The sequence below is a fragment of the Pleurodeles waltl genome, chromosome 7 (assembly GCF_031143425.1).
Source record: "Pleurodeles waltl isolate 20211129_DDA chromosome 7, aPleWal1.hap1.20221129, whole genome shotgun sequence".
NCBI classification, from domain to species: domain Eukaryota; kingdom Metazoa; phylum Chordata; class Amphibia; order Caudata; family Salamandridae; genus Pleurodeles; species Pleurodeles waltl.
In genome coordinates this window covers 678,455,499-678,743,856 of record NC_090446.1, presented here as the reverse complement: position 1 = coordinate 678,743,856, position 288,358 = coordinate 678,455,499, and the positions used below count along the sequence as shown (strand labels likewise).

Genomic DNA, 288,358 nt, shown 5'->3' with positions numbered 1-288,358 from the left:
CCCGCCATTGATAACTCTCTATATGTATCATTTGTGTTTGAGAATTTTTTTCATGACTTTAGCATTGTTAATATAGGGAAATAAAATGTACAAACCTTCTTAATAAACTGGTGTGGACATTGCAGTGTGATCAGATTGTCAAACTTCTTGTTTATTGATGTTTATCGTGATGATTATGACATATACTATTGACATCCCCTTTAATCAATGTCATGTTGGTCCATCAGCCTAAGGCGCAAAATCCACTTTTTGGTCTGAGATAATAGCTAGGATTTCTCCGCATTGCAGCAGTTTTTGGTAGCAGAGTTACTGTTATGTCATTATTAGATGGTGTCATGGTGATGTCATAATTTGTGAAAGAATTTTCTTGAAATTTAGTTTTTTACAATTTCTTCTTAAATGATTTACGGATCTGAGAAAATGAGTTGCTAGATGCCTTAAGTGACTTTCCCAGTCCTTGGAGATGCTCTAGTTGGAGGGTATGTTCTTAGCAGTGTTTGATTGAATTGAGTGAGGTTAGATTATTTTGCGCTTGCACAGCTTGTGTTAATTTGCAGATGATTGAGGTGTTCATGAGTTTAGCAGGAGTGGGCGTACTCCAGTAGAGTTTATAGGGTGTGGGCGTAGAGAGTAGGGAAGCAGCGTTCTTCATTTGAGTGTGGCACTTAGTGCAGGAACAATTGTCCATGTGGTTGTTGATAAGATAGACCTAATGAGAAAGGTCTAAGACTCCTGAGTATATGGACAAGTGTAGTGAGACACTTGGTACAAGTGTAGAGAGACACTTGGTATATTTGTAATTTGTCTATTTAGTAGACCGATCAGATGTGGTAGGTAACTCGAGTTTGTGAGATAATTTGTGCGGTTGAAATTATAACTGAGATTTGGTGAGTTCTATGTGCACCAGGACAATAATCTAACTGACCAGTTGAGAAGTGAAATTTGCAGGTCAAATTTTGCTTACGAACGTGGAGAGCTGTGAAAAAGAGTAACTGTAGATGCGAAAGCTGAAGTTGAAATTTGGAAGTTTCCTGAAGCAATTGCATTACCCTACCTGTAGTAAATAGACAAATTTGTTTTCTTTATTTTTGGTGTTAAGGTTTGCTCGCAAACTAATATTGTATTAGTTTGGTGTGTTAGTTATGTGGAAGACAAGCCTAAGACTTTGTCAGTGTCTCAGCGGTCGCGCTGAGACGGGGTGTGTTTATTAGTATGACGTAACTTAGTGCCGCGCTGAGATAGGTTGGTTAGTGAAAAACGTCGTGCATGGATTTGTCCATCAGTCCGACACTTGTGTATGCGATTGGAAGGCAGGAGAGTCGAAGAGGATTGTGGAATTGTAGTCACTCTTTCTGATTGGTTATTTTTGAACAGATTTCATTGTTTTGTTTTGTTTGGAATAGATTTTGTAAGTCACTTATTGGTTAAATTGTTTTTGAACGGATTTTGTTGAAGAAAAAATGAGGTTTTTCAAAGCTTTAAAAAGTGCCTTTTGAGGTGATGAGTTTATTCCGGCAAGGGAGGGAGAAATTTGTCTGCCAGGAAATACTCCAGCATATATCGTGATTGAGGAGAAGAGTACAGGAGCATGCCTCTGGTTTTAACACTGGATTAAGATCACAAAGAAAGAAGGTTGTTTGGCTTTTCCAGAAAATTGTACTTTTAATTTGAAAATTTTGGAGATTCTGAGGCAGAAAATGTACAGTTTAAAACCTCCTCTGAGACCAGCTCTGTTTGAAGCTTTAGCGATTTGGGGGCTAGTAGCTAGACAGCAACAAGCTTTGAAACTCAAGAAAAAAATGAGGAGAGTTGAAAAGTCACTATCAGAAGCTAGATGGGACGAGGAGCAGAAGGAGTGGAGACTAACTACCTTACAAGGAATTAGGTTATTTCCTGCAAGAACAAAAGATTTTGAGAACAAGTCAAAAGCTGAGAAGAAAAAGAAAAAGAGTTCTTTAGTAAATAAGGAACAAAAATTAAAAGAATTGAAAAGAGTAATGTTTAATGATGATGATGAATCAGGCGATGATGAATTAATTTCTGTGTTTATGCGAAAACGTCCACCACCATATGCAGCTCAAGAAGGTCATGGAACCAATGAGAGTAGAACTAGTGAGAGTGGAACCAGTGGAAGTGGGATTGGTAATATGAGTCCTACTGCACCATCAACAGCGGGGGTATCTCAGAATAGCTTGAACAGTGATCGAGTTACTTTGGAAACGCCCTTCCAGATTAGTTCAAATTTGAATGCGAATTTTCCAGGGAAAGATTCACGAAGCTTAGGTCAGACTAATTATGGTTCGAGTGATAGAGATCAGATGCAGAGTCGTTTTAATGATTCATTGAACAATGGACGGCAGTTTGAGATAAATATTCCTGAGACTTATCCAGAGGTTCCGATTATAAGGACGACTACTAATTTGGTGTTGCCTCCAGGTCAACAAGGTCTGAGTTTAATTCAGAAAGAGCATGTTCAAATACAGATTCCTCAAATGCAGAGCATGAGAACAATGTAGACACGGAATGCTAGACCTCTTGTGAGTCAGAATGCGTCTTCAATACCTTTTACAATGGGTCTGCTTATGCCACTATATGTCCAGAGTAATAATAGTGGAGTGAGTTCTTTAGTTCGGTTTCAGAATGGGGTTTTGGATAAATCAACTCCAAGGCAAGAACAAACCCTGAATGAGACTAGGGGGGTCATTACAACCCTGGCGGTCTTTGACCGCCAGGGCTGTTTTGTCAGAAGCGCCGCCAACAGTCCGGGACCGGCGGTTTCCCAACACTTTTGTCCCGGCAGTTTAAATCCCCCAGGGCAGCGCTGCCCAGGGGATTACGAGTCCTCCTCCCGCCAACCTTTTCATGGCGGTTTGAACCACCATGAAAAGGCTGCCGGAAAGGGGAGTCGCAGGCCCCTGGGGGCCCCATGCAGCTTTCCACTGTTTGCATAGCAGACAGTGAAAAGCGCGACTGGTGCAACTGCACAGCATCCATTTGGAGCCAGCTCCCGTGTTGCGGCCGAGATCCTTCCAAATAGGCCTGTGGAAGTGCGGCTGCATTGGCGGCCGCTCGGTGGTTTCAACTTGGCGGGCGGCAGTTGCCGTCCGCCAAGGTTGAAATGAGGGCCTGGGTCTTTAATAGATTTGTCTCCTGTTAGGAATTCTGGAATCAGATCCTGCAGTAATCAGGAGGGAAGATTATTGTCTCCACAACAATGTGGGAGTACAGTACAACAGCAAAACTCGATTGCACAGTCAAATGAGATTTCTTTGAAAGGTCTATCGGCACAAGAAATAACAAAATGGTTAGAAGATCTAAGTAGTTCAAAGACTCTAGAGAAGTAGAACAGGGTTGAATTCTAAATAAACAGAGTGAGATTATCAGTGGAAGGAAATTAGCTTCTTGAAGGGACAATGGGTGTGAACCGACTCGAGTCATATACTGAAGCGCAATTGAGATACTTGTATAAAATCATTACAAAGGGAAAAGGAAAGGTACACAAGCAGTTACAAGAAATAGCAGATGAGTATGAGATCGAACTTACAAAATTGAAAAACTTGAAGAGAAGTTATAGATTAGGTCTTGAAGAAGAAGAAGAAGAAGAAGAAGAAGAAGAAGAATTTGCACACATGAGGTCTGCAGGGATGAAGACACATCTTGGGGAATTGCTTGAAAAAGTACAAGTTTGGAGAAATTTAGATAAATAGGAAGGAAGATGGGTCAAGAAAAGAGAAAGACAGAAGAAAGAATTAGGAACTCCCTTAGGAGTTACCAATGAGAGAAACACCAGCAGGGTATTTTGTACATGTACCCTGGAGGAGGAGTGATATCTTAAGTTTTAAAAATGATTACCCAAGAATAAGAGAAAAGCCAGTAGAATGGTATCAGCAGACAGATGGATTTGTAAAGCTGCGAAATGTCTGTGGAAGGACCTGAATAACCTCTTTGATATTGTTGTTCCAGCAGATTTGTGGATTGAGTGCAAAAGGAGTGTAGATTGGCTGACAAGTGAACCACAGAGAGATTCGAAAAGAGGTGCACCATCTCCAGAAGTAATGAAATATTACTATAAAGTTGTTGAGTTCCTGCAAACGAAAGTTTTGCAAAAAAAATATTGATTGGCAACGCATACATAGAACAGCACAGGCAGCAAAAGAATCAATTCATGCATATCATGAAAGGTTGTTCAAGGCATTCAAACATTTCAGTGGTACAGAGACAATTGAAAAACAGGATATGTATCATTTTGTGTTCATGTTTGTTGAAGGATTGATACCAGAGATTAGCCAGATGATTAAGAGTCATTTGATCTGTTGGCAAGATAAACTGATTAATGAGGTGTTGCAATATGCAAAATACTGTAGTGATGAGATTGAAATGAAGCAGAAAAGGTTGAAGGAGAAAGCAATGGTGATGCAGATCAAGGCTGCACAGACAGGAATGCAGGGACATTTTCAATAGCCTTTGCAAGAGAATGGCATGTTTCAGAATCAGAGGCAGAGGTAGAGGTCGAGGTGGAATGATGTTTCCGGTTGTTAATAGAAATGTGGATTTGAATTCAGTGATGATACAGGAAGAGCAGCAAAGAAAAAGAGTGTTACCTTGTCATAATTACGGGGCAATTGGACATTGGAAAAGACAGTCTCTGTTGTTAAATCAAGGTGGTGTTGTTCAACAGACAAATTGTGTCAATTCCTATCAGAGCATGAAAGGACCTAGAGTGAGAAGTTAAAATCAGAATTCCCAGAATAATGTAAATACTATGCAGGGTTTACAACCTCTGCAGACGATGCAGCAGATGCAAAATTTACAACCTCAGGTACAATGAGTACACATGCCACAGAGACAATAATTGCAGCTGCAGGTGCAGATGCAGATGGTGCTGCACAAAAAAGTCACATGCCGAGACAAAATTCACATGACAGGGTCCTATGGATCAACAACAGGTGATGCTTTCGCAGGTGGTCACAAATCAGAAGTCAAACAAAAGTGAAAAAACTGTTGATCAATTTCCTTTACATAGTGAGAATGAAACAAACAATGAAAGGCCATTGGATAGTTCAGATGATGAAGAGTGTGCGTTGGCAACATCATTAGAAGTGGATCAGAGGAGTCCTTGTGTAAAGGGTAAAGTACATGGTCATGAATTTTCTTTTCTAGTTGATACAGGAGCTACACGCTTAACAGTAAGATCTGTAGAGGTTCCATATTTACCTTTACCAGAAAGGACAGTTCAGATTGTAAGAGTTGCGAACAAACATTTGACTAACACTCTTACAGAACCAGTTATTGTTAAAATTGGTAATTTTTAATGTTTGCACAGATTTGTTGCTTGTGACTCCAGTCCAGTGTCACTTCCGGGAAGAGATCTGTTGTGTACAATAAAATGTTCAATTATCTGTTCAGTTGAAGAAATAGAGATTGAGACAAACTGTGATAATGAAGATTCAGTGTTTACTGCTGATAATGAACAAGTGTCCAGAGATTTGCCTCTGATTAATTCCAATGAACCAGAAGATGACGAGAATAATTCTGCTGATTTGATTAATTTCTTTCCAGTTTTTGAAATAAAAGATCTAACAGTCGATTTGCAGAAAACTGTTAAGTATAAAGTTTGGGATCTTTCAGGGAAAGACATTGGTTTGATTAAGGGAGTTGAAGGAGTCAAAGTGGCAGTGAAGGAGAATGTGGTATTTCCACAGACTGTACAATACCCGAAGACAAATGAAGTAATAGAAGGTATAAGATCTTTGATAGAGCAGTTTTTGGAACAAGGAGTTCTGAAAGAAGTGCTGAGTAGTCCGTGTAATTCATCAATAATGGGTTTGAGAAAACCAAGTGGGAAAATTCATCTTGTCCAGGGTTTGAGAAAAATCAATGATATTGTGGTTAAAGGTTGTGCAATTGTGCCAAATCCAGCTGTGATTATGTTTCAGATTCCGTGTGATGCTAAATGGGTTACCATGGTAGATTTATGACAAGCATTTTTCTCTGTGCCGCTTCATGAGGACAGTAGATATCTTTTCTGTTATGAATTCCTGACCAGAGTCTATTGTTGGTGTAAAATTCTTCAGGGTTTTTCAGAGTCACCATTGATTTGCAATCACATTTTGAAAAAGAACATGGAGTAATTTGTAATCCCTTACCAATCGACATTAGTGCAGTATATAGATGATCTATTGATTGCATCAACGACAAAAGAAGGATGCAAGGAGGATACAATTGCATTGTTGAGTTTTCTGGGAGACAATGGTCACAAGGTGTTCCCTACAAAATTGCAGCATTGTCAAAAAGAGGTGAAATACTTAGGTTATTTGATTGAGAAAGGGTCTAGGAGAATTTCAAGGGAAAGAGTAGCGGCGATTGTGCAAATGAAAATTCCAAGTACTCAGAAAGAAATGAGGATGTTTCTAGCAATGATAGGATATTGTCGTCAATGGATTCAGAATTTTTCAGCTATTTCGAAACCTTTACAAAAGCTGACACATAAGGATGTTTCAGATCCTATAATGAAGGATGAAGACTGTATGAAAGCATTTACTGAGTTGAAAGAGAGTTTGTGCCAAGCTCCAGCTTTAGGTATGCCTGATTACACAAAAAGTTTCCTGTTGTTCTGTCATGAACGAGATGGATGTTCTTTATCTGTTTTGATATGAACACATGGTGGTGTCAATCGACCAGTAGCATATTTTTCAGCTACTTTGGATCCAGTTGCAGCAGCCTTACCGGGATGTTTGCGAGCAGTTGCAGCAGTAGAGCAGAGTATACCCCAAAGTGAGAATATTGTGATGGGTTATCCCCTGGCACTAATGGTACTTCATTCAATAGAAATTCTGTTGACACGATCAAAAGCGCAATACTTGACCAATGCAAGATTGACATGTTATGAAACAGTGATGTTGGGAGCACCAAATGCAACAATTAAGAGATGTACAGTGCTTAACCCAGCAACTTTATTACCAGTTGAAAGGATTGATTCCGATAAAATGGATGATATTGAACATGATTGCTTGGAAGTAACAGAATTGTGCACAAAACCAAGGACAGATATTAGAGACACCTGCCTAGAAGACAATGATCAAATTATCTTTGTTGATGGTTCCTGCTTGAGAGATAACGTGGGTACACTGAGAGCAGGATATGCAGTATGCATAATTACTGGCATACTAAAAGCTTCATGGCTTCAAGGGGTGTTTTCTGCTCAGACAGCAGAATTGGTGGCTCTTGCTACAGCATGCCAAATTTCAGACCAGATGAAAGCAACAATCTATACAGATAGCCAATATGGATTCGGCATTGTGCATGAATTTGGCCAGATTCGGTCATAGAGAGGTTTTCTAACTTTGTCTGGCTCACCTGTAAGAAATGGTGAAAGAATACATGAATTGTTACAAGCTGTTCGGAAACCTGAGAAAATTGCTGTGGTTAAACACAGTGCACATCAAAGAGGACAGGATTATGTGACTTTGGGAAATGCTTATGCAGATCAATTTGAAAAATGTTGTGCCTTAAATGGTATGTCTTTCAAGAGAAAGTGGGAATTGATGTCTGAAAATGATGAAGTGTATACAAATTGTACAATGCAAATTGTTGAGACTTTGGAAGAGTTGAAAGCTTTACAAAATAATGTTCCAGAAGAAGAGCACAGAGACTGGGTGAAGCTTAAATGCATACAAAGGGAAAATGATATTTGGGTTGAAGAGGGAGGAAAGGTAGTTCTGCCAAACAGTTTGCTGACTCAAATGGCCAGATATGATCATGGTCAAGCACACATAGGGAGAGATGCAGTGATTAGGAGTTCTAAACAGTATTGGTTCAATCCAAAATTTAGACAAGCTGCTGAAGTAGTTTGCCATAGATGCACTATCTGCCAGCAGAATAATGTTGGTAAAGGAACAGTGGTCAACATGGGACACACAGGCATGGCAGGAGGTCCATTCAGCAGGATGCAAATGGATTTTATTGAGATGCCTGCATGTGCTGGTTTGAAATATGTGTTAGTGACTGTGTTTTATTTTATTCACTGAATTGAGGCTTATCCTACAGGGTAAAATGAGAGCCTTACAGTAGCTAAATTACTTCTCAGAGAGTTTGATTCCACTTTTCGGTTTCCCGGTCTCTTTAGAATCAGATAGAGGAAGCCACTTCAACAATGGGGTGATAAAGTTACTATTTTCAGCTTTAAACATTCAGCAGAAGCTACACTGTAGTTACCTCCCAGAGGCTTCAGGACTTGTAGAGCAGACGAACGGAAGTCTAACGTCCCGACTGGCAAAGATGTGTGCATCAATGGATTTGAAATGGCCAGGTGCTTTGCCTTTGGTTCTAATGTCAATGAGAAGTACTCCTGACAAAAATACTGGTTTGTCTCCTCACAAGATCCTGATGAGGACAGCAAGGAGATTGCCAGCAATTCCTGCAAATGCTCTTGTAAATATGACATGGTGTTAGACTATTGCAAAGGCCTGGCTGATGTGGTCCAATCCTTTTCTCATCAGGTGGAAGCCACAACCATTCAACAATCACAAGGTCAAGGTCACAACTTGGGAGCTGGTGATTGGGTTATCAAACGAAAGCACTTGAGGAAGTCGTGTTTGGAGCCACAGTGGAAGGGGCACTACCAAGTTATCCTCTTAACGACGACAGCTGTGAAGTGTGCAGGTGTGCCGAACTGGGCTGCATGCAAACCATACGCAGAAGGTGAATAATCCAACAAAACAAGAAGAGGAGCTGTTGAGGTTACCAACAGCTAACAACATTCCAGGTCAAAAACAAGAAAGAGAGGAACTGGAGAGAATTCCTGAGAATGTTCGAAAAGATGTACCTACTCCTATGATCAGGGAAGAAGAGAGAATCTTTGAGGAAAGTGAATACTCTACAAGTGGAGTAGTGGGAAAATTGGTAAAAGAAGAAAGAGAAATACCGGTTGAGAGGAGTTCTGATCAGAGGAGGGTATCTTCAGAAGAGAGTGATCAGAGACGATTGGTTGAGAGAAATTCTGCTCAGTGGAGGGTGTCCTCAGCAGCAGGTGGTTTGACATACCAAACTGGACAAGTGACTGACCCCATTGGAGAAGGAACTGAGCCAGATCCCGCTGGCTCAATTCCTGGATTTGACCCCTCCTAAACCAGTTGCGGGAACGTTGGAAGAAAAGACTTGAAGTTCAATTTCAAGTTCAAGTTCAAATTCAATTTTGAAAAAGGTGCTGACAAGAAACCACTGAAAGTTGATGATTGGCCAGAGCAAAGTTCAAAAGAAGAGAAAATAAATGTAGCTCTGCCAATTCAGGAGGGAAAAGAATTGATTGGAAGGAGAAAATACTAGTGAAAAAGAAGGTGAAAATAGTAAAAGACCAAAAAGGAAGAGAGTTGCAAGCAGAAGATATTCTGGTCCAGAATGGGCATTTGTAACTACCAATGAATGGCAAGAACTTTTGAGTTATTGTTTTTATAGAGACATTCTAAAGTTTCATTTTGGCACATGAAAAACAACAGTGCATGGTTGGAAAAAAAACTGAAATAGAAAGAAGACTTGAAAAGTCATGCCTAAAAGAGACATTGATAATTTGATTTTGACAAGCTGCTATATCGGATTTGACAAGAAAACTGCCTGTGTGAACAAACATTTAAAAAATAATAATAATAATAATTAGGAGGGATTTGCTGAACATTTTTTTAAAATCTTTGCTTTTTTTTTTTTTTTTTTTTTTTTTTTTTCTGATTCTTCAGAGACCATGAGAAACTTCAGTCATATAAATTATATAAATTGATGAGAAGGAAAAGGTTTGAAAAGAATCAGAAGAGTCTTTGGGTGTTATTACAACATTGGCGGTAAAGCCCGCTTACCGCCGTGCAGAAGACCGCCAACACACTGCCGCGGCCGCAGAATAACACCACAGCTATTACGACCCACAGCTCGGAATCCGCCAAAATGTAGACACCCACACAACTCCGCCACACCATAGGTCAGTGATAAACTGACGAGAACAAAACCTCCACCGTCACGCCAACAGGAATACGCCCACACTATCACGACCCACGAATCAACGCGGCGGTCTTTCAACCGTGGTAAACCATTGGCGGTATACACTGCCACGCTCAAAATACACACACACTCTTTCAAAACACTACCACATTGGACAATTCGAAATACACACACCTGATACACATACACACACCCACACCACTATAAAACACCCGCCCACATCACCCACAAACCCTTACTACCTAAAATATTGACGAAGGCCAGAGAGACAGCACAGCAAAGACAACACCACCATACTGAGGCACACAACACCATCACACATACACATCCACACATAAAACAACACACACCCCTAAACATTCACCCCACAAATCACAACACACACCACCTCACACATCACCCACACCACCCCATGGCACTGCAAAGACACCCCAGGTTTTCTGAGGAGGAGCTCAGGTTCATGGTGGAGGAAATCATCCGGGTAGAGCCACAGCAATTCAGATCACAGGTGCAGCACACCATCATAGCTAGGAAGATGGAGCTATGGCGCAGAATCGTGGACAGAGTCAACGCAGTGGGACGGCACCCAAGAACACGGGATGACATCAGGAAGAGGTGAAACGACCTACGGGGGAAGGTGCGTTCCGTGGTCTCAAGACACCACATTGTGGTTCAGAGGACTGGCAGCGGACCCCCAACTCCTCCCCCATAACTAACAACATGGGAGGAGGAGGTCTTGGCTATACTGCATCCCGAGGGCCTCGCAGGAGTAGCAGGAGGAATGGGCTCTTGTAAGTCAAATCTTAACTATTACATCCCCCACCCTATCTGCATGCTAACACATACCCCCACCCTTACCCTCACCCCCATCACTCCAACTCCTCACATATGTCCCACTATCACAAAACACACATCCCAACACCAAGCCCAGCATGCAACACCAATGCATGGACACCCATCACCAATGCATGTCCACTGCACATACCCACACAGAGCCCTAAACAATTAGCACACAAGGTCTTACACAGGAATGCAACCACTGGGGTACGGGGTCACTCACCCATTGCATATCATGGCACACACAGATACTAAAACTATGCCTTTACACCCCTGCAGGACCCCTACCCAATGCACCGGACAGGAGGTTCCAGACATGTCCACTACACCCACAGAAGAGGCCCACAGTGATGACAGCAGCTCTGTCCAACTGGATCTAGATGACCAGCCCGGCCCATCTGGGACCTCGGGACAGTCGGTTCCCCTCACACTGGCACAAGCCACAACAGAGCCTCCCCCCCTCTGGAAACACCAGCACAGCACCCACCCAGTGAGCCCATACCTCTGTCCCCAGAACACATCAAACAGCAGTGTGTCCACCACTACAGGGAACCCAGGGTAACCCACTACCCCAAGAACAGCAGGGACCTGGGGGCAGTGGTAGTGGGCACACGGTCCAGGAGACAGAGGCCCAGGAACACAGGGGAACTGGGAGGGCTGCTGTGCGGCAGGGGGAGGACAGGCCCAGGGAACCCACTCTTCAGGAGGCCCTCTCCAACATCATGGGAGCCTACCACCATTCCCAGGAGACGATGGCAACGGTACTGGCCAAGTTTCAGGAGGCCCAGCGTTTGCAGGAGGAACAGTATTTAGGGTTCAGGGAGGAACTCAAATCCATCAATACCACCCTGGGCACCATTGTAGGGGTGATGAAGGAACTCGTGAACACCAGGAGGGACACTGTGGCACCACAAGGGGCCCCTGACACTAGCCTGACTGATGAACTGCCCACCACCTCTGCCGGTGCTAGTGGACAGGAGGCTCCGCAACAGGACCACGACACCAGCACCCCACCATCTGCAGTTGGAGAAACACCCCGCAAGCGGTTCCTGAGATCCAGGACAAAGACAGAGAACAATGCCAAGACCCCCACCAAGAAATGAGACATCCTGATTGTCATCTTCTGTCCCACTTTGTCACTCTGTCCATCCATCAACTGCCCCAGCTCCACTTCCTATGCCCCTTCGGACAATGCACCTGTGAGACAAATAGACTGGATTCTGCCATGGACATTCCTCCACCATCATCCCTGCCCATTTTACAATTGCCTCAACTATTTAGACTTAAATAAACACCCTTAAATCACAAAACTATCTGGAGTCAGTCTGTGCTTTCACAAATATGTATTTGCAATAACTGAGGGAAATAGCAATATCTATTGTGTTGTCAACACACCTATGTCACACAGCTCTAGTCCATGAGGAAACATATCAGAGGTCACACAGTGGGACCCACAACTGTGAAATCGAAAGGGAAAGTGACAAATCGGGGTCCATACACTGGGTGAAAGTGACAGACAGATGAGAGGTAGAACAAGTGTATCAGATGTAGCAGGCAGTGATGTCTTCTTACCTGTGTCTCAGTGGAAGTACTGACGAATCACGGTGTTTCTGTTCTCGATATCCTCTTCTTCTGCTTCCTCTTCTTCACTGCCCACAGGCTCCACAGCTGCCACAACACCTCCTTCAGGACCATCCTCCTGCAGAAAAGGCACCTGTCATCGCAAAGCCAAGTTGTGCAGCATACAGCAGGCCACGATGATCTGGCACACCTTCTTTGGTGAGTAGAATAGGGAACCACCCGTCATATGGAGGCACCTGAACCTGGCCTTCAGGAGGCCGAAGGTCCTCTCTATAACCCTCCTAGTTCGCCCATGTGCCTCATTGTAGCGTTCCTCTGCCCTTGTCCTGGGATTCCTCACTGGGGTCAGTAGCCATGACAGGTTGGGGTAGCCAGAGTCACCTGCAAATGTTCTTCCAGGGGGGTTGGGAGGTGTAAATATAATGTATCAACATGTACTTGTGTGTGTGTTGTAGTGGGTGAGGGTGTTTTGTGTTGCGTGTGTGTGTCAATCTCTTTTCTTTCCCCCTCCCCTTTGTCGTAGGTGCAATACTCACTGTGGTCTTCGCCGCCGGTGTTCGTGCTCCTGGTAGAGGAGCAGGAAGACAATGGCAGGTAGAATATGGAGTTCTGGCTCCATGGCGTCCTGGTTCCTCGTGGGGTGTGTAGAGGTGAGCGTTTCCCCTTCCAAGTCTTGTTTCCGCCATGTTTTTGTTTGCGGTGAATCCGCCCCGGAAAAGGTGGCGGATTGGCCTCTCATGATACTGTGGGTGGTACATAGTCTTCCGCCTGTCTGTTGGCGGTGACCGCCATGCTGTTTGTTTGTACCGCCGTGGCGGTCGGAGTGTTAAAGTGGCTGTCCATGTTGGCGGTTTTCATTTCATGAAAAGGTGAAAGAAACAAGATTTTAAATTTGGAAAAGAAAAATAAATACATTTATTTGAGAATTTGTGTTATGACATAATTAGTCATCAGAGGAGGGATTACAGGAGCAGAGGTTTTACTGATAAAATGTATAATTAAATATGTACTGATCTTGATGTACTAATGTGTGATTTTGTAATAAATGCTAACAAAACGGGTTACTTTTGTAAATGGCCACTATGATTCATTTTGTTTTCTACCTATGCTAACTTTCGCTTATAATGGAATTGTTTTTCATTACTTAATGCTTACTCAAAAAGAGTGTGTTTAATAGTTCATAGAAGAGTAAACTGCTACCGCTAGTGGAATTTTATGTTATGCCTTACAAGGACAGATTTATTAGGTCATTGCTAGAGTTTGACTATCCTATTATTTAGAAAAAGTCTACTAACGTGTGGTTTTTCCTTGAAGATGGAAGTAGATGCAACATTATTAGAAATGTCTTCCTAAGCAGGAAATGTTGTTGTGATGGAACAATGGAACCACGGACGAGACAGAAGAGAAGAAGACATTTTTATAGATTGTGTTTAGTTAACAATTTCAAAGAGGTGGAGGGTATTCTAACCTCTCAACACCGGCACACACTCCTACAGAAGCAATAGCCCTCATGCATCATCATCGGGCTTTGCTCCATGTCAGACTGGTGCTGCAATGTCTGATGAGATCCTACTTTGGACCATCTTGCCAAAAGGAATTTTCGTATTTGTGTCTTAGTACCAAAAAATCTAAGGTTACTAAGAAACTGCTGGAGCGAAGAAAAAATCAAATTTAAAATTGGCTTGGGTAACTCCTCAATATGATTTTTTTTTTTTATATAAATGCGCATAGAGCCAATTTAAATTTTTATTTTTTCTTCGCTCCAGTAGTTTCTTAGTAACCTTAGATTTTTTAGTACTAAGACACAAATACGAAAATTCCTTTTGGCAAGATGGTCCGAAGTAGGATCCCATCAGACATTGCAGCACCAGTCTGACGTGGAGCAAAGCCCGATGATGATGCATGAGGGCTATTGCTTCTGTAGGAGTGTGTGCCGGTGATGAGAGGTTAGAATACCCTCCACCTTTTTGGAACTGTGCACTTATAATTTTTATAGTATACATTGGGAGAGTGTGCACTGGACCACTTAATCTCCCTGTCCCCCTTTTTTCTTTTCGTATAGTTAACAATTTCATCAATGATACATTAGCAAATCAAAACTCAGTGTACTATGAATGTGTAACTTTTAGTTATCTAACTGTAGTTTTATTGGTTGAATGTATAACACCCCATGTCCTCACCAATCATGGGCTTTGTAAGAATTGATTTAATGCTCTGTCACTTATTCTTTGGGTGAGATTTTTGCAGATGAGTTCAGATTTTCAGGAGTTCGGATTGTCAGATTTGTCAGAGAGTTTTGCAGTTTTGCTGACTTGGGGGATTTACAGATCGTTCCTACTGATGATGTCCCCTTGCTGAAGTGATTCCGGTTGTTATACATTGACTTTATGGGTAATGTATAATGTAAATTGTTATGTGTCGTTTGTTTTACAGGGACCAGCTGCAACTCGTTAACTAATTGATGCATAATAATATTTTTTTTCATATAACCAGAGTTAGTATGTTTTCTAAATTTGTATTTCTAAAACCTTTGCAAAAAGCCCAACATGTTAATGCTAATTAGTCTTTAGAGAGGGAGGCTGTCTTTACATGCTCATGATTTGTGTTGATGTTCTTTTATCGGTTGCTTCAATGTATATTATCTCACTGGCACAAATCTTGGTGCTATTAAGTTGTGTAGTAATTCTTGAGTTAATTTGTTTACTTGCTTGATTAAACTCAGATATATAAGGCGTTCTAATCAGCCATGGCTGACTCTTTATATGTATCATTTGTGTTTGAGAATTATTTTCGTGACTTTAGCATTGTTAATATAGGGCAATAAAATGTAGAAACCTTCTTAATAAACTGGTGTGGACATTGCAGTGTGATCAGATTGTCAAATGTCTTGTTTATTGATGTTTATTGTGAAGATTATGACATATACTATTGACATCCCCTCTAATCAATGTTGTGTCGGTCCATCGGCCTAAGGCGCGAAATCCACTATTTGGTCTGAGATAATAGCTAGGATTTCTCGGCGCTGCAGCATAAGCAACATGGTAGGTAAGGTCTGTTGTCTTTTCAGATATAAGTATTATTCATAGTGAGGTAGAGGCTCAAATTGCTGCTGGTTCTAATACATTTATCAACTCCATAGAGGAGAAAAATACATGTGCTACGCAACAGTGATGTTGTGTCCGGACAGAGTCACAAGCCACATCTTTGTGGATTGTTTAACCTCTTATGTGGGAAAGGAGTGATTGTCTCTTATAAATGATGTGGAATCTCACACTATTTATAAAATAATGCCACAGTATGAGCAAACAGTAGATATATTCCTTTCCTATCTGATCCCACCCCAACAGATGTGCCACCTTCACTTTCCTTGCCCTTTATGGACCATTCCACTTCCACAAATTATGTCCCTTCTTCGCAATGACCAAACCTGTGCTCATGCTCCTCTCAGAATTCTTCCCGCTCCTCAAATTCTAAATTCTGGGGAGCTTGTACAACAACACTGATATTGGCATTTTGGGGGGGCGGGAGTCCCTTATTTCTGAGACCTTAACTTTTAAGAAAATCTGCACCATACCCAAATACAGTGCTTTGGAAGAGTCCACACTCCACCATGTCTATGCATAGATTTCATAGTACAGAAGTGTATGGTTTAAAGGGGCATCTGCTACACCTTGACAAAAGACACAAACCCCTACTATCCAAGAGTCCCTGGGGTGAGTCTGGATAGGCCATTTATCCATTCCTTAGAAGCAAATACGTTTTCTCAATATTTTAGAGCTTTAAATCACTTTATTCAGCTCTACCAATGATCTTCCTACACCGGTATGATCAACAGTAGGAAGAAATACTATTTCTTGTTATATTCGAAGAAATATTCTCACTATGACTTGAGATCTAAGTCCAATGATGGATATCAAAATACCAGTATGATGGCCCTTAGAAAATACCATGACCCAAAGCTCAAAGAAGATAATTTTCAGCAGTGCCTTGAATGCCATGCAATTTTGAACATTTCTTTAAAGCCTTTCTAGATATTAGAAGGTGCCCACAAGGATGGTGAAAGAGAAAGAAGGCTAAATACCCTTCAAAAGACCCCCCATATGTAGTGACCAAGAAAAAGTTGATATCAACCATTGTTTTCAAGGATTTGGGCCATTCAGAATCAAGAGTTTGGATGGTCAAAGGCAGCTAATGAGATAGGGAACAAAATAGGAGAAGATTGTAGGCATAGCGTGGCATGTGAAAGAAAACGTATGCCATTATTGACAAGAGTACAGGAATTAATGATGAGCAAACAACCAACTGGAAAAAAATAAGAGCTTGTAAACAGAGGAAAGATGAAGAAGCCGAGGACTGTGCAACCAAACTGGAAGAAGAATTTGTAAAGAAACCATAACATTTTATCAGAGCACATGAGCCAGTGGCCTGTTCAGCAGGACCAAGGGTGCAGTAAATGTTAACAAAAACCAAGGTCCAGGAACAAAATATCAGTGGAACACACTCAGCAAAATAAATTCCTTGTACAGATCCTAACACTGAAACTAATTAAGAATATGCGTACCTTAGGAATAATGCAACACTTCACTTTTAAAGTACCCCTAGTTACCAATTCATTGATATTTATTAGTCAGTTATGACCAAAGAAAGAACCCTCATAAGACCCTGACTCACCGTTACCCTGTAATGAGAAGTGAGAGTGTAAGGGGAGCCCTTATCAAGGCCCTCCAAAAATCCATGTGGGAGGATGTTCATAACATGCAGTAATCAATGATTCTGCATGAATTCTCACCTGTTTTACACCTCAGGGTCAGCGAGCCTTTGGCAGCTTTCAGCAGCGGAAATCTACTTGTGAAAAACACAAATCCTATAATTCCCATTGACCCAGTACCTTCATTTGTCTGGCCGATCAGAATTTATTTACCACTGTAATGACGGCCTATATCTTTCTTCAGTTATATTGAACAAGTGGGCCAACCAATATAATATTAAGGGAAATAGCCTTCTCCACTCCGCATTGAGGGCATCTCATTTGTTTTGCTTGATTCCATTTTGGGTAATAGGTGCAGCATTTTATATGATCTACCTATGATATTAAAGTGTAGAAGCTGGAATCTGGCATTACTAGAAGACTTCCATGCTTTCTTCCATCTCTTCATCATCAAGGATTTTCTACAATCACTCATCCCCTCCATTTTAATTTGGCTATAATATGCAATTCGATTTTGAGGATGCCATTTCTGATGGCTATATACAATACGGCTATGCTTCCTTGAACATAGGGACATCTAACACCACCACCAGTGTTCCAGGGTTGGCCCAGCTATTAACCTCATATTCTTAGCAGACATAAAACTGATATTCTATTGTAAAAATTGTATTAAGGGCAACTTGGCAATCTCTTGTGCTTCCCTGGATGCAGAATATTTACACACCATGTATATATCTGACATACTCATACAGCTCCCCTTCGCCCACCTTTGACCACCCATGACTTTCAAAATTTGACTGAATTCAGGTAGTAGCCACAATAATATCTGTGGAGCATAAAAAACGTAAACTAATGTGGTATTTAAAATCAATCTGAAGATTCTGTAATCACGTTATGACGTAGGGTTTCACTACTAATGCATCATCACATGGAATTATGAGGTGGAATGTAGGAATGACAGTTGCTGTAGAGGTGATTTAGGCGGCCGTCACACTGTTGTGGATGGGGTCTTTATCTTTCAATACTTAAATAAAAGACTTGCTTCTTGACTTTGCCTTTGGAGATTATCAATCTTTTATCTTTGCTGACTAGGAGCACCCACCTCAGCCCCACTCCGTGTGTATACAGCTGACGTGGTCTTAGCACGCATCTTTAGAGCACCCGCTTCATCTCCTCTCAGCGCGTGTCTTGTCATGGCACACATCTTCAGAGCGCCCTGCTTGCTGTTAACTTACCCAGTGACAGCACGGATTTTCCGACTGCTCTGCCACTGATGGTTTATAGAAATTAGAATCTTCTGTCTGGTCCTCAGCAGTCTTTAAGGTTATTGGTACACAATCATTAAGGGGTGGTAGAAGGACTATGCAGAATGTCACTGCTCCTCCGTTTTTCCTCACAACCTCAGGTGATCCACCTATAACGTGGATCGAATGGAAAAAGGTATTTAACCATTATGTAAGGTGTGTGGCATGTCACTCAGTGAAGAAAGAAAAACCTCTTTGTTATTACATTGCCTTGTTTCAGAGGAACAAGAAGTCTTTGAACATCTTCCTGATTTAGCATGTAATGAAATTGTACTCATTAACATATATGAAATATGTTTAAAGAAATTTGTCTTGCATAATCTTCCCAAGATGAGTGCAGTTCTTGAATCATAACACTTTGGGAGTAGGAATTAACATCAAGGGGATGATGTGGAACAATATGTTACTGAGTTATAAAGATTAGCTGCCATCTGTGGGTTTGGAAATTCTAGTGAAGAACGCCTGAGGGACCAATTCATATTGGGTTGCTCATTGGAGAGAGCCAAAGAAACTATGTGGCAGAAGGATAATCCTTGTTTGCATGAAGTGTTAACAATAGCAAAAGCCCAAGAACATTCAAATGCATGTGTTGACACCATTTGTAAGGTCTAGTGGGGCAAGCAGTGATGATACAACAGTTAACCTTATTGGCGTGGGCCTCCACTGACCGACACCCACACTACCTCCCTGGTGCGGGTCACGACCAGTGGGCAACACCAGGGAGGGGGTTAAAAAATCCTCCAGCTGCGATCCATGGCCAGGAAACGCCTCTAGACAGAAAATGTTGGCCCTATAGGGGCATTTTTATTTATTTTTATACATGTGTGCTTTGCCACGTTCGGCCCCAGGTAACGCACACATGTACATGTATAAAAAATAAATTAAAGGGAATTGATGTAGAGAGTCAGTCTCTCTCTCTCTCTCTCTCTCTCTCTCTCTATATATATATATATATATATATATATATATGTATATATATTTAACGAGAGACAAATCTCTATAGATTTGTATGTGTATATACTGTATATATATATATATATATATATATATATATATATATATATATATATATATGTACATATATATATATATATATATATATATTAGATGTGTTTCCCCCAGGGAAATCACACATATATAAAAGTGATATTTATATGTATGTATGTATGTATGAATGTATGTATATATATATATATATATATATATATATATATAGAGAGAGAGAGATAGAGAGAGAGAAATAGATCTGTGTTTTGTTTAGTGGCAGTTTTGATACCATAAAGTAGCGTAGATGGTTTATTTGCCTGCTGCAAAGGATATACATGTATATGTATTTAGCTGAGTGGATTACCAGTTGGAACCCATCCAGTTGCTAACCTCCTTCATACAAAGGTTAAAGCGGTCCGCCACCTCCTCCCAGTTTTTATTAACTGGGATATTAAGCTGTGTGTCATCTGCATATGAAGTGGGGATAATGCCAACAGATCGAACCAAGTTGGCTAGCGGGGCAACATAGATATTAAACAAGGTAGGGCTCAATGAGGAACCCTGTGGAGTCCCACAAGGAAGTAGGTAAGGTGTGTAATCAAAATTACCACATCTTACAGTGGTCCATCTATTAGTTAAAAAGGATTCTAACAATTTCAAGGCCCTACCTCTGATACCTACTTGATAAAGATGGGTTATCAAAATCTGGGAAGAAATAGTATCAAAGGCTGCAGACAAATCTAATAGAACTAGAATGGCACCTTGTCCCTCATCCACAAGTCTTCGAATAGAATCAGTGAAGGAGATAAGAGCCGTTTCCGTACTATGAGCTTTCCTGAAGCCATGCTGCGAGGGATCTAAAGCTTCCACTTCCCAAGAAAATCTGCTAGTACCTTATTCATAATTTTCTCCAGGATCTTGGGGAAAAAAAGGAAGGAGCGCAATTGGCTGTAAATTATCAAGGTCCTGCAAGTCGCCAAGTGGTTTCTTCTTTATGGGAACTACTATGGTCTTCTTCCATCTAGAAGGATAACATCCAGATCTAAGAATTTCCTGAAAGATCGGAATTAAAGTCCGAGCTATATAATCGGGGACCATATGAATCACTGAAGGAGGACATGGATCTAGAGGGGAGCCAGACTTAATGTTCAAAATCAGTTTGCTAAGATCATCAAGAGACGGACAAAGAAAATCAGACAGAATGAATTCACTTGTTAACGAATTGGGAGAAGTACAAGGGGTTAACTCCCTACTTTCCTCAGGAGGGGCAAAGTTAGTATAAGAGCAGAGAATCTTGTTCTCAAAATGCTTTGCTACCTTGTCACAGTACTCTTGTGTATTTACTAGATCAGGTGGCTTAGAGGGAGTGGATAATTCCTTGATCACCTTAAAAAGCTCCCTCGGAGCATTCAAGGCCTCCTGAACCTTAACCGTATAAAAGGTAGACTTGGTCTTGAAACGGGCCGCTCTATAGATTTTAAAAGTAGACTTAAGTAACTCCCTTTCCTCTGGGCCAGGATTCAATTTCCAACGTCTCTCCATTTGACGGCATTTCCTTTGGAGAGACTTCAATTCACTAGTGAACCATGGTTGGTTCACCTTATTCCTACTAGTGGGCCTAAGGATCTTCGGAGGCGCCAATTGAGACATAACAGTCTCTAGGCCCTGATAAAGGCTATCATGAAGGGGCAAAGAGTATTTGTTATCATTTACCAAGGTCTTTTCTAGAGCCGGTATCAGTTCTACCTGTTTAATTTGTTTCCATGGTCTAAATACTTGATTCTACCTATTACAAGGGGGGGTACAATTCAACGCAGTTTTAAATAGCAGGAGATGATGGTCGTCCAGCTTAACTGAGAATTAATTAACTCCATACATGAATCAATACGCGCAAAGCCCCCATCCAGTATGTGACCGGCTATCTGCGTAGCAATAGAGACTTTAAGAGTCCAATCTAAAGCTATCATCAACTCAAGGAATTCATGGACCATAGGATTAGAGGATTCATCAAAATGAATATTAAAATCTCCTAAAATAATAGCCTTAGGAGACATAACCATAGGTTCCAAGAAGGACACCCAAGATTGAAGAAAATTTACAAAAGAACCAGGAGGTCTGTAGATCAGCAACCCCGCAAGAAACACCTGGCGATTCTGTGAAATCTTGAAAGCCATTGCTTCACAAGTTTCAGAAGAGGAGTTCGTCGAGGTGCAGGAGAGTGTAGATCTGCAAACAATGGCCAGTCCACATCCTCGACCCAGAGGTCTGTCCAATCTATAGTACATATATCCCAGCAGAGTTGCTTCAATAAAATCAGGATCAGATTCTACCTTACCCCAAGTTTCTGTTAAAAAGAGACAATCAATATGCCAGACTTCAAGCATCAAGCATCTCTCTGATTTCTAGATTATGTTTAGGGAGTGACTGAACATTAACTAGTGCCTGACAAATCGGCGTATTTAAATTCCCCAACTTTGCTTTATTATTATTATTATTAATAATAATAATAATAATAATAATAATATTTATAAAATGCGCTACTCACCTGTGAGGGTCTCAAGGCGCTAGGGGGTGGGGGTTACTGCTGCTCGAAGAGCCAGGTCTTGAGCTGCCTCCGGAAGGCCAGGTGGTCCTGGGTGGTCCTGAGGGTGGCGGGGAGGGAGTTCCATGTCTTGGCCGCCAGGTAGGAGAAGGATTTCCCACCTGCCGTGGTGCGGCGGATGCGAGGGACGGCGGCGAGTGCGAGGCTGGTAGAGCGAAGTTGACGGGTGGGCGTGTAAAAACTGAGGCGACAGTTGAGGTATCCGGGTCCCTTGTTGTGGAGGGCTTTGTGTGCGTGGGTGAGGAGCCTGAAGGTGATCCTTTTGTTGACGGGTAGCCAGTGCAGGTGTCTCAGGTGGGCGGAGATGTGGCTGTGTCGAGGATGAGGCGTGCAGAGGCGTTTTGTATTCGCTGAAGACGTTTCTGGAGTTTAGCGGTGGTTCCTGCGTATAGGGTATTTCCGTAGTCCAGGCGGCTTGTGACGAGGGCGTGGGTCACAGTTTTTCTGGTGTCGGCGGGGATCCAGCGGAAGATCTTTCGGAGCATGCGGAGAGTGAGGAAGCAGGAAGACGAGACGGCGTTGACTTGTTTGGTCATGGTGAGAAGCGGGTCCAGGATGAATCCGAGGTTGCGTGCGTGGTCTGAGGGGGTTGGTGCGGTGCCCAGGGCCGTGGGCCACCAAGAATTGTCCCAGGCGGACGGGGTGTTTCCGAGGATGAGGACTTCCGTTTTGTCTGAGTTCAGCTTCAGGCGGCTGAGTTTCATCCATTCTGCGACGTCTTTCATTCCGTCCTGCAGGTTGGTCTTGGCGGTGGTAGGGTCCTTGGTGAGGGCGTAGGAGATGATGTTGATGTTGTGTTTGCGTGCGATGTCGGCGAGGGGGCTCATGTAGACACTGAAGAGAGTCGGGCTGAGCGAGGAGCCCTGTGGGACTCCGCAGATGATCTCGGTGGGATCCGAGCAGAACGGCGGGAGGTAGACTCTTTGGGAGCGGTTAGAGAGAAAAGAGGTGATCCAGTCCAGGGCCTGTCCTTGGATACTGGTGGAGTGGAGGCAGATATTAGGGTGCGGTGGCAGACAGTGTCGAAGGCAGCCGAGAGGTCGAGGAGGATGAGGGCGGCTGTTTCTCCATTGTCCAGCAGAGTTCTGATGTCATCGGTGACTGCGATGAGGGCGGTTTCTGTGCTGTGGTTGGCTCGGAATCCGGACTGGGAGGGGTCAAGCAGGTTGTTGTCTTTGAGGAATTTGGTCAGTTGCTTGTTGACGGTCTTCTCTATGACTTTGGCCCGTGAAGGGGAGGAGCTAGATGGGGCAGAAGTTCTTCAGGTCGCTGGGGTCCGCCGTAGGTTTCTTCAGGAGAGCGTAGACTACCGGGTGTTTCCAGCTCTCGGGGAAGGTGGCAGATGCAAACAAGCTGTTGATGATGGTCTGGAGATGGGGGGCGATGATGTCGTTGGCTTTGTTGAAGATGAAATGGGGGCAAGGGTCCGAGGGGGCACCGGAGTGGATGGTGTTCATGGTAGTTTTGGTCTCTTCCGCGCTGATGAGTGTCCAGGCGTTGAGGGTGGTGGCTGGGGCTGTGGGTTCTGTGGTGGTTGGCTGGGACTGTGGACCAAAGCTGTTGTGTAGGTCGGTGATCTTACGATGGAAGAAGGTAGCGAGGGAGTTGCAGAGTTCTTGTGAGGGCGTGATGGAGTTGGAGCTGGCTTTGGGATTGGGAAGCTCTTTGACGATGTTGAAGAGTTCTTTGCTGTTGTGAGTGTTCTTGTCTAGTCTGTCTTTGAAGGATGTTCTTTTGGTGGCGCGGATCAGCTGATGGTGTTCGCGGGTGGCGATTTTGAGGGCAGACATGTTTTCTATGGTGTGGTCTTTGCGCCAGGTTTTCTCGAGGGTACGGCAGTTTTTTCTGGATTCCTTGAGGGCGTCTGTGAACCATTGAGGTTTCCTGGTGTTGGTCTGTCTTGCGAGGCGTCTGAGGGGTGCGAGATTGTCAGCGCAGTTGGTGATCCATTGTGTGAGGCTGAGGGCTGCGTTGTTGGCGTCGGTGGTGATGGTAGGTTGGTTGTGGCTGAGAGTGGAAAGTAGCTGTTCAGTGGAGATTTTGTTCAATGTCTGTGTGAGATGGGTTGTGTGCGAAGGTGGAGAGTCTTGTGTCTGAAGGTGAAGTGGACACATCTGTGGTCAGTCCAGTATATTACGGAGGAGTGGCTTAAGGATACGTGGTTGCTGGCGGAGAAGATGGGGTCGAGCGTGTGTCCGGCGATGTGGGTGGGGGTGTTCACCAGTTGTTTGAGACCGAGGTTGGCGAGGTTGTCAAGCAGGGTGGTGGTGTTGGTGTCGTTGTTCTGCTCCAGGTGGAAGTTGAGGTCTCCGAGGAGGATGTAGTCCGGCGAGGCTAGGGTGTGCGGGGAGATGAAGTCTGTGATGGATTCACTGAAGAGGGCGTGTGGTCCAGGGGGTCTGTAGATGAGAGTTCCTCTGAGGGTGGTCCTGGGGTCGGTGTGGATCTGGAAGTGCATGTGTTCGGCAGCGAGGGGGGTGTCTTCGGTGGAGGTGGTGACGTTGATGGAGTTCTTGAATATGATGGCGATTCCTCCTCCGACTTAGTTGGTGCGGTCTCTCCTGGCGATCTTGTAGCCGTCGGGGATGGCTATGGCGATGTCGGGGGCCGAGGAGGCGTTCATCCAGGTCTCAGTGATGAAGGCGACGTCTGGTGCGGTAGAGTCCAGGAGGTCCCATAGTTCAATGGCGTGCTTGTGGACGGAGTGTGCGTTGATGAGGGTGCATTTGAGGTGGTTATTGGCGCATGGGCTGGCGGGCGGGGTGCAGTCGCGGTGGAAGGTATGCTTGCAGGTAAGACATGCGAAGGGTCCATAGGTGCGTTTCGGGTTGGCTTGAAGCAGGTTGTAGAACGTCCCGGGTTGAGTGCGTGGAGGGAGGCGGGGTCGTAGCGGCGCTGTGGGGTTTGGGAGTGCTGGGGGACAGGGGTCGTGGCGCTGGGCACAGTCCAGGCGCAGACGGGTGCAGACTGGCTTGCCTTTGGCGCGCCAGCGGCGCGGCCGCACAGCGGCCGCCATAAGAGGTAGGAGGGGGGGAGGAGGGGTCAGCTGGGGGCGGGAGGCGGGAGGGGGGGCGACGAATGGGAGCAGGGGGGGGCAGGGCCGCACGGGCGGTGGTGGCGGGAAAGCAGAGGGCAGGGGCAGGGGGGTCAGATAGAAGGGAAAGAAGAGAATGGAGGGAAAGTGTGAAAAAAGAGGAAAAACCACAGGAGAAGGAGGCGAAAAACGAGGAGCAAGGGCAGGAGGAGAGCAGAGGAAAAGCGAAGTAGAATGGACGAGTGAGAGAGCGGAGAAGGAAGAGGAAAAGTGGACAACAGAGGAGGAGAGCGGAGAAGGAAGAGGAAAAATGGACAACAGAGGAAGAGAGCGGAGAAGGAAGAGGAAAAATGGACAACAGAGGAAGAGCAGAAAACGAAGGAAAAAGGACTGCAGAAGAAGAGCAGAACACAAAGGAAAATGGAGTGCAGAGGGAGAGCAGAACACAAAGGAAATGGACTACAGAAGAAGAGCAGAACACAAAGGAAAAAGGACTGCAGAAGAAGAGCAGAACACAAAGGAAAATGGAGTGCAGAGGGAGAGCAGAACACGAAGGAAATGGACTACAAAAGAAGAGCAGAAAACAAAGGAAAATGGAGTGTAGAGGGAGAGCAGAAAACGAAGGAGAAAGGACTACAGAAGAAGAGCAGAAAACGAAGGAAGTGGACTACAGAGGAAGAGCAGAACACAAAGGAAATGGACTACAGAAGAAGAGCAGAACACGAAGGAAAAAGGACTACAGAAGAAGCGCAGAACACGAAGGAAAAAGGACTACAGAAGAAGAGCAGAACACAGGAAAATGGAGTGCAGAGGGAGAGCAGAACACGAAGGAAATGGACTACAGAAGAAGAGCAGAACACAAAGGAAAAAGGACTGCAGAAGAAGAACAGAACACGAAGGAAAATGGAGTGCAGAGGGAGAGCAAAACACGAAGGAAATGGACTACATTAGAAGAGCAGAAAACGAAGGAAAATGGAGTGCAGAGGGAGAGCAGAAAACGAAGGAGAAAGGACTACAGAAGAAGAGCAGAAAACGAAGGAAGTGGACTACAGAGGAAGAGCAGAACACAAAGGAAATGGACTACAGAGGAAGGGCAGGGCAGGGCAGAAAACGAAGGAAAATAGACAGAGAGAGGACAGCAGAGGTACGAAGAGAATTTGGAAGAGAGAGAGAGAGAGAGTGCGTGTTCCATTCTGGCTTCCCTCAAAGTCAGGGGAGCGCATAGTTGCCAATTGCATACCTCACATCTCCAGTCAAACCTGCAGTCTAAAGGAACTTTATGATTGCAGAACTGAGCCATCCCCCTACCTTTAAATGTGTCAAGATGAGAATAATTTTTAAAAAGACCAGAATTTCTGGCCCCTGGGCTCGTCAGGGCGCGGACGAGTACAGAGGGGCTTGCCTTAGGCGCACCACCCGCACGCCTGCTGCTCGCGTCTGCTGCGCGGCCGCTCTCCTGTTAGCATTTAAAGACGCGAGGTCTAATGACCTGGGTCAACTAGAGCGCTGACTTGGCAGCGTGTGTAGACTAGGACCGGAAGAAGGGCTCTAACAGACCCTCACTTCCACCTCGTAAACACCAGGAAACAACACGTTACACGCCCGTTTTTCAATACACTTGAAAATACACTGAAAATAATCCCAATCCAAAACCACGTAAAAGCCCCAACGAAGAATTTAAAAAGGTATATTTAATCATAAAAGATATTTCTAAAAAGCAGCAGTGTCCTCAGAGAGAGCGCGCTTACCTAATAATGCGCGGCCGCTCTCCTGTTAGCATTTAAAGACGCGAGGTCTAATGACCTGCGTTGACTAGAGCGCTGACTTGGCAGCATGTGTAGATGAGGACCGGAAGAAGGGCTCTAACAGACCCTCACTTCCGCCTCGTAAACACCAGAAACAACACGTTACATGCCCGTTTTTCAATACACTTGAAAATACACTGAAAATAATCCCAATCCAAAACCACTTAAAAGTCCCACAGAAGAATTAAAAAAGGTATATATAATCATAAAAGATATTTCTAAAAAGCAGCAGTGTCCTCAGAGAGAGCGTGCTTACCTATTCGACGACATCTCTTCCAGTGATTCTGAAGGAGACAATGACAACAGTCTATGCAGTGGGACAACATCGGATTAGCCGAACCCATACAGCAGGTGCATGCGGCCACAAGCACAGAGAAAGTGCTCTATTGGCAGCCCCCCTGTTTAGTTCAACCCCACATTCCACCTTTTACTGGTGAGGCTGTATGTAAAGTCGATATGGCCAACTTTTTGCCAGTCGACTACGTCCATCTATTTTTGGATGTTGACTTCCTTTAGGAAATTGTGCAGCAAACAAATTTGCGTGCAGGAGCATGGAGGCACTCTAGGGCCCCGTTCTAGAGCACGCCAGTGGACTCCCACTTTGCTGGCAGACTTGAGGATATTTTGGGGCCTAACTCTCAAAATGGGGTTAGTGCAGAAACTCACCTTGCAGTCCTACTGGATGACTCGGACTGTCTGGGTAACCCCCATCTTTGCACCATACGTGAGCAGAGATCGTTTTTTGCTACTGCAGCGCATGCCGCATTTCAATGACAATTCTGCTGCATTGCCCTAGGACCATCCACACCATGACAGGTTGTTCAAAATTCGGCCTGTCGTGGAACATTTTTCTGCCAGGTTTCCAGAGATCCTGGAAAGAATAAAGCAGTCGATGAGTCCTTGGTCCTGTACAAAGGAAGGCTGCTGTTCAGACAGTACATTGCAAGCAAAAGAGCTTGCTATGGCATAAAGCTGTATATGCTGTGTGAGAGCTCTTCTAGCTATGTGTACAGCTTGAGAATGTTTACAGGGAAGAGTTCTAACATAAACCCTGTAGGTTGCCCTCCAGTGTTAGGGGTCACAGGTAGGATTGTATTGGAACATGTCCAGCCAGTCTTTCACAAAGGTTATTACCTTTATGTGGACAGTTTCTATACTGGAGTAGATCTCTTCAGTGAGCTCTACAAAGCTGGCACTGTGGTCTGCGGTACAGTTCATTGTAACTGCAAAAGATTCCCGCAGGAGCTTGTTTGCAAGAAGCTCCAGAAATCCCAAAGTACTGCATTGCGTTCCAACAAACTGCTCGCAGTCAAGTTCTTGGATAGGCATGATGTATACATGCTCACCACAATTCATGATGAGAGCACTTCCCCCATCACGGTTTGGAGTCAGATGGCCGATGTCCACATGCCCATCTGTATACTTGATTACAATAAGTAAATGGGCGGAGTGGACAAGAACAACCAGGTTCTTCAACCATACAATGCGTGTCGTAAAACTCGCACTTGGTACAAGAAACTGTTTACCCACCTGATCCAGATGGCAACATAAAATGCGTATATTGTTTACCATCAGACAACCACAGGAAGACTCATGACTTTCCTTGACTTCCAGTTGTCTGTATGTCATATGTTCTGGAGGATGTGGAAAGGCTGCAGGAGCGACACTGCTGATCGTATTACTAAAACACCCATAAAGGATTGTCCATGTCGTCGCTGTAAAGTGTGCTCGAAGCATGGAATGCAGCACAAGAGTTGGTATTACTGTCCCCAGTGCCCATCTCAACTGGGCCTCTGTGTCCCTACTTGCTTTACATTGTCCCATACTAAAGCAAAGTTCTGTGCAATCGACTAAGGTGGAGCTGCCGTTGGGTAATCCTTTCAGTGGCTGTTCAGATCCCGAACGTCCATGGGCCACTGCTTTGTTGGGCAAGCAGCCACAGAATTCTACTTCATCTACTTCAGGGAAATCATGAACTTCCTTATGGCCTGCTTGAGACCTATATCCACCGTCAGAACGTGGTAGGTGTTTTGTTCAATTAACGTGCATTATACTGCACATACTAGTGAATAGAACATATGCCACATTGTCACTGAGTACCCTTGTGGCAGAATGTTAAAAGCATGACTGTATGAAGTGCTTGTGAGGGAACGTATGTATGCCATACAAAGGCCACAATGATTGCCAATGAGTACCAGAGTAAGTGTAGTAAGTCAAAATATGTCAGGGTCGGACATATTCACTAACATTTCTACTTGTTTGAAAGTCAATTTGTAGCTTCACTTGCAAAGCAAAAGTAGAAGTGTTGGTGAATGAGTTCCACAGGATATTTGTTTGACTTTTTACTTTCGAGACCTTAGGTTTTCTTCACCAGCATGGCTGCCTTAGTTTCAACGGTAGATATGCTCGCTCAGTTCCAGGAAAAGGCATCCCAAGGCATACTCAGACACCCCCAACTTGCATCCACAAACTAGTATAGGTTCACTTGGCAATTAATCAGGATTAGTCAAGACTCTGATGAGAATAGACACATGAATGGGTAAGGAAAGCTTATGGTAGGTGTGCCTTCACAGGGATATTGCACAGGAAGAAGGCACATAGTAAAGGTAGTACAGATGTACATCATCTACACCTATGGCTTCAAACCCGTTGGTGCCAATCCAGCACTGAAGGACAATGACACGTATGGGTCAGTGTTTGACCAGCTTTTCATGTTCACCCTCCATCAGAATTTAGCAGATGTTCAATTTTCTGTATGATAAGTGCATTACAGTCACAGCACTGCACATGTTGGCTGGGACATATGCTACGTTCTCACAAACTCCCCTGTGTGCCAAACACTACCCTTTTTCATAGCCTATGACCTTCTCTTTATGGAACATCGCAAGAACTCCCCAGCATATCTCCCTTAGTTTCAAAGGTAGATATGCTCGATCAGTTCGAGGAATCGCTTCATACAGCATACTCGGACACCCCTAACTTGCATCCACAAACTGGAAGGAGTTGGGTTTAGCACAGTGAGTGCGCTAAAGGCGCATGAAAAACATGTCTTCCTGAGCCTCGGGTGGCTGTCATGGGACACATTAGTAAAGGTTAGTTATGCATGCCTTTGGTAATGTTCAGGAAGCAGGAGGTGGTTACTTGACAGGTGGTAAAATGTAGTCAAACTTATTCCGTCCTGTGGCATATGAATGTGATAGGTCCTTGTCTGGCAGCGGTAAGTTAACGTGAGTGCAGTGATTGGTTGGATTGGGCCCGTGGCCAGGGGAAAGAAAGGGTTGTTTGTGGTGCGTGAATGGCATGTGAACAGACCATAAAAAGGTTGGTGCCTGGATGTGGCTTTATGGCCCACCTTCAGAAGGCTTGGTTTCAATATTTAGATGCTTTGATAAGTATTCAGGCTTTGAAACTATACTTTTTGGAGGTGCTAAAACCAACCAGTGTGAGTGGTGGATTAACTTTAACATACTAGTACCAGGAGAGTCCAAGGGTGCAGGACTTGCGTGGCTCTCACCTATTTTCGTTCACCCAGAATCCCCTTGAAATCACAAAAATTGCTTAAAAAACACTTTGCCTTGCATTTCAGTGAGCGGAAGTCCTGGACTATGCAGGCATCCACAAATTTGCTACCACCCAGCGTTCCACTAAGTCTCCAGAGAAAAACTGCCTCACTTTAGTGAGTGAGCAAGTGACCACAACAGGGAAGTACGCAAAACGGATTGGGGAGACATCAAAATTACCTACCACAAAACAGCCTCATTTTGTACGACAGTCACCTCAGTATTTTGTCCTGGGCTCGGCAGCCATATAAGGAAACCTACCAAACCCAGACATTTCTGAAAACTAGACACTGAGGCAGTCTACAGAAGTAAGGTGTTTTTTGGATTTCAATTTTTCCTTGCTTTTTCATCACAGAAACTACAGGAATGTTCAGGGATCCACAAAATTCCTACCACCCAGTGTTTCTCCACTTGTCCTGATAAAAACACAACCCCACTTGTTGCCTGTGCCTAGTGCCTGTGTCAGAAATGGATCACTCCAGGGTTAACAGTAGCCCTTCTTCAAGGACTACCATTGAGCATTGTGTGATCCATTCCGGTTGCGGGCATTAGCCTACCCACACAAGTGAGTTACCATTTTTATCGGGAGACTTGGGGGAATGCTGGGTGAAAAGAAGTATGTGGCTCCCCTCAGATTCCAGAACTTTGCAGCACCGAAATTTGAGGAAAAAGTGTTTTTTGTGCAAAGTTTGAGGTTTGCCAAGGATGCTGAGTAACAGATCCTGGAGAGAGCCCCACAAGTCACCCCATCCTGAATTCCCCTAGGTGTCTAGTTTAATTTTTTTTTATAGGTTTGCTAGGTTTCCCCAGGTGTCGGCTGAGCTAGAGGCTAAAACCCACAGCAGGGCACTTTGCAAAAAAACAGGTCAGTTTTTTTTGGGAAAATGTGATGTGTCCAGTTATGTTTTGGGGCATTTCCTGTTGTGACCACTAGCCCTACCCACACAAATAAGGTACCATTTTTATCGGGAGGCTTGGTGGAGTGCCGGGTGGAAGGAAATATGTGGCTCCTCTTAGATTCCAGAACTTTCTATCACCGAAATGTGAGGAAAAGAGGGTTTTTTTTGGCCAAATATTGAGGTTTGCAAAGGATTCTGGGTAACAGAACCTGGTGAGAGACCCACAAGTCACCCCATTCTGGATTCCCCTAGGTGTCTACTATCCATAAATGTATAGGTTTGCTAGGTTTCCCTCGATGCCGGCAAAAATCCACAGCTAGGCAGTTTGCAAAAAACACGTCAGATTTCAATGTCAAAATGTGAAGTATCCATGTTGCTTTTTGGGGCATTTCCTGTCGCAGGCACTAAACCTACCCACACAAGTGAGGTTACCATTTTTATTGGGAGACATAGGGGAACACAGAATAGAAGAACAAGTGTTACTGCCCATTGTCTTTCTCTACATTTTCTCCTTCCAAATGTAAGACTGTGTGTAATAAAGAAGTGTATTTGAGAAATGCACTGTAATTCATATGCTAGTATGGGGACCCCCGAATTCAGGGATGTGCCAATACCCACTGCTTTTCAACACCTTATCTTGTGCCCATTTTGGAAGTTCAAAAATGTCCTTGATACCTATTTTTCACTCTTTATATTTTACCAAATGAATTCCTGTATACCCATTATACAATGAAAACCTATTGCAAGGTGCAGCTCATTTATTGGCTCTGGGTACCTAGGGGTCTTGATGAACCTATAAGCCCTATATATCCCTGCAACCAGAAGATTCCAGCAGACGTAACGGGGTATTGCTTTTAAGAATCTGACATCGCAGGAAAAAGATACAGAGAAAAACCTGGATAGAAATGGCAGTTTTTTCACCGAAATTTCAATATTTTTGTTTCAGCTATCTTCTGTAGGAAAAGCTTGTAGGATGTACACCAATGACCCCTTGCTGAATTCAGAATTTTTTCTACTTTACAGAAATACTTAGCTGTCCTGGATCCAGCATTGGTTTCACACTCAATTCTGTCAGTAACTGGAAGGAGGCTAAAAGCACAAACAATAGTAAAAATTGGGTATGTCCCAGTAAAATGCCAAAACTGATTTGAAAAATGTGGTTTTCTGATTAAGTGTGCCTGTTCCTGAAAGCTGGGAATTTTAGCACAACAAAGCCTTTGTTGATGCAATTTCCAGAAAAAACACCACATGTTTTCTTCTGCAGCCCTTTTTTCCCATTTTGTGGAAAAAAATGAAATTATTGCTGTATTTTGGCTAATTTCTTGGTCTCCTCCAGGGAAACCCACAAACTCTGGGTACCTTTAGAATCCCTAGGATGTTGGAAAAAAGGACGCACATTTGGCGTGGATAGCTTATGTGGACAGAAAGTTATGGCCTAAGTGCAAACTACCCCAAATAGCTAAAAATAAAAAGGGCTCAGCACTGGTGGGGGGAAAGGCCCAAAAGCTAAGGGGCTAAACAGATAAAAAAGAAACCAAATGCAGGAACGGCCACACAAGACAAAGTGAGCGCACAAAACAAGAACACCAAAATATTTTCTGGAAAGTGTTTTAGATGTGGTACTGTAGGTCACATGGCAAATTAAAGAGAATGTCTAGATTGAAAGCTATGTGCAAGAATTCTGGGAGAAACGGTCATTTCACAAAGTGTTGCATATCCACCTCAAAAAAGAAAGAGAAAGAAGTAGATTAAGATGATGAGAAAGTGGAGGCAATGGAAATTTGACAGATTAAAGGGAATATGCCTGAAGGGCCTTTGGAAATTGTATAAGTCAATGGAGAACCGTTTAAAATATTGTTTGATTCAGGAGCTAAAATAACTCTAATTCCAAAGTTGTTTTATTATCAAAACTTGAAAGGGAAAGTAAAGTTTTTAAAACCAAATATCAGACCCAAAGGATATGGTGTTGAACCTATCAAGTTATTGGTATACTTTTCAGGAACTATTGAATTTAAAAATCGCATATTACGAGGAAAAATCTATGTTTCAGGCAAGGGTGATTCCTTAAAAAGCTGGTTCCATCAATGAGATCTGTTAGTTTACCTCGACCCGAATGAGGACCCTGCAGCCAGGGTGAAAGAAATACCAGAAGTCAGGAGTGTTTCAGATGGCTCAAATGAAGTATTGAAAGATTTTTCCTGAAGTTTTCAATGATAATCTTGGATGACTTAAACACTATGGGCCTCATTACGACTCCGCTGCCAAAAGACTGCCATGTTGGTGGTCATCCGACCACCGTATTAAGAGTCACACGGTGAGGACTGCCAAAAAATAGCAAAATTCCAAGACAGCAGAAAAATTGGAAGGCGGGAAACAGGCGGTCCACCACCAGCACCGCTAGCCCAACAACCTTCCACCCACCAGATTATGATCCACAAATCACCACAGCAGTTCTTCCATGGTGGAAAACCATTGTGGTCCGAACTGTTGTGCTCAAAAACTCAACTCAGACAGAACAGAACACCAAAGTTCGACTACCCCACACCTGATACACATACACACACTAGACACACCTACACACAGCACTATATAACACACCCCCACATAACCCACAATTCTTTGCGACAAAAAACACATACAGAGACTGCGAGTAGCCACAAACTCATTACTTAGCACATATACGCCATAGGCACATATACACTTCACAATCTACACACACCACACAACTGCATGATCTACAGTACACACATCACTACTGCACTCAAACACCACAACCAGCCAGCACACACACACTAACACCCCCACCCCACAAGCACCCTACAGTGCACACTTACACACACAATACCCACCCCCACCCACAACACAACCACCATGTCCTGTCAAAAGCACCCACACTTCACAGACGATGAGTTGAGGTTCATGGTCAATGAAATAGTCAGGGTAGAGCCACTGTTGTTTAGAGTACAGGTACAGCAAACATCCATTGCCAGGAAAATTGAGTTATGGCAGAGAATAGTCGACAAGGTCAACTCAGTGGGCAACCATCCACGCATAATGGAGGACATCAGGAAGAGGTGGAATGACCTACGGGGGAAGTTGCATTCCAGGACATCGAGACACCGAATTGCCGTGCTGAAGACTGGCGGTGGGCCCTCACCTCCTCCCCCAGAATTCACATCATGGCAGGAGAAGGTCTAGGACATCCTGCAACCAGAGGGCCTGACTGCAATCCCCAGAGGACTGGACTCTGGTAAGTAACTAACACTCCCCTGGCACAAATTGCCCTGTCCAGCATGTATCCTCATCACCCAATCACGTCCCAATTCACCTTATCTTCCACTACACCTCCCACCTAATCACCTAATGCTCCTCTCCTGCATGCCACACCACCACCCATCCCCAATTCCCATAGTCCCAGCCAAGTTCACGAATAGCACTTCAACCACAATCACTACAACTCCCACAATGCACCTGTCCATCACCATCAAAGCCTGCAATATGCATGTATGACTATTGCACCAGCTACACCAACTGGATGCTTCGACTGAGGACCACTACATGGCAATGACACTAATGCTATGGCACAACACAATGCCAAGCAACGCCTAACACAGATACAGCACTGTCAGCAAACCTAAGGGCCACTTATCCAGATCAACACCCCTGAAATGGACTGATCATGGACTTGAAACTAAGAAGGTATACTCCACACACAACATGTAAAGACAGGACAAGCAATCCTGCATACATATATACCCTCCTCCCACTTGGGCACCATGCGGCAATGTACAGCCATACCCACTCACATCTATCAACCCTGAAGTGTCACCTGCTAACAGGGCACACCTGTCATGTGAACCATCACACAGGAGCACAACCCACCGACAGAGCAAAAGTTGCCAAGCCTGATCGACCACAACCACTACGGAGCATGGTACATAGGTCACAATCCACTATCCACAAACTATGTTAGCAGTGCTGCACCTGTCATTGCCATGGCTGGGAATCAAGTCAAGCCACTTTATGCATCAGACAAAGAGACAATCATTCACGGCTCCACCATTTGACCCTCCCTCATTCCATTCACAGGTACACCTGCCAGTGCCACCATGGAGAGGATGCCAGAGCCTGCCAGTCCTCTTCAGGATGAAGGCCTAAGTGACGACAATTCCGCTGGCTGTCTGGACAGTGACGACCTACTTGACCCATCTGGGACCCCTGGTCAGTCTACCATTCACTGCTTCACCCTGCCCACATCAACCCCCCCACCCATTGGCACCAACATCACAGCCAAACCTTCATCCCCAAATCAGTGTCTCAATGACTGTGCTCCACAGTACAGGGACCTGAGTCTAACCTTTACACCCCAGACAATGAAGGTCCTGGTGACCACTGGGAGTGGGCACACCGTGCCAGGGGCACAGGCATGGGGGCAGGGGGCATGGGAGGGAACCTGTGGGCCAGAGGAGGGGGCACCCAAGGCAATCACCTGAGCAGGAGGCATTCACCCAAATTCTGGGAGCATACCATCAATACCAGGACAGGATGGGCCAGATCATCAGCATGTTGGGGGAAAACCAAAGGCTGCAGAGGGAATAGCACCCGGAGGTCAAGCAGCAGTGGCAGACCCACAAAGCCACCATGGCCATCATTACAGGGGTGCTCAGGGACATTAACACCACCCTGCATCCATCTCACCCAGCAGCAGGCCCCTTCCACTAGCCACATCATATCTGAGCAATCAACATCTGCGGCAACTAATGGAATAGAGGCCCTGCCAGGGGAATCATAGGCCTCTGAAGCAGAAGAACCCCCCGCAAACGTGGATGTCCATCCAGACATCCGGTTGGAGCAGATGCAAAGACTAAACCCACTGCCAGGAAGTGACCTTGATTTCTCTCCCTTGAGTGCCACTGAGACACCCTGTTGACTGTTCTGACACAGAACTCCATTTTCCTATGGCCCTTGGACACTGTACCTGTGCTACCTACAGCTGTGCCACCTACTCTGATGATTTCATTCACCATGACCCCACACATCACCTGTTTGTCACTGTATGCACAATTAACTCTGTATATCACAGCAACTGCATCTGTGTCTTTAATTGTACAAATACATGAGTGTAGGCTGCAAAATTGTATGTGGGTATGGCCCCCTAAACCAACAGGCAGTGTGATGGACAGCTGAGGAAGGCATCCTCTGCAGGAGACACAGTACAACAGACATGCTTCAGGGCAGATGTAAGGAAGTCACCAGTGTAGCCACACACCTGAGTATATCCACTTATCCAACCTGCAAAAAGACCATGACAGAGACTTCCATCAGGATAGTAGGCATGGTGGCACACAAAGCACATATTCAGTTCATAGTTGTTGTGCCCAGTGTAGATTGCCAACTATACAGGCCACAACCAATGTCACTAATATATCACCAGTCTCAGGAAATACATCACAAAAAAATTTAGCTGCCATCTGTCATGGGCAAAAGTCTACTCTGTAAACAGTTACCAAAGGCTAATGAACATGAATGCCCCACAGGTAGGAGAGGCAATGATTCACAGTACACTGTGTAACGGGAGTCCTATTATAGGGTTACCGTCTGCAAAGACATTTGCCGGGGCAACCACAGACGGCTTCACAGAGAAGTGATAAGAGGGCACTTCAACAAGAAAAGATCCTTCGACCTCGGAACACTTCCGGGGTCAGGAGGTGGCGAAACAGCGAGAAGACGCAGAGAGACAGCAGCAAGAGGAGAGAGACAACGCGAAAGAGGAGGTGGACACAGAGGTGAGAGAAGACGCGTAGAGGCAGCAGCAAGAAGAGAGACAACGCGAGAGAAGAGGAGGACATGGAGGTGAAAGAAGACGCAGAGAGGCAGCAGCAAAAGGAAAGAGATGACGCGAGAGAGGAGGAGGACATGGAGATGAAAGAAGACGCAGACTGGGAAGAAAACGGAGCAGCAGAGGAGGACAGAGAGAGGAGCGTCTACAGAAGGAGGCAGAGAGGGAAACCGGGTGCAGGAAAAGACGAGACCACAGAGGCAAAGAAGGATCGAGACCAACACAGAGAGGAGCCTGACACAGGAAGACCCCGCCACGTTCCTGGAGGGACGTGGCTACACAAGGTATGATCTTATTTTGGTAAAGGATCTCCCATTGAGGTTAGGGGAGATGGAGAGAGGGTGAGGGTACGGCGAGTGGGAATAACCTCCTAAAGACGAAGGTTAGTTAGTTGGGGAAAAGGGGAAAATGCCTTAAAGAGATCACCTATGCCTACCACACAAGTTTGACACCTGAAGTAACCCCACCTCATGTCCCCCACTAACTCCCTCCCCTGGTGAACCCTATACTTTCTATAACTATATCACCTACCTGATACCTGCTTTCCATCTCTTCCTCCTGAGGAACACCGGTCTGAAGCTGGATTAGAATCCAGAGGAGCAAAGAAATGACATAGGAAAGAAAAGAAGAACAAAAAAAAGGACTTTAGAGGATTGAAACCATCATGACTATATAAGAACTCAAAAGAAATAAAACAAATATGCAGTAAAAACCCCAATTATAGTCCGTGTTCCATCTATTTTGTGCGATATTGGCCACCTACACACAGTTACAAGCTGGAATGACATGAGAACAGGAGGATGCAGGGCATTTAGCACAATACAGGCCTGTCCTTCGAGATGTGAGTCTTGCAACCTGCATAGAGTACTCATGTTAGAGATGAGATATATTAACTCCGCACTTTACAAGCAATCAGTCACCTCCCACAACACACCCAATGGGATAGGAACACTTCACACCACCACTGATGATCCAAATCAGGAGGACCATTGACACCAATCAATGTGGAAATGCAACACTTGCAAATAAACACAACATACCTGTTTATTACTGGAAGTACTGATTGATGAGCTCAGTCCTAGAGTCATCTGCACCTTCCTCTGCCTCCTCATCACTTTCCATGTCTGCATCAGAAGCCACCTGTCCAGCTGCCTCCCCCTCATCAGCTAGTCATGGTATCTGACGACTGAGGGCTAGATTGTGGAGCAAGCAGCAGGCAAATATGATCTGGCATACCTTTTGGGGAGTGTAGAGGAGGGCACCTCCAGAGATGTCCAGGCATCTGGATCTGGCATTCAGTAGGCCAAATGTCCTTTCAATTATACGCCTAGTCCTGCTGTGGGCCTCATTGTAATGGAGTTCCCCCTCCGTGGCAGGGTACCTCACTGGTGTGAACAGCCAGGGAAGGTTAGGATAGCCAGAGTCACCTGTGCGCACAGAGGTACGACCTGTTACAATACAGGAACAGACACAGGTAAGATAGTGATGACAGGTGCCATAACAGAAACACATACGTCCAAATGCATACATACAAATGAGCCAAGCTGTTAGAAATGGGGTCTTTGGTTGGCAGTCAGGTTACCCCATGTCCAAGCAAGGACCCTCACTCTAGTCAGGGTAAAGGAGAATCACCGTCAGTTAACCCCCTTTTCACCCCATTGGTAGCTTGGCACGAGCAGGCAGGCTTAACTTCAGAAGTAATGTGTAAAGTATTTGTACCAACACACACAGTAATTCAGGGAAAACACTACAAAATGACACAACACAGGTTTAGGAAAATAGAGAATATTTATCTAAACAAAACAAGACCGAAACGACAAAACTCCAACATACAGAAGTCAAGTTATGAATTTAAAATGCAAAAAAGTCGTAAATCCTTTATAAAACAGTGAGAACGTTGTTAGTGTGCAAAAGTACCTGGGTAGCATCAAAATAACACTGCAAGGGCGAGTGTGCGTCGGAAAAGGCCAGCGATGTGTTGATTTCTCACTCGCAAGCGAGACCGTGCGTCATTCCTCCTCCGGTCGGGTCAGCGTGCATCGTTTCTCCTCTCCCGCAAGAGAGCAATGCGTCGATCCGAACAGACACCTCAGGTCCCGGCAGGCTTTGCGTTGTTTTTCCACACCTGTCGATGTTGCATTGAAAATCCAGTCGCACGGTATCCCAAAACCGTGGTGCGTGGGGTTTGCGTAGTTATCAGCCTCTGTTAGCGGGTATTGCTTGTCATTTCTCCAGCTGCATTGTGTCGATTTTCCAGCCGCTATGCAGGTGGAGCATTGATTTCAGGTGCAAAGCTGGTTGGGCATCGTTTATCAGCCGCGTCACCGAAGGTGCATCGAAAAAACAGCCAGTCTGTGTGTGGATTTTCAGTCTTGGTCTCCCAGCTTCACCTTTCAAGGGCCCAGGAACTGGATAGGGCACCACTTGGCAAGGTAGGAGTCCCAGCAGAGAGTCCAGGTGCTTGCAGGGGAAGTCTTTGATGGCCCTGAGACATCAACAACAGGAGGCAAGCTCAGTTCAAGCCCTTGGAAATTCTTCACAAGCAGAAATGCACAACATAGTACAGTCTTTGTCCCCTTTCACAGGCAGAAGCAGCAACTGCAGGATAGCTCCACAAAGCACAGGCAGGGCAGCACTTGTCAGCTCTTCAGCTCTTCTCCAGGCAGAGGTTCCTCTTGATTCCAGAAGTGATCTAATGTTCAGGGGTTTGGGTGCTCTTCTTATACCCCTTTCTGCCTTTGAAGTAGGTCTACTTCAAAGGAAAGTCTCTCTTGTTTGTGAGATCCTGCCTTGCCCAGGCCAGGCCAGACACACACCATGGTGTTGGAGACTGCATTGTGTGAGGGCAGGCATAGGTCTTTCAGGTGTGAGTGACCACTCCTCCCCTCCCTCCTAGCACAGATTGCTCATCAGAATATGCAGGCTACACCCCAGCTTCATTTGTGTCACTGCCTAGAGAGAGGTGCAAACAGCCCAACTGTCAAACTAACCCAGACAGGGAATCCACAAACATGCAGGGTCACAGAATGATTTAAGCAAGAAAATGCCTACTTTCTAAAAGTGACATTTTCAAACACACAATCTCAAAACCAACTTTACTAAAAGATGTATTTTTAAATTGTGAGTTCAGAGACCCCAAACTCAAGATGTCCATCTACTCCCAAAGGTAACCTGCGCTTTAATAATATCAAAAGGCAGCCCCCATTGTTAAACTATGAGAGACGTAGGCCTTGCAACAGTGAAAACCGAATTTGGCAGTATTTCACTGTCAGGACATATAAAACACATCAGTATATGTCCTACCTTAAACATACACTGCACCTTGCCCATGGGGCTACCTCGGGCCTACCTTAGGGGTGGTCTTACATGTAAGAAAAGGGAAGGTTTAGGCCTAGAAAGTGGGAACATTTGCCAAGTCGAATTGGCAGTTTAAAACTGCACACAGACACTGCAGTGGCAGGTCTAAGCCAAGTTTACAGGGCTACTTATGTGGGTGGCACAACCAGGGCCCACTAGTATCATTTGATTTACAGGCCCTGGGCACCTCTAGTGCACTGTACTAGGGACTTACCAGTAAATCAAATATGCCAATCATGGAAAGCCAATTGCACATACATTTTACATTGGCAAACTTGCTCTTTAGCACTGGATAGCAGTTGTAAAGGGCCCAGAGTAAAAAAAAACTGCAAAAACAGAGTCCAGCCCACATCAACAACCTGGGAAACAGAGGCAAGGATGCTAAGTCTAACACAAGCAATCTCCCTGTTTCTCAGGATGTAGGAGTCATGCACAGATCCTGGAAATGTTGCTGTCACTTGGGAGATGTACTGGTCTGCCACACAAACCACCTGAACATGGATGGAGTGGTCGTTTTTCCTGGTCCTATACACCTGTTCATTGGCACTGGGAGGGACCAAAGCAATATGGGTACCATCTATGGCCCCGATAACATGAGGTATGTGTCCCATATAATAGACGTCTGCCTTCACATAGACCCAATACGCTCTTTGGGGGAATCTGATGTATCTGTCCATGTGTTTCAAGAAAGCTCACAGTACATCTTTCAGCACAAGACTGAACATGGGCTGTGACATCCCTGCTGCCAAGCAAACTGTATTCTGAAAGGAGCCTGTGGCAAGAAGTGTAGCACTGACAGGACTTGGGCTGTGGGAGGGATGGCATAGCGATTACGTATGGCAGGCAATAGATTTGTCTCCAACTGAGTACATAGATCCATGATGGTCAGACAACAGGTCATGATGATGTGCCCTTCCTCCAGAGTAGCAAGGTGGACTAGTGGACAGTACAATCTCCTCATGACAGGGCATCTAGGATAGAGAGGAGAGAATGTACAATCTGATAAGCACTCCACACATGTTAGCTGAACATGTCCTTTTCACACACACCTAACACTGCAGACGTGCCTTGCACTGCTGACACATACAATACTGGGCATGATGAATCAGCATGGACACCATCCTTGCTGCACATTGTGGCCCTGATCAATAGTTTGTAACACACATCACATGTGTAATGTTCCATACGTGGTACACAGACCTGTCCTGCACTGACCATGTATGTAGTCATGCAATATACCTCTTTGGTTACACCGCCTATGAAGCTCTGAGTATCTAGACAAGCACTTCATCCGACAACCGGCAAAGTAACGTCACTGTGTAATGCATGTCACATGTTAATGGTAAGAAGTGATTGGTGCAGGGGATGGGGGAGAGAGAGGGCACTGTTGCTGTGTCATGAGTAGGGCCAGAGCAGGAAACTAAGGCCCTCATAATGAACACGGCGGTGTTTACTGCTGTGTTCAGGCTGGCGGTTATTTAACTGACTGCCAGCCCCCCTGGGACCCTTCCGGCTGCATAAAGAACATTCTCCTGGGCCGGCAGCCGGAAACATTGTTTCTGCCCGCCGGGCCAGCAGAATGCCTGGCCGGGACATTGCTAGCAGCTCCACATGGAGCCACCGTCAATGACTCTGTGCGGCGGGTCCAGTGAGGAGGCTACTAACCCCCTGAGGTTCATCTCTGTGGGTCAGTTGACCATTGTGAATGCCCTCCAGGAACGGGCAGCTCAAGTCCAACAGAGCAATGCGTTCATGGAGGGCATTTACTGAGCCATGGTTGGCCTACAGCGATCCTTTCAGGCTCTAGCCTCCACTCTGATGGCAGCCATTGTCCCTTGGTCTCCTGACCCCCCTCCACCTACCTGTTCCCAATCACAAATCCATCTCCCCACACCTACACACAGGCATGCACTCACCTCAACAGACAAGGGTATCTCAGACAAACACAAGCACCACAAGACCCACCACCGGAATGCACATAAGCAACATTCACCTGCAGACACACCAACATCCACTCCCTGCACTGACTCCCCCTCCACTCTCTCCTAAACAGAGACTACACCAGACACACCTGCAACCACCACACCATCATTCACAGATCCAGCCACCAGTCCTATCTTACCCACAGTCAGCACAATAGCAGACTCACAGACATCCACCCCAGTCACCACATCCACACCCACCACAATCGCCGTCACCTCCACATGCAGCACATGTACCTTACCAGCAAACACCACCCCAACAGAGTCACCCATCCACCACGGCATCTCCCAGCACCTCCTCTCCCCCTGCTCCCAAGACACCTAAACGCCTGCACTCACTCACCCAACAGACACCCAGCACCCACAAGCATTCCACGCAGGCACTTGCATCCAGAACATCCACGAAGACCCATCTTACAACTAATCCCTCCACTCCCAAACCCTTTTGCCTTGACCGCCCGTGTGTCTATGAAGCATTTCTTCTTGGAGTTTTCCCTGTTCCCTACCCCTCTCCCACCTTGTGATAGCCCCAAGTGCTCTGTGTCCCTCCCCAAGTCCAGCCCTTCCACCTCCAAGTCCTCCCTTGGCCCTCCCCATGCCAAAAAGTCTATCCTTTCCCAAGCCAAGGCCCACGGTCTCCAATCCCAAGCCCAAGCCCAAGGACCCTCCTCCCAAACCCAAACCCAGGCCCACGGACCCCCCTCCCAAACCCAACCATCCCCCCCCGGAGATGCCTGCCTGCCCCCTTGATGCCCCTACCCTGTGGCGGTCATTTTGCAGTCAAGAGTCAAGTAGGGGTACAGTGAAGTACCATTTGTGCCTTTGGTAGTATGTACATTGGACTAGCCAATGGCCTTGTGAATGTAAATAGTTATTTATATTTTTTTTACTATTTGAGCATCTAAATACATATGGGTCAACCTGGTGTTGGATTTGCAACATACTTGTCCTGCCTTTCTTGCTATATGGCTGTTTTGTGTTTGTGGGCTTTGGTTTGTGTGTTTATGTGACATGTGTGACATTGTGTGTGTTGGTTGTGCTAGCTGTTGTGCCTGGGCTGCATGTGTGTGTGTGTGGCCCTGCCATTATTCTCAGTGTCATTGCTGTGTATTGTATGTAGGATATGTTTGTGTTTGGTACATGCATGTGTGTAGCTAAATTGTGTATTGTGTTGTCATGTGCTATGGTGGTGTTGTATGCCCTTGTCTGTTTGTTGTGTGTGCGTCTGTGTGTGTGGTGATGGCTATTTCATATGCGTTGGGGGGTGTGACATATGGAACATTGTATGGCAGTGTGGTAGTGTTGATTGGTTTTGAGGTATTGGAACATGTTGTTGTCACTATGGTGGTCATTACAACCCTGGCGGACGGTGTTAAAGCGGCAGTAAGACCACCAACAGGCCGGCGGTAAAGAAATTGCAATTACGACCGTGGGGGAAACAGAAACAAACAAACAGCGCGGCAGTCACCGCCAACAGACAGGCGGGAGACAATGTAATGCCCACACTATTATGACAGGCCAATCCGCCACCTTTTCCGGGGCGGATTCACCGTGGATAAAAACACAGCGGAAATAGGAATTTTGAAGGGAAAACGCTCACCTCTACACACCCCACGAGGAACGAGGACACCATGGAACCGGAACTCCAAATACCACCTGCAATAGTCTTCCTGCTCCTCTACCAGGAGCATGAACGCCGGCGGCGAAGACCACGGTGAGTACTGCACCTACGACAGGGGGGAGGGAAAAAACAGGGACACACACACGCAACACCCCCACCCTCACCCACTACAACACACACACTAATACATGTTGATACATTACAGTTACATCCCCCAAACCCTCCGGAAGACTGCAAAGACAAAAGGAAACGATTGTAACGATTGTAATCCATTGAAATCCAGTACTCCAAAATATATATACATTATAAACAAATAAATACACCAATAATACAAGTCCAGGTATTGCACCATTTATAGTCCGTGGACCACTGGGCCCAAAATGCATGGGCAAGGCCCATACTCAATACCCGATCAAAACAGAGAGAACACTGCAGGGGCATCAGATAGAAATACAACAGGCACCTCGGGGGAACGCAAGGGGGGGGCACCTCAGCCGGATGAGTGCACAACGCCAGATCCACGCGGGGGCTCAATGCCCACTGTTCAGTCCTGGGGAGTGCAAAGCCACAGTCTCTCAAGTCTCTACAGTGGGTGGTGTGCCCACTGTTCAATCCTGGGGAGTGTAAAGCCACAGTCTCTCAAGTCTCTACAGTGGGTGGTCTTCCCACTGTTCAATCCTGGGGAGTGCAAAGCCACAGTCTCTCAAGTCTCTACAGTGGGTGGGTTGCCCACTGTTCAATCCTGGGGAGTGCAAAGCCACAGTCTCTCAAGTCTCTACAGTGGGTGGGTTACCCACTGTTCAATCCTGGGGAGTGCAAAGCCACAGTCTCTCAAGTCTCTACAGTGGGTGGGTTGCCCACTGTTCAATCCTGGGGAGTGCAAAGCCACAGTCTCTCAAGTGGATAACAGTCTCCACTGGTTCTGGAGGGGGACTGGTGCCCAGAGTGCTTCATCCTGTGAAGGACAGAGGTAGTGGATGGATCTCTCCACTGGTTCTGGAGGGGGACTGGTGCCCAGAGTGCTTCATCCTGTGAAGGACAGAGGTAGTGGATGGATCTCTCCACTGGTTCTGGAGGGGGACTGGGGCCCAGAGTGCTTCATCCTGTGAAGGACAGAGGAGTGGATGGATGTCTCCACTGGTTCTGGAGGGGGACTGGTGCCCAGAGTGCATCACTCACCCTGTGACGGACCCAGTAGCGTCAGTGCCCCTGCCGCTCATGGGCTAGCGGTGCTTGAGTTGGCGGTGCCCTGTTCAGCGGTGCTTGAGTTGGCGGTGCCCTGTTCAGCGGTGCTTGAGTTGGCGGACCTTCATGGCCCAGTGGGGCTTGTGCTGGCGGTCCTTCATGGCCCAGAGGGGCTTGTGCTGGTGGTCCTTCATGGCCCAGCCGGGCTTGTGCTGGGGGTCCTTCATGGCCCAGCGGAGCTTGTGCTGGCGGTCCTTCATGGCCCAGCCGGGCTTGTGCTGGCGGTCCTTCATGGCCCAGCCGGGCTGGGGCTGGCGGTCCGTCACGGATCAGCTGGGCTGGGGCTGGCGGTGCCCTCCTGGGCAGCTGGGCTGGGGCTGGCGGTGGCCTCCTGGGCAGCTGGGCTGGGGCTGGCGGTGGCCTCCTGGGCAGCTGGGCTGGGGCTGGCGGTGGCCTCCTGGGCAGCTGGGCTGGGGCTGGAGTTGGCCTCCTGGGCAGCGGGGATGATGACGGTCTTCTCCACCGTGCTGCTCTTCCCAGACTTGCCGGGTTTCTTGTGGCACTTCCCCACCTTGAGAGGTGTCACAGCTGACTCCAGACTCCCACCGGGACCCCTGGGAGCGGCTTTGGTGGCTGGAGTCTTCCCCCTCTCCCGCAGGGCACTGGACAACTTCTGATGCTTCACAGGTGGGGGACTGGCTGTGCTGTGGCTCCGTGCCACACTGGCTGTCCTGGTGGCCGGTGCACTCCACATACCGGTGACTACAGGCACCACTGGTCCCGGAGATGTTGTGGCTGAGGTGCTACTTCAGGACCTATGAGATGGACGGGGTGGGGGAGGTGTGGGAAAAAGGTCAAGGCTGGACATTAAATATTTCTTGGACACACTGGGACGGGTAGCTGGAGGGGGTTTGGGAGTGCAGGAAGAGGTGGTGGTAGTAGGAGGTGTACGTTTGGTGACTTTGGGTGCAGGTGCATGCGCTGGAGGCTGTCGTGAGATGGATGGCTGTTGGGTGGGTGTGTGGCTGCGTTTGTGTATTTAGGGAGGGGGCGTCACAGACACACTGGGAGAGGACACAGGGGACGTGTGAATGGTAGTGGGGGTGGTGACTGCACGTGAGCGGGGTGTGCTGGTGGGTGTGCTGGTGAGGGACGTAGTGGCTGTAGAGGTAGTGCATGCAGGTGTGAGTGTAGACGAGACTGGGAGGGAGGAGGGAGACGAGGAGGAGGGGGACACAGTGGAGGCAGTGGATGTTAGTGTGTCTGCATGTGTGTGTTGCTTGCGTGAGTGCCTGTGTGATGTGTGGTGCTTATGTTTGCCTGAGCTTCCCTTGTGTGGTGAGGTGTGTACAGGCTGGTCTGATGGTGTGCTTGGGATACGCAGAGGTACAGGGGATTGGACTGGGTGGAGGAAGTTGGAGGGGGGAGGCTAGAGACAGGGACAATGGCTGCCATCAGTGTTGAGGCCAGAGTTTGAAAAGCTCGGTGAAGGGCCGTCTGACCAGAATGAATGCCCGCCAGGAATGCATTAGTTTGTTGCAACTGCCTTTCTACACCCTGGATGGCATTCAAAATGGTAGACTGCCCAACAGTGAGGGACCTGAGGAGGTCAATGGCCTCCTCACTGAGGGCAGCAGGGGTGACTGGGTCAGGGCCTGAGGTGCCTGGGGCGAAGGTGATGCCCACCCTCCTGGGTGAGAGGTCACGGGGCGAAGGCAGAGGGGCTGCTGGGAGGGCGGTGCTGGTAGGGGGGGTGGGGCTGTACCTGTAGATGCAGGGGGCACAGATGTTGCCACCACCACAAGGGAGCTCCCATCAGAGGACGTGTCCGTGTCGCTGGTGTCAGCTCCTGTCCCCGCCGGGAAGCTCCCCTCACCCTCCGTCCCACTGGTGAATTCAGAGTCCGTAGTCTCGCCCTCCAGGGCCATGTGGGATGCAGCTCCCTCGTGCTCCGGTGCCACTGCTCCTCCGCCTGATGATGCTAATGCACACAAGAACAGGGAGACCACAAAATGGGGGGGGGGGGAACGACAGAAGAAAGACATGTTGAGTGCATGGATTACCGCTACCGTTGGCGGATAAGACAGACACAGAAGCCCCCTGCACTACGCCGCGCTCTTGGGCTCCACTGTTCAATTCCTGGGAAATGGCCTACAAGCCTATGGACGACATCTGCACACATAGATGACACAGGGGCATGAATAGCTGTACTTGGCAGTCTACAGAGATGGGGTGCCACATGGCCTTCCTTACGGAGGGGCCCTGGCCTAGGGAAACCCACAGCCCTCCTCCCCCACCCAGACAACTCCACTGCGCGCAAAGTCAGCAGAATGAGAGTGTACTCACCCCCTTGTGTCTGCTGTGATGCCCTCAAGCGCCCATCCAACTCCGGGTAGGCCACCGCCAGGATCCTGAACATCAGAGGGGTCAAGGTGCGACGGGCACTCCTCTCACGTTGGGAGGCCATCCCCAGCTGAGCCTCCGCCGTCTTCTTGCTCCAGCGGAGAATGTCCTCCCATCTTTTCAGGCAGTGGGTGCTCCGTCTGTGGTAGACCCTCAGGGTCCGGACGTCCTTGGTGATGGCATGCCAAATATCTTTCTTCTGGTGGGCGCTGACCTACATGAAATGTACAGGGGAAGAAGACAAGTCATTACCAACTGCACCGTCAAAGTGATTGGCCCCCATCCCTACCCTTGCCATGTGGCACATGCATTCACCGTCTTTCATGCACGCAGCACTCTGCCCCCTTCCTTCTTACATCCAGCCCTCTCCACACAGGCATAGCCCATACAACATGCTCCCTGTGTACTTACCTGTTTGTCTGGAGGACCGTAGAGTAGCGTGTACTGGGGGAGGACCCCATCCACGAGCATCTCCAACTCCTCCGATGCCATTGTCTCTTCCAGACCGAGGTCACAGCAGCACTTGCAGTGTAGGTCCTCTCCTGTCGAAGATCAGGTATCGAGTGATTGAACAGATAGAAAATGGCGGTCACGTCCGCGGCGGTACGTACATCGTCATTGGCTCCTGGGACCCATAGGGTCCAATGTTAACCAATGCAGCATTGCGCCGCGGTCTCCGACCGCCTACCGCGACAGTGTACAACGCCAGCGCAGTTACCTCACATCCCATTGTCCCACTTTACTGGTCAGGCAGCCACCATTTCAGGGGCCCACATGGCTTCATTTTCAACTGCGCACATATACCTAGGCCTAGTCTCAACACACATACAGGCCACCTTTTGTGTATGATTGGTGTTATGTGTAAACTGTGGGTACATACCTCTGAGTTGTTTGACTCTGTGCTTGCTGTTGTCCTTCATAGGCACCGTCCGCTGGGACATGTGAGGAGATGGCAGCATCCTCCGGTGTACCGACCGTTGGTGGACCTGTCGACAATGGAGGAGCGACATTTGATAATCACCTACAGGCTTGACCGTGCCACAATCCAGGAACTGTGTACCCAGTTGGAGCCAGACCTGATGTTAGAAATCCGCCATCGAAGAGGAATCCCCCCTTAAGTGCAGGTGCTGTCAGTGCTCCATTTCCTTGCAAGTGGTTCATTTCAAACAACTGTGGCCATGGCATCAGGGATGTCCCAGCCTATGTTTTCCAACGTATTGTCCAGAGTGTTGTCTGCCCTTCTGAAACACATGCGGAGTTACATCGTTTTCCCTCAGGTGGAGGATTTGCCTACAGTGAAAGGTGACTTCTATGCCCAGGGACATATCCCCAACATCATAGGTGCCATTGATGGGACCCATGTGGCTTTGGTACCCTCCGCAGGAGTGAACAGGTGTACAGAAACCAGAAGAGTTATCATTCTATGAATGTACAGATGGTATGTTTGGCAGACCAGTACATCTCCCATGTGAATGCCATGTTCCCTGGCTCAGTGCATGACGCCTACATCCTGCGGAATAGCAGCATCCCTTATGTGATGGGTCAACTCCAGAGGCACCGTGTGTGGCTATTAGGTGAGCACCTGGAAGCAAGTCAGTGGGAATGGTTGTCTGGGTCTGGGGTTATCCCTCCAGGTTAGTGTGTGTCTAACAGTTGCCCCTCACCAATTGCAGGTGACTCTGGTTACCCCAACCTGTCATGGCTACTGACCCCAGTAAGGAATCCCAGGATCAGGGTAGAGGAACGCTACAATGAGGCCCATGGGCGAACTAGGAGGGTGATTGAGCGAACCTTCGGCCTCCTGAAGGCCAGGTTCAGGAGCCTCCATATGACAGGTGGATCCCTATTCTACTCACCAAAGAAGGTGTGCCAGATCATTGTGGCCTGCTGTATGCTTCACAACTTGGCTTTGCGACGCCAGGTGCCTTTTCTGCAGGAGGATGGTCCAGATGGCAGTGTTGTGGCAGCTGTGGAGCCTGTGGACAGTGATGAGGAGGAAGCAGAGGAAGAAGACATGCACAACAGGGACTCAGTGATCCAGCAATATTTCCAGTGAAACACAGGTAAGAATACAGTCCTGCCTACTACATGTACTTTTACACTACTACCTCTCTCCTGTCTGTCGTTTTCACCCAGTGTATGGTCACTGAGTTGTCACTTTCCCTTACGGTTTCACAGATGTGGGTCACACTGTGTGACATCTGCTTAAATTCCTCATGGACTAGAGCTGTGTGACATAGGTATGTTGACATTACTATTTCAAAAACATTTTGTCACTGTAATTGCTAAAACACTATTTCGAAATCACAGACAGACTCCAGATCATTTTGTGCTTTAGGTGTGTTTATTTAAACGCAAAATATTGGAGGGGGTAGTGAAATGGTGAGGGGTGATGGCGGAGGAGTGTCCATGGCAGAGTCAAGTCTATTAGTCTCACAGGTGTTTTGCCCATATGGGCATAGGAAGTGGAGCTGGGGCAGTTTAATTATGGACAGGGTGACAAAGTGGGACAGTAGGATGACAATCAGGGTGGTCTAATTTCTTGGTGGGGGTCTTGGCATCGTTCTCTGTCTTGTTCCTGGATCTCAGGGACCGTTTGCGGGGTGGTTCTCCGTCTGCAGTGGGTGGGGTGCTGGTGTGGTGGTCCTGTGGCGGGGCGTCCTGTCTACTAGCGGAGGTGGTGGGCAGTTCATCGTCCATGGAGGTGTCAGGGGCCCCTTGTAATGCCACAGTGTCCCTCCTGGTGTTGAGAACTTCCTTCAGCACCCCTACGGTGGTGCCCAGGATGGAGCTGATGGTTCTGAGTTCCTCCCTGAAGCCCATATACAGTTCCTCCTGCATGCGCTGGGTCTCCTGAAACTTGGCCAGTACCGTTGCCATCGTCTCCTGGGAGTGGTGGTATGCTCCCATGATGGAGGAGAGAGCCTTGTGGAGAGTGGGTTCCCTTGGCCTGTCCGCCCCCTGTCGAATGGCAGCCCTCCCAGTTCCCCTGTGTTCCAGTGCCTCCGTCCCCTGGACCGTGTGCCCACTGCCACTGCCCCCAGGTCCCTGTTGTTGTTGGGGTGGTGGGTTATCCTGGGTTCCCTGTAGTGGTGGACACACTGCTGATTGACGTGTCCTGGGAACGGAGGTATGGGCCCGCAGGGTGGGTGCTGTGCTGGTGTTTCCAGAGGGGGGAAGGTCTGTGGTGGCCTGTGCCTGTGTGAGGGGAACCGACTGTCCAGATGTTCCCAGATGTTCCGGGCTGGTCATCTTGATCCAGTTGGACAGAGGTGCTGTCATCACTGTGGGCCTCTTCTGTTGGTGGTGTGGACATGTGTGGACCCTCCAGTCCGGTGACGTTGGGTAGGGGTCCTGCAGGGGTATAAAAGGATGTTTGTTAAATCTGTGTGTGTAATGGTGTGCAATGGGTGGGTGACCGTGTACCCCAGTGCTAGCATTCCTGTGTGGGAGCTTGTGTGATGGTGGTTTATGGGGGTGTATGGGTATGTGCAGCGGGCATGCTTTGGTGATGGGTGTCCATGCTTTGTAGTTGCATGCAGGGCTTGGTGTTGGGATGTGTTTTGTGATGTTGGGACATTTGTGAGGAGTTGGGGTGCTGGGGGTGAGGGTGAGGGTGGGGATATGTGATAGCATGCAGGTAGGGTGGGGGATGTAATAGTAAAGCTTTGACTTACCAGAGTCCATTCCTCCACCTACTCCTGCGAGGCCCTCAGGATGCAGAATCACCAAAACCTGCTCCTCCCATGTTGTTAATTGTGGGGGAGGAGGTGGGGGTCCACCACCAGTCCGCTGAGCCACCAGGTGGTGTCTTGAGACCACGGAACGCACCTTCCCCCGTAGGTCGTTCCACCTCTTCCTGATGTCCTTCCGATTTCTTGGGTGTTGTCCCACTGCGTTGACCCTGTCCACTACTCTGCGCCATAGCTCCATCTTCCTAGCTATGGAGGTGTGCTGCACCTGTGCTACGAATAGCTGTGGCTCTACCCAAACGATTTCCTCCACCATGACCCTGAGCTCCTCCTCCGAGAACCTGGGGTGTCTTTGCCGTGCCATGGGGTGGTGTAGGTTATGTGTGGGGTGGAGTGTGTGGTGATATATAGTGGTGTGTTGTGTGACGTGCGTGGAAGTTGTGTGGGTGATGGTGTTGTGTGCCTGTGGATGCTGTTGTTCTTGCTGGTGGTGTCTCTCTCTAGCCTTCTTTCGGAAATTTTTGTTGTGGGGGTTTGTGGGTGATGTGGGTGTGTGTTTTATATTGTAATGGGTGTGTGGGAGTGGTGTGTGTATGTGTCTCGGGTGTGTGTATTTTGAATTGACCAATGTGGGGATGTTTTGTAAGAGTGTGTGTATTTTGAGCGCGGCGGTGTGTACCGCCAATGGAATACCGCGGATGAAAGACCGCCGCGTGGATTCGTGTGTTGTGATAGTGTGGGCATATTTCTGTTGCTATGACAGTGGAGGATTTGTTTTCGCCAGTTTATCACTGACCTTTGGTGTGGCGGACTTGTGTGGGTGTCTGAATTTTGGCGGATTCCGAGATGTGGGTCATAATAGCTGTGGCGGAATTCCGCGGCGGTGTGTTGGCGGTCTTCTGCATGGCAGTAAGCAGCTTTTACCGCCAATGTTGTAATGACCGCCTATGTGTTGTCATGTGTCGGTGTGCAGTGAAATCACTTGCTGAAGGGTTTGTGTAGTTGCGGTTGTGATGTTGTGTGACTCAGTGGTATTGTTTATGATTGTGTTATACAGTGGTGGTGATGTGTGTGTGTGTATGGCATGTTTGTGTTGGACGTGGTGTGTGTAGTTTGGGAGTGTGTGTGTGTAGTATATGTGTGTATGTAGGTGTGTGTATGTGGATTCATATGGGTGTGTGGTCACGTTTGTGTTGCCGTCGCAAGCCATCCCAACTGTGTATGTTGTGTGTACTAATGTCTTTCCCTCCAGTGTTTGCTCGCTGGGTGTATTTACAGTTGTTTTCTTTGTCGCCGTCACTGGTTCCGGAGATGTTCTATGAGCAGGAGCAGTGGGAAGACTTTGATTTCAGGTTCCATGGTGGCTCCGGACGAGTATGGCTTTCTGAAAGTGAGTGGTTTTTTTTATATTGTTGGTTTCCGCCAGGGTTTTGGTGGTGGTGTGACCACGGTGGAAACTTTGGTGGTGTGCAGCCTTATAATGTGACTGGCGGAAACACGGTCCCCCCCAGTCTAAAGGTACCAAACGCCGTCTGCAGTGACCTGACAGCACTGGCAGTAGTTTGAAGTTTGGCTGTGGTCTGTCAAGAACACTGTCATGGTCATAATTTGGCGGTCTTCACCACCGGACTGTCGTTGATACGACCGCCTCTGCCAACAAGGCGGTCCTGGGACTGCCAAACTCATAATGAATCCCTATGTGCATGTTGTAAACATCAAAGCCAATGCCCAACCTAAATTTCTAAAAAAATAGAAATGTACCTTTATCAGTTAAAGAAAATATCAAGAAAGACCCTGAGAAACTATTGCACAATGGTGTAATCCAGGAAACAGAAACTTGTTCCAGTAGTAATGGCATGTAAAGGTAATGGTGAGGTAAGATTATGTGTGGACTTGAGAGAATTGAACAAATCGGTGGTGGTAGACCACTATCCTCTACCTAATATCAGGGAGATGTTAAGTTCTCTCAATGGTGCCAAACACTTCTCATAACTAGATCTAAGTTTGGCATATCACCAAATAAAATTGGATGCAGACTAACAAGAGTTAATTACCTTTGCCACACACTATGGCACTTTTACGTTTTTAGGAATGCCTTTTGGTTTCATTTTTGCTGCCTCTGTTTTTCAGAGAGCTATGGAAAGAATGTCAAAAGGTAGGGAAGGGGTTAGAGTATATCAAGATGATGTACTGATAGTGGGGGTCAAACATAGGTTAACATAATGTAGACTACGAGAAGTGTTAGAGAGGCTTCAGAAGGCGGGCCTGACTCTAAAACTGGAGAAATGTAAATTAAATCTTCCAGAAACAGAGTATTTGGGACATTTTATAATGGGGTCGAGAATACAACCAAAAGAAGAATTGGTGAATGTAAAGAAGACTTTGGGCCTGATTACGAACTTGGTGGAGGGGATTACTCTATCACAAATGTGGCAGATATCCCACCGCCGTATTACAAGTTCCATTATATCCTATGGAACTTGTAATACAGCGGACGGGATAGCCGGAGGAGTAATCTCCTCCGCCAAGGTCAGAATCAGGCCCATGGTAACATTTCTAGGAATGGCAAAGGTTTACATTAAATTTGTTCTAAGGTTTGTGGAACAGATGGAAAGTTTGAGACTAACATAAAAAAAAGGCAAATAATCCGAAAGGTCAGAAGGCATATGCAGGACTCTATTGTTTGTTTCTCATGGATTGAAAGAGGCTGGAAATAATTTTTGGTGATAGAGAAAGAGGCTCTTGGTATATTGTGGGCAGTGAAAAAACTACATAAGTTTCTGTGGAAACGGAAATTTGAAGTGAAAATGGATCACAAACCACTTAAAGAGGTTTTTTCTAAGAAAGAAATAGACCAACTTTTCAGTTGCATAAACAAATGGGTGGTTGTGCTTCAGGAGTTCGATTTCGAAATATCATATGTGCCTGGTTCAAGTAATTTGCAGGCAAACTGTTAATCAAGGTTGTGGGCTGGTTCAGAAATTGAGAACCTCAATGCTGCTGAGTGTTTTGGAGGAGAAAAGTTGGTTGAAGAAGTGAGTGTCTGTTTGATTATAGAAGGAGCTATACAGGAAGAAATGTGGAAAAAGAAATATAGGAAGATGAATGTTGGCAAAAAATCATTGAGATGGTGTAGGAAGGATGGGTGAATAAAAACAAATGTGATAAAGAAATGGTAGGATTTTGGCTTGTAATAGATGCATTGACTATCTGATGGTCTGTTTTAGAGAGATAGTAAACTGGTACCACCGGAAAACTTAAGAAAAAAACATAATAAGTCACGCCTATGCTAGTCACATGGTTATATCCAAAACCAAAGAAAGAGTTAGAGAGAGTTGTTGGTGGCCAGCGATGGACTTGGTGGTGGAAAGAGAAGTGAGAAATTGTGTTGAATGCATACGGAGTGATAGGGTATTGAAGTGCAGGACCCAACACATGGTACTAAGAAAGCAAGCATCATGACCATGGGTAGACATCGTACTAGATGTTCTTGGTCCGGGCAGGATGAACACTTGACAAATATGTGTTTGTATGTGTTCACATGTACTCATGGTGGCCAGAGATAAAAGTGGTTGATTCAATAGAATCTAAGAATGTAATATGTTTTTTGAAAGATGTGTTTGAGAGAGAAAGCTTTCCAAACACCATACTATGAGATAATGGGGTTCAATTTATCTCAGGAATAGTTAAAGAGTTTCTAAAGACAAGAGGATCAAACACAAAAAGGCAGCTCTTTATCATGAAGGAACCAATGGTGTGGTGGAACGCTTTATTAAAGTGTTAAAAGAGTGTTTGCAGCAATCTCTGATGTGTGAAACATTATTGGGAAGCAATAAAAAAGAAGAGAATATAGATTTACGCCACATTTCATTACTGGCATTTCACCTTTCCAACTAGTTAGAGGTAGAATTCCCATCAATGAGATTGCACCTGCTTGGGTGAATGAGACAAGAAGCAATGTCAATAATTGAATAAGTGATGTGGAAGGGTGGAGAGAAAGAGAAAAAATGAAGAAAGTGAGAGGGAAGGAATTATATGACAAGAGGTAGGTATTAAAGGAAATGGTGGTGCGAGTGGGGGATTGGATAGAAATCAAATCTAGGAATGTCAATAATCAAAATGTTGAGTTGGAAGGTTAGAGAGAAAGAGAAACAAATGAATAAAGTGAGAGAGAAGGAATTATATGACAAAAGGAAGGCAGTAAAGGAAATGGTGGTGCAAGTGGGTATTAGATAAAAATCAAGTCTCCAATAAATTATGAGAGAATCTCAAATTTAGTCAACCGTATAAGGTTATAAAAGTGTGTAAAAATGTGGTGAGGACTGATGATCATAAGATCTGGAACCTTAACAGGGTAGCGAAATTCAACCCTGAATATAGAGAAGATTCAACTTGTGAGGATAATAAGTTACCATTGGAAGGTGTGTTCAAACCTCAAAGTGAGAAGAGAAGACACATAAGGTTACAGGACTTCATGTGAAAGATCTTCTTGGTTTATTTGTGACCTGTAAAGTTTTTAGTAATGTGATGTATCTTAGAATAGTTAAAAATGTATTGTTGGAAGTTTATTGGTAACATAATTGTTGCATGGTATTGATTTAAATTAATATTGGGCTTATCTTTCTCTTTTAGTTTTGTTATGTGAAGTGGGGAGGTGATTTAGAATCAATCTGAAGATTCTATAACCATTGGATTATACAGGGCTCTACAAATATTGCATCATCACGTGGCATTATGAGGTGGAATGTAGGAATGACAGTTGTTGTGGAGGCGGCTGTCACAAAGTTATGGATCAAGTCTTTATCCTTGAGTACTTAAATAAAAGACTTGCTTACTGACCTAGCCTTTTGAGATCATTTACCTTTTAACACCAGTGTAATGTCAGAACACTCCTCCATTGTTGCACTGCTATCTAAACTAGATATGGTTAATTTCTTAATCAGTGACAGATATTAAACAGCTTGGATAACATTTTTCATAAGTTTAGTGTACAGCCGCCTTCATAGGAAAATCATCTCTCCACAAATCATATTTGTGCTCGGAGTTGATAAAACTGCCAGGCAGGTACCTGTTGATCCCCCTCATCATACCACAATGTGAGTGTGTACAGGGTAATTAAGTTTTTTCCATGTCCACAGTAGTAATAAAGGTATGGAATTCAGTTCCTTAAAACTCTTAGTTACAGCATACATAAAACACTGAAATGTATAGACACCGCTGCAAGAAAATTACCTACGTTGATAGCAGCCTGCCTTAAAAATATAGGGGACAAAGATTTCAAAATCATATTTAGGTTCATAGGTATTCTATATGTATTTATTTTGTGCCAGATGTCCCCAGTATGTGTTATCCAAAGGATACTCTCTCCCATGGAACTGACAATACTGCTAAGTCATGAGTATCTTCAGTTACAAGTGCCCCTGTGGGAATAATAATGAATTATCCTAGATTAACCTACGATCTGAATGCTGATTCAAAGTAATTCCATATATTCGCAAGAAATAAGTCTGCTGCCAAAGCAAATAATAACAGAAACAGGTGGCATCTCTGTCTTGTGCCTTTCCTATTGGCTTTTATCGAAAATCATGGCATTTGTTTTCAATCATGCCAATGGCCATCTACCTAACAGTTGATTCCATCCCATGAACTCCTGACCAAAATTGCATAGTTCTGCCTAAGCCTTGATAGATGTAGTATCAGATTTTATTTATTTGTAACAGGAAGGTAGACTGAGTCAAACGGAGTCACACGATTTGTCCAAATAATAATGAACTTTGTTTGTGGCTAGGTCTGACCTGCAATGGTTGATGAGGAAACAAAGTATTTTGACTATTTGCATGAAGATTCTGTGGTGCTGATTGCACAGGTGTTGAACCGATAGTGAATTAGACAAGGCTTCCAAGTAGGGGTGGAAGGGATTCCTTGGGCTGTGCAGCAGTGCCACCAATGTGGCAAAGACTTTGAAGAACAGCAGTGGTGTGGACTTGGACATGTCCGTGCTATTACTCTACCAAACATCAGAAATCTCTGATAAGACTGTTTGACTAATAAACCTCCCAGAAAGAGTAATGGGAAGATTCTATGGCTAGTCTCCATCTTGAATTACACTGTTTGAACACAGTATCCAGCCTGTAGCCACAGAAAGAGCCTGTATATCTTTAGGGACTGGACAGAGTATAGTTTGGAGCTCCTAACCCTGGTTGACCTGCCAGGTGCCGGCACACATAAGACTTATTAAGGGAAGCGTCCCAGCTCTTGTCTGCCACAGCTACCTCCTCTGACACACCCGCTATATGTGGACCTGTGCAATGTTGCTCACTTTCACCAAGATCAGGAAAGGGGAAGAGGGCACAGGGGGCATACAGCACAAAGTCCTATCTTTGAACCCCACTCTTACTGCTGGAGAGACCCCAGTCCAGCCATAGCCCCAGGATACCTATTCTCTAAAGAGAGTTGGACCGACATCAACATACAGGGATGAGAAAGGAAACAAGTCATGTATATGATACATATTTGTATTTGTAATGTAAAAAAACAACTGTTTGGTGTACTCTCTCAACTGTACATTGTTTTATACCTCCTCCCCATCGCATTCAGGTTTCTAAAATTAATCTCCTACACATAAAATTGCTCCATGAATATCGCCTCCTTTTCACAATCAAATGCTGCTGAAACAGAACCAAAGAGGTATGCACAAACAATGAAAGGAAATCAAGAGGCTTCAAGAGTAGGAAATCGCTTCTGAACCATAATAACGGAGGAGGCACTTTACAGATGCTGAAACTAGGTTGTGAACTTGCATAATTCTCACACAAACGTTGAATAATGTGCACCATACACAAGAAGCTTGCTGCCCCATCTGTCGCAAAAAAGAGCTTTGTGTCATAGTGTACATCCATTATTCTTATTTACTAAAGATTTATCATTATCACACGTGTTACTCAAGTCTTGTTTTTAGGCCTGGAATCTCTGTATCATGAACGTGCTTGCTTACATTGTATTCCATGTTATCTTCATGTTCTATTTCGTTGTGAGAAGAAGTTGGTGTGAGTGCTCAAATAAACTATAAGCTTGGAGTTGTTCATCAGTGTCTGCGTATGTTTATACTTACAACATTTTGGTGACGATTTTAATTGTGTGGAGCATTCACACAGGAGATGACATTGCTTGCTGCTCAGAAGCCATTTATCTTCACTTGGCAACTGCTGTGACCACTGCGTCTGCTCTCTGTGTTTCACAGGGCTAGGACACACAGTTATTGTCTTTGGCATGGTGTCGCAGTGATTTAGTGAGTGTTCGGTGGAGGAATCGGAAATTGGACCAGAAATCAGACCGGTGAGGAGCAAGCAGCAGAGAGGTATCGCACACGTGCGACCAGATATTGCATGGAGCAACAGTTTTAAAATAACTGAGCTATGCATAGGTCAGCTTAGGTGCGAAATACGCTCATGTCTGTACGTTGGCCATTTTAAGAAGATTGTTGCTCAACATTTGACTGAGTCGTTGGTTTATGTGACAAAAGAAATGTTACAAAACATTATTCTCATGTCACATCCCTATAAATGCCTTAAGCAGTGATTGACACACTAATCATTATTTTATGGTGTATATGGAAGATTCTGAATAAAATATTTACTTTTTAGGAAAATATTGTGCCACACTAGTTTACGGTGATTGGCACACCTATAGACATTTGTGCAATTATTATTTCTCATCTTTGTGTATATTGGGAATTTAGGGAACACTACATCTAAAAAGGGAATTACACTGTAAAAAAGAATCTCTAAATACAATTCAAAACATTGTGAAGCTAAAAAACAAAGATCAGATTTGCTGATTTTTAGGTTTGTGCGAGTACTACTCAAGGTTTGTAAATAATTTTTGTGATGTAGCCATGCTATTACGCCTATTACTCAAAAAAAGAGGTGACATTTACATGCCAAATAAACATGTGGAGGCTTTCAACAGATTAAAGAAAAAAATCAATTATAGAATCTCAACCAGTGTCACCATTTTCTAGTGAAGCCTTTAGTGTAGTTACAGTGGGTGCAAGCTCAACAGGGTTAGGTGCAATTTTAAGCCAGACCAAAGGAAATGTGGAACATACTATTGCTTTTGCTTCCAGATCTTTAACTGAGGCTGAGAGTAAATATTCAACAATTGAACATGAGACATTAGCTTGTGCGTGGTCTGTGGAACATTTTAAAATGTACTTATGGGGAAAAAGTTCAACTTGAGAATGGATTATAAACTGCTCATTACCTTGTTGTATAAAAATGGAATGGGTAAAGCATCTTTGAGGCTGATGCATATTTTTGCAAAACTTTATTAGTTCAATTTTAAAGTGACTTTTTTGCCAGGTACAAGCAAAGTAAGAGCGGATTGCTTGTCAAGACTGTCTGGTAATGATGACTTGTCTAAAAAATGTGAGGTTTTTGAAGAATGTGTAGTGGCTAGCGTGAAAGATGTGTGTTATCAGTAGCAGAAGTGATTTCCGAAAAGGATTGGTTAACAGTGCCTAGTAATCATAAAATGTTAAAAACTTTGAAGGAGTACGTCATAAATGGTTGGCCATTGGAGACATTTTTGATGAAAGAGTTACAAGCTTTTTGGAAGGTTAGAAATGAATTGTGTATCTCCTACAGAAATGAGGTGCAAATTAATGTCTATAGCTCAAATTGGACACCTGGGTCAGTCAGGCACTATTAAAACGTTGAGAGATCTGTTTGGAAGCTGTTTATGGATGTTGAGGTTGTAATGTTTATCAAAAATTGCATTTTCTGTCACGACTCTGACAAAGTTCTGAAATTGCAGAAAAGTGGAATTGCTATGCAAAGTCTGGCTGAACAGCCAGGAAAAGAATTGGCTATAGTTTTATATCTGCATGAAGGAATTAGTCAGGAAAAGTTGTATATATTGGTACTCATTGATTATTTTTCAAAATGGGTAGAATATAAGTGTATTGTACGACTTAACACTGATGAAGCGGTTATATTTTTGAAGTACTGTTTCAGGAAGAAACGATGTCCTGATAGCTTCACTTCTGATAATGGAGTATAATTCACTTCTCCAAATTACAGGATTTTTTTAGGGGGTTTAACAGAAATGCAAGCATTATATTCGCTGAACATGAATGGATAAGTGGAAAGGTCAAATAACACTGTGGCAGTCAAAGCTATAATTGATGTAAAGGAACATGTTGCTAAATTAATTTGGACCTACCATTGCACACCTCACTGTACCACTAAATGTTCACCATTTTCTGTTATTAAAATGGAGGAAACCTAGACAAGGTTTAAATCCGAGTTGGTTACAAAGCAAATCATCGATTGTTGGCATGAGTAAAATTTATGTGGAAGTGAAGGAAAATGTATGAACTAAAAACAAAGAGATAAACATTCAAAGTGAACAAAAGACTCTTAGCTTAAAAATTGGAGACTGGGTTAAGATCAAGTTATGTTCTCAAACGGAATTCGAAATTTTCAAAACCTTGGAGTATAGTTAAAATTGGCAGAACTTCAGCTTTGCTTAATAATGGGTCATGGGGGAATTTTTCGAGATTAGCACGTGTGAAGAACAATGTCTTATGATTCATTTGATGTGTGTGATCCTGATTATGCAAGTGAGTCAATGGAAAAACATGTTATCAACAGGACAGGGGACACTAACAATCAATTATCCATTCATAATGAAGATAGCAGTTATCCATCTAACAATTTGAATCGGTTTGGCACCAGATTTACCAGATAAAAAAGTCTGCCAAAGAAGTACAATGATTTAGTAATGTATTAAGTTGTTTCCTGTTAAAACTTGTTACTTACATTCTTTTTTTTTATCTTTCCAAAATATTAAAATGGGAGATGTGTTATAGTGTTTATACTTAATTGCACTCATTCCCTATTTACTAAAGATTTTTCATTATCACGTGTTACTCGAGTCTTGTTCTTAGGCCTGGAATATCTGTATTATAATTCATCCGTTTCTGTGTATATTTATACTTACAACAGTATGGAGGGTCTGCATGAAGTACATGCGTGATACCTAGGCTTACCACTAAATAACATGGGGATAGTGTTTGAGTGCTCCAGGGCCATTTCTGCTCCTGAACAAGTCGCGAGAAAATTATGCATTCAGTACTTACGTACGAAACACAGGAACTCAAGCATGCGATGTGTTGCCCAATATTTAGGATCTATGCAAGAATATGTATATAATAAAAAGTGTGAGTAGCTCTAAATATATTTTACAGTAAATGCAACGGTGATTACTGGAGTCAGTTCTGCCAAAAGATGGGTTCTTGAATTCGCGTAGATGATGCAGAGGCAGGAAAAAAGCAATGCTCCAATTATACCTAATGACTTGCATTGTAAATTTCATTTCAGGACGCATAAAACTGCTTAGATGTACACATACATCCACCTCATTGCTCAGGACCTATCATAAAATTGTCATTTTCTTTTTAAACACTATCATGAATATATACTCTAAATGATTCAACTGGCTCACAAAACAGATCTATTTATGATCAAGGAAGTCAGCAGAACCATACATCTAAGAGCTGCATTATGTATTCTCTGCTATTTTCATATAAGCATCCCAAAGCATGCAGGCTATTGGTTGCTGCTTGCAATGCTTCATAAATATTCATCAAGCCGCAGAATATTTGAGTCATGGCTGTGTTTTAAGTTGGTAATTCAATTTCCTATCCTAGCAATTATTTAGGCACTAATTCCGTGCAGACTCAAATTACTATAGATTTCTTATGACATATCGAAAAGCCGTTAATGAGTGCATGGCAAAAAAAATAATTACGGCCATGTACTTTGCAGGGCATGGAAAAATGTTTTTCCCCATTAGGAAAGGTCACGAATGCCACACTGGCAGGACAAGTGACCTAATAAAATCCACCTCGGTGTAATTACAGTAAAACCGGCTGCTGTTCCATTGTGGATGGGGTGGCCTATAACACAGGCACGATGACAATAAATACTCCTTAAGCAACAATACGTGCTTTATTTGCGCAGGTGGTGGGAATCGGCACTGGAACCTTTTCTATCATCAGACTTTAAGGAAAAGAGAGAAAGGCAGAAAAGTTTGAAAGAAGGAAGAGGTGAAAGATAGAAAAACAGTGGCATTGGGAGTAAGCAGGTACGAAAAGAACCTGAAAGAGTGAGATGAAGAGACAGGAAGACGTGAGACCCTTGGTATGCAGCAAACCTGGTGTTTGGTAGCGATAACAGCAGACAACTACAAAAACCGTGAAAAATATGGAAATGGCTTTTTTTTTTTTTTTTTTTTTTACAATTTAAGAACTAATTTGTGCATAACTAGCTGGTTCAGCATGAGCCAAAAACTTTGGGATGTTCGTGCGTAAAAAGGCTGGGTGCAAAATGTTCTAGGTTTCGTTTTTAAGATTCGGTTTACGTTTGTACAGCTCACAAAAACTTGGAAGTGTCCAGACGCTGCGACTATATGGCAAAAAGGCAGTACCTATTGTTGGGAAAGGTAGGTTTTCAGTAGTTTGAAGAATCTGGTGACGTTCGATTCGGAGCGAATAGAAAGGGGGTGGGGGTGTTTCAAGCCTGAACAGTGACAACAGAGAAAGAGGGGCTTCTCTGCCACATTCTGTGAAGCCCTGAGATGGTGACAAGGTGAGAAGCAACAGAACTAAAGAAGTATGGGAGGAGAGTATCTGGAGAACATCTGGCCCATATAACTGGTGAGAGAGGAGCTACGAAGAGTGTTTTGGCATAAAAAGAAGGCTATCGAAACACAGGGAGCCAGTAAAGACTGTTAAGGTGGGCCGAGATACTGGCATATTTAGGTATATCAAAGACAATCCTGACCATCACATTTTGTGCATACTGTAATCTATTCAGGAGGGAGGACAAAAGATACATCCACAAATGGAGCATTGCAAAAGTCTAGTCTGCCTATAATAAGGAACTGGATTCTTTGTTCTGTGGCTACTGGGCTACTCCTAGCTACTGCGCTCAGGTGACAGTGAAGGTAACAGTGACAGCTGTGTTGATCTACAGGCTTGGAGACCACGAAGGTCCATGGAACGTTCACAGAAATGGCAAGGGTGCATGTGCTGCCATCTCCCTTTGCGTTTTTGCCTCTCTTTCTCGTCCCTCCCTCAGCCTCTCCCTGCCTGTTTCCCCGGTTGTGCGCGGGGCGCCTGGTTTGCTGGTGTTTGGGGTGCTCTTTGGTTCTGGTCCTCACTAGTAGTGCCTTTTCCTCACACTGCAGAGGTAGGGTGAGTTGGGTTGAGGTGCTGCAGGGAGGGGGTCAGGCAGAGTGTGCACTTACTGGCTTAGGCACTGCATTGTAAAGTCAGGGGGGAGGGGACAGTGGAGCAGTTGTGGTGGCATTCGCTTGGGGGGGGGGGGTGGGGTGGGGTTCAGCTTGTGGCCCAGGTGCGGCTTGTGATGATCAACTAGAGCTTGGAGCCCGCTGGAAGATAGCAGATTGAAGTTGGGACGATCCTTGCCGTTATCTATGATTTTACATCCACACCTGTATTTACAATAAATTTTGAATTATATATCTGCTCAGTTCTGGAAGTTGAAATTATAGTTAAAGCCCCCATTACGTGAGCTTGGAGTGACTGCTAGAGTGACAATTAAGAGGTTACGCTCTGGTTGTCTGATTGCTACATCTACAACTTCTAAAAGCCTTACTGGACTGCAATTTTAAGGCAGCTTGTATGATACTCAGTGGCCAGCTTTCAGTACCATTCAGGTGGATTATTTGAACTCCCGTCTTAGGCAAGATGATTCGCCAGCATTAACACTTGCCCCAAATATGGAAGATTCCAATGGTTCCCTGCACAATGAGCTCAGGGGTTCCCTTGGAGTAGTGGAGGACCTTACTTTGCCAGACATTGAGGTCTTTAAAGATAAGTATTTGCAGTGGGAGGTTTATTGGGTATCTACTGCTGACTCTGGTGGGAATCAGGTTTTGACATGTATCACAAGTTGTCTGTTTTTGCCTGGTTTGTATAGTAGCAAGACTTCGCAGAGGGCCTCAACATCTATCTCAGTGACTTCAACGAATGGACTTTCGTTTTTATCCTCTGGGACCCAAGGGTTTGTAAGGCTGTTTAAACCTGAAGGGGTAGGTACGAAAAACGCTCCATCAAAAATCCTGCGTTGTTAAGAAAAAAAATTATCCTCCATTCTAGAATTACTGGATAGATCAGTTTCTAACTCATATCATGTATTGGAGGTGCTGGTTCCTAATATTCGTGATCAGGGTTTAGGGCTTTCCCTCAATAATGGAGTGATTACCTCTGGCTTGCAGGATGGCCAGGTTGAGGTTTTTCATAATGGTGGAAGGGTAGTGGAATAGTGAACTGTGGTCCCCAAGAGGGGAGTACGTGGTCCAGGGGCTCCCAAGCAGAGGGGTGGAGTTCTGAGTCAACTGCACTGGCTTTGTTTTCGGGGGAAAAGGCCGTCTCAGTATGCACCAATGATAACTGGGACTCTTAATGGGGAGGCACAACCATTTTTTCCATCTTTATCAATGGCCCCTCAACATGGGTCTGGGACCAGGCCTGATAATCATCCAGGGGGTCTTGGTTAAGGGTCTTTTCCGATTGTATTGGACTTTGTTTCTTTGTCTGATAATGAATGTGGGCCTTTTAATAGACAATTTATTTTACATCGATTATTGGAAATTGAGGCCTTTAAACTGGTACCAAGAAAAGACATTGAAAATGTCTACATTAATACCTCTGTCCATTGCCCTAGTCTGAGGGATGCATTTAGTTCCAGGATTATTGTATTGCTGATTTTAGAGAATGTCGATTATTTTCGAAAAAGAGGGATGGATGCCTTTCTTGCTATAACAACAAATGCATCTAACTGTGATATCTCAGTAGATGCAATACAGAGAAGGGGGTCCCTTAATTTAAAATGCATTACTATCTCTGTGGACATAGGTATGGGGAGGAGAGTGCGGAAAAGGCGGATGTAGGAGCAAGGGATTTGTGGCAAAAGATGAGTTATCTAGCTGGAATTGGTTAGCTGCCTCCTTGAATGGGCCTAAAATATACCTCAAAGGTCTCAGTGGAGGTAACCGCTTGGGTAAATTGATATCTTGGAATATGGCAGTCTTGGTCAGAAAAATGTGAAATTTAGCTTTGTAGTGCAGTTTAAGCCTCTTATCATTTGTCTTCAAGAGATATCAGTCTGTTTTGACTTTAAGTGTGAAAATTACTTTGGCTCTGCTTGTCCTGCAAAACCTATCATGAAAGGCCATGCTAGCGGATGAATAGCCATTCTACTCTGCAATGACATTAATTGGAATCTGAAGATATTTGATAATTTTTCAAAATTGTGCATCTGTTTAAAGATAGCCTTGTCCAATGTGCAGGGTGGAATATCATCTTTTTTGCTTGGAAATGTATTTATCACCCAGGGAAATATCCATGATACTCTTGTTGACTCTATGTTATCATTCTTAAGTAGCATTATTCTCATGGAGGATTGTCCTCTGGTCATTATTGTAGGGGACTTTAATGCAAAAGTATCAAACTCTGCCTGTAGGACATTTGGTAATGTTTAAATTGATTAAACATGATGTATTCGTGAGCCAGTTTTACATGTAAAAAAGAGGTTAGATAAGCAAGGCCTCCGTTTCTTTGAAAGTTTGAGATCTTATGGATTTATCCTTTTAAATGGTAGACTCCCTGAAGACATTACTGCTTCTTATACCTTCCATTCTTCTTGTGGTCACTCGTTAATTGATTATGCGGTAGTATTCCATCACATGCTTGGGGTTTGCCTCAGTTGGGGATTGTAGGGACTGACCTGAGTGACCACAGTGTACTATCAGTCTTTTCAGACTTAGAGATGCAGGCTCTTGAATCCTGGAATTCCAGGAAAGATAATATAGTTTATAATAAGCCTAATGGGCGTAGTTTTTGGTCAAGGAACAACATAAGTTTGGGCCATAGTATCAAAGTTGCCTGTTTGGGCCCTTCTGACCCTTCTCCAGAGAACTCTATTTCATGGTATGATAAGCATGTGACATTCTTTAGTTCTTTGGGGAGTAAAGGTAGAGGCAAATGCTCTAAATCTTTCATTAATACCTCCCAGGCCGTAAAAATGTGAATCTGAACTAAACTTGCTAGTCAGGAAAGCATTTAAAACCCCCTCGAGTGTGAGGAAGAGGGAAATTAATCACCTGAAGCATCAAAGAACAAGACTGAAGGTAGGAGAATGAAGAACGGAAGAGGGCAGTAAATGGATTAGCTTGAGGAACCTGCTATTTCCTCTAATTTGCGAGAATATTGGGCTCTGATAGCTGAATACTGTAACTCTAGGATGTATGCTGAGGCCGTTCCGATATCCAATGATGAGTGGGCTCAGTATGTTTCACAGTTATATGCATGTAATGCAAGCGCTGACGATCAGTGTGTGCCTAGTGTTGAAGTTGATTTGATGGAATTATATAGCCCACCTTGAGGGGTGATGGGTCCTAACAAACTTCCAATTTCGGTAATCAAGCAGGAGGCTTCTTTACGGGCTGCTTTTTTATGTCCACTGTTATAGTAATGTTACTTGTCTAATGACATTCCTTTAGGTTTGAAGGGAAGAATTATTGTTCCCTTATTCAAAAAGGGACTGAAGAATTCCCTTGCAAGTAATAGACAAATTGCCATTCTGGGTGCTTCTGGTAAATTGTTTGCCAAAAGTATAATGTTACATCTTCAGGAATAGTAGTTTGGCAACAACTTTATTCCTGTTGAGCAATCCGGCTTTCTTAAAAATAGTGGTACTTTTGATAATATCACTGCCCTTTATAACTTACTTGAAAAATACCCTTTGGTTAGGGTTATGCTTGTGCATGCTGCCCCTATTGATTTCTCCAGAGCCTTCAATAGAGTTGACCAAGGGTCGTTGTGGAGGAAATTATCATTTTCAGAGATGCCCACAAATCTTTTGAGATTGATAGCTGCTTTGCACTCTTCTACATGAACCCAAGGCATGACAAGTAGAGTTGAGATGTACAATGGTTTCACTCTCTATTTACAACGCGCCTGGCAGAATTGGCGAGGTACAGGGGGATTCGGCAAAGCTAGGTCAAATGAGTCTTGGCTGCCTCCTCTACGCAGATGATGTGATTTTATTGAATTTAACCCTAATAAGCCTTCAAAGGCAACTTTCTGCATTGGAAAAACATTAAGATCATTTTTTTAAAATATATATATAAAAGTAAGGTTATGACATTTAGAATGCCGGGTTTTAGGATTAGGCAGAAATTTATTTGGTTTCTAGACAAAGTCAAGTTGGACGTGATGCAGTTTTATTCCTACCTAGGTAGAATATTCTCAACTAACTGCCTAAATCGTGAGCACGTGAGTGAAAGTAAGGCTGTCTCAGGTCTCAGCTATATACAGGTTGTATAAGAGCTGCAGGCAAAGGTGTTTTGCTCATGTACTTTTGGTTTATAAGGTACAATTTCCAATTACATTGAGCTATGCCTGCGAGGTGATGGATGAGTGGCATTGGTCCTTCTTTGAGAAAATAGAAAGGTGCATACGGCTCCAAATTTGTCTTCTGAATTCTATGGCTTCTTTACCATCCCTTTGGCTTTAATTTGGGCTCCCTTCTACAACTGTGCTTGCTATTGCAGCTGTTGGGGGAACAGTACATTGGGTAATGAAGCTGGTTCTATCGGAGTGGCACTCAAATTTGCAATCTTTGACTGATTGAAGAGAAGAAGTACACTTTATTTTAATTTCCTAATAGCTTTGGAAAGGTTTAGGATTCCTTACTGTGTGGATTCCTCTCTTCCAAAAACTCTTTTAAAAAGGTGATAAAAGAATCTTGCATGCTTTGAGCAGGAAGAGAGACATTTTGTAAAATTCTAAGCAAGTGAGGAATGAGCAGGTAATAGAAAGCAGTATTTAAAGAAGGAAAAAAAAACAATACCTTTTATGTAATTTGCCACATGGAGTAAGCAGGATCACCTTGCTTCTGAGATTACATTTGCTCATGTTAAGTGGGTATTACAGGAATTTGGGAAGGCATACCTAAGGAAGAAAGGTTATGTGATCTTTGCCTATCCCGTGTACAAGATTGTAATCATGTGCCTATGCCCAGTCCTTTATTCTGCACTGTGGCACTTTCTGATATCGATCTTTTTGAAATACAATCTAAGTTCGGCAGTTGCAGCACGTACATGTCTGCTTGCTCCAACAACTGAAATGGTCTGTGCAAAAACTTTTGAATTCTTTACGTGCTTTTTAAATTTGTTATAATTTTGTATGTATATTGGTATTTATTTAGTGATGCCTTTCTGGAATTTTATATGTATTCTAGTTGGTACTAAATACAGGTATCCAAATGTAACCTTTATGGTCAGTGCATGTATTGTGTTAAGGTAGGCTGCTCAATATATATCATGGCATGCACGCACTTTATTTTGTGTGGTCAGAGCTGCTTACTTCATGCTTGCAGCTATTCCCATGGATACTTTACTTGCTTACTTGCATTATTCAATGCTATGTATGTGAGAGGTTTTGAGGATTGGTTTTGGTATTGTATTTGCATTTTGGGTGACACCTATTACTGGTGTGCAAATGTAATGTTTGTCATTTTTCTTAAGTAATGTGTTAATGACGTTGTTCAACAAATTGTATGGCACTATTGCACTTTTTTGGGGTGGGCAAAACAGCTTATTTTAGGCTGGTTGCTACCTGTATGGTTGCCACTTTACTTGTCCACTGACACTTTTTAATCCTGTGCAGCTCAATAGTGAGTATATTGTTCCTTATATTGTGTTTGAATTTTGTATGTATATGTTTGATTAGTATATTTTGCAAGTTTGCACTACCAAGTTCTTTTGCACTGGTAACAGAGTACTGTATTTGGCACCAATATTGTATTTTTTTATAAGGTTTTGTTGAAGGAATGGAATTCCTTGGTGTTACATTTTATGTAGCTCTCATTCGCCTTCCATAACATAATAAAATAAAATTGAATCGACTGGATTAACAATTGCCTGGACCTACAGATGAAGGGCAGGATTTTCCGCAAAACCTTCATCATGAAGATACAAGCAGAGTGAAGTCGATTAATATGAGAATCGTAGGAAAATCTAGTATCAAAAATTACTTCAAACTTAAAGGCACTGGAGGTGTAGGAAGGAGGGGGGAATGGCATGTGCTGAGACTGAGGCCATCAAAGCAATCGCCAAAAATCACAGCCTCAGTTGTGTCTGAGTTCATTGTTAAATAATTGTCATTTATCCAGGCAGCAATCAAACAAGGCATCCTTCAGAGTGGCCCTGTATATGGAATTCTGACCACCTTCCAGATACAAGATAATTTGTGTATTATCTAGGTGGGAGTAAAACTCAAGGTCATAGGAGGCAACTAGGTGTGCTCGAGGCACCAGGTAAAGATTGAAGAGTGTGGGGTACAGGATAGAACCCTGAGGACCACACAACTCAACGTTTTAAAGGAAGACCGATAAGGAGCAATATGGACAGTCTGGACATGAGAACTGAGAAAGCATTTAAGACAACCCAGGACGTTGTCTTGGATGCTGGATCTGGAAATTCTGTCAAGGAGAATGTCATGGGAAACTGTGTTGAATGCTGCCAACAGATTGAAGAGGATGAGGGCCACAGAGCCACAGAGACCATCCGGATGCCATTTACAGCACCCGTTTGCACAATCCTAGTACAAAGGGATGAATGAAAACCTGATTGAAAGGTGTTAAGTATGAGTTCTTTTTATTGAAACAAGATAGGTTAGAATTTGAAACAGATCACCATTATCTTAGTAATCGAAGGGAGAAGAGATATTGGGTGGTAATTTGCAAGCGTTCCAAGAACCAAGAGGGGTTCTTCAATAAAGTGGCCATTAGAGCTGTTTTGTAGAAATCTGGGACCTGACCAGTTGCCAAGGACTGATTGCAGATATATGTTATCACTGGGTTGCAGATGAAGCAATGAACTTGAAGATCTTGGCCAGGAAGGGATCTAGTGGGGAAACCAGAACTGATGGAATGTATTTTGGCAAAAATGGATTACGTGGCACGGAACTAATATCAGACCATAAAGACAACAAAGTCTTAGTAGTTGGTGTGGGAAAAGAGGTGAATGTGAGAAGGACAAGGAGGGAGAATGAGGAGTAAAGGAAGACAAAGTTTAACAATCTTGTAGTGAAAAAACCCCGCAAGATCGTGGCAGAGTTCTTCAGAAGGAATTGCTGCATTATTAGCCAAAGAGTAGTAGGCAATTTTAAAGCCTACAAGATATGATTCTAATAGTAGTTATTTCGAGCCACATGCACAAGTTCTTTTTAACTCTTGAGCTCTAATTTATAACTAAGCTTGACAGAACGATCATGCCTATATGCCCTTTTGAGGTGTTTTTTTTTATTTTTATTTTTTACTTTTCCTATTGGCTAAGGTGAAGTCCACAGTATACCAGGGGTCCAAAGGACTAGTATGGTGGGTAAGAGCAGTCTTATAAGAAGGATAGCATCAAGGACATTACCCCAATACTGAAATGTGCTGTAGAGAAATTTATATTCTGATGTGGAAAAGGTTGAGTAGACGCCAAGAGATTACGTTTACATACATCCACTTGGACCACACAAGATAAGAAATGCACAATGGCAAACATTTGTTACTCGATTTGTCACCCTTCAAACATACTAAAAAAAAGATTGTGTTGTGGTAAGTCCATGTCAATTCATTGATCATGCAGGTGATAATAAGATTCTGATGGGCCTAAATCTGATCCAAGGTATGATCTGCTTAATGAGTATATCCACAAACTAATTGGACTAGTTTGAAGGTTAACCAGGCACTCAACAACTCAGTAGCAGTACATCGGATTTGTCAGCTAAGTGGACATTGAAGTCCCCATGAAGTTTTTCACTGGCTTTGTAAACTAGTAATAATCTTAATAAGCTTTTAGAATTACATGTGACAGATACTACTATGGAACATCCCATAGGGAGTCCTGTTATACTACGTTGTTGTGGCACTAACCAGAAGGCACTGCGGTTGAGGACATCAGTGGCGCAGTCCTACCTAAGTGTCTGAGCATTGACAAGCGCAGCAGGGAGTGGGGAGAGTTCATTTCTTGGTGCACGTATCTCAAAGCAGCTTTGCCCCAACATTGTCTAGATTGTTTATTGATTAGATATGGCACCACCTCTGCCTGCAATTTACTTGGTTCATTGCCAAAACAAAGCATGGAAAGTGACCAAACCTTTGATCAGCAGGGCCACAGCTTTGTGCACCATTTTAGGTGTTCATACTGAAATCTGGAAATTCAACAAAATGTAGTTTGTGACTGTGGGTTGAATCCTTTACAATGTGGAGTAAGTGGTTCCAGAACTCAAAATGCGATAATCCTTGTCGAGTGAAAAGGGTATGAGAGAGTTGTACCAAGTTCAATGTACTGCACATAGATGGGACCAACCGACTAAAGGGCAGCATTGACACAGTCGTAGTACTTCAGTTGGACTGCAGGTTAGAAATGTCTTTCAGTTCAGTCATCTCCATGGCTTGAGACAAAGAGTGCTTATCGAATACCTTTAGCCAAATATTAGATGTTTGCACTTTTACAATTACTGTAGGCAGAAATCCCCCATAAAAAGGTCTAATGATCACAAACCTCAGGTAGTTATAACAGTTAATAAATCACAAATAGCACTGTCTACCTTGAATAAGTCCCAACATTTTTGTTTTCTTAATGTTGATAGTCACAGAATTAAGCACATTATATTATTCCAATGTAGGTAACAATCCTTTGTTAGCCACATACATAAAACGAGATTAGTGCTGACCCAAACACTGGAAATAAACAGTTTCTCTCAGTAGTGCAGTTTATCAGTCAGCAACATATTCAAAAGGAATTGAGCCAGCCCCTGCCTGTGTTTTAAATATTCTCAGCACTCAAAGTCAATGTGCTTGCTCGCGGTTTTCAATGGCATACTGTGGACCATGTTGGAAAGCTTGGAAATGGGTGAGTCATGAAGATGAAGAGAAATGCTCAGCATCTCCCAGGTGTCTGCAAGCTGGGTCTGGACATGCAGGATGGTCTTTGTAGGGGGATGAGCATCATACTATAGCTACTGGCAGAGTCATGCTTATTAGTTTTAATTCTGTGTTTCTAGGGGTTTGTACTTTGTGTTTTATCTCTTCTGCTCTCTCTGCTTACTTTCCTTTCTCCCATCTCACTAACCTTTGTTTCCACCACAATGTCCTTTCTGTCCACCCCACACTCCTCTCGGTTTACCTGAACCGCCTTTATTACCACTTCATTTAGCTCTCCTGCCCACCTCACAGCCTGCTTCCTGACACCTAACCCTGTCTTCTTTTCACTTCACTCTGTTTCCCTGCCTCATTCCCCTCTTTCTCCACCTCATCCTCCTCTCTTCCTTCCTTGGCCTCCTCGCTCTCTCTGCCTCACCCTCATCTATCTCTCTGCTTACCTTCATCTCTTTCTGCTTCACTCCACCACATCATTCTTTGACTGTCTCTCCGCCACACCCTTCTGTCTCCAACTCACTGTTCACCCTCCTCAATTTCTGCCTCACCAGCCTCCCTCTCTCCACCTTACCACCCGATTCCTCACTATCCTGCCTCTCTGTACCCTCCCCTTCTCATTCTCCCCCTCACTCTTCTACCCACAACCCTTCCCTGTCTTTGCTTCACCCTCCCCTTTCCACCGCCACCTTTACTCTCCACATCATCATCTTCTGTCAGCCTCACCTTCACTACTGCTGTGCATTGTAAAGGAAGCTTGGACTGCTTCCATACATGTAGTTGTGCTTGGGTAGGGGCACGTAATCAGACGTTGCAATCCTGCTACCCTGTACCTGTCCTGCCATTCTAATTTTAGAATAAATGCGAGTAATTCTTGAGTTTTCTGAGGTGCCTTTCGTCAGAACATTGCCAGAGCTAATGTTGAAAGTCTGCCAAAAGGAACTAAAGATATTTGTTCACTGCTGTGTGTTAAGCAAGCAAGGTCACAGCATGTAGTTATTTGCCTGCCAAGCTAAGCTAAAGTATCAAATATAAAAAATAAAAATAAAAATTGCGAGGAATTAAAAGCTTCCTTTGTCTTAATCACAAGTTTACTCTGTGCTCAAACTAATGGAATGTGTTTTTTTCGAGGGAAAGATCTGATTTGAGAAAATGTTTCTACTCCTTTTTGACTATCGACCGGCAGCAAGTGCATTCTGAAACATGTTGAACAAAACACCTTCACAAAACAGTGCGGAAAAGACTGTAGAAATAATAATTAATATCATTCGTGCTTACGCAAAAAGGAAGAGGCAGAGAAATACAGAACATTTAAGCTAATGATGGAACATTTTCTGGTGTGCTGATGTTTTGTGATTGGATGATTTGTGCACATATAAATCATCCAATCACAGAAGTTTAGCAAGTTTAATTCATGTTTGTGAATCAGACATTGGCATGTCATTTTGCATTTTCATTTTTGATTACATCCTGGTTTCCAGAGACTTTACTTCTCATTTCTTATGATCTGTCACTTTGACATTTAATGTTTCAACCAGTCAGTCTATTGACTTCTGGTATTATTTTTTATTATTTTGAATTATTTTCTAGGATCCATGCAAAAATGCTGGTGCTTATTTTAGCACATAGTGCTTAGAGCCTATTGTGCTATGCTGCCTGCCTGAAATAATGAATTTGATGGTTCAGTGACTATAGAGTCCCGATTTCTGAATTGTCAATCCTTTCACTGCCCCGTCCTGATGCTGAGGTCCCCCTGATGAAGCTATAACTTGATTGCTGTTTGCCTTAAGGAGAGGTAAATGTATGAATTCTGTGTACTTGTATTTGTCTTTTTGTTTTGCAGGTTACCAGCTGCTACGGTTTACAATTCTGCTGCTATTTTTGAGAGATGCCATAGCTAGATGTTTTCTAAATTAATGTTTCTAAAACATTTGCATAATGCCCAACATGTTAAACCTAATTTGAGGTTAGTGAGGTGTTTTCTCTATACTTATGATTTGACATTGTTTATTTACTGAATCAAATGTATACTATCCCTCTTCCACATATATTTATGCTATTGATTTGCATTCTAACTATTGAGTGCATTGTTTTATTTTCTCGGTTTAAACTAAGATTTTTCAGGCCAATCCGTTAGCCTGTGATGCTACTTTATTTGTATGATTTGGTGTTGAGAATAATTTTGGTGACCTTAGCATTGTTAATATAGGGAAATCAATATTTTAATTGGTACTAAAAGGTGTGGTTATTCATGGCCAAATGGGTCTTGGTGCGTCATATATTTAATATTTGGTGAATATTATTATTGTTTAGTGTTGTTGTTTTATGTGTCAATAATCAATATGTCAATCAATGTGGTAATCAATATAATCTAGACAAGTCAAAAGGTTCATCGACCTTAAGGCAGCATCCAATCACTCACTATTATAAAATAATAAGAGACCAGGATCTGCGCTGTAACAGCACCTAAGCCTAGATCAAATACAGAGTGTACTAATGAGCATGCAGAGAAATCAACAAAAACGTGGGAGGCATTCATATTTTAAACAGGTAGTGATGACTTGTGCAACTTTTTAAGGTTGTGGATAGTGCCTATTACTATACATTTACTCCAAATAAGCACATGACAACTGAAAAAGAAATAAAATTTGGTAATCTGAGCAAAACCGACCAAACATCAAATGTGAAGGTATATAAACTTTATATGTCCACTGTGCCAACATCTCAGCTTCCAAAGTTGACAACTGGACATTTAATGTGATGGCTAGTATAGCTCAGGTTAATGCCTCAAAACTGAACTCTCTTTTCTAAATTGTGACCTACCATCTTTCTTTCTCCTAATAGTGTCTCCTACTGTCCTCACCTGTACCACTCATCTCTCTCCTCTCCCTTCTATTCTACTGCTCTCCGCTTGACGCTCCTTCTCTTCCTCTACAACTTACCATTTGCTCATCCTAGCTGATGACCTTCCTTTCCCATCAGTCTCATCCTCCATCAGCTTCATCTTCCGCCATCACCATACCCAGCCCTTTTTCTCCACTCCCCTTTTATCGTCCTCTCAGTACAACCCTAGCAATCACCCTGCTCCCATCACCAAATTTGTTCATCATTCTCTTGCTCCATTATCCTACATCCTCAGGCTCCTCTTTTATCCTCCTTCATCCACCACTCACATCTTTATCACATCTCTACTTTATAACATGCATCACCCTCCTGAAATTCTCTAATCAACTACCTCTGTCATGATATTTTTTCTCTTCCTTTCTGCTCACTCTGGTACTTTTATTTCCCTCACCTCTTTCTTTGACATGCTTCTGTCTTATACTTTTTATTTTTCCTTACTCTCATCTTTTCTGTTTTCGCGTTCTCCTCTAATCACCCTACATTTCCCATCTTTGCACTCCATCACCATTTCCTCTTGTCAAAGTTTTAGAATTGTTTACCGTATTCGCTACCTGATAAAGGCACAGTTGTGAAAACTGTTGACCTGGCTTTTCAGGACTTCTGACGAAAGGACACACTATATCCACAGCTGTAAGTTAATCGATAGCTATTAACAGTAGCTGTCTACCTGAGTTATGGGCTCTAACTTTCAAAATGCCTCACAACATCATATCTATTTGATGCTCAAATAAGTGGGTTGTTTAGCCACAGCAGGGACACCAAGCAGCGCAGAATTTTCCATATTGAAGGCAGTTTGTCAACAGCACCTGCTGCCACATTATTGTGTCAGAAATGAAAGGCTGAGTAGCAATATTTTAATTTATAAAGCTACAGATTGTAGGAACATCTTGGCAGCAAGAACATTAGCCAACTAGATTATCTTATCTGTTTAGCATCTAGCGGGAAACAGCGCTATATTTCATCTCTGTCTACTCAAATGACGTAAAAAGAGTATTTCTTGGGACAAAATAAAATCACAGCCACCACCCGCAGAGAGAGGTGTTTGTGTTTTAATTGTCTACTAATTATATTAGCAGACTCAGTCTTCAGCAAGTACCCCTAGAGAGTGGGAGGAGGCAGGACAATGGCTGCCACAGGAGAGCCACCAGTGTTGCTGTTTTCATAATGGCATGGGAGTTTGTAGGGGAGGCTGGGTGGGGTGCAGGAGGGGCAATTGCCCCGCCCCCCTCCCCGTTGGATTTAGGTACAGCCTGGTGTGCAGGCTCACAGTGCAGTCCTAACACTACGGCCACCGTGGTTTTAAGCTGCCTTCACTAGTAAGGCCAGGGCCCCTGTTAAAACTATGCCCCTCCCCGAAACAATTTTTGCAGATGCCCATGCATAATGGGAACTTGCACTGCTCCTACCTATGCTGTGCCTATGTTGTGTTGCTGAAACTAGGCAAAAGTCTTCAGTTCAGAAAAGTTAAAACGTAATACTGGTGGCGTATTCTACATAAAATGCAATAAGTTAAAAAGACATCAAACCAAGAAGAAAATAAAACAAACCACTACAAAGATATAAATCTTGATTGGGTATTTTCAGTTACTCTCCTTGGGGTGGCGAAATCCTATCACATTATTTCTGTTATGTAATCTCTGAAGTACTTTGTGATGGAAGCTTGCCGGTCTCTTGATATGGTAGGAACATCACTGGTACTCCTGCTTTTCATATATTCATGAAAACAGATATCCATACTGACATTAGACCTGTCCGCAGGCACTTCATATAGCTCAAAAGCATTGGTGTTTTTCGTGAAAGTTAAACAAGCAGCCTGAAAAGCTAAGCTGCAAGCCCGCATGAGCCAATACAAAAAAGAACAAAATATGTTTTTCTACTAGTGAATGAGTCTTGGGGAGGAACACCATGCTACCTGGGCAGGACCTGGCCCACCCTCTCAGAAACAGGCCTGGATACTCCCACGATAACAGTTATAGGAATCCGCAACAATAGTTCCCTGGATTTATAGAGCTTTACACAGCCAAACATGAATTCATACTCCTTTTCTTGGTGTTCATCTTTGAACTTTTAAATACGATTCCAATACCCTTTTCTAATAACCATGAAAAAACATAGATTTATCCTCGGGGTAGTACTTTTAGGCTTCAGCTATTATTGCCCAAGTATACTGTGCAAAATTCTAGGAAAATGGGTGAATTTTACTTGTGTTATGCTTAAAGAGCGGTCCAGGTGAAAACTTCAGGCAAGCCAAGCCCTCGCATATATAAGAAATGCTAGATACCAGTTCATTGTACAGCCCATACGGTTTCTAAAGTCATGCAGTGAATGTTACCACAGAACATGGGGTCATGACAAATATGTACTTCACAGTCCAATTAAACATTATTTTAACCAAGTCTCTTGTAAGAGAAAAGTGGGTGAAAACTCACATGCATAATAAAAGCTAAAATTCTGCGAAATATACAGCACCCAAAAATGAGGTTTTTTTTTTTTTGCAAGATTACTCTCACACATTTGTGATTTGTCCCCATCACCATAACTTGGGGGTTGGAAGGGGTCATTATCTTGTCGTCATTATCTTGCAGCTGCTGCTGACCACTAGAAGGCTGCAAAGCATGTGAATTCTCTCTCGTGAAGGATAAAATGCCTCACTGATAGAGGGGACCAGGTGACACTCAACAAGTACTAATTTATTCAACACTGCTGATTATGAAAAGAAGATGTGAAGTACAATGGTAAGATATGGTGACTAGTGACCCATGATGACAGACATATACAGTGAGAAATGTGACAGTGAGGACGGGATGTGAGGAAGCAGAGAGCTGTTGATGCACTGAAATTGAGACCCTGCCTGATCCCCCCCCATAGTAGAAGCAGGAGAGGCAGCACATCCCCTCCTCCCGGCAGAGGGATATGGTGGTTAGGCTCTAAGCTCTATATGCTAAAATAAGCACCAGCATTTTTGCATGGATCCTAGAAAATAATTCAAAATAATAAAAAAATAATACCAGAAGTCAATAGACTGACTGGTTGAAGCATTAGGCTGTATTAGCACGTAGGCTACAAGTTAGTGCAGTAAGGGTAACTGAGAGTTTGTGAGAATTCGGTTTAATCTGGTCTTGATTTAATTTATGTGGGACTTTACCCTCTTTTAAAAAGTTATTGAAGCGGCCTTGAAAGGTCTCTCTAACGCCCAGGAATGTCAGTAGGTCTCTTCAAAGAACTGGAGACCTGGGGTTTAATGGAGGTTCACAAATCCACTGGATGAAACTAGTTTGTGCAGAGTGGCGAGAGCCAAAGGAAAGTAGAAGAGTTTTTTGGGTCTTGATGTGTCTTTAGAAGCGTGTGGACACGCTCATCCTAGGGGTGGATTTTGTTTGTGAAGTGATTGGCATTATGTTGCAGAAACTGTGAGATGAGGCTGCATTGTTGACCAGAGTATTTGGGTTGGTGAACTCTTAACTTAAATGTTCTTTTGAGTGTGTTACAGGTCTAAAAATTAAGAAATTAATAACAGATTGTAACAATATACAAAATTCATAAACTCCACTGAACTGTGTATTTAAAATGTAATACTTGACATTTTTCATAAGTGCCAGGGGGTCACAGATACATGAACATGTATCCTAAGTAGGAGATATGTGACCCTTTGCCCTGAGAAAATACACAACCGTAAAAACAAGGTTTCAAACAACATGTTCTCACCTTTCCTGGAAAGTCTCTTTCTGGTGAAGACTCAATCTAATCGCAGATTCCTCACCTTAGAAATAGTCCCTAGGGTCAGACTGGATCAGTAAAACTTTAAAGCAGTACCTCTGCGTGATGGAAGATGGTGCCTGACTCCACTCTAGATGTGACGTGTGAAGGTCTATATAGGTGCCTTCCATGCATACTGACAGTTCATTTTGGACTCTTCTGCATCCATAGCCATGGAGGAAAAAAATCAAATCAGTTGTGACGAATATACAGTTTCCGAGAATGGAAACTTTATAGGTGAAATATTCCAGTTCACAGAACAGGGAGGACTGGAGGATCAGTGAGGAGCCTGCATTACACAGAGTCTCTACCAGCAAGAGTATTTCTGAAGGTAAATAACTTGTTCTTTTGATAGACTTCTAACCACATACTCCACACCTTGGAACAGATACCCAAGCAGTACCTCCTAGATGGTGGGACTATAAACTGGCTCACACCATAAAGTCTTGCAGAAACAAGATGGCAAAATGCCTATCTCAGCAGAAGTGCCTGTCCAGACAATACTGTTTCATGAATGTGTGGCGATATGCCCACACAGCCACCTGTCACATGTCCAGGACAAACATTACAAGTACCAATGCAGTAGCAGCAGCCTTGGCTCTGGTGAAACTATCCCACAGGCCTTCTGGAGACTGCTTTTTTAGGCAAAGCATAGCAGATCCTAATGCACAGCATGGTCAAACACAATATGGTCCTCTTCTGCACTGCCTTGGCTTTCTTAGATCCACTAAATCTATTGAAGATCTGAACATCTACTTGGTGGTCTTTGGTAAGATCAATGTAGAAGGTGACAACCCTTTACAGATCCAGCCAATGTTGTCCCTCCTCCTCCTCAGAGGTTGAGGTGTAGCAAAAAACTCCAGAAGAGTGGTAGCGCAATGTCAACAGAGCCACCACCTTAGGCAAAAAGAAGGAATGAGTCTGAAGACCCGGCCAGTTTAGGTAGAAAGTAGTATAAAGGCTGTTAACAAAGAGTCTGAAGGTCACTCACCCCATGTGCTGACATTACAGCACCTAGGAAAGCTGTCTTGAGGGGAGCAACTTGAGAGGGTTGCTGTGCATAGGTTCAAAAAGAGAACACATAAGAAAAGTAAAATCTAAATCCAAGTCCTGCTAGGGCTTCCCAAAAGGAAAAGGATGAAAAATGTTGTAACCAAACTCTCTGTGCCCAACCTGTAGCAACTAGGATGACTTGGGCCCGGTCTGCACTGATCTTCCTCAGAAGTTGGCACAAGATAGGTATCTGAGGAATGTCATACGGAGGCCTGAGTTGCACTCTAAGCGGGCTGCGCCTCTGAGCAAGAGCCGCTTTGGAAACTCCAACGGGCAAAAGTGCTAACACTGCAAATTCTTGGCTGCTGAGAAAAGATCAAGCCAATGTTTTCCCCCTTCACAGAAGAGACTGTCCACCTCCAGATGTAACCACCATTCAAGATACGCAATGCATCGATGGCTGAGTTTGTCCACTTAGCTTTCAAGGATCCAGCCAAGTGCTGCACTACCTAGAGAATGCCCTGCATTCCAGTCATGTCAAGAATTGGGTCCACAAACACATTCACCTTGCGTTTTGCAGTACCATGTGGAGGTGGTATGTCTGTGAATATCTGAATCAGCCTCCCTTTGAAGGATGGCAGGAAAGCTTTCAATGCCACATGGCATAAATCTCCAAAAGGTTGATAAAAGCCGGGCCTCCGTTGGAGATCAGATACCTCTGATTTCCACCTCTTCCATAGGGCTGCCCTCTCTTAGAAGTGATGCATCAGTTACCACTGTCAACTCTGGGTGCTGAAGGGAGCAAGGTCTGCCACTGTCCCAGTAACCACCACTGGAGCTCTTGCAGTCTCCTCTGAAATCTGGACTTACTCGATGAGTTCCCCCTGGTGCTGTGCCCACTGGGACCTTAGATCCCACCTGCATATGCCACCTAGTGTGTCTGTGTAGCAGGGTGTAGGAGGCCATTAGTCCCAGAAGCCTCAGCATCATCACTAAAGTCCAGGACTGAGGCTAAAATATTTCGATCATAGGTGAATGTCCTGGACTCTCCGATCTGGGGAAGACATGAAATTAAACTGTTCCCACAATTGCTCTGATGAAAGGGAGAATCTGTGAATAAGTCAGGTATGACCATCAACCCCAGTGATGGCAAGCGATTCACCAAAGTCTGGAGGTGGTTGACGTCTGCCTGTGGAGGGCATGCCTTCACCAGCCAGTTGTCGAGGAAGAGGAAGACTGGGTCTACTGACCTCCAAAAAGAGAGCTGTGACCGCACATCACTTTCATAAACACACGATGGGCACTGGTGAGGGCAAAGGGGAGCACTACGAGCCAGACATGCTCCTGCCCCACTGTGAACTGCAGACATTGTCTTTGGGCCTGCTGGAAGGAACTGTGGAAATAGGAGTCCTGAAGGTCCAGCGCTACCATTCAGTCTCCAGGGTCGAGGGCAGACAGGACCAGGGCCAAGGTGAACATTTTTGAGAAGTCGATGATCCAATACAGAACAGAGGCCTCCGTCCTTTTTTGTCACCAGACAGTAGCCCAAAAGAGAATGCACTTCCTGTCCCAAAGGGGACAGGTGATACTCCGTCTGCCATTCTTGGGACAGTGACAAGGATGGTTGGGTATCAAGGAATGGCAAAGCATAACCCTGCTGAACTATCTGTAACACTCACTTGCCCCAGTTGATGGTTGATCTGTGACTGTGTGTCACAATGAACATGTCAAGGAGTTTTGGGGTCTGCAGCAGCCAGGGGGCAGAAAGCTGAACTGCACACTGCTCCTGTTGACAACATAAACTAGGGGAACCCAGTCATGGACACGAATGGGCTAGGGCAGCAGCTAAGTAGGTAGCATCTCCTGGCAATGTTAATACTCCTTAGCAGTGCTGCAGAGAAGGTGAAAGTGAGAGAACAGCTGGCTTGGAGCAGCAGACAATCCAAGGAGCAGCCTTTGGCCCTGCTATCCTCGAAGTGCTCCAGTGCAAATTCTGCCTTGTCTTCGAAAAGTCATAAACCATCAAAGGGCATATTCATGAGGCTTGATTGGATCTTACGAGAAAAACCAATGGACTGCATCCAGGCATGTCTGCATATGGCAACACTGGTCCCAATAGTTCCGGCAAATAAGTCTGTAGTGTCAAGGGTTAAGCAAATTGTAAATTTAGCTGCATCATGTCAATCCTGCATGGTTTTAAAGAGTATAACCCTGGCTTCTTCAGGTACAAGTGAGAAAAACAAGGCCACCAAAACCCATAAGGCATGGGAGTAGCAGCCCAGAAGACATGTGGGGGTCACAGAATATAGATCAAGTGCGGGGGACAAGAAAACATTTTTTCTGTATCCTGAGGGGCAGAAGGGAACACATCTGTGTTGGCTTTACTGGCCAAAGCCTGCACCCCCAGGGGAGGGATTTTAGAATAGAAAGTCCGTGTCCCCAGGCGCAGGACAATAACAGAGGGCCGTCTGGTGCCATGAGCAGGGCTTGGCCCAGATTCTGAAAAGTGTATCCATTAAAGCCTCGCTAATAGGAAGAAGAGGTTATGAAGAGTTTGGGCCAGACTGTAGGACCTCAGTCAGCTCATTAGTCTTAACTTCCTACACTAGAAGCTGAAGGTCAAGGATTACTTCAGCTCTGCGCACCATCGATGATGCACTCTCTACGATAGCTGGCCCTGGAGGGGAGAACAAAATAGTGTCTGGAGAAGTATCCATGCGACTGGCCTCCTAGTACCAGTTGTTGTTCTGGTATGGCTTAGCAATGTCATCCCCTGCATCATGGGCACCAATGTCAGAGTCAGTACTGAATGTGATGAAAAATCTGCTCCATGGCTCACAGTAGGGGAACAGTGCCTGAGCCAGATGGATTGCCTATGTTGAGAGAAAAATGCGGTGTCCAGTGCGGCCTTAAACAAGGTCAGCACAGTGCCATCTCAGAGCCAGACAGGATCTATGGGTTGGCCACCGTCACCCAGCACTGGTGGATTGTCCTCCGGCATAGGGCGTGGTGCTTGAAACAGGTTTGATGCCAGAGTAAGTATGAAGCTGGGCTGGCTCCAGAGGGGCAAGTGGCGTTGAGAGAGGTTCAGCCAGCGGGACTCTAGTTGGGAGACCGAAGGCATGGCAACCAAAGGCAGTCTAGAGGGAGTTGTTGAGCAAATAAGTCCATCATCACCTCCTTGATTTGTAACGGAGTCGCCCCGGGTCCAGGAAACTTGGATTAAAACACTGTGGGGTTAGGAACAGGCGAAGCAGAATGGATGTAGGAGCAAGTCCTGAGGTGCAATGATGTCTGCATGCCCTCTCTGGAGACCTAGAGGGGCATGACTGGGTTGAGTACGGCTTGGACGATGACTTCTTGCACTTACCCAGAGACCGGGATCTCAACGACGAGTCAAGGGACCATCGCCCCCATCACTTTGAATGACGTGGCCTTTTAGTGTCAGGAAACAAGTAACTTTGCTTCTCTGTCCCAAATGGTGTTTGGGTGCAGTAGCTGCAGGCCACGGAGTCGTGGGACTATAACCAAGGTGGGGATCAGTTGTAGACATCTATCTGAGAGATTCCCCACATGGCTTAAACCCTGTTGATCTGTTGATCTGTTGGAAGACATGCCCTTTGCACATTGGTAAAGCTTTTGTTGAACAAATTGTCTCTAGGGGCCAAGGGTAGCTCTAAACCTGTGTCTGTTGGAGCAGAGGGAATGGAAATAGTGTAAATGCACATAGGTAGCACATGGACATTCATGCGACGCACCTGGCAGAGATGACGTCACCACGGAGTCGCAGGGGTCACCTTACGTCACTCCAAAGTACTGCTTCCAAGCTTTCTGGATCCAGTCTGATGCCTGGGGAACATTTCTAAGGTGAGGAATCTGCAGTTGGAAGTCTCTATAAGATAGATAGGTTAGTAATAGAAGGTTAACATTCTGCTGCTCATTTCAGTTGCACAGCCTTTTCCCACTATTAGCCCTGTTCTGGGCGAGACCACAACTACTTTTCAGTTGGTCCCAATCTACAAATGCAACAATTGTTCAGAATCCCTTTTGCCTAAATATACAATAGTCATATCTAAGACATCATTCCTCCTTATTATTCAAAAGATTTACATTACGGTATGTATGTAAACACGTTCATTATTGCTATTTGTAGATTCTTCCAACACTCTATGAATTTCATATTTATTATATTCAATTTAGTTTCCTGAATACAAAATCTCCACCAACTTCCATGTTTCACTTTGAGTTATTTGTAGCACACATTAAACATTGAAGATGAAGAAATGTTTTCATCATTGTCCTTCCATGGTTCATATTTGTTTGGGTGGTGTTTGCCAAAGATTTACCCTTTGGTGTGGAATCTCTTGGATTGTATGGATTACTGTATTAACTTTGTTGGCTTTCGTCAGGCAGCTGGGAAAGGCACAGCTTACTTTTGTTCAAGTCATTGCTTGCAGTTTTGCGGGCTCTGTGTCTTTTTGTATTGTTCAGATCGGAGCTAGGTTGCTGTCTGCCAAGAGGCGCTGGTTCCCTCATGGGGCCTTCTATAATTTGCCCCCTTGGTTTTCCTTCCAATAAGGTCTCAAATTATTGGGATTTCGGGGGCACACGTCATTGTGGCTTTCCTTTCTCCTCTTGTTCTCTTATATCGCTGCCTAATTTGTACCAATTTTCTCAGTAGGGCCTTTGCCATACAGTATTCTGAAGTGAACAGCTTTGTGGCTTGTGGCTTTTGGAATTTTGGCATAAAGAGTACTGACCTCAAGTATTCCTGACGGTCCTTTCATTAAGGTCAGACTGTAGGGTCACATCCTCTCAGGATCAATACCTCCTGGTACCTATGTGTTATGTTCCGCTAGTTATTACATTGATGCCACGTTAATCCAATATTACATTATATTAAGATTACGTTTTGTGCTTGTTAGGGAAGATGAGATGGTCATGACCCAAAATTACTATGCATCAATCGGAATTATTTGTATAAGGAGCACATGGGTAGTTTTGCCAACTACATAGGGATTGCAGGACACATATCAAAAGAGGAGTCTATATTAAATTGAATGAGTGTGTCTCTTGGCTCAGTGACTTTCAGGTTTTCTTTTTCCCCATTGCCGGCTCTCCTCACCTACAGCAGGTATTTTGGGATTACACGAAAAATGGAGCACCAATCCTCCATGTCGGGATGAGGCAGTGCTCAATGATGTACAAAAAGGGGTTACTACAGTGGTCCTGGGGTAAAAAAGGGGAGGGGAGGGAGGGTGTTCGAATGATGCCCTGTCTGGTTGTGAGCAGTGGTAACAAGCCACACTGCCCAAGGGAGCTGCCTGCATGTTGTGCACCACCTAACAAACTCAGCCTGAAAAGTTGGGCTGGGGTCTTTTCTCACTGGCGAAATGAAATGCTGCAGTTCCACGTGGTGGTTCTTTAAAGAAGCATCACCTCTCCTAGCATCTTTGGGAGGAGTTAGCACACTAGAGAAGTCTTGCAACCGTTTTCCACCACTCTGTAGCACTGTTTGAGTAAATTATAAACCAGCCTTTCTACTGGATTCACGGTATGCATTCATTATCACAACATGACTTTCATCAGTACACACTTGGTCAATCTCCTCATACTTAGTAGTGTTTTTCACATAGTGAATTCATTATGATAAGTTCAGATCAGTACATTATCTTTTTTCCGGTTCTTGCTTGTAGTGTTGATTCCTTTTTAGCAGGGTAAGGCTCAGTAATAAATTATACACAAAATGTATCGGCTCAGGATTAGGACACGGGGGTGAACAAGAATTTGGTTACCTAACAAAACACAAACACATTTGAAAGCAATTATGTGTTCGTGATCTCAGATTAAAATATTTGTTGGGGATTAATGCACTGCCTTGCGTTTGTTTCAAAGCTTTCAGAAACCTAGATACAACCATTATGGTCAAAAGCAGAACATCATGTGGTGAAAGCTATATAATTTCATATGCTTCAACAATGAAATACAGCTGTAATGCTGTCACGAAGCCCATCAAGGAAAAGCACCAGGAAAAAAAGATCCGGATGATAAAATTAATTTAAGGTTCTAAAACAGGTTGCCAGAACCCACAACCAAAGCAGAGAACGAAATAAAGAAATGGAACATATCCAAACAAAACAGTAACAGAGGACCCCAGACTGCTAGACAACAGAAAGCGGGGTTCTCTCATCTGTGTGTTGCCGGCTGGTAGGGGATTTTCCAGGATAATCTGAACATTAAATAGGAATGCATTGTTTTGAGAGATTACAGCAGGAAATCAAAAAGGGTCAAATGAGTGCCAAGCAATTTCAGTGGGCAATTTGCAAAAGGGAAATGGACAGATACATACAAGCAGTCACATTCTGAGGAAGAGAAACACAAACAGGTTACAAAATGGTACAACTGCAAAGGAGACAAAATCAGAACTCAATTTCAGTGGGAGTTTGAGCCAGGCACAGAAAAGTAATCAAAAATCGTACCAAACTGACTACTTCCTAGTCAGCATTCACCCTTGTTGGAGCCACACTTTCCATGACAGACACTGCACGCTGTGGTAGCCAGTGCTTGGTGACCCGACTGTCTCTCTAGTCAGCATCTCCCTAATACCACAATGATGCAGAAGGACAGCTGTCTTTGGTGATAGATAACCGGGCACTATAGTGTCCATGGCCCATAACGTGGTTGTGTAAATGCTAATGAGTGACAAAGGGAAGAGGAGATGCAAAGTATAAATGTGGAAGTGAGAGGTGTGAAATATCAACTGTATAACAAAGGCAAACAGACAGCTTTCCCACCTGCACCTTACATTCAGATTTGTAAAGAGTTATTTTCCATTCAACACATTTATTTTCTCTCCATTTCAGACTTGTTGGCCCGCCACACTAAGCCAACCATGTGCACTTATGTTAATGTGTCAGTTGCTTATGCTGAGTTTCCAAGCTGGAAGGTGGCTTCTTTGTGTTTGAAAGTGCTTAAAAACTCATTTGATCTTTCACCAACTCGACCCAACAATGCTAAAAACCTGCACACTAAGCTCACCAACTCAAAGACTTATCTGTGTTCTGATACAAAGCGGAGGTCTCTCCCTGCGTAGGAGAATTTAGGACAAAATTATAGAAACCAAAATGATAAATAAAAAGGGTTTTGAGAAAAGAGATTTATTATGTCCTTGCTTGGGAGGAAATACTGTGAAAAGTTACAAAAATTACAGAAAGAAGAAAAATCTTAAATTGGCATTTGCATGGCACTTCATATCCCTGATGAGGTCTGCAAACAATACACAAATAATCAACACGTGTTGTAATTCCCATTGTATAATTGGACCCCATTTCATAGCACTTGAATGGAATATACCTGAGAGTTTTTAAAACTGAGACAGACTCTCTCTTAGAGCAGGGACAGGCAAGGGAAGTGTACAAAGAACCATGCAGCATAAAGAGAGGAGGGGAACATTTGAAATGGTTCTGTCAATTCCTGACCTGATAAAAATAAAAAAGCAAACGCTTGCATAGAGTTGAAACTTCAGGGTAGATTCAGCTATGAATTGAAAATGCAGTGGTCGTGTCTTCTCTGGATTGTTCAGGTGACACCACATTGCTTCTGATGTGATGAGTATCGATAAACAAATACTCGAACTCTAGAGGTTGTTCTTAAGAAGGTTGTACAAACCAAAACATTACCAATATTCTGTTGTTCACAAGCATAGGCACGTTAAGGCCAACGTGAATTAAATAGGATAGTAATTTCAACAGTATTAAAAGAGCGTGACTAAAAATGTTCGAGGAAGCAGTAGTCATTCAATGTTCTTTCACCCTTTTGACCAGGTAGGCTATTCGGACCAGAACCAACAATTCTCCCAATCTATAATTGACCAATAATTGTAGGGCAACCACTTCCACCATTTAAAATGCAGCCAGTCCATAACCTCTGACCTTTAGTATATCAGGACTTGCCGATTAGCCCCTGTCTGTTTAGAGGAATATTCTGAATAGACATCACTCACAGTCGATTACTCGATTCCTGAGCAAGGAAACATTATCAAAGTTGGATTCTTTTTTTCTTGAGAAAAGAAAGGGTACTAGTGAAGCCCATGACAGCGTGAGTAATGCAGTTTGTGATACACAAAATAATACTGAAAACGTGAGCACAGATAAATCATTGGGTACTTCTCTAGAACACTAACCAATTCTGGGATATTTTCTGTGAAGAAACAAATAAACAGCCCATAAGGTAAGAAAACTGGTCTACCGAGTAAGCACCCAAGGTTTCTTACTTCTGCATGAGTGGTTTTGTAATTCATTGCAGAGGAGAACCTGCTTTCGGTAGCATCAAGCTATGTGATGGCAACACACTTGATTCAGCGAAGTCAGTTGTTATGAAGGAGGACAAAACCAAGAAAGCACATAATTGGAGGTATGGAAACTGTAGAAAGTCAGGGTGGCTACTAATAGTCACCCTCATTGGCGAACCAATATATTCTAATTGTTCATCTACTTAAAGGACACCCATGGAGTTTCACTTCGAATATAGCATTCCAAAGCTACCTCATCCCTTTCCAACCTCCCGTTTGTGTACATGAACTTAAGACAAAGGACTTAGAGAAGAGACAGCAAATGAGTGGCCATTATGCATTGTGACATGCTGGGCTGTGACTGCTTGGAGGCAGCACAGTGACTAAGGGATTGATTTAGAGCATGGGTACTCGCAAACATTTTCCCAGGGGCCAAAAATTTTGGTCTGTGATGTGCCTGGGGGCTGCATTGATGACAGGGCAGTGGCGGTCGGGTGGGGTGGCTGGGGGATTGGTGGCAAGGTAGGTGTAGGAGAAGCAAATTATATACATCTAGTGGCTGAAATAAACAATGGGAAACCAGAAAACCTGGAACTAATCCCGGCTTACCCACTTTTTCAAATTGTGTGATACTAGACAATTGTTTAGTCTCACTTTCCCGCCTTTTTCTGCATTATCACATTTAATATGGCCTCGAAATACATGATTCATGGTGTGCTGCACAAAACCTGCTTCTATGGTTGATTTATTAAAGTGTAATGTTTTTCATGTGTGATAGGAACCCAGGGCACCCATAAATTGTACATACCAAGTGACTTGCCTCTTTAATTTACTATTGGTGATGTTCTCAGGGCTAGGGAAATAATTAATGTTTCCAAATTTATGTTTGAAAACTATCACTTTTAAATGGATACATCTCAATGCACTGATAAAATAAATTGTACTAAGGCAAAAAGGTTCTGCATGTTAACTAAATACACTTTTTTAATTTTGAAGAGGCTGTCTTAGTTTTACATTTGTGTTGCAAGATGTCTTTAAAAATGAAGGCGTTTCTAAAGTTAAGTGCAGGAGTCCCTACTTCCTTTCTTTAAGACCAATTGAGCTTGAAATAAATGATTATGCGTGTATTTCATATTTTTATTGTTAGTGCAGAGTCGAGCAAACACCTACCCAGTGCTCCTGTTGCTCGAAGGGCCGCATGTAAAGGTCAGAGGGGCCGCATGAGGCCCGCGGCCGTACTAGGAGTATCAGTGATTTAGAGTTTAGCAGATAAACATGACGGATATCCTGTTTTCGTTATTACAGAACAATTAGGATTTAATTCAATTGTAATAAGGCAAACCGGACATCGGTCATGTCTGTGATGGAGTTCCCATCTGCCAAATATTAAAAAAGGCCCAAATTACACATGCAGGCCCTCATTACAATTAGCCAAGTATTTGGATCTGGTGATACTGCAAGGGGAAATATTGACTTTGCAGGTTTTGTTTTTTCTCAGCGTGATGTGACCTCTCGTTCAGAATTCTGCAGTACAGACAGGTGAAGACAATGCTGTCCATCAGATTTTTTCCCTCCATTCCGAGGTATACAAGTCAGAATCTTGTTTTTTTCTCCTAGGCAACTTTTACCAGGTAATTCCTGGCAAAATTTGTGAGAGGAAAAAGGCATGTTAGTGTAAACTTTGTACTAGGAATTCTGATTTGAGTGCAAACACCCGTTTGTACCCAAATTGGAATTACCTGCCTAATTGCAACAATGGCCAGTGCAATGTGAATTCAAGAGACACAGGCTACAAAAGAAAAAGGCCTGCAGTGCTTGACTGACCAATTGCTCGACTAGAAGCATAACAACCAGAGTAAAACTCCAAATATCATTAAAAGAAGGTTCGAATGTCATGCAATTTGTATGCTGATTAGACATTAGTGGATCCCTCATTAGCCAATTTCCTCAATATCAGAAAAGTTGCACAATGAAAGACCCTATGCCAACCACCTTAGTAGTCCTCCGTCCACCTCAAAAGTCCATCCTTGGGTGTGTTGCTTATCCTTTCACTTCAGGTGTCGTCTAATGATTGCATGCAGTTTCTGCACAGTGAAAAGCCCCGGAAGTAGCATTATCGGCCTTGTCCTGCAGTATGTTAAGGTGTCAACAGCTGAAGTGTTCTGGAAACGTAAAATGGTCATTAAATGCCACACTCTTGGACGTCAAAACACTGAATGAAATAAAAGGCACTGCCGCCGTGAAAAATCACGTTTGAAGCTTTTAACATATGGATTTTGCAATCGGCAGAACGTCAGGTCATCACTAGACAAAAGGAAGCTACATGAGAGATCAGTAGTAATAAAAATACTATTTTTAACAGACCGCCATGTCAGTGGTGAACACCACACACTGGTCATGCAATCAGCTATGATGTAATATTACTTGGTCCTTTTTGCAAAAAAATGTTTGTGCACACCACCATTCAAACGTACACTACAAGTGAAAGCAGTGCAGGGAACATTTTCATCACTGGCTTCCAAGTATAGAAAAAACTACGTTTGAAATCAATGCTCCTATGACATTATCGTTCAGCTAATATTTTGAGTAGGGCATACTTTCAATTTTAGTCAGCAAAATAAGTTTCAAGGTGAGGTCCGAGTTCTGTACAGTCAAAAGCTTTACTTCTAAATGCTGAAAGTACAATAACATTTTTAAATTAATTTGTTTTTACCTCATTTTTAAGAAATTCCCCCCTCTGTTTTTAAAGTAAAAATAACATGATTACTAGAAGCCTTAATAATCACAAGCCGGGGAGCATCACACAAAGCTGTACATAGGACAGTGCCCTACATGACACGTCCAAGTGAACATGGAAATGGGCGGGCTCAGGTCCAGTGTGTACTGCACTGTAAAGTAGACCAACAGGACCTGTATGGATGCAATGACTGGGTCAAGAACAATAATGGCATGGCTCGGTGACTTAAAATTCAACTGCGTCTGCAGTCAAAGGCAGCATGGATTGCAAGACTAAACTGTGGCTGGCTTATGTCAAAGGGGATCCAATCACCAGGCAAGATGGACGCTCAGTTCAAAAACCGGGAAATTATTCAATATATCCTCTCAACTTTGGCAGAATCATAGCTCATATCAATATGGTGGATAGACATTTCAGCTTCCATTAGCTATGGAATTTCCTGGCTTTTGCTCCTTCCAAAAAGCAGCTCATGAGCGATTTCAGGCACTGGTCAAAACTACATCTCTGAAGGAAGTTTTCTAGTAGGAAGATCTTCTCTGTGGATCCAACCAGTCCTGAAAAGGTGACACAGTAGAAAAATTCACAGATGGTCTCTCTCATTGCAAGCTTCCTGCTAGAACAATCAAGGCTTTCTCCAAATTCTTGATTATCCAGATTGCTTCTGAGTCTTCCAGCAGAATTGATTATTAGGAGAATGGGCAGCCGCACCGCTCTTGAAGTATCGTTTCCATTATTCGAACACTCTGGAAAAAGAATGTTTTATGGAGAATGAAACAAACAAACAGGTTAAGAGTAAGAAACAGTTTAAGATGGTAAGAATATAATTAAAGGTTTGATTGTGAAGTAAGCACACTGAGACTGGAGCATAGATTGCCATCTGATTTTACACATATCACTTGGAATGTCAATGTGATGCAAAAGTGCAGAGCCTTCAGTGAGATTAAAGATGGCGTTTGAATAGAACATACGATGGAAATTGGGCAAGAATGTGTGGAATTGGCTAGAGCCTTAGTAGGGCAGCACCTGTATTGCTTGAAAAAAAGCAGCAACGACAAACCACCGTTGTACTAAGCTGCAGTAACACTTTGCAGAAATCATCAAAGACAGTGTTGTCAAGGCAGTGACAGGGAAAAGGGTCGACATGAATAGGGTAGCCAAGGAGCTTCGGTACTGGAAGGAATGGGGAAAATGACAGGCAAGGGGGGAAATGACACGCAAGTGGGTAAATCAGTAGGGGGTAGGAGATGTAACACTGCCAAGAGCTTAGGAAATGAGGATTTGCAATGCAATGGGTCTTGCATTTGCTTGAATTAGAGCTATTAGCGCTGTAAATTTCTAACTGGACGTTTCTTGACACATAAACTGAATATGAAAAGTAAAACAGTTGACATAAGCGAACCAGTTCAAAGCGCCATGGCCGCCATGACCATGAGCATGAAAAAGAGACACCAAAAAAAAAAAAAAAGTTTGCTCGCAATCAAACATATCGGCAATCGTGTGATTATCCATGTAACAGGGGCAGTCTGCAAGTCGGTAACAAAACCGCCCAAAGGAGGGACAAATCTAAAGCATTTACCAATGATAGCAAAGGATTTTTGAAAGACAAGCCCATGAACGAGTGAAAGTGATGGGCGTGCAGTGGGCGTGCTTAAAAGCCCACAACACTTACAACAGGTCAAAGCGCTTGCGCACTCAACCTACAAAATGTATGCGATTAGTTATTTAATGCATGGGGGCCCGATGGGGAGGAGGAATTGGAGGGTTCGGTGGAAGGAAGATTCACAGGGCTCGTCTCTCTGCTTCCCATGCGGCTGTAAAATATCAGGATTCACAATTAATCAAACGTAGCATGACACAGGCAGACAGTTGAAGTGCCACATTGAACTGACCCCAAACCTTATTCAAAGGCTACCATTTAGCGGCTACATTGAAAAAAGAACCTTGCAAATGTACACGAAATTCATTTTTCCACATATGCTTGCAGTGTACATTGTTGATTTTGTACCTGCTTTTCTCCCTTGCTGTTCCCCTTCCCTGTTTTTCCAATACCCATACAGCCCCTAAAATGCAGTACATTGAGTAAACTGCAACCAACAAAAGAAAGAGGGCGAAAGGGCAGGTACTCGTCATTACCAAGTACCTTTTCAGAAGGGAACTGAAAAATCAAAGACTGATCAATATAATCTTTTCTGCTAAAGGTTCAAACACTTAAAGAAATCCCCAGGAGATCAGGCTTAAAGGGGCTTAATTTACACTACTTACTGCGCAACGATGCGCTCGAAATAAAGAACAAACATTGCCTTCCCATTAAGCTGTCCACCTATACAGAGGCAGCTTAAAAGCTTTTTCCCGAGATTGATGGTAACAGCAGAACACTATGATTTCTGCATGAGAACTATTATGATTTTCTCTTTTAGGACAATAACGTTTCTTCTTGCAGTTATAGGGGCAGTTTTTTTTTTTTTTAACAATCTATCGGAATCATAAGTCTTTTACGTATAACCCTCTTCACCTCCCTCGTGGATACTGTAGGAAAAAAACACGTCTTGGTGTAGTTGATAACTGACCCTGCTGTAAGTGCTGGATACAAGAATAATCCTGGTCATAACGTTATGGGCTGAGGAGTAACACAGGGCCCTGCATGCCCTGTCGTGCAAGGGCACCTGGTCCTGGAGTGGGCCCCAACCATCTGCCACATTCAAACTGAGAGCCATTATGAGTCATTCTCTTCAAGCGCTGCTAGGACCCCTTTCTAAAAAGCAACAACCACCCCACAACCCCAGACCCTATGTACAAAGTCTTCACGTGTGGAAATGTGGCAACGCAGGAACCCACCAGCTCTATTTTCCACAATTTCTGTTGGGTGAGGTCATTAAAATGGAAGTACTTTAGTTGGACGTTCCTAAAAAGATTTGCGAGGACAAATTCCTGGTGAAGCACATTCTTCCCTTCAATCATCTTCAGACAGCGAACCTAGACATCTCTCCCTCCCCTCACGCAGGAGAAGAAAAGTGTCAGGACAGTTATTCACTAATGTTGTATAGATTTGCAAGACTTTAAGCGCCTGGAGCTCTTCTGTCAGGAGTTTCTAACAGGTGGCTTCTAACAGGCTAAATTCATGGAGTTCTTCACGTCCCCTAATCTGAGGCCATAGGGCATGGTGCAAATGTAAGTATTTGAATAAGTGGAAGCAATATAGTTCAAATTCTTTTAGTAGTGCCACACAGGACTTCATTACCGTCGCGGCAATGACATCACCCAGTTTGGAGATGTCTATGGTGTCACACTGTTGGAACGCTCAAGGTTCCGCCACCTGCTGGAGCCAATCTCCAGCCCATAAAGGTGCTTCTTTGGTATGTTTATGTTTCCACCCCAGGGCCTTGGTTAAATTACGCCATGTCTGAGGACCACTCTAGTAGCAGGTGGAAGAGAAGCAGAAGACATCCCTCCATAAAGGAGATGCAGCAGCTGTGTCTCCTGCATGGTTCATTTCTTTGATGCATAAGCTTGGACCCCCATATCATACCACCACTCATTTATTTTTATCAATTGTTCCACCTTGTACTATGAGGTGGTATCAGTTGATGTAATGCCCTGAGGCAGCACTATTCTAAGTGCAATATTCTAAAAGAATCCTTCTACACAGCATAATGATCCCTCTAGAGAGCAACACACAATTTGTCTGTGGAGGGGGGCTGTGTAGGGTTTTGTAGCATCAGTCAACTCTGGTTGTGATGAGAAAAAACATACTTTGCAGTTTTTTTTCAACCTGACGGTGTATAAGAGCATGGTTTTGAAAATCGACGTGAACATCCCATAGCCAGACTGATGAGGTGTGGGAGCTCATGTCCAGTGATGCCAAGCGGAGAAAAAGAAGGCTCTGAAAATGCCATTAATTAACATTTTTGAGGATGTACATCAATTTTTTAAGTGGGGTAAGACTGTATTACAAAAGTAGCACCCTTTAGGGTTACACACTGAACCAGGAGGAAGGACAGAAATTGGCAATGCCATGACAACTGTCATTGCGGGTGATTCAACCTGGTGGGGTGAAGTGCGGATGAGAATGTCTGAGAATTTCAATGAGTTCAGAGGAAGGTTACTCTCACTAACTTAACCCCTAGCCGTCCTTTCCTTTTTGTTCACCCACAAGTTACCATCATCTTGATGTCAATGTAATGTACTAGAATACTCCTCCCCCACAGTTGAGTGTTTCTTTCATTGGGAAAATATCTGTGTTGCGTCTGATGGTTAGTTTTCCGGTTTATGGTTATTTATTTTGGTTCTATATATCGTTGCAGAGTAAAGACAGGTCTGGGGCTTCAGTCGTCTCCTTACATGCCAACATAATACACAGGACCAATGTCTACACACTGATTGGAAATGCCTAGTGTAGCAAAGGTACTAGTGAGATGAGAACTATTTTTATTCAAACCACCTGTCTGAACTGGACTGACTGACATCAACTGCACTGAGATAACAGGCCTGTTTTGAAATCACTAATTCTGACTCACCAGTGAGTTGGAGATCACCAAACAGATTAAGGAGGAGAAAACGTTTAATTTAAAGGGTGTAAATATTTAACTATTTAATGGTACACCAGTTGCACAGTACTGAACCTGTGATATCAGAGGGGTGCTAGCTTTTCTTATCCACACTCAAACTACACTGTTACGCAGCACTTCTTACACAATCTTACACCTTAATGCTTAAGTACAACACAGCCAGCAATTTAAAAAATGTGTATATGCACCTGGTTGACGTACTACTAACCTTCAGGGTCGCAGATCTCTCCAAAATACCTAAAACGCATCTTAGGGGAGCCATACAAAACAATGAAGATAAAAATGTAAGTACATGGCTCCTTTGGATTTCTATTTTACTACAAAATAGTTCTTACATTTAGCCGCTTAAGTGAAGATGTTCTAAAAGGAGCCTCTTCCCATTAACAGCCATATTGCATTGTGCGGACACATCAGGACAATTGTGGTGAGATCACTTATAGTGTTGTAAGAGATAAAGGGCCAGATGTAGCAAGCTTTTTGCATGGCGCAAACAGCGAATTTCGCTATTTGCGCCATGCATAAAGCACATCGCATTGCTCATTCCCATTTTGCGAGTCGGTAACCTGGTTACCGACTCGCAAAATGGGAATGCGACTCGCAAATAGGAAGGGGTGTTCCCCATCCTATTTGCGAATCGCATCGCAATGTAGAATTGCTTTGTGACTGCGAACGCGGTCGCAAAGCAATTCGCAGTTACCACCAGTGTCACACTGGTGGTAACCCATTCGCAAAAGGGAAGGGGTCCCCATGGGGCTCCTTCCCCTTTGTGAATGGCCCTGAAAACATTTTTTCAGAGCTGGCAGTGGTTCTACGGACCACTGCCTGCTCTGAAAAAATGAAACAAAAATGTTTCATTTTTTCGTTTGTATTGCAACTCGTTTTCCTTTAAGGAAAACGGGCTGCAATACAAAAAAAAAACTGCTTTATTTAAAAGCAGTCACAGGCATGGTGGTCTGCTGTCTCCAGCAGGTCACCATCCATGTGAGTGCTGCGAATCGGAAGGGGTCGCAAATTGCTACCCACCTCATTAATACTAATGAGGTGGGTCTTTGCGACCCCCTTGCGATTCGCAGATGGTGTCAGGGACACCATCCTGCATCCGGGTTTGCGACTCACAATTTGCGAGTCGCAAACTCGGACTTTGCTACATCTGGCCCAAAATTCTTACAAGAGCGGTGGCTCGGAATGCAGAAGTGAGGGTGCCTGATACAGGAGCAGGGATGTGGAATGGACAAGTGAGGGTGCAGGACGCCCCAGGTTTGAACGGTAACAATACTACATGGGATGCAGAAAGTATTTGGACACAGATTGCATACAACTGGAAATCGAGATCAGACATTCAACTTATCCATGCTGCAGTAACCGAAGGGGATCTGTACCAAGATGATGGCTGACATCGAAGTGTCTCTTAACGAAAGCGAAGTACAGTTCAATTGCTGTGATTCCAGGGCAAGTCCCTTAAACCAGCATTCTCCCTGTGCCTCAGATCCCTTAGTTGGAAAAAAAAAATCTGAGTGCTTTGAAAGCACGAGATGGCAGTAACAAACACAATATTTACAATATAAGATTCGCATTTTATAGACAATATCAATAACGCCATACTTGTCAAGAGGAAAACGGTGGGTAGAATCATTGTCTGGTCTGGGGACTAAGGCCTGCCCAAAAGATTTTAAAATCACACATTTGGTATCCATATTGCTGAAGGCATTTTGGCCCAGGTATAGAAAGCTTTTTACAGGTTGAAAACCCACCATTTCCCTAAATTAAGGGTTTTGCGACTGGTAAAATCATTTTTCTGATGGCTAAACCCACTTAGCGATTCAGAAAAGTTTTTAGGAATGTTTACCAATTTTAAATTTTGAAGGGGCGGGTCTGAGCCATCCATTCCAAATTGCAAACAGACTTAGGCCGGTTCACAAAATAAACACCAAACTTATAGTAGCGGGTACTTGAGGAGGGATAGCTGCTAGTGGTGCTGCTACTAGCTTGCAGGGAGAGGGGAATTTCCACACCTCAGAAGCACTTTGTCAGCCTGAACGTCGTCCGCACAGCAGTAGCAGGCTCCACTGACATGCTGCCTAAAGCTTGGCAGCAAACAGGTGATAAAACTGACTGGCTTCAGGTACAAAAATAAGGTCTATGTTTATCCATGCCACATACAGTACTGCTTATCAGCTATTAACCACGGACGCGAGCAGAATGGATTAAATCTGTGCAGTGAAAAGTTATATCTGGGCCTAAAATAGCAAATTGTTACCTTTAAAACTGTGGCTGCCCAATTACGTAAGTGTACACAACTATGTTACCAAAACAACGGATGATGAACGTTCCTTTTACATGTTTGAAAACTGACATGGATCTGTGGTTTCCCAGAAGTAAAAACGGGCTGCAAAACGGATGGGTGCGTGCCTGTACCCCAGTAAAGCAGCTACATCCCTCCTTAAGCCCGTGAAGTCCAGTGCGTTCTCTGCAAGGAGGAACCAGTCCTTCACATCGGCCTTTCTAGGCTGTAATTCAAGCCTAGCGAGGATAGGCTTGCATATGTACATCCAGACATGTATTGGTTCCGAAGCACAAGCGACACCAGATCCATTTTGCTTCTGCGAGTCACAGCATTTGAACGACTGCGCCCAACAAACAAAACAGAGTTTAGATTCCAATTGGCTGCAGCACAGGAAGCGCACGGACAGCTGCTCTGGTCCTCCTGCTGTCTGACACCGTCGGCTTATTCATCATGTAGGCGTCGGGTGGCACACTACATTCAGTGAAGTAAAGCAAACGGATGCAATAAGGAGTGCTTCAACAAATTCACAAGATATTTTGTACTCCTAGTTCCACATTTTTGTTCCATGTTTATACAGCTAGCCTTACTGAGTCATCATTCGTTTGACTTCCCCCGTTTAAAGTGGGGTAATATGTCTATGCCTAGGGTCTTGACAAAGGGCAGGCCATTCTCTATCTTGGTAGTGGTGGGTAAACAAAAAGTCGCTAGGATTTTTATAGTTTTGGTTGTACATGGTCAAATACAGTAAACCGCACCATTTTCACGACTGGAAATTTTATGTATGCATCTATTATGATCAACAGGTATTTTCAAGTTTGGGAGATTCCCCAAACCATTGCTAATTACTTGCCATGGTTCTCTCCACCCCTACTCGGTGATCATGGGGGTGGGTTCAGGGTCCCCATGGCTTGGCACCATCTACATTAACCTACTACCTGGTCCACCAGGGTGTCCATTCATGAGAACCAGACCTGCTCCATAACCATGGTTTTAGTCTTTGCTACACTTTGTAGTCTTTGGTGTGCCAGATTAATCAAACAATGTTGGAGTGACTATGGGACTGCAATGTGATCACCTCAGAAAAAGTTGCCATCTTCTGAGGCACCGAGTTCAATGTGACAGTGTCCAAAGGTGCATCTGGGTTAGTTCATCTTTACCATAGTTTCTAAGAGGAACGACATACCGAAGTTGACACCATTGCCTCTTTGGCTGCTGACAATCGCTCAGGGCTTGCCACCAGATTTATATTTTCATCTGCATCAATGACGTGTAGTTCTTAGCAGTGTGTTGTTGCATGTGTGTTGTGACAGACAGTCCACTGTGTTACTGCATCCAGACATATATAACAGCCAGAATTGGTATTTTTTACGTGTAGTTTCCATTTTGCAATGCAGGAAGGTAGGTAGGGTGCTATGCTAGGAAAATGAATGAGATGGGTTTGTGGTCAGTACCACCTTGAAGTGGTGTCCATACACTTACAAATGGAAATGGCTGCAGCCCAATTTGATGGCCAAAGGCTTTTTTCAATTTGAAAATGCCACTGGTTCCATTCCTTTGAGGGTCCCGCTGGTGAAACAATGGGTTTACAGTCATACCCTCCTTAACATTAAAGCATACAATAAGAACATTCTGACATCGATGAACAGTATACATTGACAGTAACCCCTGTTCCCCGCTTTGCATCACATCCCACCCCCTGTTGTGACAGAGGGCGACCCCTGTCATGACTACAAATAAAGAAAGTGTCTAACAGCTCAGTTGTTGTCCACGCCTTACGCTCCAAATAGATAATGCGTAGCGGCCCGCCCTCAGCTGCATAATGGATTTAGGCAGTCAATGACAGATTACATATTAACAAACACATGCACTCACCGCCCCTTATCGATATCACAGTGGGTAGTGAGGGTGCAGCAGATTCCCCAACCTGAACCAGGAGGCCTTCCAGCGCATGATTAAGTAGTATTCCTCCCGCCATGCAACTCTAGCCTCATCCGCCAAGTAGGTCTGGAAGGGACCCCAGATACCCCGGGGGTGACTGCAACTGGGAAGAAGCTCACCATATGCTAACGACTGCAGATTGCAATACGTCATGTCCCATATTCACTCCCCCAACTTTGGCAAAGGCCCAGTGTCCCAGCGCATAGCACCTGTCTTTTTGCCAATAGGAGCCCTAAGGCCACCAAACGCCTAGTTGCAAGTGGTAGCTGCTTATCATAACCAAGCAATGTCAGCACAGGGCCACGCTCCATCAATTCGTCGACAATTGAACTCAATTCTCTGAAAACCGCTTGTCAAAAATTCTGTACGCCTGGGCACCCTCATGCCAAGTGCAGAAATCCATCTGCATCCTCTGAACATCTAAAACACATAGCATTATCTCGGAGGCCATACTTGTGTAATCTAGACGGAGCGCAATATACCTGGTTGAGATATTTGAAATGTATGAGTCTATGCCTTCTATTGAGGGAAAAAGTTTTAGTTACTGAACAACAATATGCCCACTGCTTATCGTCTATTATGGCACCGAAGTCCCTTTGCCAGGCTAGCCGAGCCCTGGACACATCAGACCTACGCGCTTCCTGCGTCAAGGTATACAGCCTTGATATGACGTGACCAGATGTGGAGTGCTGCAGCAGCAACATAAGGGATGGGAGGAGGCCCAAGCAGATCGTCCCCAATAGTTCCCACACCCTGGCACTTGCTCTGTAATAATAGAACCTAAGCAGATGTGCAATATATTAATCCTGTTATGCCGCACCTCCTCCCAACTCCGGTAGTGGCCTTCCTCAAACATGTCTCCCCATGGTAATAATACCTAAATCCCTTAACACTTAATAGCACCTTGCTCCTGCGTCAGCGGGAACCAGGCACACCAAGCCAGAGGCACGACCGGTGAGTACAGCAAGGAGTCCGCCTGCCTCTCCAATAGTCTCTGCAAGGCAAATTACGTATTGTTCAGCAAATCCAATGTCCCATACCGCCGCTTCGGACGATCAAACAGGAACTGAGGCAATTTGGTTGGGACTGCCATCCCACGCTCCAGCCAGACATGTGGTGGATCCAAGGGACCGTTTACCCAGTAATGCGCGAACTGTGACTGCACAACCTGGTAATACGCCTCCAGATCAGGCGCACCAGGATCCCCCCCCCCCCCAACCCCCCCAATATCATACGGGAGAGTCAAAGTTTGCCACCCTGCTCTAGGCTGTTTACCCGCTCATGCTAACCTACATTGGAGAGCTTATAGTATAGCAAAGATGGCGCAGGTAAGGATAATCAATATAATCAGAAACAGGAACCGCAGCAGCACCACCATTTTCATGATTGCCACTCTCCCGGCGAGCGACAGAGGCAGGTTTGATCCAGTGGTCAACTGCTTCAGACAGGCACTGCACCGCTGTACCATAATTATCCTGCAGCGCTATGGTCGGATCAGAGTGAATTTTGATCCCCAAATAGCGAATGGAATCCTCCGTCCACTGCAGCAGGTACTCCAGCAGCACCGGCCCAGTACTGGTAGTAAGAAGAAACACCACTGACTTATCCCAGTTTACACAGAGTCCAGCGGGGCTTCCAAACAGTACCACTTCCCGCAACACTGGTGTCGAGTTACTTTCTGGATTCCCAGTGTAGAGCAAGGCGTCATCTGCATATGCAGACACTATAAGTGTGTAATACGGAAATCGTAACCCTCTAGGCGAATGATACTCTCTCAGTGTACAAGCCAGCGACTCAGCAGGCAAAGCATACAATAGGGAATACAGGAGGGCATCCCTGCCTCGTTCCTCTCTCTGTGGAGATAGGGGGGAGTCACTATAACGTTCAGTCGAAGCTGAGTCACCGGCCGAGTATATAGAACTCTGACCAATTGCAAACACATATCTCCTACTCCCACACGCCGCAAAACTGCCGGCATGAAGCCCCATTCCACAGAGTCAAATGCCTTTTCGATGTCCAAAATGACTGCAACCGCTCTTACCCCTTGGTTTATATGCTGCATTAGACCGAAGAGAGTTCATAGATTTAATGATAAATTATGTCCTGGTACAAACCCTGTCTGCTCCACACCCACCACTCGGAACTTCCCTACTACAGCCTTGGCATCACTCCACATCCTCCCAGTATCATCCTGGATCTGTAGTATTATATTATTCTCGTGACCTGGGAGCAGCAATGTAGCCAGTGTAGCCCCAGGCCACTCTCCCTCCCCATTTTTTCTAGCTACTGCATACCTCCCATATGCATCACGTCCCTTTGGGCCACCTCCTGAAATTCTACCAATTTGTTGCGTATCGTGCTCAGAATTAGATCATTTTCCCCCTCCACTAGTTTACTTTACAGGTTCTGTTTCCAGCCTGCTAAGGCAATTGTGCTGCTTTTGCTATTGTGACACTGTGTATATAAACTTGAAACGCCTCCCAGACGGTAGCAAACGTTGTCACTTTCCCCACGTTTAGTCCAAAGTATTCCTCTATGTCCCAACCCAATTCCACCCTAAATGCTTCATCCAGCAGCGAGTTCAGAGGGAACCTCCAAAGAGAAAGCAGGCAGAGGCGGCATACATAGATCAAGACCCAGAAATAGTGAATGGTCTGAGTATGTGCGTGGCAAGATCTCGCAAACCCAGATCTGGGAGGCCAACTGCCACGGGCATAGCCAATAATCAATATGAGTGTGTATATCAAGCACCGCTGAGTAATGTGTATAACCTGAAATCATAGGGCATCGGTGGGACCAGACATCCACCAACCCCTCCTGTCCTAAGATCTCAGTAAGAGCCTGGGCCGCCAGTGAGGGTCTCCTCAGAGGAACTGCCGAACGATCTTGATCGGGGTTTAACACATAATTTAGATCCCCTACCCATATCTACGGTATATCGCCCTATTGCCGTAATCTGGCGTTGAGGGTGTAGTAAAAATTAGGGTCATCATAGTTTGGGCCATAAATACCCACTACCAATAGTACGAGATTTCCTATAATACATTTAGCCACCACGTAGTGGCCAGCCGGGTCTGCACACACCTTCTGCAGCCTAATCCCTGCCCCTTTCCTGGTCCAAATGAGCACACCCCTTGCATGCTGCAACAAATCGCCACCGTTAGGGCCAACTGTGTCTCCTGAAGGATTGCGATATCTACATTATGGTGACGCAGATATGCCACCACCTTACGGATCTTTTGTTTATCGTTTAGACCACAGACATTCCAAGTAAGCAACCGTAAGGGCTTAGATCCTACGTGAGTTCCTTAGAGGAGTACTCAACGTTAGATATTCAGTAGCTTAATAAACAACATATCCGTGAGTGTACGATGCGAGCATCAATCAAGTCACCTGCCATTCAGTGTTGCACCCCAACTAATACCAACCCCCTTCCCCCACCCACGCTGCGTTGCCCCCAACTGGCGCAATCTGCACCCCCCCCCCACTCACCCCAATGCCCGTACCCAAAAACATACAACATATAAGTGGAGCACACATGGGGATAAATAAAACTAAGCGCTTCATTCTATCATGTCCACTACTGTGGCCACCAGAAACATAATTTGGGTCTTTATGCGTCAAGGGTCCCACTAAAAGAGTTCAACGTCAAACATCCGGTTCCAGTGTTCCCACTCCACAGGCACCGCCCGGGGGAGCAGACTGGACACTGCATTGCAGCCCAATGCAATATCCCGGCATCATTCATCCGGATGCGCCTATTGGATCTCTGCTACAGCTGCACTGAGGGCTACAGTACCCACTGTGCTAGGGTAGAAACCTGCTGGGCTCTCTTCAGTGCAGCCAACAGTAGAGAAGCAGGACAGATCGCACCTGCCTCATCTGCCAGGCTCTGGCACAACAATTAAATGGACAACTGCTCTGGTTCTTGCATCAGCTGAACCCACGGGCTCAGGTCACCTTTATGACCAGTCTCCATGCCCCATGTTAGGGTGCGTGGATGCATTTTCAGTCAACATGTAGGTGCAGAATGCCACACCACACCAGGTATTCATAATTTTCAGGCACTGGTGTTGAAAATAAATGCAGAACTTGGTTCAATACTGAATTAATGAACCTGGGACTCCAGGGAGATCCTCTTGCTGGAAGAACACGTCGGTGAAGACGTTCTTTGGGTAGGGAATCTTAACATCTGCTCTGGGAATCTGAATTTTAAGCACATGTTAAGAAAAAAGGAATGAGTTCTTAAGTGCTTTTCCATTTAGTTTAGACGTTTGCGACTCAGCTGTGATATCTTCACAAGCACAAAAACATGCAAGGTTGCACGAAAGATGGAGATGTGTTACAATCTGAAGTTTAAAGTGGTTGGATTTTGAAAGTGAACACAAAATGAAAATCTCTACCGAATCATATGCACAAAATATTGTGCAACACAACCTTTGCGAAGGAGAGAGCAGGATGTAATGCTGTGGATTAACGGTAACACCATTAGAAAACTGGAATGTTGAGAGTTCCTCTGACGACAATAAAGTGGCCATGGGATAACAAGCATTGGCATAGCCAATAGGTCTCACTTTTCAATGGCACTACCTTTGTCAGTGCTTTCTACCGATACTGTGCCACATCAGCAAAAGGAGAGAAAAAAGGCAATTTTTAGGTCTCACCTACACGTGGATACCCTGTGCTGCGGGATGTACTGTTTACAATTCAGTAAACGCCCAAAGCATACCATTAGTTGTTTTCGTTGTCACTCTCATTTGTAATCTTCTGATTGCTTATCACCCATTGTCTTTCCTATCTTTCTTGACTTAATTCCTCTTAGGAACGTGAACCAAGTACATGTTCTTGTTTGTATTTGTTCTGTACCATCGTTTTGCAATGCACTATTTTTTCATTTTAAAAGCATTTTGGTATTATTTCTGGACTTGCACTGTGCTTTCCTACTTTTAACACAGGCATTCAGCTCCTTATGTATGTTGCTTTCACTCTATCTGCCGTATCTATTGACACATTAGTTACTTACTCTCACAACTGTACTACTCTACTTTACTCAACACCTCTCTACATCACTCCACTCACCACAATGCCACTCTACTCCACCCCACTTTATGCCACTCTATGCCATTCTACGCCACACTTTGTCCCCCCATGATATGCCACTCTATTCTTTGTCACTCTACTACAGTCGATGCCACTCTAGGCTGCGCCACTTCATTCCGCACAATGCCACTCCATGGCACTCTACGTCACTCCAGTCTACACCACTCCATTCAATCCATGCCACTCCACTCTACTATTCACCACTGTACTCTATGTCACTCTTCCCTATGCCACTCCACGGCATTCTAATCTAGGTCAGGTCACTGACTTTTAGCCATGCCAAACAGCAGCCACACTGCTGCACAACATGGTTAAAAGACACTGGCAAAGGCAACTACTTGGACATTGGTAAGACTTATGGGCTTTGCCAAAGCTTATTTAAATAAGTGAAAGGAGTGGCCCAACGCCTTGACAAATTGCAGCTATATTAAAAAAATACAAAGACTGATGAGAGAGGAGGGAGAGCAATGTAGGATTCGAAATGGAATAAAGTAACACAAGTATCAAGGTGCAACAGAAGGAAAGTGGGAGTAACGGTGGAGCTTTGGGGCAGAGGAGGAAAATAAAACCAAATAAAAATGCAAAAAAGGCAGGCAGGGGCTGTGAGGGAAGCAACAGATGAACTGGGTGCAGGAAGGTGGGAGCAACAGTGATAGCGCTGAATGAGAGAGAGGAAGAAGCACATAAGGGAGAAAGCAGGAAAACACATGCACCCCCATGGAGTACAGCAAGAAAACAGAGTAATTTAATGAATGTGAGGAGTGAAAGGTGCAAGTCATCCTTGCAAGAGGAGGGCAAAGAAGATAGGCTTCATTCAAGGGCAGAGACAAACATAAGAAGAGGATGAAAAACCACTGAATAAAAAGCAAGCAAATGAGACTGACAAGAAAGCCAGCCGCTGGTAAGCAACTCACTGACCCACAGCCCAGTGGAATGTTTTATAAGCTCCAACGCGGGACCCAGGAAACTGCACTAGTCGATCCTGAGCTGCTCTCATGATGTTAAACAGAATGAGAGAAGTGTCACGACTGGAGGGAGCAGCCTCTTCAGCGCTCTTAAAAGCACTGGAGGTCTGGACTTTCTTTAACCCAACTGTCTTAAGACAGCTGGGTTAAAGAAGTTTAAAGTATGCACGTCTGGTTGGCCGTCGCAAGATGGCTGGCCGGCTAAAGGGACATGTACACTTTAAACTAAAGTGCAGAGCCCCCTGCTTCCATTCAGCTGCAATTGACCCTTGGTTCAGGGCGGGGTGCTGAAAAATAAAATGGTAATAAATAAACTTTATTACCATTTTATTTTTCAGCTATGGGGGTATTTTTGTAGTGGGGCAAAGCTCCTCCATCTTATCCACAACTTTTGACATCTCGCCCCAGATAATGGTACAATGATTCCATCAGGGAGGCTTGTGGGATTCGGCTCTGGTCATTCTAGAGACATTTTTTCAGGATAGTACCATGAGAGTAAGTTGCAGGGACTTTAAATCAGCTCCCTTCCGCTCCCTTGTGGAGTTCCACAGGGGTCATCTCTTAGCCTGACCTGCATGTGACCCCCCTGGCCGAACTGGTTTGATCATTTGGTTTCCAGGTGTCCTCTTATGCTGACAGAACCCAGATTATCATATCCTTTCGAGACGATTTGCAAACTGTGGCAGATAGGTTTCAAATCTGCATGAGGGAAGTAAGTAATTGGATGGGACAGAATAGTTTGAAAATGAATGGGGACAAAGCAGAGATTATTATCTTTGGGGCAAACAATTATATTTGGAAACACTGATGGTGGCCTGAGACCCGTGGGATCTTACCCACTCCTATTTCAGCAGCTAAGAAGGTTGGGGTTATATGTGACTACGCCCTGACTTTTGATAAGCAGATAAATAGTCATGAGTGCCTGTTTTTGGTTAGTTAAAAATCTTCCTTCCATACCCCGAGAACTAAGAGTGACAGTGGTTTTGTTACTTATCATATCTAGATTAGATTACTATATCACCCTATATCTAAACATAAATCAATCTTCCCTGAACAAGCTGTAGCTCATTCAGAATGCAGCCACCCGGCTGGTGTTCTGGCTACCCAAGTTTGCATCTGTCAAGGAGGGTTTGAGGGAGCTGCACTGGATACCTGTTAGGATGCGCATTTCTTCTAAACGAGTGTGCCTGACCCACAAAGCCCTTCGTTCGGAGGGTTCAGGTTATCTGCAAGAGGCTATTAAGTGGTACTCCTCTAGTCGCCCATTAAGGTCAGTGGACCTTAGCTTGGCACTGATTCAGAGGAGCAAAAAAGTAAAGTAGGGGGACTGGGCCTTTTCAGTGGCAGTAGTTGAGTTATGGAACTCATTATCAGCCAAGATTAGGGGTATTACGCCCTTTTTATTGTTTTGAAAGCAACTTAAGACTTGGCTCTTTTCACAGTAGTGTCCTTCAGTTTGCATCAGTTATCCTTACCCGCTTAGCGCTTTGATACCACTGGTCTGAATTAGCTCCAAAAGTAACATAACAACAAAAAGGTCTGCCAGCTTACGTGCCCCACAGAATTTCAAGGAAGGCCTTTTCAGTGGAAGTAATATGCAGGATATGGGTGGGAGAAGCAAAGTTGTGTACAGGTCTAAACGACGGTGTAAGGTGGTAATGCTCAGCCCTGTATGACTGAGAATGATATATGTGCTAAGGTTAACAAATGGGCAAGAAGGTGATATAAAGCGTTCAAAACCTACCTTCTTGACTCCTTGGTTTAAAAAAGCTTGAGCAAAAGCTTCAAAAACACGGTTGAGAATCCCCGCCCCGTGTACTGCTACAGTGCCCGTCTGCTTAAATTCTGTCCTGTAATAAAGAAAATAAAGATGGAGAGCTTTTATTTACTTATGGTACAATTATAGAGAAAGTACTCTACTGCTAGCAGGCATCCGGGCACTACAAAATTACTCAACAAAAACGATTATAGCTTTGCTAAAACAGACTTTGCCAAGAATCAATCTAAGCATTACCGCCAGGCACCTGTGGATTTGCCTCACAAAAACTTGAATGAGCAGAAGCCAAAATTGCCTTCTTGTTATCAAATGCAAGTTGGGGGCACCTGGACCGAGCGGAACGTGGTAGGCCTTAACTTTGTACTACATTTGTGCACCGACTTAAAAACCTAAATTCCCACACGGAAATCTTTGGTCCCCAAGAGCCATCAATTTGCGACACACAATAACTTTTTAGACTGAAGCATTTGTAGACATGTGTGGCACTTTTGAAAATATTGCATTACAATGTAAGGAAAGTAAACGGACCCACTGTGTGTAGGGACTGGGCAAGTTAGAGCCTGATGACCTCACAAAGAGGGACACACAATGCTTTTTACACCAACCTTTTGGTTGATTTCCCCTGCGAAGAAACTGTATAGGGGCAACAAGTCAGGTGCAAGTATTCTAGGAAGATAAACACACAGAGCCTGAAACCGTATCGATAACAGACCTTCAAAAGAACATGCAGAGGTCTGGAAAGCAAAGGCACACACTAAAAAGGAATTCCATCAAACAGTAGGGTTAAGGAACATGTCTTGAAGCATATCAGAGCTGGTGACCACTCAAGATAAAGATAAAATACTTAGTAAAGGGGTTCACCTTAATCAGAGGTCTCTTTCCTACCCTGAGTTTAAGTAGTTGTTGGTCAGAGTTTAGGGTCATTTCAACATGGCCGGTCCAACTTTGCAAGTCTAGCACAGGCAGACTGACGCCACGGAGTAGCGGCCAGTGTAGAAACAAGTGAGAGAGAAGGGGACACTGTGGCTGAACAAGATGCAGGCAGAAATGATTAACAAGGAAAAGCGTGAGCGAGATAAAAACCATTGTGGGGAGCTGCTGGGATTTTAGAGATGGAATCAGGAGCCTGGAGTGGTTTTAATATGGCAAAAGGAAGAGAGAGAGAGCGCGCGACAGAAAGAGATGCTGGGATACATAAAGAGGACTGGGACAGTGACATGGAGGGTGGTGAGTTCAGTGTCGGAAGGAGGTTGAACACAATTATGGGGGAAACAGTGAAGATGCTTGGGCAGGGAGGGATGCAGGATGGTTACATATGGGGCTTTATGGTGGTGTTCTCTGTGCTACTCGACTATATAACTAAACCCACTAAAATATCAAGTATTTGGCTTTAGGTGTCTTGTTGTTAATGTGGATAGTTGCCTTGTAAAAAACAGATAAGACAGAGCTGACATTTTAGTCATAATGACGGGGCCATTTCTCCGTATTCCAGATGGAAGCACTTTTCCTCTTCCTCAACCTATAGCAGTGAGAAGGCAGAAAAGCTCAGACTAAATAAATTGGATTAATATCTTGTTAAAAAAAAAAAATAACAAGTAAGAATGAGGATTTAGTGACTTATGCAGAAAACTAACTGAATTAGGAGCATTCCCCTTGATAGCCAACTACAAGTGTTCCTGAATATGCTGCCTCAAAATGAAGAAAGCACATTTTGCACCATATCTGATATCCATTTAAAAAAAAGAAATATCAAGTTCGTTTTCATCTTGATTTCAGGAAACTTTCAAAAAAGTTTATTGTCTACACTTGACTTCTAAACAATCTTAAAAAAAACAGACAGGCTTTGCTCGCCAGACAGGACTTACTTTCACCTTCAGGAATTCAAGATTCCAGTTTACTTCACTTCATTTGCATTTAAGTAGGAACATATTCAGTTCTCCTTCATAAATAGCTCTGGAGATAAAAGATTACTGGCATTGTACAAAGCCAAAACGTATTAGGTTGGTGGGCCTCAAGGGTGTTATAACAACATCAAACTAGCTAGCTGACAACGTAAGGAGTGCCAGAAATGGGTAAGCGAAGCCATACCATAGATGAAAGTGCAGAAACAACTGCAGATCTCTTCCTTCACCTAAAAGGACTCTTATCCACCACTTGCGTTCTAGTATGTGATTGGTAGTCCCCACAGTCAGGGATTGGTTAGCCAGGGACTTCTGCAATCGCACGAAGACTCAACCCTTAAGGAAATAATATTATGACTTATGTAGGTTCCGGAAACCGGAAGAAAATACGAACAGGACTCCCACACTTAAAAAGGGTTGTGACGTTGCGGTGGAAGGTCATAAAATCATCGATAACTTCCTTGGGAAAGGTTAACAAGTGAAGCAAACTAACACACTAGAGAGAATTAACGAAAAGCAGATCATTACAGGATTCAATGGCCATGGGCACACTGGTGGCTAAAGCCAGTTGAGAGCAAAGTGTAAGTGAAGATCCCCCAAAGGGCACTGAAGCATTCTACAGTCTTATGGGGGGAAGCATCTCTGCTTCTTCAAACACCTCCCCAGCGTTGTAGCAGATACAATTTATTAATGAAGTTAACAAGCAGTTAAAAAACTTGGCAGACAAGTTCCCAATATAGCTGTTAATTGATGACAACCTGCACACTGATTTTCGAAATGCGGCGTAGCCGTACTGTGTTACTCTTGTCTTTATACATCTCGTTGTGTTGCTTTTTATCGCAAGTCATGCATTTACACTTGTACTCCCTTTCAATTTAAATTGTGGGTTCAGAGACCCCAAACTCCTCTATCAGCTCCAAATAGGAAAGTACACTTAAAAGATATTTGAAGGCAATCTCTATGTTACCCTATGGGAGAGATTGGTCTTCCAGTAGTGAAACACTTAATTAGCAGTATTTCACTATCAGGACATGTAAAACACACTAGTACATCTCCTACCTTTTTTAATACACTGCACCCTGCCCATGGGTCTGCCTTGGGGGCCTCCCTTAGGGTGATTTACAGGTAATAAAAGGGAAGGTGTGGACCTGGTAAGTGGGTGCACTTGCCAGGTCGACATGGCAGTTTAAAACAGAACACACAGGCACTGCAATAGCACACCTGGGATGTGTTTGCAGGGCTTCTCACCTGGTTGGCACAATCAGTGCTGCAGGCCCACAGTAGCTATTGATTTACAGGACCTGGGCACACAACATGGAAGACCAATCTCTACCACAGGCTTAACATATGGATTGCCTTCAAATATCTTTTCAGTGTAATTTTCCATTTGGAGCAGATAGAGCTAAGGAGTTGGGAGTCTCTGAACCCCAAATTTAAAAATGCACCTTTTGGTGAAGTTGGTTTTGAATTGTAAGTTTGAAAATGCCACTTTTATAAAGTGGACATTTCCTTGCTTAACCATTCTGGGCCCCTGCCTGTCTGCTGAATATATGTCTGGGTCATCTGTTTGTGCATTTACACTAGACAGTCAAACAAAGGGAGCTGAGGTGTGCCCTGCATATCCTGATGGACCATCACCAGGCTGTTGGGTCTTCCTGAGCTAGAGTGGTGGGAGGAGTGGACACCTGCACCTGAGTAGGACTGTGCCTGTCCTCACACAAGGCAGTCCCCTACCCCCTGGATTGTGTATGGGGCCAGGGAGGGGAGAGGGAGGGTTGTCTGCACTACAAAGACTTCTCTTTGACATCTGCCTTCTTCAAAGACAGAAATGGGTATAAGTACTGGACATCTGACACCACATAGTTAGAATACTTCTGGACTGAGGAAATTCTGCCAGGAAGAAGAGCTGGATGTTGTAGGGGGGACAGTCATTCTGTCTGTTACTTTGTTGTGCTGGCCTGCTGCTTGCTGCTTCTGTGCTGGGAGTGAAAGGACTGGACTTGGCTTTCTACATCCTGCTTCCAAAGGTTCTCCAAGGGCTTGGGCTAAGATTGCCTCCTGTTAAGAAGTCTCAGACATCAAAGACTTCCTCTGCCAGTGCCTGCTCTCTTATGCTGAGAGTTCTAACTTGCCAAGTAGTGCCATCTCCAGGCCCTAGACCCTTAGAAGTGCAAACTGGTGATCTGAAGGGGAAAATCCACCCATCAACAACCCAGAAGAATCAACGCAGCACTTGTCTCTCGGCTGAAAAATCGATGCAGATCCTGTCTCGCGGCTGCAGAATTTACGCAGTCCCTGTTTCATCCCAGTACTATCAACACAGTGTGAATGGATTTTTCATGCATCTTTCCTGGGTGCCAATTTTTAAATCGACCCTGCACCACAGTAACGAACAGAGGCTGCGTGTCCAGAAATCGATACATCGCCTTTCCTGCAAGGAAAGAATTGGCGCATCACCTCCCCTGCCAGTAAGGAGCTGACGCATCACATTCCTACATACAATATGGGGGATGCAGTTCAGTCCAAACATTCTGGTGAAAAGTGAAAGAAAGCTATTGAAGGAAACTGACATCATGCTTGCTAGCAAAACGAAATGAGGAGCTGGGGAAATAGTGGCAGACTAGACCTTCAAAACTGCTTTATAGTCCTTATTAATGTAACCAAATTCGTTTACACAATTTGCTTTAAAGTACACCAAGGTAATAGCTTTTTTTAAATGTTCTTGGGGAAAAGCTCACAGAAACCGCCTGGTGTCACTCAAGCTAGCTCACTCACTAACTCAAACTTGTCACTAACCTTTACGAACCACCACTACAAAATGCCACCAGCCACCACTGAACTCAGATAGGACTCTAAATATAAAGACTCACACTAACAATTACAGAGATTACAAGAAAGCATTTTCGCTTTAAAGGGCCTGCAAAGTGCAGAGGAAAAAACAGTTTTCTTCGTCCGGGCCTGCACTGCTATCAGTCAATAACAATAAGCATTCTAGAATGTAGTTCTGTTTGATGATGTTAGCTGGGGTTTTGAGGTATATTGTAATATTAGTAACAGGATGGTCCCTTTAAAATGAATGTTACTTCACGTGATTGTTTCTCAGTAAAGAGGTCCTTTAGCCATCAAAACCACACAGAACCTTTGTAGCGCCTACAAGGTTTAAAGCCAGGTCCCAGGTGCACATGCAGATACTGACACTTTCCGGACACCTGCCAGGAAGCAAAGACTTTACTGTCAGCATTCCAACTCAACCCACCTGATGTACAAACACACACCAAAGACAACCAACTTCTGATACATCTGCTGGAAGTGCCAAGGTTGCCAAATGCAAAGGCTGCTCAGTCTTGATTCCATGCCATTTATCTTTATGATTCCATCTCACCCTACACTTCGGTCTCTCCTATCAGTCCTCCGGGTTATTTTTCGTCCCTGCTTTCTTCCTTATCACTGTTTTCCTATGTTTTTATTAACCCTTCTTTCCCTCTTTCCTACCTTTCTCTCGCATGCTTTGTGTCAAAGTCCGATGATCAAAACTAAGTCCTGGTCCCCCATGACCACATCCCTCCTGTATAACATACCTGCTGTGGTAGTAGGACAGAATGCACAAGAGTAAGAAAACGGTTCTTAGGGACCACTGAAAGCAACAAAACAAAAGAATACACTGTACTGCTTGTGGTAATAACGCTTCATCAAATGCCGTCTACTGCAGCAGCTGCAATGTCTAGGTTCGTTATTTTTTTGAGAGGTGGAAGAGAAAAAGCTCTTGGAAAATATTGATCAGCAATCGATTTTTTTGCAGCATAAAGTCGCGAGCCGGCCATGTTCCGATGACTCTGCTGTGGGGAGAAGTATATTAATGTGTCTCGGCTACTAAATTATTGACTGGTTAAGTAGAGCAGATTTGGCTTAATTGTTTTCCAGATGGTAGTTTAATTAAAGTGTCTTTGATATAAAAGACCGGCACTGTGTCATCTCAGGGAGTGTGTCCGAACCTTTTCCCAAGTTCCTACTAACAGGCACTTTCCACATCAGGCAGCACAACCCCCCACCCACAGTAGACCTGATAGATTGGAATGATATGATGAATTCTGTTTATTTTTTTTTTAATACCACTGCAGTTTTTTCACTTACGTTTTGCCTCTGGTTGGATTATTGCAGTGCAATTTTGTAAAACGCACCCACCCAGCTTAACCCCGAGCTGTAATGTAGCTAGAGCTGACATCCTGTTTCAAATTGTAATGCAATTGGCAAATTGGAAAGCAATTTGCAATGCGACCTATATACTGCTAGGTCGAACTTCAAGGTATAATTTCAGAATGTGTCGCAAAAGGATCTGGCCAGTGCTTAAAAGCTAGGCAGGTAGAAATGCACAACTCCCTTGTGACTGGCTGTAAATACAGGGATGTGGAACTTCAAAGGACAGCAGATCCTTGTCATAGTACTGGCATTCACAGACTGAGAAACCTCTTTTTAGGGCTGAGACTGCGACAGCATGTGCTATTACTTGCAAGGCTCTGTGGTTAACTAAAAAGGGCTTGGAGTCTGTTGTTTTCCATTTGTTGGCTAGTGAGGCATTTTTCTATAAAGCCTCTTATTTCCACTCCAGGCCAATTATCAATTCCGTTTCATGTCTGTGGAGCAGGGCCCAAGCACTGATTAACTCAACCTAATCAGTGTCCGTTCAACACGCCCAACGTGATTGAGGTTGTTCTTTTTAACTTTTAAGGCAAAAATGTGTCCAGCAAGACAAACAAAATTGCAAAGTTTTATTTTCGATAGTTAATTCTTTTATTTTATTTTGTAAAGTCTTCTTTTCTCACTTTGCACTCATGTATTGCTTAGTTTTTGTTCGTGGGCACTAGCTGTTCTGAAAAGATGACATTTACCTTGTGCTAAATATTGCAAAGCGACATTGTTTCTCTCTTAAGTGTAATTTCCCAAATTATTAACCCATAAGAATGCAGTACACCCCAATCCACCGCCCTCCAATCCAACTGTCCCCACTCCAATCCACTGCAATTTACCCACCTCACTCCACACCAATCCACCCCTTTAAATCCTGTTGACCCAGACCAATCAAATCCACCCCACACCAAAACAAACCACTCACCCCAATGTACTCTAATCTTACCAACCAACCTAACTCCAATCGGCCCCTTCTGCACCACTCTAATCTTCCCTACTCCAATCTGTCTCACTTCAATCCAAAGAACATGTCCCTGTCCAATCCAAAACAATCTTCCCTACTTCAATCTGCCCCACTGCAATCCAAAACAATCTGTCCCACTCCAATCTGCCCCACTCCAACGTAAAACAATCTGCCCTGCTCCAAAACAATCTGCTGCCCTGCTTGAATCCAAAACAATCTGTCCAACGCCAATCCAAAACAATCTGTCCCACTGCAATCTAAATCATTCTGACCCCTCCAATTAAAAAATAAATTGCCCAACTCCAATCTGCTCCACTCAGTCTAAGAAATCTGTCCCACTCCAATCTGCTTCCTCAACCCCAATCTGCCACTCTCCAATCTGTCCCACTCCAATCTGCCTCACTTCAGTCTGCCTCACTCAAATCCACAATAATCAGCCCCACTCCAATCCCCTCCAATCTGCCCCACTCCAATCCCCTCCAAACGGTCCCACTCCAATCTGCCCCACTCCTATTCAAAACAATCAGTCCCACGCCAATCCAAAACAATCTGCCTCCCTCCAATCCAAATGAATCAAACCCACTCCAATCTACCCCACTCCATCCAAATCAATCTGCCCCACTCCAGCCAGCTCCACTTCGGCCTGCTCCACTCCAATACAAAACAATCTGCCCCACCGCAATCCACTCTGGTCCAGTTCACCCCAATCCAATCCACCCCACTTCACCCCACCCAAACCAATCCACCCTGCTCCAGTTTCACCCCAATCCAATCCATCCCACTTCACCCCCAAACCAATCCACCCCACTCGACTCCACCTCCCCTCAATCCAATCCACTACAATCCACCTCACTCTAGTCTAAAACGATCTGCTCCACTCCAATCTCCCCCAATCCAAAACAATCTGCCCACTCCAATCCAAAACACTCTGCCCCACTCCAATCCAAAACACTCTGCCCCACTCCAATCCAAAACAATCTGCCCCACTCCAATCCAAAACAATCTGCCCCACTCCAATCCAAAACAATCTGCCCCACTCCAATCCAAAACAATCTGCCCCACTCCAATCCAAAACAATCTGCCCCACTCCAATCCAAAACAATCTGCCCCACTCCATTCTGCTCCACTTCAATCCAAAACAATCTGCTACACTCCAATCCAAAACAATCTGCTTGACTCCAATCCAAAACAATCTGCCCCACTCGAATCTGCACTACTTCAAAACACAACCATCTGCCCCACTTCAATCTGCCCTACTACAATCCATAACAATCTGGGAACAGTTCAGCTCACTGGCTCAAGGTCACCCCATTCCAAAAAGACCACCCACTCCAATCCAATCCAACCCACCCCGGCCCAATTCAAATCACTCCAATAAAATCCACCCCACTACAGTTCAAACCACCAAAATCCACCCCTCTCAAATCCAGTCCGCTCTACCCCAATCCACTCTACCCCACTCAAAAACTCCATCTTCCCCCAATCCACGCTACTCCAATCCAATCAACCCCAGCCCAATCTAATCTCCCCAATCCAATCGATCCCAAACAATCCATTACACCTCACTGCAATCCAATGTACCTCACTGCAATCCACCCAATCCACTGTACTCCATTCTACCCCACTCGAGTCCACCCCACTCCAATGCACCCTATACCAATCCAGCAGCGGCTGCTGCAAATCTCAAGGAGGGGGGGGGATAAATAATATATATATTTTTTTTAAGTACCCATTCCCAACACCACCATCTCCCTCCTCCACGCTTTCGGTGTCCCAGCATTCCCTGGGTCAGTAGCACAGGCTCCCCAGCAATCCTGGCACTGCTCTCATGCTAAAGCTAGCCTGAGAGCAGCACCAGGATTGGTCTGAGCGGCTTAGTCTGCCTCTTAGACAGTGTACTGGAGTCTGTGCAGTTTCTTCACAGCCAGTTTGGAGAAACCTATGTGCCCATGTGTTTGGAGACTCCACTCCCCCTTCCCATTCCCCTCTCCCAGGGCCCAGCCACGCCCCGCACATGCTGCTAGCTGAGCCAACAGCAGTAAAATAAAACAATAACAAAATATTGTTTCATTTTATAGCTGCTGGCTCTTATCGAGGGGGACGATGCTCCTTTGCCATTGTAGAGGAGCTGCCCCCTGCACCAATCCACCCCACTCCAGTCCAGTCCAATCCAATCCAATCCACTCCTGTCCAACCCACCCCAATCCAATTCACCTCATCCTATTTCAATCTACCCTACTCCAACCCACCTCACTCTACCCCAATCCAATCCACTCCAATCCAATCCATCCAGCACACCCCACCCCACTGCAATCCAATCCACGTTAATCTACCACACTCTTATTCAAACCCCCACCACTCTAATCCAATAAATCCAATCCACCCTACTTCAATCCAATCCACCTGGTTCCAGTCCACTCCTCTCCACCCCTCTCCAAGTCAATCTAATCCACCCCACTTCAATCCATTCTAATTCACCCCTCTCCAAACCATCCCACTCCAATCCATCCCACCCAACCCCACCCCAATAAAATCCATCCCACCCCAATACAATCCACCCTGGAGTTGCAGTTCCAGTGTGTTTCCATGGAACCAAAAAGGGTACAACAATGACCTGTAGCAGAAAGGCCTAGGGCTAAAACCATGGTGTCCTGATGACACTGAGCACTGTGGCAATCCCAGATAAATCCGAATATATCACGACTCCACACAATATCTCACAATCCACAAGCCCCCAAATGTATTGTCAGAGAACATCTGTAGAAGACAGACTCCCTTCCCAAATGTGGGTCACCTATTCATGGACCCTGCGCAACTAAACAATTTGTGGAAAGAGAGTGCCACAGACATATGTGGCCTGCTGGGGATGAACGTACTTCAATGATCCAATGCCCGAAACTGGCTTTATAAATGCTACTCCTTGCAGTGTTCCCAAACTCTGTCTGCTGGCAGCAATGAATGAAATAAGGTTGTTGTTGTATAAAGACTGGAATAGAATTGAGAATGTGTGGGAAGAATATGGAAGGTTGAGGGGTGGAACTCTGGGTCTGGAAGGGAATTGGCAGTTTCTGCTCCATGTCCACCCTGTAAAAACGCATGGCTTAATAAACAACACTTCTACAAAGTATTGCTGTGTGGATACTCCAATTTGGCGACGAGTGGAGAACCCTCGAGATTACAGGGTGGAACACTTCTCTTCTCTGCATTTCTGGAGTATATTGCCTGGGGGCGATCGTTTGGTATCGTTCGGGAGCGGCATTGTGCAGTGTTCTGATGTTTTTCACTGCTGGACTTCGAGCGGCAGGGGCAGCGGCAAGTTTTTCTTAATTTCTTTGGATTTACACAGAAGCTCGACCTTCGCTAGACAGCCTGCACAAAACTGTGAATTAGGGTACGGGAATGAGCCTCTGCGCTTACGCAGTGTCCTCATTTTGTTTCTTGGCAATGGACGTCTGCAGTGACGAGCACAGAGCAACGCGTATTTGCGTTGTCCTGGCAACTTGGAATGCTCCCTGGGCTTCTTGTGCTTGCGCTCGAGTACTTCCTACATCGTTGCTTCGCAACGGATTGCTAGCCAAACAACCTGTTTGATTCTGCCAGCAACTTCATGCGTCAGCTGTCATTTGAATTCCTCTTCACATGCATGTGGCAGACTGTGTCTGTAAAGAATTCTTCATTGGCTAATCATTTTCAGGTTTCAACAGTGATTCGCACACCATTTTCAACAGGACTTAGATGCTCTATAACGTGGTGAAAAGTTGTATATTGGTGAATTGTTGTCAGTCCTTGACGGTGATTCGCTCACCAATTTACATGTGACTCAGACACAGATTTTCTTGGGGTTCTTAACTGTTCCTTTTTCAACAGCATATTTCTTTTGGTTATTGTATTTGTAGTTATGCATCAGTCAGTTAGGCCTCCTATTCCATTTTTAGCATCTCCAGGTTTAACCCCTGTTGAGTGGGAGCAGTGGAAAGAAGGTTTTGAGGCTTATTTAAATGCCACTGAAGGAGAAGTATTTACACAGAAAAAGAAATGTGTGTTATTGAGGTATTCGTTAGGAACAGAGGGTAGAAAAGTATTGAAACATTTGCCGCAAATTTTGGTCACTGGTGAGGGTGATGAATTAGATGAATACGAGTCAGCTATGAAGGCTTTGGATGCACGTTTTAAGAAGAAAAAAAAATGTCACTATGGAACGACATAAGTTTTATAGGAGACAACAATTGCCGGGTGAATTAGTTTAAAGTTTTGTGGGTGATTTAAGGGTCTTAGCTTCAGCATGTGACTAAGTCATTTGAAAATGAGGTAATATGTGATCAAGTAGTTGAGAAGTCTAACAACAGGAAAATTCAGGAAAAACTCCTGACAATATACGATCTCACTTTGGAAAAGGCAAATTAAATCGCTAGGAACATGGAGGCGACGACTAAATTTATGGAACAAATGAGTATTAAATCGTAAGTACATAGTGTTCAGACAATGAACGTCATCAAACAGATGGATAAAAATGTAACACCTTCCTCTAAAAGGAAACCAATGGCGTGCTACCGTTGTGGTAGTAAAAGACATTTTGGCAATTTTTAAATGGTGTCCAGCTGTAGACAAATTCTGCAATAAGTGCAGAGGGTCATTTTATTATAGTATGCAAAGGGAATTGGGCTAAAGAGCCCATTAATAAATCAATGAATGTTGTAGAGGAAAGTACTACTGAATGCCCAAGTGACTCAGATGAAGATGGTATAGTATTCGTGGTACAAGAAAAACAGGATATGGGAAAACCTGTTAAGAAACCTTGGTGTGCGATTGCGATCAATGGGAGTATGCTTGACATGATGGCTGACTCTGGGTCCTTGTTTACATTAATCAGTGTTGATGAATGGAACAAGATACAAAAAGGGGAGTTGAAAAAATCAAAAGTGAAGCCGATAGCTTCTGGGGGTGACTCCATCGATGTAGGAGGTGAATTTGAGGCTATTGTGGATTTCAAAGGGAATCAAACAAAATCAACGGTGTATGTGGCACTCAATGGAGGAAATTTGTTGGGGTGCTTGGATCAACAGAAGCTGGAGATCGTTTTAGATCCAAAAAGTTCTACTACGCAAGGATGTAGTTAGTTCTGTATCAATGGATCACAGTCTTTGGGTTGAGAAATTCCCAGAGATATTCACTAATACTTTAGGCGAAATTAAGGGATTTTGTCATAGTATTCAGTTGAAAGCTGGAGTAAAGCCTGTTGTTCATAAACCTAGACATGTTCCTATAGCAATTAGGGAGGAATTCGTGAATGAGTTACAGAAATTGTGTGATCAGAATATCATTGAACCTATTGAGAGTTCTGAGTGGTTATCCCCTGTAGTTTTGGCCAGGAAATCCAATGGAAAATTGAGAATGTGCATAGACTTGAGGGATCTTAGTGAGAGAATTTGGGTGGATAGACATCCCCTGCCTAATATCACGGAGATGTTGTCCACTTTAAAGGGGGCAAAAGTGTTTACAACTCTTGACTTGTCATCAGCCTACCATCAAGTAGTTCTGCACAAAGACTCGCGTCATTTAACATCTTTCATCACTCCTAATGGGGCCTACAGGTTCAAACGCATGCCTTTCGGGTTGGTGTCTGCCTCATCGGTATTTCAAAGGGTAATGGAAGCCATGTTTAAAGGTATTGATAAGGTTAAGTGCTTCCAGGATGATATTTTAGTGTGGGGATCTAACGATGAAGAACATGATGAGATTTTACTTAAGGTGTTGATGGTGTTTAAGGACAAGGGAGTAACTTTAGAAGCGAGCAAGTGTCCTTTTGGAGTGGTGAGTGTGGAATATTTGGGACACAAATTATAAGGGATGGGGGTGGAACCGAAGGAGAGTCTAGTGAAGGCTATAAAGAATTTTCCTTCTCCTCTGAATAAGGATCAATTAAAGTATTTTTTTGGTCTGTTAGAATTTTGTGCACGTTTTGTTCCGAGATGTGCTGAACGGACTAAAGAAATGCGTTTTTTGTTGAAGAATGGTGTCAAGAAAGGTGTTTGCATGGACAAGGGATTGTGAAAATGAGTTCAATGAAATGAAACGAGATTTGCAGAAGACGTTCTGCTGAAACCATCAGAGTATTGTAGTGACTGATACCAGTCAGTTCGGCTTAGGAGCTGTGTTGATGCAAGCCAAGAATGGTAGACAAGAAGTGGTTGCTTTTGCGTCTCGTACATTGAGAGGCGATGAGTCAACATATTCAGTTATTGAGAGGGAGGTTCTGGCATGTTGGTGGGGCGTAAAGTACATCAGAAAATATTTATGGGGTACTGAATTTGTATTGCGAATGGATCACAAACCTTTGTTGAATCTGTTCTCGACCAAAGGAGCTTCCAAGGCTACTCCTAGAATTGCAAAGTGGCGTTATAAATTGCAAGAATTCCAATTCCGTATTGAGTACATTCCAGGTGCTAAAAAGGATGCGGATTGTTTGTCTCGCCTACCAGTAGCATCTGATGTGGAGGACATGGGTGATGATTTTTCTGTTGTGGCTTGTACAATGTTAGATGAAAAGGAGTGTGTGATGGAGGAGGAATGGAGAGAAGCTGTGTTAAAAGACAAAGTGTTACCAAATATTGTGCGGATGGTTGGAAATTGGGTGGCCCAAAGCTAAGGTTGATGATGAGGTAAAGGTCTACAAGGAAATTTTCCAGGAACTGAGTTTAGTGGATCGTATTCTCAGATGAGCAAATTTTCTAGTAGTACCTCAAGTTATGCGTGGGAAGGTAATGAAATTGGCACATGAAGGTCACATCGGAATAAGTGCTATGAAAAGAAGGATTCGAGATACTTTTTGGTGGCCGGGAATGGACAGGGACGTTGAGCATTGGGTTAGAGAATGTCTATCTTGTGCAAAGTGATAAGTCACAAGTGACTGTACCCAGTCCTGTGGAAGCAGTTCCTGTTCCAGACAAACCATGGCGTAAATTGGGAATGGACATTATTGGACCTATGAATATGCTCAACAATAGTTGCAGATTTGGGATTGTTCTAGTGGATTATTATTCACGTTGTCCTGAGGTAAAGGTTGTTAAAACAGCTGACACCAATGCTGTAATGATATTTCTACGTGACTTATTTATGAGAGAGGAGATTCCTTGTCAAATGGTCACTGATAATGGGGTGCAATTTAATTCTAGGGAATTCAAGAGTTTCATGAGTAAATGGGGTGTAGAACACGTTAGCACTTCTCTGTATCATCCTAGGAGCAATGGCCTGGTAGAAAGGTACAAACCTGTAATAAAAGATAATGTTCAGTTATCATTGGTGAATAAGTTGGATTGGAAGAAAGAGGTGGGTGAATTGGTTTGGGCTCTATGCACTACTCCCAGTGTTGCTACAGGGGTGTCGCCATTTGCGTTGCTCAGAGGGAGAGAGGCCGTAAACAAACTGGTTTGGCCTTGGATGAGTGACTTGGTTGTGTCTGAAGAAACAAGAAGAAAAGTAGTGGAAAAACGAGAGATTGCTCAAAACAAATACAGTATGTGTCAGGAAAGGAAGGGAAATGCTTGAGGGTAGAGGAAGGTGATTGGGTACGAGTTAGATTACCAGGTATTATTGTTAAAGGAAATTCTAAATTCTCATCTCCTAAAAAAGTGGTGTGTGTGAAAAAATGTGTGGTTAAACTGGATGATGGAAAGTGGTGGAACAAAGAGACAACACAATTTGTACAACACAATTTGGGTGTTGCCCAAGAATATGATCATGCGGAAGGGATGAAATGTACAGTAAAAGATAACCAGATTAGTGACTCAGCTCGTAGAAAGTCGTTAAGGAAGGGATATAAACCAGCATGGTTGCATGATTATGTAGAACAGTGTATTGTGAATGTTCATACTGTATGTATAATTAGTATTGCATTCAATTGTATAGATATGATTTTTTAATGTTATTTAAACTAGTGTTTTGTCATTTTTTGAAAGACTGGGATAGAATTGAGAATGTGTGGGAAGAATATGGAAGGTTGAGGGGTGGAACTCTGGGGTTGGAAGAGAATTGGCAGTTGCTGCTCTGTGTCCACCCTGTGAAGACATATGGCTTAATAAACAACACTTCTACAAAGTACTGCTGTGTGGACACTCACTTCAGTTGTCTAGTCAATAGCATCACTATTGTGTTGAAAGCGGCTTGAGTTAACTTTGAGAGAGCAAGTCTCAGAATGCCTTGCCTTACACTTTGAAAATCAGCCTACTCCAGAAGTTGAAACTGTCTCTGCATAAAATAATGAGAGTAATTACTAGGATGGGGGGAAAAATTAAGTCGATAGTGAAGGGAGGTGTCAGGTGGATTCCTCAAGTCGTCAGTTACGAGAGAAAAATAAAAGGAATATCAGTCAGTGGAATTTGTAAGGGTTACAATGGAGGCCATTGAAATAGGAGGAATGGAATCGGAGGAATCAAATGAAAAAAATTATGTCCGCTAATTTAAGATTACATCTTAGGCCCCAGACCTGGAGTTTACCTTTTCAGTTCCGCACTAGGCTGTACACCCAGGGTGTCATCATCTCAACCGTTCGCCTTGTTTATCTTGTCAGAAGAATTTATTTTACTCCAGTCTTTCTTGCTATGACCTCTTAAGATCGTAGTAGTGTTGGCTACTCTCAAAGATAAAGCATCTGTAGATGAAGCTTACTGCCATACTTGGCCTGTTCGGAACACTAACTGAGGAAACCTGGATAAAACCTTTGAGTCAGAGACAGAGAAGCATCTGTCATAAATGCAGGTGGTCTGCGCATTCCCTTCTGTAAGGAAAGCTAGGCTGAAATGCAGCTAGTTCTTTTAGAAAGAACGACACAGCTGCTTGCAAAATATAATTCAGCATAATGAATCGGAAATAAGATGAAGCTGAGAACTTAATTCATTAAGTGCTCTCTGCTGGACCCTTAGAATGGCAACAAGCTCAGAGCGCCTAAAGCGTGTGCAGCTGTCTGCCGCTTATAGGCTTGAAAAAGTTTTTTAATAGAATTGTCTTAAACAGTGGTTCCCAACCTGTGGTCCAGGGACCACAAGGGGTTTGCAAAGCCTCCTCAGGGGGTCCGTGACAGCGTAGAAATTGAAATAATAATAACAGATTAATAAAGTGTATATAAATTAAGTGGCTAAATATACAATTGAAAATTTTAAAACGTATTGTAAATGTCAAGAAATTTGAAAATTGGAGGTTAAAATTATATTAGCATCCTTAGATTGATTTGTGGGGGCAGTGCAGGTGCATGAAAAAGAATACAGTATGGAAGCTGTGTGGCTTGAGTTGAACTTAGAAAAGTTCCAACCTTCCTATTAAAATTATTATTATTTATTTACATTTGTTTACAAATTAAATAAAATGTGTCATTTGTGTGTGGGCTTGATGAACGATTGCGTCTGTATTTTATGCGTATTATTTCACAGTTCAAATTATTGATAATGTTTAAGCCAAGGTCCCCGCCTTCCAGTAATTTCTCAGTGGGGGGGGGTTCCCGGATTCCAATAATGATTCAGTGGGGGTCCCTGAGTTCCAGTAATGATAAAGTGGGAGTCCACAGAGGTCAAAAGATTGGGGACCACTGGTCTTAAATATACACTAATAAAAACAAAGAGGCAGTTATAACTTCCAACAATATCGCGTCAAGGGACTTAGAGCAGCCAAGTAACTATTTCAGTTGAGGTCACTCTGGTCACAAACTTAGGAGCCATGGTTAAAGCCATTGGCAATGGTGACATGCATATTGGTGCCATGTCCTAAGTAACTAATTTTTTCAAGTCAAAGAAGGTCGGGGTGTTGAGGGCCCCACAACGTACATGTTGGTTAGTTATAGAGGGTGTTGTTCAGTTCCTGGGATTGTACACATACACTTTTAAATAGAAGTCACCAGGACAGGTGCAATTTATTTAGGAAGTGGTTCCCAAACAAGTGTAAAACATTCAGAAAATGGACAAAATCCAGATTCAAAGTAGCTACAGAAAAGAACGAATGTACTAGGTTAGATTATCTTCAGCCTCAAACTCTCACTTTTCGCACACGTTAAAAAGGAACACACAAAGCCCAAGTCACTGCGTCCTCTCCTTAATTTCCCTAACTCTAAAGGCATGTCAGTGAAATACCGTATTTATCGGCGTATAACACGCACTTTTTCTCCCTGAAAATAGGGGGCAAATGATGTGTGCGTGTTATACGCCGATAAAATTTAATGGGTTTTTTTTCTGAAATTTCCTCTTAAAAAGAGGTGCGTGTTATACGTCGGTGCGTGTTATACGCCGATAAATACGGTAGTTTCCAAATCCCTCACAATGGTAGGAAGATGGTCAACTAGCAAACAATATCCCGTTAGTCATGATTGTCATTCACTGAGATTTTCCAGCATCAGAAGAGCGTCAAGCTCATGGCCTATTTAAACCTGCTTGCCTTATCAAGGTAAAATATTTCTTCAACAAAAAGACAACCTATAGCCCTGAAAAATGCGTACTTCAATGAAGCAACCTTGGACTCTCTACCATAATGCATCCTCTTTGATATTCAACTTTGGGAATGTAGGATATTGCAGAACGTATTTTCTAATGCCCCCTCGAAACTATAGAACACTTTCTTCTGCAATAAAACACAAGTTAGTTACCTGTAACAATGCTTTTGCAGCGTGATCTTTCATACGGATGCACAACTTGTACACACCCCTGTCATCTGGTGGCCTAGTTTAAAATAGTAAGATTTTTTAATAAGTCTGAAAACGTGGACATTGAAATCTTCTGTAAGGAGTCTCCTCGGTGAAGTAACAGGAAATGTGTAATCCCACATGCAGTGTTACACATCACTACATGTAGACATGGCACCATGTTTCCAGTGCTGGGACTTCGTTTAAGCGATAACTGCGGTCTGAGACTTGTTGTCTTTGTTTGCTTGAACTACAAATTGTCTGTTTAAAAGATTTGTAAAAAGGAAGCTCAGGAATGAAAACACAGTGCTGCATCCACATGGAGCAATCTGTCAATCCTACTCTTCGAGGGTTTGCCATTTCAGTTCATTGTTATCCAATAAACATTTGTTTGTTACTATTTAGAAACATATATATCTATTATATAAATAAATGTTCAATTCCTGATGATTTGACTCGGCAGAATTTAGTGGAATTCGGATTTTAGGGAATGTGCAATGTATGGATCTATGACCAATTTCTGTATATTGTGCTCTACTGCCCCCTGTGGCTTGTTGCCTCATATCTGTAAGATCTTTATATCAACTACAGCTTAAACAGAGCAGACAAAATACAAACATGCTTCAAAGTTGGATAAGAACAGAGGAAATGACTGGAGAAAAAAACAGCTTGACAAAAGCAACTTAATTGGCTTTTGTATACTGAATAGAGGCAGGCACAAAATATGGACATAATTAAACGCAGCTAAAACACCCGTGTTTACAAAACCCAGCATGCAGCAATCCAAAACACAGACCAACACATTTAGGGATTTGTGCACACTGGTCAACAGGCATGCATAACGCAAGGCTGCAGGGGACACATGGCGATGTCCACTAGCAAAGCAAAGGATAATACCCAGTAGGGGCACTTGGTGATTTGCTCTCTGAGAGCACAAGTGATGAACCTCAGGAGAGCGCAGGGTGATGGGCGTCAGAGGAGGGCATAATGCTGTGCAGTTCAGAGGCACACGACTGCGCATAATGGGGATCATTTTGGGGATCCGGGAAGATATGAAAAAGAAGCAACTGGAGATGTACAACGGTGGCAGTGAGCAAAAGGCGAGCACAGTGCATTGCTAAAGGAGTCTCGGGTTGTCACATGTGAAGTGTGAGCAGCTCATGCAGTACAGGAGGGCCTTTTTAGAGGAAGCATGCAATCATGCACTATTTTGCTTTTTTTTTGTAGAAAAGACGCATTCATATCAGTACAAACATGGCATAATCTTATTTCACAAATTGGTTAAGGTGCTTACATAATACTTTTCAAATGAAAACAATAGAGCTGTAATTTAGGCAAAATAAGATTACTATTTTAAAGAGGGATTTTTCCTGAACTAAAACTGGAGTTTTAAAATATAGACAAATATAGACTGCACCTCTAAATTCATTATTTAGCAAATAGGTAAGTCATATATATATTTAGACACGGTCCTAATTCACATTTTCTTAATTTTTTCACCTCTTTAAAAAAAAATCTAACTATAAGTACGGGGCAGAATATGCAAAATAGATCTGCCCGGTCTTTTTTATTATTATTATTTTTTTTTTTTGCACCTGTGCAAAGTTACTATACCATTGATCTTATTTTTGGTGTCGACTGACACAGCGCATGTGATGTCTCTTGCAAGACATTGTGTTACCTTAAGAAGGGGCCTCAAGCCTGCTCACTGCTTACCATTGGCTAACTTCATCGTCACTCTTATTTGCTGGCTCCTGTTTGGTCAATATATGCTGGCTTACTTCCTCTTCATGTGTTTTTCCTCCATTGGAGTATGGCCCATGTACTGCTTCCTTTCTTTGCAAGTGTCTGTTTGTGTTTTTCTTTCTGTTGCTCCTGCTTTCTGGCCCAGGATACTTTTATCTTTGACTTTCAGAACTAACTAAGAATGCATGCGTTTACAGCCCGTCTCCTGTTTGCCATCCAACACTGTGTCTTTGCTTACCCCTTTCACCACTCCTGCGTTACCCCATTGTTGTTGCTTGCCCCATCCACTACCCCACTCCAGTGTTCTTGCTTGACTCGTTACCCCTACAATTTGTTGCTTCCCCATGCTCCCCTCACCGTCCTTGGTTTTTGCCCCGTAGTTGCTGCTTAGACAGTTCCCTCCTCCACCCTACCCCCCTTGTAGCTTCCCCTACTCCCCTATGTCTTTCCCCTTGGTTGTTGCTTGCTGCCTCCTCCCGCCCCTTTCCTCCATCGTTGCTTGACCCGTCCCCCTACAAACTCCCCATGTCATTGCCTACCCCATCCCATCCGACTCCGCTTATTACTTGGCCTTTCCCCTAACATCTTTCCAACAGAAAACAAAATTACTATGAAGTGGCCAGTGACTGCTGTGGCATAGTGCTTTTTTCCTAACTTTTAACCCAACATTCCTCCCCAACTGTTGCCCCATCAATTTTGCTTGCCCCATGCCACTCCCTGTGTCGCTTGGCTGATTCTATCACCCCCTTCCCCATGTTGTTGCTTTTTCGTTTCACTGTCCTCATCATTGCTTGTCCCACCCCCCATTATTGTTCTCCCATTTACCATTTCCTCCCGTTGCTTGACCCTCCCACCGCACCCACTTCTCCTGTTTCTGCTTGACCCTTGCACACCCTGCCCTTTACTGCCAGAAAAAGGGCAATATGATGCGACGAGCGCTAGCCTAAAACTATGCCATGCTGCACCTACTGGCTTTACCAGTGCTTATTGTTACATTTTGTCAGTTTACAATTCCAATTACAAATACAGGACTAGAGGTGCCAGAATGCAAAGGACAAAAAATCTGGCACATCCAATAGGTCGGGCGGTGACTGACCACTTTTTGAATTGACCAGTGCTTATTTTGTTCGCTTATGGTTTTTGTATGAAGACACATGACTGCTGCACGGAGAACCTTGTAGTTGTGGGTAAGTAACCTCTGATACTAAAAAAGGGACTACTAATTGCGTGGACTTGCACACTGTGCAACAGCAGAATAAAGAATTCTCAGAGCCAAGTGCGCTGCCCCAGTGTCCCATACTGTATACTGTGGTGTGAGGAGGCAAAATGAAGACCAGTTGCTAAAAAGAGCTGACTGAAAGCCCGTGTAAATCAGGATGCACAGAAAATATATATTTTTATTAAAACAAAAAGGTCCTGGCTAACACCCGCCCTAAATATTGCAACAGAATCTGTTGTCATGAATGATTAACAATTTAAAGGAAAGAAGGGCATTTAAAACCTTTCCATCTAATGCAATTAAATTGTGTGTTTAGAAGGGCAGTAACTTATTTGTAGCACATATTGCGTTTGAAATGTGTTTTTTTGTAGAGACACACATGCAGGGAGACCATAACAGGGGCACACTTAGTTAGGCACAGCCTGTAAAAATAAATGCAAGTCCATGTACAAGACCTGCAGGTGGCCTCCAGGGCATACGACGCCTCCCATCAATCCTGGGTTTTTGGCCAGCAGCATCTGCACGCTGGGAAAATTATACCTAGAGTTAAACCGGTGAAAGCAAAACTAAAAACTCAGAAGGCATAGTTCCATTAGCTAAAAAGAGAGAACCAACTCAAGGTGTCACATGGCAGGACTCAACTGCCAGAAAATCATAAGTTGGGTGAATGGTAAACCGACAGACAGTCCCTCTTTAAATTTCTGACAATTTAATTTGATAAAATTGAGTTGAGCATCAATAATAATTTGTTATCCAGCGACAAGAAAACAGCAGTGCGCTTTACAAACAAACCGTCATTACAGGTTATCTTAATTTGCTGCTTTAAAACGTTTTCAGTATCCCCTATCTGGTCAAAAAAGGTTTCCTGAGTAATTATTTCATGTATTTTCATTTACGGTGGCCATCTCACACGTTTTCATAGTGACTGTAAGCTTGAGAGGTCCCATGCAATAAATGATTGCAATCCAACTAAAGATGAGAGTTTCGCGCTGAACCTTAATACTATGGAAAGGCACCCCCCCCAATATGGGGGAGCGCGGCCCCTTAGAGGTCGTGGGCCGCCGGGGGCCGGACCCCCCGCACCAGTTGTGCAGTGGGCTGGCCTTGTAATTCCGCCCTCACGCCTCGCGAGGTGTGGAGGCGGAAGTACCCATTGGAGAGAAACGTTGTGGCTGCGATGGCCGATCCGGCTGGAACCGCCGCGCTCCAGTGGGGGGCTACATAAGCGCCCCCCCCCCCAGAAAGGCTCGGCCTTGTTGTGGCGCGGCAGTGATCAGCTGGACGGAGCGTTGTTGTCAGAGCGTCGCCGTGGAGCTGATCAAGTGTTGGACCCTCGAACTTCAATGTAGAGTGCACTGGGGGAATAGCGGCATCGTTGTCTTGGCGTCGGACAGGTTTTGGGGTCTCACCTAGACTGGACAGGCGGCCAGGGCGTAAATCCTTTTGTTAGTCAGTAATCATTTTTCGTATTGTGAGTCGCGCTTGTTTTTCCCCGGTTGTGGGAACTCGAGGGCCCAGGAGGTTCTTTTTAGTAAAGAAAACGCTCTCCGCATTGTGCACGCCACGTCTGTTTTATCTTGATGCAGGGAGCACCTCACTTCACCGAAGCTTAAGACCTGGACATATTTTGTTTTTACTTGCGTCTGGCTCCTGCATTTTCCCGCTTCGGGTTTTGGGCCAGGAGGGGTGGAAAGGAGCGCTTGGCTTCACGGGAGCACCCGCGTTAGGCTGCGCTAATAATTTGCTTGTTGAATGTCATGCTTGTTTTTCCCCGGTTGTGGGAACTCGGGGGCCCTTATCTTAAGGAAAGCGCCAGCTTTGGTGGTTAATTGCTCTCCGCTTGTACACGCCGCATCTGTAAATTGTCTTAAACCAGTGCAGTCTTTAATTCCCAAGTAGCACTAAGACATGGCGCCCAAACGCGTTAGGGCAGGTAAAGGGAAAGGGGGTGACCCTGAATTATCACAACTGTTAAAGCTTGTTTTGGTGAAATTTGGCAATAGTGACTCGGACCGCGGGGACGCTGCTTCTGAGGTTGAGGATATGGCTGCAGGGCCCAGCCGCCAGCGTAGGTCACATGTATCCCCACACACGCGCGCCTCTTCCTCTTCCTCTTCCCCTTCCCCTTCCCCCTTCCCCCTTCCCCTTCCCCTTTCCCCCTCCCCCTTCCCCTTTCCCCCTCCCCCTTCCCCTTCCCCTTCCCCCTTCCCCTTTCCCCCTCCCCCTTCCCCTTTCCCCCTCCCCCTCCCCCTCCCCCTTCCCCTTCCCCCTCCCCCTCCCCCTTCCCCTTCCCCTTCCCCCTCCCCCTCCCCCTCCCCCTCCCCCTCCCCCCTTCTTTTCCCTTCCCTCCTCCTCCCCCCCCCCCCCAGTGAAACGCAGAAATTAAAGACAGGTTCCAGTTGACCAGCAGCCTTTGCCCTCTTTAGCGACCACTACCTCCCCAGAGCAGTCCACAATTCTTGTCTCTTCAAGAACAGCTGGGGGCGCTGTTCCTGAGCCTCACTCTTGGGGGGGTGGGGGGATGCAGTTCCGGCACCAGGGCTAGGGGTGGAAGCTATGTTGGGCGACATCAGAAAGTCATTGGCAACTCTGGTAGCACAGCCCGCTGTGGTTCAATCTCCCCAGGCCCAGGCCGCAGCACCAGCAGCACCTTCTTCCATTGGGCTTACACAGGCTTGTCCTAACTTGCAGTCAACCACAAAGGATCCGACAGCGCAAGCATTGGTGGCGGTGTCACAGTTATTAGCCAATATTACTACCTCAGCAACTCCTCCAGCTCCTTGGGCGAATGATTCTTTACAGAATTCGGTGATAGAGCTTAAACGCCAGGTAGAGGCATTGGCAGCGGCGCGTAGCATTCCCCCATTACACGTAGCAGTTGCGGCCCGGGTGTCACGCCGACATAGGGTACCCTGCCTCCCACTACGCCACTGGTAAAAGAAAAAGGTAAAGTAGCTGTCACGAACAATGATTCATCTAAAATTAACACATCAGGGGAAGGGTCGGTACAAGACACATTATTGTCAAGACCAGGTAAGCTCGCTGCACATGTTGGTGCTGAAGTTAAAGAAAACATTTGGAAGGGGGAATTTGTCGACATTTTCACCCTGATCAGGGCAAAAAGAAGGGAAATTGAAACCAAGGATAAGGAGGTGAAGGCATCTCCTTCTAGTGATAGGAAACATAAGATAGAAGAAAATATTACTAATTGGTTATTTGGTTACAATGTATTTATGTCGGTAATGCTTGAAAAGAAACCAGAGTTGGGTACTGCTATGATTTGTTATGCCAACAAAATATTAAGAGCCCACCACATGTGTATGGAGGGAATGCGTGGTTGGAATATGACAGGGATTTCAGGTGGGCAAAGGTGGAGGACCCAACAATTGGTTGGGATCAGATAGAACGTTTGGTTGGAGTGCGTGAATAATAAATTACCTAAGAAGCAGTCCTTTCGTTCACAATTCTCCAGCGATAAGAAAGGGTCATGTAGGGCATTTAATAGAAAGATATGCTTCCCCCCCACCCCCACCCCCTAGCTCATGCAAATTCAGGGACACCTGCTCTTTCTGCGGTCATCCCTCCCACCCTGAGTTTAAATGCCTTAAGAAATCCAGAGAAAAAGTTAAAGATGGGAGTAAGCCCAGTAATTAAATTAGCTCTGCCTTCGCCCATAAAAATTGACGCATTTTTTCCATGGCTGCAGGATTATCCAATCAAAGAGTCGGCTGACTTACTATTTAGGGGCTTTCCACAGGGCTTTAGGATACCAGCCACCGGTGACCCCCTTTAGAACATTGCAGGAACCTTGTGTCTGCTTTAAGGTACCCAGGGGTGGTGGCAAAAAAGATTGACAAGGAGCGGGCACTGGAGAGGTTAGCTGGCCCTTTTCCCTCTCCCCTGACTTCAGATTATGTGTGTTCCCCTTTGGGAGTAGTCCCCAAAAAGGAGCCAGGCCAGTTCAGGTTAATCCATAATCTATCGGCTCCTCGGGGTTCGTCTGTGAATGAGGCTATCGACCCTCAATTCTGCTCAGTCCGCTATGCGACTGTTGACCAGGCCCTGTTGAAGCGGAGGGCTTTAGGGCACGGTGCTTTGCTAGCAAAAACAGATATTGAATCGGCTTTCAGGCTTCTCCCAGTCCACCCTGATGACTACCATTTACTAGGATTCCAATTTAAAGGGGCTTACTTCTATGATAAATGCATGCCAATGGGCTGTAGTGTGTCCTGCAGTTATTTTGAACAGTTCAGCTCGGCATTGCAGTTGATCTTTACCAGACGTACCTGGCACAAAGAGGTGATACATTACTTGGGACGATTTCTTGGTACTGGGCCCCTGTGGTCGGCGCGGTGCTTGTGGGCCCCTTCAGGCCTCGACAGCTATGTTAATGGAGTTTGGGGTACCTTTGGCCCCGGACAAAACAGAAGGCCCCTCTACTTGCATTACCTTCCTAGGGATTGAGATAGATTCAGTGGCTGGGGAGTGCCGTAAACCTGCAGACAAGTTACAGGTTTTTAAGGAGTCCATTAGATTTTTGTTGTCACAAAGACAAGTTACCTTGCACCAGTTACAGGTCCTGGTAGGTCAACTTAATTTCGCTCTGAGGATTATTCCCATGGCCCGCCCTTTCCCCAGGTCCATTGCTAGGTCCATGGCTGGTATGACCAAAAAACATCATCACACCAGACTATCGCTGGAAGTGAGGGAGGATTTAAGAATTCGGGACATATTTTTAAGGGAGTTTAACGGGGCGGTGATCTGGCCTCACCCTCCGGTTTCGAGCCCCACCCTGGGTTTATTCACAGATGCAGCAGGCAGCGTAGGCTTTGGAGCCATCCTGGGTCAGTAATGGTGCAGAGCTGACTCGCCACTAGATTGGGTCAGCAGAGGAATAACAAAGAATATAGCTTTTCTGGCACTGTTCCCCATTATTGTTGCTGTCACCATTTGGGACAAAAAATTCAAAGACAGATCAGTGGTCTTCTGGTCTGACAATATGGCTGTAGTAGAGGCGATCAACAGACAAAAGGCTACATGTAGAATGGTTCTCCGCCTCTTTAAACACTTGGTTCTGTCCTGCTTGAAGTTAAATATTACCTTTCATGCAAAGCATGTGCCGGGGATTCATAACAATGCTGCTGATGCTTTGTCTCGCTCTTTAATGCAGGATTTTCTGTGGTTCCACCACCAGGCAGCGGAGAAGATGACGGAGTTCCCAGCATCTCTGTGGAAGATTTGTGTCCCGCCCTCCCAGCTTTAGTAGCAACATCCCTAGCCACCCGTACGGGGGGGAGGGCGTATGAAAGGGCTTTTCAACAATAAAGACATTTCTTAAAGTCCCAGCAGATTTCAGACTAGTTTTCTGAAGAGGCTATCTGTACATTTTTGCAGCATTTGAAAGACAAGGGTAGACCAGTTTCCTGCGCAAAAGCTAACCTGGCTGCCATTTGTTTTTTCACGCATCTCCAGAATCAGGAGTCCCAGTTAAATACCTTTGTTATGAAAAGGGCGGTGGCAGGGTGGGCTAAAGTAGAGGGTCCCAAGTTAGACCCTAGGCGTCCCATAACGGCATCCTTACTAGAGAAACTATTGGGCAGAATCCCCTCAGTGACTTCTTCGCCTTTTGAGAATGCATTATTCGCAGCAGCTTTCTCTGTTGCCTTTTACGGCGCATTTCGCATTGGTGAATTAATAGGCACTTCTAAGGGGGACCACTTAGGAGGACTCCAGAGGGAAGGGGTGCATCTCAGTCTAGAGTCTGTATCAATACAGCTACGTAAGTCCAAAACGGATCAGCTTTGTAGGGGTACTCACATTAAACTCAGCGCGGCTCCTGGGTCCCCTTTATGCCCAGTGGGTCACTTAAAAGCTTACTTATCAGTTCGCCTGGTCACAGGGTCTTCCGCACTTTTTCTACATGCGAATGGGGAATGCCTATCACGTTACCAATTCTCAGAGGTATTAAAAGTGACACTGAGGGCAGCTGGGGGTTGACCCACTGGGTTATTCGCCCCATTTATTTAGGATCGGTGCAGCTATATTACCGACCGGAGCTGGGTTGACGGTAGCAGATGTGAAGTCCATCGGGAGGTGGTCATCGGATTGCTACAAGCATTAGATTAGTCCTGAGTTGGTATGATCAGTGCGCATTCATGAAAATCCACGATTTGGACGTTGTTTTCTCATTCAATCTTCTTTCATTGCAATGTAATGGCGCCACTTGTGATTTGGGTCTTGGGGCATTTGTTTGTTCGGCGGGCGGCTTACAGGTTGCATCAGCTCAATGAGCCTAATCCGGCAGCAAGCCAAGACATGGCCTTTCAATGGTGCGGGGTTGGCGGAATGGGAATCTCACAGCTTCAGCAACTTGTCGCATTGGCTAGAGGATACGAGGGACTCCAGTTCCCGGATCTTATTATTATCCACCTTTAGAGGTAATGACTTGGTGCGCATGGGCAGGAAGGTGATCAGGGAAACAATCTTTCTAGAGATCACCAAGTTGTCTAAACAATTCCCGAACGCGGCCATCGCTTGGTCCCATATGGTACCCTGTTGAAAATGGGGCCCTGGCATTAAATCAAGAACTCTCAATATGTCAGTTAGGAGGCTCAACGCAGAGATGGCCAAGTTATGCCCGGGCGATTATGGAACATTCCACCAAAACTTCTGAAAGCCCCTGAGATGTTCCACAGGGATATGGTGCACTTGTCAGATGCGGGTACAGACCAATTTATGTCCGATATGTGGTTCTTCTCTCGCAATTTGTTTTCAGGTGGGGAGGGCGAAGGACCTTTGGGGCCCTGGTCGCCCTCGTGGCAGGAGAAGAGGTACTAAAGTAACCTGAAGCAACAGAGGGGTCCCCAAGGCTGGGGCCCTGGGATAACACCAGTGATAGGATCCTAAAGACCTGGACCAACCTGCAGATGTACACACCAAATTAAGGGGTAGGGAGCCCAGATCGCTAGGGTGGCCACGGGGCTCCTGCCCCTGTCCGCCCCTTACACCCCTTGGCAGAGTGGTGTTTGGAGAGGGGGCGGAACCCCGAGCGTGTGGGCAAGGAACATTGAAGTCAGGGGAGCTTCCCCCTCTACGGATACAGGTGATGTACAGTTCACCTTTGTGGTCCAAGGGAGGCTCAGGAAGGGATCCTGTCACTATGATTTATGGTTACATATAGAATGGTACGAAGACAGTTATGTTGTTGTAAATATGTTTTGAAATTTTTCTTGAAGTGATTTATGGCTAAATTGTGTGTTATGAATTTAACAAGAAAAGTTAAATAAAAACTTCTTCCAACGAAAGACAAATTTGCAGGCCTGTGTATGGCCGGTGTTGGGGGAGGGCCTGCTGGTGGTCTCCGAGTTCAATGGAAAAGAGCCCCCACCCCCAATATGGGGGGAGCGGGCCCCTTAGAGGTCGGGCCACTGGGGGCCGGACCCCCCGCAGTAGCGCACTAGTTGTGCAGCGGGCTGGCCTTGTACTTCTGCCCTCACACCTCGCAAGATGGGACGGCGGAAGTACTCATTGGAGAGAAACGTTGCAGTTGCAATGGCCGATCCGGCTGGAACCGATGCACGCCAGTGGGGCTACATAAGCGTTCCCCCCAGAAAGGCTCAGCCTTGTTGTGGCACGGCGGTGATCAGCTGGATGGAGTGTTGTTGTCCCACCCACCCTCTCCCTAATTTTAGGTTGGAGAAGAGTAACTACAGTAACCTGAAGCAACAGAGGGGTCCCCCAGGTTGGGGCCCCGGGATAACACCAGAGATAGGATCCTGACATCCTGGACCAACCTGCGGATGTACACACCAGATTAAGGGTTAGGGAGCCCAGATCGCTGGGGTGGCCACGGGGCTCCTGCCCCTGGCCGCCCCGTTACACCCCTTGGCAGACTGGTGTTTGAAGAGGGGGCGGAACCCTGAGCGTGTAGGCAAGGACCGGTGAAGTCAGGGGAGCCGGTTTCCCTACGGATACAGGTGATGTACAGTTCACCTGTGTGGTCCAAGGGAAGTTCAGGACAGGAAGGGATCCTGTCACTATGATTTATGGTTACATATTGAATGGTAAATGTTATTGTAAGTATGTTTTGAAATTTTTCTTGAAGTGATTTATGGCTAAATTGTGCGTTATGAATTTAACAAGAAAAAGTAAATTAAAAACTTCTTCCAACAAAAGACGGACTGTGTATGGCCGGTGTTTGGGGAGGGCCTGCTGGTGGTCTCCGAGTTCTATGAGGCAACAACGTCGGTTGAGACTGGAATTGTTTCTAACACTACATCTTAAAATACAACAAATGCAGTATCTGTATGGTGTAAACTTCATTCACCACACCTGATGCGTCAGGAATAGAATTGAAAAGTGAGCAATTCCACAGAGCCTCTTTGAGAAATGTGTGCCAATAATGTTATCACCAGACCTTGATGTACAAAGTCATTCTGCAATCAAAACCCCTGCTACGTGCAAAATCACGGGGCTTGCAACAGCAAATGTGATTTCATTCTGCTAAAACCGATCCTTCCCAAAGCGCAAAATGAGTTTTGCAACACACACTTACTCGCAATTTGGGGGATTGGTGTGGTGTGAAACAGGCGCGCCCCCCAATTGTGAGTTGCGAAGGCATGTATTAATGATCTGTGACCGCGACTGCAGTTATAAACCATCGATCAGTTACTCACACAGTAAAGGAGGTTCTAACTTGTTTGTAAACTGACTGTGAATCCCATCCGGTGACCTCCAGAAGGAGCAGGCTCCGGACCACTGCTTGCTCCTCACAAGGTGTTCCCAAACAGGACTTTTTTTAAGCAGCACCACTTCCTTTAAGGAAAGAAAAAAGTTTTCCGTAAACGCAGGGATGGTAGTGTGCAGGTCCTTGAATGTCACCATTCCTCTGTTTGCAACCAATCATGGGGAGTTACAAATAGCGAACACCCAAATTAACATTCATTAGGCAGGTCACTCTGTAACACCATGCACTGGAGATTTTGCAACGCGACCTATTATTAGTATATAGGTAGTACCTCCAATTAGGCAACAGGATACAAAAGTCAATCCACACTTTACAACAACTTCATCCGACCCGCCTATTCGTATATCAACGGCCGCTATCTTAAAAGAGATTTTTAATTTTAATTGTGTGGATCCAAATCTATAAAATAAACAGGGAACAAGAACAAAACTTAAATAACTAAGAAGGCTGAGTGAAGAATTAAAGCAGAATGCCACTTTCACGCAGCACTCCAACAAAAACACTGTTTAACGCAGCCCATCCATTTAGAGCGATAATAACACCTGTCAGGGGGCATCTCCCAGCCTGGCAAGCACACGGACATCAGGGATCCCGCCGCTGCCCATGGAGGCTGCATAATTCTCTGCGGCCTTCCATGTAAGCTACAATTTCATGACTCTAAAGCCTCATTTTTGTAATCACTCACAGGGACATTTATGACACGGCCTGTCAGTAAGGCCACTGATGAGACACACACACACAGGCAGAAGTGACAGCGTGTGGTGCCTCAGCCTAATAGAATTCATCAGATCTGAAGTGTTTTTGCTTGATGAAGTGTGTGAAATTGCTCTGGCTTTCATTCGTGTTGTATTTTTTTCTTGTTTGCTTTTTTGCTGACTGTGATAAGCCGTGGGCAGCCATTTTCTAAAAAGCTGTTGGTATAATTTCTGAGTATTTTCTCAGCAGTCAAATATTTCAACGTCTAGTTAATTGCAACATTTATCAGGCTAAGTCGGTGTTTGTCATGTTTGAGCACCTGTACATGAACACAATGAATACGTTGTGATGTAGGGAGAAGTATACAGTGTAAGGTGCTGGCTTCTTGCTAGATAACTACGTGGTCTACGAGGACTGTGTAAATATTGAACTACTCTGATTTTTCCAGTAGGGTAGAAGGTTAAGTTCTGCCAGCCTAGAAAATGTTGGAGAGATTCTCAGAGGCATGGACTATAAAGCGACAACATCCTATATTTGCATATGCTTCCTGAAGGAGTATGTATATTGTCAAAGTACATATATGTGAAGTTAATGGTATTAAATCTGTACTAACCTACATATACTTATCTTCTTAATATTGAAGTAGTCTATATTTAGGACACAAACTTTTGTGAAATAGATATAAAAATCTTGAAATTCTGGTTGAATACTCCTGCATTACATGAGATGCCCTGACAGTGCAATGGGGTAGTTGTGCTGCCTTTTTGCACCAGAGGGCAATTTGGTATTAGAGAAGGAGCCGCAGACCTTGTGAAGCCCCTTCTGTGATATGGTTTGTGTCGGTGCGTTTCTCACAAGGGGGCATAGCCTATTAGGACAAGGCCTGGCCTCCGCGCCTGTGTCTGCACCTCAGTAGTTAAGTGGGCATGAATGCAAACAAGACATATGGAGGTGCACTGATTGAATGTCACATATGAGGTGCCTCAGTCAGTGTGGCCCACTAATCTGTCCTTTGAGAAAGGAGCTCCTGGGTTACAGGGACCTTAAAGGCAACCCTTCACAGGCAGGTGCAGTCACACACTGTAGCAATCACTCACTGGAGCTACATGCAGGATAATCCCTGCCTTCTCTTAAAAAAAAAAAAAAAAAAACAAGCACTAGCAATGCCAATAGGTCTAGCATTTGGGATGTATTGGCTTTCCTAAAACCTTTTAGCTATGCTGAGCCGCACAGCTAAATAATCGCAAATATATATTTAGTAATTTTGTACCTACAAAATGAGACACAAACATTTTTTTCTCTTCTTCTTTCTTAATTCGACGCAGATTAATAAATGAAAAGAAAAAACTCTGCAAAAGTGTGGTTTTTATTTTGGAAAGCTGACGCAAGGGTAGCAACATGGCCGGTGGGCATAGAAGCGAAAAAAGGAAAAAGCAGGGTGGGGGGATGGAATGCAGAAGGCATTTTTTTTTTGGGGGGGGGGGGGGGGGGCGTGGGGGGTGTTTGGGGGGAAGACATGGGCTAAAGCTGCACAGGGCTTCCAGAATCAACACAAAGGGTGTGGTGAATGGGAAGCATCACAGAGGGCGCAAGGGGGAGTGAAACAGGAGGGAGAGAAACAGGAGGGAGAGAAACAGGAAAACAGAACATGGAGGGTGGTGGAGAGATACATACAGGCAAGAGAGAACAACGTGGAGGTGGAAGGAAGGCGAAGCACGAGTGAAAAAGTAATGGGGCAAGGGAAGACATGAGGGCATGGGCATCACAGAGGGGAATAGGGTAAAACTACACGGGTGAGACAGAGCAGCATGGAGAGGAGAAGAGAGCACCCCAGGGAGACGGCTCAAAAACACTTGCACTTTTGTGGAGGGATTAAAAAAACAGAAGAAAAAAGTGACACCTGAAAAAGTAAGCCGCATAAAGAAATAGTAATGCATCCATATTCCAGAGGAGGGCCAAACACAAGAAAAGGAAAGAAAGTCCCCACGTGCGAACAAATAAGAAACAAGCAAATTAGTGACAGTGAAACCAACCAATTGTAACCAATGGGTGGGTTCAAAACCAGCTGTAAGCTAACAATGCATATCGAAACAGCAGGCAAGGCCAAATGAAGCCCGGCCTGCTCACCGCGAAAAAGGGAGTTGTAGTTTCAAGCCGTGACTCTGCCCTTTACTGATGCGCTTCCCTCAAGGCAGGACTGACCTGTCAGTGTTTGGGCCTGAGCTGGGGCACAATGCCACTGCTCCTGTAACTGGGCACAATGTTCCAGTCTGTTAACAGTGCATTAAGGTAGCCTGTGGGGCACCAACCAGCACCCAGTATGTAATTCAGCTCCAGGTGATCAGAAATCTAAGGGAACTAGCACAGTCCAATGGGGAATTTACTTTTTAATTGTAAACCATCTCATTTTTAGTTACTCCATTTTAAGCAACAGAGAAAAAACTATTATAAGAATAGCTGTTTTTTAAGGATGTGGGTTATGGAAAGGGGTTACGGTAAAGGGTTTAAAGCTGAAGAGTAACGGATTTAAGCGTGAAGGATTTAGGGTTCAAGGATTTAAGGGTTTAGGGGGGAAGGGTTCAGGGAAATGGTGAAGGGGGATTAAGGCTGATGAGTGAAAGGTTTAATGGTGAAGATTTTAAAGGTGGGTGAATGGTTTATGGAGAACAAATGCAAAAGTGATGGATTTAGGAGTGAGGTGTGATAGGCAGTGGGTTTAAAAATTAAGGGTTAAGAGTGAATGGTTTAGGGTGGTGAGTGAATGGTTTAATGGTGAAGCTTTAGAGTTGAATGGTTTAGAGGTGAAAGCTATGGGGTGAACTGTGAGGTGTTCAGCTGTGATGAGTTTAAGATTGATTTGAGGGTGAACGTTTAGGGCAAAAGGAGGAAGCATGTATAAGGATCAATAGGAAATCGTTTAAGGATGAATGGTTTTGGGAAAGGAATTTCAGAGTGATGGGTTTACTGGTGGAGAATCTAAGGATGAATGGGGTTTGGCAAAGATAACACTAAAAAACGAAATAAGGGAATTAAAAATAATTTGTAAAAACATGGTGCAGTGAACGTGACATGGTATATGTACAAATAATACCACAGTGATGTTTAAATGGTAAAAAAATGGGCAAGGAAAAAGCTGCGCGGAAAAAGTCGGCAAACAAATAGCAGATGACAAAATGGTATGTATCCAGTCTGATCATGAGTGGATGACTGAATTAAATATGACGAGTGGTCACGGAGCCAGAGGTCATGGTCACAGAAGCAGAGTAAGACCCTCGACCCTTGGTATCCTGTGTAGTGCGGGAACCCATGACCGTGCTCAGTTTATTGGTCTTTGGTTTCAGGATGATTGCTAATTGAAAGTGTGGATGGCTGGGGCTATGTTGGAGCAGTTTGGTCGCAAGTGTCTAAGTTGGATACAAGATTTTGGAAAGCTCGCCAGGTAGGATAGATAGGATAGACTGATTCACTATTGGGCACCCTTAAACTCCAGGTACTGGTGACAAGTTGATAAATGTGTGTTGCCCGCATGGAAGTGGAAGAGCATGCTCTGTGGTTTCACGGAGGACCTTCCCACAAAGGACATGGGACAGGGTGCGGTCTCTGGATCAAGGAAATTTGATATTTCTGGTAATTGGGTTTGGCCTGGACGAGAAACTAATTTTAAATCCTTCTCAATACTTCTATAGTTATTTATTGTTTATTTATTTGTGTAATCGGCGAGATAGCTTAACACACTATTAAGCATGATGCAGAATGTGTGGACAACCTGCAAGTTACAAAAATCATGTTACTTCTGCACAACATAAAAGTGTCCCACCATTAAACCAACTAAAGTCTCCACCTCAGGTTACAGACTCCAATCTTACTCTCATGTCCATCCAAAAAGTGCCTCCCATAATGTTACACACAGATTCAACCAGGTCAAAATGGTTATTATGTAAGGAGTGTTTCGAGAAGTCACAAATCTTGAAGCATATTGATTAAAGCCAAAACGTTTTTCTAGTATTACAAACGGCCTGCTTCTCACAAAGGCACCCCAAAACAATAATATTTGACCTGTGATCCTCCCACAGAAGAAGGGAGTTTCTGCATCTGCAATAGTTGTGCAAAGGCCACTAATGATGGTGGGGCATGAACATATGGGCAGAACTGGGAAGAAGAATGCATTCCACTATGCTAGCTGTCTTTTTGGATCCAGGCAGAGCAAGATGCATTCTGTGCCCCTTCTTGTTGTCACATAAGACCGAACCCTCTTTTCGAGGTAAACTGAAGACTCTACTCTTTCCAGCATAAATTCTCACTGTGATGCCTTCGTCCTCTTTCAGCGATGGGAGGCCTTTGGGTAGCCATGCGCTTTATAAATCTAATTAAACTAAACTAAACTAAACTAAACTAAACTGCTGGGGGCAGACCACTGGATGTCACAAAGCCAGCAGAAAAACATACACATGGCGAAATTCCAACTGCAGTGGCCTATCCAAACCTACCTATTTCACCACAGCCAACACTAGGTTATAGCAGGAGGCTGCCATCACTTGGGGTCCATGTGTACCCTCCACACAAAGGCGTCAGAGTTACCTGCAAGATAGCTCAGTGGGTTCAGTTCTTGCTGAAGAAAAGCATGCAAGAAAAAAGCCAATTCAGAGTACGACTGACACATTAGTCCATCCTTTTCTTGTTTGATAAAATCACTACCTTGTGTTTGATCACACTGACACACAGTATTAAGCCAACAAAAAGAAATTCCCTTACTGGAGAGCATTACACAAGACATCAAAAAGGGAACTGGGGTTAGGAAGCTGCCATCTTCCTGAACGAAGGCACACAAAGCGTGACCAAACAGCAACCCTCCTCGAAGTATGTTTCAAGGTCTGGGCTACTGAAAGCCCAGCACGCTGAAAAGCTGAAATGCAGACAATGCGGCCTTCACTGGAAAGGCACTTTTGGGTACAGAGAGCAACTGCAGTGCACACCAAGTAAAACACGCCAGGATGGGAAAAAACAATTAAACAGGAATATCCTTATCTCGTGAGAGCATTCCTGCACTTTTTCAAAAAGGATTAAGCATGGTTAGCACATCATTAAAAATCTTTTCTTCTTTCACAGAGCTCATGGCTTTATTCAAATGTAAATCGTAGCTCCTCCATGCAACTCATTGATAGAGCAGGCTGCCACTACCTTCAGGTTTCATGTACAGGCTGCATTTTGGAGGTTTCCCAGAGTGAGCCACAAGCACCACCACAGCCCCAGATATACTGTAAAAGACACATTCACCCAATGCATAACCCGTGGCGACAAGGGCGTGGAAAGGATGTATTGGGCCTATGTGCAAGCAAGGAAAGTTGGGCCCACCACCTAGTTTGGTAGAAAAATTACTACTAATCTGGGGAAGTAGGCGCCTCACAACCAGTGCTTAATTTGAGCAGATGGTTTCCGGTGCTCGCCCCAACACTTAACAGCTGCCACATGGTGGCGCTGTTTTTTGTAATTTAACCCCTTAGCTGCTGGGCCTTTTACCCCCCAGTGCTGAGCCCTTTTTTGGCTATTTGGGGTAGTTCGCGCTTAGGGCTTCATAACTTTTTGTCCACATAAGCTAACCACGCCAAATTTGCGTCCTTTTTTTCCAACATCCTAGGGATTCTAATGGTACCCAGAGTTTGTGGTTTACCCTGGAGGAGACCAAGAAAATAGCCAAAATACAGTGAAAATTTAGTTTTTTCCAAAAAAAAGGGAAAAAAGGGCCGCCGAAGAAGGCTTGTGGTTTTTTCCCTGAAAATGCCATCAACAAAGGGTTTCTGGTGCTGAAATCACTATCTTCCCACCTTTCAGGAACGGGCAGACTTGAATCAGAAAACCACATTTTCCAACACAAATTTGGCATTTTACTGGGACATACCCCATTTTTACTATTTTTGGTGCTTTCAACCTCCTTCCAGTTAGTGACAGGAATGGGTGTGAAACCAATGCTGGATCCCGGAAAGCTAAACATTTCTGAAAACTAGACAAAATTCTGAATTCAGCAAGGGGTCATTTGTGTAGATCCTACAAGGTTTTCCTACAGAAAATAACAGCTGAAATAAAAAAATATTGAAATTGAGCTGAAAACAACAGCCATTTTTCTTTATGTTTTACTCTGTAACTTTTTCCTGCGATGTCAGATTTCTGAAAGCAATATACCGTTTTGTCTGCTGGACTCTTCTGGTTGCGGGGATATAAAGGGCTTATAGGTTCATCAAGAACCCTAGGTACCCAGAGCCAATAAATGAGGTGCACCCTGCAGTTGGTTTTCATTCTATACTGGGTATACAGCAATTCATTTGCTGAAATATGAGGAGTGAAAAAGAGGTATCAAGAAAACCTTTGCATTTCCAAAATGGGATCAAGATAAGGTTTTGAGGAGCAGTGGTTATTTGCACATCTTTGAATTCCGAGGTGCCCATACTAGCATGTGAATTGCAGGGCATTTCTCAAATAGACGTCTTTTTTACACACTCTCTTATATTTGGAAGGAAAAAATGTAGAGAAAGATAAGGGGCAATAACACTTGTTTTGCTATTCTATGTTCCCCCAAGTCTCCCGATAAAAATGATACCTCACTTGTGTGGGTAGGCCTAGCGCCCGCGACAGGAAATGCCCCAAAACACAACGTGGACACATCCCATTTTTTCACAAAATACAGAGCTGTTTTTTTGCAAAGTGCCTACCTGTAGATTATGGCCTCTAGCTCAGCCGGCACATAGGGAAACCTACCAAACCTGTACATTTTTGAAAACTAGAGACCTAGGGGAATCCAAGATGGGGTGACTCGCGGGGCTCTGACCAGGTTCTGTTACCCAGAATCCTTTGCAAACCTCAAAAAGTGGCTAAAAAAACAAGTTTTCCTCACATTTCGGTGACAGAAAGTTCTGGAATCTGAGAGGAGCCTCAAATTTCCTTCCACCCAGCGTCCCCCCAAGTCTCCCGATAAAAATGATACCTCACTTGTGTGGGTAGGCCTAGCGCCCGCGACAGGAAATGCCCCAAAACACAACTTGGACACATCACAGAAAACAGAGCTGTTTTTTGCAAAGTGCCTACCTGTAGATTTTGGCCTCTAGCTCAGCCGGCACCTAGGGAAACCTACCAAACCTGTACATTTTTGAAAACTAGAGACCTAGGGGAATCCAAGATGGGGTGACTCGCGGGGCTCTGACCAGGTTCTGTTACCCAGAATCCTTTGCAAACCTCAAAAAGTGGCTAAAAAAACAAGTTTTCCTCACATTTCGGTGACAGAAAGTTCTGGAATCTGAGAGGAGCCTCAAATTTCCTTCCACCCAGCGTCCCCCCAAGTCTCCCGATAAAAATGATACCTCACTTGTGTGGGTAGGCCTAGCGCCCGCGACAGGAAATGCCCCAAAACACAACGTGGACAGATCACAGAAAACAGAGCTGTTTTTTGCAAAGTGCCTACCTGTAGATTTTGGCCTCTAGCTCAGCCGGCACCTAGGGAAACCTACCAAACCTGTACATTTTTGAAAACTAGAGACCTAGGGGAATCCAAGATGGGGTGACTCGCGGGGCTCTGACCAGGTTCTGTTACCCAGAATCCTTTGCAAACCTCAAAAAGTGGCTAAAAAAACAAGTTTTCCTCACATTTCGGTGACAGAAAGTTCTGGAATCTGAGAGGAGCCTCAAATTTCCATCCACCCAGCGTCCCCCCCCAAGTCTCCCGATAAAAATGATACCTCACTTGTGTGGGTAGGCCTAGCGCCCGCGACAGGAAATGCCCCAAAACACAACGTGGACACATCACAGAAAACAGAGCTGTTTTTTGCAAAGTGCCTACCTGTAGATTTTGGCCTCTAGCTCAGCCAGCACCTAGGGAAACCTACCAAACCTGTACATTTTTGAAAACTAGAGACCTAGGGGAATCCAAGATGGGGTGACTCGCGGGGCTCTGACCAGGTTCTGTTACCCAGAATCCTTTGCAAACCTCAAAAAGTGGCTAAAAAAACAAGTTTTCCTCACATTTCGGTGACAGAAAGTTCTGGAATCGGAGAGGAGCCTCAAATTTCCTTCCACCCAGCGTCCCCCCAAGTCTCCCGATAAAAATGATACCTCACTTGTGTGGGTAGGCCTAGCGCCCGCGACAGGAAATGCCCCAAAACACAACGTGGACACATCACAGAAAACAGAGCTGTTTTTTGCAAAGTGCCTACCTGTAGATTTTGGCCTCTAGCTCAGCCGGCACCTAGGGAAACCTACCAAACCTGTACATTTTTGAAAACTAGAGACCTAGGGGAATCCAAGATGGGGTGACTCGCGGGGCTCTGACCAGGTTCTGTTACCCAGAATCCTTTGCAAACCTCAAAAAGTGGCTAAAAAAACAAGTTTTCCTCACATTTCGGTGACAGAAAGTTCTGGAATCTGAGAGGAGCCTCAAATTTCCTTCCACCCAGCGTCCCCCCAAGTCTCCCGATAAAAATGATACCTCACTTGTGTGGGTAGGCCTAGCGCCCGCGACAGGAAATGCCCCAAAACACAACTTGGACACATCACAGAAAACAGAGCTGTTTTTTGCAAAGTGCCTACCTGTAGATTTTGGCCTCTAGCTCAGCCGGCACCTAGGGAAACCTACCAAACCTGTACATTTTTGAAAACTAGAGACCTAGGGGAATCCAAGATGGGGTGACTCGCGGGGCTCTGACCAGGTTCTGTTACCCAGAATCCTTTGCAAACCTCAAAAAGTGGCTAAAAAAACAAGTTTTCCTCACATTTCGGTGACAGAAAGTTCTGGAATCTGAGAGGAGCCTCAAATTTCCTTCCACCCAGCGTCCCCCCAAGTCTCCCGATAAAAATGATACCTCACTTGTGTGGGTAGGCCTAGCGCCCGCGACAGGAAATGCCCCAAAACACAACGTGGACAGATCACAGAAAACAGAGCTGTTTTTTGCAAAGTGCCTACCTGTAGATTTTGGCCTCTAGCTCAGCCGGCACCTAGGGAAACCTACCAAACCTGTACATTTTTGAAAACTAGAGACCTAGGGGAATCCAAGATGGGGTGACTCGCGGGGCTCTGACCAGGTTCTGTTACCCAGAATCCTTTGCAAACCTCAAAAAGTGGCTAAAAAAACAAGTTTTCCTCACATTTCGGTGACAGAAAGTTCTGGAATCTGAGAGGAGCCTCAAATTTCCATCCACCCAGCGTCCCCCCCCAAGTCTCCCGATAAAAATGATACCTCACTTGTGTGGGTAGGCCTAGCGCCCGCGACAGGAAATGCCCCAAAACACAACGTGGACACATCACAGAAAACAGAGCTGTTTTTTGCAAAGTGCCTACCTGTAGATTTTGGCCTCTAGCTCAGCCAGCACCTAGGGAAACCTACCAAACCTGTACATTTTTGAAAACTAGAGACCTAGGGGAATCCAAGATGGGGTGACTCGCGGGGCTCTGACCAGGTTCTGTTACCCAGAATCCTTTGCAAACCTCAAAAAGTGGCTAAAAAAACAAGTTTTCCTCACATTTCGGTGACAGAAAGTTCTGGAATCGGAGAGGAGCCTCAAATTTCCTTCCACCCAGCGTCCCCCCAAGTCTCCCGATAAAAATGATACCTCACTTGTGTGGGTAGGCCTAGCGCCCGCGACAGGAAATGCCCCAAAACACAACGTGGACACATCACAGAAAACAGAGCTGTTTTTTGCAAAGTGCCTACCTGTAGATTTTGGCCTCTAGCTCAGCCGGCACCTAGGGAAACCTACCAAACCTGTACATTTTTGAAAACTAGAGACCTAGGGGAATCCAAGGAGGGGTGACTTGCGGGGCTCGGACCAGGTTCTGTTACCCAGAATCCTTTGCAAACCTCAAAAAGTGGCTAAAAAAACAAGTTTTCCTCACATTTCGGTGACAGAAAGTTCTGGAATCTGAGAGGAGCCACAAATTTCCTTCCACCCAGCGTTCCCCCAAGCCTCCCGATAAAAATGATACCTCACTTGTGTGGTTAGGCCTGGTGCCTGCGACAGGAATAGATCACACAACGGTCAATGTTGGTCCTTACGTGAGGCAGCTGTTGACCCTGGGGTGATCCATTCCTGACACAGACACTAGGTGTAGGCACTCAAGTGGGGTAGTGTTTTTATCAGGACAGGTGAGGAGTCACTGGGTGGTAGGAATATTGTGGATCCCAGCATATTCCTGTAGTTTGTGTGACAGAAATGCGAGAAAAATTGAGTTTTTTTTCAACATTTCAGCTTTGCAGGGTATTCTGGGAAAGAAAACTTTGGGGAAGCCACACAAGTCACACCTCTGTGGACTCCCCCGAATGTCTAGTTTCCAGAAATGTTTGGGTTTAGTGTGTTTCTCTATATGGCCGCCGAATCCAGGACCAAAAACACAGGTGCCTGCCTTACAAAACCAGTTTGTTTTGCCATGGATAATTTTGATGTCTCCACAATATGATTTGGGTGGTGGAATTTGGGGCTGAACTAAATTGGGGGGCTCCCAAGAGAGCACTCTCTCTCTGCTTGCCGCTGCATTCACCGGCTCTCTGGGTTGGCCTAACCCACTATTACCCAGTTGCACAAACAGCTTGCGAAGGGACAGCAGGACTGTCCTCATCACCTCCCTCATAATGTACTGGAAGAGGAGTTATCGAATGGGACTCCTCTGACTGAAAAATCACTCCCAGAGTCTGCGCCATTGTCCTATCCCTCAGATGCTGTCTCAGTATCTGATGTCTCAGTCTCTGATCCTATGTCAGAGCGGTCCTCTATAACCCGAGTGTAGGCAGCAGTCATCCATCAAGATGCCATCTCTGCTATTGGCTAAACTGTTGCTCTAAAACACTAGCCTACGTAGACAGTCACAAAAACGATGGTGTGTGAGATACGTGCAACAGTAGAGGCCACCTTACCTGCGCTTCTTCCCTCAATCAGCACGTACTTTCAAGACACTAAAAAAACACCTTGTCACATACCATTCGTCACAGTCTTTAGCACCTCCTGCGCCCAGTCCAACAATCATTATTGGTGCTCCCACTCCCTCCTCCTCGGATTCCCTCATTACCACCCAGCAAAAGTGCCCTTCATCTCTCCATAGACTTTGCTAATGTACTCAGCTATTTACATAAAATACAGATTTGCTCTTTGCAGTAGGCATATAAACCTTCTGCGCTTCTTTATGGCACTAAAACTGCCACTAGACAAGTCGGACCCTTTTCCCCTCAGGGAAACCACACACATATTGACAAAAGTGATATATATATGACAGCCAATCACCTGAAACTCAACTCAAGCAAAACCGAAATAATCCTCTTTGGCCCACACAAAAACACCTGGGACCCCTCATGGTGGCCCACCACACTAGGCCCTGCACCCACCCCCGCCAACCACGCACGCAACCTCAGCATCATCCTAGACTCCTCCCTCTCGATGACCCAACAAATCAACGCTCTCACCTCCTCATGCTTCAACACACTCCGTATACTGAAAAACATTCAAATGGATCCCCACAGAGACCAGAAAAACTGTCACTCACGCACACATCAGCAGCAGGCTTGATTACGGAAACGCCCTCTACGCCGGCACCACTCTAAAACTCAAGCGCAAACTACACGCATCTAGAACTCAGCAGCACGACTCATCCTCGACCTCCGCCGACACGAACACATCTCTCCACACCTCAAATCCCTCCACTGGCTCCCCATTGACAAAAGGATCACCTTCAAGATCCTCATCCTCGCACACAAATCACTCCACAACACAGGCCCTGCCTACCTCAACGAGAGTCACCTTCCACACCCCCACACGAAACGTCCGCTCAGCTGACCTCTCTCTCGCCTCTGTCCCCCGCATCAAACACACCACCACCGGGGGCAGATCCTTCTCCTACCTTGCACCCAAAACCTGGAACGCCCTCACAACCCACCTTCGCAAGACCCAAAACCTACTTCTTTTCAGGAAGGGCCTCAAAACCTGGCTTTTCGAACAGTGAACCTCCCAGCCCCTTTCCCTCCCCCCGCCCCCCCCCAAGCGCCTTGAGACCCTCACAGGTGAGTAGCACACTTTATAAATCTCTTTGGTATATATAGATCTACCTCTATATATATATATATATATCTATGTACATAGATATATCTATAGATATATCCATGTACATAGATATATCTATCTACATAGATATATAAATATAGATCTATATATAGATCTATTTTTTTTTAGTTGTTGTATGGTTTCCTTGGGGGCCAAAATGGCCCCCAGGGAAACCCTACAACATCTAAAAAAAAAATTGCCCCCACAGGGGGTCACCCTGCCCACGGGCGACCCCCTGTCATTTTTTTTTTATTTTTTTAAAAACAATCCCCTGGGGGGGGGGCGCGATCGGGGGCCAGGAAACACTTTGAGAAGGCCTCGTAAGAAAGGGGAGACTCTCCCCTTTCTTACGAGGCCTTCCCGAACGTGAGAAAGGCCGTTTTCCCCATCAAAGCAGGAAGCGGCCGCAAGGCTGCTTCCTGCTTTGATGGGGAAAACACCTTTGCAACGTCAGCGCGCCGCGAGGCGCGCTGACGTCACAAAGGGGCGGGTGGGGGGGCGGGGGGAGACACGGAAGCTTCCGTGTCTCCCGGGGGGGGTTTAAAAAAATAAATAAATCCTCGGGTGCGACGCACCCGAGGATTTATTGATACCCTTCCTGGTGTCGGCCACTGGTCGTGACCCGCACCAGGGAGGGTGTGTGGGCGTCGGCCAGTGGCCGACGCCCGCACCTAAGCGGTTAAAGATGAGCAGAACAACAGTTGTTTACTAATGCAATATACCTTGTAAACAAATAATGCCTGCCACTCAAGCCATTCTTATAGCTTTTGGGGCTTCGAACAGTAGAAACTGTCACACCTGTAGCAGTGTGATGGCTAGGGGCTGTGTAGGTACTGCCATTGGCGCTGACAGTGACAATATGTGATGCAAGTTGAGGTGGCATCCAGAGGAGTGCCCTGGCACTTATTTTTTATTTATTTATTTACAATAAGCACTGTTCACAACCTTCAGCTCCACTGCCACAGCACCGGCAGCACATTTAAAACATGATGCAAAGGCTCTGCACGATAAATGCCTGCATAACGTTTCTGAAACTACACACACGTAAATTACATGAATATCACACACCCTTATTTTGCCATCACCTGAAGATAGGCATGGTATGCCCATTAGCTTCAGGTTTATGTGGCTATAAATAGAAAGTTTGACAACAATACATAAAACCTTACCTTCCTCATAAGTGATATTTCTAAATTAAATAAGAAAATTAAGGATTAAAAAAAAAAAGAGTATTTTAGCACCTGGGATATGTTCTCCACAACCTGCTTGCCCAGCTGCTGCGGGGGTTGACACTTGGGCCGCTGAACTAATATTTATAGAGCTGCGAGTCGGTGGTGAGAGTGCCAGAGAAGTCAAGCACATTGAAGAGAGAATAAGAAATGACAGAACTGACAAAGTAAAAAAAAAATACAGAGGCAACTGGAGTGAGGGCACAAAAGGAAGATGGGAAGGAGGACACAACATTAAGATTTGAAGGTAGAGGTGAGAGCAATATGTTAGGATGGAAGGAGTAAGATTAAAGTAAACATGAAAGAAAAGAAAATTGCAAACAGGAGAAGCAGGAGTTAAAATGAACAAGGAAGGAAGAAGATGCAGGGGTGCAACACAGGCTTCTGCGGCCTTGCAGCGGGGGTGAGAGGTGCAACCCTTCAGAGGGCCTCCCACTCAGCCCAGGACAATGAATATCTGCGAGATATGAAAGATTCAGGAGGGCACTGATATTTTGCAGCCACCACTTTGGAGATGAAACAATAGAAGGAAAGCTGAAACAATGAAAGGCTTGCTGAAAGTATGAAAGGAGGATGACAATTACAACGATAAAAGGACGTGCATCACAAGGGAAGTAAAGGTACAGAGTAAAATGGAAGGAATTATAATATCCACGAATGACTGAAAGGAAGCAAAGATAAACGGCTTGACAAGTGGAAGGGAAGATCGAAGGCAAGATGTCAGAAAGGATATATCATATAAAATGCATCCTATTCTCTCCCCCACCCCGAGATTTCTGGTGACGCCTATATACCTCCTATATAAGGAAAGGTTTTCTCACTTCACTCATTACTGCATTCAGGTGATTGTTGAAAGTGGGGTATTTTATTTTTCCGACTACTCCCTTGCTCGGAGGTCCTGCAAGTATTCCCAAGACCAATCCTCCGAGGACTTCCTCCTACTGAGGACTGATATGGCAGGGTTAGGCAATATCCAAGGTATTCAGAATACCCCCCCCCCCGCTGGAGACTGATGCATAAACTGAGGGAGAAATGGGACTGTGACGGGGAGGTCATAAGTGAAGAGGATGGATGGCGGCCCACAGTACCCGAATGGGGAATACATAACATAAGTACTTTTATTTTAGGATTCAAGTATGTCTTCACTATTATCCAAAGAAAAGAATATCTACACAGAAGATCCGCCGACTGAATTAAAATAAAATAGGAAGATAAGGATCTTAACTATTCTTCGTACGGATACTGACAATTTTTACAAATACATTATAATAGGTCACTTTTCAGTTACTTCAACGAGTTGTAAATGTTCACTACAGTGATCTGGGGAACATTTTTGGTGGTAACAGGTGTGGACCCACATGCATGGTGTAACCCCTACGTGGAAATCCACTTACTTCCATTGCGTAATTCGGGTTTTTGTCAAATGTTTGTTAGAACAACTCTATTTACAGAGCTATCTTGAACGGCAGACGGGGCCTGAGCTATCAACATGCTCTTCCCATTCTGTTTCTAAGGAAAAATGCTTTTGCAGATATGGGCCGTGGTTTGGTTCTGCTTTCAATGTCAGATTCAGGGATTTTCAGTGTTTCGAGCCTCAACTCCCAGATACCCCTGCATTTATTTACACCTCAGATTTCGTTGTTTGTGTGAGTTGGTGCAGTTTTGTCCATGCACCTCGGGCTTATCAATAAGTACAGTTTGTGGACTGTAGACAGAAACTGAAGTTGATTGTCAATTCTTCTGGGAGACAGTGAAGCTGTTTCAGAGATGATGATGTGATTGAGCTTCCGGAGAGTCGCATAGTCTGACTGCCCAGTTCTGTAGATTTTAATGGAATCAGAGAGTTTTTTTTTTCCTAAAGCCCTATATAGGTCAGGCTGCATTGATCAAAAACACCATCACAAGTCTCTCACAAGTTCCGCCTGGTGATCCGTATGGAGCAGAGAGAGAATGAATCCAGAGCACCAATAACTGCACACCAAGGTCTTCCCCAAAAGCGTCGACTTGGGGTGTGACTGCAAAGTCGATGTCAAACAGAACGACCAGAAGTGTGCTTTGACTAGCAGTGTTCTTAGACATGATAGTCAGTACAAGGGGATGACTTCTAGGTGAAAGGAAGCACTCCATGCTGCTCGAACTGGAATCTGTGGCGTATTGCTGGAGCAAATCACCCTTTCCTGTCTCCCCTCACCCATTGCTTTCTTCTCTGCAAAATGTCTTCTGTTTTCCTTTTTTCTTTTCCATCTAGTTCTGTTTTTTTTTGTTTTAACAATCGTTCTTTTTGCATTTCTTTCCTCCCACCTCGGTTTTTTTATTTTCCTCAAACGTTTCCCCTTCCTTTCTTTGTTCTATTGTATCTTTCCCTCCTCTTTCTTGTCAACGTTTCACCTTCTTCCATTTTCTTTTCATTCTTTCTTTTGTTTTTCCGTCACTGTATTTACCTCTGTGTTTCTTCCTTCTTCCTATTTTTTTTTATCATTTTTTTTCCTTGTCACCATTACTGTACTCGACCCCCCACCAAGCAGCCCTACTATGACATTCCCAGCCAGAGTTATTTAGGAGTGCCTTTTGCAGACAGAAGCCCCCATAAAGCATGAAAATATAATAGTTTCACATAACAAACTGGAATTTTCTTGCCATATAAAATTAAAAGTAAAAGTTTCACATAAGGGAGCTGACAGCCGCCATCAGTGGAAAGCAGGCACAAAAGGAAATAAAAGTTCACTCGTAGTGGAACCTATCGGCAAAACTGCAATTATCCATGTAACAGGGTCGATGTCATGCAAAGCACTAGACTTCTGCCCAGGGACATCGCGCTGCGAAAAAAGAGAAAAAGTAGTCCAGAAACCGGACGGAAAACATGGAGCCTCGTATGTCTTCAGTACTTGGTCGCTGCGCTCGAGGAGGGCTAAACACCGGAAAAGGCATGTCTTATGCATGCCTTTCACTAATGAAAGCAAGCAGATTTTAAAAGGCAAGCTCACGAACCAATGAAAGACACTGACGTGACATGGGCGTGATTTGAAGCCCAAAGAGAGATTACAACACAGGATGGAGAGCTTTGCGTTCGCCAGTAATAAGAGGGTGAGGTCCTCTAACTGACAACACTTTATTGTGACCGGAGCACTGAAAATCCTTGCACTGTTCTTTCTGGGCATACATTACCACACTGTAAATTATTTTTGTCAAACAAATTCAGTTGTCACCAAAGACATAATTCAATATAGATATCTTTACGGAATTTAGCTTGTAATCCGGAGTACCTGGTTACCATTTCACTAACAACTTCTCAGACCTGCCAACTCAAACTGCGCCACTGTGTGTCATAAGCTTTCGGCTCCCTTCACACGGTCATCAGGTAAGGGACCAAAAACACGCAGTGGCAGAGAAAACAAGCTGGAAACCACTGCACAAAGTGACTTTCCAGTTCATCTTTGGACGCTCTGAGCAATTGGTGTCCATTAAGTGGTATCAGCGACAGCCTACAAGGCGGCCCGATGGGTTTTCTTTTCAGAGAGGGTGGGAACTTGCTAAGCGTCAAAGTGTCCTTTGGGTAGCTCTCGGCATGAGGTGCTGCCCTCTCTGTGGCCACGCCCCCTCCTCACACAATGAAATACGTTTAGAAGTTGGTAGATCTGACTATAAGCTAATCTTTTTGTTATGCAGCAGTAGATCATAAACTTGTCAACAAACGTTACATAAAAACGTTTTCTGGTAGAATGTGCCATGTTCAAGATGATCTTCTAAAATATAAAACAGACCTAGAAACTGGATACGGTTTTCTGCTAAGTTTTTAAAGTTGCTAACCTGGGATAAAGGAGGCATCTGAAATAAACAGCAACCCATACTGAGGCAGACCGAAGACATCCTTTTATTACACTTACACTCTTGGAAGAATTCTCATAAGCCAGAGTTACTTGAATCAAGCCATATCTTAGATCGAGAAGCCTCTTGTGGGATCCTTCATGTTATGCCTGATTACATTTATGTCTTGCTGTTTTAACCTATATGGTTTTTTTTAAAGACGTATGTTGGTAAAAAGCAGGACAAAACCCATCAGGTTTCACAAGAAAAATAGTTTGAAAGTTGAGGAGAACAGATTATTGATTGTTGCGAAGAAAAATGAAAGTGAACCAATACTGAAATGTGCATGTGATGTACTCATTGAAATTTTACAGGGCATTTAGGCGTGTTTCTATGAAAGTCAAAGAACGTTAAGAGACATTTGACCATAGAAAATAAGCATAATTCACTTTAATGTGTGTTAGAACAGGAATGCCAGCGTTAGAAGGATAATCCTAACAAAAACATTCTATGCTAGATATCAGAACATTTTGACAATTGTCCCAATAGTTCATTTGTTTCATGCAAGACTGGCATAACATTGTCATGTAAAGTATTAAGGTTCTGAGATGAGAAGCACAGATATTTTATGCGGAAATACATATGTGCCACAACACACTTTTAGTTTACCTGTGTTCATTTTACAGTCTATCCATCTAAATTATGAAACAGCATACAGAGAACACCAACTGCTACTACAGGATAGATATTATTGGATCAGCAGATAAAGGGATCCACTGCAGGACTTGATTTGACCTCATGTTCACAGGTTCAAATCACAGTGGACCCAGTCAGTCGATCAACCTTCCAAAAATTAATAAAACAGGTACCATTGAGTTCAACAACAGCAGACATCTTATTTTCTCTGCCAAAGTACACCACGGGGTGAATGTGTGCAATACAGATCCACATGATGTTATTAAAACTCATTAGACTACCAGAGCAAAGTTTAACCATCTGACAAATGCGAAGTTAGTTGCCAAGAGGCAACATAAATATTGCAAATAATAATATCACGCAAAAAGTTGTTGCAGGGTGTTCATATATAGATTTTCGCAACTGTGAAGATAGTATCTAACAGTGCATAAAACAAAAATTAGAAGATAGGGTCACAAGAATGTACCTTCGGTATTTACAAATTTTACTATGGAGCCCCAACACTAAAAGTATAAATCATGATAACAACAAGTCTACAATACCCAGATGCAGGGTCAGACAGAAAGGCTCCTGAAAGTCACCATCAGTCATTTTACCCAGGAGAAGAAATAATGCCCCCCACAAAATAAATTGCATAAAGGGACCAAAGGGTCAATTCAGTGCTAAGAAGGGGATGGTAAGAAAAACATTACAATATATATATATATATATATATATATATATATATATATATATATATATATATATATATATATATATATATATATATATATATATATATATATATATAATATTTGGCATCCACACTCGCCCTACTCACAGGGCAAATGAAGCTTAACCCTTACAAGTAGACATAACCTTTGTGTTTTTTGTTAGACCCTCATACCCTATTGGTGTCATGCTTCATCACTGGGTCTCAGCCTGGTCCTCAACCATATTCCAGGGAGAACATTGGATAGTATGCTGCCACGGTCTCAAGAATAAAATACAGCAGAACTCCTAGGTATTCCTTTATTAGTGGTGTTCCTGGTGTGACTAAAATTATGTTTACAAAGTTGGGTGTCTAAGGAGGCAATACTCCTACACCCGATATATGAGTCAACATGTTTCAACACCATACTGTAATGGCCATAGGGTCCAGCTAGCTTGTCCGGATTAGTTCTATTTGCCCCCAAAAAATGTCAGTAGATAATGTCAAGAGACCTAACTATGTTCAGTCAGGGCAACCAAAAACACCACACAACACATAATGCATGCAAAGGACAAAATGGTGCTTATTCAAATGAGGTTCTTGTCTTGGGTCCTGTAAAAGAAATGCAGAAAGCATGCAAAACACTTCGACTTGGAATGGTACCAAGTTTTATATGCACTTTAGATGTGAACCCCAAGAAATCAGTGAACAAACAGAACTTTCAAAAACACATTTGGAAATATAATATTCAGTAGTAGAGACTAACAGTACACGCAACACAGAGAAAAGGATTGGTCGTTGTTCTGAACCTACATACTGAACATGGATATGGAGAATGGGTGAATCACACTAAAAGAACATAAAGGTTGTCAGCTTATAAGGTTTACGCTTATTTTTCCCTGTGATTAATATTGGTGTGGATGCCAGATAATTAAACAAATATATAGGATACCTTTTGGTGGAGAAAAAAATACCAACACCAGATAGCCCTTTATCTAATAAATATACTGAGATTAAAGTAAGGCTACAAAATAAACCAGATAAAGCTCAAGTGAAGGTTAAGAGATATAAAGCATCTGGACTAATGACTCCATCTACAGATACTTTAAAATCTATGAATTTTGTGGAAATGCTATCTGAAATGTGAGTGGGAATACAGTCACCAACACTAATATTTTATCCTACTGATTTGAGAAATTCATACATTTAATAGATGTCAATGCTACTAAAAGCTTTACCATTAGAAGAACTTGATGGAAACTATAAATTGAAAGGATAGCGGACCCCAAGAAAGCACGTTTATGTGCAAAATTAGAAGACAGAATAACTAAAGCAGTCTGTCATTTGGGCTGCTCTTGCAAATAAAGTTTCTCTCTATAAATTTATTAGCCTTACTGAGAGCCAAACGTAACATTTACATGTTGCAATAGATGCTCAATTACTCTGAACCTGTACTACATATTTGATCATGCACTGCCACAGATTTATTTATTTAAAGCTCATGTGAGCTTCTTTAACTTGCCAGATTATGTATGGTAGAATCATAATTCTAGAGCTCTACAGTGTTTTTTGTGTTACTTGTTGCAATTATCCCAGCAATCCAATGCATCTGCTGCATCACAACTGTTCTTCTTAATTCTGACTTTTATTTCGAGCCTCAGTGTTTATCACCTAGTACGGTATTGTAGACAGTCCCATCAACATCTTTCATTGATAGAACTGTTGCATAACTTCATCTGGCCTTTCAGAATGGTTCCTCAACATGGATCAGATATGTACTGTTGGACCTGGCCCTTTTTGCAGGGTCATCCTTTTTGACTATTTCCCCTTATTTTTTCCGGAGCTGTTTTTTTTTTGGCTTAAGGACTCTGGGCACTTCACTAATGTTAACCGGTGCTAAAGTGCATATGCTCTCTGTATAAATTGTAATGGTAATTGGTTTATCCATGATTTACTAGCAAGTCCCTAGTAAAGTGCACTAGAGGTTCCCAGGGCCTGTGAATCAAATACTACCAGTGGACCTGCAGCACTGGTTGTACCACCCACATTAGTAGCCGTGTAAACATGGCTCAGACCTACCAATGTAGTGCCTGTGGATACAGTCTTGCCCTGCCAATTCGAACTGGCAAGCCCAAACCTTCCCTTTTTGTACATGTAAGGCACCCCTAAGGTAGGAGCTAGGCGGCCCCATGGCCAGTGTGCAGTGCATGTTAAAGGTGGGACATGTACAGATGTGTTTTATGTTTTAACAGTCAAATACTGCTAAAATCGGTTTTCATTGTACAAGGCCTCTCTCCCTCATAGGCTAACATGGGATCTGCCTTTAAATATTTTTAAAGTGCAGACTCCCTTTGGGAGCAGATAGCAATTTGGAGTTTTGTGTCCCTAAACTCACAATTTAAAAATACATCTTTTAGTGAAAGTGGTTTTTAGATTGTTAGTTTGAAAATGCCACTTTTAGAAAGTGGGCATTTTCTTACTTAAACCATTGTATGACTCTGCCTGTTTGTGTATTCCCTGTCTGGGTCAAGCTGACAGTTGGGCTGTTTGTAAATCTCCTCTAGACAGTGGCACAAAGTGGGCTGGGGTGTAGCCTGCATATCCTGATGAGCCATCTGGGCTTCAGTGGTGACTTGCACCTGGATGGGCTGTGCCTACCCACACACAATGCAGTCTCCAACCCCCTGGTGTGTGTCTGGGGCCTGGCCTGGACAAGGCAAGATCATGTAAACAACCAAGACTTTTCTTTGATGTTGGGCAACTTCAAAGGCAGAAAGGTGTATAAGTAGTGAACCCAAAACCCCAGACTTTAGATCACTTCTGTAATCAAGCAGAACCTCTGCTAAGGAGAAGAGCTGACGAGCTGAGAAGAAGCGCTGCCCTGGTCTGTGGACTGTGGCTTGTTGGGCTATCCTGCAGTTGCTGCTTCTGCCTGTGAAAGGGGACAACGACTGGACTTTGTTGTGCATTCCTGCTTCAATAAGAATTTCCAAGGGCTTGGAGTAGAGCTTGCCTCCTGTTTTGAAGCCTCAGGGACAACAAAGGCTTTACCATGCAGTTTTGAGTCTGCATACTGTGGATGCTAGCTTGCCAGAGGGTGCCATTCCAGTTCCTGGGCCCCTTGAAGTGAATTTCTGGAGAAAACTCTGCCTAACGATGGTGGACGACGATATGAGACTTCTCTAAGGACACCGCTGCACGACACCTGACCCGAAGCTGTGGCCCTCGCAGAAACGCGAGGACCCCAATGACTCTGCAGGCCTCGCATTGCCGCAGCCGCTGATCCCACACGACCTCGCTGAGATCAGAGTGACTTAAGTCCAACGTTCGAGACATCTGATGACACTGCAGGGCCTGAGGCCCTGTGACATCAAGACCCCATGAGGGTGCCCCGCAGTATCGTGACTTCGCCGGACTTCATCTCTGGCGGAAACAAGGGACCGACACTTCGCAACCGACGCCGCATCACCTCCAGTGCTCTGCAGTAAGGACCCAAGCTCTTCGCGACGCCTCTGCTCCTCTGACCCGTAGCACCAAAACAGACACTGCATCGGAGCCAATAACGCTTCGCTCCCTGACTCAGTGCACTGTCCTGTTTTCGACTTGTTTTACTAAGGTACTGTACCCTGGGGGTCCGCATGACTCTCTAAACGGCGCCCGTGGCATCGCATTGTAGGAAACGGCTCCGTCAAGACGACGCTTAACATCAAATTGCAGCATTTGTGCCTCTAGGCACAATTATTGTGTTTTTAAGTGCTAAGATCATATTTCTAATGGGGTATTATGGATTTTTATCATATTTGGTCTTTTTTATTTAGATAAAATATTTACTATTTTTCTAAATCTGTGTTGTTTCATTTTGTAGTGGTTCACTGTATTACTGTGCGTGTTGGTGCAAATATTTAACACATTGTCTCTGAGTTAAGCCTGCCTGCTCGTGCCAAGCTACCAAGGGGGTGAACGGGGGTTAACTGAGTGTGATTCTCCTTTACCCTGACTAGAGTGAGGGTCTTTGCTTGGACAGGGGGCAACCTTACTGCCAACCAAAGACCATATTTCTAACAGGTACCATCACAGTATCCAGTCTAGCCAAATTGCATATATTCCATCTTTCATTAAGCCAGATATCAGTTTGACTTCAGCCCGCATGTGGCGGTTTTTGGTATAGGTGCACCTTAGGAGTGTGGTTTGCAAGGCATTTCAAGACAGTGATCTAATGAAAAAGCAGCTGTTGGTGGGTGGTCTTGATGGTTCCTGTGCCATTATGTTACTGGTCCCTGCTCTATACTACTGTGGCATGAGTAGAGGATGGGATAAGAGGTACAGTGACAGCTGTTATGATCTACTGCAGCATTTTACTTGATTTGGGGATGTTTTAATTGGTTCTTTGGAACTCTTCAAAAGCAAACAGGTTTTCAGTGTTAATCTGCATCACTACTGTTGCACTGAAGTACCTGTTGATTTGTCTCAGTTTAATGTGTACAGAAAACACAGATTGCCTCTGTCGAATTATATAAAGTCAATACTACTGGAGAAATCAGGAGGTTAGAAAATATTTTAAAGTAAACCAAACTACTAACTAAACCAATATAAACATATGCCAATAATCCCGATTTGAGTGGCCCAAATGAAAAAACATGCTTTCCCTTTCAACACCGTAAGATGAATAATGAAAAGCAAACAAAAACAAACTACTTTTTAGTGGAAAAGGAAGACGAATAAAATCCGATTCTAGAAAAATGCATGAACGTGTCGCATATAGACCTTAAAAAGACCTTCCAGAGCAGGTCTCATTCAGTTAGCGAACTTCCAGAATTGTGAAATGCCCAAGTTTTCACTTGAATATAAACTATTTGAATTCCAGTGTGTCAGCTTCACCTTCTAGGGGGGAGTTCGAACGTTCACATTTACATATCCAAATATTTCCAGGAAATAGGAGCAAGACTGTTTTTCAAAATTCAAGTACTATATTAATAGGAGAATCATCCCTGACACTTCTTGATACTGTGTCCTCCTCCTGCCCTGAATGAGTACTATTACCCAAGGCCATTACGTGCCAAACAACAGTATTTCATCTCCTGATGATAAAATGCTGCATTCGACACAGCCTAACAATTCTGGAATTGCACCATCACAAAAAACAATATAAAAAATGTGTGTGGGAGAGCATCACGATAGGAAAGTGGTTCTCCTGCAAACTACTGAATAGATTACTGCATTTTTAGATAAAACGCCACAATGCATTAGTCATTGATCTTTAATACAAAAATCATATTATTCAGAAATTGTAGCAGTTACCTCTCCTCTTTTTAGGTTCTTCCAACAATGAAATAGATCACGGATAATATGTGATTTTATTCAGCTGCCTGGAATTCACTCGGTTGAGTTGAAATTGGATTGTGAAAACCTAAAATTCAATCTGCAGCTTGTACAGGTTGGACTGGGCTCCCGAGCACACGCTGTTTACTGCACCCCATTATTTACTCTCCTACTAGAAAGTGGAATCTCCGACTCGCATGACTGGCGCTTATTATACTTGAGCAATTTTAAAATAAAGACTCTTTCGTTGCTTTCTTACAAGCAGATTGTTTAACCATGTGTAACTAATATACACAATCTAATATTCAGACGGTCCTTTCTTGAGGATTCAATGTACTATAACCAGGACCTCTGGAACTGTGTGGCAGGGTTGACTAAAATACGTGGAGGGCGGCTAAATTATGCGGCAAGAAAAGGGAATTTGTATTTTGTGATGGCACTACTAGGTTATTTTGACATTTTTACACTCGGTAACACTGTCTGGGCATAGGGTGCACATCATTAGTACCAGTTTGACACCCAACTGTAGCAATAAGCAACAGAAAGGTGACCAGCCAGCCTGTTAACAAGGGCTTTCCACGGTGCAGCAACATGTCACAGTGTTTTTAGTAACTTCAGAACTGTTAGCAATAGAACATTTTTTGGTTAAAAATCTGATCAAGCAGTAGATGATGGATTATGCGCCAAACGTGACAAATCAATAATTATGTGAAAGACACTGATGCCGCATAACTGCATACTTCGAGTGGCCCTGACATAACGTATGTCACAGCATTGGGCCATTCACCATAACAGATCAGCAGACTGTCAAAACCCCCAAAACGATTTTTTTTTTATTATAATATTTGGGCTACGGGAGTACATGATTTTTACAGTCATGACTCCTGCACATCTACGACAGCATCACACAAAGCGAACCGCAAAATTAAGATAACTTTTTTGGTCTGACTGGTTTCTTAACTAGTTGCAGCAGAGGTATTTTACCTCTATACTGAATGGTAAAGGGTTGCTTCTCATTGGGGACGTTATAGAGGTGCTGCTTTTGACTGGAAATATGGCAGCATTAGTCGTGTCTAAAGAGAACAAGAGAACATGATACCATAACATATCCAAAGAAACAAAGCAACACTTTACCTGGATATGGGACCAGAGTACTTTGGCAAAACAAATTTGGAAGCCCAGGAAAATATTTAGACCAGCAGTGGCCCAAACTTTGGGGCTAAGGGGCCACACACCCTCGCTTTTTGCCCATCAAAAAGATTGTCTGTCAGGCTGAGCACAGGTCAGCCCGACAGACACTACTCATTTTCAGGTCAGGCAGCAAGGAGCTAAACCTGCACAGACTCCTGGCTGCCTGAACTGAACTTTGTTGAGCTGAGGTCACAGCTCTTGTTGGGTGGCCTCCATAGATCAGCAAATGTCCCAGAGGCCGCCCTCACTCATTGACTCTGACCTGGGTGCTTTAGTTTTAAGCCCTGAAGCGCCCAGAGTGAGTGTCAATCAGTGACACATCGTCACAGAGTGGGGTGGGGGTCAGTAGTCTCACTGACCCCATCCCACTCTGTGACAAGGTTGGGGCTGCTGCCTTCCATCATTGGCTGACCTAAGGTCGGTCAGCCAATGAGGGAAGGCGGCAGTCCCAATTCTCCAGGGACCTCCAAGGCTGAGCTGCAGGTAAGTTTTTTTATTTTTTTCATGTTTTGTGTGTGTTTTTGTGTATGTTTCAATATTTAGCAAGGAGTGCTGTGAATGGATTTGTGTGCACCCGCCCGTGTGCAAGTGAATGAGTGTGATTGTGTATGTGTGCGTATTTGTCCCATCCGCCCTCCTAAAATTACTGGACAACACTGAATTAGACAGCTCCATGTGCACAGCAGTGCCCATCTCCCACTGTGTAGCCAGTTGGTACCATTTACATTAGTCCCTTCTCAGCTCATACTGACCAGATATGTAATTTCCTGAATATACACGCTGCTTATTCAATTCGTATTGGCGCCATGGGGCATTTTGTGGCCAGGAGTTTTGCTTCTGTCAAAAGGCTTCCTTACAATCATTCTCGGGCTCCACGTACCATGCTAGACACCTGATTCAGGAAATGCTCGTTCTGGAAAACTCAAATATCAAAAGCTGATCTTCATCCTTTTTTGTTCTTTTTCAGAGGTCTGAGGGCCCCCCCTATCTTTCTCACACGTGTGATTCCGATCCATCAAGGACTTTGGAGAATTGACCACAAAAGTTGACAGATGCCTCCAGCGAAGTCCCACTTCACCATGTTAAATTCTTATTATTTAAGAATCAAAAAGTGAGTCCCCAAGCAGCCGAATATTCAAACAGCGAGCATCCATACTGAGCCAAACATGCTTCCACGAGAATCAGACCAATGGCTCCATGCACTGCATTTCAGCACAGTAGCTTGCAGCGCACAAAGCTACACACCTCAGAGGAAATCAGTCTTGGTAGCACTGCCTTACCTCTGGATTTACTGGATAGGAGCATAAAATAAAACCTGCTGTCGAGTCACACCTCCATATTTAAAGAGCAAGAAGATGAGGTGGAAGTGATGAGGGTGAAGAAGAAAGTTGAAGAGATAAACTTTTTTTTAAATTGCTGAGGTGTGACTGTAGTATAAGGTCGATACTCCCTGTTATTCCATTTAAAATAAGCATTTGCAAAGCCAATGGGTCTGAACTTTAATGTTCCAACAAAGGTAGTCAGAAAAGCTTATTACAAGCGTTGCAGTCACAAATTACAACTATCTCATTAAGCCATTACAACTATCACATTAAGCCAGCACTATTGGCTTTGCTAATACTAGGGAACGTAGCAAAAACACTAGTGCTTTTGACAGAGTGGGAATATGGGAGATAAATAACTGAATGTCATAATCGGTGTGATATAGTTTTCAGATGTAACTTAGTCCCCCATGTAGGGCTTAATTTGAGCTCATGGTTGAAGGTGAGGCGGGTAGGGCGGAGACCGGCACTTATTTTTCCTGATTAGTCTTTGACCCAGAGGAACAAAAAGAAAAACATAAAAGGGGAAAAGAAAATGAAAAAGACAGATGGATGAACTGTCTTAAAAGGAAAAAAGAAGTACTGAAAAGGCACCTGCAGGAGTGAGATAAAGGGGTAGGGAGTGGTCTGGTGGTGGATGAAAGAGGCATGAAATGGAATGAAGATTACACAGCATTGGAATTCGCACTCAAGCATTCAGTAGCACCAGCCGCAAGCTTCTGAGCAAAACTTTGGGCCCTGCTATTTATTATTTACAAATTAAGCACTATTTATGAGTCACCAAGTTCTTCACCAGAGAACAACATCTGGGTCACTTGCCAGGTAGATTTGATTCATGCACAAATATTTGTCACAATTAAAATGAAAATAATTTGAACTACACCTATTTCTCCTCCACCGTCGCTGTTTAATTAGTAAAAGAATAAGGGTCGGTGCCCAAAACTCTGCTGATGCAATTAAATGTCAACACGTCCAATACCAAGTTTGCACCATCTTCAATTCACCTCATGCCTCTTTGAGCCACTAAAGTCACTCCCTGGCACTTTATCTCACTCTTGAAGATTCCTGCTTTCTTATTTTATGACAGAATTTCATGTCTTTCTCTTCCGCAGTCTTACTACTTGTTTTTCCCACTCTTGCACTCACTAAATCTCTGACACAGAAAAATATTTGCCAATCCCCAAAAAATGAGTGCCTGTGGCCCCCACCGGCAAAAACACAGGCTGCATAATACAGGTGATGTTGCATTGGTATCTTCAATAAATAGGGACTTCAAAATTCAGTGAGGACCAGCCTCCTCAGATAAGGGTGTGTCATTTAGGCAACATTTGATGGACCTTGGGGTCAATGCTAAATGTGAAGACTGAGATGCTCATGTAGTAACAAATAAGCATTTAGGAAATACTAGACCTCGCACCAAAAAAGTCCAAACCAGGCCAACATGTAAGCAACTGCAGGCACCAGGGGAGAAAACTGAAAGAGCGAAGGACTAAACAAATCAATACAAATTACAGGGAAAGTGCACTTTAATTTTAGACAGCAAAGAAGGTTCTCCCTTAATAATTTGCCTATGGACTCTGCCCTTCACTGAATGCTATCTTTATTAGGGTTGTCTTCTAACGAGCACAGTAGGAGAAAACAGAGGCATCGCATTCAGACTGTAAGACCCTGGACTAAATGTGCAGACTAAGAGCCAACAATGTCTACCAAGAATAAATGCGTATGAAGCACATTCGCATGATAGTGTAAAAATATGTAGAAAGTCACCATCAGAAAAAGATGTCAAGCTAAAACTGAAATCTAAAATGGAAACAAAGCTTCAGTTTACCCAGACATCTCAGTGAAAGTTGCTCAATTGCTCCAGGAACAGATGGTGGATACTGAGAGTAGAATATTCTACTTCAGGAAAGTCTGGCATGATTTATCTACAATACTGTGACGGCATGCACTGCCTCCGTCTTTACGTTACTAATCCCCATGTAACTACGCAATATCGCTTAGCCCAGCTGCTACAGGGTGCCCCAATCCACACAAGAGTTACATGGAAATTGGAAACTCTTTTATGTTCACTGTTTACCAAGGTATCAGACATTTGCAGCTAATCTCAATGTTAGATGGTGTTCATGCCTAACAGTCGTTGCGGTACATTTCAGGAAGAGAAGAAGCAACAGGGCTACAGATAAGATGTTTTTGCCCAATCGGGTCATTTGTGGGCCGAGCTCATAGTAGAACAGGAGGTATGGTCAACGTGGGCTCAAGTCAATTAAAAAGAGGCCATCCCATGGTACTCCCCGGTATTGATTTAGATGCAATAACCCCGCACCTTGTCTGTCTCAAATAAACTTGTGTTTGATAATTTTCATATACTTCCAATACTCTATATCAGAAATGATGGCAATCTACAAAATTGAAAATGTCACCAATGAAAATTAACGGCAAAAATGTTTTGCACAAAAATATAATTAAAATGAAAAAAATGTTAAATGTAAATACTAAAAGTAAAATTGTTACATTAAAAATAAGTTTAAAAAACACAACTAAAATAACACACAGTGAAAATGGAGAGCGAGAAGCATTATCTTAAAAGAAGACCCGGAAGCTAAAACTGTTTTTAAGTAATGAAAAGACCTCTCTTTCATAAAGTTCGAAAGTTGACTACGGCTAAGACACCACCAGATGTCGACTTTCAAGAAACTGTTGAATACAAAGTAGGGCGTAATATCGATAAAGGATTTTATCTTCACAATTTGAAAGAAAAAGCTCAATTGTTTTTGTGGGACCTAAAAGCTTTAAACTATCCGAGTTCCAAAGGGCCATGTATCATTAGCTCAAGGGCTCGATCAAAACAAAAGGTTCCAATCAAAAAAACTCCAAAGAGAACGAAGAAAAAACATCGGATTCATCAACGTGCGCATGCAGTCAGCATGCACCTGGTGGTTCTTTCTTCCCTGACATCTTTCTTTATTGGAACTTCTTGATACTTGTGTGAAAAAAACCGCTAACGTAACATATATAAACCTGTACTTCCGCCGGGTAGCTTGACAGGATTTGCTGTTGCCCCAATTAGCCTGCAAGGCCCTCGGTATGGCCAACCCAGAATTCTATACACCGAGACCTTGACGATGAATGTTTGTTCCAACAGGATGCCGAGAAATGCAGGAGTTTATTCTTCACAACTAGTTCCAGTTCACTTAAGAGTTTCAGCGCTTACACACAGGTCCGCTACTTCCCCCGCATTCACAGTACTCCATACCACAGTTTCCAACAGCAAAATATCCCAACAAGCTAACAAACGTTGCATAGTTGGCTCAGGCTGACTGGTTACAACAATTAGGAAGGTTATTTCCAGCAGGGGACTTTGGGTAGAAAGTTTTGCAACTTCTAAATAAGCCCTTCCCTACAGATGGCAGGATCCTCACATCTCCATATCCTGAACACTAATTGTTCTGGTCTCTTTACAAAAAATCGAAATATGCCCCAAAGGAAATGCATATAGAAAATATTTTCACCCTTAAAATTAGCACTTTCTCAACAAAGTGGTTAAATCCATAGGTTGTGGAATTTGTCTTCAGACTACCTAAACGCCAGACGATCTCCTGCAGTCTTCAGGGAAGCATGACAAAGGGTGGGGGTCTTTCCAGGCTAAGATCCACCAATAAACATAAAAGACTGTCACGGCCTACAATGTTCCGCCCACATGAATAAAAGTATTCTACATGTGCTCGAGGAAACCAACTGGCAAATTCCTCTTCAAAACCAAACAGCCAGAGAAGAGTATGTGTGAAGAGCAGCAACTCATGAGTAGCCTCACACCTAGGGAGTGGAAGATAATCCCCTAACCACCCTTCCTGCTGCCCTTTGTCCAGTAATGCCTTTCATCTATCAACTGCTGGCAGATCGTGACACACTATATTGGCATGTTAACTGAATTTACCACCAGCCTAGGGGTGTGTTCACATAAGTTACCTCTTGGCATGGTAAGATACACAAAAGGTAATCTTCCATAGGAAACCCCCCAAAAAATATATTTTAAATCTCTCTGAATGTTTGTTCTATTCAGATGAAGCTACAGTCGGGTTGTGAAAAACAATTTAGTCGCAGCCACCGTTAAAAAATATTTGATTTTATGGTTTTCATTTCTTTGACATATAGAAACACATTATTTCAGACTATCAGCTTGCTTTCGGATCTATCACATCTCAAATACTTCAGATTTGGGACTATCAGAAACATAATATCAACAATGACCTAATATCCAACCATGTAAACGTACTAGCAATGTGCACATCTACTGGTACCTTATGAGAGCATAGATATTGCACATTTTACACATTCCACTGTCAGCCTTGCTCTCCGAAATCCTGCTGGACCAGGCCTGCAACCCCAAGAGCTGGATCAGATGAGAAGGAAATGTCATTTTACACACAGTGAACAAGGGCTAAAGCTTAGTTTGCAGGTCTTAAACCCCAGTGGAGGATACAACCTAATGATACAGAAAGCAAAAACATATATATTTTTAAAAAGATGGATGAAGTCTCCCCACCAAATGGCCAGTCCACAAAACGACTTAAGACTGGCCCCTGAATTTGGTCACTTGATTTCTATTCTGACCGAAAAAGGGTGCTGCTTTTGGGTTCCAAGTTGGCTGTTAGTTGTATTTGCACAGGAGAAGATTAGAGAACTAGCCAGGAAACTCCATTGGGAAGGGTCTGGTGGAGTTGAGAAGATCCTTTCTGCTGGTCTTGATGAACCGCACATTTAAAAAAGCATTGGCAATGTTATTGAATTGTAAAAACGGTATAACACAAGCCGAAAGAGAGAGAGAGAGAGAAGTTAGTCTAGGTAGAGGTAGGTGTAGTTAGAGGTAGGTGCAGGTAGAGGTACGTGGAGCTAAAGGTAGAGGTAGGTGGATGGAGTTAGGTGTAGGTAGACGAAGTTAGACAAATGAGGCAGATCCCGTAGAATGGGGCCACACAGAAATCAGGCAGGAATTCCAGAATGGGGTCACAAATTGCTGTACAGCATCTTAATATAAGGAGCAGGCCTTGGGTTCAGGCGGCACATCCAGATGGGACCTGTCCCTTGACTGCACCCTGAACGGCGCTCCAAGTTGTAAATAGACCGAGCAGGCAGCTTCTCTGAGAACAGACACCCACCTGTAACCAGACCCTGTCTGCAACCTGGACCGTAGCTGCGAACAGGCAGTACTGCCAAAATCAATATTCACACAGCATGCAGCATCTGGAGAGCAGACAGAATACCAAGCCTGAGATGCGAGTGCAAGCAGCTCCTGCAACACAGTACTTACTTGGAGCAGGCAGCGCCTCAAACCTGTGCAGGCAACACTCTAGAGAGCAGGCAGCACCCATCTCTCTTGGGACCAGCAAGGGGCTTCAGGACATTCTTAAGGTGGACGTGGATGCATCCACAAGACCTCAATCTGTTGAGAACCCTCAACTGAGAACCGCTGATGTGAAAGTTAATACATTGACTTGCTGTAACATTTTACTGCTGTACAAGATCACACAGAGAGTCATCTTAAAATAGGAACATGAACTAAGAAGGACTGGAGTGCAGAAATGAATTCCAACCAAATCCTTTCTCTGGAGGTCACCTGATCCGATGAAGGTATGTTATATTTCTTCATTTAGTAATAAAACTGTGCTGTAACGCTGCATTTCAAAAAGAGTCATAAAATATGGCAGTCACGTGATCGACTAGTTATAAGCACCACCGCACTGATAAGTCAGTTATCAATAACACCCCATAAACATTACAAAAACGTGTAAATAGAATTTCCCGGAATTTATAACCTGATATTTTATCGAGAGTATATGGCTTGGTCTCCTAGTCATAATTAGAGTAATTAATTTTAAATACAAAGTATCTGTCATTACTACCTAATTTGAGCTCTTGATTCACCAACAAGGGAAAGATGAAATGTCAGTGAGTGCTGTAGAAATATGTACCTCAGGATTAGGCCCTGCTACTTTTCGAGGGTGCATTAACACGCAAAACTACCATTTAAGTTACCCGTATATCTCTATAGCGGGTCGTTCCCACCCGAACCACATTGCTCTGTGATTGGAATCTGTGACTTGCATGTTACACACACATCTCTGTGTGGTGCGCATTGACCCACTATACTGTAGGAACAGAATGTGATGCAAGTCATTGCAGATTAATTAAATTTGCCACAAATACAATAGCAGGACACAGCCTGGTATAAACTAGTTTATTTAGTTCGGGATGAACAGGTGGTTAGCCGGGCCCCGCCAGGAGCTCACCTATAACCTCTGCTGCATCTCTTACATGAGGCGCTATGTTTTTGCTGCTGCTGGCAGCACTTAAGCAGCGTTAGGATTGGACAGAGCGCCCAGCAAGGGTGCTCCGTGGCAGCCTGAAAGTCTCTGCCTGCTGTCTCCAACGCAGCAACGCAGTGCCTATGTTACTGGGTTGGAGAGAGCCCTGTGCGCATGTGTTTGGCCGCCCGATACAGCTGTGCACTCCCCCTTGTCACAGCCCCAAGAATCCTCCCCTTTTTACTATAAAATGATAATAAACATTGTTTATTATCGTCTTATAATAAAAGTTGTGCAGGTGTTGCTGCTGGAGGTGGGGGGGGGGGCGGGCAACGCTCCTCAGCCCTAATGGAGAAGCCACCCCTGCTCAGCACTCCTTCATTAGGTTCTGCATCTGAGTTGGCAATCCACAAATTGTAGCGCCAAGATGTACAGTGACATAAACGTACTGCCTTCTTCCTTGGAGTCAAATGTGTAACCAGGAGGACTGTCCTCTGCAACACACCTGCTTGCAGATCATTATAGCACACATTTAAAGCCAGAAGACCGAACCCTCAAAGTTATTTAGTACAACTAAAACCTGCGATCTGCAGTTTACACATGGTTGTCTGCAGCAGGTGCATTGATCTACTGAGTTGCTTTATCAGCCTTGAAACTTTTTGTATGTCAGTTAGACACAGAACCCATGAATTAGCGATTAGTCACACATTTTTGCAGCAGGTTTATTAATCCCATGAGATATTGTAAAGGGATTACAACGTGATTTGCAGATAAGGCTAAAATCTATGTAGAGTTGCACCAATCTCGGATGCTAGTGCACTGGGATTTCAGATCAGGGGCTGTTCTGCATCTTAAAGACTAAACAACAGTCGAATTAATTCCATGAGCAATTGTACTGAAGTCGGAACCCGTGATAAACTGGTTAGGCCCATAGCTCTGCAGCACGGGCATTAATCCCATTAGTTAATGTAAAGGGATTAATAGATTTGATCTGTAGATGTGCAGTTGCTTTTACGCATTCAGACATTCTACAAAGTTCACATCTGTATCCCAGAGGGCACACACTGATCTGTGATGCTGAATCATTAAACCACTCTGCAGTTCTCCTAAGGTTGTGACCCATGACCCACAGGTGATGCAGACATTACTTTAATTGGTGCATTAACTCCCTGAACTATCCGTCGCAATTGGGAGCAGATTACACACATTTCCGCCGCCCATACATTAACCCACTGATGTATTTCACTAGATAGGATATATTCGTTGGCAGAATCACGTGGACTGCTTACTGACGCAGGCGCATTATCCCCCGACCATCTTGATGCGCATGGAAATGTGGCCACTAGCCAGCGGGATACGCACACTGGCTGGGTGATGAGGTGGGCGTAATTTTTGTTCATAGAAAGCTGAATAGTGCCAGGAGTCTATCAAATGAAAGTGGTAGTGCCAAGATACATGAAGTAAAGGGAGTACATGTCTAAGCTCTCAACAGAGTTAACCCAAGTCCGATACCAACGCCTATAAAAGGGTTAAATCCCTCACAAATCCTGCGGAACCCGGAAGTGCTCAGAGATTAGTGTTTTTCGCCACTGCCAACCTCCTAAATGTCTTCAGCGTGAACGTGGAAATGTAAAGAGAAGGTAGGGGTCACCAGGTAGGACGAGGATGTTAGGTAGACAGACACCAAAGAAACAGTAACAAGAAACAACATGCCCAATCAACATACGGCCACAGAGCGCCAAGCAAAAGAAAAACAACAAAATTGACATTCTGCATGGCAGCCAAAGAGGAAGGACAATGGCCAGCGTGTAATGGGAAGTGACTGAAGGGAGTACTTGTTCCACAGGCAACTCAACGGCAAGAATTGTGAAGAAGATGAAGAACAGAATAGGAAGTGAAGCAGGGTGACTTGCTGGCCAATCAGAAGCACGTAAACCAGAGCGACGTTGGATTAAGCCAATGTTAAATTCAGGTATTTCAGGGCTGAGCATAAGCCCCTTTTAAGGTTTTTTTGAGGTTTTGTTAACAATAGATTTCACAAACCGCGTGTAAGCGCGGTGGCAGGCGAAACCTGAAAATGAGTATATGAGATCTACAAGAATGGAGCAGAGAATAGAGTTAAGAAGACAAAGGTTCCCAAAGACTGAATAGTGACGAGGGTCAATGAGGTGACATATTTGCTTCCTTCTGGATGCTCAGGACTGGCTAAGGGAAACTTCTTTAACTTTCTGTCCATTGCAGAGGCTTATTATTGAACAAACAGGGAGAAAAACTTCCCTTTGTAACAGGTCTATTCAAAACGGTGTTTTGCCATACAAGTTACACAGGCTACCTACAGAAGCCTGCGACCTGCACCCAACTGATGCAGAGAGAATATTTTGCACATAAATTCAAGAAGCTGACATTTCCTATGAGCCAATGAACTGTCCTGCTAATATCGAAGCCAGCAGTTGAAAGAACCTGAGACTGCTGCTGGCCACGGTGTATCGAAGGCTAGGCATGCAGACCTAAAAGAATGAGGTCGAGATATCCAGTCCATCTCTAGACTTGCTTCTTTGGTTCTGATTTTTCCCCTCAATAACTAGCTTTACAGACCCACAACACGAATGCTTTCAGAACTGATGGAGTCCTTGGAGTTACTTTAGTTCTTTTACCCAGCTTTATTTAAGTCTTCACCCCAAACATGTCGTTTGAGGAGTCCTGGTTATCCTGCATTCCCTTTCTATGTTACCCTTGCACAAGAGAAAAGCTGCAGGTCAAAATTTATGGTTTTCAAAATATTTGCCCTGGGGGGTCTCTGTTACATTTACAGAAAACGTTACCGATTTATTGTAAATTCAAGAATAACTAAACACTTTATTTGCATTTCTTTACGATTAGGACATTTTACAGTTAGTAATCCTTAATTTGGTTTTCGTGCATTGCCCTTGCCATTCCCGAATTGTTTCTGCTAACATCGTATTTAGTGCCACATCACTCGTTTGAAAAGAATGCTTTTGTTCACTTGCAAAAAGGAAAAAAAGGTTCACTTGGAACTTCTCATTCGATCTGCACCAAAGCTAAATATGGCAAAATATACTGGCCTAGAGTCCGCTGTGTTTAGGTCAATCATCAAGGTAATTCCGGAATGAAAACAAATCTCACATCACTGATGCAATTTGTAGGGGCCACTGTAGATCATGTGTCAGACCAGGAATTTCATGACCAGAGTCTGCCTCAGCTATGAATATAATCTCACCAGTGCATACATAGCCCACAGTTCGAGATGCAGCCGTGTAATTTAGCACCATGATCTGAGCAATCTAGCTCCCATACAAGTTCAAAACCGGCCAGCCACTTAATTCTGCAACTGCTATAAAATCCATCTTCAGGCCAAATATAATTTCTAGTTTAAACGGTTCAAACATTACACTGGGGGTATTGTCTCCTGTGTGCTATATATGTAAACAGCATACCATTGAACTTTCTCACATTGTACATTTTAAACCTCAAATTTAAACATTCAGGGATTTTACAAAAATTAGTAACCGATTAAAAATAAATAAGAAAATCAGCAAGAAGAGGAGAAAATTCTAGAATTAGCATTAACCTGCGAATATTATGGTGCTAGTAACCCAATGTAATAATGAGCTTCCGTGGAAACGTCCAGGTGGGAGCATGCCTAAATTGGCTGAAGAATTATATTGATAGTTCAAAAGGTCTTGCTGATGTCAATACGAGAGCTGATACTTTCTCTTGTTGCAGTAAAAAACTTTGGTCCAATTTAAGGAAAAGAAAGGAAAATTACACTCTGTTTTACCAATCAGCAGTTTACGATTTCGATGTATATAATCCGGGCACCCGGAGCAAAATTCCTGGTGAATGATTATACATTTGACATCCAATAAAGGCGAAAGCACTGAGCTATCTTGAATGTGTTAAATGATTAATCTTTCCTAGGTAGCATAGAAATGCCTACGAATTTCACGCTGGACACATCTCACCCCCCCCCCCCCCCACCACCAGCTACCAAGTCCTGCAAGGGCTCCAGCCTAACTTTGGTAACATTCCTAACTGTGGAAAGAATATATTAACTGACACTCAGGCACCACCTGCACTATGACAATCTAACCTTACCAATTTGGATTGTCCAAGCTTTCCCTGAAGACCGACTCTTCAGTTAGAGAGGCGTATTGTGTCCAGGTGAGGCAGCGGCTTTTGATGGTCATAATTCTAGCCTGCAGGTTCAGCCAAGACTCTTCCTGAATGTAGACATTCGGCACCTTAAGCATGCTGCTCTGTTAAACACAAGCATCACAAGTAAGAAACCAAGCAGTGATGTTTTAGAAAAAGAAAAAAAAAAAAAAGTCCACGCCCCACGGCAACAAACTAAAATAGCAAAATATATACAGGATTCAAAGTAGAAATTCCTATCCACTTTGCCATAAACATTTAATTAAAAACCACAAAAAGCAATATCCCCTCAAAAAAACATGTTGAACCTTTGAAACACAATAGGTAGTAAAAAAAATACCGAAAAGGCAATAACCACAGTACATGCCAGAAAGCAGTCTCAGTTCCTGGAAAATATGATACTCATAATAATAAATGACTCGCTGAAGCCAACATAAGAGTTAATCTATTTTCTTGGTCTGCAGCTATGATCACTGCATTTCCTTTAAAACCATGGTCTAGACGTCCTCACACATGGTCATTGACCCCTTTTTAGGTCGAGCATGCAAGTGCTTTGACCTGTTGTAAATCATGTGGGCTTTTAACCAAGCCCACCTCACGCCCATCACTTTCACTTGTTCATGGGCTTGCTTTTCAATAATCCTTTGAAATCATTGGTAAATGCTTTACATTTGTCCCGCCTTGGGGAGGTTTGGTTACCGCCTTGCAGACTGACCCTCTCACCTGGATAATTGCACGATTGCCGATATGTTTGCCTGAGTAAAGTTATTTTTCCTTTTGTGTGTCTCCTCCGAGCCCATGCTGTCCATGGCGCTTTGAATTGGCTCGCTTATGTCAACTGTTTTACTTTTTATTTTAAATTTATGTAGCAAGAAACGTCCAGTTAGGAATTTACACCACCAATAGCTCTAACTCGAGCAAATGCGAGACTCACTGCATTGCAAACGCTTGTTATTTCTGTGGATTTCGTTTCCATTAGCATGCTTTTTGCATACGAGATGGTAACTACTCCTTTGCACAACTATGCCTATTCTAACATTCACTGCAGTATTTTATTCAATGGCGCCAGCACAACATGTTTACCGCAAGTGTTCAAACCTTAAGCAAATTACACGCAACACTCTTTTCACCCAAGCATTCAAAAAGGACGCACAGGGCGGTTTGTGACATTATCAGGGATAGGGTGTCCTCTATTTACGCTACCATACAATAAACGCTGAACCTCAGTCCACTTTCCTATGAAACAAAGGAATCTTAGGGAGTTACGGTTTCAAGTGTCTCAAGCCAAAAAGCAGAAAGGTACTTACTTATCGTAGTAACTTCAGACCTCAGCCTTCTTCACATGACCAAGATGTGGAAATATTAAGCCCAATGGCGGTATGATGCGAAATCACGTAGACAGCTAAGTACATTTGCACTGACAGGGGCTGGTACAAGCATGTCACTCTGGTCTTTGGTTCTGCCCTTGCCCTAGGTGCCTTTGCTCAACTTACTTTAACCACGTCAAAACGGACAAACAGAGGCACATACTGGTAGGTAAACACACACAAACATATATAAATACATATACACACAGACAGATACAGAACGTATGCAAATGCCCAAAGTGTCATATCGTACGAGTAATAACATTAATTGTAGCAAGAGGCCATGCATTATGAAAGGTCAGGCATGAGTGGGTCGTGATGTCCCTTTCTACCCTCAACAATGTTAAAAAAAATACTATATTTATACAATTACTTTGGCTCTGTATAGCAATAACGTGAAATTTGGCCTTTACCCTCTAGTAATAGCCGTGCAAATGCAGATTCATTCAGTTCTCTGTAACTTGTTTATTAACCGACAACCATTCACTGGAGGAGCCAAAATGATATAACAGAAGCTAATACAACAACTTTGTTGTACTTGACCTTTATTTCGCTCTTGTTTTGTGGGGAGTGTTCTGACTCAGTATCAGTCAATTGGAGGCAGCAGTCCGCAGCCATCGAACCGAACCAACTTCACAATTCGATGGGTGGACATGGAATCTGGTTTGCTGTTGAAAGATGAACGTTTCCTTCATCCACCGCGTTGCGGGCATCTGTAGACTGCTTTTCCCCTAGAAAATATGCCTCTGCTTATCCCCAAAGCTGTGACGTTGTTTCTAATCATTGTATCGATGATTGTCTGCCTCACTTTGAGACAGAGCTGGAACATAAATTGCTCTGGGTGGCTGAAATTGTCTCTTGATCATCGCATTTACTGCTTTAACAGTGCTACGACCCGACAAGCTGTCAGCAGCACTGCAATCGGGCATCACCCTGTATATACTGTCCAAGTCCGTCTAACAGTTTTTGTTGCTGCACTCCTGAGCTGTTCACCAATATTCGTGTTCTCCACCTACACCAAATAAAGTCACTACCAGTTCAGCCCATTCTATCTTCGGATTGCATGAAAATCTGAATCACAGATTGCACTACACAAATATAAACAGACTGTGCAAAACAGCATAACAAAGACACGCAATCTTCTTTATCTTTCATTGAAAATAAGTCAATACACACATTTCTAAAGGAATATCTTGTTGCTCAAAGTGCAATCACTACAGAGCAGGAGGAAAAGATTCCCTGACCTTCTCTCACAAGTCCAGTATTAGGGCATCAGAGCGGTTCTCTCCCTTCTGCTTTCCCAGGCAAGTGACTCAAGCACGTGGGAAGGGGACCTCAGGTAATGAAGACCCATCAATGGACTGCTTTTAATTTCTACTTGAGTGAGGCACGATGGAGTTTGTAGAGCCTGTTGGCCTTACAGCTCCAACATGAATATCAACTAGGACAATGTTAAGGGTGACAACCGTAGACCTCCCTAAACAGAGCTCAGAGACAAAATGGAGTCAGCAGATTACAGCCATGGATATGGCAGCAGCTAAGCTGCTTATTTCGCCACGGTATTGAACCATTCAAGAGTGAGGGAGGATTAAAAGTATTCTTCACGAAACTCTAGATTAAGTGTTTTTTTGCTTTGCGAAGGGGTTAACACCCCCATACTGTGCACGGTGGTCTAGTAGTGGATCTGTACAGGCAAGTACAGACTGGGGTAAAGGTGGATCGTTCCATGGCCGCAAGGAGGCTGCTTCAGAATTTTCAGCACTAGGATTTCTTTCCCGCCCAGAGTCATATTGATCCCCCCCGCCCCTCCCCATGTCCCTGCTTGCCATAATTAGTCTTGAGTATTAATAGTGAAGTAATTACCACAGAAAATCCACTTCTCCTGGCCCTTGTAATTCATATGCAACGAGTGACCTTAATGGATGCTGGGGAGGTCAAGCAAATGATCATACATTTATGCAGCCTCTTGGGTCCCCAGCCTGATTTCTTTTGCTGCTAAATGCTAAGTAAATTATCTAGCTATTTCATGTTTCATTTCTGGCTACTTCCAGCTGGTTATGGACTATTTAAATTGATGGATTTTAATAGGCCCCATTTGCAGACTGCCGCATGGAAAACACAATCAGCCAACGCGCTCATTTCCTTTCGGGTTCCCAGTGTACCTTCGAAGCCATGTTTTCCTGCAGAGATGAGGCAAGGGAAATGCAAACAGAAAGATAATTGGCATGGAAAAAATACATCAATTTGCAAAGTTTTGAGCTGTAAACAAACTATTTCCCTTTCCACTTCTGAGCCATCCGGAAAAGATCTCAGGTCTCTGGAAGGGGGAAAGCACGTTGATGAAGCATAGCAATTGGAGTGTGCAAACACAGGCTTGAATGCAATCTGCTTTAAACCTGGTAAAACATACTAAAGTACTACATAATGAATTATACTTATTCAGCAGCCCAATTAGCGGTGCAGCAGCTGCAGACTCACAAACAAGCATTGGCAAAGCAAAGAGGGCTGCCTTAAATTAAAGAGATGCCTGTAACGGTGAAAAAAAACCGACTGGCTTCAGTATATAATCCCCTATGAGATAATTTAATGGGTAATGATTCAGTGGACTTATGAGAGGCAAAAGTGTGCCTCTTGTACTTCAATGCAAGCCCTCTATAAGTGGTGGAATGATGCACCAATAGCGAGGAGAGGGCGAGGGAGAGAAAAAAACATACTAGTCTGGAAGGAGTCAAAGCCCACTCTACGTATATTTTAAAGACCCAGCATTAGTAGGTAATGCAGAGAGCTGTGCTGGCAGGCAAGAACTAAAGAAAGCCTACGGATTTGGGGCCTGGTAAGAGGTGATTTGGCAGGTTGCTGGTAGTTGCTACATATCTGCAATCGCCATGACTACTGACCAAGGAATTACCAACAATGACATGTTATGGGTTTTTTTTGGTTTGGGAGCTACATTTTCAGCTCTGGCCTTCAAAAAAGAACCTCTGCTAAATTCCTAGATGCCTTGGAGCCTAAGAAACAAGAACAAAGTGTAGAAGGAGATTGTAACTCCTTTTTAACCACACAAATTCTGCTGACAAGAAAGTAAATAATGAATCTCAAAGTAAGCAAAACATGGTCAAAATGATTGCCGAATTCTCTGCCATCCTTCTCAGTAGCACAATGTCGCCAGTAAAGTTTATTGGTAAGCCGATTAAACTACTTGATGATAAAAGTGGTATTTTAGAGCTTGGGTGACATATCTCAACCCGAGGTGTTAAGCTCTCTAGGTTCCTTAGTTGGTGATCATTTTAAGGGCTCTACTATCTTGGCTGTCAAATAGTCACATGGAGTGTCCATCAGTGCGAAGGTTCTTCAAATAGCCATGTCTTCAGCTCTTTCGTGAAGGAGCGATGTAGTCTGTCTGAGGTGGGGCAGTAGGGCATTCCAGGCTGTGATGGCGAGGTAGAAGAATGAGCCCCCTGTTCTTGTTTTTCTGATGCTGGGTACTTTAGCAAGAGAGAGCTGGACTGAGCGTAGGATCCTGTGGGGTACGTGGAAATTGAAGCCTGTGCTAGATCAATCACCCAACAATAACCGAATATAAACTGCAGATTTTACCTACACTAATAACATTTGTGAATAAAACCGCATTATAGAAAGCTGAAAATCCCTAATTTGAAGGTCTTTCCTCAGCCAGTGGATAGTACTTTAACCTAAACAAAAGATTTTATCACCCAGGATTTACAAACTTTCCCTGCTGCATGTTCTGGCCCTCAGTCCCATGAACGGAATATAGAAGTAGTGTGTTATAGTTAACAGATGTCAAGCCATAAAAATCCCAGTATAGTGCTCCTTCGGGCCCACAAAAATATTGCAAAACTGTACACCTCACCTTCTTGAGGAATGTAAGACTGACTAATGTGTTTGGTACTCCTGCCTATTTGAAAGTTACACTAGATGAAATGTTGATTATACTACCACTTACCATATTTTACAACACCCTAATTTCAAAAATTAAAATTCTGGAACGGTCCATCTCACTTAACAACCGGTAAAGATTTCAGAACATACGGGCAGTGTTGCTGATAGTATCGTATAACAGATGCTATGCAAGCATCAAGGCCTCCTAAAGGCTCTCGGGCGACATACAAGGCTAATGGCCTAAATATATAAAAAACACTCTGAAACAATATAATTCTACCATGTTTTCGTTAATGAAACAATATTTAAATATTGGTTAATAATGTAATTGTCTAATCGTAGCTACATTTTAAATAGTTCAATATTATGACGGTTTAGTCTTCCCTTCCTAATTTGCAAGCAATCAACGTATGGATTTTCTCACTGTTCAGTTCAAAACCCAGCATTGCTGGTCTGCTGGAGTAAATGACAATATCACATGTGAGGACGGAAAATAGAGGAGTAGATTTCAAGTGCAGACCTTGCACATCTTGGTAGACTGCCTCTGCTTTCTCTAAACTGTCTTCTAATGGTGCCTCTAAAACTGGGCGACACTCCTGTTCTGGTTAGAATAAATGATGTAGCACAACTTATTATGCACGACAAACCTTGTTCACCTAACACCAGCCTACGTTTGCCTCATACATAGACAAAACAGCCCTTAAATCCCTCATTTGATTGTCTCCAAATACAATTTCCCTTTCGTAGTTTCTGGACCTCGAAGGTATTTTGAATTTGGATTTATTGCCTCTCACACAGCATATTTTTCATCTCTCCTCTGGACTTGTTTGATACCAATCTTGGGCGAACAAAAGCCGTAACTTTTCCCGCAATGTCTTGCTGATGGAGAAGCTGTTCCTTGTCTGAAAAGGCCTCTACATCTTTGAAGATTTGAAGGGAGATAAAGGTTGCAAAAAAAAGCTGGAAAAAGAAGCTAAAAAATAAATCAATCACCAGTGGCCATACTGAATGAGCACTCAACTCATAATATATGGTGTCGTTGAAGTTGCATCCCTCAGAGTCAGAACTCCAGAGAATCAACAATCTGATTACACTTATTCAAAGATTACGAAATACAGAAGAGATTCCAGCATTGACAAAAAAGATCATTACATTTGCGGACTACACCATATCTGCTGCATCAAAGTGAGGGCTCATGGTATTGGCAGGATGGAGGCACTCCTCTTTGGGGAGCCCTAAGGCTCATCGTGAAGTTTTTGTACCTTTTGTTTTTTTGTAAGTGATAGAAGGGAACGATTAGAGGAGTTTTCTGCTTCCGAGACACATTAAAAAAAAGAAGCCAAATGTTTTAGAGAGATATTTCCTATTGAATATGGTCCATGCCCAGTGACTCAGGAACTAAAAGGTATCATCCATAAACTACTGATAAATTAGGTTATAACAATGAAGGACATAACATTGCACGTACGGTTTGGTTGTGCTAAGAGTGGCCTGATTAAAATAAAAAAAAATACACCACTACAGACCTAAAGAAATAGGTTTAAAACATTTTTTTATGAATGAGAACAAATTAGCTTAATTTCATATGACCACAGGAATGGAATTTCAGATGGTGGCTCCAGAAAAGAGAAACCTCTACCACCAAGACTAGTTTTCTGAACGTGAAGAACATTTAACAAAGAAGAGCTATTCAAACTATTTCTGGCTAATGTTTTGGGAATTTTGTTGGAGCTTATCAACTTTTATTAAAGCAAAAGTTAATCTGGCACGCGCATTTAAAGTGCTGCCTAATCTTATGGCCAAAATTTGGCACCTAATTCAAGTGAAAGTATTTGGGTAGAGGAAGAACTTTCTTGATGGATTTGGTAACTGTTTAAGCAACCTGAAGGCACTCAGGAATCACTGAGAAAGGAAGTGTACTCCTCCCGCCCCGCCCACTCCTACCTTTAGTATCAGAGATCGTAGAATATTGTTCAGCTGCTACATCTTAAGTCAGATGTGACATCAAAGACAGGGGTATTTAAACTGTGACGTTGTCTTTGAAAGGCAATGGGAGGTATGAAAGCTTACAGCATGGACTCCGCCATATCCCATAGTGTTGCAGGCCTATAAGGAACAAAATATAACACCCAGTATGGGTACATCACTGTCTGGATGTGATCAAGTTCATAGGGGGTATAGTAGATCATAACCTCCGCCACCCTGGCAATAACCATTCCATCATATTTAAACATCTTTGTGCCTTCAGAGGAGAGGCCGCCATGTTGGCTTTGCTGAAGGCACTTTAACTTTTCTGAGCTTCCACCATGGTTCAAGAAGCCACGCAGCAAGCTTGCTTTTTTTTTTTTTTTTTTTTTTTTTTTACAAAAAGTACCAAACTCACAAAGCTGGAGTTTGTCTTTGAAAAACAAAAAAGACAAAAAACAAATGACCCTGACACTGTGAGAGACTTTAGGCTTTTCCTGGTGGTCCCAAACAGGAAAAAAAAGGTACTTCTGATAATCGTCCCTGAATGGGGTAGACGTTCTAAGGTACTTAGACTGACAGCCTGATGTTCCTGGGCCTGTTAGTTTAAGGTTTGGCTCCAGCGGCGAAAACATGACTGTTCGCCGCTCTAAATAGTGTGGGCAAACTGACATTTTGGCAGAATATCGTCTGCACCAAACTGTAAACAGCTCCCAACGTCTCCTGAAGAACCCTCCCGCGATATTTCATTTGCTGCAGGATATTTTGAAAGAAAGCCCACCTCTGCCAGCATGCTACCTTTCCGACTAGATACAAATCTCACAAACAGCACACATTTTGGAAGTCATCTACATAGCAATAATCATAAGCTCCACTGCACTCTCTTCACCCAGGTACACTAGCATCCAAATCCAATGAAAAAGAAAAAAAATGCTATGATGACAAAAAAAGTAGTTATAAATATTTTTTTGCGAACAGTGCGATCATTTTCACAATATTGTGAGATATATATATATATATCACCCTACTCAAATTTAGCTAAGCTAAAGGGATGCAGAATAGTATGGGTCTTTTAGAAAAAAATAGTAAATGTTTTCTGAAGTGTTTCTCTGTATATTTTCTCTTTTATGAGATTTTAAAATTCAGAATGCCAATGCATAAGAGATGAACATTCACTGTTTTCAGAGAAGTACCATTTATTTAGTGGTAAATAGAATATATTGCACAAAAATGGACCCTGGAAATGTGGTAAAACAAAACACTTACCAAAGTGTTCCACAGACCTTCATGAAGGCTGCAAAAAAGGCACCGCTGGGTACATGTCAGGGTCGTAGCAGAAATGCAGCACTTGTGGTCTTTAGAAACAAGCAGGCTGTGGTCCCGGCATAACTGTGGCCATCATAAGTTAGTCGTTTGTACGCATTGGCGTTTGGATGGCACACACTTACTGCATTCAAGAACCAAACTGATTTCTGGACTGTCGAAAAACTAGTTCTGTTTGCATCATGTATACAGTGCTTGAGGCAATCATACATGCCAACAGACCCAATTCAGGCGAGAGACTCCCGAATTTTGAAGCAAAAAAATGGCTTTACTTAGGTGTCGCCTGCCTAAAATTGCCTTTATCTCAATACACGCCAATGGACAAAATACATTCACCCGATTTTTAATTCAAAATCTCCTCATCAGATATGCGTGCTACCTGGCTTTTGTGGTTAATCAGCAAACATTTTCTACATAAAAAGTATTGGTTGTGGTTGATGACTACCCACTCCAGCTACCTAGCCCACTACCTACTCCAACACGGAAACATAAATATTATATAATACACCAAACGAGGCTGGCAATATGACAAAGGTATTACTGCCCCGAGCAATCGCCTGCGTGCAGTACATCACCAGAGTGATCTGCCCTCACAAGTCAGGAGGCAGAGTCACATCCCTAGAGCAGCAGAAGGGGTCTGATTACACGCGCGTCTCCCAAGAGACGCCATTAACGATTTGTACCGCGCTCTCGAGGAGGCGTCTGTGCTCTCTGCAGGGCGGCGCTTTGGCTAGATTTCGCCAGCTGACGTGCTGTCAGGTTCCCTATCTGCCAGGTCTGTGATGCTGCCTTTTTCAGCTGCCTTGGAGGAAAGGGAAGCCCGTGGGGACCCCAGACAGCCAGTTCGGCGCTCTTTTTTCTAAAATAAAAAAATAATCAAATACAGGTGCAGGGTCGGACTGGGACAGAAAATAGGGCCGGGCACCAAAATAATGTGCCCCCACATTTGTGAATCAGATAGCTAGGAAATGGGGCCCACATTTGGAAATAAAGCAGTTTTGAAATTGTAATGATTGTAACGATGTTTTAAAAGGTAAGGGGGACGGCAAGCACTTGTGCTTGCTACTGGAAATGTGTGTGATAATATCAAGATAATATCAAAATCAACAACAGAAACCGGCCCAAAAGACCAAAAATCTGCCCCACCAACCTCGGCCCCCACACTGACCTACCAGCAAGCTCCGGGCACTGCCGGATTGCCCTGTAGCCCAGTCCGACACACGGGTATTATACACCTACCGGCCACTCTAGAAGCAGCGCTCTATTAGGGGGGCAGAGGCTACTAATTTCAACTTTTTTGCATATGGAAGCATCCCAAGAAACAAAAAAGCCACACCTTTATCTTAACACACTCGTATTGTGACAGTACTCGTCCAGTATATTCTCAAGGGACATATTATAATCATAGTTACGGTGTATTCTGCCGTTCTACATGTTCAGGAAACCTCCACTGTTGTTCCCATGGTCTTTGTGTTTGTACAGAAGTTACTGCCGCGTAATCCCACGCGCTCTGGATGGGACTCAGGTGGCAGCATCAAGAAGAACTGTGCCCTATCCAGAGAAAAACCTGTGCCAGCCATAAGGCAGTTTTGGGTGCCAACGATCAGTGAGACTGAACGTGCTTCCCCTGGGAACACTGGCTCCTCGGTGTTTCTGGAGCAGTTTCACCCTGTGGGCAGCTCTGTTGACGGTGTAGGTATGTGGAGGTAGCGATGGACCTCGTAAGAGAAAGATGCACACCTTATTGGGTGCATCCTTTGAAGTGTTCACTGTGGACCGGTGGTAAACACATACTCTCCAAGTAATGACATAAGGTGTCACCTGTGAATATCCCTTGTTTGTTTTTAAACAACGGAATGACGGGAAGGCACATAAAACTGCCTGTGGGACTTCTCATTGGCACTTGCTTTATAACACAGCAGGGTGTGATGGGCACGCGGCGCAAAGAGCGGTTTTGGGTGTTGTCATGTAAGCCAGACCAACGAGTAAGTTGTGGTTTGTGTGTGTAACTTTTATTTTATTGTGCTATTTATATAGCATGAACTTCACTGGCCTCCTTCACAAAATGAAGGATTTGTCACACAAAAAATAATCGCGAATAACACTCACCAACAACATTAAGCACTCGTCCTAGGGCCTGTGTTAACATTGGAGTTCCGTCTGTATCTTTATATTTTAATAATTCCAAACACACGACTTTCGTATACATTTTTAAACTCAGCTCCTCATGTCTCTTGATTAGTAATGCATTTCACAGGTATTCAGCTGCTATATTTTGTGTCCATTATTTGCACGACAACAAAAATAAACAGCATAAATTATACTAATTCTATTTAAAGATTAACTAGCGCCTACTTTTAAGGGTCTGAAATAACTCCGTAACATTAAAAACAGGACTGGAAAAAGCAGTTTTCTCACCTTCCTACGTGGTTGGATCGATCTTGGGGCAGTGCACTGAATCATGAACTAACCTGCTGCCTAGCCCTAGGTTCCACAGCATCACAGTTTCCACTCTGCCTGTAATTAATTTAGATGAGTAATGATGCTGCCCGCTTTTAAACAAGCATTGGCAAAGCCAAGAAGTCGCACCTATACAAGACCCTTTGGCTTGGAAATGTGTATTTGACATGTACACCAGTGTGGCTGCTGTTCAACATGGCTAAAAGTTAGTGGTGTGGAGTGTCAAAGTGGAGTTGGGGAGAAGTGCTGTAGAGTGGATTTGTTGGGCAGAGTGTACAAGAGTGGAGTAGGGGGAGAAGAGTGTCAGAGCTGAGTAGAGGGAAGTACAGTTCAGTGGTTAATTTCCAGAGACTGTCTTAGAGTGCTGTACCAGAGTGGAGTGGTGTGGAATACAGTCAAATGGGTTCAAATGGACTGAGGTAGTCTGGTGGATTGGAATGGAGTAGAGTGGGGTGAACTGGGGTAGAGGGGTGTGGATTGGAGTAGTGGCGTGCATTGCAGTGGGTAGAGTGGGTTGGATAGAGTGAGGTGGACTGGAGTGGGTGGACTGGACTGAAGTAGATTGGGTTGGGGTGGCTGTATTGAACTGGAGTGATAGGACTGGAGCGGGGTTGCTTGGACTGGAATGCATTGGAGTGGGGTGGACTGGAGTGAGTTGGATTGGATTCATTGGACTGGATAGGGTAGTTTGGACTAGAGTGGGTGGACTTGACTAGAGTGGGGTGGATTGGACTCACTGGATTGGACTGGGGTGGACTGGACTAGAGTGGGGTGGATTGGACTCACTTGGATGGATTGAGGTGGACTGGACTACCGTGGGGTAGACTAGAGGCAGTGGAGTGGATGCATTAGATTGGATTGGGATGGCCTGGACTAGAGTGGGATGTATTGGACTGGGGTGTATTAGACTGGACTAGACTGGACTCACTGGGTTGGACTGGGATGTGGTGGACTAGAGTGGAGTGGACTAGAGAAGACTGTGGTGGACTGGACTAGAGAGGGGAGGACTGGACTAGTGTGGGGTGGATTGGACTCACTGGATTGTACTGGGACTGGGTGAAGCCGAGTGGAGTGAACTAGAGTAGGGTGGATTGGACTAGACTGGGATGGACTGGACTGGGGAGGATTGGACTAGAGTGGGGTGGATTGGACTCACTGGATTGGACTAGAGTGTGGAGGATTGGACTCATTAGATCGGACTTGGGTAGACTGGACTAGAGTGGGGTGGATTAGAGTATGGTGGATTGGACTCACTGGATTGGAACGGGGTGGATTGGATTTATTGAATTGGACTGGGGTGGATTGAACTCAGTGATTTGGACTGGGATGGATTGGACCTGAGTGGGGTGGATTGGACTCTTTGGATTGGACGGGGTAGACTGGACTAGAGGGGGGTGGACTAGAGTGGGAGAATTGGTCTGGGGAGGATTGGACTAGACTTGGGTGGATTAGAGTGGGCGGATTTGATTCAATAAATTGGACTGGAGTGCACTGGACTAGAGTGGGGTACTCTAGAGTGAGGTGGATTGGTTTTATTGGATTGTACAGGGGTGGGTGGATTGGACTAAATGGATTGGACTGGAGTAGACTGGACTAGAGTGGGGTGGACTGGACCTGAGTGGGGTGGATTGGGCTGAGGAGAACTGAACTAGAGTGGGGTGAACTGGACTGAGGTGGATTGGATTAGAGTGGACTGGACTGCACTGAGGTGGATTGGACTAGAGTGTGGTGGATTGTACTCCAGTGGAGTGGGCTAGACTGGGGTGGACCACACTGGGGAGGATGAGACAAGAGTAGGGTGGACTGGACTAGAGTGGGGTGGATTGGACTGTGGGCTGGAGTGGGGTGGGCTGGACTGGAGTGGACTGGGGTGGACTGGACTAGACTGGGGATGATTAGATATGAGTGGGGTGGACTGGACTGGATTGGAGTGAGGTGGACTGAACTGGGGGTGGAATGATTGTAGTTGAGTGGGGTGGATTGGAGTGAACTGGACTTGAGGGGTGTGGATTTGATGGGGTGTATTAGATGGGGTGGATTGAAGTGGGGTGGACTGAAATGCGGTGGAGTGGGGTGGATTGGGGTGTGGTGGATTGGACTGAGGTGGATTGGACTGGGTGGGTTCGACAGCAGTGCATTGGAGCGGAGTGGATTATATGAGGTTGATTAGAGGGTGGACTGGAGTGAGTGGGATGGAGTGCAGTGGATTGTATTGGGTGGGGTGGAGTGGACTAGAGTGGGGTGGACTGGACTGGAGTGGACTGGGGTGGATTGGACTAGACTGGGGATGATTAGATACGAGTGGGGTGGATTGGACTAGACGGGATTGGAGTGAGGTGGACTGAACTGGGGTGGAATGATTGGAGTTGAGTGGGGTGGATTGGAGTGAACTAGACTTGAGGGGTGTGGATTTGATGGGGTGTATTGAAGTGGGGTGGACTGAAATGCGGTGGAGTGGGGTGGATTGGGGTGTGGTGGATTGGACTGGGTGGGTTCGACAGTAGTGGATTGGAGCGGAGTGGATTATATGAGGTTGATTAGAGGGTGGACTGGAGTGAGTGGGATGGAGTGCAGTGGATTGTATTGGGTGGGGTGGAGTGGATTGCAGTGGAGTGGAGTGAATTGCAGTGAGGTGGGTTGGACTGAAAGGGATGGACTGGATTAGGGTGATTGGACTGGGGGAGTTTGAGTGGGGTGAACTGCAGTAGGGTTCACTGGATTGCGGTGGAGTGAACTGGAGTGGAGTTTGGTGGATTGTAGTAGACTCGGGTGGGGTGGATTAGAGTGGGGTGGGGTGGATTAGAGTGGGGTGGGGTGGATTAGAGTGGGGTGATTTGGATTAGTGCGGGGTGCACTGGATTAGTGTGCGGTGGACTTTTTGGAGTGGGTGGATTAGATGGGTTGGATTAGATGGGGTAGGGTGGACTGGAGTGAGTGGAATAGAGTGTAGTGGATTGTATTGGAGTGGGGTGGGGTGCCGTGAAGTGGACTGGATTGCAGTGGGGTGGACTGGACTGGAGTGATGTGGGTTGGACTCCGAGGGATAGGCTGGATTGGGGAGGGTGGATTGGATCGGGGTGGGTGGATTTGAGTGGGGTGGACTGCATTCTGGTGCACTGGATTGGGATGGATTGGACTGGAGTGGAGTGGGGTAGATTGTGGTGGACTCGGTGGAGTGTAGTTCAGTGAACTGTGGTAGACTGAACTGGAGTGGAGTGGGCTGGATTTGAGTTGGGTAGGTGGATTGGAGTGGAGTGAATGGATTCATGCGGGGTGAATTGGATTAGTGTGGGGTGGATTTTTGGAGTAGTATGGATTGGTCAAGGGTGGATTGGAGTGGAGTATATTAAGGTGAACTGGATTTGAGTAGGATGGATTGGAGTGGGATGACTGAATTGGTGTGGATTGGGTTGCGGTGGATTGGATTGGAAAAGGGTGGGGAAGAACAGAATGGAGTGGGCCAGATTGAAATGGGGCAGATTGAAGTGGGACAGACTATTTTGGATTGAGTGGGGTAGATTTTTTGGACTGGAGTGGGGCAGATTGATTTGGATTGATGTGGGGAAGATTGTTTGAGACTGGAGTAGAGAAGATTTTTTGGGATTGGAGTGGGGCAGAGTTTTTGGGATTGGAGTGGGGCAGAGTTTTTGGGATTGGAGTGCAGCAGACTGTTAAAGAGACTGGAGAGGGGAATATTGGAGTGGGGCATATTGTGTTGGATTGGAGTGCGACAGATTGTTTGGGATTGGAGTAAGGCAGATCCTTTGGGATTAGAGTAGGGCAGATCCTTTGGCATTAGAGTAGGGCAGATCCTTTGGCATTAGAGTAGGGCAGATCCTTTGGGATTAGAGTAGGGCAGATCCTTTGGGATTAGAGTAGGGCAGATCCTTTGGGATTAGAGTAGGGCAGATCCTTTGGGATTAGAGTAGGGCAGATTGTTTTGGACTAAGTGAGGCAGATTGTTTTCGATTGTAGTGGGGCAGGTAGTTTTGGATTGTGTGGTGCAGACTAGAGTGGGACATATTGTTTAGGACTGAGTGTGGCAGAATGGAGTGAGGCAGACTGGCTTGGACTGAGGCAGGTTGTTTTGGACTGGAGTGGAGCGGACTGGGGTGGGGCAAATTGGAGTAGGGCACATTGTTTTAAATTGGGGTGGGGCTGAGTGAAGCAGATTGGAGTGGGGCAGATTATATTGGACTGGAGTGGGGCAGAATGTTTTGGAGTGGAGTAAGGCAGATTGTTCTGGATTGGTGTGGGGCAGACTGGAGTGGGGCAGATTGTTTGTGCTTAGACTGGGGCAGATTGTTTGGGACTGGAATAGGGAAGATTGTTTTTTACTGGAGTGGGGCAGTTGGGCCAGATTAGAGTGGGGTGGGTTGGGAGGACTATAGAGTGGTGGATTGGAGTGGCGATGGGTGAGTAGTTTAGTCTGGAGTTGGGTGGGGTGGAATCGACTTGTCTGGGCTGGATTGGATTGAGCCGGGTGGATTGGTGTGTAATGCACGAGTATGTGCTGAAGCAAATTTTCAGAAATTACACATAAGAAACAAACAACGTTGCTTTGTAATATTTAGAACAAGATAATCGTCATATTTTGAGAACAGCACCCATAAGCAAAACAAAAAAAAACATGAGTGCAAAAGTGAGAAAAGGCTTAGGAAAATGAAAGAAAAGAATTAACTGTAGAAAATAAAACTTTGCAATTTTGTTTGTCCTGCTGGGCACGTTTTGCCAGTCATACGCCTTCCTTTTGCAGGGCCCTAGAAATTAAAAAGAATTAGCTCAATAACATCGGGAGCAGTGGACGGGCACGGATTAAGTTGAATCAATTAGTGGTTGGTCCCTGCTCCACGGACAGGCACGGAAATGATGCTAGACCTGCAGTGACAAATTATGAGGCTTTAAAGAAGAGTGCCAATCAATACAACGGAAAGTAAGTGACAGGCGGGATCCAAACCCTTTTTAGATAACAGCAAAGTTTTGCAAGCGAGAAATATGCACTAGCACATGCTCTTGCAGTCTCGGCCCTTAAAAAACTATCAAAGCCTATAGAAGTACAATAAAGCCAGGGACTCGTTAGATCCCAACAGCTGAATACTATTCACCGTACAAATCTCAAATGCTTCCCTTCTTTTTTATAAAATGTTAGAAAAAGCGCCCTGTTTACTTTTAGTACATACTTGCCATTAAATATAACCAAACTATTCAAGGATAAACTTTTATCTGACACTGGATGCAGTGACATGTGACCCTTCACTGTAATGTTACACTGTGTGAGCAACCCAAGCATCCGAATGTCCCCTTTTTAGGCTGAGCATAGCAGCCCGCAAGCGCCGCTTTTCCGACGTGTTGGTATGTATCTGGGCTTTTAACAACGCCCACATCACGCCCATCACTACCACTTGTTTGTGGGCTTGGCCTTCAAAAATCTTTAGTTTGTTCCTCCTTGGGAAGGTTATGTTACCACATTGGCCATCGCTCCTGTTACATGGCTAATTGCACTTTTGCCGATAAGTTTGACTGCGAGCGGACTTTTTTCCTTTTTCTGTGTCTCTTCACGTTGATCCTCATGGCGGCCGTGGTGCTGTGAATCGGCTCGCTTATGTGAAACTGTTTTACTTTTAATTTTCAATTTATGTGGCAAGAAAAGTTCGGTTAAGAGTTTACAACACAAGTAGCTCTAACTTGAGCAAATGCAAGACCCGTTGCACTGTAAATGCTGGCTGAGTTTGTAATCGCTTTGCTGATCTATACGCTGCAAAATATAGGTTTTACCGAATATGTCAATAAAAATAAGCTCCATAACACAAATGCTCGTCTTAGAGAAAATCTTTTTTTTTAAGTTCAAACACCTCTATTTGTGACGCCACTCAGACACACCCGAAGATTTCCTTTATTTCCATTACTTTTAGTTATCAATAACTTCCGACTACTCATCGTAGAAACTCTAGGTAGATATTTCGCTGGGCGTATTTCTTCACTATGCTCTGATTCCTTAGCTTTTACCTTATGCATTCAAGTTTGTTTAACGCCTGAAACAACAGGAGGAAAGCGCTGAAGCAATTACAGCTGTCTGAGTTTTGAGTACACCAACTACAACGGGGTAAAAAGGGGGAAACAGGACCCAAGAGTACACCCTCCCTCCTGTAATTACACAAATAACAAGTATTCTGGGATAGGGGAGTGCGACTTTGTGTCGTGCAACCCTTACCCTAACCCTAACTATGTTCTTCAGGGGAAAATCACCATCTTCAAAATCTGCAACTTTCTTTGAGTAGGTGGCAAGCATCCTCACCGGTCCCTTCCTCGCGTTGGTTTATTGTATTTAACCATTGGGGGCTACACCTCTTTTTAAAGTGGATATCTTTCTGATCCTACATCCTTTATAATAACGAGGGATCCTGCCAACCACATAATAGGATACCATGCAAAGAAGAATAAAACTACATACTATCTGAGTTTTGTATTCTAGTCACTACTGAGTAAGATTAAAAGAGGTAGAAATGTAGAGGAATAATTTCACGTGAGGTGTCTATATGGCGCAGTCACCATCATTTATTTGTGCTTAATATATTAATTAACCTGTAACACACCTAACCATTATTTACATGTGTGCACACGTTATTTTACACTTTATTTTATGTTTTGATTTGGGAAACTAGGTGAACCATAAGTTTTTGATTATCTATAGTTAAAATCTGTGAATATTAACCTAGACAAGCTTAGGCCTACGTGCCTAACTACATTTAAAATAAACGTAGTATTTCTGCTTGGTGCACATATCTCTTATGTTTCAGGTACCAAAGTCACCATGTTCTCGTTAGAAATGTTATTCTTTGTTAGCTTACACTTTGAGGGTCCTAGTGTAGCAATTAACAGGTCAGGTTGATGAATATCAGCACATGCAGAGGATGGGAGACAGAGGAGGTGAAATACTGTGGAGGCTGCAATCATTGAAGAAGCTGGCATTGGGGCATTCCATAGGCTTCAGGACTGACTAGAAGCAGTTTTCTCAGCAGTTGGAGACTAAGTTGGAGAGCAAAGCACTGGACCAGGATAACCCGCTTGGTGTATCTAACCGGTGCTCCACAGTGGTCAGCCAGATAGCGCACTTTGGTCCGGGTCCAGTACGAACTGTACTTCCTCCACAGTGCTTAATGTTTTCTAAGTACTCTTTCCCTTAAAGCCTTGAAAATCGTATCTCTGGTGCTCCTTAACCTAATTAGGATGCAACCAGAGAAACTGTGCATTAAATATTCTTGCAGCTTTTTGAGTGGCATCCTACCAAGCTGGATGTTATGTGTTTTTACCATGCAATTATACCCTGAGAGGGTGGAGTAATATAATGGTCTAGTGCTAGGATGGATGGGAGGTTGCCTTATTGAAACAAGATTTACAAGACTTTGGATTCTTTGACTTTACAGTTTGCGGAGTTAGCTTTGAGGTAGTCTCAAGGATGGACTGGTGTGTCTTTTCTGGTTCTTGTTTTTAAGGTTTGAGTATTAGGTATGTTTTTGTGCGGACTAGGGTGGTTGAGGCTATATAGGGCATGGCACCTTTCTGATGTTGTGGCCTTTCGTAGAGGGATGGTTTGTCTTGAATTGTATTCCCTGCATTTACAATGAGGGATGAGTGCAGATTAAGAGATGTGTGTTTGGAGCTCTATACCAGTGATGACTCATGCACTGTTGATGCTGTGGTACAACTGTAGAATACATGTCTGCAAGTGTTCGTTAACTTCATACGGATAAAGGGTATATAGGAATACTGTGAAACTCTAGGGTGTTATGACCTATCCATCTTATCTATACCATTAGTCATTTGTAAAATGTTTCACATGACATCTGTAAGTGGCCACTTTGCTATAATTATGCCCTATAAAAAATGCTTATTGCAGAACCCTCAAAATATCACACTCTCGCTACCCAGAACGCCAGAGATATTGTGCTAAAGTCAGAGTTGGGTCACATGAAGCTCAGATTATCAGGCTATATTAAGTGCACTAAACTAAGTGTGCCTTGTTGGACAGGCTGTTGAGTTCATCAATAACAGGAGGTGCAAGAAAACACCAGACTCCACTTCCCTAACTTTATGTGGAAGTACCCTTTAAGCAGGAGGAAACGGCTCTTCTAACCTCCAAATCTGCCCAACGTCCGTAAACAAGTGCCCGGGAAACACCATCAACCACAGCCAATACAGTATCACTAACTTTTGATTAAAGTGTAAACCATTATGGATTTTTATCACAACATGTCCCAAACTGTTGAATTACTATTTTTTCTAAGTGTCTCATCCGGTAGGTTTCTACTGAAAAACATGTTTACTACATGAAGGCCCTTCTAATCTAGTTTCCGTTACATCAGGTGTATATGCATATTCAAAAGCTTCTTCTGATACTCCTTGAAATCCCTCATTTCCGTGCACCCCACAATGGAAAAGTGGGGGGGGGGCAAAAGACTGTTAATCATTCAGTTACCTAACATTAGAAAAGGAGCATCTGTTCGAAAGAGGTGTGCCAATGCAATGCAGCATGCATGAGCCATTAACAGAAAGAAACCTGATTCAGACAGCCAATTTCCAACCATTCCTACTACTTTACATTCGTCTTTTAGGCTATCAGGTGAAGCAAAACTTTCAGATGTATGTTACTGGGCCTAGGGACTAACAGTGAGCAAATTAACATGAAGAGGGTAGTTGGGAATAAGAAACATACGTGAACTATGGACGAAAGAACTACTGAACTGACCAACTCAGTAAGGAAGATATGACCCATGCTTAGAAGGTCCAGGAACTGTGGCTATGAGACTGACAGACTCCTGGATTAAGGAAGGGGTTGATTTTCACAGCTGAACAGGAACGTTTTGCACCCTTAATTCTGTTAATTTTGAAAGCAGCTTTCGAGACATTAAGTACAAGATCAGCTCTAAAAAAATATTTTAGGGAAGTTGCAAGGGCAAAAGCCATAAGACTGGAAATGTTTTTGTTTTTATGTTTGTAAAGGTATGGCCCATTCAACTGGCTAAATCCGCCATCAATACAATTGTTTCCTCAATAAAAAAAAAAACATTTTAATTTTCCTAACCAAAATATAAACTGTTTAATCAAATGTTGTATTTTTAAAGTTTCTGATTGTGTTTTTTTCACACCATCTAACCGGTTTGCTATTTTACTCCAATTTCCTCCTGTGTTTGATTTGCTTGTATTTGTTTCGATCAGAAATACGCACCCGCAACTCTTCTGGTAATTCATGCAACCTGGGCTAAAAGTACGATTATTTGTCCCAGAGGAAATGTTTCCGTGTGTGTGTTGCATGCTTTTTTTTTTTTTTCCAATTTCCCAGCGAAAATATGAAGTTTTAAGTGGAAAATCAATTTTAAAAAACAGTAGATAACTGCCGTGTTCTCTTTTGTAATGCTTTTTACTATTGTTTTTTTTAGAAATAATGTTTCAGTTGCTTAATTAAGATAACTCTGAGTATACACAATTTTCAACCACTAGCTTTATTCCTCGAATACAGTGTCACTATAAGTCAAGTAGAACTCTGCACTTTCTATTTATAACACATGTTAATGCCCCGTGCACATCTCTTGCACCTTTCAGCCCGGGATTTGCGATGCAGAGGCAAACACGTGGTCAGACAGTATGCAGGACAAGGTGTACTAAGGGGTCCATCTGTTTATCCTTGCTACACTCATGTTACAGTGATGCACGAGCCCTGGGAGCAACACAAGCTCTCTTCTCAGCCTCAGCGTCTCCATACAATCAATCACAACATTCAGCTCTCCTCTACTCATCCCAACATTCACCTCTATAGTGTCCAACCCACCATTCCACTCCACTGTGCTCACCCCAACATCCCACTCCACATTCATGTACCAATATTCCACTCCACTGTATTCGTACCAACATTCCACTCCACTGTATTCGCCCGAACATTCCACTCCACTGTACAAGTACCAATATTCCACTCCTCTGTACTCATCCCAACATTCCACTCATCTATACAAGTACCAATATTTCACTTCACTGTACTCATCCCAACATTCCACTCCACTGTATAAGTACCAATATTCCTCTCCACGGTACTCATCCCAACATTCCACTGCATTATACACACTTCACTATACAAGTACCAATATTCCACTTCACTGTATTCGTCCCAACATTCCACTCCACTGTACTCATCCCAACATTCCACTTCACTGTATTGGTCCCTACATACCACTCGACTGTACTCATCCCAGCATTAGACTCTACTGTATAAGTACCAATATTCCACTCCACTGTATTCTTCCCAACATTCCACTCCGAAGCAGGGAGCCACGCGGACATACAGCAACCACAGGATACTATTCATGCCCCTTTGAAAAATCGGACAACAGAGAATGGAACAGCACACACAACACCTCACCATGCACAATGCTTTCACAAACCCAAGAGACCGCACTTCTGCATGTGGCTCATGCGGCTCTGACAACCTGATGCAGCATTCCAAATAAAAGCAATACACCAATATCAGCCCTTAGCACAGGATGTACAGCCTGAACACCACTAGTTTTTGCAATCTCACGTAGACTCTCATGACGGAAACCATTAACAATCTAGGACAATTAGGACAATGGCCCTGCACTGTATGACAACCAACCCCTAGTAACATCTGGGCTTCCTGTGCACTCACAATTCAAATACAATCAAGAGAACAAGTCCTTGTCCAATTTGCGCTTGCTTACTGCGATGGAGTGGTGCCACATGACAGAAGAGATGCAGTGAAGTGGAAGGTGATGGACAATGGATCCACGCTGAACTTGAAGTTGAACTAATGACCTCCAGTGTTGGCTTCTATAGTCAGAAAGAACAGTACAAAAGAGATGCCTATGAACATACCAAATTAAACACCCCCTTTGAAACTGGAAACTCTCCATCTCTGTTCAATCTTCTTTACAGGGTTGGACAACGCAAGAATCCCACATTCATACTTGATTTAGGTTCGTTTATTTTGTTGTTGCAGAAAATTACTTACAACATCACAACTGCTTGTAAGGTACATGAAAGCATATGCAGAATAGGTACTGGCGCACACACAGTGTGTTCCTTCTTGCAGAAATACACAATCCGCAATTGTCAACAGCCACTACTAGATAAAAGCTGCCAGACCGATACCAAAATATCACAGCTTGAGAATAAACGATGCACAAAAGTCCACAAGCTGGTAGTGTCACCATCACAGTGCATATGCAAACTACATTAGCACTTGGCAGCATTTTGCCAGGTGCCATCAACTGTGTCGAAAAAAATGTGACCTATCTTGGGATGTGCAACATACCAATGGCTGAAGGGTGACTGGAATGCACACTGACCTTGTACATAAATGGCTAAAAGTATGCACAACCAAAGGAAATAAGAGATGCACTGCCTACAACCAAATACATATGCACAAAACAGCATTGAGAAGAACTTCTGAAATTCCATGCAGGATTCCCCAAGGGCAACCACATCCAGATCAAATCGAATTTAATCACAAGCAATTACCAACTGAAGCTTCAAGGTAATCATAGGCAAGTAACACTCTGGGTACACTGCTAGTCGAACAAAGTGCAGCCTACCTCTAGGGGCACTCCCTTACGCACAATCAGATACAGTCAGCAGAAAACACAGACTCTAAATACACAAATGCATATATACAGCAGTTTCCTCTGACTCACTCCCATGCTGAGCTCCTGCCCAAAAAACCGTCATCAGAAGCAATTCAGAGACAGAAAGAGAAGGGCTCAGTCTTTCTTCTTAATTGTTCCTCTTTCCATCACATTTGTTTTGCTTTCCGATAGTGCACATATTCTAACAGAACTTTCATCTAAGCAAGGATGTGATTTTTCCGCAGCAGCCCCACTGACACTTCCCACTCAGCAGGTCAAAAATGTGCCTCACATAAGCTCTTCTGGCCTCCAGAAGATTTTCTGATCTAAAACTACCATGAGGCTAGTGGGGCCAACAACCCTCTGTTCATGTCTTATATCCAGAAGCAAGCTGTGTTCTGCATTCCACCAAATGAAGTAGCCTCACACATGTGCTGAGATAAAGGAAAGCAACAGGGTGATGGAATACTTGTGTTAATCTCAGCCACTGGCAATAGCTTGAAGCCAAGATCCAGTTCATCATTTTTCACCCACTACACCACTCTAAACAAAGACTCTAATGCAAATCAGTAACTACCCAGGGGAACAAATAATCTGTCCCGGCCTGTCAGATAAGGCCACGTCAAAGAGGGACCAACCCCATACCAGTTTTGCCCTACATGGGCTCATCGGTAGGGTGTAGCTCGAGTCCTGTGGCACAGTGTGCACAGGACCCAAGTCTAGGCATCCCCATCTCAGTTAGGGTGTCGACTGCAACAACAAGAAGGTAATGGATAGAATGCTTGAATAAACCTCAGCCACTGGAAATCACTCAGGCTGCATTTCAGTCCATTATTTCTCGCCCACTCTAGACAAAGGCCAGCCCTATGCAAGTCATTGTCCTTGCTGTTCCAAACTGCCAGACAAAAACAGGACATGATCCAGTCACATACCCACTATGAGCAGGGAATTCTCTGTGATCAGCCTCCAAGTCCACTTGCTCTAACACTCACCTACACCATTTCACGTGAAAGTAACATTCTGCATCTCTGCACAGACAAAACGTTGATAGGGAATTCACTACAGCACCGTTTCTGAGCCACACTGGCCATACCAAATTGTTTTTAATGTTAGAACAGATAAAGCTTGAGAGACTAAGACCCTAACTTGTACGACCATACAATAATGTTTTCAGTGGGTGCACACGGGGGCCATGTAACCAAAGCCTTTATTGCGGATAAATGACCATCTCCTGTTTATAAAAACCCTACTAAAGATATATGATAAAACAGAATTCAAAAAAAGCTTTTGGGAGTGGGCCTGGTGTTGTCATTGGTACCCACACTCATACATACTTCTGAACATTAGAAAATCACACACATATTTGTGCATCTTGGAGATCGCCATATGGCACTCGGACGAAATCAAGCAAGCCAAAATTGTTCATTCTTGATTCGCCATTTCCAGGGGATTCAGCAGTCCCTCGGAACTGCAGAATATATGTCACCAGCAAGGGATATCAGACAGGCTGTTAGACTTATACGCCACTGCTTTTCTGCGGTGGCCCAAGGTTCTAATCACAAGGCTGCAGCTCATTCACAACATGAAGTCAGGGCGGTGATTGTATGATCAAAAGTCACCTTCACAACGGGGGTCTTGCCCATATTCGCAGTCACACTCTCCAGTCAAAGGTGGTTTTGAGGGGACAGAAGTCTCTAAAGAGCTTCGAATCCACCTTCAGACAAGGGATGGCTCGGACACTCGAATCATATTTCCCACTTGTACCCGAATGGATTACTTTATCGTATGTCGAAACATTATACACTAGAATTAACTTTGCCCCTCACTGCATCAGTAATCCAGTGTGGTGTGCTTCAGTAAGAGTCTGACAACACATTTTCGTGTCCCCCTTGGCTCCTCGTTTGTTAGCTGTTGAAACTAGCTTTTTAATACAGACTAGCAAAGCAATTCAAAGGCCAACGCCTACGTGCTCTGCTTCTTTGCACACAACCACGAAGAAAAAGACAACAAAATTACCTTTCGAAGAAATTCAGGAACAACATTATTGCAGGTGGCGATCCTCCTTCTGTAGATGACACCAGTGGATACATCTGAAGGAGGAAACACACAGGTCATCTGATGAAGATCCGATTTAAAAATAAATATTTGTTACATTGTCCTCAACAATAATATGTAACAAATCCCAATGAAGAAAGATAAGCACTTCCAGGAAAATAAGACAGTCAAGTACAAAACTAAACTAGGACTGGAGATCAGCATGCAAGAATTTCAGGCCTGTAAGGCTTATCTAACACATCCACTTTTGGGTGGCAAACAGAACATTTCTGATACCAGGATTAGAAAGTGCAGGACTCCGATGAGAGGGCAAGGGTCCTCAACCATGCATGGAAGTTCAAGGCAGGTCACTGTATATTGGGAGCGTTATAAACAGGAGTCCAAATTTCAACTTGTAAATAAATATATATATTTTTTTCAAAAAATCAGTTTGGATAACAAAAAATTAACGCTCAAATTCTTGGCTAGGTAGCTCTTATTATTTTACCCAACAACCCACTAGTGTTTAGACTTGCTCTCCATTTTCCAAACAGCATTACTACCTCATGGAAACCCATTGTTCTTAAGGATCACCCTCTTTTTAAAAGCAGTTTAACAAGTAGACATGAACTCCCATACACATTTTGTGCGTAAGGTAAGGAGATACTTTATTTATGCACCTCACCCATCAAGTACCAGTGGCAACTAATTCGCTGGTACTCAAGTTGCATTCCAAATTCTAGGTTACAAATGACACGAACCAACGACATCACACAGATACTAGCTGCAGCAGCAACTAAAGACAGATATCGCACACAACCCATCCCTAAGCTGAAAGCCTCGTTTCATTTAGATTCAAGGGACCCACTTACCACACTGTCCTCGTGATCAATGTGCTTCTCTGACCAGCTTTGTCACGTCCGTACCTGGCCATGCTTTCAGACTACCACACTCCAACTCTTTCAAAGTCCACCAAGGATTTCTGCCAATCACACTTCACTCTCTGTCCACTGTGCATTCCCTTTAGCCTCACTATTCTCCCATGCATAGAGAAGCGTATCCTAACAGCTAAACTGGTAATTCATGATTTGGCTGCAGAGCTGCTCCAAGTCAGCTGTGTACTTGGAAGATGTTAATGCATGAACATCAAAGTAATGATTTTAAATGGTGGTAAGGGAGATCGCCTCCTCTTTTCAACAAGCAATGGCAAAGCCAATAGGTCTCGCCTATGCAATAACTAGTAGCTTTGCCAATGTGCTTTAGCCACATTTCACACCAGAATGGCTGCTGTTCATCAAGTCAGTGTTGTGGAGGAGTTTGAAGATAAGCGGTATAGAGTGGAGTGGTGGAGTGTGGAGGGGCATGGAGCAGAGTGACCCAGAGTAAAGTGGTGTAGAGTGGCATGGAGTAACAGAGTGGAGGAGCGCAGACTGCAGCAGAGTGGCACAGGGTGGAGTAAGCATTGGATGGTATCGCACTGCCATTACAGACAATACATTTGCAATTGAAACAACCATTACATTTGCATATGTATATGTATATAGTACTATTAATAAAACCATATAGCACACAAACGATAATGAGTGGAAATGGCATCACCTTGTGTATTGATTGATTGTTCCCACCACACTTCAGAATTGCAAAAAAAGTGCTTTATTTAATGCTTTTCTAATTCTGATATATTCTGAAATATTTGCACACTTAATTTAGAGACATTTACATTTTGTTCTGTGCTAGACAAATACAGCTTTCCTTTCACACTCCCAGATAGCCACATAAATACTCTCATTTTGAAGTCGGAGAAAGGAAAGTGAAAACCAAGGTCTCTGGCAGACAGTGCTTGACATTTGACCTCTGTTTTTGAATTCACAGCAAATGTGACAAAAACTAAATTTTAAGGCCTGTTTACAGAAAGGAAGCACTCATGGAAGAATGTGGTAAACAGGCTATGGTCAACGGGAGGGACAAAGACATACTGGACAGCCTAAAACAAATAAAGACAGCACATAGAACACAAGCAAATGTAAATTACAAAGTCAACAGGTATGGGTGGAATGCATTCCTGGGTCAGCTTTCAGAATGTCCTCAAGAAGGCTTTAGCAACCAGACAGCTGCACCGTCTGGCGGGCTTTGACCTAAAAACAATCAAAGAGGAAGACAGGGAAAAGTCCTCAAAACTGTTTGGAGAAAACATGCGACCTTGCAAGAATATGGCATTCTGGTAAAGACATGGGAAATGTAGAATTTTCAAGAAGAGATTTTGTAAACAATATTTCTGCAGATTGATATTTTCTACCTTAAAATCTATACATAGATCCTTACTGACTCGTATCCAACCCAAAGCAATCAGTCTGCAAGCTTCGTCAAAGTTTCACATTTTGTGTACTTTGGATATTCTTCGAATGTAATAACTCAGAGGTTCCAAAATAACACGTTTGTCTCCCGACAGCGGCAACAATCTTTTTCCATGAAACAGGTAGGTAATTTGTCCCAAATGTTAGAAATCAGCTTACCATTAATTGCGGTGACTGCATTGGCGAACAACTGTCTCTCCTGATCATGTTATCGTGAGCAAAAGTAAAACTAAAGTGTGCGAGGAATTTTCGAGCTTTTTTGAAAGTTTTTAGGTGAGGCGCAGGAAGCAAAACAGTGTCCAGGACCAGAGATCAGAAAAGGAAACAAAAGCAAACCCACGAGACCAAGAACAGTGACTTCTGAACTCTGGTACATTGCAATGCCAAGCAAGTGGATAACAGTGCATTATACAACTCCCAAGTAAGAAAACAAGAACGTGCCATTCTGGGCTGCATTACCTACTGCCAAAAATGGGGATGCAAGGAAAAAGAACTAGGTTTTGTTCTAGACTGTAATTGGCAGAACACCGAAAATAGCAGCTGCTAGCCTTACAAGCCTCACTTACAGACCGACTCGGAGCATCCAGTACACAGGTCTTGTTATTACACATGGAGAAGCAGTTGGCGAGTATCAGCATCTCAAACTGCAGTTTACTTTCTGTGACGTAAAACTAAACTCAAGCGTCCTGGATGATACAGACCCTTTTACCTGTGTAACTGTATCCTAATTAAAAATGAGCCAGAGAATTGTGGGGAAATTTCTATGGTGTACGCAGGTTGTATGAAACGAACCTATGTGCTTCTAACAGACTGCGGTATGGAATTCACACAGCCATTCGAAGGTACGGTAACGTTGTGTGTGAAGTGAGTGTAACAATACGCCTTGAAAGTCAATGAGCAAAAAGTGATGTATAAACCTTGGGTACGCTAATGCTTTCTGCAAAGGCAGGGGGATATCAAGCACGTTCAGTATTTAGTTCTTGGTCAAACTGAACTAATGCTGATTTGTTTTTGTTTCTTCAAAGAATGTTCAGTACGCACATGAGCACTTCTGTTTCCACATCTCTATCCCCTGGTGTTCAAGAAGTTCATAAAAGCAGGTCATAAGTCGGATTATTAACTAACCGGTATTACCATACTTGTTCAAAATTAAGCTTTGGAAAATGAATTCTTCAAAATTGGTTGATGCACGAAAAAATGTTTAAATGGCATGTTCGTTCAAAAACAAGCTGCAGGGCTCTGAAGTTTAAAAGACCTAGATTTCTTTAGGCACAGAAGACACTATTATCCCTAACCTAGAGGTTAGGATGAGGTGCTCCACTCAGATGTTAACAGTCCACTCTGTTGACAGCAAGTCAAGTCCATGCAAGTGGACTCGGGCAGACCAATCTGCGCCAACAACCTGGAACCACAGGCCCACTCTACCCCCTGGCAGCGTCTTTGCTCCTCTGAGAAAGCTCTGTTGGAGCTCTTCCCTGTAAAGGGAACTGCCCAGCACCGAACTGCAGGATACCAACGCACTAACAACAAAAATATTCATTTGTTAATCCATGAAACCTAGAGTTTTAAAAACGAACTACAAAGTAAGTTGGGTTAGTTATGGGGATGTCCAACCAGGTGCGTTCGGGGTCACTGTTTACATGTAACTTTATTCTCCCTCACAGAACCCTTTTGGAAGACAGCCAACTCATTACACGTATTGTCACTTTCAGCCATTTGATATCTAAGCTCAATTACCTTTTATTTGTGAACAAAATGTCATTTATTTACCAAAAGTAAAATGAATCGTACAACATTCTCCCCAAAGATGTTTTTAAACTACACCGTTCCTAATGCGAGTTCACTTCTGAGTGTTCAGCACAGACCGGGATCACACACATGGAGCATTTTTAAATGTGTCAGAACTAATTGGCTTGAGCTTTATTACTCATCACTGCTATTAACTTTATGAGTTTGAAATGTGAATGATAACGTTTTAGGAGTGCAGAGCTCTTTAAAGCAATATATTTATTACTTAATTTATGTTTAATTGCACAGCAGGTATGCACCTTAATTATTTCCCATAAAGCAAATGATTATATATTTAACTCATTCTTTACCCTTTAAATGTAAATTCATGTATGTTTCAAAACATTCGTTTCTGTGCAGTATCAGACACACAAATCTGCAGGGTGAATGTGTGGTTTAAATAGGAATAGAAACAATGAATACACGTGTACATTCACATCTTAAAGTGTGTACATTAGAATTGATAATTATGCTAATTTCCAATAACGTAAGGGGTAGCTTGGGGCTGTGACATCAATCCCGGTGACATCACTAGCTGTATCGCCACTATAGGATATCATTGCGCCTGTAGAGGAAGTGTTGGCCCGTGGAGGGCAAAACTGGACAGAAAAAAAAATGCAGGCAACTGATGAAGGAGCAGAAGAGATCTTTGTTCTGTCCCCAGGACAGACATTAGTGTCCCCTAAGCAGAATCAGAAAATTTTACTCCACAGAGGCAAGAAGAGGAAGGACACCGGAAGCAAACTTCACCATCGTGAACACGCCTACATCAGAGAAAGAGGCACCTAGAAGGAAGCCCGGAGATGGAGACTGGAATGGCCTGGGCAAGACTGGCGAGGTCACTTATTAGGGGCAAGGGACCAAGGATGTGTACTACACTGCAGACCTTGAAAACGTTGAACAGCCCCTAGTTGAAGATGAGATCCCACAATAGACCAGATCCGTCAGCATAAAGGGCTCCATGGATCTCAACCTGAGGTCACCCGGGCAGTAACAGCAGTGAGGCTCCCACGCACGGCAATTATGGCAGAAGAAGCTCTTGGAAAATCCACCTACGTGGAAACAAAGTACCCAGAGGACCAGACTTCCCAGCCCACAGGCATGCAAGGTAGCTGGAGAGCAGGAGCTAGCAGAATCCACAAGCATGAAGGCATTGGCAAGGGCACAGGGACTTCTACAGGTTGCTTGGATATGTGTGTGCTAATCCAGCATGGCGGGAAAAAGATGCCCACCATAGTTCATAGAACCTCTGATAAAAATCAGTGTGCACAGTAGGGGCACCAATGACGCGATGCAAGCATACATTCTGACAGACCCACTTCAAATGGAAGAATACAACGTTTGAAGCCGAAAATGGCTTTATGTTAAGTTTCCCGCCTAAAATAGTCTCTGCTTCAATATAAGTGAATGCGGAAAATATATATCCTCGTTTTTTTATTTTTTACAATCTCTGATTTTGTGTTGTAAAATGTTGGCACGAATGTACGAACAACTCTTGCACAACTCTTGCATTGTATAGGGTATAAAAAAAGGAACATGAAATCAGACAGTGAACCCTCACCAACATCAGCAAGTTTAGCAATACCCTAGAGAAGCATAGGTCTGCCAAACATTATTTGTGTTCTGATAACACTACTACATGAACGGAAAGTGGTATCTAGAAATATTTAAATGAATATGCTTTGTTCCAAAAACAGAGAGTTAGATACACCCTCACGATCAGGACCTCAATGAAAATGCAGCAGGCACAGCTGGGACATGCAGCACAAGGGATCCCCTCAGCTGGCTGCAAAACGAAAAAAGCTCACAAAGTCAAAGGAAGTCAGATGAAATCGAAACAATTGCACGTATTGTTAAAAATCAAAAATAAAAAGTGTTAGCCTCCATTCTAAATCAAGAGCGTTGGCTCCCAGGGCTAGTGCAGCCAGCCCCCTTGTGCTCAGAGTCTCAATGAATGGAAACATAGCACATTCAAAGGACACACATTTTTTAAAGATTTGTGACACTGCCCAAAGGTGCTGAACCCACTAGTTTGGTGCTTAAAAGATGCCAGACACAAGCGCTGTACCCATCTCTGCATGCGAAGACCCTCAATTAGGCCTCTCACTGTTTGGAAAGAATAACAGTTGCCAAGTTTAAATGTATCGTGGACAGTGAGGGGACCATGACAAAGGTCAGGCCTAATGTAACTGTGAGCGTGCATGCAGAAGCCATTACCCCAAAACCTCTGATGCACGGACAGGAAGATGCAACATGGAGCGGTCAAGAACCTCCAGAGGCCCAGAAAGCAAGGCCAGCCAATCAGACCACAATGACTCGGGGAGTGGCAGCTGGTGCAAAGTTTTAGTCAAAGAACGCAACTTGTGCTCCATATGCAGCGGTAGCGGCAAGAAGCACATACAGTGCAACCCTGCTAGACAGTGAATTTAGGGATTAGGTGAGGTTCAGGGTCCAGGGATCGGAGGTCTGTGGAGCAGCCCATACCACAACACCCCAACAGCTGCTGACAGCAAGACCTACAGAGCGTGCAGCCCAGATCCCACGTGCCCAATCCTGTATGAGTCAACACCCACAGCCCCACAATGTGGAAAGCATATTTTGTACAAAAAGTGATAATGGCTAAACCTGCTTACCAAGTTAAGTACATGTTACCTATAATGGAATACAAAAAAAAACAAGAGTTTTTTTTTTCCGGTTCCCTTCTTACAGCATAACGGTAGGGAAGAATCTGTGTCTAAACACCAGTGGGATGCATTTTGCAGCATTTTGTAAGATGTTCGTTAAGTACATTTTATCGATAGTGTGAACGGTGAATTTATTACTAATGAATTTTTATATATTATGGGTTAGGGATGTACATACAATTAGGCTAAAAGGGAAAAAAATGTCTGACTTGGAAAAGGTGCCCACTTGAGTGGCCGTCATCTAAATACATAATGCTTTTAATGAATGCATATTAATTATTATTCAAAGTATATGTGTACAGAAAATTGTAGTAGTGTGTTACATTAATGATTTCATGATTATGTATTTTTTATTAATTGTAGGCCTTAAATTAGCAAGGTTTGGGCCTAGTTTGCACAGCCTCATATTAAACTACAATGTCTGGAAAAAATTGTGGGAATTTGTGTCCAGAAAGACTGATACATTTATTGTTTGCACTGTGTTGATCAAACGTTTAGCAGATGTTTTTAACTTTCTCATGAGATCTGCTTGTAGAATCATGTTGTACTCGAAACGATACAAATGTTAACTTGATGTGTGAGACAGCGATGTTCCCAGGAACCAACAATGGATGCACTGACTGGTGTACAGATTGTTACAAAGAATATACCGGAAGTCTCTGACTATGGGAATAGGAGAAGAGGAGCCAATCATCGATGTGAAAAAGACAGTTTAGTTATATCTTACGTTTAGGGTTTAATTTTTATTGGACTAGCCATAACCGTATGATTTTCTGACCAATTACTATGTGGCAAGTTCTTTAGGAGATTTTAACTTAGCCTGACTGCACAGTGAAGAAGGCATTCTTTTCTATTCTGATTATCCCCATAAAAGGTTCTGTTTGAGGAGCTGAGCTGTTCTTGATGACTTTATTTTCTAACTTTAACTCTATAGCTTAATGACTAATATGGATGCTGTCCCTTAAGAGATTGTTTTTAAATGGTTCGGGTTGCTTAAAGTCCAGTTTCTGAGACACTCCCTTTTCATTGCCCTTTTTCTGAAGATGACCAGACTGATGTCCAACTGACGAAGAAAATCACAGCTTGCAGATCCATATTGAGGAGAGGTATAATAAAATGCTATTGTCTTGCTAGGAGTTTTTGTCCTTTGTTTCTAAGTAACAACCGCTATTTTGATAATGCCATAGTTAGATGATTCAAATTAACTTTGACTAAATTGTTTTGCATGAAGTCCAAACGTGCTATTCTAATCTGAGGGTTAGTTAGAGAGACACCTGAAATGTTAACAAATTGCATTTAATGAAGAGTTGATATTGTTCATTTGCTGAATCTATATGTATGTTATTTCTAGTGCACAGTTATTCTTGCTATTGATTTGTACTGTGATTCTTGAATGCTTAACAGTGAATGCTCTAGTTAAATTGAGATTTTAAAGAAGATTTGGTCAACTGGTGTGGTTTGTGTATGTTTACCATTTGGTGTTGAGACTATTTTACAGGATATTAGCATTGTTAATTTAGGGAAATAAACATTTTCTAACTTTACTAAAAAGTGTGGTTATTCATGGTCAAACAGGTCATAGTGTGTAAAGATTATTGATTTCCAAAAGTTTTAGATGATGTTTAGTGAGAAGGATGTGGTATTTGTAGTAAATTTAGGACTTATGGTGGAATTGTTCTAAGGGTAGTCAAAAGGACAGGCAAACCTTTAATGCCTCCCCTTATAAATTAAACTACAAGAGACCAAATGAAGACAGACGCACTAACAAAAGTAAGAGGAGAACCTGAATTCGTAAGTACGGGGACAGGGACAAGGAAGACGGACAAGGAGGCTATGTACATTCACAGCCATAAAAAATGTTGTTTAGAGATAAACGCCATAACTTTGTGGGTGTGGTGTGTATCATTCTAGAGTGTAACACAAATCATGTTTCCAGATCAATGTGGCCAGTAGCATAGGGAAGGAACCATACACCTCAGCAGAGGTCTTCAAACTGGGGATTAGGGGGGCCTCAAGTGATGGGGGGGAGGGGCGCCAGACTCTGGCCAAAAAAGCATTATACAGATAACAGGCCTCTGTTCTAAGCAAAAGCATGTTATTGCATTTTTAAAAAGGTAACAGTATTTAACTGCAATGTTTAAATAGGTCTCAACATATTTAAACATTGCCATCTTTATAAAACAATTGTGAAAAATTCTGCGGGGGAGCCCAATGATTTTTATTTTTCAACTGGGAGGGCGCAGCACTAAAAAGTTTGAAGACCACTGCACTACAGGGAAGCGGTGAAGAGACGCCAGAGAGACATGCCAGTACCGCAGAAACAGCCTGGCCCGGGACCTCGGAGTTCTTGAGACACTGGGAGAGAGGCTGAGAGGTGGGCGGGAGACTGCTACACAATTTCTCAGAAAGGCACAAAAAAAAAGCCAAACCTCATTTAAAAACAATCGCCCTATCTCTACCCCCAAATGGCTTAACGTGAAGATTTACACATAGTTACTAAATATAGGTTTAGCAGCAGTTACGTAGCAACCGGGGCAGATAGCAAAAAGGTGAAAGAGCCGCGCGACAAAGTACAGCGGAAGGGAACCTCAAGCGGACTAATGGGTGCTAATGCGGCTAAGTGCACGCGAGTGCAGAGAAGCCTGGCGCCTAATGCATACCACGGCCAAAGAGCAAACAACAAACACACAGAAGGTCCACTGCTGACAAACTGGTCGCGGGTGACAGCACAGGCTCACTCAAGCACGCTTTTCCAGGTGTGCGGAGCAGAACCGGATGGGCACGGGTTCGTTGTTCCTGTGACGGGGTGCCCTGTGCGTTCATTTCCAATTACCTGAAAAAGACGGCTCTGTGCACACACGGTGCACCGCGGGGGCCAATGTTTGCATTTGAAGCGCATGTTTCTAAATGGGAGCAAGAAAACACGGGGGACGCAAAGAGTCACAGTCCAGTGGAACGAGTAAACATTGCATTTTCTGGCAATTAATTCCCCGTGTCGTTGAGCAAAATTAAAAGCACGAAAGGCCTTATTGCTGCGATTAGTTATGAGCAGGCGTGATCCTCTTGGCAGATGGAGAGCTGCACGGCGCAGTTTCAGAAGGGCTGACACTTGCAAGCTACACTGTTAGAGGCAGCATCAGAACAAGCACTGGCAAAGCGAGTAGGTCTCACCTTTATAATGGGGGAGCTAGGCTGCTGGCTTTGTCCCCGATAGCTGGTAACGCAGTGTTTAAAAAAGCAAAAGAAAAATTGAAAACATGTCGAATGGTATCTTGAACTTGAACATTACATTCAATTATTTTAATCATTAGAAAGCCTGTTGTCGGTGACCCCGCTAAAAAGTGACAGAGGACTGAAAAATACATCACTGCTGCCCGAGGAAGAGTCTAAATTTGAAAGGAAAACGTCTGCCGTTCAGTTTCCACAAGACTTGACTCTGGCGATTTGGTATCTGCAGCAGCCCAGGGAGCAGATTTGCTCCCACTGTGTCATGCTAAACATGCTAGATGCAGCTCTAGTGAGCGCACAAAGCGCCCCCTCCCAGCGCCACAATGTGTGCCAAAGCCCGGCCGTCCGCGCAACATGTGGAAGGCGGAAATAATAGAAAACCAACAGAAAGTCTATACATTCAATCCTGTCAACATGAACCAGCTGCTGTGCTTTTGCAGACGGTAGAGGAGGAGCACTGTGAGCGCAGGGAAGGGTACATCTGACCCCAGGTCATTATGCGGCCTCTGGCTGCCTTCTCACTCTGAAGTTCCCCACTGTCTATGGCTTACTGCGACAGGTAAAACCCAGGCTGGGACGTACTAACTACGTCTTGGATGGCGTTAGATACAACAGAACCTCATACATTGTAAAGTAAAAAAGTCAAAACGTTACCATCTCATTGGGGCTACTTGATTTTTCAAAGCCTCAGTGATCTTTAAAATTCAACTTAAAACTAATGTAAGGCAGGGAACTGACCTTAAACTCTATTTCCCCTATGAACTGCCCTTTGGGGCCATTAACAGAAAAGAAGACAATTCTCACTGTGCTGCTGTTTCCTTGCTCCTTTTTAAGCATCTCGACATCAAACTCTATGATGGAAATATTAATCTTGATGGGATATAGTTTAGTACGAGGACTCATGGTATATGCCTTACTTAGTGAATTTATGAAATGTATTCATACCTCTTAATGTCAGGAAATACACACTCTATTTGACAATACAATAAAAACGTTCTCTTTCCTGCACCATTCAACGAGAGAGGCAAGATATTCAATGGCTCAGCACTGACCTGTTTTTTCCTCCACCGTCTTCACTGCGGTGACGTGCTTTTCCAAGGGCGTGGGATACTAGGCAGAATGAGACAGTGCATGGGTTAGATGAGGATAAACCACCTGAACCCCACATACATAAACACAAGGCGTTCCTCGTACTGAAAGGAGTATAGAGCTCTGACACGCATCCACGAGGCCAATATTTATTAACCAACTTCAATCATCTACAGAAATAAATTAAACTAAAATCAGGACATTTAGAGGATGGTGAGATGCAAAGGACAAATTAAAACAAAAAAAAAATCAGTTCATGCGACAAAGTGTACTGGCGCCTTAGTGGTCCCTAAATACCACCACCCATTACCTACAGTGCCTCCTCATGGAGGAATCCTAAAAAAACTATTTTCTGGAATGTGCTGTATTGTGACACGGAGAGTATGGTGAACACACATTCCACGGGTGACTTTAACAGCAGGATGGGGCTGACCACAGTAAAATAAATATCACTGGCAAAACCAATAGGTCTAGCCCACGACGCTTATGGGATTTGCTAATGTTCTTTAGGTCTTTCCTGCCAGACAGCTCAAGCTGCCTGGTTGCAAACACCTATTGTGCTTTCCATAACAGGCTCCTGTCCCTTTACTGCCCACTTTAAGGGAAGTTCTTCTGTCCTGTTTGCTTAAGCACTTCCAGAGAGAGCATGTGTTTTTCAGCTGTCTCCCTCATGTGTTTCTTATCCCGTGCCTCAAAAGCCTTCTGCTGCTCGATCTCATCCTTGTGCTTCTCTTCCTAATATGCTCTGTGTTGCGCTCTCCCTCATATGCTTCTCCCGTTGCCCCTGTTTCTCGCCCTTGTATGCTTCTCCCCGCTTTGTGTTGCTCTGTTCCTCATGTGCTGCTTTCCCATTCCTCCCCCGCACCCACTTTCATTTCTAGTTTAACCCACATTCCCACCCGTTCCTCAGTTGCCCTACAGCCTTCTGTCTTACAACAGACAACGCATAAACTGTATAGAAGACTCGACCTAAAAAGGAAGCATATATACTGACAGATAACACAAACAAAATTGCCGAAAAGAAATTAAGAAATCTATACTTGTCAGTTAAGTAAATTGAGCGGGTGCAGGATGCTGGGCAGAGGGAAGGGACAGAAGAGTGTGTGGCTGGTAGAAAATTGAGTTAACCTCAAAACACACGGATATGATGTGCAAATTAACCATCCAAGAGGATCACAGCAGAAATACGGCCAAGTTAAATCAATTTATGTGTGTGGGGAATAGGAATCACATACTAAACACAAAACTGGTGTCATACAGCTATACACTATTTAACAAAACAGAAATGAAAAAAACTATACTGCAGATATTAATTTAAAAATGAGGTTAGAATGGCCTTGTAAGTTGTTCATACTATTCACTCTCACTAATGTCCACCTACATTGATGCAACCTTACAAGGTAACAAGTATCCAACAGCGCTTACTTCATTTAACATACCCAGTACAAATTAAGGTATGCACATTTACTACAATCAAAACCTGCAAAAAAATGTTTTCTGTTATCAATATAAATCCTTTATCATGTGACCATCTAATAGGGACCAGGACGGGGCTGTATGGGTGACAAGAGTCAGTTATAGTGTGGTGGAAATACACTATCCTGTTAGCATTCCTGATTGACAAAGCTTGCAGGCTGGAATGACAATTAGTAAGGGGAAAACAATTGCTGCATTAAGAAGTGTTAATCAGGGTAGGCTTCCCATTGCTTAATTTGAGCTGGTGGGGGAACTGGCACTTTTCTTTGGGGCCCGGCAATCATTTCTCCTCATCAGACACTTTCCGAGAGGAAAAGACACACAAAACAGAAAGACAGAGGAAGCGAAAGACAGAAAATCTGTCACCAAGGGAGAAAGCAGAAACCTGTAAAAGTGACATTAGGCAGCAGGGAGTGCATGGCAGCGGATTAAAGCGGTCCGAGGTGGATTCAGGGCTAGGCTCCCTTGGTATTCGGCATAGCACCAGATGCAGGTGTCTGAGAAGCACTTTGAGCACCGCCACTTATTACTTTACAAATATAGCACTGAGGCTTCCCTGTTCATAAGGCATTCAGATCTGCTAAACTTTGAATCATTTCCACCATCTGAGCCTACTTGAGAGGAGGGGCCATGGAGGAGACTGGGCCCTAAAGAGGGGCAGTGATTAGGGGCTCCAGCACTGCCTGATGAGAGGTGTCACCCCCATGTTTGGGGAGGTTCCAGAAGATGGAATGGACTTCAACTGTACAGAGCTTCAACGAATGAGCTGTAAACCCTCACCTTTTAAAGCGTTTGATCTACCCTACAGGTCACCACATGCTAATGTCTCTGTACTGTTGGGACTTGTGAAGAGAGAGGACCGTGTGACATCCTGACATTTAGCAGATTTCGACACCGTGACCTTCAATTTCAGTAACATGCAAAGCTGGCATGCCCTAGGAGACACACAGAGCAGCTTCAGAATAATGGCAGGTTTAAGATGTTCATTTCAATGGAGTTCTGAATGGACACAACTGCAGGGTCTCAGATATACAAAAGGACCGTTCAATCTAGTTTTTATCTAGGAGAGAGGACAACAATTGGGTGCATCTGCTCCCTTCACAATGAGGTTGGGCGTGAGAGATCCTGAAAGCATGGTTTTAACCAATAAATCCCTGGACAGCATTGCATCACTGACAGGGAGAACATATACAATGGTTCACTAAATAATATACAGGTGACATTGCAGCTACACTCAAGTCGTAAACCAGTCAGCCGAACCACCACAGAATTTTAATAATATGAATTTTGGTACCATTAGAAAATGCAAAATCCACACTTAAAACCTGCAGAGTAGTAACACACTCCGTTGCAGTGTCCTTATTCACACACAATAAAGACATCTAAGTGTATATGACCGAAATAGCCAGGACTGGAAACATGGTGTTTGTGATGACATGGGGCAAGAGGACCACACTAGCCCCAACTGCCTGTGAGTTCAGCCTACAGATGTCATCTTGGTTTCTCCTCTCTGTGTTTCTCTTGAAGTCCTTCTACTTCATGATATACGTAGAAAGGGGGGACCCAGTCCAGCTGGGATCTACGGTATTCTAAAATACGCTCTCTTCCCAGGACACTATCCAAGACAACTCAAGGGCAAAAGACATTGCCGGTGGCCCTCCATGCGAGGTCCTTGACAGTTCCCGTTTCTGTTCACAGCTCAAAAATCTCACATTTCTGTCTGCAGTCTGGAGAGGCAAAAGAGAGAGCTGAAAAGAGGCAACCAAAATCATCGATAAAAATACAGATTTTTCAATCAAAACAAAGACAGGTAGCAGACCTACATTTTTTTGTATTTCAAAAGCAGCACTTTCAGCACAAAACCAAACTGAGACTAACTTGTCTCCAAAAAGAGTACATGGGGAAAAAACATCTAGTCACGCTGAGAACTAAACAGGGTGACAAATTAGGTTCTCGGTTCCTCCAGTAGGTTTGTAGTGTCCACCTTAAGGTTTGTCTCCCCTTCCCCAACACACACACACATATTGTTTGTATAACGAGAGAGAGAGAGCGAGAGACTAAATATATAACAGGTAACTGTCTATTATGGTTAATTTTTTTCTGAATTATCAGTCTCCCATTATTGCTTTAAACATGTACAGCTTTGCATTTTGTGATCAAATAACGTAGACTGATATGCCCATAGTTTAAACCTTGTTTGTATATTTGAGATTACTAAAATGGATCCTAGTCACCAGACCGTGTCCCCTGAATATTGAATCCCCTTTTCTCACAAATAGGTCAGTTGCACAGCTAAGCTTCCTCCACACTGGCTGAATCGTCCAGGTGGTAAATACTTAAACAGGAAAACCTAGAGACCCACATTATACATAAAAAGTAGTCCAGGTGCAGATCTGCCAACCTTTAATAACAATTTGCTGTATTGGAGAGAATGGTGGCCTTGTAGAGGCAGACCCAGGAGAAGGTGACTGGGCCAGACATTGATTAAGAAGCTGGAAATGGGGCGGGGCAGAGAGAGTGTGGGGTTTAAGTGTCAAGCAGAGCCTCAGCACCCACTCCCACCTACCCCCCAAAATACAAAAAAGGCTTCTGAAGCAGCGTCCCAGGGACACACGGCATAGGGGCTGTTTCAGAACCAGTAAGGGGTCGTATTTTTTGACAGCCTTCACAAAAGAGCGGGAAACCCTGCTCTGTGAAGGGGGGCCCAGCTCATCCAGTGTTCAGCGTGTGATAACGGTGAGACACCCGGTGGCATCATATGTATGAACATATCTGCAGTTTGAGAATCCTCCGTCGCGGCCCACGCTGCTACTTGGATGCACTTCCTCTGCTGGCTTCTGGATGGGATGCTGCAGGATGTTAGTAAGGTTGAAAAAGCAGGGACCTACATAGACAGAAAATCTTGTTATCTTCCTTGCCACAATATTACCAGCTCCCTCCTTCATCACCCTGGGCTCCTCTCGGTCTGCTAGTCCTCCGAGGTCTAACAGGATATTACTAAGGATCAGGCCTTGTCACTCTTAACTCGAGTGGCATTGCCCAGACCAGCGCCAACGCACGCCAGGGCTGTGGGAGCTTCAACAGCCCGAACACCGCATTGTCTAGGACAATGTGCAATAAACTTTGCCCGAAATTCTCACAGAAACATTTTGTGCATCAAAGAGATGTCATGGGGTGGGTGAATTACTTTTACATCCACTGTCTAACAATTGTGTGCATGTTTTTACACAGTGCACTAGTTTGCCTTTATCACTCTGGACAGAGAATTAAAGTTCATATTCACACCATCGAGAACCCACTCATGGTCCAAAATGTACCATGCATCCTGTCCATCGAAAGTGCTTAGGCGCCGCAAAGTGGGTGTCATGCGATATCTAAAGTCAATTGCAAATCATAAACAAAAGAAAACAAACTGTCACACAACATGCGGAGGGGATATGCTGTGCAGCTCTGCAAAGCATTGCTGAAAACGGCATTAAAAAGTTGACCAGGAGAGTGGGAAGAATCTCACGAGCTCATTGGTATGGGGCCCAGAATCTGAGGGCGTTATTTGCAATCAAAGCTTCGTTACCCAGGCAACTGAGCATTAAGCGACTACAAGGAAAACTCGGTTACCCGGACAACTGAGCTTGAAGCTGTTGGAAAACATTTTAAAAGTACTTCAAATTGTAATTTTCAATGCAGGAAACCGTTTAAAATAGCAAGATAAAGCCGAGAGGTCAGACATTCACACAGTTTCCGGCTGGATAATGGAAAGGTGGCTTCACCTAGGACACAAACTCCTCCACCCAAATCAGAACGGACAACTTCTCTCTTTCCTCTCATCACACGACCAGCCACGTGCGCTGCACCGGGGACTCGTGTGCAAGGTCCTCGGATGGCATCGGTCCCACAGACACTGATGTGAGTACATTACTGGTCATACTTTGCGTACAAAAGAACAAACAGGAGTAGGGGGAACACAAGTGATGCAAACTGTGCTGTCTTTCTCTAGATGCCTTATTCCGTGGCAAGAAGACCAGCCTTAATGATGCATACTCGACAAATTAACTTCTTAGTAAAGTTGACTACCGGAAGCTACACAATCCCCAAAGTGGGGCTGTTAATTCTGCTGTGAGCTCTACGGTTCGTTCCGCCCATCATACATTTTGGCATCGGCCTCTGACGTCCACAGTTACACATAAAGTACAATCCCAGAGGTAATTTGCCCACCAGTACACCTCACCGTCGGAAAACATGTACCACGGTTCTAGCTTATGTCCAGGAACAGATGGGCACTGTTGCCCAGGCTTAACTACCTTTTAGGATTGGGTCGTGAAAAGGAGGGTAAATGATGAACAGTAAGCGCTTCCAAATTAAACTGAAGAGCAGACGTTCAGCATTTAATTAGAGCAAGTCTCTCACTCGAAATGAAAGGATTGGGCGCCACCCTGTGGCCACATGAGTTACTCTGCTACTGTCGAAACCCAGTTCATTCCCTCTTTCTGCTACCAAGTGACATCAAGCTCAAGAGATATGTTGATTACAAGGGGGGGAAGTGACTTGCCTCCGCACACGAACTGGGTCAGAGGAAAAAGGCACTGGGCAGAGGGATTAACTCCAACTAAAATAATAAACGGTAATCACACGAGCACTTTATTTAGTGTTAGTTTAAATACTTTCTTCGCAATTTTGCCCTCTTTACTTATACATGTATATAGCGATAACGTCACGCTAGTAATGAAAAAAAAAACATACACAAAACAATAATCTAAATATTGCTCTAAGAGAGTGTTACAATCTTGTCTATACATTAGCAAAGCGCATAAATATCTTGAACAATATTATGTATCCTTTCGGAATATTTTTTATCCTGAGCTATTTCTGTAAGTGCGTGTGTGTGTTCCAAATGCTTTCATTCATGGGACATTTTAGCACCAGCCTGAGCTGAAGACTCGGTGACTTCATCACGGAAAGCTGTGCTGCTCTGACAGTGTGTGACGCAGTTGCGTTAAGGAGCTATTTAGCTGAAGAATCAGCAATCGCAGTGTGTCACCAGGTCTTCCCTTCCGAGGTGTCTTTCATTTCGTCCCAGGGTAGTTTTTAATTTCAAAACCTACCTGAGGTTCCCCTAACGATTAGCACGAGGCGAGTCTTGGGATAATGAAGTGCTAGTCTGATTAAAGTACGGGTGAGCACTCAGGATCTCCTTTAAAGTGGCGCCATTAGAAGGTAATTCCCAGGTGCTGACAGATGAAACAGCAAGCAAGATAGTATGAATGAAAACACAGACATGATTAGTTTTAGTGGGTCTCATTGCGGCCCAAATCTCCTCAATTTATTCGTGACACCTAGAACGTGTTTCTTACATGATGTTCTGCGAAGTTAATCTAAGGATACAACACCCCACCGAGCTAAGGTGTAGGTTCTAGACAACACACAAGGCTTCCATAAACCATACAAACGTATTTTGAAGAAGTATGGAAAGCCTGGTTTATACTGATGGATTGAGCGTTAATTGTTAGCGGTGAACTTTTAATTGCACAGATGCACGTTACAGCAGTGTCTTATAATTTTATGACAAGACCGGAGGCTCCTGTTATGCCAATTCTTTTCTTTTCATTTAAACAGCAGCTGTAGTGAAGAAGAAAAACTACAAAACCCATAAAGCGAAACAACAGTAGCCAATGGGAAACAATATGTAGTCTGACATAATGCACCAATCACCAACGAGCAGTCCCAACAATACTTATCTTGACTGAGAACAGCCCTCTTCTTGCTGTTCGCAGTCAAGATATGTATTATTTATTTTCTGCTCTCCCATGTGTATTAGTTAAGCGCTAAAGCAGTAATGTGTTTATTTCTCGCACGCATGATATATCACGCGTTTATTGACATTCCAGTCGGCTTGTAGACGCATTGCTTCCACGCGCCCTCTGCTTAATTTTGCCATTTATTCCCCTCAACACGCGGTCGCCATTTTAACCGGCTGTTGAGGGGAAATAAATACCAGAAAGTCCTGCTGCGCGTCTCAGGTTGCTGTCGTCTTTTATTTACCTTTGCCTTCTCCTGCTGCGACTTCGCAAAGTCTCCTGCTGGGACCAGTGTTTGGCTTTCCTCTCAGAGCTCAAGAGCTCTGCCCCTGGGGTTTCCCGCCCCTAGGCGGAGCCTAGCCTTCCCTTTGACTTTCTGTGAGAAGGTTAACCTCTTTCTCACGATTGTTTTTTTACATAACCCCTTGGCATAGCGTTTTCTGTCACAATGGACAGCTCCCCTGTTTCCCAGGTTTTAAATGAGGAGGAGTAAGAGGTTATTAAGGATAATTTGAATGATTTTATCCAATTATCAGTTGAATAAGCTGTTTCAGCTTCATGGGAATAATTATCAAAATATTTGAAAAATTCTGTTGTCAAGTTGGTTTCTAAAACCATGCTGGCCCAGTCTGCGGGGGATAGCAGAAAGCATCCTGGCTCATAAAAAAATTCTAAAACGACGCGACAGAGGACGTGGCTCCTCAAAGGCCTCCCTTAAGAGAGGGGATATTATCTAGACCATCAAAAAAATGTGTGTCCAAATCTAAACACATTTCCTCCCACATTATTATCTCAAGATATTTGACACAGATGATGAAATGCATGACCATCACACGGACTCTGGATAATTCCGACAAGGACAATGGAGAATTCTTATCCCCTTCTCCTCCCAAACTGAAAACCAAGAGCTATCAGGGTCATTCAAAGTCACGGATGCACAAGGGGTTCCAATGTTTGACCCTAATGACATTCAACATCCGCATTCTACTGAATGGTTTCCTGCGGACCATGTAGCGGAATACGTAACTTCTAGGTTACGTATTCCTCCTCTGGACAAACAAGTAAGTGCAAAACTAAAGTCTGAGTGTCCTCGTCCAGCTTTACCTTAAAAAATAGTGGTAACACCTACTATTGATTCCTCCCTGATAACTTTCTTTACTAAGTTCGGTAAAGACCCTCGCAAGGGGGTAGATAAGGCTTGGTCCACCTGCCAAGATAAGCTTTGGGTCATTGTGGAGCCCTTAACCCGCATTTTTGACAAGGCTGAAACAGCCCATTTAGAACACGCCGTGGTTGACCCTGTTGATTTATCTTTGTGGGTTCAACGGGCCTTATGTCTACCAGGGAATGCTAACTTGGCTATTACCCGCAAACGCAGGAAGGGACTTCTGTTGAAGCTTGACCCCAAGTTGGTAAACCTCGCCGTCTCAGACCCAGGCATTAAGGCTGAAGGTTTACTCTATGGTGACTCTTATCAAAGAGCTTAGTAAATATGTTGCAACGTTTGCTTCACTTGACAAGGCGCAGCAATCACTAAAAAAAGATGTTCTCCTTTCGGGTTTTCTCCAGGGCCGGCAGAGGCAGGAACCACTTTGCCGGCCATGCCTATAACAACCAAGGTTCCAGGGGCTCCTACAAAAACAACTCATACCAGGAGTACAGACCACAATTTTATCCTCAAAGGAACCGGAGTTTCAGAAACAAAGGCAATCGAAGTTCCAGGTTCTCCTCTCAACCCGGTAAGCCAACTTTCTTCTCCTCCTGTTGTAGGGGATCGTCTTTCTCTGTTCCTTCCAAAATGGCAAGATCTCACAGCAGAGCCTTTGGTTTTAAGCACTGTTCAGGGATATGTTATCAAGCTCTTCTCAGAGCCTTTTCAATCGATCTTCCCTCATCCTCCTCAGTTTTCTGTTCAAATGAAACTTAATATCTTTGGAAATTCAATCTCTTCTGCAAAAACAGGCAATTGCCTCTTGTTCTCTCGACCCTTCGGGTTTCGGCAGCTCAGTCTTTCAGCCAAAAGAAGAACAAAAAGATGCGTTTCGTTATCAATCTGAAACAGTTCAACCAGTAGTTTGTCATATATCTCCACTTCAAGATGGAAACTATTCTACATCTCAGGGATTCTTTACTTCAAGGAGGTTGGAAGGTGCGGCTAGATCTGCAGGATGCATACCCCACAGTGCCTATGCATCCAGATTCACTGAAGTTTCTTCCATTCCAATGGCTCAACCAGACATTTCATTTTTCTTCCCTACTTTTCGGTCTGTCTTCCACTCCACAGTGTTTCACAAAACTAATGAAACCGGCAGTGGCCTTTCTCAGAGCTCGAGGGATCAGACTGATCATTTACTTGTATGATATCCTTATCATGAACCAGAATCGTGCGTCCCTACTTGCTCACGTCCATCTAGCTTGCACTCTTCTCTCAAATCTTGGATTAATTATCAACTACGAAATGTCTTCCTTAGTGCCGGTTCAAAAAAATCGAGTTTTTAGGTTTCCTATTGGATTCTGTTTCAGCCACTCTTCTCCTTCCGTCAGCAAAAATAAAATCCATCAAATCAGAAATCCTTCTGTCTTTACTCAGTTCTCTTCTGTCTCTCAGATCCCTAGCAAGAATAGTAGGCCTCCTGTCCTCATCGATCCAAGCCATTTTTTCAGGACCGTTACATTATCGGGCCCTGCAAAGGCTAAAAATTTGTCACCTCCAAAAAGGTCTTGCTTATGCAGATCCCATCGTACTAGACCAGTAATCTCAATCAGAGCTGCAATGGTGGATAGACCATTTAGATGCCTGGAACGGCAGGACTATTTTCGCATCAGCCCCAGATCTTGTATTAGAATCAGATGCAAGTCTGCTGGGTTGGGGAGCCCGTTGTGGTCCAATCTCAACTGGAGGCACATGGTCACTAGAGGAGTCAAGGGTGCACATCAATTGTTTAGAGATGCTTGCCGGCTCCTTTGCAATCAAAAGTCTTGCAAGGGACAGAGTTTGTTTGGTTCTTCTCAGAATGGACAACATTTCAGCAGTTCGTTACATCAACCATCTGGGAGGCACAAAATCCAAACCTTTAGCAGAATTGGCGAAAGGGTTCTGGGAGTTTTGTCTTCAAAACAGAATTTCAGTCCAAGCAGAGTACTTACCGGGCAATCTCAATTCGGTAGCAGATTGGCATTCTCGCCATTTCTGAGACTTCAGCGAATGGAAGCTCCATCCGAGGTTTTCTAAACTATTCATCAGAAATGGGGCCCCTTTCACATAGATCTCTTTGCGTCCCGCCTCAATACAAAACTTCCACAGTTCTTCAGCTGGTGCCCAGATCCTTTAGCACTAGCCTTCAATGCTTTTTCTCAAAATTGGTCAACCTCCCTCAATTATGCCTTCCCTCCTCTCATTATGATCTCCAGGTTGCTAGCACAAGTGAGACGCCAACAGGCCATGTTAGTTCTCGTAGCCCCATTCTGGCATTCCCAGGTGTGGTTCCCCACTCTCCTGGAACTTTCAATAGAAGCTCCTTTTGTAATTCCCTCCTTTCCAGATCTCTTGACCAACCCCCTCGGCCTCTCCCACAGTTTGATACTAGAGAATCTCCTCACCCTTTCGGCCTGGAAAATATCAGGGAATCCCAATCTCTCCAGTCTATTTCAACAGAAGCTTCAAACTTCATCGAACTTGTCCGGGCTCCAGGAACGAAAAAAGCGTACAGATCAGCTTGGTCTCTCTGGCAAAGCTGGTGTGTGGGAAAACACGTTGATTCCTTTGCAACAGATATAACTTTTATCGTCAATTTTTGGGCGGCAGAAGCCAGTAAAGGTAAGTCCTTTTGTACCATTAACTTGTACAGATCTGGGATTTCATCTTCTCACGCTTACATCAAGGGAAAGCCGGTTGGACAACATCCGTTGGTTTGCCGTCTCTTAAAGGGAATAACATTTTCTAATCCTCCTAAACCTAAATATAGTTCTTTGTGGGATGTAAATGCCGTTTTAAAACTTTTTGTTTCCTGGCCAGAGAATTCAATGCTATCCTTGAAACAATTATCTGCTAAACTTACCATGTTATTATGCCTCGTTTCTTTCAAACGACTATCTGATGTTAGAACGTTAGATAGTACTGCTTGTCATTTTACCCCAACAGGTGCTCTTTTTAATGTGTCTAGACGTACTAAGACTAATCTTTCATCGGTTTTCTACCCCTTTTTTTTTTGATCACCCCAAATTATCTGTAGGCCGGTGTTTGAAAGTTTATGAACAACAGACAGCCAATTTCAGAAATACGTCTGTGTCCCAACTCCTCATTTCCTTCAGGAAACCTTTTAATCCTGTGTCCTCTCCCACCCTGGCTCGTTGGGTCTGTTGGATTATGTCTCTTGCAGGCATAGATACCTCCGCCTTTGGTGCCCACTCAGCTAGAGGAGCTATGGCTTCTAAAGCTTTCTGGGCTGGCTCTCGTCTCGAGGACATTCTCAGATCGGCTGACTGGTCTAATGATAATGTATTCAGTGTGTTTTATTGTAAGCCAGTACAACATGCTTCACTGAATGTTATTGATTCGCTTTAAAATAGCATAATAGGAGCCTCTGGTCTTGTCATAAAATGTAGATTTTCCTAGCAATTTATGAAGCAAAGTCCTAATTTTATTAAAGACACGGAGGCAAGTATTATCCAACCTCTACAAACTCTTACGTTTTGTTTTTGTTCCCTCCCTAACAGCATCTTCAACTACTTAGCAGACCTCTTCCTAGAGATCCCATCTATAATAGACACCTTATAGGAGTATTGGCCTCAACTACTCTCCGGACACTCATCTTTCAGATCCACAGATCCTTCCGAATTTTGTTTCTGGACTTCTATTGGTTCTACAAGAACTTTTATCCGTACTCATGGCAATATGTATTTATTGTACTATTATTCCGTTATTTGTTATTTATCAGTCTTGCACAAGAAAAGAGGGCTGTTCTCCGTCAAGATAAGTATTATTGGGACTGCTCGTTGGTGATTGGTGCATTATGTCAGACTACATATTGTTTCCCAATGGCTACTGTCGTTTCGCTTTACGGGTTTTGTAGTTTTTCTTCTTGACTTCAGCTGCTGTTTAAATTAAGAGAAAATAATTGGCATAATGCTTGCCTCCGTGTCTTTAATAAAATGAAGACTTTCCTTCATAAACTACTAGAAAAATCTACATTATTGGACAGTCATGAACGGCTAGAGAAAATAATCCATTCTTTAATCAACCCTGTTGAAGCCACAGTGTTCACTAGCCTCTTAGGGCTGAACGGGTAGCCTCTCAGATTCTGAAAGGTTAGTAGAATGAACAGTTTGCGGCTAATTAAAAAACTATACATTGAAAGAGACTGGCAGCATGTATTAAACATCATTAATCCTGTTCAAATTTCAAACGTGTAACAAAAGTGTGCATTCATGCAGTTTCTAAAACAGGGCAGTGAGCTGCTGCACCCAAGTCATGTTGTGGGCACTCCTGTGAACAGATAACATAGAAGTCCTTGCAGCGTTTGGAGGGCAAGACAGACTAGGCACTAAACCACTGTAATATATGCCTTTGGTAATATGAATCCACCAAAGCACTGCCTATATGCACTGAGATCGATTTAGCCTTTGGAAGTTACAAAGCGAACCCATCTCTCCTGGTATTTACTTAGAGTCACAGTGTGCATTCATTGCACACAACAGTTGAAGTGTAGTGCTGTAACAGAGGTATTTGTCGACTACATAACTTGGTCTCCCTGAATCCGAATTTTTGACCTGCAGATCTTAGCAGTTGTCAGCTAGGAGTGTTTAACTCACTGACACATCTTTCAAGCGAATATTATTGTGCACTTCTAGATCTAACACTGGGAGCTGGCGCATTTCCATTTGCTCAGAGTGGAAAAATGACTCCGAAATCCCCACCATATGGCAATGGCTTTTGGTCACCAGTGACCTTGGTTGTTCTGCAACTGGGGTGACCATTTACCTCAACGTCAGCAGGACTCGAAGTTTTCACCCCTGGAAATAAGTAATGTGAACAATTACAAAGTGTTGCTAAACGACAACCCAAAACAGGAAAGATGGGTCCTCGGTCACATGTGGTGGTGTAGTTACCAGGCTGCAAATCAAGCACGTTAAGGGTTCAGGAACGTTATACATAAACTTTGTAAATCCCAAATCTCAGAAAAGTTTGGTTCATTTATAGTATTATATTTTCTGTGTTCCTGTCCTTTGACGTACCTGCGTGCCTTGATGCATGGTTTCCTTCAACAGTACACTCTATTCAGACTAAAATTAAATGCATTTTAGCTTGGCATAGCTTGGTCAGTATGATTTTTTTTTAGGGGGTGGGGGGGGCGGACAATCACGCTGGCACATGATGTTAAAATACATTATACAACAAGCAGGGCTCACAAGAGGTGCTTAAGGGGCAGTGGAAAGTTAGATGAATGTGTATTGGTAGGGGCACTATGTGAGAAAAACACATTATTTAGTGGAACAACCAACATTTTGAAGTCTTGTCAGAGAGTGAGGTGTGCGTTTTTTGTCGGTTTAAAAATTCCTGGTGAAATCCGACAGACACCTCACCATACCTGACTGAAAACATCTTCACCCAACTGTTTAGCACAAAATACATTTATTATTGGGGGGGTGTGTGTGTGTGTGTGCGTGCGTGCGTGCGTGCGTGCGTGCGTGCCCGCCCAAATGAAGCTACGCCTCTGAGCATGGCATACACAGAGCTGTACAGTCCACTTAGGAGTTCAAATAGAGTGGAATGAATACCACATCCACAGTCAGGTCCGAGCCAAGCACTCCCAGGTGATAGGCATTATTGTAAAACGCGGGTATAATGTCACTGACGACGTTAGTCATTCAGCAATAAATCCTACCTCTCCGGTTGATACGAAAAATGAAGAAAACACAATTTCGACAAGCTGTAATCATTCTACACTTGGCGTTGAATGTTGATGGGAAAGAGCACGTGCGTATGTTCGATTTGGCGGGGGAGGGGTGGGGGGTTGTGTTGTTACACCTCCTAATAATTTTTTTTTTTTGTATCCATAGTTGGGTAAAGTGCTTTCAGTCAGGTATGGGGAGATGTCTGTCGGATTTCACTAGGAATTTTTACAGACAAAAAGGCAAACACTCTCCCTCTCTTTTTTGAAAGTGCGCGAAAACGTTGGTTATTTTACAAAATATTGTGTTTTATTCTGCTTAGTTCTTCTACCAATACACACTCCTCTCCCTTTCCCGTTTCCCCTGCCCTCAGACCCTCTCGCACAACGCTTGTACTAAAATGTATTTTAACATTATATGTCAGAGGAAATGTGAAATCTGGAGCTTCCCCCCCCCCCCACGTAATGACCAAGCTACGCTCCTGTACTTCTGAGGCTGTCCTCAACACCCCTGCCCGTTGCCTTTAACTTAAGTCACTAGTACACTAGTGAGAGGTGAAGCTTTAGAAGAACGACTTGCAGGCACTGCTCCGTGCGATGTGATCTCCGAGGCCTGGCATAGAGACTTACCGTCCTTTTCGCCGACTTAGACCCAACTGTTGAATAGTCAAATGACTGACATAATTAATGGATAAACGCGGCATCAGAAATATATATAAAAAAGTTTCAAAGCACGTTTACATGACTGAGTCATTTAAAACGATACAACAGTAAGCTCACTTAAAACCCCAATGATCAGATGGAAATTGTATTTTATCACTAAAATAGGTGCATTTAAAGGATTACACCGTTGCCTTTCTAGCCGACCTGTCGCTTATGCATTTGACTGACTCAAGAAGGTACAGGCGGGGGGCATAACATTATTCCTGAGCCCATTTCCTCCGTAGAGCTCGTCTTCAGAGCCGTCCGACTGGCCAGTGGGGGATACAAACACAATCTTCGGCTGTATTCTCAAATCAGTAATTAGTTTTTCCCTGCTCCGTCTTGGTGTGACATTCAAAAGGATCAGCGATGCTACACTCTCACGCGAGATTAAACGCGCCCTGATAATCAGGCATCAAAGGGTCAGGCTAAACGCGGTTAAGCCGGTAAATATTTGGATGAAGAACGTCCTTTATTCTAAAAGAGACGTGAATCGTAGCCAGTCAGTCAAAACTGCTTAGGGTTTGCTAAGGATGCGGGCCACACAGCCCACCAGCCCGAATAGAAAAGTATGTTCATTTTGTTCTCTCACTCTTCTGCAGTGCTATTTTATTTTAATGACAAGAGCAACTAAAAGCTGAAAAGAAACAAAATAACCCATCCTTTTACAAAAAAATACCTTAACAATTCCACTTCGAACTGTGAGGTGGACCTTGCATCATTCAATTACTGTAACTGTGTCACATACGCACACTACTAAAGAAAATTGCCTCTAAGCGCTCCGATGATCTCAATTACTATGACCCGACTGAATGGTACTAAATTTGAAGAAAAAAAAAACAGTAGGATGAAAAGATGAAGCAGACTAATCGAGGTTAAAAAGCTTTGGTAAGCAGATTAAACATCTCTCTGCAGAAAGAAAGATCATCTGCACACCTTTTTAATATCTGGCTTGACAGTACACCTGTCCTTTTGATCCACTGTTGCAAACTCTTTAAAATAGCCAGAGAGTGCTTTGGCTTCACCCAGACAAATACAACTCTCTCACTGAATGCCACTGGCTACATGACTTATCATTCGACCTTCCAGGAAGTGCTTCAATTAGAATGCATTAGGACAGTGGTTCCCAAACTTTTTCAACCAGCAGCTCCCTTGACCTTTTGGCCACTAGCTGCGGCTCCCCAATATGTTACTTTTTTTTGGGGGTATCTTCGGCGTACTTCCATTTTTAACCCTGAAAATAACTGTGTTGAAGCTGATGAAGGTATTATGACCAGGCGCACCCCTGCAAATAACAGTAGGGTGCCATTTGTCGCTCCACAGGCAGGAGCCAAGGTGGTGAGTCCCTCGTTTGTTTTCTCGATGACGTCCTGGAAGGTGTCCAGTACGGCTGGATTTAGGGCTTCGCGGGGCGAAGGATCAGCCTCTTTTCCCCTCACTGCACCAGCATCCATGAAGGACATCACTCTGGCTCCTGAGCTTCACATGTGTCGGGGAAGATAATAATGATGAGCACAGCAGAAGGACGAGCGCAGTGGAGGGGACTGCCATTAGCGTAGCCAGATCCTTGTTTCTCGCTTTAGTTTTATTTAGCAGGCGAGTAATACACTGGTGCCTCAGGGAGCACTTGGGTAGCGCAGTTGGTTAAAGCTGGTGCTCTTAATGCCAACGTGTCTGGTGGCTTCGCATTAAACTAGCAAAATATAATAAAATAGGTATTAAATTGGTAACCTAGTTGGAAAAGTGCACCATACACTGATTGCTTGTGGTTCCTTTGATTCTTTGGGAAGGTGCACCAAACACTGATTGTGTCTTATTCTTTTTGTTTTATGTACAAATACGGAGAGCTGCACCTCATGGAGAAGGCGGCATCATGGGTGCAAGGAGTCGACCAGTGTACCCAGGGGTTGGCCAGCCTGCTGCAGCAGTGTGATGTGTTGCAGGTTCTTCGGAAAGGAAGTGTTAGCGGACATGGTGAAAGGTTCCTTGTTTGTGTTGGGTCTGGGCTAAATGTTCGCCTTAATTTATTTCGCCTAAGTTGTGTTTTTTTCCCCATGTTGCATTTGCAGAAGGTATATCTCTGTGAGGTACGAAGCCCCCAGTGGTTTGATGATCATGAGTCCGCACCCCCACACTGAGAGGTGAGGGTTCTATGCTAGGTGCATCTGAAGTTATTTAACTCTTTTAGGCTCTAACATTAGGTAGTCATCAGAACACCCCTTGGAGTTAGAAGCAGAGTGCAACATCCACCAGCTTCGTCCGTTCAGAGCATTAGATCCGGAGGATATTGCGCGGGGCAAGGTCATGCACAGGCTATGTCTGAGGCCTGCACAGCACAGGTTTGAGTCTTTCCCCTCACTCCATGTTCTCCCATGGTCTTAGTTTAATCGATCAAAAGGTAAAGGCCCATTTCAAAGCTTTCACTTACAGCCCAGCAAAGGATGGCTCAAAGTTGAACACTCGCAGCTGATTTGCAGTAATCTGTATGTCACTGGCTCAAATCCCGTCAAGACAGTCTCAGCCTTTGTGAATTGAGATGTCGTGGTTACAGCAAAGAGCGATCAGTGTCCAACAGTGCTTAATTGGTAAATAAAACGTGCTGGCACCCAAAGCTTTCCTCTGAGACACACGGCAGCGCATTTAAATATTCAAGCTGGGAGAAATGTCAGGCATGTCAAAGTTAAATTGGGCAAGATGCAGTACAGTATCTTGCACATTTATTCAACTGACCAAACACTTCAAACAGAACTTGTAGGAAATTACTGACTCTATAGTTACGGAAATCATCTGAGGAAACGCAAAGGTTTTACAAAAACGATATCAACTTTGTGGTGCCATATGGTATTCAAACAAAATGGCGTAAACAATTGAATTGTGTCTGGTGTCCTATCCCAGCCCAAAGAACTATTTGTTATTATTTCAACTGCGCTACTTTACTATTAAAAAAAAAAAAGAAAAAAAAGAAAAAAACAACATCTGTGTTAGACCTTTCATCATTGGCGTGTTCTCCCTTAACTTTTTGCCTCCGTAATCCAGGGTGTTGATGTATGCTGGACGCTGTTTTTGTTACTCTGGACACTTTACCACTGATAACCAGTGCTAAAGTGCAAATGCTCCTTTACAAAATGTGTATGAAATTGGCTTGTCCATGATTGGCATATTTGATTTACTAGTAAGTCCCTAGTAAATTGCACTAGAGGTGCCCAGGGCCTATAAATCAAATGCTACTAGTGGGCCTGCAGCACTGGTTGTGCCACCCGCATAAGTAGCTCTGTAATCATGTCTCAGACCTGCCACTGCAGTGTCTGTGTGAGCAGTTTTAAGCTGTAAATTCGACTTGGTAAGTGTACCCACTTGCCAGGCCTAAACCTTCCCTTTTCTGACATGTAAGGCACCCGTAAGGTAGGCCCCAAGGGCAGGGTGGAGTGTATGGTTAAGGTAGGACATATAGTAATGTGTTTTATATGACCGGACAGTGAAATATTGCTAAATTCATTTTTCACTGTTGCAAGGCCTGTCCCTGTCATATGTTAACATGGGGGCTTACCTTTAAAAATGATTAAAGTGTAGATTCCCTTTGGAAGCGGATAGACATGTGGAGTTTGGGGTCTCTGAGCTCACAATTTTAAAATACATATTTTAGTAAAGTTGATTTAGAGATTGTTTGAAAATGCCACTTTTAGAAAGTGAGCATTTTCTTGCTTAAACCATTTCTGTGACTCTGCCGGTTTGTGGATTCCCTGTCTGGGTCAGTTTGACAGTTGGGCTGGTTGCACCTCTCACTAGACAGTGACACAAAGGGAGCTGGGTGTAGCTTGCATATCCTGTTGAGCCATCTGTGCTTGGAGGGAGGAGAGGTGTGGTCACTCACACCTGAAAGGGCTGTGCCTGCCCTAACATAATGCAGTCTCCAACCTCCTGGTGAGTGTCTGGGGCCTGGCCTGGGCAAAGCAGGATTTCACAATCAAAAGAGACTTTGTTTGAAGTAGGCCTACTTCAAATGAGAAAATGGGTATAAGAAGGGCACCCAACACCACAGACTTTAGAACACTTCTGGAAACCAAGAAGAACCTCTGCATGGAGAAGAGCTGAAAATCTGAGGAAGAAGAGCTCCACTGCCTATGACTGTGCTTTGTGAAGCTATACTGCAGTTGCTACTTCTGCCTGTGCTAGAGGACAAAGACTGGACTTTGTGTTGCCTTCTTTCTTGTAAAGATCTCCAAGGGCTTGATTTAGAGCTTGCCTCCTGTTATCTGAAGTCTCAGGGACAGCAAAGACTTCTCTCTGCCAGCACCTGGAGTCTCTGGAGAGACTTCTACTCTGCCAAGTTGTGCCCAACCAGTTCCTGGGACCCCGAAAGGAGAAGCTGGCAGCCCAAGAGTACAAAATCCACCCATAGAACGCTGTGCGGGGAAAAGATCGACGCAACTCCGATCTGTGGCTGAAATATCGACGCTTGCCAGCAATGCGACCCGAAGATCGACACCCGGGGCTGGAGAAACAACGCACAGCATCGCAGACGGAGGCTAGTGAGATCGCAACCCGCACTGCGTGGTTTTCGGATCATCGTGTGGCAGGATTTCCGACGCAAGCACCGCAGGGTGTGTAAAAACAATGCAAGGCCTGCCCGGACCTGAGAGTGCTGACAATATTGACACATTGCTCTCCTGCGGAGAGAAGAAATGATGCACGCCGAACCGGCTAAAGGAGATACGACGCAAAGCATGAGCGAAATCGACATATCGCAAGCCCCTATTTGAAGCACATTCACCCGTGCAGGGTTATTTTTGACACACCAAAGGTACATTTTCACGCTAACAGTGTTAGTGTGTGTTTAAAATTACACAAAGACTCTTGCATTTTTAGTGATAACTTGACTTGTGTACTGTGGATTTTTGCAGTTTTGGTCTTGTTTTGTTTAGATAAACAATTTCTTTTTTTCTAAACCTGTGTTGTGTCATTTTGTAGTGTTTTCATTAAGTTATTGGGTGTGTGTACTTTACACCTAGCACTCTGAAGTTAAGCCTGCTGCTCGTGCCAAGCTAACAAGGGGGTGAGCGGGGGCTAGCTGAGGTTGATTCTCTGTTACCCCGACTATAGTGAGGGTCCTTGCTTGGACAGGGGGTAACCTGACTTCCAACCAAAGACCCAATTTCTAACAAACTGAATCTTAAGAGCCGTGGCACCAGTGGCGCTTGTTCGTTCTCATCCTCTGGGATTACCCATAGCCTAGTGGTCATCCCAGGCTCCCATTCAGAGAGGTGAGGGTTCTATTCCAAGTGTTTTTGTAGAAATTACTAACGTCTTTCTCATACGTGTCTTTCGCTCGCATTAATGCTGGAGACAGAAAATAAGTGCTGGCCTCAAAATAAGTGCACGTGCTGCGCATGGGAAATTGCCAGCGCGAATTAAGCACTGGGGAATCCCCAGCGGCACAATGGCCATGGCCGCAGACCCTCACACTGAGAGATGAGTTCTATGCCAGTTGCATCTGATTTACCTCCTGTAAATTCTTGCCCAATAGCTATTGGTCAGGTTCCTGGTAGTTGCTTTATATGCAGAAGTATTTCGCCTTAGTACAACACATTATATCACTGCATTCAATGGCAGTTAGTAGGCATTTATCCTGTTTATAATCCCGGTACATATGGAGATAGGAAGCGTAATGGTTTAAATCCTTACCGTTCTTTAAGCTGGTCACTAGCTAACATATTGTTATCAAATCCACATTCCCTCCTAAGCTGAGTTGTCATCACAGGGAAGCAGGGAAGCAGGCCTGCAGCCTGTATGTTAGCCATGTTTTCTTGCCTCAGAAACCATTCTAATGTCATGAAGAATGTTTTCGCAAAACACACAACCTCCCCTCCTTTGTGATAAAGCGGCTGGATTATTTTAGGTAAAAATCAGTTCCAGTTTAAGGGAGTTGTTTTTTTAAAGACAGGTTTTTGTTTGAGCGATTCCAGAATTGCAGCATTCTTTTTGTTTCCAGTTCCAACGCCTCTGCATAACACTAAAGTCAACTAATAGCAGGGACTTTGAGGCCTTCGGGGATGGGGGCGCTGATGACAATTGAAGCAGACACGAACTGGAGACGGGACTGAAGGACAGTGGGTCAGACCATACAGACTCTGAAGTCAGGGGTTTTGGAGGATGGTGATAGCCGCCAAATAGTGAATTCTCTGCTGTGGCACATATCACAACAACTGACTGAAAAGCACGACACGGACGCTATTGCAACATATGGTTCTGGGGATCACCGAACCAGGTGGTCAAAAAAAAAAAAAATACATCATGATCTAGGAGGAAAGTTTGATGTTCCTTACCAAAGGAAATGGCTACGGCCAGGAAACAAGAGTTCCACCCTAGTACATTGGGGGCAAAGGGTGGTTGGTGACAAAGGCCTAAGGCTCAGGTGGAAGTATGTCTGAACCTGGGTCCAGTCAGTGTTTGGACATGCGCAGTTGGGCTTATTTAGACAGAACCTGGGCCCTGTCAGTGTTTGGAAATGCTCAAAGAGGCTTAGCTTGGGTGTGCCGCCAGATTTCCTGCAATGCCCTTAACCGGCATTGCTAAGCCACAGTAATTTGGCAATATATGCTCAGCACCACAGGTTGTTTATGTGTCTCCCAAGGCTGGTACCGCTCTGTCCCTTCTAAATAAAACAGCGGCAACACAGGCCCTGGTTCTGGAAGCGATAGGGTAAAAAGGGAGGCTACAGTAACCCTAACAATGGCCTGGTCTGGCAGGTCGTTCATAAGCAGAGCACAATAGCAATAGATGACACAGGCTTGGGGTAGGAAGGTATGCGTCTTTCTCCCTGTGGTACTGTGCAGCTATGCATGCAATGCATCACAATATCATGATTCGTGCCACTGGACCTGTTGCAAATTCTGCTGGCAACGGTGTCGACTCCCAGTCACAGGCTCCTTGCTGTCGACCACCCCAACTAAGTGTAGCTGATATAAACCTTGCAATCGCACATCCCTTACCAGCCATCTGCGGTGTTTCGAGTTCTGTGGGCATGCGATTTGCCTCTCAGCATGCGGGGCTCTGGGGCAGTTTCTTATATAGTGAGAAGCACACATTGACAGCCACACAGGATGCTTGTCTGGTTTTGGCAGATCGTCAGGCAGTGACACAACGGGACAGCAGTGGCACAGATCAGATCATCATGCTGCTTGTACTTATCTTCCAGTGGCCCTTGTGTGCACTGGAGCTTCTTAACATGCGTGGCCAGCCTAGCGGCATGGTCATTCTGGAAATGAGACACTCAGAGCTTTCTTGTGACCATTCTGTTATGCAGTTTTACATTTTCTATTATTATTTGCATTTATCTCACTTGCGGTGCATGCAGTCATTTACAGCATTGCAAGTTAACAGTGCCGTCGCCATGCTGGTCCCCACATGTGCTTATGAGGGCCAAAGGGACCCCTTTACATCCCCGTCTCCCACAATGCAATGCACCTTAACAGCGTGATGAGGGTAGGCTAAATGGAACTCCTAACAATTGCTAATTTATTTTGCAACATTCTTGCTCGACAACTGCTTCGTTTGCTTGTCTGCCATGTGTCATGCTGCAAGACAGAGTCACATGCACGCCTTAAGCATGCATAAATCATAGTGCATTTAGGAGGAATTCCCGCAGATGTCCTAGTGCACACAAGCCAAACCTCTGTGCATTTTTACAAGTACATGGTCACAATTGACATGAAAGTATACCAATGGTCGCACCAAACATCTACAAGGGGTCAAATATACGCACACAGTGTACGTACAGGTAACACACGGACAGATGCAGACAACGCTCATGCAAGCAGAACTATGATCACAGACTACTTGCATACAGATACCCATGAAGATAGGTAATGCATCCTTGTGTGGCTGCAGTAGTGCAATGGTAGACAGTATGATAGCAGTCAGTGTGATAACGCAAGTGCGTTAATTCTACTCTGAATAAAAAAAAAAAATCAGAATTGGGGTGCTCAGCAAAATGGTTTCCTATAAGAGAGGCAGAGTGTGTCTTGGGCTTTGAAAGCTCCGCTCCTAAACCATTGTGACCTACTACTGTTTTTGTGCACTACCCACCTGCTAAGGCAAACATTAACTGGGTCTCTGAAATTTACCCCAAAATATGTGTGTGAAAAAGTATGGAGCCCATGAAAGTACAGAGGAAACCACTGATTCTGCTGCAGTAAAATGAATTCTGTGATTATGGGACCTTGCCTCAAACCATAGGCCTACTTGTGGGCTCTACCCTGGGTTGCCTGGAGTTGTTTATGAATAACGCTTTACCTGGAAGCCTGGTGGGCCGCAGGTACCCTAGCTGGGAGGGTGTGTCATGCAGTATCCTGGAGTGGTAGGCGATTGGCTAAATAGTTAGCGTTAAGCAGAGCTTGTATAAAGGAATGTTTATGACATTGTGGGAAATGAGAATTGTGGGAGCCTAATGCTTGCATCTGCAGGGGAGGCATGAGGAAAGGGGCTGCTAGTTCTTACACATGTTGGTCACATGTGGCGAAATGGTCAATGTCACATACTCTCACGCTGGGAGTTGGGGGTTTTACTCCCGGTGTGACTTTTGACATATCATCCCTTTCTGAGGAATCTCGGATTAATGGGTCTTGGGTTTATGTATCTCAAGTCAATTGTTGTACCAGCTGTGTGTGGTCTTCCTCTTTGTGTTTTTGTATCTGCCGTTTAAAGTCAGTCATCTAATACACTAATGTTGTTTTCTTGATTAAACAGTTACGTCATGGTGATACATGGCTAAGAGTCTTGTGCCATCCGGCAAGGAATTCCTGGGCAAGCTATGGAGATGCCAGAAGGATACGGTAGAGTACATCCATCCCTGTACAAAAGGGCCGAGCAGTGCCAGGTTACCCTCCTGCTTGGGAGAAAAGTGAGATTAGTAGGAATAAACAGTTCTGGATAGAATCAGTTCATGAATTTAGGGTGGTCTGTGACCAGATATTAAGGTTTCGATATGGCCTACAGCTTTTTTTAAAGGTGCTGGTGCAGTCAGCCAGCGAACATGTACCTATTGGGGAAGCTGGCAGAAGTATATCTGGTAGCACCCATAGACTAGTACGTTGGGGATAGAGAGCTGTCCCACAGAGTCACGGTGCATTTGTCCTTCGAGGCCCACAAGATCTGCACTCAGAAGTTGTGCAATCTTAGGACCCATTACTGTGGCTCTGGCAGCAGCAGGGGGAGGGCGAGATCACCAGTCCCCTCGTCGCCCTGTGGCAGAATTTCGTGCAGCAGAAGAGGGGGCTACTGAAAAAATTTGATCTGATTTACTGAACTTACCCCTTGCAGGGTGTTGATTTGTATGGGCACTGACCAGGCCGGAGCAGGGGGCTTACCTGCCTGTGGTCCGGGATCTTTCTGCCCCAACCTGGCATGCCTTTTTGGGGGGATTTGCCTGGTGATAGGTACCCCGGCACTGCGCTATGCGGTGCCCTTGCATGTGTTGGTATGGAACTGCGGGTATTGCCCATTCTGCTGTGTGATGGAGCTAAGATGCTATGAAGGTATGCCTGGGATGCCCTTCGGTGGGGGCATGGGCGATGGACAAGGAAAAGGTGCCTTCCGGGACTTTTTGCAACCTGAAGTATTGTGCTGTAATGGAAGGTGGAGACAACAATTATATTACTTGCATAATATTGCTGGTTTGCTGATCTTACATTCTGTATCTTCATAACAATAATATCTATGGATATCATCTCTCACTGATGCTGTGTAACTATGTGAATAAAAGGACACATCATGGTTGAAACACCATAACTGCAATGTCTATCTCCTTGGGAGTCGTTTCAGTTGGGGGTGGGTGGGTAGTGACCTGCACGTTGTGAGCCCACTATAATCCTAGATATTATCCTATCCTATCCACCGGGAAGCCCCATGCAGGGTCAACAACTCATTGAAGGAACATGTGGTTCTCAGAGAAGCGAACTGTTGAGGAATGATTGATGCTAGGCCGCACACCTAACAATACTTCACTTTAAAAGTTATATGCATGGGTGCTACATGTTGTGGCTGCTGGTAAACTGTTTTGTGTGGCACATACTGGAATCACGGGAGGAAGTTTACACACATGTTGTTGAGTGAGATTAGCGAGTCTGCCTTTCCTGAGAGGTGGATTTAGAGCTGATCACTGTTCAAAATTTATGTTTTCACACCTCCCCAACCCCCTCATGTGGCTTATCCTGTCACTCTGCATTATCCTCAGAAAAGCCAACCACTCAGAATCACTGTCACTTTCTTCACATTAGATTCCAATAAAACAGCTAATGAGATATTTTGCAGCCAATGCGTTTTAACAAGTAGCTTATTTACCATGATATACAGGAAGGACAGCCACTTAACACGTAAATGCCAAATACCCCCTTAACCTTATGTAACATTTATTGTTTCTCAACACTAATGATGTAATCAAGCACTTCCTTTGCCAGCAACAAATAATCACTTTACCTCTGTTACGTTTTACTCCAGGGCTTGAAGTCTTAACCCACGCACTTTCACCATGAAACCATCTTCTTCAATGGCAGCAGGTTGCATCACACTCTTCATATCACTGAATGAAATTAAATGCAAATCCCTGCCAATCCTTAGCAACAAATATGGCACACCCACCCAACATATGCAGCCAATTAAAAAATGTATTTTCTTTGGAATTCTGGCATTAACATCAGTAATCTGAAAAGTGCTAAAAAGATCCCCCTCTTCAATACAAGTCCTAGCAGAGACAACACCTTCCCTGGATTTTATTAAACTCCCCCCTTAGCTCTTCTCAAACATTGGTATGTATAATCAGATTAAAGTGCAGTCCCACCTGCTTTCACTGGAAAAGAAACAGAAGATTAAAAATAAATTAAAGCAGACATTTCCTAAGAAGCTAGCGGTTTCAGCAGATTCCAAACGTGTGTGCCACTCCACCCAGTCTCTCATACCACACCTTAGTGCGCAGATTGCTATTATTAACCACCATGATTAACCACAGATGGCATATCTTCATCTTCGAGTTAAAAGATCTGGCATTAAACCATCAATCCTACCTACGTGCATCTTGAACACCTCTGGCAGGCAGATGATAAACATAATGACTACTGCAGTGAGGAGTTTAGTAAGCATGGACTTGGCGCTGGCTCCGCACATGTCAGGCTGTAAGATTGTTTGTAAACGCTTCCTGGTTCAGCATGTGTCTTAAGTGAAGTTGAAGCTGCCTGTTCTTTGTTCAAAGCCATTTCCTTTTTGAGCAAAACATTTATCCACAGCTAAGCTTTTTTTCTTGCATAGAGTACCATCAGCTCACAGTGGTTCAAAAACTGTGTGCTGGCGTGTGGCGCCCCTGGCTAGTTTTGGTAGTGCAACGGGGTGTCGAGGAGCATAGATTGGGTGTTGTTTTCAAATGTTAATATAGTCCCTAATGCAGGGGTTCCCAATCATCACACAGTTTGTCAAAATCAACTATGTATCATCTATATGTATTCTATACAGCAAACAGTCCATTTGTGCTACTTTTCCCGACACTGGGGTGGGTGTTAACCCCTTCCCTGCAAAGGACGTAATGGTTACGCCTGTGGCTGTGGTGCCCCAGAGTTAACCATTACGTCCTGGGACTGGCCCTCAGGGGAAGCGCTACCGCTACCCCGAGGGCCACGCCCCCATCCCCTCAGGTCAGGGTTGGAACGGGAATCGCTTCCCCTTCCACCCCGACCCCCCCAATGACGTCAGTGTGCGACTGCGCGCCAACATCATCAGAGGGTGCCATACGCACTGGAAACCATTTGCTTCCAGCATGTCGAGGAAGACTGAGGTAAGATTTTCCTCTGGGGGGGGGGTTGCAAAAAAAATCCACTTAGCACAAGGATCATGTGTGTGTCCGCTTTGTGTTGGGGGGTGGCCCCCTGGGCAAAGGTCACCCCCCCATCCACCCCCAGAGGGGGCAGTAGCCATAAAGACGCCAGGGTTATTATTATTATTATTTTTTTTTTTTTTGTGTTGGGGAGGTGCCCCCTTTGGCAAGGGTCGCACCCCAAAGAGGACAGCGCACTGTTGGGTAGTTCTGCCCCCCTTGGAGGCAGATCGGCCTATTTGTTTTAGGCCCATCTGCCCCCAGGTGGGGCAGAATCCACTTAGCGCCAGGGATCATGTGTATGTGCTCTTTGTGTGGGGGGGTGGCCCCTTGGGCAGATTGGCCTCTTTTTTTTTTTAAACCCACTTGCGCCCCAGGGGAGGTGGGGGGGGGGGGGGGGGGGGAGGCAGAGAACACTAGACACCAGGGAACATTTATAAATCTTTGGTGGTGGGGTGTTCGTCAACTGGCAAAGTATTTGCATTTGTGATCATAACAGTTTATTTCTTTTTGTTCTAGTTCAAAGCTTTTGCTTCCTTTGCTGTGGCTTGTTGCGGTTTTGGCAGTGGTTGTCCTGTGGTTTGCGTAGTTGCATGTTTTAGGTAAATAAATAAATTTACTCCAAAGAAGTATTGTTGCCATGCATGAATGACATGTTTGTAGGTGGTGTACTAAATGCAGGATTGTGTGTGAAATTCTCATTAGATTTATGCACAATGATATTTGTGTTGTCTTATGTGTAATTTGATTTTCTTTTTTTTCTTTTTAGTGGGATATCATTGGTGATTGCTGTGGCTGTGCAGAGCAGTTTCTGGTGAGTCAAGCATTTTCAGGCAAGTGAGCGGTATAGTTTTTGAGTTTATATCTCTCAGTGATAAAGCTACACTTTGTTTATTATTTATCTTACACAGTGCTGGTTGTTGGTGGTGCATTTGTCCAGTTACTTTTTGTAGGAAGAATCATGGCTAGCCGTAGGATGCCCGTTCAGCAGGTTGTTGGTGTGCTTTTTGAGTCATCTTCTGACCATGATTATGAGACTGACTGCATCTGAGGCAGAGGAGGAAGTGCAAGATTCTGGAAGTTAATTTTCCATCAGAGAGGAATCATCTGATGAAGCCACTCTCAGTGCTGATGAAGGGCCTGTTAAAGAGGAGGACACTGATGTGCCAATGGTGCAGCAGCTAGCGGCTGAAAGACTTGCCATTGGAAGACCTGACATGTGGGTTGCACCAAACATGCAGCAGCCACAGTTGCCTGCCTTTACCTTTACGAAAAAATTTGGCCTTTCACCTTCTTTCAGTTGTTTATGGATGATGTATTTTTGAAAGAGATTGTTGAGCAGACTAATTTGTATGAAGAGCAGTATTTGAGGGACAACTTTGCCAGACTTAGGCCACACTCTAGAGCCAGCCATTGGATTCCCACAAATCTGAAAGAGTTAAAAAAGTTCTTGGGTTTAACTTTTTTGATGGGGCTGAAAAGGAAGCCATCACTGTCTTCATATTGGTCTATTCGTCACTTGATGGCAACTGCTATATTTTCTGCAATCATGAGCCGTAACCGGTATGAGCTTCTTCTTCGGATGTTGCATTTTGTAGATAACGCTTTAGCTTTTCCACGAAATCACCATGATTCTGAAGGTCTTTTTAAGATTAGACCTGTCCATGATCATTTGGTAGATCGTTTTTCAGAGATCTATGTTCCAGGCAAAGAAATATCAGTAGATGAGTTTTTGGTCCTGTTCAAGGGTGGTTTGGTTTTTAGGCAGTACATTCCTAGCAATAGGACATGGTATGGAATTAAATTGTATATGCTGTCAGAGTAGTACAGGATATTTTGATGATTTCCGGGTCAACACTGGTAGGGATTCCAGTATTGACCCCCCCAGGTTGTCCGCCCACTTTTGGAGTTAGGGAGAAAATTGTGTGGTAGCTTGGTAGACAACTGTTTAACAAAGGTCACCATTTAGATGTAGATAACTTCTACACTGGAGTTGAGTTATTCAAGGAATTGTTCAGAGTGGACACTGTTGCTAGTGGCACAATCCTCTCTAATCGGAAAGGTTATCCAAGAGAGCGTGTCTGTAAAAAAATGTGAGAAGGGACAGTGCAGTGCCTTACGGAATGATGAGCTTTTAGCTCTGAAATTTGTAGACAGGAGGGATGTGTACATGTTAACTACCATCCATGATGAGAGTACTTCACCAGTGGCTGTTTGGGGTCAGGTTGCTGAAGTGTGCAAACCTGTGTGCATTTTAGACTACAATTAGCACATGGGTGGTGTTGATAGAGTAGATCAGAGGTTGGAACCTTACACTGCTGCTCGTAAGGCTTATGTTTGGTAAAATAAATTAGAAGTTTACCTGTTCCACTTGGCAACTAATAATGCTTTTGCTGTGTTCAAGGATAGTTCTCCATAGTTAAGGATGACATTTGTGAAATTTCAGGAGTCTCATAGCGAGCCTTGTTGTGCTCGAATAGGCAAGAGTTCCTACAGAAGCAGTGGTGGAGGATGTGGCTATATTGAAAGATCGTCACTTTGCTTAGTACATTCCTCCCACGGCCCAAAAAAAAAAAAACTTTCCTGCTAAGAGATGTAGAATGTGCTCGAAGAGGTATCAGGAGGGAGACTAGGATGTACTAGGATGTACTGCCCTGATTGTCCTTCAAAGCCTGGGCTGTGTGTGGGTGGCTGTTTCAGAGCTACTAGAATTATTGGGAAATACCGTGAGCATAAACTGCTGCTTCATATTTTCATATGTTCAGTTTCACGGTTGGCATTACTGTCATGTACTTAGTTAGAGCTTTTGTGTTTGTAGTTTTGTACTTAGTGGTTTCTTTGTTGTTAAAATAAAAAAAAAGGGATGGCGGTGTGCGTGGACTGGCGCTTGGCTGGCGGTGTGCGTGTGGTGGCGCTTGGCTGGCGGGGTGCGTGGGGTGGCGCTTGGCTGGCGGTGTGCGTGTGTGGGGTGGCGCTTGGCTGGCGGTGTGCGTGTGTGGGGTGGCGCTTGGCTGGCGGTGTGCGTGTGTGGGGTGGCGCTTGGCTGGCGGTGTGCATGGAGTGGAGCATGGCTGGTGGTGCCAGCCAAATGCCAGTCCACACACTCCTATCAGCTGTTGTGATTGCTGTATCAGGCATGTGGACGTATGAAAGTGAAGGGCCCTTGAATGGCGCTGTCTGTTGAGGCGAGTATTGTAATGTGCTGGGCTGGCAGCGTGAATGGTCTTGTGCATGTCATGTATGAAAGGTGTGTGAATGGACTGTAAAGCGGTTGATGCCTTGACATGGCTTTACAGCTCACAAGCTGTGAATCATTGGTTCAGCTTTTTGGCCTTTCAGTTATTAACAGCGCATTTCACTTTTGTGAAATCTCTTGTTAATAAAATTTGATCTACTGAACCATCACTCACACTTGTGCCAAATCCAACCAGTGTGTATGGTAAAAATGACAAAACATGCTCCGCTGTAATCAGGTGTCACAGCACACCCGTGACATGTAAGGTGTCTCGGGTGGGACCCCGATGATTAAGCATGCCACCAACTTGGTTGGTGGGTGAGGGGTCTTTTAACATAACTTAAGTGTGTTTCTTTTCACAATTTTAGTTTTTGGAACATCACAAAAGTACATGGACACATCAAAATGATCTATTGCAAAACTACCTATGTTTGGGGGTGGGGGTGAGCACCTATGTTTTCGGTCCCGGGTGCGGCTTTCATCTAGGGAAACATACCAAACCCAGACATTTTTTTTAAACTAGACACCCCAAGGAGTCTAGGGAGGGGTGGTTTTCCTAGATCCCCCAACATTTTCTTACCCAGACTCCTCTGCACACCTCAAAATTTGCTTTAAAAAAGCATATTTTCCTCACTTTTCTTTGTAGGATCACCGCTTTGGCAAACATTTACTACCACCCAGCGTTCCCCTCATTCCCCCAAGTAAAATGATACCTCACTTGTGTGGGTCCCTCAAGCAGAATCAGCCTAAAGATGTATACAAGAAAAATATGTGCTTATCAACTAGCTGTGCTATCCGCTCAGTCTCTACAGGTTGTTGGCCTTTTTCTGTTGCAGGCACCTAAGCCACCCACACAAGTGACGTACCATTTTTATGTGGAGACTTTGGGGAACCCTGGGTGCAAGGAAATATGTGGCTCCTCCCAGATTCCAGAACTTTCTGTCACCGAAATGTGAGGAAAAAGTGTATTTTTGCCAAATGTTGAGGTTTGCACAGGATTCTGGGTAACAGAACCTGGTGAGAGCCCCGCAAGTCACTCCACATTGGATTCCCCTACGTGTCTAGTTTTCAAAATTGCGCAGGTTTGGTAGGTTTCCCTACTTACCGGCTGAGCTAGAGGCCAAAATCCACAGCTAGGCACTTTGCAAAAAACAGTTGTTTTCTTTGGGAAAATGTGATGTGTCCATGTTGCGTTTCCTGTCGCGAGCATTAGGCCTACCCATGCAAGTGAGGTGCCATTTGTATCGGGAGACATGGGGGAACACAGAATAGCAAAACAAGTGTTATTGCCCCTTGTCTTTCTCTACATTTTTTCCATCCAAATGTAAGACAATGTGTAAAAAAAAAAAAAGACGTCCATATGAGAAATGCCCTGAAATTCACAGCAACCAGAAGAGTCCAGGAGACGTAACGGCTATATTGCTTTCAAAAATTTGACATCACAGGAAAAGGTACAGAGCAAAACATGGAGAAAAAATGCTGTTTTTTACCTCAATTTCAATATTTGTTTTTATTCCAGCTGTTATTGTCTGTAGGAAAACCTTGTAGGATCCACACAAACTGCCCCTTGGTGAATTCAGAATTTTGTCTCCTTTCCACATTGTTTCATTTTCTGGGATCTAGCATTGTTTTCACACCCATTTCTGTCACTAACTGGAAGGAGGCTGAAAGCACAAAAAATAGTAACAATGGGGTATGTCCCAGCAAAATGTCAAAATTGTGTTGAAAATGGGGTTTTCCGATTCAAGTTTGCCTGTTCCTGAAATTTGGAAATCTGGTGCCTTTAGCACCGCAAACCCTTTGTTGATGCCATTTTCAGGGAAAAAACCACAAGTAGACTTCTGCAGCCCTTTTTTCCAATTTATTTTTTTAAACGAAATTGTCGATGTATTTTGGCTAATTACTTGGTCTCCTTCTGGGGAACCCACAAAGTCTGGGTACCTCTAGAATCCCTAGGATGTTGGAAAAAAAGGACGCAAATTTGGCGTGGGTAGCTTATGTGGACAAAAAGTTATGAGGGCCTAAGTGTGAACTGCCCCAAATAGCCAAAAAAAGGCTCAGCGCTGGTGGAAGGAAAGGCCTGGCAGTGAACAGGTTAACGTTGGAATACCTGTGTTTACAAACATTGGCACATCAAAGTTAGGTCTTGTTCTGTATGCTTTAGAAACAGCACTCATACTGTCCTATATTATCATTTAACTAATGTTATCCTAATGAGCAAAATAGCAACAACAAAACAGATGGTGTACATATGCGCTTTATAAATCTCAAACAAATACCTGCATTATTCCTTGCCCACACTGTCCGATCCCACAGCCTCACTCAGCTCATCCTCTATCTCACAAAGGACCCCGCAACCGCCAAGAACAACCTCCAGACAGGACTCCACGCCATCGCCAACTGGATGAAAGCCGCTTCAAGCTGATTTCAGATAAGACCGAGATCATCGTCTTCAGCCCCAACAGGTCAGCATGGGACGACTCCTGGTGGCCTGCCACTCTGGGGTCGTCCCCAACGCCCACCACCCAATTGCGCAACCTCGGCTTCATACTGGACTCTTCGCTCTCCATGACCCAGCAAGTCAACGCCATCTCGTCCTTCAAACACTCGTGCTTCAACACCCTTCAAATGCTCCGCAAGACCTTCAGGTGGATTCCTGTGGAAACCAGAAGAACAGTCACCCACACCCTCATCAGCAGCAGACTGGACTACGGAAACGCCCTCTACACGGGAACAACAGCCAAACTCTAGACAAAACTCCAGCGCATCCAGAACGCCTCAGCACATCTCATCCTCAACCTTCCAAGCCACAAACACATCTCAGCCCACCTCAGAGACCTCCACTGGCTACCCATCAACAAAAGGATCGTCTCCAAACTCCTAATCCATGCTCACAAAGCTCTCCACGACACCGGACCGGTCTACCTCAACAATCATCTCAGCTTCCACAACCCGACACGTCAGCTCCGCCAACCTCACCCTTCAGGAAGTGCCTCAAGACCTGGCTCTTTGAGCTGTAGCACCCCCCCCCCCCCACCCCCAGCGCCTTGAGACCCTTCTGGGTGATTGATTGAAAGCTGGTTCAGGATCGGATCCTTCTGACGTAAATCCTTAGGTGTACCTTCAGGGTGGCCACAAGCTGCAGGATGTTGCCAGTTTTAAGGATTGCAATGGTATTACTATCTACGACATTAATGATTCTTTCAAAAGGTTGGTGAACATTGTCTCCCACACATCCCTACCTAGAAACATGGCCTGTTTATCAGTGGAGCTCATCTGAAGCACTAGGAACATGTTGAAACCCACTGAAGGGTAATCTTGAGCCCCAGTGGGACAATGGGAAATGTAAGAAGGGGTGAACACTAGTGAGGTAAATCTGTAGTTTTAACGAGAGAAAAGCTCGAATTAACTTACAGGAACTCTCGATCTGAAATTAGTCAAACAGGAAGCTTTGAATTTGGGTTATTAAGCAAAGATTTCAAATGAGAAACGTATTTGTTTTATAGCCAAGACATGCTCTAACTCTCTTAAACTACATGAGGTTAATGTAAAATTATAAAGACAACAAAACCAAATAATTGGTAAAAGGTGGCAGGTAAAAAGGTAGCAAAGGGTCAACGTGGTTCCGAAAAAGCAATCTTGGGAGCATAACATCAAAATCTACAGGATCACGGCTCCCAAACATCAGATGGCACTTTAGGATCACTTCATTTTGTACTTGTGTCAAACCGAACAATAGGGCGAATGGAAAGACTCAGCCAAACACTGGAGTGCCTTGTACAGGGCATGGCCAGCTTCTAGGTCAACTATCACAGATGAACAAACCTCGTACAACAAAAGTAAAGCCTCTTCAATCAATGTAAGTGAACTGCTAATCGTGACTTACGATCACACAAGAGTTTGAATGAAGTCATGGCATTTTGAGAAGCATGCTCAATATGCATGAGAGATGGATGACTATTCCTCAGCACCTTTTCAGTTGGGGAGGTCCCCAGAATTGTTTTTACAAGTCTTTTCTCACGTCCAGTATAATTCATAAGTTGCAGGCATTTTTCTTTTTCTATGTCAGGACCGGTGACTCAGATAATGCTTCTCTTTCTTTACTGTAATTTTAACTGCAACCAATCACATTAACATGAGAAAAAACTACATCCCACATGAACTCAAGTTCACATGGTTCAATCACCAACAATACAGCCCTTTAAAAGCCTATTGCTGAGACTCCTATGGTGTGTAAACTGATGAGGGACATTTGTTTCTGTAAAGCCTCAGCCTAAATATTTCTCTTTTTGTGATGTGCATTTTTCCTACTTCATCCTGTCCGTAAAAAAAGAGGAGGTCAAGATGGTGGCAGTGGTTCTTAAAGGGCTGTATTGTTGGTGATTGGACCATGTGACATGTGCACTTGCGTTTTTGGGGATGTGTTTTTTTTCTTAATGTGACTGGCTGCTGTTAAAATTACAGTAAAGAAAGAGAAGCATAATCCTAGCCTCTGTGTCCTTAATAGAACTGAAAATTCTTGTTTGGAGCTAACTCTTCCTATCTCCAAAGGCATTAATTACCAGACCTGCCAACTCACATAGTGCCACCATCTGCCACATTATTTCAGCTCCCTTCACACGGATTCTCAGTGAGGAGCCCAAATCACATGGTGGCAGAAACAATTAGCTGGAAAGCACTGCAGAGACTGGATTTCCTTCTCGTCTTTTGAGGCTACTAGCAGGGAATACCCATTAAGGGGTGCGAAAACACCCCAGGACATAACCAGCAGCCTCTACAAACTCTTCTTATTTTTTTTTGGTGGAAGGAGGAGGTCCATGGGGGCAGTGGGCAAAGGCAGACGGCACCGCTCGGGACATTCTTGGCATACAGCCCCGCCCCTCCAGGACCACGCCCACTCCTTACACTGCTGAGTTTGCTCTCAGTCTTCATTACAATTTTCTAGTTACCACATATAAGCTATCTTCGGCAGGTAGCAAACTTTTCAGTTTTTTTTTTATTCCAATTTATGAGTGTCCGCATAATGGATTTAGGATTAATCCTGCATGGTTTCATAGGTACTCTAGGGCACCTGACCAACTGTGGCATTTAGAGGCAATAGAGAAAAGGTGTTCGGGAGTGTGTAGTTTACCTTTAAAAATCTACTTGTCCAGCCAACAGGTTGCTTCATAAATCTGCTTGTCCTATAAAATAAATCAATTTGTCACTTTGGTGCTTTCTGGTGCTACGGCAAATTATGGAAACAATCCCATTACATTCAAGCTCTGATAATAGCTTCTCTGATTATGGCAGGGCTCATACTATTGTAGGGTTGAAAAACTTGCAATTTCCTGATATTGCCACCTTTCTACAGATCTACATACTGAGGCTGGAGATAGCAGTAAGCAATAGTTCCAGGGTCGGAATGCCGTTCTGAGTCTGTCTGTTCAAACCTTCTAACTTGCATGTTTTAGAGGTTTTCACCAGCTCTTCTTTAATCTTTTCCCATACTGAGAAAAGTTGGAAATCTACTCCTGACAAGGACATAAGTAAAACATCTTCCAGGGTTGGAAAAAAAGTGGTTGGAGGGAAAGTGAATTTGTGAATGCTCAACAGATTTTCACATGAACAAATTTACACATACATATTTGATTGGGTTACAATGCAGTTCACAAATATTTTCTAGAAGTACAATTTCCTGGCCCACTTCTGTAAATTCTTGTGAATTCATGAAAGTTGTAAAAGTGCCCTCATGGAAGGGCGTGTAGTATCAGTGCACTTTTGTGACTTTAAGAATTATGCCTCTAATTAGGTATGGCGTTAACCAAGACCTTTTGTTTTTGTTACAATTCTAGCTCTCTATGTTTCGGCTGGCTTCTCTGAGAGTGACAGCTTTCTGCCCTTTCACAAGGAACATTTTGGCACACAAAGTAGTTTTGTTTAGTGTCAGGCACTACTGTGGCAAAGAGTGCTTTTTGAGATCATTTTTTTTTTCCGTTTTTGCCAGTGTTGATGGTAAGGGCCCTGCAGCTCTCACAACAATAAAAGTTTACTAAATCCATTTAAAAACAAGCCACGCTTTGACAAAACCAAAGCCTGACCACCATGCTATGTCAGTGCTTGTTTATTTTCAAATTTCCTATAATCTTGTTGAAACTGGTTACACTGATTTTCCATTGTGAATAATATTTTTGGAACTAGCAAGCATTAACACATTTTACTAAATTATATTTCAAAGAAATAGTACATAAAATGTCACAGTAGTTTATCAAAATATTTTTTCTTAGTTGCATCTTTTGTGAACATTTTATTTTGAAAGCAAAGTAATCACAATCTTCCTTTCAAGCATCTGCTAATATTTGCATCTAACCAGGCAGCATTCTGGAAGACTTATACCTGGCATCAAATTGTTAAACGTTTCAAACATGTGTACACATTTTTATGCTGGAACCACTGTCAATACTGCATGCTGAGCTCACAGCATTTCCTCAGAGCGCGGACCCTAATATTAAAGACTTTGCCTTAAGGAACCATAAATACAAGTATGAACAGAATTATTACCTTAACTGCCTACAATGCCCTTCCCTGATCAATAATGTGGTACTGTAAACTGGCAAAGAGTTTGTGCTGCAGAGGTCCAAAGGAATAATCCCAAGGACAAATAAACATAAAAACGTTTTGTCCTTGACCTCAATGAATATGTCCTGTACATCAATAGCAATCCCCTGAGTCAAATGAGAGCTTATCAGAAACAGCATGCCCATCAGGATCTCACAAATCCGGATCAAACTTAAAGTGTCCTACACAGTCAGGGAATTCTGACAATTCACCTTAGACGCTAGTTGCCTCAAGGCCTTCTTCTCTCAACTGTCAGCAACCTTATTTATTAAGAAACGTAGTTAGGTATGATCACATAAACCTGTGTCTTCAGGAACTTGGCACATATCTCAGCATAAGCTGAGATGCCCCCAGTAACACTAAATTATGAGTCATTTTAGGGGGATACCGGTACAAACACTCCTATCAGGGTTTCCTGCAGCTGGTGACCTCTATCCTACTCTGGCCAATTCCTCACTCCTGCTCTTTCTCCCTCCAGTTCTCAATCCCTCCATTTTCATCAGCACCACATTCAGCATCCTACTGACATCAAAGGTGCCTCAGCTCAGATGGCACTGGAACATTGTGAACAACATTACACATAAGCTGCTGTCACACAGAGAAAAATACAAAGAAAAATGCCTGAGAGAAAGGCCACCTCTAATCAGTGAACAGCTTGACGCTGCAGTGAACAGTGCCTATTTCAAACAAAACTGACACAATATGCCTGCTAAGAGATTTACTCCAGCTAAAACGGCAACTAAGATGCAAGCACCAGATTTGACATCCTCCTAAATACCAAATAAAAATGACCCCTGCCTAAAACCAAATTAAATCCCGGCACTGTTGTTCCTTCATAACAAAAAGAGATGGCATGATGCAGAAATGTAGAATGCATTTAAAACATGTATAGTGAAATTTTACTCATCAACATGAAGCTAGTAAGATAGTGCAAAAATGTACTGGAAGCATGCTAATTTAAGTTACTTAAAAAAAAAAAACATTCTAGTTTAGTGTATAGATGTGAGGACCTCCAAGACCTGGGTTGGTCACTCGTTTTAGCTTAGTTTTCCAGTTCATGTATATTCATATTTTTTCATTTTAGCAAGGCTGCTTTTTTAGTGATGGATTTTATCACTCTGCTTTTATTCTAGGAAAGCGAGGAACAAGCTGCTCGTTAGCCTTTACACAACATACAATCAGTTCTTTCTGTCCAAGGCTATGGAACATGGTACAGAATGTGCTAGCTTGTCTTGCCTACTCAGGAGACAACTTTTATCACCTAGACACAGCAATTGTATGGGAACTGTATTTCCAATGGGGTTTGGTTTATTATGTAAATCGTGCACTAAAGTTGTGCGACGTGCAGCTCGGTTGGTGCTGATCGGCCAGCTTCCCAAAAAGACCTACCATCTACACCACAGGCCAATTCCTGACCCGGTTCCAGGGATAGAGCTGGAGCTAAACCCTTAGGTTGGGCCAGGCAGAGGGTTACAACCACTACGCTCTCAAAATAGACATATGGTTAGGTAGGAACATGTAGCACATCTAGAACCACAAACATAATGGATGGATTGTTTATCTTTTTTACCATGTTTGTAATGCAGATTACCTTGCCATGGTTCATCTGCACAATTATCACAGCTAATTCTTTATATGGTAGATTGCAATTGTTTCAAAAAACATATTATAAACTTATTCTGCATCTTTTTGTCTCACCTTGATCTGCATACGAAATAGAATGAAGGGGTATGATCTGCTTCCACAACTTCCTTGGGGAGTCAGAGTGCCATGTTCAGGCCTCTATAATGAGGGGGTGTGCAACCCCCTCCGCGACCCTTAACTGGTCCCAGAGAACCCATCCCCTGTGGGCGGTTCTAAAAAAAAAAAAAGGGGAGAGGCAGCTGTGTGGCCCCCTCCCCAAGTCTTAAAGGGCTCGAGGACCCAATTCACCAAGCCAAATACAATTAAACAGAGCAAGAGGGCATACAGTCTCCCTCCTCGCATCTTAATAGGCCCCAGGACCAAATTCCCTGGGCCCAAATACAACAGAAAGGGGGGAAGGGGCCTTGCAGGCCCCCTTCCCGAGCTTTATTAGGCCTAGGGATCTAATCCCCCAGGGGCACCAATGGGCAACACATTAAGTCGGCATTGCTTCCGCTCAGATGGAACACCTATTTATGTTGCTCCCTTCAGGCAGGAGCAATCTGTTGTTCTGTTTGCCTGCCCGCATCAGTGTCGGTAGGGAAACAGATCACAAGCCTGCTCCCAGCCGACAGGAGCATTTTTAAAGCTTTTATTGGTTGGAAGCAGTCTCAGTGCTTGCTCCCATTTGGCAGTAGATTTAAAAACACTCCAGCCAGTCAGGAACAAACACATTTCTCTGCCTGCTGTAGTGCTGGCAGGGAAACTAGGGCGCCCTGGGGGTTCACTACCTGGGACACAGTAAGTGGGCCAGCCCCTGCGATAAGGTTCCCATGGCTCAAGCCTCCTCTCTCTTTACTTAAACTGTCAACCCTGGGGGATGGGGTTCCCCTGGCCTTTTTAAGGCTCGGGGAGGGGGGGCTGCATGCCCCCTTCCACTTATTAAAGGCACGGGGTCCCTGGGGCCAAATACGGCTCGGGGAGAGGGGAGCGTGAGCCCCCATCTAACATTTAACTATATTGGGCCCCAGGGATGGGATTCTCAGTACTGAAAACAGCTTGGGAAAGGGGGACATACACCCCACTCCCCTTAAATATAACCGGCCCCAGGGGATGGGGTCCCAGGGGCCCTAAATGGGCTTGTGGGCCCCCTGACACCTCCCACCCCATATACATTATTAAATGGTGTCTGTTTTTGTATTTTTTTGGCCACAATCCTGCATGACTCTTGTGGGAATCGCAGAACAATTTGCCATTTTTTTTATTTTATTTTACCCTGGGGGTGATTAGGGAGGGATGGTGGGGGGTTTGGTTTCCCTCTCGATCCCGCCATGAGGCCTAGGGAAGCAGGGTATCCCTACCTAGCCCCTTATATCATTTTTTTAATAAAGAAAGGTCAGGACAGGGAACAAAGTTATGCTGCTGGCAGCCAATCAGAGCTCTTGCTCCCATAGGAGTCTGACTCCTGAGGCGGGAGCAAATTGTTCAAGGGTAAAAAAGCTCCCAAGGCCAAAGAGAACACTCTATTTTTGAACTGGAGCTCACATGAGACTTTCGAGAGCCTCTTTTGGACCCAATCATCCAGATGTATAAATATATTTAAACCTTAATTTCTTAAAAACTACTCAACGGATTGACACCAAATCTCAGAAAGCGCAATCTGCAGACCAAGATTTAGCTTCCTGCCAAATTTAGTGTAATTTTGTTTAGCGTTTTTTGCAGTAGCGCTTCTTAAAGAAGTCAATAAAAAAAATTATGGGAAATTTGTGTTTTGAGATCCCCTTTTTCCTCGTTCCCTGCTCGACTGATCATCCCGAAACTTTCATGCACAAACTAGGCAATAAACAGCACTATTTTGGACAGTTTCATGGAGCTTTGTCAAACAGTGTCAAAGTTATTAGCAACATAAAAAAAACAATTCTTATGGAAACAACGAACTATAAATACCCAGTGGTGATTGATATATATAAATATATTATAGGAAGGGAGAGATATTCACTTTAAAAAACCAAAGGTTACGTGGATGTTATAGTTCGGCTCACGTTTGAAACTTATGAAACCATAGAAGTTCACCAGTTATAGTTAGAGTTACCTCAAGTAACTATAACTTGTGCCCTAAGGTAACTATAACTCACGCCCCCGGCCATGCACAGTTATCTGATCAATAATTTTACTGCATAGGATACAGTGACATTATCAATGATGTTATCAAAGATGTCGTTAGTGCCGTAATTTGTGGGGTAATTAGCAGTGCATGGTGAGGTCTTGAGTTATAGTTACCTTGGGGCGCAAGTTATAGTTACTTGAGGTGACTAACTGTAACTGGTGAATTTCTATGGTTTAGTGCACTTAAACTTTGAGCTTGACCATAACGTCCCTGTAACCTTCGTTTTTTTAAGTGAATTTCTATTCGTTATTTTAAATTCTATTTCCTAAATATAATGTCCATGTAATCTTTGTTTTTTTCTGTGAATTTTTATGTTTTTTTTTTATGTAACGTAATTTACATTACTATAGGTTAATCAAACCACTGCAGCGCACGGTCATCGGCCATGCACTGTGGCGGTTGGCCACAGGGCCTGGCCGCAACCACCACGGTGCAGCACGGTCTGTAGCCGTGTGCGGCGCCGGCTGGCCACAGGCCAACCCCCTACAGGCAGCCAACCTTGCACCATGCATGGCCTTTGCCCTTTGCGCAGAGAAGGTTGCCCGCAAGCCCCGGCCTGCAGCCAGACCCTACGACCAACGACCCTAACCACACAATCCCACGCTGTGCACAGCCCTTTGCCCGTGCACCGCAGGAGTGGGCAGCACCCTCTCTGGGTGTGAGAATAGGTGGGAGGGGATGTGTCTGGGGTGAGAGTGGCTGTGAAACTGTCTATTCGGGTGTAAGAGTGCATACATCAGTGTTTTAGCGTCAGTGTGTACGCGAGTCTGTGAGTGGATGCATGAGGGTGTCAGGGGGTGTGTGAATGAGTGGGTCTGTGCGTGGGTGCGTAACTGAGTGGGTGTGTGAGTGGGTGCTTGCGTGAGGGTCTGACTAGAGTTGTGAGTTGGAGCGTGAGGGTCTGACTGGCATTGTGAGTGGATGTCTGAGGGTCTGAGTTGGTGCACGAGGGTCTCAGTGGGTCTGCGAGTGGGTGCATAACTGCCTGAGTGTGTGAGTGGGTGCGTAAAGGTGTGAGTGGGAGAAAGATTGAAAGAGAGGGAAAGTAAGAGAGCGAGGGGGGAGAGAGATTTTTAGGCTTTGATATATGATATACTATGTGTCATTTTAAAGGAGTAAGATCAACTTTCAGTATGAGCGTTAAACATTTGTAGTTAAAAAAATAATAATAAAGGAGGGAAATGACCAGGAACACACCTGGTCTCGAACGCTCAGTGTAAAGGTCTACGACCTTCACACTTGAGCTATTCAGCTTATACATATATATCCCTTCAAGGTCTATCTTGGATTGTGGGGGCACCTCAAGGCCTCGCCTTCGGTCCCTGACTATATTTATTTATTCAATTTGTAAAATGCCCTTACCAGCTATCTGGGACCGTGTGGGGGAGGGGTGGGTGTCAAGGCGTCCCCGCGGTACCTGACTATATATTTTTTTTATGTATTTTGTAATATGCCCTTTTGGACTACCTGGGACCACTGGGAAGCCTCAAGGCGTCCCAGCGATCCCAGGCTATATTTTTTTAATTTATTTTGTAAAATGCCCTTACAGGCTTTTAACGGCAGCTGCCTGTTAGCTTGAGCAATGCTTTCATCGTCTTCCCTGCACACATAGCTGCATACATGGAACAAAGATGAAAACTCTGCTTTTTGACAGCAGGGCCTGTCTGACAGGTCTCACTGTCATACAGCTATGTCCCAGGGATGGGCACCCCAGGACATAGATGGAGCTGGCCCTAGGGGGTGGCGGTCCCCTGGGCCATCAGTGGCTCCATGAGAGAGACGTGGGCCATCCTCCAACGTGGAAGAAGCCTCAGAGAGTTGGTGACCCCCTTCACTTTCTTATTATAGCCCTGCGGAGGAGGTGGTCCACAGGTCTGCTTGGGGGGAGGCCGGGTGCCCCTGCGTATTAATTAATATAGTCCCAGAGAGGTGGCAGTCACCAGAGCTTGGGGGAGAGGTGGGGAGGCCGACTACCCTCCCCCACATCATTTAAATAGAGGTGGTCTTCCTCGGGCTGCAACAGGACCTTGTGGGCCCCCCACTGTAATCTTGATCATCGCCCCAGGGAGGAGGTGGTCCCCAGGACATCGGGAGGGACCCCGCATTATCATAAAAATGCCCCTGGGACTTGACCAATCAAGGGGTGTAAAAAAGACTTAGCATGGGAGCCTGCGCTTCATTTTCTTTTTTAATTTAGAGCAGATCCACTGAAACTCCTGCTGTAACTTTTTTTTTTTTTTTTAAAGCTTTTTAGCCCTGTGGAGGGGTGGGGGTGTTCCTTTGGGACCCCAGCACCAGAGCTTAGGGGTTAGGGTATCTGTAGTCCAGCCCCTTTTCTTTTTCTTTTTTACATTTTTGTATGGGACTCGGCTTTAGCCGAGTCCCAACATGGCTGACAACACTTCCTTGTTGAAGTCTTGTCAGCCCATCAGATCTCAGCACGAGATCGAGAGGGGTTGTGAATCCTTGGCGGCCCTATATAAACAAATTTGCATTTCCTTAAATTTCTCAAAAACTACTGAACTGGTTCAAACCAAATAAGACAAGCATTTTCAATGCAACGGGTCTCGCATTTGCTCGAGTTAGAGCTATTAGCGGTGTAAAGAAAAAAAAACGCAGTGCGTCGCGCTGCGTGGAAAATAAACTGATAAAGTAGTCTGGACTCCAGGCTCAAAACATCGAGCCTCGTATGTTTCTAGTAGTTTACCGGTGCTGTGTAGGCAGGCTAAACACCGGAAAATGCATGACGTATGCATGCCTTTCGCAAATGAAAGCAAGCGGATTTTAAAAGGCAAGCCCATGAATCAATGTAAGTGACTGACAAGCCATGGGCGTGGTTTGAAGTCCAAAGAGAGATTACTGAATGGACTGAGCGCTTTGCACTCGCCCATAAAAAAGGGCTCTTTCTGGACACTAAGCTGAATTGAATTTAATTGATTTATTTTGAATAAATATATTTTTCAGTGAATAATTTATGTTTTCATTGAGATACTTGATTTTGAATTTATCCCTACTGGATTCCTGTATTTGCTTTTCTTTCTGGACCAAAGGCTACCTTTTTGCCAAATTTGGAGTAATTCCATGCAGTAGTTTTGGCGTTATCGCTGTTCAAATTCCCTATGGAAAAATGAATGGGAAAAATGTGTTTTGGGACCCCACCCTTTTTCTTGGCCCCTCCCAGACAGATCACCACAAAACCTTCCATACAGCAGCTGATGTGAGCGTGAAAGTTTTTTGGAAAGTTTAGTGAAGTTTTGTGAAGCAGAGCCAAAGTCATTAGCAATAGAAACTAGGTCTTAACTATAACTATCAAGTGGCAACCATCACCAAGATATATATCTATATATATATCTATATATATAGATATATATAGACACACGCACACACAAACACACACCCTTCCTCTACAGCAGAGATATGAGCAAACTAGATGGGCTTCGTGTCCTTAATGGACATACAGATACATGTATATGTGTCACTATTGAACTGATAACAAGTACAAATGGTAACATAAATGGGCACAGTCTGTCACATTACAAAGATATAACTGAAGATGGGGTTTCAGCGAAACAAGAGCAACACTAAGGCTGTCAAAGTCGCCTTGCTCCTAATTGGCACGCAGTTCATTTCTCCTTGGCAACTGTCTAAGCCAACGCATGCCTGATCTTCATCAATTCACAGAAAGAAATGTGTGAAACTGGAGTGAAAACAGTAACCGACAATCAAAGAAGCTTAGCTTTTATTCCACTTAGAGTTGCGGCTCTGAGGGTATTGAGCGGACTTTAAACGCAGTAAAAGGATTAAAGTCTGAATAGAATTACAAACACTGTTTCAAACCCACTTAAGGTTTGATACTGGACTTTCCTGTGATCCCCTAGCACAGGGCAGGTGTAGTTTTTTTTTGTTTTTTCAGAAGTGCTTAATGGTGGGAGTTTGCCAATGGTAGATACACTATCCGAAGCCTAGGACGATAAAAGGATTTGTTGAGGGGATAGCCACGATCAGAAGGTGGGTCTCAGATTCCACAGTCGAAAAAATAACCCCTAGGGCATCTCTCAAAAGAAATCAGTTACACAGTGCAAACCAACAATTTACCTCTAAAAATGAAACAGTGCAACGTGTAATTCTACATTAAACCATTACAAATCACACTTCAAATCAAATTGCCCGAGTAGACCAGGCCTCTACGATAAAGAACATGTGTGGCAAATGGTCACATTCAAGGATACTACACACAGAAAGGTAGTCACTGTTCACTTGGAGACTTGTGGGATTTAATTTCTGTTTAGATTTAAAAGTGTTGATCAACAGTAGTCATTTACAATTTTAATGAGAAAGCTATGCCGTAAAGAACTACATTTTTCTGCCTTATGCTAACTAGGCCTGGATTCCATTTTAAAATGTAATGGCTGCAATATTATGATGTTCATGCTGTGTTTATATTTCGCTTTGGAAACCGCACACACCGTGTATTTTCTAATGACATGTTCTCGAAGAAATTCAGACGAAGAAATGTAATTATTTTTAAGGCTCTTTCTGTTCGCACACTTTGTCTGTGTTTATTTATGAGTTCTTTCATTGTTCGTGTAACTAGTTTGTTCTGATACATCAGATGACATAAGGCTAGAAGGGGCAAATCAATGTTCATGTAGTAGATTAGTGCTATGTTGGTGGGATTAAATGACGTTTTCTAATGCTGAAATGTGATTTGTTGTCATGTTGGTACTTTTTCCCACATCATGATGATAATGCAATTCCTATTACTTTCTACGGGGACATTTACTATAAAAGATCCTTGATTGTTGGGTGACATATCCTTTTGGGTCTCTACTTAGGATGCTGCTGGATTCTCTATCAATTTGCTGCACTTTTGGGATTTAGGCTATTTTGCAGATTTTGCTTATTTAAACTTTGTCAGTCTTTGTGGCAACTGAATACTATATTCTGCCACTAATTTATTGTGATTGCTGCTTTTTTACCTTACTGTATTGCAATTTAATATTTTTAAAAACGTAATTTTTTTATGACTGACCTCAAACTCCCTTTATGATTCCTTTTTTACTTATCAATTGTATTTTGAAAGGCTGTTTTGAATATTGTCTTTAGGGATACATTTCCTCATCCATTCTTGAGGACAACACCATCCCCAACCTCACGTATAGGTGCTACATTTATCATGCAGAACCTCTAACGCCCGCACACATAACACCATACTACATCTTAACGTGTTTGTTGAAAAAAGTGCCCAACCCCTTGTGTCACTCATGTCAACGGAATGTAGTCGCAGGCTCTCAACAGTGTCAGAGATTATACACGCATTCCCCTCTATCATTTTGTTGTTTATTGCAGGTCATGTTAAAACATCACCTGGGAGAGTGAGAGCTAGACATAAGATGACACACCCCAAAAACATTTAACACACTAGAACTAAATATTCCCATCACTACCACAATGCATTAAAATTAGCCCACAGTAAAAAAAAAACGATAGCTGATCAATCAGGATGTTTCTGCTAAATCTTGTCCATGGAGACCCTACAGCAATAATAGCTTATTCAGTCCCAGCCCACACATCAAGACACAGCTACTAAACTTTGACAACCCCCTACTTACTACAGTAGATACCAGCACCCCATTGAGCCACTGTTAAGCAAAAGCCAAACCAACGGCACCAATATACAACCAAGAGCTCATCAACAGAAAAACTGCTACAAAAACAAATCATTACCAAGACCTCAACACAGAGCATGATTAAAAGCTATCTAGTATTGCATCAACTGCATCAGCAACACATAGTGGTGCCCCACCATTCGCTTCAAGAAGAAATGTTTAACGATCATTAACTTCAAAAACATGACACATAAGATCTGACACACATGCCCACTACCAACATTCTCAGAATGATTAACAACCAACACAAAGCATCAACACAGTATACTTTCTATCACTGTCTGCTGACCCATTGATTCAACTGAATTCCCTTAAGGCTATATTGCATGAAGAAGACATCATCCTGTCATCATCTTTGAAGGAAACTGTCAAGGCAGCACTAATGCAATACCTGAAAATCATCAACGCATGCCTCCGGCCACACCAGAGACATCTTGCCTTCCATTATGTTAACAATGTAAATATCAACCTAACTGTATCATTGAGTAGTGTAGACTTATTTTATTTGAAAAGATTCTTCCTACATAATCCACAATCTGCCCAACTCTCTCCTTAACTGAATCTGCCATTGTGGGAAGATGGAAATTACACATTTCCTAAGGCACTGCAGTACATTAAAATATTAGGCCAATATTGGGTAGCAAAATCCGCCGGATTGAACTCAGTTCTTCTTTTAGAATAATTTCTTCATAAAGGATTACTAGCAGTATGGTTTCTAGGCCTACATCTGTAAACTCATGCGAATTCCTGACCTTCGATAAATGAGCACCTGTGCAAGGACTTCGGGGCATACTTTTGAACCTTTCTTTAGAAATCGGCCCCTTAATTTATTTTCACATTGCTTATAATGAAAATACTGTTTACTTGGAGAAACGATATTTGAAGTTACGCAGCAATATAACAAAACGTTTTCAAAGCTATCATTTTTATGTGTGCATATTATTTTGAAGACAAACGATCAACAATCTTAATTTCAGGCTTCTGCATATATTTGAATATAATCGAGGACCAATCTAGGAGCATTATAAGTAGATTCAAATTGTTACATTTGGCAATCACGTACACATTCTAGTACTGGAACCACTGTCAGTAATGGCAACTGAGCTCAAAGCACACTTCATTAGTGCACTCACTCTTATAGTAAAGAACTTGCACTAATTATTCCTACACACAAGTTTGAATAATGTATTCATATTGCTAAATGTCTTGCATTGATGCTTCATTTAGCCTTTTGTGAAAAACTGCCATCATACTTATGAGATAGTAAGGATGTTCTATGCAAGTTAGAGGATTTTAAGTGGGACAGTTTTGATTTATGGTTTGTTACCATGGATGTGGAGATCCTATATACTTGCATTGAGCTTAAACAAGGTTTGGAGGCCCTGACTTCTTCCTGTATTAACAGAGTGCTAGTCACTTTGAACATACTAGGATGGGGCTCGAGATGTCAGAGATAGTCATGACAATTAATGTATTTCTCCATGATGGGGGGTGTTTCCTTCAGAAATGCAGGACAGCGAATGGTTCGAAATTCATGCCATTGTACGCAAATCTGTTCATGGGCCTCTTTGAATGGGAACATGTATGGGGCTCTGGTGCGAGAGATTGGGTAGACAATGTCATTTTCATTAGGAGGTGTATCAATGATATTTTGATTCTATGGAATGGAAAAGAAAATTATCTCCTGCAATATTATGTATATTTAAATGGAAAAAGTTAAATGTTAGACTGTCCTTGAAATACCACAAGAATGAAATTGATTTTCTAGATTTGCATCTCTTTGTGCAGGACAGGACTATCCAGACTGATGTCTATGTTAAGTGTACAGCCTGTAATAGTGTACTCCATGCTTCATGGAGAGATATTTATGCTGGAATTAAATTATATGAAGGATTCCCTATATCAGTGTAACGATGGCGCCCTATCATATGGAGCCCTGAAGAAGTTCTTGAATAGGACAAAACGCACTGGCTACTTGATGAAGTTTTATAACAAAGGAAATTTAAATAAGGAATAAAGAATTCTTAAGGAAACAAAACCTTTTTGAGGACTCTGTCTCTTTTTATGGCTGAACTTGTACTTTTTCTTCATGGTGTCAAGAGAACTGGGGATAAGAATGGTGTCCCATGGGATGGGTTGTTTGTTTTGACTATCAATTCGTATATTTTGATAGCTTGTGCTGGAAGAGGTGCTTGGGCATTTTTTGTTTATATTGTTGAATAGGGCTTTATTCCGCAATCAGGGATGAGAAGGTCTGACCTCCTGATTCAGTGCACCAATGAGAATAGTTTACTTTTCCTACAGTGATAGCTGCGGCTTGTTGCCTGCCTCAGTCCTTTGTAAATAATGTAAAATATTAAACTATGGTGGTTCTCAATGTATCCTAATGCCAAAGCAACAACGGAGCAGAAATATAAATTGATAAATACTACATTTTTGTTAAACACTGGATCATGCGTGATCACACTATACAACTATGATTTTTTTTTTTTTTAAACAACCATCTTAGTCTTGAATTTGAGGAAGTGGTATGTTTTTGACATCAGTAAAAGGGAATACACATATTTGTATTCTCCCTGTTGTTCCTTTCTGTTTTCCTGACTTCTCTCTACTTTTCAGCCCACCTTTTCTCCCTGCTGTTTTCTCTTCTGTCCCATTCAGCTTGTATGTTTGTTGCCTCAGCTACCACAATTGCCCATTCTTGCGACCACACTGCATCTGTTATTCTGTGCTGAGCCCCACACATCACATTTCCCTAATGGAAATATGACTCAGTGACTTAAGGGATTGCTGCTGACAAAGGGAGTGGCCTGACATGAACCCTTTCATACCTTTCATCCTACCAGGATTGATGACTATAACTTAAAACTGGCTGGAATTAACATCCAGTTAATACAACTCTTTTAAAATGCAAAATCTGTGGGAATAAGCACTTAAGGGAAAAAAATACTGTTCAGTTCTGACTGCTCATCACAGTTTACATGCTGCTTTTATCACGTTCCCCTGGTTTATCTTTGGTTCAACAGTGCCTCCCATTCCTTCAGTGGTTTGCCTACTGTTTCCCGAGCTCAACTGTAGAGTCTTTAATGTTTGTTTAGTTATATTTTGGTTCAATTATGTTCATTTTGGTTTCAGGAAAGGAGAGGAATCAATGTAGATCTCAGATCCAACTTCTATTATTGATCCAGATCAAGGCGGGATCCAGTTACACATGCTGAATTTGTCCCGATGTAATTTGCAGACTGCAGGGCACATTCAGCAGTGACTGCACATTGTCTGATTTCCGATCTGAGTAGCAACCTATAGGCAGTCATGTTTTTTTTATTTTTACTCCAGCTAGGCCAACAACAAATACCTCATTCTAGGAAGTTTGCTCTGTATATACTATCTCAAAGTGAGAGATAGTGTGCACAGACTCCAAGAGTTCCCCTTTGAGGTGGATAGTGGCAAAATTAGATAATACTAATGCTCTATTTTGTGGTAGTGTGGTCGAGCAGTAGGCTTATCAGAGGGTAATGTTAAGCATTTGTTGTACACACAGGCAATAAATGACAACACACACTCAAAGACTTAATTCCAGGCCAATAGGTTTTTATATAGAAAAATATTATTTTAATAATTTTAGAACCACAATATTCAGAATTCAAGTAATTACATAACTTGTAAGGTACTTGGCATAGGTAAATATGGAACTTTGATTTAAAACAGTAATGTACACCATTTTGGCAAAAATGGCAATAAGCCATTTTAAAAGTGGGCACTGCAAAAATCAACAGTTCCTGGGGAGGGTAAGTATTGGTTAGTTTTGCAGTTAAGTAAAGCACTTACAAGTTTAGGCTCTGGGGCATAGGCAGCCCACTGTTCAAGTTAACCCGAAACACCCAGCACCAGCAACACAGGGATGGTCAGGTGCAGAGGTCAAAGTAGGGCCCAAATAGTATAGACACCTATGGAGAATAGGGGTGCTCCGGTTCCAGTCCGCTAGCAGGTAAGTACCTGCGTCCTTGGGGAGCAGACCAGGGGGGGGTTCACAAACAGGCACACAAGATACACCCTCAGCGGCACAGGGGCGGCCAGGTGCAGTGTGCAAAGTAGGTGTCAGGTTGTAGATAGAAATCAATGGAGAGTCCCGCGGGTCACTCTGGCAATGCAAGTAGGGCACAGGGGGGGCTTCTCGGGCCAGCCACTGACTGGGCAAGGATGAGGGCCGCCTGCTGGTCACTCCTGCACCAGTAGTTGGTTTCTCTTGGGCCTGGGGGCTGCGGGTGCAGTGCTTCTTCCAGGCGTCGGGTTCCTTTGTTACCGGGCAGTCGCGTTCAAGGGGAGCCTTCAGATTCTCTCTGCAGGCGTCGCTGTGGGGGTGCAGGGAGGTCATCTCAGGGTGTCCATGTTGTGGGAGTCGCCTGGGGGTCTTCTCTGCAGTGTTGGTTCTTCTGGACACAAGGCGGGGGGCGTCGGGTGCAGAGTGTTGGGGACTCACGCTTCCAGAGTGAGGCTGGAGTCCCTTTAAAGATGGTTGTTTCTTGGTTCCCTTGGCAAAGCCGCTGTCCACTGGAGTTTCTTTGGGCCATATGTCCGAACACTTTTTCCCATAGACACAGAATGGGTAAAAACCTTTGCTACATCTGGCCCTTGGTCCTTTGGGTGCAGGGAAGTCCTCTGCGTCCTCAAAGGTTGCTAGTCCCACTGGATGCGTTGCTGTACAAGTTCTTTGAGTCTGGAGACAGGCCGGTAGGGCTGGGACCAAGTCAGTGTCGTCTCCGTCGTCTCTGCAGGGCTTTCAGGTCAGCAGTTCTTCTTGTTGTTGTAGGTTGCAGGAATCTGATTTCCTGGGTTCAGGGTCGCCCCTAAATACTCAATTTAGGAGTGTGTTTAGGTCTGGGGGGCAGCAGCCAATGGCTACTGCCCTGGAGGGTGGCTACACCCTCTTGGTACCTCCTCCCTGTGGGGAGGGGGGCACATCCCTAATCCTATTGGGGGGAATCCTCCAAAACAAGATGGAGGATTTCCTAAGGCAGGGGTCACCTCAGCTCAGGACACCTTAGGGGCTGTCCTGACTGGAGGGTGACTCCTCCTTGTTTTTCTCATTATCTCCTCCGGACTTGCCGCGAAAAGTGGGGGCTGTGTCCAGAGGGGCGGGCATCTCCACTAGCTGGAGTGCGATGGGGCGCTATAAGACCAGGCTTGAACCTTTGAGGCTCACCGCCAGGTGTTACAGTTCCTGCAGGGGGAGGTGTGAAGCACCTCCACCCAGTACAGCATTTGTTCCTGGCCACAGAGTGACAAAGGCACTCAGCCCATGTGGCCGGAAACCCGGCTGGATGTGGCAGGCTGGCAGAAACTGGTCAGCCTAGCACTAGTAGTTGGACTGGTATACAGGGAGCATCTCTAAGATGCCCTCTGTGTGCATTTCTCAATAAATCCCACACTGGCATCAGTTGTGCTGAGAAGTTTGATACCAGACATCCCAGTATTCAGTGTCGCCGTTATGGAACTGCGGAGTTCGTGTTTGACAAACTCCCAGACCATATACCCTTCATGGCTACCCTGCACTTACAATGTCTAAGAATTGGCTTAGATACCGCAGGGGCATAGTGTTCATGCAACTATGCCCTCACCTGTGGTATAGTGCACCCTGCCTTAGGGCGGTAAGGCCTGCTAGAGGGGTGACTTACCTATGCCACAGGCAGTGGGTTGTGGGCATGGCACTCTGATGAAAGTGCCATGTTGGCTTATTCTTTCTCCCCACCAGCACACACAATCTATGAGGCAGTGTGCATGTGCTGAGTGAAGGGTCCCCAGGGTGGCATAATACATGCTGCAGCCCTTAGAGACGTTCCCTGGTCACAGGGCCCTTGGTACCAGGGGTACCATTTACAAGGGACTTATCTGTGTGCCAGGGCTGTGCCAATTGTGGAGACAAAGGTACAGTTTAGGGAAAGAACACTGGTGCTGGGGCCTGGTTAGCGGGGTCCCAGCACACTTTCAATCATAACTAGCATCAACAAAAGGCAAAAGGTTAGAGAGTAACCATGCTCAAGCGTTATCCTTGTTGAAAGCTAACTGCAGCTGAAGACGTAGATGTCTACACAATGAAGAGAATCAAAGGCACACTGCTTGTTATCACTTCAGAAGTTCTGATGATATTTAGAAGCAGGTTCTTGACTTTGTTCAACCCCTATATATAAAAGATATGCATGCACTGTAAGATGTATTTGTAAGATTGGTCTGTATGAGTAATTACACAAATAATTAAATAGCACTTACTAATTTATTTTTTATTGTATTCTTTTATAGCAGTGCTCATTCCAACATTAGAGTGACAGAGCACTTTACATCCCACACACATATTATACAAAGGCAATAAAACTTTCAATTGCTTAAATTAATGTCCAGGAAATGTTGCATAAGGCAACGACGGTTTCAAGATCTAGTTGTCCCACGTTAACCATTCTAGTAGTCATTATATGTTAAGAGCACATAGTCATGAAAAACACAAAGTCAGGATTAAAATCATAACCCAGTGGTTGGGGAGGTCTGTGCCAACAATAGGACCTCTGTGTCAAAATTAGCAGTCCACTTACCTATCCACATCTGTGATCTGATTGCTACACAATATGGTTTGCAGCAGGCACATTAACCACCTATGCTACTTTAAGGGTCGAAATTGTGACAGAAATCTTTCCAGCCAGTGCATTAATCACCAGAGTTAGCTTACTATTATTATTCTTCCTTAAAAACTGCGGTCACACAAACATTTCTGCAGTAGGTGCCTTACCCGTTAAGATACTCTAACATTCAACATCTTTGTGGCCAATTAAGTAAGCCAGAACAGATGTCATATTTGTTACCTACTTTTTTGCAGGAGTTTTAAAATAATAAATATTTACGTTGCGAGTCAGACTCTTTCCCCTCGTAGCTCCACTCCTTTCCACTGCCACACCTTGACCTCCAAATGTATGGGTTCACACAGTATTTTTTTCATTTTCCGCAGTGCCTGAATTTCCATTTCCTCCCTTCCACCTCCCCCCACCTTACTCATACTCCCCGCTGTTCCCTCAGTTTTTCTTGTTGTTCCATTAAACTCTTTCTAAACTGCCCCTGCGGATCCCTTCTTTTCACACACACTTCCATCGTCGCGCCATCAGTCTTAATTTCTGTGTTGCTCCCTTCTAAAGTTACATAATGAGTGTTCCCTTCTTTCACTATAGTGCTATCCTTTCGTTCTGTTTTTGTTTCCCAGCTGTTCATCCCCCACTAGCTGATACGTTCCTGTTTCTTCCGCTATCTTTCAGATACTGGCACACCCCTTTAATGCGTACCTTGTTCAGGTAGCTGTTCACCACGTGCTCGAACGGATAGGGATACATCTTCTTCAAGTCCACAGTAATGCCCATTGCCGAGCACAGTGGATACCCCCGCTGTTCACTTAGCCTAGTGCACGCTGTTAGTCCCGCACTAGTCCGAAAAAGTCAAGCTACTGCCGACTCCACACCTCTCGCTGCCAACCGAGAGACCACCTCACAGGGCGATCATAGACATCGAAGACGACCGTCCGCGTATGCCAAAAGCAGAATTATTCCAATAGACTAGAGTTGAATTTCTGATAGGTAAACTACAGCCAGTCACATATCACTAAGTAAATGCAATGTTTCTAAATACTTTAAATAATTATGTCGAACTTTGAGGAACTTATAAACTACGTGACATACAAACTTCGCAAGTAAATGATAATCATTGTGGGCGCCCCTTTTACTTTCTTGGTTATGTTCTATTTATATCAAGGACATTCAATACGTGATTATTCCTGCTTAAAATCTTATTCCCCCCCTTTCACCCCCCGTTACAGCGAGTCTTCTTACTTCCACGGGAGAGTTGAACCAGTTTCAAGATGGCCGCCTTTTTAAAGCTGTCATCTGGCGAGCACACATACGAATATTTAGTGATCTTTCCCTTCGTCTATTTCTTTTTTGACTCATATTTACAAAGGAAAGAAAGCAGGTGGCGACAGTATCGTAAAGGGTTGCTTATCTATTTGGTTTTCAACTTCCTGTTTTTTGCCAGCGTTCAAGAGCTGCTGAACTTTGAATCCTGGCTCGCCCTAACATCCCGTGGTTTTCGGCAGATCTCTTAATCACTCTTAAAAAAAGAAAAGCAGATGTATAATGTAGCCTAATTCTATTGTAATGTTCTTTAATGCCCGCGAGCAACGTTCTTAAAAAAAAGGCTTCTTGTAAAAATAGCCCTCGTGCTTTATGAGCCTGAGCCCTCTTTTTACTGACATAAAATATAGGCTGCAGAGTGAGAACTGAAATTGAAGCAGGAGGTTTTGGCTGAATCAGCTGAGCCATTTACTTTCATAGGTAAAACGGTGTAGAGAAAATCGATTCCCACCAAATATCCGTCCTCTTAACTTCTCACCTCATACAACCCCTGAGGTAGGACTTGTACAAACTGTTGTATTTTGAAGTCACAGAAGAGGTGTCCGATTAATGGCTAAAGATGGAGGCACACATTGTGCATAAACCTCCGTGATTTAAATCCATGCATTTAGGAGGATCGCCACCCCTTACCCAATATCTTGTTGGTACTGTCCACACTAGGTGGTGCAAGTCTGTTCAATATGATTAAGCCTTCCGCTGCATATCACCAGCTGTTCCTTCCTGAGGACTGGCATTGGTTGTCACACCACTAGGTGCCTATAGATTTGTTAGGATATTATTTGGATTGATCTTCGCAGCTATATGCTTCCAGAGAGGATGATGAAGAAAGTACACGCAGGAATTAATTGTGTGATTTTGTTTCCAGGACAATATTCTTATGTATGGCAGGGATAACCATGATCAAACTATGTGGCAGGTTTTGAACAGACTGAAAAAAAGAGGCCTTACAGATAACTACAAATTCAGGGTGAGGGTGGTGTCTTAGTTAGGTCATACTGTGTCAGGTAAAGGTATTAGCCCTAAGTTGGTTTTAGCAGTTTCCATTGTGAAAGCATTGAGTCCCAGAGACCCGGGTCAAGTCTTTTCTAGGCCTATTTGAATGCTACTTCAAGTTCATGTGCAATTTTGCTAGTGTGGTGCAAACATAGAGATGGTAGTAAAAAGGGGTCTACATTTTCTCGGTCTGATGAATGTGACATATGTGTGGTTAAACTTGAAATAGCAAAATGCCTACCTAACTTTAGACATATTTATGTTACGAGGAATATTATAGTGACCATCAATGGCAGCACGAAAGGCAGAGTGCAGTTTTGCCTCAGTGGCCACGGAAGAGAAGATGATTGCATTTGCCTCACAAGCATTCAGGGGAGGAATTAAATTGGTATTCTGGAATTGCATGAGAAGCCCTTGCCTGTGTGGGAGCAGTTCACCATTTTAAAATTTTTCTCTGGGACCACCTGTTTGTGGTGAGGTTTCATCACGGGCCTCTGGTCCAGATCTTACTTGGGGGGGAGGGGAGGGCGCAGAGAGAATGATCCTGTCATCTGAATAAAGATTTGGATGGATGGTTAAATAAAATGGAATTCAGTTTTCGTGTAGAGTACTTCTTGTTGATTAAAAATGCATTTACAGATTGTCTAGAATGCCAATGAATAAATCTGTGATATTGGACACAGAACTACTTATACAGTAGCTCAAGTAGATGGTTTTGTGTGTGGAAGAATGGGATCATGAGGCAGACGAGGATGAGGTGTGTTAACAAGTTATGTGGCAAGTAGTGGAAGGTTGGTGAACTTTGCTGAATCGTCTGACCCTGAGAAGATATGCAAAATGTGCTGAGGATTGCTGTGGAAGGACTATTCCACAGTGACAAGTTAGTACACGTAGTTGGGATAGTGAACAGATCATAAACTTTGCCCACAAAGGACATTTAGGAAGTGTAATGAAAATATGTATGTTTGACCACTGACTTTGTGTTGCACTACTTTGCGTTTGGATTAGTTGTTCAGTGTTCACCAGTTGCAGATTAAATTTTGTATTCAGTTTAGCTGCCTATTGACTTTATCGTAGCGTTAGACATTGGAGTTGAGCTGTGTTTTTCCACATGGTAAACTGTGCTTGTTTTTTGTATTCTTTCTCACCGAACAGTTAGTCAGTCAGCATGATAAGAATGTACATGTTTTTTTTCAGTGCAGGGAACAGTTTGGCTTTGGGAGGAGAGCCTTGAGATGTTGGCCAGTTCTCAACGTTTTTCTTCCAACTCTGGCCTACAGTAGCCAGCATGTTTGAATATTTCACTTTCATGGGAGGGGTTTTCTCCAGAAAGGCCTTTCGGTTCTTTAAGATATAAAAAGGTGGCCCTGCTCAGTAGCGGTGGAATTTCCAAGACCTCGGTCAGGATTAGACGTCGAATGCCTGATACACATTTGTCCCGTGTGGGTGGATATCTCTTTCTCGCAGTTGAATGGGGTCATCTTCTTACTGGCATGAGAATGAAGAAGAGCTTGGCAGGCCCTATGGTGATGAATTTTTACTTCATTCTTTGCTTTGCAATTATGATATAATATAATCACATATATTTGCTGTGTACATTGCAGTAGAAAATCATTTTGATATATTTTCCTTTCATTCCTGTGACTATTTTTAAACGTGTGCTTTCGATCTACTAATCTCCTTTTCAGGAACCTCGTGGTGAAGTAGTAATAAATGTCTTCTTTGAACTGAGAAGTGCATTCCAGAGATTTTTGTCAGCTTGGTCATTAGTGGAAGCAAAACAGGAAGGAATCTAGCTAAGGCTAGAATGAGGAAACAATCCTGCTGGCTCTGAGTAGAAAAAAGGTGGACGGTATGGTCAGGAATTGTATCCAGTGAGTGACTAATGACAAGTCCAGAGTGGTGAAGACAGTTTCTTTGTCACTCATGCAAGTACCTTACAAACATTGGTTGAAATGTGGCTTGGATTTTGTGGGTTTGTTTGAGTTATTGTGTCCTGGAGGGAGGTATGTGTCGGTGCTGGTATTCTCTTTCAAGCTGTAACAATCAATATGGCTACCTTATGTTCCTCAAAACCTGGGTCCATTACAGGATTCACATGTAACAGTTAATTTGGGTATGCTACTTATGACATTTATATCCTTTAAAGAGAAGTTACTCAGTGTAGGAAGTTGGCTCTGTATGTGCTATTTCAAAGTAAGGAATAACATGCACAGAGTCCAAGGGTTCCCCTTAGAGGTAAAATAGTGGTAAAAAGAGATAATACTAATGCTCTATTTTGTGGTAGTGTGGTCGAGCAGTAGGCTTATCCAAGGAGTAGTGTTAAGCATTTGTTGTACATACACATAGACAATAAATGAGGTACACACACTCAGAGACAAATCCAGCCAATAGGTTTTGTTATAGAAAAATATATTTTCTTAGTTTATTTTAAGAACCACAGGTTCAAATTTAACATGTAATATCTTGTTTGAAAGGTATTGCAGGTAAGTACATTAGGAACTTTGAATAATTTCAATTGCATGTATACTTTTCAAGTTATTGACAAATAGCTATTTCAAAAGTGGACACAGTGCAATTTACACAGTTCCTGGGGGAGGTAAGTTTTTGTTAGTTTTACCAGGTAAGTAAGACACTTACAGGGTTCAGTTCTTGGTCCAAGGTAGCCCACCGTTGGGGGTTCAGAGCAACCCCAAAGTCACCACACCAGCAGCTCAGGGCCGGTCAGGTGCAGAGTTCAAAGGGGTGCCCAAAACGCATAGGCTAGAATGGAGAGAAGGGGGTGCCCCGGTTCCGGTCTGCTTGCAGGTAAGTACCCGCGTCTTCGGAGGGCAGACCAGGGGGGTTTTGTAGGGCACCGGGGGGGACACAAGCCCACACAGAAATTTCACCCTCAGCAGCGCGGGGGCGGCCGGGTGCAGTGTAGAAACAAGCGTCGGGTTTTCAATGTTAGTCTATGAGAGATCAACGGATCTCTTCAGCGCTGCAGGCAGGCAAGGGGGGGCTTCCTCGGGGAAACCTCCACTTGGGCAAGGGAGAGGGACTCCTGGGGGTCACTTCTGCAGTGAAAGTCCGGTCCTTTAGGTCCTGGGGGCTGCGGGTGCAGGGTCTTTTCCAGGCGTCGGGACTTGGGTTTCAGAGAGTCGCGGTCAGGGGAAGCCTCGGGATTCCCTCTGCAGGCGGCGCTGTGGGGGCTCAGGGGGGACAGATTTTGGTACTCACAGTCGTAGAGTAGTCCGGGGGTCCTCCCTGAGGTGTTGGTTCTCCACCAGCCGAGTCGGGGTCGCCGGGTGCAGTGTTGCAAGTCTCACGCTTCTTGCGGGGAGTTGCAGGGTTCTTTAAAGCTGCTTCTTGAAACAAAGTTGCAGTCTTTTTGGAGCAGGTCCGCTGTCCTCGGGAGTTTCTTGTCGTCGTCGAAGCAGGGCAGTCCTCAGAGGATTCAGAGGTCGCTGGTCCCTTTGGAAGGCGTTGCTGGAGCAGAGTTCTTTGGAAGGCAGGAGACAGGCCGGTGAGTTTCTGGAGCCAAGGCAGTTGTTGTCTTCTGGTCTTCCTCTGCAGGGGTTTTCAGCTAGGCAGTCCTTCTTCTTGTTGTTGCAGGAATCTAATTTTCTAGGGTTCAGGGTAGCCCTTAAATACTAAATTTAAGGGCGTGTTTAGGTCTGGGGGGTTAGTAGCCAATGGCTACTAGCCCTGAGGGTGGGTACACCCTCTTTGTGCCTCCTCCCAAGGGGAGGGGGTCACAATCCTAACCCTATTGGGGGAATCCTCCATCTGCAAGATGGAGGATTTCTAAAAGTTAGAGTCACCTCAGCTCAGGACACCTTAGGGGCTGTCCTGACTGGTCAGTGACTCCTCCTTGTTATTCTCATTATTTTCTCCGGCCTTGCCGCCAAAAGTGGGGGCCGGAGGGGGCGGGCAACTCCACTAGCTGGAGTGTCCTGCGGTGCTGTGACAAAGGGGTGAGCCTTTGAGGCTCACCGCCAGGTGTTACAGCTCCTGCCTGGGGGAGGTGTTAGCATCTCCACCCAGTGCAGGCTTTGTTACTGGCCTCAGAGTGACAAAGGCACTCTCCCCATGGGGCCAGCAACATGTCTCTAGTGTGGCAGGCTGCTGGAACTAGTCAGCCTACACAGATAGTCGGTTAAGTTTCAGGGGGCACCTCTAAGGTGCCCTCTGGGGTGTATTTTGCAATAAAATGTACACTGGCATCAGTGTGCATTTATTGTGCTGAGAAGTTTGATACCAAACTTCCCAGTTTTCAGTGTAGCCATTATGGTGCTGTGGAGTTCGTGTTTGACAGACTCCCAGACCATATACTCTTATGGCTACCCTGCACTTACAATGTCTAAGGTTTTGTTTAGACACTGTAGGGGTACCATGCTCATGCACTGGTACCCTCACCTATGGTATAGTGCACCCTGCCTTAGGGCTGTAAGGCCTGCTAGAGGGGTGTCTTACCTATACTGCATAGGCAGTGAGAGGCTGGCAGGGCACCCTGAGGGGAGTGCCATGTCGACTTACTCGTTTTGTCCTCACTAGCACACACAAGCTGGCAAGCAGTGTGTCTGTGCTGAGTGAGAGGTATCCAGGGTGGCATAAGACATGCTGCAGCCCTTAGAGACCTTCCTTGGCATCAGGGCCCTTGGTACTAGAAGTACCAGTTACAAGGGACTTATCTGGATGCCAGGGTCTGCCAATTGTGGATACAAAAGTACAGGTTAGGGAAAGAACACTGGTGCTGGGGCCTGGTTAGCAGGCCTCAGCACACTTTCAATTGTAAACATAGCATCAGCAAAGGCAAAAAGTCAGGGGGCAACCATGCCAAGGAGGCATTTCCTTACACTCAGCAATTCTCACTAGTTGTATTAATCACAAATTATAAATTCAGCTTACACGTCTCAAACATTGTTCAATTGCATGAAATATATTGTTTACAATAGTTAAAATTACTCACACCAGCAATACATTTCTCACAGGAGCTCCATATGCAGTGACAGTATTGCAGCGTGTGACAGTGTACAATAGTTAAGAAATTTCAACAAGAAATCTAACACAATTGAAGTTTGGGTTTGGCCACAAAGTCTTTCAGTTCATTCAGTTGGTCAGGTAACCATATTACTTCGTTTCTATTACAAAGTGATATTGTGGTCCAAGCCTTTTCTTACGTCCCATTGATGTTTTGACTGTTAATTATAGTGTGCTTTTAAAATATATGTTTGGGTCTGCCTAAGGAAAGTGGTGGAAGGCATCCCAGTTTTTCTGGTGAACTAGCAAAGGATAGCTTTTCCTCAATGATCTTCTTACAATACAAAAAAAGCTTCAACAAATAGCCCTTGCATCACTGGTAAAAGGCAGCAACAAACAATACCGTTATTTGCCTCCTCTAAGTAGGCACAATCCATGTTGCCAGGAAGTGGAGTAGATGCACTTCATATATTATTAATAAATTGTGCATCCCCAGAGTACCTGCCAGTGTAATGGTCAAATTCTGGAATCCGCGACTACATGGAGCAGGCAAATAACCAAATAGTTCAATTTCATGGAATAGACTAAACTATGTTTGAGATTTGTGTTTTAAAGTTGGTATTTTTGATCAATACACCTATAGAGGATTGCTCGGTAACTTTTCTTTAAAGGGCATACATGTCATAAAAAAGCATATCTGACAGAACCGTTCTACTGGAATACTGTTTTCTATTCTTTGCAAAGAAGAAGTATTTTGAGGAGCAGAGGATACCACAAAAGACAAAGAGGAGGAGATGGACTGAAAGGTTAGACAGAAACAGCATGAGTGCAGCGCACATCATCATGACACACATATTTAAAACTGACAGCATCATGTCAATATTGGCCCTCTTTGACCAAGACTTTGCACCTACTATAGGTATTAGGATGCCCATATCACCACTTCTGAAGCTGATAGCATTTGTATGTTACTTTGCCAATGATGGTCGTTGGACCATGACCTTTTTTGGAGGGTTAGCCCCAAACGTTTTGCCTTCTTCCTCCTATTGCTTCCGACCTGTTTTTGTTGGCTTTAGGACTCTGGGCACTTTACCACTTCTAACTAGTGCTAAAGTGCAGATGCTCTATGTCTAAAATGTATTGGTGATTGGTTTATTCATGATTGGTATGTTTGAAATACTAGTAAATCCCTAGTAAAGCGCACTATGGGTGCCCAGGGCCTGTACATCAACAGGCCCTAGATGGCCTGTACCACTGTTTGTACCACCCACATGTGTAGCCCTGTAAACATGTCTCAGACCTTCCACTGCAATGTCTGTGTGTGCAGGTTTACACTGCCATTTCACCCTGGCATGTAAACCCACCTTCCAGGCCCTGGCTTGTAAAACCACCTTTAGGGACATGTAAGTCGCCCCTAAGTTGGCTCAAGGCAGCCCCACGGGCATGGTGCAGTGTATGTAAAAGGTAGGATATGAACTGTTATGTTTCACGTGTCCTGATAAAATACTGCTACATTTGTTTTTCACTATTGCAAGGACTATCTCTCCCGTAGGGTAACATTGGGATTGCATTGACATATCTTTTAAGTGTAATTTCCCATTGGGAGCATATAGGGATATGGAGTTTGGGGTCTCTAAACTCACAATTTAAGAATACAGCTTTTGTTGGAGTTGATTTTTTAATTGTAAGTTCCCTTTTAGGAAGGGGACATTTTCTTGCTTAACCATTCTCTTCCTCTGCCTGTCTGTGGAATACACATCTGGGTCAGGATGACAGTTGGGCTTTTGGCGCATTCAATTTAGACAGTCACACAAAGGGAGCAGAGGTGTGCCATGCATATCCTGATGGCCCATCACCAGGCTGATGGGTCTTCCTGAGCTAGTGTGGTGCAAGGAGATGCCACTTGCACCTGAATAGGACTGTGCCTGTCCTCACACAAAGCAGTCTCCAACCCTCTGGAGTGTGTCTGAGGCCAGGGCAAGAAAGGCAGAGTCTTGTGCACTACAAAGACTCCTCTTTGAAGGTTGCCTACTTCAAAGACAGAAAGTACTGGTCCCCTGACACCACATAGTTAGAACACATCTGGACTGAGGAACTTCTGCCAGGAAGAATAGCTGGATGCTGTAGGAGAGTCTGCCACTCTGCCTGTTGCTTTGTTGTACTGGCCTGCTGCTTGCTGCTTTTGTCCTGGGAGTGAAAGGACTGCACGGTGCTTTCTACATCCTGCTTTTCAAGGTTCTCTAAGGGCTTGAACTGAGATTGCGTCTTGTTAAGAAGTCTCAGGGCCATCAAAGACTTCCCCTACCAGCGACTGGTCTCTCTTGCTAAGAGCCCGGACTTGCCAAGTGGTGCCAAATCCAGTTCCTGGGCCCTTGGTGCCAAATCCAGCTCTTGGGCCCTTGGAAATAAGGTCTGGTTCAACCAAGAAGAAACTAAGCACATCGACTCCAGAGCAACTTTTTAACCACTGCCGCTCCAACTCAGCACTGCTGCCTGCACCATATCCTTGGTCCCCGCTGAGGGAAACGAGAGGAACCTGCAAAACAGGTCAGATGTCGCTGCTTCTACTCCAAAGTCCTGCCACAACGTGAGTCCAGAGTGCTGTGTTACCAACATCCATTACACCCAACTCGTAAGGAACCGACGCCTCGCTACCGATGACACATCACCTCCCATGCAACCATCTCCTTGCCTCACCTCCCCTGTCTTGCAGTAAGGAACCAAAGCCTCAACTCCCCGGTAGCAATAAGGAATCAACGCTGCATTGGCGCCAGCGACGCCTCATCTCCCTGACTCTGTACAACGTCTTTGTTTCCTCAACATTTTCCAAGGTACTGTAGCCAGGGTCCGTGCAACTCCATGACTGCCCGTACTCCCTCGCTAGCGGCGCTGGACTGTTAGAAGCAACTCTGTCAAGACGCAGTGATAGCCCTAGTTGGAGCTATTGTGTTTCTAAGTGCTAAACTACTATATAATCTTTGAATATTCATATCTTTACTTGTGTATGGTGGATTTTTGTCTTTTTAATCTCAGAGGTGTGGAAGTCCTGTAGCCCGACACTCAGGACATATTGTTTGGGGTCAAGGACAACACGTTTTTATGTTTATTTTGTCACTGGGGCAAGTAGGTCCAACCCCCTGCAGCACAAACCCTTTGGTTGCCAGTTTACAGTACCACATTATAAAGAAGGGAAGGGAATTGTCTGTAGTTGAGGTAATATTTGTGTCCCTATGTGGATGCTTTTCGAGCTTGTATTTATGGTTCATTAAAGCAAAGCCTTTATTTTTATGGCGAACGCTTATGATGCTATTAATTGTGTTTGACCAATGACTTTGGGGGTCATTACGACCCTGGCGGCCGGCGGTAAGCTGGCAGTAACACCGCCAACAGGCTGGCGGTGTTCCGCCAGCTATTATGACCGTGGCGCAATAGCCACGGCCATACCGCCGGCCACTCCAACATACCGCCAGGCTTCTGCCTGGCGGTCATAATCCCCAGGGCAGCGGTGCAAGCACCGCTGCCCTGGGGATTATGAGTCCCCGACCGCCAGCCTGTCCGTGGCGGTAAACTCCGCCATGGAAAGGCTGGTGGTAAGGGGACTTGGGGTGCCCCTGGGGGCCCCTGCACTGCCCATGCACTTGGCATGGGCAGTGCAGGGGCCCTCAGGCATAGCCCCGTCGCGCATTTCACTGCCCGAATTTCGGGCAGTGAAATGCACGACGGGTGCTACTGCACCCGCTGCATATCAGCATTGCCGCCGGCTCTATTACGAGCCGGCAGCAATGTTGATGTGACTTTTCCGCTGGGCCAGCGGACGGTAACACTGTTACCGTCCGCTGGCCCAGCGGAAAAGTCATAATAGGGAGCCAGGAATACCGCCGGCAATGGCGGTATTCTGGCTCCCGCAGCCTCGGCGGTCTTTTTGAAAGACCGCCGAGGTTGTAATGAGGCCCTTTGTGTTTCACCACTGCGCATATTAGTTGCTCAGTGTTCACCAGTAGCACATTACATGTTGTGTTCAGTTTAGCTGCCTATTGGCTTTGATGTGGCATTAGCCATTACATTCTGTATTCAGTTTAGCTGCCTATTTATTGGCTTTGACATGGCATTAGCCATTAGATTCTGTATTCAGTTTAGCTGCCTATTGGCTTTGACATGGCATTAGACATTACATTCTGTATTCAGTTTAGCTGCCTATTGGCTTTGACATGACATTAGACATTACATTTGATATTTAGGTTAGCTGCCTATTGGCTTTAACGTGGGGTTAGACATAGCAGTTGAGCTGTTTTTTTCCAAGCTGTATTTTTCCACATGATAGACCAAGCAGTGTTCTTCACTCCAGACCTTAGCTGATAAGAGCACGTAGATTTTGTGTTTACCTCGCAATCCAGTCTGAGAACGAGGAGCTCAGAAGAATTGGCCACTCTCCAGGTTTCTTCGGTTCTAACACTGAGTTTGATTTTAAGGATGACTCTGGGCTACAGCAGGGGTAGATTGAATCTGCTTTGACTTCAAACAGGAGCTAGACGTCGGTTGCCTGTCTCCTGTTTGGGTAGAAAATCTCTTTCTCGCAGTTGTCCGGAGTTATCAACTTGCAGACCCCAGAAAGATGAAGCTGAATATAGGCCCTACAGCCTTGCCCATACGGTGATGAATTTTGACTTTTATGCTTTGCTTTGAAGTTATGCTATAATATAATCACATCTATTTGCTGTGTACATTGCAACTGAGAAGTACTTTGATATATTTTGCTTTCATTGCTGCAACTACTTTTGAACATGTGCTTCCAATCTACTAATTTCGTCTCTCAGGAACCTCGTGGTGGAGAATTAATAACAATAAATGTCTTCTTTAAACTCAGAAGTGCATTCCAGAGAGGTTCTGTAAGCTCGGTTATGAGATAAGAGCAGGAAGGAAGAACATTTTGTCTTAGTCGTCAGTTTTCAGAGTCAGAAATTGGAGTTTCGAAGTGCACTATTTAAAAGTGTAATTATTTTTTGTTGTTAAGAGAATTCCAGAAGCACGGCAGACCATGTTTGAAAATGCATGTGAAGTTAAACTGCCTTATGGTGCTGTGAGAAACATGTTTTCTTGTTTATCAGGACTGGATGAGTGCTGTGATAAAGCATATTTAGAAATGTGCCTTTTGAAGGAAGTTATGTTCCTTTTGTTCTTGACAGAAGGGTTTGGATACTTTTATCTGCTTGCAGAAAAATGCAGGAGAGATGTAGGCAGTTAGAACATGAAAATAAGAATTTACGTGAGCAAATTAGCCAGAACACTTTATTGCAAGATAATGCTGAAATCTATAAAACTGCTGTTTTGGAAGAATCTGGCTTTTCCCATTCCAGTAATGAGGGGGTTAAGACAGCTGTGAGCCAGTCTGAGTCTCTGTGTTAGCAGAGCATAGAGCAAAACACCCCGCATTCCTTAACTGATAATACTGAGAACAGAGCTCAGAATGTTATTTACAGACCACTTCTGCAAAGAAAAATTAATTCGGACATGACAGAGGTACCGTCACAAAATGTGCAGTTACTGGCAAAAGTAAAACAAAAGATTTTAGAGTTTCTTATTGTTTGCACTGAGCAAAAGACACCGAGTTTCATGAGAAAAAAACATGGGCAGCTGCGTGCTTTTAATTTGGCAAATGAAATAATTCAGACTTTAGGTTTCTGCGCAGTGCAAGAGGGAAAAACTGATTTACATGTAAATCAGGAACAGGGGAGGACAAGAGTGCCCCTGGAACTTTGGAGTAAGCTTTTGACTTGTTATCAGTGGGTGATTAATTCACCTAAATCTCACAGTTTAGGACAGGCACAGAAGGCTAGTATCATACACTGGATCTGGTACACGCAAGACAGGGCTAGAGTCACTGCAGCCCTACATGAACAGGTGTCACAAGCCCCTTTTCAGGATGTGGAGAGGGTGCAGGGAGTACCACAGGTTAAAGAGTCACCAGTGAAATTGAGTGCACCATTTGAATTTGTGTCCCCTGAGGATAAAAAGCGTGTGTGTTTGATTAATGATTACAATCCAGTTACTGAAAAGTTGTTGTCTAGCACAGGAGAAGGAACAGTGTTGTACAATGTGTGTCAGACTATAAAGCAAGAGCTGCTTGAGATGTGTCATTTTTACACTGATTCTTGGTTCACTGCCAATGGTTTAGCCGTTTGGTTTTCCGCATGGCTTGTACATAACTGGTTCAATTCCCTTGCAGATGTTAAAGAGAAAAATTCAGAGTCTAAAGTGTCCACCCAGAATTCTGACTTAGTGGGGATGGCTAAGTGGGTGCACCAGAAATGTGGACATCTGGGAGAAAAAGCCACTTACAGGTGGGCAGAGATTAGAGAGATGCACATTCCCCTAGATTTTATAAAAGCTGTGATTCAGTACGCACAACAGCAATCTGTCCCACAAACAGTCAAAGATCAGTTGGAGAGAGGAAAGTTACCAGGACAGATATGGCAAATTGATCAGGTTTTAGTGGGAGTGATTGCTGCAGATTACCAAGGAGAAATTAAAATTATGCTGATACCTAGAAAAGAATCTGATTCATTCATACAAATTGGAGACAGAATTTCCCAACTTGTCAAAAGTGCAGTGAATGGAGGTTTGGTAAAGAAGGAGTCTGCCCCAGCCCTTCTGACAGTGCAAGAAAAGGGAAGCTGTGGTGCAGCAGATAAAATCCTCAGTGTTGAGGTGTGGGTTGAAGCCCCAAATGACCCTCCAGAACCTGCAGAAATCATAACAAAGGGCCCCAAAAACGTCCTGCTGACTATAAAACAGGGAAAGGAAGAGGAAGGGCACATTTCAGATGACAAATGTTATTAGCAAGAAAAGTCATACTTTTTTCTTTTGCAGATCCTACCACGTTTCGCCACTGACAATGAGTGTGCTGTGTGGTCTCCCTTTGGGTGTGTGCGTGTGGGGTCGGGGGAGGGACCGAACCCCCAACCTGAACCTGATTGATTAAAGTACAGACCCCATGGATCCATTTTGCGCAACTGGCGCCTTCAGTTCAAGTTCAACTTGTTTGATTACATTCTTCCACGGGAACTAAGCAACCTTATCAGTTAACTGTCTGTGTTTTTTCGTGTGGAACTCTGACTTTCGCCAGCAAACTTTTCAGGTGGACCGTGTACCTTTACATGAGTAGAACTCATGCTACATCAAACTGCTATTTTAGAGACACTATTATCTCATTCAGAGTATATAAGTTTCAGTCTTTTCTGTGTAGATGTATCTGATGTGAAAGGTTATGAGATCAATATGTTAATCCACTTCCATTGCTTTACAGTGATTGCTTTATCATTCAAATCTGATTTGCTTATAATGGTTTTTGTGTTGATATTAGTTGTTTTTGTTTTTGTTTGAAATAAGAGGTATGAAACAAAAATTAATTGGTCATAGGGTGGAATGTGATGCTATTAATTGTGTTTGACCAATGACTTTGTGTTTCACCACTGCGCATATTAGTTGTTCAATGTTCATCAGTAGCACATTACATGTTGTGTTCAGTTTAGCTGCCTATTGGCTTTGATATGGCATTAGCCATTACATTCTGTATTCAGTTTAGCTGCCTATTGGCTTTGACATGGCATTAGCCATTACATTCTGTATTCAGTTTAGCTGCCTATTGGCTTTGACATGGCATTAGACATTACATTCTGTATTCAGTTTAGCTGCCTATTGGCTTTGACATGACATTAGACATTACATTTGATATTTAGGTTAGCTGCCTATTGGCTTTAACGTGGGGTTAGACATTGCAGTTGAGACATTGCAGATGAGCTGTGTTTTTCCTAGCTGTGTTTTTCCACATGATAGACCATGCAGTGTTCTTCACACCAGACCTTAGCTGATAAGAGCACGTAGATTTTGTATTTACCTCGCAATCCAGTCTGAGAACGAGGAGCTCGGAAGAATTGGCTACTCTCCAGGTTTCTTCGGTTCTCACACTGAGTTTGCTTTTAAGGATGACTCTGGGCTACAGCAGGGGTAGATTGAATCTGCTTTGACTTCAGACAGGAGCTAGACATCGGTTGCCTGTCTCTGGTTTGGTTAGAAAATCTCTTTCTCGCAGTTGACCGGAGTCATCAACTTGCAGACCCCAGAAAGATGAAGCTGAATATAGGCCCTACAGCCTTGCCCATACAGTGATGAATTTTGACTTTTATGCTTTGCTTTGAAGTTTTGCTATAATATAATCACATCTATTTGCTGTGTACATTGCAACTGAGAAGTACTTTGATATATTTTGCTTTCATTGCTGTGACTACTTTTGAACGTGTGCTTCCAGTCTACTAATTTCGTCTCTCAGGAACCTCGTGGTGGAGAATTAATAACAATAAATGTCTTCTTTAAACTCAGAAGTGCATTCCAGAGAGTTTTTGTAATCTCGGTTATGAGATAAGAGCAGGAAGGCAGAACAGCGCTGTAAATAAATGTTGTAAGGTCACACTGCGCTACTGAAAGTGATTCCAGTAAAAAATATGTACACACAAGTTTAACAATATGAGGCTTGGTATAATGCTCCCAGAATGCTCTCCGATTAGATGCAAATGTTTGCAGAAGCTTGTAAGCGAGATTGCTCAGTCTTTTGGCTTTTTCAATGCACGTCTTGTTTTGACATGGCTTTTGTAACACTATACTGTTGTGGGAGTTGCCAGGCTCTCGTCATTGTAGCAAACATTGGCAAAAAGCAATAAAAAAAAAAGTTGGTATCAAAAACCATACATTGCAACAGTAGTTCCTGGCACTGGACAAAACTACTTTGTGGGCCAATATGCTCCTTGTGGAAGAGCAGAATGCTATCACTCACAGTAAAGCCAGCCGATGGATAGGGAGATAAATAGAATTTTAATAGAAACAGAATGTCTTTGTTAACACCACATCTGCTTAGGGGCCCAATTCTTAAAGAAAATCATAAAAGTGAACCCATTGGGTATGTCTTTGCGTTAGTGGTGTTTTAATGAATTCACAAGAATCTAGAGAAGGAGACCAGGAAATTGTACTCCTTGAAAATCTTTGTGAACTGTATTTTATCATGAGCAAATATGCATGTGTAGAATTACTCATGTGAAAATAGATTGTGTGTTTACAAGTTCTTTTTCCCTCCAACCACTTTTTTCCCAACCCTGGAAGAATGTCTGCTTCTGCCCTTGTCAGAAGTAAATTTCCAAACTTTCTCAGTATGGGAATAGATTAGCGACGAGCTGGTGAAAACCCTTAAAACATGCAAGTTAGTAGGTTTGCACAGACTCAAAGGCATTCAAGCCCTGGAAATATTGCTTGCTGCTTCCTCCAACCCCAGTATGTAGATCTGCGGATACATGGCAAAAGAAGGAAATTGCTGTAGTAGGGCTTGAAATTGCTAGTAGTCAAGCCCTACTATAGTAATATCCCTGGCATAATAAGGGATTCAATTATAAGAGCTCTTACATAATGAGATTGCTGTCATAATTTGTCACTGCACCACATGGCACCAAAGGGGCAAGTAGAATTTATTTTACATGACTATTAGATTTATGAAGCAACCTGTACCATGGACAAGTAGACATTTTGTTAAATTCCACACCCCTGCTGGTCTTGTTTTACTCAGATAAATATTGGCAATTTTTCTAAACTGGTATGGAGTACTTTTGTGGTGTTTTCACTGTGTTACTGTGTGTGCGTACAAGCACTTTTCACATTGCCTCTGAGGAAAGCCTGACTGCTTATGTCAAGCTACAAAGAGGGTGCGCAGGGTTTATCTTAGCTGTGTGACTCTCTTACCCTGACTAAAGTGAGCGTACCTACTTGGACAGGGTACAAACCACTGCCAACTAGAGACCCCATTTCTAATAATGATTAACATTAGAGGCAGGCATAAATTGTGTTATTCAGTGTAGCATTTTCCCACGGAAATACCTAAAAAATCTGCGAGATTATGCATAATTACGAAAGAATAGTATTTATTAACGCAAACATGCCCCCAAAACCAAAATGGGGAGGAGAAGGCATTTCACACTACGAAATAGTGCTAAATGCAACAGAACAAGAATAGCAAATGTGAGCAGCCACTCGCGAAATGTGCCCCAGGAGTAGGATTTTCATCCAGTTTACCACAGGCATTTAATGCTATTTTCTTAGAGCAAAATGCACTTTCATATCCAAAATGGATGTGGGAATCCATTTTGCATTATGAAATAGTGCTACATGCAGTAGTACACAAATTATGAGCGCAAGCAGCTGCTCACTGTCGTTAAATGTGCTCTCTTGGTAGGATTGTTCTCCCCCAAATTATTCCTGGTAACACGAGTAGGCGTAATCACATTATCAGTAACTCTACATCAAAGAGTAACACAAATTTACGGAAATGACTCAAATTATTCAAGAATAATTACAATTATGCCTGGTCCTCTTTAACATGGAATTACCCTAGCGCATGGCTCTCACACCTCCCAATGTGCAATGTATTCTGCATGTTATAGATGAATGTTAGATCAAACAGGACTTCCTATCACATTTCACAAATACAGGCTTTCTGTAATAGTTGTGAAAGCCTCCTTTAATACCTCAGCAACCTTTGTGGATGTGGTTGGTGACATCAAGTGATCCATCATCTAGGTGTTGCCATTGAAGAGCAGTCATGAATGTGCAAATGAACTGTAATGCTGATTTAAAATTCACCCATGCATGTAAAAATTCCATGACACTGCCCATGGCTTATTTGTTCTTTGCAACTTTTGCAACAGTAACATACCGATATTATTTGATGTGTCTGACAGAATAGGCATCCAAGGTGATGCGTTTGTTCTCTATAGCCATTTAATGCAATTCTTCACGACCTGGTAAAGTTGAGGCTTCATAGCACCCTAGACATATGAGGCCTATGGTGAACAACATATAATTACTCATAAGCATACACCATCACACTTACCACTGCACATCCATTTATGCACCATCACACACACACACACACTGAAATGTGTACTACTGTAAAGCTTTAAACAGTGTATATTGAGACATGCACTATTGTTTGTTCTTTGTCTGTAAGAGAAGCTTGAATTGCTGCTGCACTTGCTGTGGGGTGACCAACAGGCATGGGTGTAAATTCAGGACAGTGAGTGTACAAATTCTGGACAAAGGTTCAAAATCCAGGACAAAAATTGGGAACAAAAGGTAAGTATTACAGACGCAGAGGAGGTCACACAATAGTATATAAGTAAGTAAATAGACAGCCAACCTAAATACAAGTCAAAATAAGTTTATATTAGGATACAAAGTAGTACAGCAGGCCATGCAAAATTTGACCACTGATGTAAGTGACAGGAAATTTGGCCCCTTAATATGACTGCTAGTACATGGACTCACAGACAGAAGCAATATTAGTTTTAGTGCTGATTTTTGAAACTGTACTTTTTCTCAGAACTAACACACTTCAGAAGGTCTTTGTTCCTAAGAGGAGACTGGTAAAAGTCTGCACATGACTGTTTCATGTAAACCTGGAGCTAAGTCTGTCTTCACAAGCTCAACATCACATCTATTTTGTGTGTCCAGGTGAACTTCAATTTCAGTAGGTGCATTGCTGCTTGGCAAGCCAGGTATAAATTACATGATATTTTTATGTTGGGAACATTGCATGGCATGTTTGACAAAACATTCAGCCATTTCTGCGCATATGGAAAGTTGGTGCCTGCCACAACTAGCAAAGCAGGAGCAATTATACTATATTCGTTAAATAAGTATTGCAGTTCCAGATAACGGGTCAGTTTAACAGCATTAGCAGCTTTGCAGAGCTGTTGAAAAGTGAGATTTTCTCTTAAGCAGCATGGTTCTAATGCCAACAAGTAATGGCTCTCTGAAAAATCAAACCATTTTTCTGAATACTTTAAGGAGCACTCCAAAAAGTTTGAAAAATCACTATGTATGCTTGCGCTCAGCTCTGAATCACTGGACATCAAGTAATTGTGCACTCGGAAACCAAATAACTGATTCTTCACCCTGTCCTTTAAGTTGTTTTGCAATATCCTGAAGATGCCTGGTACCCCTGGGGCGCTCAGCTCATCCTTCTTAAGCAGCAGGATAGACAAATTGAAAATGATCAAAATGTCGTGAACAAAAAAAAGGTAAGCTTCACCTTGTGACATGGTCCTCCCCACTATGAAGGTCTAGAAAATCCCATATTGCTCTCAGTGTTTTTTCTTGCCCGAGGGAAAGGAAATAGGATTTTAGTGCTGCCCAGCATTTCAGTAGTCGATCGATGGCTGGGAACAAAGTAAGCCACCATGGTGGAACATGCCGAAACAAAGGTCTAGGTCAACAAAAGAAAACAATTCTCTCAACTCCACTGTTTGCTTAGCTGAATAAGAGAAATGGCTGTAGACATTTAGAATAAAGGATTCTACATCCATAGGAAGTCCATTAATGGCTTGTTTAGCACAGTTGTGTAGGATATGGGCAGGACAGTTTGCAGGCAGAATGTCTTCATTTGCTCTCTCCAAAAGCTGAAATACAGAGTGATATCATCCATAGTTGACACTTGCGTTGTCTCCACAGTATGCAGCAGCATGCTCCAATTTCATCCCATGCTCTTTTAGTTTTGTTGTGATCTGCAGTGCGATTGCCGTATCAGTCTCAGCTGCATCCTCAAAGAAATCCAGCAGAGTGTAGGTCACACCAGAAGTGAAATTAAAGTGCAACAACAAAAGTGGATATAGTTTAATGTTTCCATTGTTTGAGGCATCGCTGCAAACTGAGAAATAACCATCTTTTAGGTCTTCATATGCTTTCTGCAATGATAGAGGGCAAGCACATTCTGAGTTATACTGGATGCCTTTGTCTGACCACAGGATTCTTTCATTGCAATGGAAAAGTCTGGATAAAATACTTTGGTCAGCTTGAAGCCACAATCTAGGGAGTGGTAGGATATGGTTTGCTGCACAGCATGGTACACCTAGGTCACTTCTGCTGCTGTGACCTAAAATAAATAAAAATACAAAGGTATAAGCAGCATGCAAATAAAGCCTCCACTGGTGTCATCTTTTAACCTGAAAGCAATTATAATATGCTCTTGATATAAACAAAGTGAGAAAATTAGAAGACAACTCACATAATCAATGGGGAGTTTTAGAAAGAGTGTGACAAAGCAAGAGGGGTGTACATGAATCATAGGCAACCTAAGTCGCAATGTGAGGAAGCAAGCAATGACTTACTTTGGCTACGTCTGCCTGGAAGCTTGGTTACAGGTATGCTGAAATTGTTGACATGTTCCCCCTGCCTGAGGCATTTTTCTTATGTTGTGCTCCTGCCTCGTGCGTTTTGATATCCTGCTCTCCTCCGTGGGCAATGGAAAAGTCTTTATTACAGCGGCTGCACTTGGCCGAGTACACATCTTCTAAAGACTTACGCATTCAGGTCTGTACTTCATGAAGCTCTTCTTTGCTTTTTTTGTGGGTGGCTCTGGCAAGGGGTCTATGTGCGATGTAGATGTTGCATTTTAATATCCCTCTACATCGGATGTGATGTTGCCTCTGCAGCACCTTCGTCTGACTCATAATCAGACATTGTGTTTTTTTTCTGAAAGTACTCCTCAAAATACCCAACAAGCTTGATACGTAGATGCATACTGTATTTACTGAGGAAAGAGCAACCGTGCAGGTCTTTTTATGGTATTTCATATGACATAGTCTATGTCTATGGTTCTTGCACTGGGTTGTCCAATCTGATATTTTGTTTACGGTTCATGGTCCAAAGCAGACATGTTTGGTTGAGCGTTATGGTATTATTGTGGACAGAATTTTTTAAACACCAATCTACATTTTAAAGGGATAAGCAGAAATTTGTCAGAAGACACGGCTTGACATTCAGCCTCTATTCTTGAACACATAGCACTTGTGACAAGCTGAAAACAAAATGTAAAGTCATCTTTATTGCCCATTCACCTTTTCGACTGAACCTCATAAGGCCGGGATGCATATGTCATAGTTTGCTAGACTTTGTGTACTTGTTACTATGCAGGTTATGAAAGGGAGGGAAGTTGACACGTCTAGGGTGTTCTAGTGGGTATTGCTGTAGAGGAGATACATGGTGTTCTGTTGCTCATTATCTCATTGATTCTGACAAAGAGGAACATTTTGTACCCAATTTGCTGACGTAGGAAGGGTGAATGCCGGGCCAAAGGCAGCATTACCATGATTGATACACATGTCCTACATTGTGACTCAGTAAATTAAGTACACCAGCCAGAGTCTGCTTATCCTATAAACCATTAATTCACATGCTCCTTCATGAATCTCTCCCAAACACTGATGGGCTTAAAAACCTCCCTTCAGTATCTAATATTTGTAACAAAAATATTATGGTACACCAACCTACCCAGAGGTTGCCCTAATATAAATCATGTTAGCCTCAAATACACATCTCCATCTCAAACCCATCTAGGCCAATTTACACACTGCCTATGCAAGTGCATTGCATGTAAGTGCACACATGCACAAGTCTCCTAAATAACCCCCAAACACTCCAAGCTATTCCAAAGTTCAGTCGACTTATGAAAATATACTGTGTCATGGGCCAACTCAAAACATACTGTGAAATAACCTGACAAAGACTTTGTACATATGGAATATCAAGGAGCAGCCTACCCATAAAAGTCGTCAGAGTGACATATTTATGAGGCATTGCAAAGCCAATTTTGGGTGGTTTTGAATGGCTCCATAGATAGGTTCCGTTGCCTTATTCTGTGCCAGGGAGGCATTCCATAGCCAAAGCAGTGGGTTTTCCCTCACAACACCCATGGGTTTTGATGCTGCCCCAGATTTACTTAATCATGCAAACTTGGGGAAGCACCGAAACCTTCCGCCTTCCCATAGCAGGCGGTTCCAGGAAATATGTATCTATTTTTCTTTCTCCTTGTTTTTTGTGGTGCTCTTTCCTGCACAAAAACAATACTGCATGCAAAGCAGACACCCTTGCACCAGGGCGCAAGGGTGCCTGCATTGGCGCTAGGCAGCCCATAGTGCACCAGCACAGGAGGAAAGGACATGAATGCACCATGTTGCATAAATACAGTGCATTCCTGCCCTTTCACATTGGCGTAGGACTGGGCGGAAGAAGACTTGCGGCGTTGACCTACGCCAATTCCTCATAAATAAGCCCCACAGTCAACAATGAGACAGCATACTAGACAGACTAAACCTCTGGACATCAGCCAAGTCACCTCACCAACCATATGAGGCAACATAAAACTGGTGGCATAGGAAGCAATGAAAGAGCAGCATTTTACGTTAACAGTGCAAAACACAAAGCAGAAGCTTTAATGCCATCAAAAGAGCACTTCAAGAAAAAGACGTAAGATACATGCGGATGATCCTGGCTCACCTAAAGGTGATAGCAGTAGGTAAAACATGGTACTTGACACATCGGAAGAGGATCTGGATAAAGGTGGCAGACAGTAGAATCCAAGAAGGGAGCTCCATGCAACTGATCAGACAACAGACACAGAGCAATTGCTAAAGACTGACACACTTGAGAAAAAAAGCAGGCCGATGATCATGGAAAGGTGACAGCACCCTTCATGGAATGGTGAAGGCTAACACAGCCAATGCAAAGTAAACCTTAAGAGTGGCAAACACATAAACATACTGCAAATGTACTGGATGACCAGAAGATCTATTTATTAAAACTAACTCCAAGCTGTGCTGAATGCTACCAGGTATAGATGCAAAGGATAGTACCAATATAATAAAAGAAAAACATCATGTAAGCAAACCAAAGTTGATTGGTGACTAGGATAAATTCTTATCCCTCTTAGAGCTCAGTTAAACTTCTGTATGTGTCTCCAAATCACTGCCAGACTTTGGACCTTTAAAAGGACAGGAAAATACTCACAGCAATGAGTCCCTGCATAAAGGGGACCAGATCAGTGCTTAATGTTGTAAAACATGAATGCAGTCACCCAAAAAGGTTTAACTTATGAGTCCACACTTACCACATACAAAGACTGCGTCAGAATAATGCCACCTCATGTATCTTTCTTAAACCATCCTACACTGCCTGTCTCTTTATTTCACTCATGCGGGTGTTTTTTCACCCCTGCTTTCTCCATTGTCTCTGATTTGGACTGGCCGTTAGCACCAGTTGAGGAGGATGCATTGGGATGGATCACAGGGATCGCAGCTTGGCAGGTCTTGCAAGTCAGGGCCGGCTCTAGGGATTAGGGTGGTACAACCTGTGTCCCTGCTCCGGGTGCTGACTTCAGGTGGGGGCACCGTGTTTGCAGGTATACTATTGTTTTAAAAGCACCTGCTGCAGTGTTCCTTACATCAGCAATTTTCAGGCAAAAATAAATATGTCAAGATACCGCTGGTAATTAATGCTCTGCCTTGAGAGAGATCAGAGTTTTCTGTAGTTGGAGTTTAAAGTAGCACAGAAGATTACATTACGCAGAGGGTTAATATGCCTGCCTGTTGCAAAGAACGTGTACCATGCACAAAGTGTGTATAATAGGTTAGAGGGTTACTACTTTTGTCAGAGAGATCCTTTTGTTACTTGCAGTGTACAAGTTAAAACAATCCCAATATTGAACAGCAAGCTATTAGCTGTCATCAAAGAACTGCATGCATACAGCAGTGTATAGATTAGAGAGTTATGATTTTTTCCCCATTCTGTCATTGTCCTTATGTTGCAAAAAAGGTTCATTTGGGTAGAAATCAATTATTATTACAGTGAATGAAAGGTACCACCTTATGTATCTAGTGCCAGGGCACTCTTTCTTAGTATACTAGTTACATGTGTGATTAGGAATGAGGTACTGGCCAGTGAAAATTTGGGAGCCCTGCAATCTCAACTTCTGCGAGGGTAAGTACTAGTTGAAGTGACAAGGTATACAGCATATTCTCAGAAATTATATCTTTCCTCTCTTGAGCACATCACATGACTTGAAAGAACATGCCTAGGGGCTACACTTGCTCTGGTACACTGCAAGGAATATTTTATTTATTCATTTTTTTGTTTGCCTGTTTTCATGTAGTGCAAACTAAGCCCACAGGCCTGCTGAGACTACAGCCTTTGCTGTATGAGGGCTGAACATGACAGCTATGATAACTGGAAGCCTGCACTGCAACTTTCCCATATGTCGTGTAACTTCATTAAGTGCCTCAGCTAAAAATGATTCACTAAAGTGTGAAAAATGTCAAGGCCAGCCCACTGCCAACATAAACAAACAAATCGACTGACGAGCCCTAGGGATAGAAGAGGCAAAGGGAGTTATACTGTGCTGTGCCACAGACCTGCCAGGCCCACAGTGGTTAACAAGGAGCAGCCCATAATACCAGGGTGCTGGAGGCGGCTATAGGAATGAGAGTAAACTGTAACACAGACCTGACTTGGTCATGAAACGGGGACAGAAGCTACCCAAAGAACTATGGGGCTGTAGGAGGTTTGGCTATGGGAGTTATACTGAATTGGACCAGAGAACTGGCATCCAAGAGGTGTTGAGGAGCATTCAATAGTACCATTGGCCTGCAGGTGGCTACAGGAGTAATATTAAACTGAACCACAGTCCTGCGACGGCCAATAGAAGAGAGAGCACAGAGTAGCCCAAAGTACTACGGGTGAGAGGTGGCCAAAGGAGTGACACTGTACTGGACCATAGATCTTCCACGCTAAAATGTGTTAACAAGGTGCAGTCCAGTGACGTGGGGTTGGAGGCGGCCTCAGTGGAGACACTGTACTGCAGTGTAAACCTGTCTGGCTAAGATGTGTTAAAAAGGAGCAGCTTAGAGTACTCTGAGGCTGAAGGAAGTTATACTGTACTGGTCTATAAACCTGCAAGGCCAAGAAATGTTAAAGAGCAGCAGCCCACAATACCAAGGGGTAAGAGGAGGCTACAGAAGTGATTGCACTGGTACCATAATCCTACCATGACCACAATGTGTGGCGAGGAGCAGCCCAAAGTACCACAGGTTAGGAGGAGGCTACAAGAAAGACACTGCTCAACAAAAAGCCTACCA

The 288,358-nt window shown here is 43.9% G+C and overlaps 1 protein-coding gene across 1 annotated transcript; it reads right to left on the bottom strand.

Moving 5' to 3' along the window:
• Positions 1–87,197: 87,197 nt before the first annotated feature.
• On the bottom strand, positions 87,198–263,999 carry PRELID2 (PRELI domain containing 2). The gene is made up of 6 exons (XM_069244690.1): positions 263,778–263,999; positions 210,411–210,468; positions 199,287–199,360; positions 174,566–174,726; positions 107,680–107,785; positions 87,198–91,826 (listed from the first exon to the last, which is right to left on the bottom strand). The coding sequence occupies exons 1-6, from the start codon at positions 263,850–263,852 to the stop codon at positions 91,770–91,772; spliced, it is 531 nt and encodes a 176-aa protein (XP_069100791.1). The 5' UTR covers positions 263,853–263,999; the 3' UTR covers positions 87,198–91,769.
• Between the last annotated feature and the right edge of the window lie 24,359 nt (positions 264,000–288,358).

Bases quoted from the DNA above. Each gene is read 5' to 3' on its own strand.
- PRELID2 (XM_069244690.1), bottom strand. From the start codon at position 263,852: ATGGGCATTACTGTGGACTTGAAGAAGATGTATCCCTATCCGTTCGAG. The intron at 199,361-210,410 runs GTCAGTGCTGAG...TTCCTCCTTCAG, and splicing joins GACGGTGGAGGAAAAAACAG to ATGTATCCACTGGTGTCATC. The intron at 107,786-174,565 runs GTAAGGTTAGAT...TCTTTATTACAG, and splicing joins AGCTTGGACAATCCAAATTG to GACAGAATTTAAGCAGACGG.